Raw genomic sequence first — 288358 nt, 5'->3', positions numbered from 1 at the left:
TTTGTGAGAAAAATCGTCGCCGCGTTCGAGATAAACAACTTTGTGAAAAATTTCGATCGTTTGCCGAGCGAAGACCGAGATTTTTCGCGTCAGCGATCGTCGAAGTGACCGGATCGAAGATACGCGGGTGCGACGGAAGCCGATATCTCGTCGGCTCCAAGGAAACGTAGGTATACCTCGTACGCCACGACGTCGACGACCATCGTGCATGCGTGATGCTTCGCGGCACAAAACAATTGCGGGTTCAAAAACACATCCGCTGGTTACGCAAACGAGTGGTTTGAATTCCTGAATACAGATCGGAATCTCGAGATAACGATGTAATGCTAGACCGGTACGTAATGAAATGAAGGACCACGGTGCTCTAATGGGCCGAATTAAAACCCTGTTAGCGCTGTTAGCAGCAAACATCTGCTGTTTGGCCCGGAGGTTCCTTGCGCCGTACAGCTCGAATCGTTTCGATTTTTTGCTTTTACTGTGTTTTTCCACCTTCTTTTCGAACGCTTTCAAATTTCCATATCGCGTTCGGGTGCAGCACGAACCGGGAAACATACCCACGCGTCGAGTCGATTCACCTCCGTTACACGTAACAACGTCAATGTCGTTTCTGGCGCAACTTTCCTATGAAAAGAACTACTTACGAGTGCAGAATTACCGATCAAACATTACAGACATCAGGTAACCACACCGCGCGTTACGAACCACCGCGTCATCGGTCCGATGCTGATCCAGAAACTTCTGCAATAAATGCAACGAGATACACTCACCTCCGTGTTTAAATAAGCCCAACTGCTCGCCCCCACGTTGCAGTTATTAAACCGTCACGCCGGAATGACTTTGCGATGCAGGCACGATGTCAGGTCGTAACACAGGGCTAATATATTAACATGATAATACGGGATGGGTGGTTGTGTCGTCGCGTTACGTCGTCTCGGCTGCACGTATGCCTTGCACCTACCGCACAAGCCGCACACTCGTGTCGTACGAACACTTCGTCTAACAACTCGTTCGTGAAAACCATACGTTAGCGCAGGGAGAGCACAGTTCATTAAATTACGAAGACAAGCTGCACTCGATGGATTTTTTTTTATTTTTTCTTTCCTCGATCTTCGTTCGGTAGGGTGCAGTTAGAGAGGGTAGCTTTCGTCCCCTGCATATTACGAAGTCACCCCTGCAGTGCGATGCGTGATTTGTCGGGACAATTAACGCATCTATTCACGTGAAAGATTTATAGCCACGATACGTTCGTGGGTTCCGACACAGTTCGCGGAGCTAGTTTGACGTCGTGACATCTGACCATATCCGTACACGTCTAATCGCAACACGGAAGACGAGAATATTTCCAAGCTCTTGTAAGTTTTTCTAACAGGTACGCGTTGGTTTTACCTCGGGCAATAAGAGCCTTGGGATTTAGTAGTTGTAAGTCACCGCTCTATTCGGGGTCCATTAACTTTACATCAGTTTTTGCAGGTCCGGAGGTATATAATCGAGCAGTTTCAACGATATTCTCTTTTCACGGGGATCCGCGGGAGTCTAGAGTGGGGCCGATGGCTGGGGAAAAGGCAGCCAACGCCACGTATAACTTCCTTTCAGGCCTGCCCGGCTCTTCATGAATTTTCTAGCGTGTGCCGATATCAATTTGCCACACCGTGTCGTCCACCCGGTTGCCAACAATGAACTCTCGCCCGAAAACTACGATGGAGGGTAGACGAATTTCTCCGTCTACGAGCCTGGTGACACAGTCACCACCCGGAGAATTCGTCACGGACAGGGCGTGCCGGAGGCTGTATACACTCGGCTCAATACACCATGATTTCATATTGTCGAGGTTAGGGGATTCTCTCTAATGGTCACACCGCAGTCGCTTCACCATTATGTCCGCACGCATACCCACTTGAGCCTGTCCCCCTGTTATGCCCCAGCCATATACCGACTCTCTGGATGACTTTGTTACTCCCTTAAATCGACGGGAATCACGGCTCCGTCGTAGGTAGGCGTAGCGACACCATGTACTTCTGGTACGTGGTTGCCTCTACCGATGTCTTCGACGTACGCGTAAAAATAATACCACTCGGCAAAGTTTCACACGTGTTTTCAGCGTGCTAAAAATTGGGAAAGCTGTGCCTGCACGCACAAGTGGTAGAAGTCCCTGTTCTTTACGATCCTTTTGCCGAGTCACTGTATCATATTGAAATGTATAATCGAGTGACATTTAGCTATGCTAATGGATCATGACATTCCCGAAGCTAACGACAATCGAGGCAACCGTTTCTTTTCCTTTTGAGAATGTTACAGAGTGTAAAATGAATGGAAAATGGACAACAGTATTCGCATGAACGGGGTGATTGGTGATTGGGGGTTACAAACTCGGTGTGTGACGCGATATCTCTCCAGGAAATAGAACGTCTTGCGAAACGAGTAATCGAGTAAAGAGAAAAGAAGCTTCTTACTCAATAATTTGGTAGCGTTCGATTCGTCGTTACGAGTTATCAAACTGTTTTTTCCAATTTTCACAGCACAAACGGAATATGTTCTGTTGTAACTTAACGAGTGCCGGACGTTGTTCAGTATTCTCATCGGTATCGGTCGATTCTCGAGAATCTACGTAAATTCCACTCTTTCCCGCATAATTTTCAGTTAAACGTAACATGAAAGTCAAGCTAACTCGACGACACGAAGGGACCGTTCTTCAATAATGTATGGGTACCCAAGTCCGTAAAGAGTCGAAGAATACGTAACAATGGGCATACGTAAGTGCATCGCATGCGTGTCCGTATAACTGTACGAATCTAATTGAACGTAGGTAACCGTCGTGGGTTAAACTGCATCCGCATAATTCACCCGCCGGGTCAAGACTGTAATACTACAGGTAAAAGGACACAATGAAATGCTTAAAAATGTTGAAAAATCAACCACGCGGCACGTGGCGTTATTCCGTCCCCTTTCAATGGGATGCTCCAATGACACGTCGCAGGGTAATGCTCGAGGATGCGTTTTTACGCACAGGCCGAATAGAGTACGACCAAGGTAACGTGCAGTGCCTATACACGAGGCATATGGAGGGCATATCAGAGCACGGAAAATATGACTCGGGTCGTAGCATGGCGCTCGGGGTGCGCGCTATACTTACAACGTAAAAGCGTAATGGGCGAGCGCATGGGGCGGAAGAGGAGGAAGAGGAGGAAAAGAAGAAGGAGGAGGATGAGGAGGAGGAGGAAGAAGCAGGGAAACCCCCACCATCGCGGCGCGGCGGAACATCAAAGGGAACCGACTACTGCCGCGTGAGCCCAAGAACAGGCTATACTATCTCTGGGCCACACACGAATTGCTTTTATATTTTACGCTCCATACCTGTAAAGTGTGATACCTTGATGAGCTAGCGCGCGACTAGGCTATATTATTGTATGAATGTGCAACGTATGCGGTATGCATGTGCCGCGATATAGATTGATAGATATAGGTAGATGAATCGGTTTTCGTCATATTTACTCGCTGGATCTCCCTCTCTCTCTCTCTCTCTCTCTCTTTCTATGTTCTTAGCCACATGTTTTTTCTTTCTGTTCTTTATATACCGTTTTTAAAATTCGTCTGCAGAAAATTGACAATTCTTCACGGTATCTTGCGCTCTGAGATAAAACACCGATGGAATTTCTTTCTCCGTTTTCATACTTTATCGATGAAATTCATCAGTTATACCTCCATTTCATTATAATTCATCTTTTTTACACTACGTTTACTTTTTCTCTATTATACTATACTTCTGCGGTACCTGTATAAGTATAGTTGATTTTTCAGAAACCCGAAACAAAGGGTGATTATAAAGTACCAATCTGAACGGATTAAAACGGAGGGTTCTTTACTTAGATATTACACTTCGAAATCGTTACTGACTTCCTAGTGATTTCCAATGTTGAAAGTTCACAGCTTGAATTCCACTGATTTTAAAGTGAAACAAAATCAAATGTCGTAACATTCACGTTGGTTCCAGTTTTTTCAAGAAGTAGAAAAAGGACCAACAGTCTAATCATTTACAGCTGAAGCAGGCCAATTATTTGCCGATTCGACGAGCAGATCTTTGAATCGATAGAACGATGAACAAATGGAGTGAATCCAATTCATTCACCGTAACAGAGGAATAACCAGCTAAATCATTCGGAGTCTGCTAAATTCTGATGCGAATAGAAAAGTAATAACAACAATAATAATAGTGTTTGCGGTAAAACTGAGAAACCTACCGACATATCATCGATACTGCGATAGGGAAATATTTTGATTTTGAAAGATTTTGAAAATAGTTTTGAAAACATGCAGAGAATCGGTTAAGGTCGGTACGACAGATGAGCAAAACGATATAACCGCACCGCAACGGCATCATTCGAATATCATCCGTCATCAAGCATTCGAGCCACGAAGAGAAACCTGCGATATAATTACACGTAACGTTATAGAAAATATGCTCAGGTTAAAACTAGGGAATACGGGGGGGGGGGAGGTTAATAGTTCCCGACGCTCTCCTGACCCTCGTATTTCCCTCTATTTCGTTCTCTCGCCCCCGCGTTCGCACGCTGATGACACGGGCTGCACGACGGCGGAACTGTTTTCAACGTTCTAATGACATTTCTCTATAATCTCGAGTACACATCGCGGCCGCCGTTCATAGCCGCATTACACACAAGCGCAGAGCAGGCGTACAAAACGTTATTATACCCATCCGAAGCGGTGAGAGAAGACCACCTTAGGTATAGACGCGCAAATGCCGAGGTACGTACGTACGAATATACGTAGGTATAATACACAAGAAGAGAAACGTAACCTGCGAGACGAGATGCAATCGGCAAAGTTTTAATTTTTCACGAATTAATTATTACCACCACCATCACCGACGCCGATCCTCGCCATTAGGAGGCATCGCGGAGAGCTCATTTTTCGTCATTATAATGATATTATCATCACGCTTGTGGAATCGAGCTTGCTGGCTGAATGTGCCGCACTCCGCAGACAATTTAACTCGACGTTTCGAATGTACGGGATTTCGTTGATTGCTTTGAGTTAAAATTCACGTGGTCACTGGACTGCTGCTGCATCCGTTGCACACGATTACTGGCTGCAGGGCTGCCGCTACATCGAGTCCACGTTTACGTTTGTATTATTAAATATTTCAATTTAAACGAAGCTCGTCTCCGATCGCATAACGTGCACAGCTGCCTGCAGCATATATACAGCTAGACGCGATCTCTCCGCGATCCGGCATTTCCGTATTGGAAGTTATTCATTCTAATGCGGGGGCGGGCGGACAAGAGATCGCAGCATTGTAAGACGCTGAGACGTCGTGACGTCGAGGCGTGGAGAGAGTTTCATTTTTGTTCACTCTACTTTACGACTCGCGTCGCGACGTCTCGAAAATTTACAAACTTGCTCATTTTTCGTCTCAAAAATGTTAATATACTTGCACTTGTTTCGTTTATTTCTCTTTTAATATCATCGCGTAGTTGGATAAAAATTTTGATGAAACTTGATTTTAGCGAGGTAAGAAAAATAATTCATTTTAAAGGTTTCAATGTGTATAATTACGGTGTAGATCATTCGGCAATGAGGTTATTAGCAAGTCATGATTTTGGCAGCCGAGAAACCGATGGATCGAGAAATAAGATAAAGAAATAGAAGCGATATTTCTCATTTATGCAGACTTGATTTCATAGTGAATCGTAGTTTGAAAACAGTGGTAACTGGATGAACGTCGTACGGCTGCACGGCCAGGCTGATCAAATCATTGTCAATCGTCGTAATCGGCGGTAGCCGATCTAACCAAGCTTGTTTAAAAAGAAACATTCGTTAAAAATAAACATAAACACCGCGCCGAGCCGACTCACGATCTTTTACCGAGAACGGAAGCCTTTGGCCTACCCGGCGAAAATATTATCACATATTGCTTCCCTCTCACGATGAATTCTGCCTCCAACAAGTTTCATACGTTTATAGATTTTCAGAGCTTTCAATTGAACCCTTTATCAAAACGATCGATGCGCAAAGAGCTAAAATATTCCGGTTGTAATATTTCAGCATCGTCGGTTCGATAAAAAATTTTCGTCATTTTCAGTCATTTTTTTATGTACTTATACGCCATAGGCCATACAACTATATATATATATATATATAACAGCGCGAATCGATCGCTCGGCTCGGTCGGTAATAACGTAACTCGGTAATACGGTGTACGATTAAATTTTGTAAACAATCCGTCAGCTGCGTGTAGCGACATCCGATACGAATGAACGGACGGAAACATTATCAGAGTCAGTGCTGAAAAGTTTTCCGAACAGGCCGGTTCAGGATAGAATTCGAAGCTGATCGCCGGTATTTCAAGCTATTTTTCCCTTACTAGCTTGTCTCAGAGGCACGTTGGCGGTGTGGCTCGTGCTGTTTAACGCGATCCAAATCTTTCTGCAATTCTTCTTCCTATCTTCGTACGAGTTCTGTTTTTGCAAAATTACGACCGACGTCGCGTTCCAAAAGGCAGCCTCGGAAAGTGTGCCAAAAATTGATGTGAGTGTTGTGGTAAAGTTTGTCAATAAGAACGAAGCTGTTCCGCTGGAGCTGAATGTGAAACACGTGAAGTGAAGCCGACAGGTGAGTCGTATCATCATGTTGGTCTGAATGTATTGGATTTGGTCGATAAATTGTCGATTCTCTTTCGCACATATGCGTTGTCATTTGATACGATTTTCAATGTTTTGTCTTACGGCAACTTTTCGAAAGTACGTTATAACTTGAAAATGAATGTAAATCGGATTCTGCTTCATTACTTGTGTTTTCTATATATTTCTTTATACCCAGGAGAGTGTACATAAATTATTTATTTATTAATATCGATGAGCATCTACATTTTCCACATACATAACCTGAAAGAATTAGGTACCTTCTGTGTAATTAGGTTTTCACGAGAAAATACGTCGCTGAGCTCAGCATGCATCGTAGAACAAAAATCAGTCGATAGCACGAATTTGTAAAATATCAGCAACTTGGTATCTTGTTCGAGAAGTGTCGTTGATGATTTCAAAGCGAGTTGCCTCTTCGACCATTATCGTAGAATCTGTCCATAGATTTGTTTGTAGGTACAACTTTAAGGTGCATCAAAAGTAGTTTTATAATATCGCTTTAGGAATATTTAAACCTTTTACACATTGAGAATTTAAAGTCGAGTCTTTTGGCAAAATTATAGCGATACTAATTTAGCAGAAAAATTTCGTGAGTATTGATTTCCGTGTAATTAAATGTTGGTTACTTTGAAGTAAAACTTCACAAGATTGGAGATAATTCTTACACGTTTACTCTTGATGTTGTGGAACTTTCAACGATCAAGTCTTGAGCTATGTGACGTTTGTTAACTAAATTTTTTATTTCATAGTGCCTGATTCGGAAACGAGATTTACTTGGTGTTCTGATCGATAAACTTTTATCAAAAACTCAATTCGGTGTTGACATAGAGATTCCGTGATAAATGTTCGAATAATTACGGAATCTTGGGTAGCTTGAAACTCTGCAAATAAGCTCGATCGATGAAAATTTCAAGTATATAACGATGTACGTAGCACTGAGTGCTCAGTGTATCGAACATAGTCAGGTGGATAAATTCTAACTATCAAATTGCGTCTTGCCAATTGTAAATTGATCTTCCGGGTTAAAAAGTACATAAAGCTTCGAACAAGAGAAGTCAGTAATATGAATCTCAGCACAAATTTATAAATTTCATGAAAAGAATTGTTTCGATACAATATAAACAACATAACTGGTCACAGTACTAATATCATTTTTTGGACACTGATCCAATTCGTATAATATAATGAAAGAAAGTAATGCACATGTGTTTCATAGTCATATGTTCAGAACGATTGTAAAAATGTACAAGTTAGTCATAATTATTAGATTATTTTGAATTGGTTTCATAAATTGCGGAGCCCTCGACGAGACTAGACGCGGAGCTAGTCTTGCGCAGCCCAAGTTTATGCTAATGTAATCGGGTAAACTTGATTTAATAATCTGTAGCAGCTTTGAATCAACTCTATGCTGCGATGAAACCGTCGTAAAACAACTATGACTGATCCAAAATAATTCTCTACATTTCGAAGCAATGAATGTCTACCGAAAGTAATTTATACGTAATACTAAAGAACGAGTAACATACAACTTTGGACAAAAAGTAGCGATATCTCTCTAAAAAGCACTTTTGATGCTAAAAAATAAAATAATTTATACACTGATAAAAATCCAAAAAAAAAAATTAATTTATTAAGCGCTACTTGGCGGACCTTTTTAGAAAAATAGCTTGAAAAATAAATCAAATTCTATCATTATCGTTTCATATAGTCATCGTACCTTGAAAGAGGTCCGCCAACTTTCACGCACTAATTTAATCTTTTCTGTATAGATTTTCATTATTGTATGAATTACTTTGTTTTTTATTTATACTTAATTGTCATTTTTAGTCGAATTTCTTTCACAGCAAGCTGAAAAAGTGATTGGAGTTTTATGCTAATTCCAAGCAATATTTCTTCAACGAAGTATACTTACAGAGCTGAAATAATTACTATTCTCGATTCATCGCGGTCCAAGTCAGAGTAATTAAATTTCGGATAAAGAGGTATGCCAAATCTTAATGGCTTAAACTTAGCAACGATTTATGATTGAACGAGTTGGCTGTTTTGCGGTTACATAAGATTCGATATTTAGCAGTTGATTTTAATGAATTTACCAGACGAATTCCATCATTCCTGTACTTAATTTGGTTCTACATTCGCATCTTACATTCAGATTTGAAAACTTTTATCTCTCAAAGAAACGAAGCAAATTCAAGTCTGGAATATTATACCAAAATGTATCCAAGTATCCGAATGGTAAAAATTACGTAGACTATCACATGCCAAAACGGAGTGAAGAAGTGCCGAGAATCGTAGATTATGTGCGTAATACAGGTCTACAATCAAACCAAGGCAAGCAGTTTCGAAAATTGACTGTTATCAACGCGCATTTGCGATGCCCTTGAAACGCCCTCGAAAAGCGGCAAAGATATACATATTTTATTCTAGCGTGTGATTTGTGCGAACGACGTTACACGAAACGGGGAATCCCGTCCGGTTCGTGCGGCAAGAAAATATGAGAATTTCAAAGTTAGAGGTAAAACTCGTCGAGCCATGCGATCCGAATTCAAGAAGACCGCAATTTAGCCAGGGGGTCAATTTCCCCGTATACGTATATACGGAGTGTACAGCTATTATCTGCATTCGTAGAGATTGATAGAAAACTATCCGGATTCTATTTGCAGTTGAGAATATTATTATTGAGCCTCGTCACGAACGTACGGAATAGAAGCAGCCGCCAAGCCGGATTGATCGCTTACACCGCGTTACTTCTCTCCTCCTTCTGTTTCTGATCATTTTTTACCGAGGATATAATAAGCAAAGCGGTTCTCCAGCGGCGGTCCGATTGGTCCAACATCCATCGACACATCCGCCTATGAGACGTGATCTTCCCGACGTAACACGGAGCCCAATTGGTGAGTCCAATTAACCCGGAGACCACGTTCATCGCTCCGTTGCGCGGATCGATCAGCCGGGGAATGACACGTCGTATCATCGGGTCCGTACATCCTGGAGTGGACCACAAACTGCCGTGACGATCAAAATGGTCGTCGCCCCCGTTCTCTCTCTCTCTCTCTCTCTTTCTTTGCAAGAGGGCAGCGTAATTGGTATGCACGCGGTAGCGTTGGGCGAACCCATTAATACAGTAGGGTAACCGAGCTTTCAAACGGCAAACAAGTCGAGGTCGTCCCCTGACGCAATCTCGACAAGATCTCCTCGTTCTGCATGCTAATCGGAAGACCCTCGGGCGAAATGGCACATCCCCTGGCTAAACTATCACGGCACCCAACGCTCTTACAGTGCCCATGATGTACTCGGCTTGATACTTGAATCTAGTCTTGGAAAAAGAAATCTTATCATATTTCTGGCTCGAGTCTATATAGTTGAGAAAATATGTTGAAGGTTAGTTATATGTCTGACTATTTACGGATTGTCTTTGGCAATTTATGTCGTCACGTTGTAGCATTTAACACTCGCACATTCGGATAATTTACTCAGCAAATTCAATTATTATCAGCTTAGTAAGCCTCGTGCAAAATATCCTAATTACGGCTATTGTATCACTTGGAACATAGAGGAATGTAGATCGAATCCAATGGCTTTTCAGAGGCTTTTCAACTTCGTCATTTAGTATAGCCATGGCCGAATCTCAAAGCAAACCAAACATTTTACCAGCTCCTTACTGTACCCGGATCATTTTTCGTCGCATTGTGGATACTCGACTCATCGATAAAGATAAAACGTCAGATTATTACATCTTGTGTCTCTTCAGGCTCGTCAATTGCATTGACACCCTTTACCAACGTCTCTTCTTGAAGCATTCAAAGAATATCGCACGCATGTTATATAATGTGTCATACATGCGAGCACGTTTTGTGGTCTGGTGATGAACAGCCATCTTCGAAATCTGACGTAATTTTGAACGCGATGGCTGCATTGAATATAATCAAATGGTTCCAAACAATTCCGCACGACATTTTGTAGCCAAGAAACCCGAACTCACTCTAATAATATTACAAATATAAAGCTACAACCCACCGCATGGCATATGGGCGATAGTGTTTTTCAACGTCGGTTTACGTAGAGTCTGAAATTGAGTAATCGAGCGAAGAGTAGACGTATTAGGGGCCATACTTAAATTACGTAACAAACGTAAGGGAGGGGGGGGGTCAGACTCGATTGTTACACTTTGTTACGATACGGGGGAGGGGGTCTTTTGATGCTTGTACGTAATTTTTTGAATTGAATGTAAAATTTTTTGATAATTAATAAAAAAATTCAAACTGAATTCCCGCGCCAGATTCTGTTATAGCCAAACCTTTAACATTTTGAAACTAGCGCGCTGCGGTAGCTCTTGGCATTAGATCACTCAACTTACAGTAATTAAAACACTTAATAATTAATTAATAATTAATAAATAAAAGAATAATGAAAAATACAAATGATTTTAATAAAATTTTATGCTATTTCGTTATTTGATTCCGAAAAATTACGTACAATTTGGGACGGGGGGGGGGTTGACATTTTGTTATGATCTGATACACAGGGGGGGTAGGGGTTGAAAAGTTCTTCAAATTCCGTTACGTAATTTAAGTACGGCCCCTTATATAATCAACGGTTAGGTAGGTATACGCGTAACCGAGTCATGCATTACGGGTAAAACACTAGCGATAGGTAGACATTACCCGGCGTTCTCAAATATATATATATATATATATATATATATATATATATATATATATATATATATATATATATATATATTTATATATATATATATATATATTTATATATATGTATCTATAACGAGTTACGCACGAGTTACGAGGAGCCAATCGCCAGTCAACGGTCACTTTTTAGTACAAGACGGCAACGTCGTTCTCATCCAATCAAAAATCGTCAGCTTCGTCGAGCGTAATAAGAGCGGGAACGAAACTTGCGTAGAGTGTAAAATAGGCTGCAGAAGAAGGCCGAAAAAGATATTGTTATTGTATTTATGAAACCGTATGCGCGGACGTTCATGGACATTTTTACCTCAATTTTTTTTCACCACCTTTTTCCACTTCTTCTCTATAGATTTACTCCGTAAATCTTCGTTCGGAGAACTCGGAACCTCGTCAACGATCCGCTGCACGGGACACCGTACAATTTTCTCATGGCATTTATCTTACCCCCTACCTGTATCAGAAACTCACGGAATTTGTCGCAGCGTCACTTCAGCCCACCCGCATTGTCATTAACGTCATCCGTCAAGTTGCGGCAAACGGTTCATGGAATATTCCTCAACGATGCACGGCGAAAAGAAATTATAGACCAGCTTTTACTAAACAATTACGGTAAAAGAGGAACACGTCAGGGTTTTTCGTAAAAAATACCAACACGAACTATATTTTTTACCATAAACGTAGCAGATTTTACTCTGCACACAGTGGTTTTCACTGATTTCACAGAAACTTGTGCATTTTACAAAGTATATTTCACCGTCGCAAGCCTGATGTGTCCCTCTTTTCATCCCTGACGGGAAGAAAGTTGAAAATTTGGCGAAACTTGCAGAAAACTTGGTAAAGGCAACGAAGAATATAAAAATGAAACGTTGTCCGCAGTTTGATGACCGCGCACGATTTCCGATGTAAATTATCGTGTCCCTGTTATCCTATAACCCCACGTGGCTGCAGAATTGTCCCATGCATCAATGCGTATACCACGACTGTACTTACACATTACCTGACTCGTAAGTTACCGTTGAGCTTTTGCCGTGCGAATAATGCATAAGCTACGGCAATCCGCAACGTCGCAGGATATTTTCTCGTATAATATCTATGTACGAAATGAGCATCGACGAAGCACTCATGGATGGGTATAAAGTGAGAAAATAGGATGAAAAGGGCAAAAAGGAGAAAAACTATCAATCGTCAGTCCCGTATCGACTCGACTCGTACACGGAATACTTACGGCTCTCTATACGCCGACTCTTATCTTAAATAATGCATTCCCGACGACCGCGATACGAGTACAATGGTATGTCTGTGTATGTTTTACCTTTGTACACCCATACTCGGCCACGCGTGGCGTATATAGCGGCTAGATAAGAAGACTAACCACCCTTCTTGTTTAATGCCACGCTGCACGCTACAAGATGGCCGTCGACTATAGCTATCAAATATTCAAAGAATCGAGCGCCGCGCAGAGACTCGAGGAGTTTATATATATATGTATGTATATATATATATATATATGTATACATATATACACCTAAACCAATGCATGTACTAAACCCAGATATCACGCCCAGAACCTGGAGACGGTTTTATAAAGGGCACCGATATGCCGGGTTCAATTAACTCGGTCGAATTAGTTTATACGATGCGTTGTGTAAGAATTCACGCGGACTCAAATTTCTTCTTTTTTTTTTGTTATTTTATTACTCAGAAATCGGAAAACATAGATAAGTGACTTATACTGATTGTAAGACGCTGCGTACTCCGTGGAATCTGTTTCAGACAATTCATTATCAATTAACGATAAGAATTTTCGAGGGGGGATTTAAAGCCTGCTAATTTTTATGAACATTGATTTCGGTTATCAAGCGGATCGTCGGAAAGAAGCATTGTATTGATGAAATTTGTAGAAAAATATATGCGTTGCAGAGTAAGATAATGAACAGTTATGGCTATTAGGGTTGAGCGATTTGTCAATTTCATCAACAAATTATACTAAAGCTGCAACATTCTGCCAATCATGCGTAACAGGATCTCAAAAATTGAAACTGAAAAAGTATACCTTCTTAAAGGAGTAACTTTTCCTCGCGAATCTAAAATATCAAGTTTTTTTTTTACGACTGAAAGAAAAGTCTGCGTGAACTGAATCTATATAATGCCCAGCGAATCACAAATATTAAAATACAAACCATCTACGCTTTTCATGATTTCTGAAATCATTTTGTGAAAGCAAAGGTATTGTTATTCCAAAGAACTTGCATCTCGACTTGAATTGAAATACGAATTTACAAAAAGTGCACAAATTATCCACTGATATATAGATTATCCCATAATGTGAATTTAAAGTCACCGAATGCACTGCACACATGTTTTCGAAACAGATTTTCCTCAACTTGCGTCAAATTTCAAAATGGTATTTGTGTTGCTGTTTATTACAGATGTAAATCTGTCAAATTCATCAGAGCCGCGAATTTGAGTTGCAATTTCTCGTACCGTGGAATAACAAATCAATCGCGCAAAGGCAAATTGCACAGGTAACCACAAAACTTCCCGCGTCAGCTGTTTACGATTCTGCAAACATTTTTACACTACATATGCATTAGTTTCGACGCATTGAGTCATTTTTACAGAAATCAGGCTGAACCTCGTTAAAGAAAAATCCCACACAAGGTCCGGCAAAAGTTTCCTTAAAGCTTTCAAATTTCCCTATAAGTCATCCGTGAGGTGTTTAATCAGATCCTTTTTGGTCTCTGGAATAAATGGCTGCGATTTTTGGTTCCTTTTCGATCCTGTCTACAAAAATCCTTGTACAATTGTTTCATAGAGTTCAAAAATATCGGTTGATGTAAACCATCCAATGCGTGCGGCTATATTAAACTCGGAAGCCTTTCGATTCGTGGAATAAAATTAAGAAGTTAAATGTGAATAAAAAGTCGAAGAGAAAAAACGAGAAACTTGTCTACACACATATATATATACATATTATAATGTAATATATTTCGTGCGTTCCGGTAACATTTACGATGCCCGCGTTCATCGGTCTCGTTGCCATAGATGTGTTATTGGATATACACGCCACGGATCCACGGGTATGCTAATTAAAGAAAATGATGAAACGTAGACTATTCAGTAATTTACGAGCTAATAGCTTCTGGAGGCAATCCCTAGCCGGTCTCCGCACTACGCGCGGTCAAGATGAATTTGAGTCATAGGATGCCACCGTTGCAAGCTGCCCCGGGTGGCGCGTTGCTCTCGGAGATGAGATAGAGATGCTGGAGGAAGACGAGGCGGTGGAAAGGGAGGTGTGGGATAGTGGGAGGAGGGGGGGGGGAGGTTGGGGTGAAGGCCGCCATATCGGACCACCTTTACATTTTAATGGGTAACAGTGGTGCTCGGCGTGGCGTGAATCTAGGAAGTCGCGCGACGTCTTCATCCGGAGCTATAGAACCGGACCGGCTCACGATGAGCGTCGTTCACTCGGCAAAACGTCTACATTATTATATTATCCCATATCCTACGTGCTGTATGGGTATACGTACGTGTATGTGGTATATTGTACGTACAATCTGGTCGTCAGGGAGAAACTCGTCGGCATCAAGAGGACGGCGAAAGGCATCCAGGGACGCATTTTCAGGGCCCCCTCACCCCGGTATAACGAATTACGGTTATGTAGCTACAGAAGAGTAAGGTTTACGAAATATAACTGTGATCCAGATGTCGTATTTGCAAAATTTGACAACCGAAATTGTCCCTGGAGGATTTTACATCATTCAACAGAGCACTCTTTTTCCCATGTATACTATGTGATGTTAAAAATTAAGGCTTTGTTTCACGGGTTTGAATTTTCGCGTTCTAGAGATATTTGTGTTCGTAGAAACGTTGTCATTTGCGTTAGTAGACGGAAGGAAGATTTACCTGGAAATTTTTATCATTCTTGGAAATATTTAGAAAAGATGTTGCTGCTCTCGCCGATCAGGAAATACCGCAAAATGAGGATGCACATTTTTTTTTTTTATGCAAAAGCCATTCTTACAACGGACAGTTAATAATAACTGGTAATAAATAATGAACCTCATACGCGGTGCGATTAACACGGTGCAGCGCCAATTCATTTACGACAGCTGCAGAGGAGGTGCGGGATGTAGATTGATCGAACCTGTACATGAGTTGGCCAATATTTGATAATTACACAGGAATATGAACGTTCCCGTTCACATTCCAATAACCCTTATCCAATCAATTTCAAAAAAAGAAGCCAATTTGGGTAAAAGAAAGAGAGACGCTTAACCAGACGTCTTGTGAAGACTTAGGTCTTCGAAATCACTCCAGGATCATCGCTTCTCGAGTTCCAAGCTACTCGGAACGTAATAAAATAAAAAATGAAAATACAGACTTACAGATTACATGAAAATGCGACGCATTGTATGAATTAAAAAATTTTTCCACGACACGTACTTCGGTTAACGTATTTCAATTTGAACGCCGCAGTCTCGGAATTCCTCGTACATTATACATACGTGAGGAAATTTAACTGCGATGCGATGATGACGGGATCAGTTTTTGAGAACGTTGAGTCGGATAGCTTGCGGACGGAAAACTCGCCACCGGATACGAATTTGGGAAAATTACAGAGGACATTAGGAGAACCAACACTTATTGTGTTTATCATTTTGTTTCCACGTTGACTAATTTCCGGTTTTGTAACGGATATACCTTAAGCTGCGGGGAAACGCTGCATACGCCCAAAGTTGTTATTGTATTATAGACACGCCGAAATTCATCGCAGCCCTTTTAATCGTCGCTACTCACCTTCTGCCTACACTTTTCTTAATTACTGTACAAGTTCCAAGGCGCAGAGGGCCGTGACTCGCTCATATTGCATACAAAGACACACGAATCACACAGTTGTGAAATAATATTTGACGGAAAAATTTTGTCAATTCAATAATTTAACGTCAAATTTCCCAAGGTCCGGTGAAGAGCGCACGATTTTTCCGTGTATCGTTACGAGTCCTGTAGCTAATACAATTCAATGCATGTAAACGTATGCATCAACTTGTGTTCAAGTGATTCATTATAAAAATCTTACTTGTTTCGACTGTAATTTTTCACGAATTAGCTAAACTCGAAGATAATCACGTTTTTGTTTGACATTGTGCTCCAGATTTCTAAATTAAAATACCAACTGTCTGAGCAATTGATTTGGCCTGGTAAAATAAGTCGAGAAGAACACGTAAAAAACAACAAAACACCTTATTGCACAACTGCAATAATCACGAGTCAATCGCGAACTTGGAACATTATTGCAATTGTCGAGTCATGCCGAAAATTCTGTAAAATCTTCCGTCTTCAGTATTTCCAGAATTAGAACGAAACCCTTTCTCTTCTTATACTTATTCACTCCAAACTACATGGCGTAAATCCTTATCATTGCAATCATTAGAACCAGCAGTAAATCAATCAGTTTAATAACAATAATTGCGACGAAATGCTGGATCATGTAGAAAATATTTATACATCATGGTGGACAGTATTGTATTTTATTATATAACCGATATCGATCGTGCTCATATTCGAGCATGTGACGATTGTGTGTTTTTTTTTTTTTTTGGAGCAATAAAATGTTCTTTTCGCCGCGCTAACTGTTCACGGAGTCTCATTATCGGGGCTTGATTGACGTGGTTTTTTTCTCAGAGATGAGAGGCGAAATGGCCTCTATCAATTTTCTGCTTCGATTATAATACACGAGTAAATTGAGTCTGGGACGTCTGTAGAACGTTTTCGACATTAGAGAACCTGGTATACAAGTCCGTGAAATCGAACGTACGATTATAATAAGATGAAGAAGAAACCACCATCGAATACACGGTTAAAAAAAATCCACCACCACTCATTTTACATGGATCGCTACCTGTTCTGCGCCACATGCAGAGAGCTGAATACGACAGACGTCGATTATGAATATAATTTATGTAATATCCGCAAAAACGGCAGAATAAACTCTGCAGTGCGATAGTGTGAGTGGACAGGGATCGATCGTATATTACGCCAAGGGTATGCGTGGGAAGAAGGACGACGGTTGGTGTTCCAAATTTTCGATATCTATGACTAACTACCGCGATATCGAGACTATTTAAGACGTTGTTTATTTGCCGCTAGAAATTGTAATTAACGACACGTTGAACAAATTCCGAACAGACGTACCAACCGTACTCCCTTGGCTGTGACTACAAGGTAACCTAACAACGATTCGATACGGCTTAGCGATTTCACCGACGGTATATCGGTAACCAACGCGTAGGTGAATACCGTCCCGTCCTAGTTGTACACGCGTGTCACTGCATAAACGAATGGATAGAGAGATACGCATACACGTAAAGAAACACGCGTTGCTGCTCAGTTTACAACATACTTTGTCCATCTGCGTTTTAAGGAGCGAATAAGAGAAGAAGAGGAAAACGTTGGTGAAAAAGGAGCGAGAGGAAGAACGAAGAAAGACACGAAAAGAAGGGAGAAAAAAAATGGGCGTGTCCCGGAGATCAAAGGATGCCGCTCGGCCGCGGAGTGAACAGGTAGTAGGCAGGCGGAGAAGGTACGAGGTAGGAAGGAACCCCGCGGATGACGCGCATCGCTGCATCCACACATCCGCAACGTGTGGGTATAAGGCGTTTTTGAGGGGGTGACGGGGGGTGGTCACATCGGCGATGATCGGACAACCTACGCTACGCGATCGAAGGTAAGCATGCAACACATATGCACGGATGACGCGTGTGGCGAAGACGACGGCTGACGTCGACACGCGAATCCGCAAAACTGACAGGGCAAAAAGACCGACTTTGTACGGATATAATACTTAGTTGTACGTATGGACAACCGGAAATAGCAGAAATGGCCATTTTATTTTTATTACGTATCACGTGTAACTTGTGCAAGCACAAAGAAGGTATTGAGAGATCAGGGCACGTATAATCGTTGCTTCTTCACACAAGGTAAGATAGATGTATAACGCACGCGCAATATGGCAACTGCCGAACTGAAAAGGATGTGGTTGCTAAATGTGTTTAAGAGGAAATGTACGTCACCTGTTTTTCATTCGACAGAAGGAACGACGAGCTGCCGATGCTTTTGGATTGTACGCGAGTATCAGCTGCAGGTTAAGTCGTAACTTTGAAGGATACCTATTGGTACGAGCGTGGACAACTCGATTCTTTTGAGAAAAAAAAATATTAGAATCAAAAATGCTGAACACATTTTTCTTGAATCTCCGGAATCTGTTGGAAATTATTGAACGAGGAGGAGCGAATTTCCTCATAAGAATTGATTACGACTCCAACGAGAACTTTCTTGAAAATCGGAGAATATTGCTTTTGTACCGACTTACAATGTGCTCGGTATCTACAATTTTTTAAATCAGGGATGGTACGGCTACGTTATTCCCAGATTCCTAGTTAAATTGATATCCAAGTATTTTGGGATGCATCGATGGAATTTCGAACACTCGGCATTGGCTCGTTTGAAGGGCGTGAACCTCGCGATAATTAGCAAAATATACAAGCCACTTGGTGCGACTGGCGAGCCGCCATGTTTGTGAATATATTAGCATATGTAAATGCAAAAAAAAACCATCTCTCCATCTCTCTTTCTCTTGATTTCAATACAAATGTCTCGTTATTTCGCAATTCTTTTCATAAATGATCCACATTTGCAAAAGGAAAACTTCACCTTCTCGGCTCGGTTCGCAAGAAATTCGGAGGCTTTAATCAGAGTCGCAATTTAGCAATTGAGACCGATCGTAAAAGAGCAGGGCGTCCTCACAACGTGGCAAAATAAAGGATTTCTCTTGATCCCAAAATCATTATTCGTTTTCAATCAAGATTCGTTTCAACAATCATGCACGTACAGACCTACATCGAAATCAATATTCTGCTTTCATAAATTACATCTAGGTATAAAAATTAAATAACTGTGGTTACAAAGCACGATTTCAAAATTAATTGTTTGAATAGGTTACGGACAATCAAAATTCAAATAATTGGCCACTAAAATAACGAGATAAAAATCTTGCTTCACGGAGAGTTTGTTACACAATCGTAAATTGGCACTTCAGGGTATATTTAAGACATACGAATCGGTGAAATTCAATGTAGGAACCGATTTATATTATCACCTCTACGAAACGAGTACAGGTATAAAGCACTGCGATTGCTGCCAAATAATTATAAATAAGCAATTTTCACGCAAGAGTAAACAGCGTGTGATGCTGGCATTGAAGGATTCATTCCAGGAACCCGGGCTGCCAATTAGCTCTAGTTGAAAGCCCGAAGAAACCCTGATAATTAATATTATATATCTTACACGAACTAGAAACAACGCCAACGAAAACGCTCCTACAATAATTTCAGTCTTATACGTGTAAGTTGCGTATACATCTAGGTCCTAGGTGGAAGAAAAAATGCACCGCGTGAAATAAATGAAACAATCATCAATTACAGTCAAGCGCGTGCTGCTGATTAGCGAAAGATATTCGAAACGACGTATATGTAACGTGCAATAAGAACTACGGCTAATTGCAACTACTGTATATTCCCATTGCAGCGTTAATTCGACCACTCGGATAATTATGTAACGATATTGAAAGGTAATATGGTCGAATCGTTGCACAGCACAGATAAATCTTGATTGGAAAATAATTGACTAAATGCACTCGAGCGATTTATCGCGTACCAAAGGTATGTACGGGTATATTTTCATCATCGCGTATGTAAAGAACATTATCCATATACACCCGTATCTATACATATATCCAGGAACAATAAACGCGCTTCGACTAATTGGTTAATAAAGCGGCGGAAACAAACGACTGCCGCTCGCTGTGCTTGATTAATTAGTTCCCCCCACTTTTCTTCGTTATGCTCGTCTCACTCCACAGGCGCAATGCAGCTATGGGAGTATTTTTATTTTTTTTTGAGAAAAAAAAACGCCACGGTGGTTTCCCCCCTCTATCTTTCTTCCCGTTTTCTTGTCTCTCACTTTTTTTGTATATTCGTTTATTTTTTATTTTTTTTCTGTATTTATTCGGATTAAATTCCCTCGCTAATTGCCTCCGCTGACCGAGACGTCGGACCACCGTTTACGGTGTACCTATAATGTTACAGTAATGTTTTCTCCGTAAAACGATCGGAGTATCGAATATGATTCGCTAAATATTTATTGGTAGTTTTACGAGTGCCCCAACGCAGCCGCGTTCGCAACGTGTTTTAATAATTGCGATTTTTAAATGCATCTCAGATATTGTGTAAAAATTCTTAACGTGTCCAGTAATTTAATGATTGTTTTAATATTAAACTTATACAACACTCGCGCGGATATTGTTTATCATCTCTCTGATAATATAATGTTTCATACAATAGTGTGGAAATTTATACATATTCGGTCCATTTTACTTTTGAAATTTGACTGACGTATTTCCGGAAAAGTACAAGGCAAAAACGAGTCAATTTGTAGATTGTCAATTATTTGTGATAATTTCGAAGAGTAAGAGTATCTGACCAAGTGAAAAGTGCGACAAAAATTAAACAATCTAAACAATAAATGCAAAATGCTTCTTGGGTATCGAAATATAAAAATATATAATATAAATGTAAGACAATAAGATATAAAAATCGGTGAATAACCGTAAGATTTTCAGCTAAGTGTGTAAATATTATTATACCAACGGTACGTGCGGCATGGTTGCCCTCTGTACAATACTTGTGCGAATCGATTTATGACGGAAATAGTCGAAGAATCCATCCTTCACTTCTCTCTCCTCAAGATTACTGCAGTGGCAGAGAAGAGCTGCAGCCTTACGAATTAATCACGAACGAGTACTCGTTAGATACATAAAATTATGGATATATCTGTATCGTGATACATAAGACGGTAAAGCGAATTATAAATTTTACTAATGGCAAAAATTTACCTCCGAGGAATAACGAATCACGATTGGCGAAAGAGTGCCGACAGCTCAGACGTCAAGATTAGTATTACTATTTGCATAATAACGTGTAATTACGAAAAGTCTAATTAACCTCGGGCGCGGCTATCCTCCACGTCTCCCTGGAACGCCTCGTTCGTATATATATATATATATGTGTTTGTGTATTTACTTCAGTTAAATTGTATATATTATTATATAACGCACACCTTCTTCTCGTGTGTAAGTCTCTAAATTCAAGTCTCGTCTGGATGAACAACAACCGTGACTACTGAAATAAATTACATAATACATAATGCGGTAACTATATTGCGAATATAAATTAAGGATTTAACATTGATGAGAGACATGTATACATCTATCTATATTAAAGTGGAGGAACAGCTTGGATGCCGTCACCTTTCGATTATAATTCTTAACAAAAATCGAGTATCTCTTAGTCACGTGATTGATTTGCTTATTATCAATGTCAGTTATTAGGAAAACGGATAGTAATCAAATGACCTTATAACAAACGGTCGATGATAGTTGCCCAAAACTCGGGTCCTATATGAAAACGTGATGACTTTAATCAACAACAGTAATTTGTTCATTCTTATGCAATCACTATCGTAATATTATGTTTTTTTCTCGTTAGTTCAATCATTTGTAGGAAAATATTCTCTCGTATAATGTGAAATAGTATGCTGAAATTTGATAAATAACAATGCACTTAAATATTCACAAGTAAATTATATTCACTTGATGCAAGTTAATGTATCATTGCATAAAAGTAAATATCAGTTTAAACCAAATGATTCTCGTGTTTGTCTAGAGAAATTTACGCCTATCAATTATAAATAATTGAATATTCACTTCAAGCCTATTCGAACGCAAAATCGACAAATTTCTCTGTCAGCAATTATGCACAGGCTTTCCTTTTTTTTTTCGTACAACTGCAAATGGCCGGTATAAGATTTGGAAAAAGATCATCGAACGAGGAACAGAAGGTGTTCACTAAAAACAATTGACCAACATCCCGCGGTGAAAACGATCTGTCACTGTCAGTTTCGGGCCAAAGTATTTTCACGAGCTGTCGGACGTCGTTTGTTTGCTAGTGTGAACTCTTTATTTTAGACCGGAAATGTCCCCATTAGAAGGACGTATCGTCTCTCTTATAGTCGGGCCACCCTCTCCCCGAAGCTGAGGCGCGAGGTTTTTGTTAACCTTCTTCAAGATTTGGACAGTTGGCGCCCGGCGAACTCGGTTCTTATTTTTCACCCTTATAGCTCTCCCGCTGCGATGGCATTGTATAAATATGTATACCTATATATACGCTTATGGTATTCCATACAGGATTCAAGGGTCAAATTTTATTCCCTCGAATGTGTGAAAAAGACACGCCGTGCGGGATTTTATTTTGTACATTTTACCGCAGAAAGGAAAACATCAAGACCCTGCACGCGCGACCCCGAGATGAAGACATACGTCTGAACGATGTTTTCTTCCTAATTCTTTCCTCGTCAGCCAGTTTTTGCCCCGTTTTTTACCTCTTTGTCCCGAAATTTTCGGGCGACAATATTTTTTTATGAAAATTGGGTTATCGTAATATGGATACAATTTAATTACGGCACATCCTCTACCGAGGCTGTTGGAACGATAATGATCAACGTAATAGAAAATCAGACTGGAAAAACGCTGCATGGAAGGTGTAATTTAACGAGAAACAATTAAACATGCCTCACCCACCTGCACGACTGGCTGTAAAAATAAATAATGATTTTGTCGACTTTAATCGACTTTCCCGAATAAAAAATCAGATCAGCGAGCACGAAATGCGCAGAAATGCGCGCGCAGCAGCGTCACACGTTTCGCGCTGACGTCATACGGCACCAGCCAATAGATACAGGCGGTCGCAAACTTCGCGGCACGGAATACGGGAAAGGTCAATTTAGTTCATCGAATTTTGGATGTACGGAAACTTTTTAGCTCAGATTAAAAGGGAACGCAAGCGATTTTTTTGTCCGTGCTGCTCGATCGAGCGATGAAGAAACGTGTACACGAATCGCCTTATAATTACGTCAAATTGCTGCAGGTTTAAAAATTCATTCCTTGTCGTAAGAACGAGTCTTCCAACTGTGATAATATCCGTGTAACGAGTAAGTAAAGAGTCTAGTTACGCTCTTCGGCGAAATGGATGCCTTCCTACATCGCACGTCGAGACACTTAAGTCTACGATTAGACGTATATGTACCGACGAACGTGGCGAGGTGGCAAAGACGCAGGTTGCAAGTCGTTGCAACGGACTCAGGTACCCAAGCACTGTAAATATCTTCCGGACCGCACCGATCGTTTTAGGTACCCGTTAACCCGGCGTTGCAGAGCGCCAACAGCGCAAATGCGGTTTCACCGCGCCACGCAGAGACCATTTCACCGCATTAAAAGAAAGGATGAAAGGAGAGGAATAACGATATAATCGCTGAAAAAAGTATATATATTCAGAACGATTTTGTCATGGCGCAAAATGGCGCGCAGTATAATGATGACGGTGTGTCAAGTGTTAAATTTACGACCAAGTGTGAAATTACGAAAATACTCCCAACTGCGACTGCAGTAACACTTGCCGATGGAAGACGACATGATAGTACCTAATATGTGCGGAGTGAGTACGTGTAATCATATTCAAAACTAGCTCTACCTATGGGCATAAAATATATTTAGGTGTCGTGCAGGCAGAGCGAATTTGTTAAAAAAAGTTGGTAATAAAACAAGGAAAATGTTAGAATCACAACCCAATTTAACGATATTTTTACTTCTTAATACTATCATTTATCGGTATAAAATGATAAAATAATCGAACTTTATTATTGAAACTTTTTTATCTAACAAAAACTGACATATTGTTTAATAGTAGGTGCCCGAAACAGCCGTGCAAAGTGCAAATGAAATCACTGTTTCAGTTTTTACATTCATCACAGAAGAAGCCGATCGCGGCCATTAATAGCACTTTATGCAACAAGTGACGAAAACCAAGGAATGGTGATGAGTCTGCGCGCTAGTCGGAAATAAGTGCAGAGCTCGCCCACGAATCGCCGTTTTCCGGTTTTTTCCACTAATTGCATACAATATTTTTTATCACAAGTGCGTCGAAAACGAGTTTTGATGCCCGTAACACGTGCCTGAAATGGTCTGCAGCGTCAACCGTGTATCAGACCTAACCTCACTCGATTTGCTTCGAGTGCGCTTGCGTAGCGGTGCACGGTGCTTTATATGATTCAGACTACGCAACAGCACTGCAAACGGCCATTTTAGTTACGAAAATCACATTTTCGATGCATGTGCGATAAAGTGATACATTATGCAACAAGGGAATAATCGACTTTTGTTCCTGTATTGCATATAGGAATTTATTTCCGAGTTAAGTCTGGTCACATTATTGATTTGAAAAGTGGGACTCGATATTTTTTGCAATACTATGTGTTAGAATCCAGAGCAGAGGTTATTGATGAAAAAATAAATGGTAAAAAACGGATATAATTAGCATACGGATGTAGGTTGGCGGGAAATGAACCTCCACTATTGCTTTTTCGTAAGTTGGCATGAGTTATTGTAACATTTTGTGTATCGATGTCAATCTTGTGATCAATGCGTGGAATACCTTCGACTTGACACAATGCTGTTAATCGTAGCACGTCTGAAGCGTTGACGCAGAATTTCACAAACTATTACGAACGTTGTAACAATTTTCTGTTGGATCATGGGAATCGCTACTTTGGACAAATATTGGCCCAAGTTTGTTCAACACTTAGCCATTATTCATTCTTCGAAAGAGAGACAAATTTAGAGTATGTAAAAGAAGGAGAGAAAAAAGACATTAGTTTCGAACCGACGACGTGCACGTGCCTCCGGGTGCGAGACACGTTAGTAAGTTTGAATTGTAGCGGATAATTGCGACCCGCAGAAGACATTAAACGCGTGGTATATCCCTGGTCGCTTCTGCGGCAACCGAAAGCCACGAAACCTGTATGCCTACCCACATACATACAGGGGCATTATCTCGTAAGAATGAACTGGCATTGACAGCTCTGGGAGAGGTCATAATCGTAAAAAAGCACTTTGGTTTATCGGCAAGGGCTTGTCTCTGCTGTACAACGCATAAAGACTTATATGCTACAGGATTTCACTATCTCTGTACCCGTTCCGTCTGGCCTCCATTCCTCCGTTTTAACGTCCCGTTGTCCATACTCCGCGAAAAATGTAAGCATTCGCAAAAATACGCAAACATACTCTCGAAGCAAATGCGATAAAATACCGCGGAAAATGCATGCAAGAAAATGCGATTCTTCACCGCCAAATGGTTTCAACATTTCCACGAAGATTCGTGAAAACAGCCAGTTCTCAAAGGGACCGCGAATGGTTGATGCTCTCGGCTTTTGATTGTAAATACTGACGAGCTAATTATGCGATATTTCAATGCGAATTACGGGCTACAAACGTATTCGCAATTGGATAATATTCCCGAGCAAGCTGTTGCAACGGTGAGCGGGAATCGGCAATCAAGCATCGGTTTATCGAGCGCGTCAAGTGCGCTTGGGGGGCCGAGTAGTTTCGCTGCTGCGAGACCGTGGAGTTAATTGGAATCGCTGATCACCGAGACGTGACATCGATTTATCGAGAATCGTCGATGGGACGATAATACATGGTTGAGGGAGCAGAAGGAGGCATCGCGGTCGATAATCCACATTGCCGTAGATACAGCGTTAAACGCGAGCTTCTACAATATAAATGTAAATGCGATAAAAGCGCAAGTTGGAACATATATGCGATGGGTGCCGATGTGTGTGCCGTGCAAGACTGGAAGCGCAAGTGTCATATAATATCGAGAGTAAAACGCGCGCTTAAGCGAGTCGGTACCAGCGTTTGTATGGTAATCGTTACAGAGGTTGAAATTGTCTCCGAAGGATTTCGACGTTTACGATTCGACGCTTGATTTATGCTGTATTTATGCCTTGGCACCTCTTTGTTATAACAACGAAGTTCCGACGCATGTATGGTACAACCCTTGTGTACGCCCAGTGCCAGTCCGGCTGCTTCTCTTACGCTTGCATTGCATGGTATAAGCGATTCAGTTTTAAACGTCGGCCTCCCTTCGCGGCTTCGAATTAGTCAGCTCATCCGACACCGGGATTCGAATCGCGCGTTAATCTTAATAAGCAATTAAAATAACGTCTCACTTTTACCATTCGCTCAGCACAACGAATCGCAAACTCTGCGCAAATTTGCAAAATAATCACGTAAATTTAGCCGCTTATTTTTTTTTTTTACCTAATTTAAACATTATTTATCGCACGTTGAATTCAATGATCCTGACGCTTCGCACGTAGTTGGAGAACTTGAAAAAAATCACGTTCCGAAGTCATGCAAATCTCACATCCTGGCTTATACATGGCAACGTAAAATTAATAAAGCTCGCGTTCGATAATATTTTAATTCGATCACGAAAAGATGAAATAAAAGAGGTTTTTACGCAAATTTATTGCATTTAATTGATATTTGTGGACCATGGATTTTGATTTTGCGGGTAGAATGGAAAAGTGACTTACTGGCTTGTGCATCTTACGACCTGGACGTTAAACGGTTGGCATTTATATGTTAAAATTATTCATAATATGGAGGAAAACAGTTGCGATCTCATCTATAATACCGCGATATATTGTTACGTTGTTTTTCACCGCGAGATGGTATACGGGCTAAGTAATAGGCGCACGAGTGTATATGTAATACTTGCATCTATATTCTAGAAGTGCATAATTAGCGGCACGCTACCGCGTTATAGGTAGTTGCATCGGGGGATATTCCTTGGATACGACGAGACTTGCAATTTGCCCCAGATCAAAGCACTCAACCAGTTATTATGGTGTACCTACTTACTTAGTGCCGAATCAAGTATTAACACACGTAATTTGGAATAAGAAAAGGAGAAGCAAGTTTCTGGGTAAAATTCTTCTCTGAAATCTATCGCATACAAACAACATCAAGATAAATTATAACAAAAATTTTCGTACTACTCGCAGGAAAGAAACTCCTTCTTTTCTAAAATGGAAATGTCTATACAAAAATTTGATATTTTTGCAATTATTGTTTCATTTATATGAACAGATAAAGAATCCTTTCATTCATTTGGTAATCCGACAACGATAATTTCCTAATTCAAACGTGTTTACGTGTATTTTATTTTCAAAAAATTGGACTTCACTGAACGCATGCAAATATTTTCACGTCTCTGAATAACTTTACACATTCTAGAACGAAGTTCAAGACAGCGTGAAGTGTTTTTTTGCGGCTAGTTCACTAGATCGTTCGTACTTTTCTTATCTCGGGGGATAAATCCTCTCATAACCGTTCTACAATTTTTTTTTTATTTTGCCACAGCGCGAAGCGGATCGTTTGCGGCGGCGTTAACGGCCAGAAGACATGTATCTGCATCACGGAAAAAGCTGTACAATCTTACGCATCATTGGCCAAGCGAAAATATTTTCAATGAAAATTTTTTCAGCCTTGTTTGTTATAATTTTCCATCAATTCTGCACGATTTTTTCGTTTAAATAACTGTGCACGAATCCAAAACGGTATTTCGTCTCGAGTTATAGATTAACATGATTAGAACTAGAGGTAACAATATGATCAATGAAGAACAGTTTAATTAATTCTTTGTTCCTTTTCCCGGGATTTAAGATGAATTAGCGACAAGCACTTGACGATTTGTATTTTATTTTTTTCTACCGACGATGAGAATACCGTGGCTCGAGTTACAGGCCGATGTGACTCTTTTCAGTATTTCGCACACTCGTCTCGTTTGTACAAAGTATAATTAAATCGAAAAGTGCCGAGGTATAAAGAGCGAAATGTAAGTACGCGTAACAGGTATTACATTATATACCTTAGCAGCGCGCAATTATTAGTCAGGTATATGCATACCGTGTGTGTAAGGCAAGGCAAAACGGTCTCCGTTCCTTACAAAATAACAAAGCATCGTTCCAAGATGGCGATGAAAGATAGGCGAGCTCAGCCGAGTACGAGACACGGTATTCAGTCGAAATGACCGACTAGAAGTACGTACTTAGGAAGGAGTGCTCACGCGGAGCAGCCGAGCGTAGCTCCTTCTGATGCAAACCTTTCTTTGAGTAAACTTGTCTCTCCTCTACTCTCCTTGGCGCTATTTTTTTTTTTTCTCTCAATTTATATCCCGCGCCGAAGCCAAGCTCGCGCCATTTTATCAACACACATCTGAAGTTTGCTCCGGAAGTGAACGATCCGCGATGGCAAGAAGAGGAGGGAGGCGAAGAAGAAGATGGGCAAGTTAGGTTTGCGAGATAAGCAAGTTACAACGCCGCGTCAGGTGGAATTAGCAAATTTCTGCAATCTCTTACAGACATCGCATCTTTCGTGGGTAACAAGCCTTCGCGAGGCGAAACCTTTGCTTTAATGCACTTTGTTTTAATGCATTGGAACGATGAGCAGCTTGCGAGTCTAGCCATAAACTGCTATTCTGTAATCCGTGATACGTGCGTGCGGTTAATAATATGCGTACCGATACGTAACTGCGCAAGTTTTTCTCAGCGGGGTAAAGAAACAATCACACGTACGTTCGGCGTGCGAGAGTTATAAGTTTTTTGGAATATTGGCCGGTGTAATCGCGAAGCGGAAACATCGCGTCAAGCTGTAACAGCGTGTTTATCAGTCAAAATTTTTGGCAGACACGTAATTGGACTCATGGATGGCAGGTGTATGATCTGCTAGAAACTAACAAACTAGCAGAATCTAGAAACGAGACTTGGCCCGGTTTCAAAGGCGTCCGCTTCTCTCCTTTCTGCAGATCAATGCCGCCGCGAGCTCGTTGCCAAAATGGTGAATTAAGTGTTTTCTCAGACGGAGCACACCTGTTTCTCTTAAATCTCATTACTTAGCTCTGTGAGTAAAACCGAGTGGCGTATACGCTGGGAAACTGTGATCCTGGCGCAAGTCTCTCTCCCTCTCTCTCCCTCTCTCTCTCTCTTTCTCTCTCGCTTCAGCATCTAGCCACGATTTTAATTGGTCGCTATAGATACAGAGCAGCGATGCTATTTATAATCGCAGTCATTAGTTCATTGCTATCTTCTACTAAACAGTTGAGCACCTATCGCAAAGACTTTGATGTATCCTCTGCGCGTCCTCTCTCACACTCTTAAATTATCCTCGTTTTGAGAGTACTAATTCAGACGGATCACCGCCGGATGTCGTACGCGTAGAATTATCTTCATAATGTGAAACGTTTGTTCGACCGCGAACACGCGTCTTGAATGTAAGGTCGAGGCGTATATGATACGCCCTGAAAAGTAAAACGATTTATGCACTTCGAATAATATATTTATGTACAATCGTCGGAAGAGGAAATTGCAGCAACAAATAGCTACGATAGATAAATTGTGTGGCAAATTTATTGCATTCATAAATTAAATAAACAGTGAACGTATGGTAAATTTACTATTCCAATTACTTCCAATACAATGTAGAAGGTTCGTTGCAGAAATTTGCGACAGTTGAAGGTTGTCTCGATGTTTTTATACAGAATTGTTTTACCGGACACGAGGATGCATAATGAATATTTTAATTACAAGATCTGTAAATAACCCAACAGAATTTTATCGCTCATGTGAATAAATAAAGTTTCATTCGTCGGCCGCGAAGAATTTGTTAACAAAAATTTTCTTGTAGAATACAAGGTACTCGAGTTTATTTGAAGTCACATTTATCGTCTTGCAAAAATGTTGTTCGTAAACCAAATGATTCGTTTATTCAAAAATCTTAATTGACCAGGAGCTTAATAATGGATAATTTATACGAATTCGTGTAATCCAAATAAACTGTATGATTAAGTATTCCGGAATATTTACGCCGTAGGAATGAATCATACGCATAAAGATTTCAAGCATGTCGTATAAAACACGTACTCATTACGACTATAACAAGGTGAAATAAGAATAAACCTCACGTCAGTTCAAATAAAAAGCGTAAGATCAATTTATTTCAGTTAATATCCGTACATACCTAAAAAGCGTAGAAGAATAATTCTTTTCCCAACAGAGTTTCTCAAGAAACGAGTGATAATTTTTCTATTTCGAAAGATGCTCCGTCTTCCGTTAGTGACCGGTGATCGAAGGGGTGGAAATTTTTACCATCACGACGGTGTGCCGTACGAGATAAACTTTTTCCCGAAGTGAAATTCCGGCGGCCTGACATTATAACAAGATTTCGTGGAACAATTACGAGAAGGCACGAAGTGGAAGTTTCTAGCCTCGCCGTTGAAAATAATTACACCTAAAGCAAGACGCGTAGGGTATAACTATGTATACCGATGTTCCACAACGAGGAAAGAAAATCCGTGCAGGCGGTAGTCAAAGGCAAAGGGGGACGGCGAAGGGCGAAAGGGCGCGGCGAGGGAAAAACTGAGGCTGCGAAGAGACAGCGATTAGTCAAATGAAATCTTCCGTCACGTCTGAGCAGCCCAGCGGACATTAAACATGCGAGCGACACGTGTCGCGATGCGCCTTTCGCTAACAAACGCGGCGACGAGATCGGCCCTCGGTCTGTGGGTATAACCGGCGCGTATCCACCGGTCCGAAACGCTAACAGTCCTCGAAACCGGCGTTGGAAGTCGGAACGACCCGACCCCAGAAGACGCATTGGAAATAGACGGAGACGGAGGAGGCGACTCGACTTCTTGTTTCATCCGACTAACCGCCTACTTAATTAAAACGGCATTAAGAGAGAGAGAGTCTCGCCTGCATTTTGCGCCCCCTTGAATGTCAAGGAAACGATCTCTTCTCCGTCTCGAGTACGTACATAAGTGTTACTTTGTGTTTGGTTACGTGAACGCTTGCGAATACCTCGCGGAAATGGAAACGATCCGTTTTACAATTGCGATTATTTTTAGGGTTCCGTAACTCGAAAGGGAGAAACGGAACCCTTCTGGGATCGCCTCGTTGTCTGTTTGTCTGTCAAGATCATTTTTCTCAGGAACGAGTCGAGGTATCGGGTTGAAATTGATATTAAATACCAAGTTCTACGTTTCCTTGAAGGTGTACAAAATTCGAGCTTCTAAGTCAACGCAGTAAATATATAGAATATATATATATAAAAAAAAAAAAAAATAATCAAGTTGTCCGCTTGTCCGATTTTTTAATGGCGGATCGCGTTATAAGCGTAGTAATTTCATTTGATACTCGAATTGTTGATGTGAAAAAATAATTCGTTGAATAAGCAAATTTTAATGACTATATAGAGATAGCAAGAATTTTCACTGCAATAGTAAAGATTTTTCAAGCATAGCCAAGTCGATTTTCCAATGTAGCGAATGCGTTTATATTAACCTTACAAAATTCTAGTTATTTCAACAAATTTTCCTATTGTCTCTATATTAACCCAAGAATTTGCTTGTCCAGCTGATTATTTTTTTCCATGTCGAGGCGTATCTACAAGTTTGTGGAAAAAAAAGCTATTACATGCAAAGTAGAAATAGGATTACATGTTGCAAAGCTGTCCAAGTGTCAAATAATGCGTGACTCGTATAAACTGTCGAAAAAATTAGCCATGGTTGGAAACAATTGTTAACAAATCTCGTAACGTCAGATGGCCTTATCTTCTTCGTTCAGTGATTATTGCTACATGCCTCAGAACCGGCTAAAGAACGGTATTAATTTATTAAGCCGTATGCATTGTAGGATCGATCCTCGTTTCATTTTCCTGCTAATTGTTAATATTTTCTAAGGGCAAAATGGAATATTTCAAAACTAATCATTCATTCTTCCACAGTGAGTTGAAAGTAATTGCTTCCGTATTTTATTAAGGTGAGAACAAATCGCTGAAATTTAGAAGCGTACGCAACCTCACTGAAAGCGTACGCCAAGGCTTTTGTCGTTGGTAGTAGTTTTGAAACTGAACGTAGGATTAATTAATCCTACGATGAAAATTACTGGGAACAAACAATTATAAATTCTTATATAAATATTTTCTATCGGTTCGTTTTATTACTACCGTCAAATTCGTTAACTAATAATAAGTAACTGAGGTAAAACAACAGTTTCCGAAATCGTTCTGCATTTGGAACAACTTGATTAAAAATTAGAAAAAAGTTTCACTAGATCGAATTTCGTACCGTAGATGGAAAAAAATAGCGTGTCTTTGCAATCTATTGACGATACAGGATGGACATGGTAGGAAAGCTCTGTGTTTTATCCGCGGTGATCGTTGCCTCGCTTACCTCCACCTCTGGGTGGACTGACGCCGGTGTCTGCAGTGCCGACAAAGGTTGAAGCCTACCAAAGAATTTCTACGTGCCGACAAACGTTGAAGCCTAGTAAAGAATTTCAACGTGCCGACGGTCGCTTGATACCTTTAAAAGTTAAGACAAGACTTACCTACAGTTACTGTTATTAGCACTGTATCAGCGGTAAGAAACATATCAGCGTTAACGTAATCAACTAAAAATCTAGAAGTCAGATTAAAAGAATGAAAATTTACCGAAGAATTGTAATTATGGGGGAAATAGAATATTGAAACAACGTAAAACTGGAAAAATTCTTTTTTTCCGCAACAGTTACTTCATACCGGAGCATACGTCGATCATCGTCGTAATAATCGCAGAACACTGCTGAAATTAATATAAACTATAACAAAAAACTTGCGTCCGTTGACCGTGATGACACCCTATTTTATTCACCTGGCAACAGGTTATCCTTGAAATCTCATGATTATGCATTTCGTTTATAGCATTTGCATATGGAAACGTTACAGTCCGATTTCAATTATCGAACCTTGCCTTGTCACAAAGGAAAACGAAATCATTGTAACGACGACGATTCACCGAACAAGTCACGAAATTTTTGTACTCGGTCGTTCTTCGCAAATCGCTAAAAAGAGGTAAGTCGACAAAATGGATAAACGGATTTTTTTTCTTGCAGACATTTATTGATTAAATCAAATGTGGCAAAAGAATAGGTATTTAGATTCAACGAAATGTCATTTGACTAAATAAAGTAGTCAAGAGAACAAAAATTTCTATTGACTAGTGAAATCGCATTTATTGGAATTATGGAAACATTTCCGTTGCCATATGTAATCGCCAAAACTTGATAAATTCTACTAGTTTCTTTTTCTCTTGCGAATGCTCTACGTTTTAGGAGAGTGATTGAAAAATTATGGAAAACAATAAGATTCTTGCTCCGTGCTTGACAATAATTGTACGGTATTTTGCAAATAAAAAATTTCGCAGGGCTGGAAAACACTTTGGAAAATGCAGTAAAAGCGTCATGATTTTCGTCCAGCAGTAAATCGTATAATATTCATTCACAGGGTCTGGAACATGGACCGCAAAATAATTTTTTCAACGTTGTTACACGTTCTGGGGATCGTTTGTCACTCATCTTCGGCGGATACACCGGAAAATGCACTTGTCCCCAGGACTGAGATCGTGGAGAACGGCAGGCTCGCGGAGAACTGGAGCGACAAATTACCGCATTCTACGGAAGACGTTGATCTGAGCGGTCTGGGTTTAGAAACAGTGAAGCTGACCACGTTCGCAAAATTCGATGAATTGAACGCCGTCAATTTATCATCTAACAAATTGTCGTCAACTAGTGAAATAGCGATCGCAGTTGAGCGCGTGAAGCCGCTTACTTTGGACTTATCACACAACAACTTGGGCCTTACACTGTACAGAGAAAACACGCTGCTCTTATTCGACGCGATAAAGTACTTTTGGTCCATCAACTTGTCGCACAATCGCGTACACGGACTTGAGATCGACTTCGACGTGGTTCACCTGAATTTGTCGAACAACGAAATTAAGTGCCACAACAGAATTAAACGACATCGTTTTCACAGCGATGAGATTTACGTCGCGACTTTGGACCTTTCCCACAACTTGATCAATTGTCAGTCAAAGCTTTTCTCCGTGCACATCAGCAAGCTCGACATGTCGTACAACAAACTCGATGGCATAGGGCCGGAACTTTTCGAGGGACTGAGAGGCTTGGTTGAACTAAATATTACCCACAACAATATTCGATATATTCATCCACGGGCCTTCGTGAACAAAACGTACATGACCAAGTTGAATCTACACTCGAATCATTTGAGAAACGTCTACAGTCTAGTTTTCCGTTCAACTTACAGTCTGAGGTTCGTCGATTTGTCGGCAAACAGGCTGACTTACACCCATTGGTACGATGCATACCCACAACTTGAAAATACATCATCCACGGAAGTCGGGGTTTACGTTTTGGACGAGCGCCATAACCGATATCCGTTCATTACCGAAGATATAAATTAATCTCATACACCGATCTCAAGCCGACGTTCGGCTTTTCAGTTGTATAATTTTGAATTGCCCAAAAAAATCAAGTTCCTGGATAGCTTCTGAAATCTCTAATAATTTTGATCTAAAAAATTTCGTACAAATAAGAAGTTTAATAACACATGTTTCGTGTTTGAAACGAATTCTAAATTTTTCGTATTAGGCACATTTTCATCCGAATCATAAGAATACGATAAGACCTTTTTCGAGAATTGTCGAGATACTTACTCTTCAAGAAAAATCTACTTTTGTCATATATTCGATACAAAAAAAAAATAACCAAGTTCTACTGAAGTGAGTAAAAAGTTTTAGTTACCTTTAGATCAGGAAAAGCAGAAAATATTTTGCTATACATCTGTAAATTCTACAATAAATCGTATCGCTATTGACGATGATTATACAGCGGTTCCGAAGTCGCTACCCAAAAACGAGACTAAATTGAACGTTGAAAAAATTGTGAACGAAAGTAATATATATGGTAAACGAAGGAAGAAATTAACTTGGCAAATTAGTAACTAAGGTGTGTAAAACTTGAAAATTATGTAAAGCACCTACAAGCTGAACACTTTTGAATTAATTGTCTGTATAATAACGGTACAATGTTGCATCGATGATCTAAAATCAATTTCTTTCGTTTTGTTTCATGGTAATCAGATGATTCATAATTCTTCTTCATTGCTTGAATTTAAGCTTTGCCTTCGATTTTCTCGCATGGTCGATCTATATCCCTATGTATCATGTATTGTATACATTTGTATTCTCTAAAAAGAAGCTGAAGATTCAACGTAAAGCTATTCTTGCTGCACTGCGATAAAATTAAAACAAAGAGGCCACACTGAGTAGTTTCAAAAAATTCATCCACTTGCATTTCATACCTTTCAAAAGTTAGATGACTTTTTGGCTGCCCTTTCTTCGCAATAAATATTGCAACTTGTCCATAAGCTGTATCGTTTGGTTGTTTTTCGCCTAGCTTTCGTCAATGCTTTTTTATCAATTTTGTGCATTTTTCTGTTGTAAAACATGATATTTACAGGAATTGTTCTCTACTTAATACAATCAAAAAATTACATTTTATCGTAATGCGACACATAATCAAAAAGTGCTATACTTTATCTGCAGTATTTGTGAACTTGTTAATGTTTAAGTCCACCTGTAAAACTGCTAGGTATCTGCAGTGCCGACGAAGTTTGAAGCGTGGGTGGGTATTAACGAAATTCTTCAGGCATACGAGCATTTAATACCGTTGAAAGTTAAGGTAGAACTTACGTGTAGTAACTGTTATCCGAATAAGAAAGATTTGAAATGTGAAAAAGGTAACCAAGTGCCAAAATCAACTCATGACGAAAACGTATGAAAAACTCATCACCAATCTCTGTCGTGAAATCAGGAAAGAATTGCGCGTTATACATATTCTCAGTATAAAGTATCATCGTAAAATCGAATCTCGTTGTTCCGTCATACGTGTAATGACATAGAAACATCGTTCCGAGAGCTACGAACTTGGCAATAGCTCATTTCAGTAATATCCTCAGCAGATAAGCAATTCCTATTTCCCAGTGAAATTATATTTATTCGAAATCAGCGCGTTCGAATTGAAATTTCACTTCAGTTATCATAACTTCAAATTCACTCCTGACGCAACGGACAACGGCAACCAGACAAACACGGTTCACCCTTTTTTAGAGAACGGATCTATGGCCCGCAGTTTAGAAAAGGACACAATGTACGATATAAGAAGAGCAACAACGAACTTGGCGAGTATTAGTCTTTCTAGTATTTGACATGTAATGCAAATTCTGATTACACCGTTTAGAATTAACCTGTTGGGTATATAGTATATCCGGGAAAGTCCACATCCAACTCGATCGATGTCGAATCCACAATCTTCTCGAATTCTTTGTTAATATTGTATCTATTTCTCAAGATGCAGTAGATATTGAATGTTTCTTTCAGATCTTTACCTCACGTGGTTTTCTCGACGTGTGTAAGATTTTCAATTTTGATGATTTCTTTCGCAATAAATATTTCTTACTGACCATAACTTCCGAACACTAAATTCGACCATCAAAGTTATAAAATTCATATTGTTCTTACTGAAATTCATTTTTTTTTAAATAAATTTCATTACTCAAAAATGTACAACACGCTTCGAACAATGAAATTATATGTCGAAATACTGTTAAATTCAACTTACATTTTTATTGTCTTGTTTTACGAAATCAGCTACAGGTTCTATGTAAGACGCTATAGTTAACACCTCTGGATAACACTTGCAGGATTCCATTGTTACCGATTTTACTTCGGCAATCGGTAACAAAATTTCATAGATTCTCGACGAAAGTTTCGCCGTTAACCGAAGAATCTAAAACCCGTTATCCCAGGGTGAATTTTCGTAACCAATACTCGGAGGGTAAGTGGGATTGGGACCATAAAAAGTCGTGGTAGCGATTCGGCAGCTTCTTTATCGACGAGAGCCGTTTAACACGCAATCCCTTAAGACACACAAAACCCAATTAGGCAACGGATTAGGATAATCGTTTTTAACAGTCTTCAGTCAACGGTTGCGCGTAATCCTTTTGCATTACCAATCAACGAAATTTCAGCAGTCGAATTGGAACATTTGTAACTCATGATAAAATTCACTGTACGAAGCTTGCTGAGGTTTTCTGAATTTTGCAATTGCAAAATAATGTATTTCACAAAAGAGTTGATCAGTTTTCAGGACAGACAGTCCAAGTGTCCAAAAATTTATTCGCAAAAAATCTGATGAATTGAAAATTTTAGAAATTAATTCCATCCTGATCGCAAATCCAAAACCAATGATCCCGCGTTAATGTAACAAAAGCTCTTGCACTATAGCAGAATGTGATTATACATCGTAGACAAATTTTATCTTTGTTCATAGTGGGCGTCATTGATTTCTCCGCAGTAAATTTACCGTCCATACTTGTAATAACTAGTCTAAACGTGGCAGTTAACACCGATAAAATACAACTAGAATTGCACATTGTTAAGCCTGGCAGACCATGGTAAAGATTTCTTTGCAGCGATGCAGTTCGTATAGTGCGGGGCATAAAGTATAATGTAAAACTGAGAGCCGACGCAGAAATCGGTAAAAATTCTAGGAAGCTTAAATTAAACCGCTTCTTGTTTTGCAATCGTATTCGTTTTCGCCTAAGAGCGTTCCGGTGTTGTCCACAATCGAAAGCATAAACTGTCCGGGTTCCAGGTACGGCCCTATCGATATTGGCGCCCGTCTCGAGCCCCCGGCACGTGGCTTATCTTAAGAGGCACCGTATTCGGCCCTGCGGTTTTAATTCAAATAAATTCAACTTGACGAAGGGGGCAGCCTTTTAACATTCCTCCGATAAGACTCTGAACGGTCGACCGACGCTCACCGCTGCATCATATATTCGGCTTCGCACCGAACGTGCAGTGATTGTTTTTGTGTTGATTATTTCTTATTTCCCCTAGTTTTTTAGACCGTCATTTTCATTTTTCCTTTCATTTTGGACTTCATGTGATATTTTTTACACTTATTGTATACGGTTTGCATTACACTATATCGGACAAGATCGCCGTTACTCGTTCAACATGCCGCGGTAGCAAAATGTTGATCTGTTTCGGGCTCAAAAGCATTTTTTTTTTCTGTTTTCAAATCCAAGTTTCTATCCTGTAACTACGAAGAATTATAATTTATGAGACAAGTTTTATGAAACATTTTTCCGTTACCAGTCATTGAAAATTCAAGATTTTTCAATTACCACCATTGTTCTACCTCTTTGGTTTAAATAAAGTCAAAAATTGCTGTCGTTCAAAAAGCTACTTGCACCACAATTCTTGCAATAAAGATTTGAAACATTTTCGCAGTCATCCTGCAAATAGTGTAAAAAATAAACTTTGCACTCTGGTGATTAATTATTGAATTACGCCAGTTTCTATTTGCAAAAGAAAAGAAATAGAAGTCAAAAATATGTAACAACTGTGTTAAAACTTAATATCAAAACTAATTCTAGAATAAATTTTTCAAAATCATCAAACTTCCTCAACTAAAACTTTATTTGAGTATTGTCAATTGCAAATCAGTTTTAACAATCAGATTGCAAATTAGATTACAACTTTTCTTTGCTTTTTTACCGTGATAGGTACGGAATTATTTGAATTTTTGAGGCAAACTTCCGCAAGATCAGCTTTTAGAAGAAGATCGTAAATTTTCGACGTTATTTGAACCGATATCTAGAAAGATAGATACCGCGTACATTTAGTCTGAATAGCCAGGGATATACTTGTTTCACGAAACCTTATCGACGGTTCAAGCTTCATGTGAATGGAAAATGTAGAGTTTTACAATGACAACGTATCGTTTTAAGAGAGTATAAAAATAAAAGTACCGTTATACAACCTCGCAAAAGCATTGATCATGCCAATGAATGTACACCGGTCAGTCTTGATATTATTTGCCGAAAAGATCAATTGCTGCGGTTTTGTTGTAAGCTCCGCTTGCTTATGAGGCATGATAAACGTCAGCGAACGACCGCAAATCCAACGGTATATAACTACATTCGGCTCTTAGCGCGTGACACGCAAGTGCAAGCATGAAATTCTACAGAGCAACGCTCAACAAAGATAATCCGAAGTGAAACGAACTCTCGTCCGTGCGTCGGCGACAGGTGCAAGGAAATCATTTGGCAATTTAGAAAATTTAGGAAAGCTTTGTGCGCCCGCCAATTTGACGAACGGGTGACCAAATGTCGATGTGTTTTTTTTTCTTTTTTTTTTTTTTTTTTCATATAATTATTTTTTACTTTCCACTACCTCTAAATTAGTCACTTGACTCGCGATCTGGATGAACGTCGAGTTTTTCATCGTTTAGAAACGTTATGCCGTTACACGCATCGTAAGTGAGGTGAGCCGGGGGAAACAAAATTGAAGGTATAAAGAACGGCCGTTGGAAACAATTTCCCTTCGAGAATGGATCTACGATTGTATCTCCGTTCAACCCGAGATGACCCCTCGAAAAGCGTGTTACACGTACGTAACGCACAGGTATGTATAGGTCGACTTGTGTTCAATGATTAAAGATAATGATCTTTAATTAACTCGGCGTCTGCAATTCCGTAGAAAAACAATATCCTGTCGAGTCGGGTCGCCTCGCGAGTTTCTGGCGAGCCGATTCCCCCGCACTCTGCGCAGAAGGGCAAGGGAATAATATCTTGCATCGCACAAGTTATACCGTGAAAAATACGAGCTGTATGCAGCCAGGTAAGTCTCTGTCTGAGGTTGGCCTGAAAGACGCCCCCCTCCTCCTCCTCCTCCCCCCCCCCCCCCCGGGGGGGGCCTCACCCTTATTCCGAGGCCATTTACCAACGTTTAACTTTGGATCCAACCTTTTGGTTGCTGCGTTGATGCAGCGCTGCAGCGGGAACAGCGAGGTAAAAAAAAAAACAAAAAAAACAAAAAAATAAAATTAAAAAAATTTAAAAAAACGACGGGGAAAAAGACAAAAGGGAACCGAGTGAGTGAGTTAGTTCGGATCCGCTCAAATTGCCCGGCCATTAGTGATCCTGGTTATTACGTCGATCGTTTTTTCTCGACGAGTCGTCGTCGGCCATCTTGGAATAATGGAATATGGAATTAAGCCCATCGGCCGTCGCTACGTGATGTCTAAAATTTTGTATTTCGTTTAATTGCACTTTGACGCACACGTACAAAGTATTATATATCGGCCTGCACGAATCCACAGGACGCTGCGCGATTATTTTCACACCCTGGACATCGCCGTTGTTGAGGTGTTTTGAGGACAGGATCACGTGACCGATGTAACAGCGTTTAAGAGAGTCAATCTCATTTTTTCGCGTAAGACCACGATTCGGTTTGAAATTTTTTTTTTTTGTTATCTGGAAGTTCCGGTATCAAGAAGTACGCTCTCGTCAGCTAGGATCAATCAATTATCATGTAAATCGATAATTGAATAATTTGATAAATTTCACCTCAAAGCCCGTCTCACTGTAAAATAAATATGTGAAAAATCTGCACGATATTCGATCAGCCCTAGCTAACCGGAACGCACTTTTCGCCAATGGTACGATTATTTTTCAAAAGATTCGAAATCGATTGGAAGTTTTGAAAAAAAATGATCACGATTTTGGTAAAAACTGTTAAATCGACTCGAGTTTTTAACGTTAGCTTCTGTCATAAATCGGCACGAGGCTCAACTCGTCCATAAAATCCTCGGACTCAGAACACCGCTTTGTGTCTTGCTCCTTATATACCCGCATTTGTATTTCCGTTTATGGTCTATACACATGTATACCTATATATGAGGCCTGTGAGTATGCAATACACGTATACATATATGCAGACAGACGAGGGTGTATCATTACCCATAATCCGTGTAGCAATCGATCCCATCGAACGTATGACCGGTCATTTCTTCTGACTCTTGACCCGCGGGCCTGTAATCAAACGTAAATCGTGTCCCGCCATTTTTTGTTCCGCTTGATCTTTTCAAACGCGCACCGCGGTTGCCGCAACCATTTGTTACAACAGTCGCAATGCCGATAGGTCGGCCCATTACGGTGTGAATAGAACCTTTAAATGTCAAATTTGTATCAGAGCGCAATTAACTATACGGTGACTAATACACGCGAGGTTCATACTCAAACCTAGGCGTAATATTAGAGGAAAAATATTATTTTACATTTGGGAATGTTGCTCGTCTCTTGGGTTCAGACAAAATATTACAAAATTCAAACTGCTGTCACGAATGCGGGATACGCAGTCTCGGTTTTTGAAATAGGATTTTGGAGAATCTTCACGCAGAATTACTCAAGTAATTTGGCTAACAAGTTTCAGTAAATCTTTTTCCACCCTATAAGATTAGATTCAAGTAGGGTTATAACGCGATGGTCCAAATATTATCCACATTTTTGGGGAACTAACATCAATATATTACAGTATAATATAGAGGACATTCTCCGTCAGTTGAGCTACTTTTTTTAGACCCTCTCGGAAGACGCTCGTAATTTGCTACATTCTAGTACTTGTTTTTAATGCCGAATCAATGCTTTTAAGACAAAATTTTTTTTTTTTTATCCAATAATTCATCTAACTTGGATTGGATAGGTCTGGCAAAAAAGTTTTTGGCAGGAAAAATAATTATGGTTTGATAGAAATATCTGAAATATTTTTTTTATCCAATTAGATGCCTTCGGTATTATTCCTAATTTTATATAACATTGCGGGCGTGTTAAAAAAATCGCTATAAAATTGGCAAAATCGTCCTCGACTGTTTAAGAGAGCCGGAAATTTTTTTTCACGAATTTCAGAAAGAACTCATATATCAGAACAATCATTTGCGTCACTACGTGAGTATTGCTTTACTAATAATAATATGCAGAAGTTGAAATTACATTTGACCCGCGGTTATAAGTTGGATAGCGATTAAGTATTAAAACTTCAATCAAAAAATTTAATACTCGTGAAACTCGCAGATAATGCTCCATATTATATATGTTTCTCTGTTTCGCAGACCACATTTTTATTTTGGGTCGCGAAAACGTTGGGAAAAACACGAATGTTCTGTGTTGGAAAACGTGTGAAAAAAAATCTGAAGAGCATTTTAATCTTATTCGTAAGAAGTGCAGAACTTTGTCGATTTTCATTTATTTGATGGATTCTGTCTTATAAAATCCATGGTTTCCAATCCGGAATGGGTTTAGTATTTTTCAATTCCGCCGGGATCCTGCCGCAGACATTCAAAAATTTAAAATGCTTCCCTGAGAATATGTATAATAACAGAAAACTGTCATGCAGAAAAAAAGACATACAGTTTAAAGCGGAGAACTTGATAGGAGAGAGTTTTTTATCACTCTTCATCTCCAACTGGCCACGGTTTCGCCTGCAGCTATTACATGCATCGAATATAAGCGAACACTCATGTAACTCGAGTCTGAGTAATATAGCTGTCTGTAACTTGGATTGGCTCCGAAGTGACATAATTGGGAATTAATAACTCTTGTGATAAGCGGCGTGGAAGGGACTGCAGTCTGTATTAACCTCATTATGTATCGGCTGTCGTTGAGTCTCTCTTTTATTTTTCTCATCTTACCTCCAATTATCTTTCCTCTCTTATTTTATTAACCACGGTATGGTTCAATAATTAATATCCAATGATCGAGTGCCGATGTTCCCATCCAATCTCTGCAGGTATCCGATTAACAATAACAACCAAAAGTTATCTCGTGCGCGGAGAAGTTAGGCCTGCACTGTGTATATTGGCCTCATCTTAAAGGGCAATCGTATGTCTATGGATACACTTATCATCTGCCTGGTTTATAGCGTATTCTCGGAGAGTTAGGAGCATTAATCTTCACGAATCGATCGATCAATCGTTGCAACTGGTCAACACTTGCAGCCGTAGATATATAGGTATACAGTCATTTAATGCCGTGGTGTATTCTGCTTTACAAAATGGACCGAAACTTGAGAAATAAAATCAAAAAAACATTTGCACCGTTTCGTTGATGCAGATCTTATGCCTATGTTTGTAACTAGATATGGTTGAGAGAGGTTTTTTGTTAGCAATCCATAAATAACAGAATTCGCATGAAGGGTTTCAGATAATTTTTTCATTTCCTGTGAGACATGTTTGATGAGAAAAAATGTCAGAGCTTGACGGAAAAACAATTTTTGAATTTTTCGTATTCGACGCATGTTAAAATACAAGAAGAATATGCAAGAATGTTCCGAAGTTGGTTGTGTTGGAAATCGCTCGAGTAATGTCCAAGAAGATCATTTGGCTTCATCAGTATCAGATCTCGTTTAGATACAGTGATAGTAGTTTTTTAATTTCTTGCACTGACTGCAAAAATAAAATCCTGCCAGTGATCGTTATTCAAAGAACGCAGTAAGATATTCGAGAATTTCAATTTTCTTGAGCATGGATACGTCTTGCTCAGTTTTTTCATTTCCATTCGATTATTTATTGGAAACGACACGAATTGAGCTTACAGTTAAAGATACCACTTTTGAAAAATCATCTAATGTATAATGTATTGTACCTAAGATATTCAAGATAACCAATCAATTGAAGAAGCTGCATTAAATTTGTTTGACTAACCATCGAACGGTTGAATATACATGCCGGCAACATCCGATTAAGTTCTATTATCGCACACGAAAGAAAATTACCGAGAGTCAGAGTGCCTGCTATATAATGATAAATAAAACTGTCGCCAACTAGATAAATCTAGCCTTTCTTTATCGATGCGATTAAAATGCACAGCGCATAAAAAGCACATTTAGTTTCACTTTTTCTCTTTTTGTTTCCGTGATTTTATATACGTCGAAGTGTTGTACCACGTGCACTATGCATCGGAGTATATTGTATACTGCATCAGCTAAAATCAATGCGAATTAGTCGAATCCTTTTTTATTTTTCCCTTTTTAATGGCTGGCACAAAAATGTCACTGGCCCAGGCTGAAGAATTGGATTAATTAAACCCGATAGAAACTTGATTGGAAAAATAATCCAATTTCATTATTCACTGGGCTTTCTTTCACATCTGCGTAGCTTTATTTTTAGGATTTGCTTGTAAAAAGCTGAGTGCCCTTCATTGAAGGTTTTATGCACTTAATGCAGAAGTCGTCGCTTCCATAACAATGTACTCTTTGCAATTACGAATTTCAAAAATTCATCACTCGCAACCCCAGCATGACCAAGCCACAAATATACGTCATGTATGTTCATCTTGAAGCCTTATTTCGATCGCACATAGCATGAAGTTATTATTCGTTTCAGAGTATGTAAGACCGGAAGTTTTATGCACAATTTAAAAGTTATCGCACTGAGAAAGATTTTATTCATTCTGCGATTACAACTGTGAAAACGTATACATTTTCTGGTTGTGGTAACGTTCAATCTGTTTATCTAGTTTAGCACATTTTTTTAGTCAAATAGTAGTTAAAATGAATTTCTAGTTGCACCATCATCAAACTGGCAATAGTTACAAAGAAATATTGCAAGCATGACTATAATGCGGATAAGAATAGTGACACGTACAAGATTCTCCGATGACAGCTCCAACACTGATTTTCATTTTACACTCAGAACTCCATCTTTGACTTGTGGTAAGAAATGAAAATAATTAAGAACTGCGTACTGTAACGAAAAGTGGAAATTCTTCTCCGTGTTACGAGCGTACAATCAATGATGATCGGATCGATTCCTTAGATAAATTCAGTGATATAAGTATATTTTAATATTAAAGTAGGTACATATATTCACTGCGATTCACGCGTCCAGCTCGACAATAAATGGTGTAGTTTGAATTGCGTTTAACAGGTGGCGGCGCGCTCCCGCTAAAAGAACGCTCTGCAGATGTGTGACGTAAAAGTAAGATCGCGCACATTGTAACCTCCGTTATCGAGTCTCTTTCGTTAATAATTACCAAAAGCCGAGGTAAACCAGCAAGAGGCTTATAATGGTAAAACGGGCATAATTGCAGCGGTGCAACCCACTCGCGAATCTCATACTTAAACCTAGAAGGTACTTGCAGGCTGGAACGAGCAGCAACCACGCTGCATCGAGGCGTCATCGTCAGCTAAGCAAAAGAGGCTCCCCAGGCTCTAAAGCTAGAGACTCATTACCGTTGCTCCGCCCTCGCCATTCCCAGTGAAGGCGACCAATCGGACTCGACCTGCTCCGTCAGATCGTAATCGGACAGAGGCCGCATACCACCTTGCTGGGGCTTAATCTCCGCCACAAATACAGACAAGCCTCGGACTCTGCGGCCTGGGCCATGCACACGTACCTACACCGTCGAGGTTCCTCTCGATATCATTTATATACGCATGTGTATAAAGCGTGTTCAAAAATTCGCGCAAGAAGTAATTATAAATTATAAAAATAAAAAAATAAGCACAGATTTATAAAAAAAAAAATTGTCAAGTTTTTATAGATTCGTAAACTATACGGTATAATGGTTATTTATTGAATGGTATGTCGGGTAAATGGCCTCCACGGCTTTGCTGGCACATGCGCACTCTTTCGTTCAAATTTTTCTGCACTGTTGGACTTTTTTCTTTGGGGTGTTTTGAAGTTTGTGCCAACGAGCATTGAAGGAGGAAACTGAGCGCTGTATCAACAAAATTTAGTCACATTTATGCAAAATGGTCATGGAAAATTTCAACGAAAGAATGAGTATGTTATGGGAAACCCGTGGAGACTATTTACCCGATATGCTATTTCGTAAACGTAACCCTATACTGTATACTTTATGAATCAATAAAAGATGAACAATTTTTAATTGCAAACCTGTGGTTTCTATCAAAATTACTTCTTGCCTGAATTTTTGGAAACCCTTTATGTGTATATAAATATATGGTACATACGGATGACGACGTATGTTTACGGGTATACAGGTGTGAAATATCGTATATTTTCTACGGGATTGAACTGAGCGCTGGAAGCAAGATCGGTATGAGGACGAAACCTCGATTGTATATTTTGTTAGAATCCGCCTGCCGCCGAGTAAGTAAATGAAACTGAAATGGACGAGCAGCCGTTTCAGTCGGTACGGAATTGCCCGGGATTGGCTGGAATTGCTCGGGAAATGGATATTAGATTGCCCAGCCGGGATTTGAGGTCCTATTTGATACCAATTTCCCCCGAAAACCAATCGGCGTGATCAAATATTTCAACGGTAAGTTCAAATTCGATTATTCAAATGACGTTTTATACTGTTTGTGTGCTTCTACCTTGATTCATATTTTCCAGCATTATTATATACCCATGTTCGCAAAATCATTCTGCACATTACTCGGCCTTCTGCGCGAAGTACAGTCCGAATGAATTTCTTCGATACAAGTATTGCGATTAGCATGACATGAGAAAAAACTCGTGCGGAAAAAGCTATATTGAATACTGGTAGTAGAGAGTAGTAAAAGCAAAAGTAACACGTCATTTTAATCGCATTTCAATCGAGGAATGAATTTATCGCAGAGAAACATTTTTTATAAATTCCGAATTAGAATTTTTTTGGAATTTCAATTCATTAATCTTCTGAGATTTGATTACGGCAATTCACTAGATAACGTCAACTCTTTTCTTCCGGGTATATTTGATCAAAGTATAATTTCTACGCTCACGTTATTGATTTGTCGAGTAAAATATAATGCGAGCGGAGACAACGACAGTCGAACATCCTTATTTCCAGACACTCAAAAATCAATGACGATTAATAACACATTGCAGTACGTATAATTTCGGATTTAATATTTGTCAGTTACATCCCAGAAACACGTTGCTTGCCAACTTAGGGCGCTGCAGCGATAGGCAAGAGTTGACATTCCGTGTTGCGGTTGTGCATTTTTTATAACTCGTTGTAGGCGCAGTCTGTACATACGATGCTTTTCTGGGACTCAAGTTAACCTCAAGATTTAATACCGACACGGATGTACGCTCTTTATTCTAAAAATATACGCAAAATGATTTGGCTAATTTAGTCAATCGGTGATTAAAAATCAAACTTCTGATTTACGTCAAAACTGTGCACAGCAGAAGCGTAGCAAAATTCTATTAGGGATTTCCCGCATCGCACTCGGTTTAAAATAACCCCATCAAATTTTTTGGTGGTTTTGCATACGAAATAAATAAGTGACCTGGTATAGGATCTTAAAAAATTCATGTCTTTATCCTCCCGTTTTTACATGGTGCAACCGTGTATGCTGAGGATGTTATAAAGTATAAAATTCAGCAATAGATTTTTTACAAAACAAGTCAAATATTTCTCCCTAGGCTTGAATAGCGAATCGTCTAATCGTTGCCTAATGCAGAACAAATTCACGTGCGCGTAACCATTTTGCGCTATTGTCGATCCCTTTTTGGTAATTGCAACGCAAAATCAGTTTATGAGGTTTACTCTACGTTTTTAGTTAAACAAGACTTTAACGCCAATTTATTGTTGCACGAGCATTAAATTTTCGCAACAGTTGCAAGAAAATCTAGTAACAGTGATCGTAATGAGCAAGAATAGCAACGGATACTAGACTTTCCGGTAACAGCTAGAAAACTAATTTTCATTTTCTACCTGGAACTATATTTTTCGATTGTGGTAAAAAATTAAAATAGCTAAGGACTGAGCGGTAACCGGAACTAAAAAATTTTTTCAGTGTAAAGATTACAGAATATAATACGGATTTTTTATCCTTCAATAATAGTAAATGAAAAAATGACGCCGCTAACACGAGTCTCCAACTTTGTCTTAATCTTTCGCCGTTCTTTTCGGAAACATGTTCGACGCCCTTATCTGACAAATAATTTTTGCAAGCTCAACCTCGGCACGATCGAATACATACCCATAACAGTGATTCGAATCTGGAGTAAGTAATTCAAAGCTGCACAGATTTGCAAGGCGATTCAACAACATACCGGACTGAATTACATGAATCGCGAGAGAATAACGCTGCAATGTGAATTGCGGAATGATTGAATGAACTCTCGATCCACACTCATTGAAAAGCAAAATTGAAACGCGCGTGAAATGCCAGCAATTCACGGTACAGGCGTTCGAAAAAGTAATTTACATCAGCGCTCTGCGTCGAGTTTGCTCTTAGAATAAAATTGGACGAGAAAATCAGCGGGCGGGGTGTAAATGAAAGGAAAAATAAGGACGAGAAAAACGAGAGAAAAGCTCGCCAGGCTACGGGATGTGATCCTTGCGATGCGATTCCGCGCGCGACTCTTTCGCCCCTAATCGCGTTACCTCGCATTCGGTCGCCATTTTGCTTTCTGGTCACGTCCTGCCGTAAAACAAAGGAACATCGACTGACTGCGAGAGCAGAGAGAGAGCTAGGAGGTACCCGCCAAACCACCCCGCAGGATACGGCGCTCCCTTTAATATTTAATCCCTCATTATCGGCCCGAGCTTTTCAGACAATTGGTGGTTTTATTGCTCAATAAGATCTCGGATGATTCTCCTAGGTGGCGGCTGGTCGCACAGTAAATGCATTTCTGAGCGTTTTTATTTATCCCTCGTCCTCCAGCCTCTCGCCTAGGCTGCTGCGAGATCGATAGAACAAGCTCGGATTATACGTTACTCTATGCTTCTACATGCGTGTACGTCGTACGTGGTCTCGAGGATATCCGACAGGCCTTTTGGCCCGATCGCAATCCCTTTCAACAGGGTCAGGCAGTCGCAGGCCTTTTTTCAAGTTTGTTTTACAGGCCGTTTGGGTAGCTTGTCACACTTGTAAAATCTACAAACGCTTCTGAATCTGTTTTTACACTGTAAATGTAAAATTAGCGAACGACGGTAAAGAGATCGAGTTAACGCTACTAATTTTTTTTTTATTCCTTCTCAAGAAACCATGAAAATGTGATATCGAACTCACCTGCACGATCATTCTTCCACGATGCCACAGTTATAATGTCACTCAACGGAACGTTTCCCAGTTAAGAATCTCGATCGAAAAAGTGTCTACGATATTTTCTTATCCTGTATAAGCAATCGGTTATCAATTTGAAATTTTATTCATCACTTTTATTGCGTTTTCCTTCCATCAAATACATATTTGACGAGTCTGACGAACTGAACCGCTGAACAAGAATCTGTCGTTCATTCGCACCTGTCGCTCTGAACACATAAGAGCGTAACGTAATCGAAAGCAGTCTAATCTGGACATATCATCGTTGCATACGACAGAGGTTAATTTTTGTACATAAAACTATGCATATGTGAAACCAACAGCCAGTCTTACAGCTTCACAACGCAACCAGAGCGACTGCATTTAAAATGCAAAATAGCCTTATATCTAAATAATAAAGGTTAGCAGAGACTTTTATTCCTTGGTCAGTGCTGCAGAGATTTTTCCGCACCGTATAGGCAGGCTATTCGATCTTATTGAGGTGAATGGCGACAGGGAGGGCAAAGGACTCGCGGTAAGCCATTCGGACCTGAATTCAATAATGTATCGTCTTCGCATTGCGAACGACGTGATTTCTTTACCCGCGCAGCGGTTGGACGTTTACGAAGCTTTTAAGCTGTCTGCTCCGTGCTTTAATGCATGCTCCGACGGGTACTCAGGTACATACGTAGAAGGCGTATATAACATCGAGTTGCTGTAACCAATCGCATCGCCGTAAAGCCGCGTGATTTTCCTTTCTCGTTACCAATTCGAGCTCCTCGTTCCCATCATACGCTCTCCTCGATATTTATAACGCTGTTATATCGTACACAGATTGTATCTATGGTACGCAATCGCGGTTTAAGATAACAATGCAAGCGATGATCTAGCCGGACCGTTTATTGTTTGTGTGTTTCTTTCGCAACTACGGTAACTCTTACTTATCGGGAGATAAAAACGTTGTTCAATCCTACATCGGCTCGGTCCGTTGGTTTGGGGCTGCATAAAATTATTCAAGGTAGGCGAATATCTTGGAGAAAAAACCGAGCTAGACGGAAAGCCTTATTGTGTAATGCCTGTAATTGGCAAATTCATGCCGGTGACCGCAGTTTAATCTGACTGGTACAGTATTGCATAACTCAATCAGTTTTAGAGCATCGCCTGATAGTTACTTTTAAGCGTTGTTGAACCGTTGCGCCACGAAAAATATCGAGTTGTTACAGCGTCTAGTTATCGAATTGAATTTCTTACTCAACAGCCATAGGCGTAGAAAAATTTCTAAACAAACGTCTCATTCTGAACTCTACGATACAAAGCAACGGAATAACTCGTTAACCATAATCCCAAAGCTACACGTACCTATATTGCATATCGGTAGAAAGTATAACCTCCGACTTTTCGCTCTTTATGTAAAATGGAGATTGTGTAAAATAACATTCCCGAAGCGTGAAGAGGAAGTAGATTTCCACATCCTCCTCCATTTACAGTCACGACGTGTCGGTGTATCTTTCCCAGCACTTATCTATTTCTCCGAACTATCAAATTTTACGTATTCATGTACACCGTATACGGCAGTAGAACAGCGAAGCAATTCTGTCTTTGAATTCCTATTCCACCGTATACGGTACAGGAATATTTCTCCACGCGGACTGTCTGCGCGAGCTTAAATAACAGCGGAGCTTTTCTTGAGGTTGTAAGCTGGAACTAGCGTGGAGGTAAAAGCCCGGGTCTACTCGTGTAGCTGTTTCTGCGGCGCGAAGAGCTAGGAGAAGAGATCCCTTGGTGGCGGCCATGTTTTCATTAGAACAGGTAATGTCCGACGCTCAGTCATACGAACAACCGTCTTTTGTTTCTCTCCCGCTTTCGGGAAACGCCAGTGATTTTTCATCGGCTCTCCCTCTCTCTCTCTCTCGCTCTCTCTCTCCGGCTCCTGCAGGAGTCGGCGGACCACGCGGAGCCCTCGTCGACGAGAAATGTAATTTTGTTATCCCGCCGTCCCTCGAGGCCGGCATAAATCCAGCTTCTGAAATATATTCGTCGACCAACGTTCCAGTTCTGCGGACGAGACCGATTGTCCGTCTATTTGTCCTCCCTTACGTCCAGCGGACGTTTAAGTACTCGGCTCTCGTTTGTATCCGCATTACGACCCGAGTTCCGGGTTCGGGAAGTTTTTGTCGTATAAAGTTAATCTGGAGTCGCTAGTTTTCGCGAACAGCGACAGAGAAAAGTTTCCACGTTCGTGTCAAATTCTTATTCGCAGACAGAGTCGATGGAATATAAATCCTTTATAAAGAAATTTAAGTTGATTTTTTCTTCATGCTGTCGGAATCTCGTTAACATAGTGATTTTCTTTGGATACATCAAGTCTTTTGTTTAAATGACACTCGATTTTTTTTTATTCGTATACCTTTAACGCGTAGACAATTTACTTCATTCCACATCATTTTCCATTTTAAAGCAGAGGATTACACAATTAATACTTCAATTTTTCAATGCTTGAATCTGACGGTGAGAACAATTCATAGCGACAGTACGTAATCATTTCGCATTATCCTTCTATGTAACTGGAAATTGAATAAAGAATAGATAAGTATAATTTTCCTAAGTTCTTGTGTAATCCGTTTTAAGAAAAATATGTTCCTGTACTCAATATCTTTGTAAATCGAAAAACAAAAATATACATACGTATCTGACTCTGCAGCATAATCGAGATGTGAATGACTCGGCCGTTTATTATTTACTTGCAAGAATATCTCAGAACGTTCTCGTCCATTAACTTTTCAATTGTCTCCAGAAATAATGTCCATAGCAAATTGCAATATTGTCAATCAGTGTAATTGTAATTACGTCGGTAAAATACCGTTGATGTATATTATACTTGTTGCCTCATTTACGCTGCCACAAGCAATAATTGTAAACAATCTGTCGACGTAACTTAACGAAGCGCATAACGTTCAGTCCGCAGGAAGTAGACGTTTAACGCATTACGTCGTGCGGCATACATCCATATGCAAGCATTATATCTGCTCAACTGTAAAATCTTATACGCAGCCATTGTTATACCAGGATAATAACACCTACGAGTCGCGGTGTTGCAGGCGTGCATCGTAACGTCGAAGACTTTCTACACGGCTCCCCGTGTCCATCTATACGTTCTATTCTAAATTATTATCCACTTTTCGTGCAAACTAAACTTCGAGTCTCACCATGCTGCAATCCCCCTTACTTTTACGATTTTATCATCAGTTCCTAGAATCTGACGGTTTATTATCTGCGTTACTGTTCACGTTCACAATAAGGCCTTTGCAACTGCCCGCCCAGTCAAACATGGCGTCACGTGATGTTGTTAAAAAACCGATGCAACCACGAGGATAAGAAATTTCCCCCTCCTATCTCGATGCGTCGATTTTGGATTTAAACGGACGTATTTGAAAACTACGAGACACGAATTGATAAAAAAATAACAAAAATCAAAATCCGAACAATCTGAACAGACAGTTTTTGAGAAACGTGAAATAATCCTTCCCTTTCCACCGTACGGAGATTCGATATTTTTTTCCTCCCCATCCCCACTCGCGTTGGTTCGATATGATTGAACGACACATCATAACTCTCGCGAGCAGACGTACAATCTGTGATTCTGTATCGGGGGTCGCCCCCCTCTCCGGGTAAACGGTATCAAAAACTGCGGCTCGTCGTGACTGGCGTGCAATTTTGCGAACCTGGAGTTAGTGCGCCTGGCCGTCATTGCAGGGGTGAAGGCTGGGCATGCACGCGAGTAAATTGAATGGGCGTTTGAATTAAATACAATTTAATCTGGTCGCGCCACGTCGCTGTTGCCTGCCTTCCGAACTTCTGTCTGGTCAATGTCAGGCCCGACCACTTAGCGTATTGCCATTTGATATATTTTCCCGGGTACAACTTCGCAGCGGGATAGAAACGGCGTCGGGGACTTTCGGCCACTCCTGCACCCTGCGCTCTCTCTCTCTCTCTCTCTCTCTCTCTCTCTCACCCCTCGGACACAAAATCTACGCACGCGGTTCGGTGGAACATGCGAAGACTGTTATGTTCCTATCGAGAATTGAGCAGTGCGTGTATTCCTAGGAACTGCGGGGATACATCCCCCTGTGGAGTTATCGTATCAACTATACTATCGCATTAAATTTTCATCGTTTTAATTCATAATAAACTCGTCGCTGTTGCGTCCCTTTATACACTGTACTTGTCGCAGTGAGAATCGGAGCGAGACTGAATTTCACAGTTTCGTTAAGAGGTTTGAATATTATGGATGCAAATTTTAACGTTCTTCTCTAATTTCATCGTTTACCAGAAATCGTAATCGTTGTACAGAGACATGGAATACGGTATTCGCGAAATTGAAGAACTTAATTGATATGGTTCATAATTTGAAGGAAAAGAACGCGCGTGAGTTTTTTCTTTTTTCATCCATCAACGATACGGCGGCGTATGATAAAAGTTTGGTAGAAAATATAGTCGTACGACGACTGTTTTCTAAATTGGATAATCGTTGCCTTTGTTTCAATGTAGGCACATTATACTGCGGAAATCGTTTCAACGAAGCATAGAACGCTTCTCGGGAAAAAATATCGATTCCAGCGAAAAAGCTCGTACGACTGTATAACTCGACGTTTGCAGGCGCGGGTGTTTTTTTCACCCCCGTTTCAAGGGTAGGTATTATAATTAAGGTGTTAATTAATTATTGCGTAATTTAAACGGCGGCTAAGTTGGCCCGACTTTTTGCACGATGATTTAGAATTCGCGGAGCGGCAGGCCGCGAACTCGTAAATCCTCCAACGCAGATTAATTTCGTCATAAAGTATACACCGTGACGCGGAATATTTATGTCCATTCACGCTGCGAGAAGAGGGGGGGGGCGAGACTTTCGTCTAAGGGTGACGAAAATGATTTCTGATCTCGTAGGAATTGGAAAGGGGTCTGAAAGAAAAACAAAACGGAGACTTGATATATCGTATGTTGAAGTTACGCGCGTGTCTGAAGTAGTTGTACACATCGCTGCGAGGATTTGTTAAGGAAACGTTTCGTTCTTTTTTAGTTTTTTTTTTCTTTCTTTTTTTTTTTTTTTGTTCAGATAAGCGAACGACGATTTTTCGTACTGCCGTCACGAAGTGGAGAATCAGCGCGTCCCTCGTCCCTTCATCTTCAGCCCTCCTATTCTCATCTTAAGCTAAAGCCACGCCAGCGTGAATTAAGAATTCTTTTATCTTTTTACGCCCTTTTACGCGTCTCAAGTCAGACTCGCTGTTAATCAATCAAAAAATCATGAGGGGATGAATTAAAACAAGGCTGAAAATTGCTCCGCGAGGAAAAATAAAGTATACAAAGTAGATAAATCCAGCAGCAGCAGCTGCCGCGCGGATACAGGGTGGATTAAAGTGAACGCTATGATGCTGCGACAACGCGAATGAATTCAAATTGGAACAAGTTGTTGAAAATTTAATCACGTCCCATGACGAAGGTGATTACGTTCGCGACTTCATTTAACGAGCAACGGGCTGCACGGTACGTACAATTATGGATAGTTATTTGATCGATATTTCACTATCCTAATTCCGAAGAAACAATTACCATTCCGGACCCCTCAGACGAAAGGGCCCGGCCATCGGAATTCATGTTTCATTCGCTAATGCACGCCCGGCTCAATTTCACGAGTGAGGAATGAAATGTGTCAGAAAATTGGTAAAACACAGGACATTCTTTTGTCGTATATGCATAATGTAAGCGTTGTTTTAACATTATACAGTAATGAGAATCTTTTTGGCGTGAATAATGTTCCCTTTTTGAAAAAATTTTCAAATCCAGGAGTAGGGACGACACTTTTTTTCATGTTCAATTCGTTCAGTTGCGAATCAAACTAACGAATGCGTTTATACTGTCTATCAATGTTAACCCGCCCAATTTCCTATGATTTCCTAGCGCTCTAGAAAGTTCTCAGAGATTCTTCGATAAGACAGGGTCACGGAAAAGCACCTAGAAATTTGTTAGACCCGATGATGTTACAACGATTAGGATGAATATATATATTCATCGATATATTTTACTGAAAAGAATTATCTACATCGTTGCGCCTTGACTGCTTTATATTTTCTAGCGAAAAAAGAGGATTTCGGGCGTTAGAGAGAAATTGTTTCTGACACATGTATAAGTAAAAGTACAAGAAGAATACATTTCCGATCCATCGAATGCGTTACACTCGTATACCGAACTCTGCAGCGTATTGCCCATGTAGAAATCAATTCTGCTAGGCTTCGCGTACCTAAAAAGTTTTCACTTCATAAAAAAGAATAGCGAAAATCAATTCATAAGTTAAATAAGACAGAATTCAGCACTTGCCGACGCATTCATTCTCCATAAGTAGATATGTTCGAGAATAATCCATACATTAACTTGAGTATTTTAAGTTTTATATGAAGATACTCTTACTTAAGTAGCTTGTCATTATAGATCGATTTGTCGAGTATGTTGATATCGAGAATTTCTTTTATCGTCATTTATAACAATGAGATTCATCTTTTGCTTTGCACAGGTGAGAATAATTTATAATAGAACATTGCAATCGACTCTCGTCCAAACCCAGTTGTTTATTGTATCGTATCTTAGAACGCACATCAGTTTCCTGAAAATTTTTGCAGCCCAAAAGCCCCCTCGCCCTAATCCAAGCTTACGAAGAATACCGGTGTTTTTTCCTTGAGGATTCTAATTGATCAGCTTGTCCAAGTTCCGGACCAGAGTCAGAGGTTCCCGGGAGCTTTGGTAGGTATATGGGAAGCTCGTAACGGTGCAGGGAGAAATTTAAAGTCAACGTAAGTAAATCGGCCCGCAGAGCATTGAGCTGGTGAGTTTGTGGCGGTCGCCCCGTTCCGGTACCTGAAACATTTACACGCAAAAGCTTTATAACGAAAGGATGACCGGCCAATATTTCTTACCAACACTCCGGCCGAGTGCCGCAGCCGCAGCCGCGAATCGCACGCCAAGATCGCATGTACACGGAAAACGTGGACCTAGGCCGGGGTGGCAGCGGGGTTAACAACGGTAAAACATTTATTCAGTGCCGGGGGATTCTCCGCCCAGGATAACCTGATTATCTTCGAGCCTTCCGATTTGTATTCTACCTCCGAACAACTTTATTACTCGGCCTCCTTGTATTGTTGCCTTCAGCTCTTCTGGCACCTGTACAACCTTCCCGCAGGCTAACCCGCCATTTGTCCGATTGAGAAGATACTGCCTGTCTCGATCTTGGCGAGCATGAATAGGCTGCAGGAAAATCGACGATTAGATTGCTCGCGTTTGCTATGCCGTAGCCGGTGCCGTTTGAACGAGCTTCTTAATCGCGAGCTTTTCCCTCCACGTACGTTTCCAATGACTCGGTAGAAAAGGATTATCGAATAACCGATGTTTCCGCTTTGTCGCATGATTTCACAGTTTCGTTGCTTAACGTACAAGTTTTATAATGCGTGTTGCTAATGATATTTCCCACCTTATTTGCATCCGAAAGCATTCGTTCCCGATGTACGTTTATTTTCTTTCTTTTATTTATTTTTCTAGACGGAAAGAAAAGAGTCCATCATAGACTGCGGCTCGAGTCCAAACCGCTACTCAAATTTCGAGTCTACTGTATTTTGCTTTTTTTATTGAAAAACTGTACCGTTGAATCGACGTAGATCAGAATCAATGAGTATGATTGGTTTTTCTTGAAATTAAATTCATTCATTGCTAGAATATACCAATTTTGTAGATTCTTGTTCCGACAAGTGTAAAACATTCCGACAACTTCGTGACCTTTGTTAGACTTTCTCTCGTAATACATCACTGTCCAAAACGTTATTCATAATTGACGAAAAAAAACGGCAACGAATTTCAAACGGAATTACTTGTTACGAGCATCCTCCGATCGGCTGTGCCGAGCAGCTTTGCGGTACAAGAGCGATTAAAAGCAGGTCGTTAAAATGACGCGTGGAAAAGGGAAAGAATTTTAGCGGACTAGGGATAATTTGTGAAAATAAAACGACGATTAAGACGGCACGCTGTCCGAGGAGAATATCTCTTTATACGAGAGTCGCTGGAGATGGGGCGCCATTTTTGACGCCATCAGACTTCGCCGACGACGCGCCTCTCAGTTTACAACCGCGCTGCAGATAAAAACGTTGATGCACGAGAACCCGACCGCTGTGGCCTTGGCTAAGGATATTGCTCAACGACCCGCTCAGCTCCGGCTGACTCCGTTGCTCGCCTCATTCTTACCGACATTTCATCCGCTGTACCAAACAGTCTTGACATAAGACAGGTATCCGCACTTTTGTTAGTACGCGGCAATTAATCTCTACCAAGCGAAAGTTAAATCATGGCATGCGTTTGGTTTCGTTCGAAGTTGAACAAGTTTTTTCAATTCTCGATGGCTTTTGCGTCCTTTGAGTTAAAACGCTTGGTAGAAAATAGGCAACGTTTTTTCCTGAATCGGCAGATTAGCATAGAGCTTTTTTTCTAAACTCGAAAAAGCGACTTGACGGTAGTTTTTACTATTTCGTTGTTGATTAAACACACCATTTTTTTTTTCTTCACTGCCCGCGTAATCTCACAGCACAAAAATTAGACTCGCACACTTTCTAAAGTCGGTGATACAATTGCTTTAACCGTAGTACGCATATACACTTTCACAAATTGATCTGTACCCCAGGCGAATTCCATCTCGTCAACCAAAGATCGACGGTCGTTAATCTTGCTTATTTCTAGAGCAACGGCCGCGATAACAAAGACAGGCTAGCTATAAAAAATTTTCACTTAAGAATATAATGGCTGCAAATCAAAGTCAGTGTCGCAAAACTCTGGAATTCGTAAGATGAATTCGTGTAAACGTAGCAGATTTCAACATGTGGACTAGAACGGTCGATTATTACCGTTAAAAATCGTTCCACAAGAACGGAGTATTCTTTAAATTTCCGAAAATGTTGAACTATTTCCCGACTGCCAAACTGCTGTCTGCAGCTTCTTGATCATAGATCCTGCAATCAGCGGCAGCAACCAAACCGTTTCCCACCTTGTTTGTCCGCGATTCCATGCCGCACTAACGAGCGGCGTTGCGTCTTTGTATTACCACACTTATATTTTCCGCACGCGGTTGGGTGACACAAGAACACGGGGAATGGGGAGGAAGCGCCATCCCCTGTCATTAAGAAAACTACCGGATACATCCGGGCACTCAGCTCCACGAAAAGTGTTTAACGACGAGTTAGGATGATTTCCTACTCAGAGAGAAAAAAAAACCTTAATTCAAACCCTGCACATGCGGCAGCTTGTACGTCGTGAGCTTCAAACTTGCGTTATTACAGGCATCGTAACGAACTTTTCTGAACACTATTTCGGGGTGTCTGATAGTAGCAGGGGCTGCATTTCTTGTGGTTGTACAGCTGCTATTTAAGAGTCTCGTACGATTTTGATTTTTTGCTTACTTACGTTTTTTTGTTACTTGTTTACGGTCAAACGATCGGTGATTTGAGATTGTATACAGGAAAAAGCGCTCCGCTCATTTTCTATCGCGGTTTACCGGAGCGGAATTGAAATTCAGAAATTGAACAGTTCCGAAAGCGCCAAATTCCGAATTCTTTTGTGGCGAAACTTAAAGTAAAGTAATCAAACTTTGACGAGACATCAGTTTCGAATGGTTGGTAACCCGATACTCAAAGCTCCGAAAGAGCAAAGTTTCGAGAGGTCGGAATTCCTAAAGGGCATAACTCCGACAAGTCAAAGTTTCGAAAGTACGAAAATGAGAAAATTTAAAAATCTGAAACATCGAAATTCCGAATGATCCAAGATTTTCAGTTCTGTCAATTTCTTGCTTCGTCAAATTTCACCTCCGATCTTTCTTTGCTTTGAATTTTCGATATTGTTACATTCGGAATCCTAGACATTCCGATTTTCGTTTTTCTGACTTTTCACACCCACTCGTTGAGGAAACTACGCTGTGCGAGTCTATTTTGAATTTCCAGAAATCTGCTCTATCGGAATTTTACTCTGTTTTGAGAACCTTGCGTTTCGGAACTTTGAGCCGTCGGGTTTGCAACGATTCCAAGCTTTGTTGTTTCGTAAAAGTTTGATTTCTTCACCTCAAGTTTCGTCATCAAATAATTCGTAATTACGCGCTTTCGGAACTTTTCAAATTGATAACTTCAACCCCGCCCCGCTTTCCCTTGTTTCATTCGTTTACGAATTCACACCGCTCCTCGACTCGACTAATCATTGGGTGTATGCAGGCCGGTGCAGCGAGCTTTACTTGTCAAGCCTGACAATCCGTCCCCCGAAGAGATAAAGAGAGACGTAAATTTCGCACGGCGAACGAAGGACGGGAAAATAAGGAGAGGGGAAGCACCCCCAAACAATATTATAATTCTCGAACGTCGGTCCCAGGGGAAAAGGGGGGCTGTTTGGGGGCGTGCGACCCCGGAGCCCTGCTTTCGAGCCCCAAACCTTTCCCTCGATCTTTTGTCCGCCACGAGTGATCTCACACTTGGCTCAATTCCCGACAGATCGCAGGACGATTGGCTTGTTTTGAAATTCTATCGCTCGGGGGAATAATTTCCTCGCGCCTGGCAAGTGTCGCCGATATCTGCAGACAGGTTCGCTTTCGGCAGGTTGCCACGGTTCTCGGTTACGTCGACGAGCCCTTTGACCATCGATTCCCGGTTCTCATACCGGGAAATCAGCCCTTAACCCGCAACCGGGTCCCTTAATGCGGGGGTGCATTCGATCCACGCCGGTGAGCTACCGGAAACCCGAGATGTTTTTCTCGCCGCCAATACGGTGAAGCCCTGCTTTCCTTTCGCCGATTACCGCCCGCCGTCGAGCCGAGATAAACGCCGCAGCGACTATACTGTCATTTTCTGTAGTTCCCTATCCGCAAACCTGCAAATTACGGGATATCTTCCGATTTAGTCTAGACGGTGATCCAGCGGTTGAGTAGAGCGATGGTTTCGTGACTCGCCTCATTGACAAAGGAAACCCTTCGATATACCCGGGAATCTGCGATACAGATTTTAAGCTTTTGGCAAAGACTGATATCACCGCTTATAATTGGAACTTGATCGTGCTCGTATCAAGCGCACACATGCCGACGTACGTGTCTTGGCAAAGATTCAAGTTTTCGTCGGCATTTACAGATTCCGATATTCCCACTTATGTAATATTGATCGTATCGATCCAGATTCGACACGTGAAATTCAATCCTCTGAAAGCGCAGATGATCCATTTTCTCATCAACGGCTTGGCTGCGAAAAATTTACCAATCGAGAAAGTTGAAGCCCGAGTCTTCGAGCAACAATATTTTAGAATTTTTGAAACGTCCCGGTATTTCTTTTTGCCAATTTTTAACTGTAAACAACACCAATGTTACGCACCTCAACATAATTAAAATCGAAAGAATTTATCAAAAGGCACTTGGACACTTTGGAGCAAAGATGTGCTGCTCGATCTCACAGAAAATATGTATGCAACGAAAAACCCTTACATTGCGATAACTGCTGCATTAATTATTACTTGGAATAATTATGAATTAAAATTTCGATCAATCCATCTGTTATAATTAAAAATAAGAATCCAAATATTTGTAACGCGTATAGTGATGATAGTCGTTTCGTCGTTATGTACAACCTAGATATTTCCAAGTGAAAGTGTCACTTCTTTCCTCTAATTCTGTTCAAATTTAGCTACACACGATAGCAAAATTTAAGACGTTGTGACTGGATCACAGGTGTGCAAAATTAGGCCTACAACCAAACGATCGCTCGACCTGAAATACGGTAATATCAGTAAATTGAAAAATGTTGCAGCAAAATTGCGAGTATCATTATATTAAAAAAACTGAGTACGACCAGAATGTGGATGTATTAATTATACTATCCTAGTAGGTACGTGGTGCGAAATTGCACTTTTTGATTACCCTCGGCCAAAACAGGATCCAGTGACTCCAATATCAGATGAGTGTTTCAGCCCCCGAGGGATGTGGTAACCGGACTAATGGAATTAACAGGGGCTGCATAATATCTCACTTGGAAATGACTATGACCACTAACGGATAACCGTATAGGCTAGCATTATTCGTGACAAGCGGAAACAGAAGTCCCACTGAGAACCGAATTAAACAGCGGCGCGCGGATAAATCCGTGCAACCTTATTTCCCGCGTCGACGAAAATCGTGGGGCAAAAAGCATGTCTGTACAACTGGAAGAGAGGGATAAAGAAAGGTGGAAAAAAAATGGAGTAAAGAAATCTTTACAAGAAGAAGCCCGTAAACGTATAAAATAAAATGAAAAAAAAAAAAAAAAAAGAAGCGCAGCCGCGTTGTCAGGTTTCAACAAGTCAACCTTTTGCCGCGCTGCAAAGGACTTATATAAAAGTCAGAAAGAGCTGAATAAAAAATGATTTTTCAGGGAACAGGGGCCATGATTCTCTGTCGTCACATCTTTGAGAGCGGTCAGCTACCGCGAGGGTGCGGCGTCGTTACGTAAGCTCGACGCTCCGACGCCTTCGGCTCTTCCCTGCAGCCCCGTCTGATCCCCCGCCCCTTAACCCCCTTCGCCAAGCCCCAAAAACACCCTCCGACAACCTCTGCCAGCAACGGTAGGTGGTGGCGTAGACTCTGCCGTTAGCGCGATCCACTCTAAAGGGTGCTATGAATTATTTGTACGTCGGTGAAAACGCCTAAGTGACGCCGGGACGCCTGACAGCTAAATTGATCTCCAATTGAGGGACAAGTTTCTTGCATAATTTCTGGGAGGACTCACAAAATCGGTTGATGTTCCGCCTGTACCGATTTCAAAATCGTCTTTTACCCCGGCTCCTTTCTATCTACCTGCGGAGATGCCGCATCACTTGCTGATACGCGGTCGCGGAGAAACGCTGCGGAACCATTTTACCGTCACGTCGACGAGTCAGGTATTTTTATCGCTGCAGAGAAAATTCACGCGAATGTTCGCAAGAATATCAGGCTCACCAATTTTCAAGCCTGTTCTTGAGTTCGACTGTACAAGTTTTACGTACGCATGTGCATGTGGAAAAATTAAAATTCAAAAATTTCATCGACCTTTTTGCACTGTTCATAATGTAAGTACAGAGGCTTTTTGAAATTAACCTGAAGATTAATGATAATTTATTTCGTTCACAAGATAGGATTTAAACTCTAGTTGATCGTCTGTGAGAGAAGAAATTTTTCAATCCGAAAACTGACGATTCTCCTTGCAAAAAACATTTTTCTTCTCGTTAAAATAGATACGACGTATTTTCATATCGTTTCATAGACGGCCGGGTCCGTTTTACGTGGCTTTTAACAAGCAGTGAAATACACTTGTAAACACGTCACATACATCCAATGATCTATACTTGTGCTTCTTGAGACGAATTTCACGATAGACTCTCATTACGACAAATAAATTCGGGTACAATTTCATTCGTAGTAAACACAATAAATATTGTAATCATTGAATGATTACACGGCAATGTCAATAACCGATTTATTATTTCTCGACGTAGCAATGAGGTCGTGTTGCCACGTGCACGATTACAATAAATGTATATTCTTCATGCAACATTCACGTCGCACTCCTATATGTATACATCATACCTATAAGCGCTCAGCGATTGTCGAAGACTTTGAATCGAAAGGTGAGATCGGTAGCTCGGATACTTTCAATCGTCGAGGTAAACGGCGGCGCCGGTTTAGCTTCGATTCAAGTTTGCAGCTTGTCAGCTGCCAGCGGGTTACTCCGATCAATCGATCCTCCGTGAGCATTTGCGTAAACGGGGAAAGATTGATGTAGCTATGCATACATCGTAATGGACAGAGAGAAGTAGCATTAAACAAAAGAACCACGGTCCAACATTTTGGAAGGCTCGGTTGCCTCGCCACTCTTATCGTTAGCTTTTTTGGACTAGAATTTTCAGCTGTCATTCACGATGTACCTGCTTCGAATAGATTTACTGTTTACCTACGAAGCTTTATCACTTGATAGGAACCCTCAGCGAAATTCGACGCATTAGTCGGACTAAGTAACAAGTTTGGAGATCGATCCCTGTCACGAGTATTCGATTCATCCTTCAACCCCCTTTCACTTTGTGAAATAACTGACAAGAAAAAGAAAAGAAGAGGAGTGAAAACTCGAGGAATCTAAATACCGACTTCAAGGTACTATCATGAGATTCGAGCCATTGTTAATAACGCTGAGTGTATCCGTGTTGCTTAAATTTTACGAGTCTGGATAGTTATGGAGATTGACTTGGCCTGGAAACATGGATCCCGAAGAATGAATAATAACTGGCCTGCCGACCGAGACATGCACAGCGGAGCCGTTAGTTGAAAAGATTGTATGTCAGTTATGGGGAGAAGACGTGCTTAGCTAGTCGCGTTCGCGTCTAAAGTTACATTTTTAAACCAGTCGTCTCTGCGCAAGGATTCAGTTAAAGTCACAATGAGGAAAAACGTTTCTTGTAGGTACCGGTTACGAGTTACCTGCACTGGTACTGTTTTTGCTAGTAAAAATACCGACAGTGTGTTCAAGGCGAACAACGATGAAGTGTTGAGTTTCCGATGTGCAGAGTTTGGAATAAATCTTGAGGTAATAAAGAAGCGTGAGCATATATTGCGCATTGAAAGTGGCAAGAAGATAAGAGAGAGAGAGAGAAAGAAAGATGATCGATGCAGGATGAAGCGGTGAAGCTGTTACTTCGGCATTCCAACTCCGCCATAATTAAGTCCCTTGTACTTCTTAAGCGGGGTAAGACTCGACTTGGCTGGGCTTGGCTTATACAGCCGCGTGGTCGAAGAGATGAATAAGAAGAGAAGAAGAGAAAGAATAAGAGGAATAAGAGGTATAAGAATAAGAATAAGAAGAAGTAGGAAGAGGGGGAAAAAAAATGACGATCGCGATAAATAATAGAGGGGAAAAAGACGATCGGCGGCTACATTCTGCTCAAATGTTAAATAGGTATCAATTTAAGCCCGACCAATCGACTTTCTCCGAGGCGTGGTTTTCCCCAGTTCCATTGGCTCTTGGCCTGCCGTGGGTGGAGCTTCGTAAGTACCAAACAGCCGGGACGGAAGTAGGGGGTTGCCCTCTATTTCGTGCTTCGTTTGCCTCGCGGTCCATCCGTTTCACTCGACAACGAAACTCGAACGATGCTAGACTTGCACCTTGCAGAAGTCCGGTTGTGATTTCAACTCTTTCCGCTAATTGATTGGCCCAATTTCAGACCACCGATAATTAGGCAGGGATTCCCGTTGTCACGATACAGAGACCAAATAGAAAGTGTGTGCAATCAGTGTCGTTACCCTGTTTTGTGAAACGTACATTCGAAGAAGGAGTATCTCTAAATTTTCCGAACGCAGTGACTGACGATTTTGTTGTTTTACGACGATTTTTTTCTCGCGTGTTAACCGAGCTGTAGCGAAATGTCCTTCTTTCCTCGACATGACCGTTGCGGCGAGCGTCGGTAGAACGAACCTTTCAAACGGCACCAATTACCGACGGGTTTGGGGCCGTGGAAGCTAAAAAGTTGCGCTGGTGTACTCTGGAGCGCCTTGGAGTGCAGTGAACGAATCTTGTGAAGCTGGTTAATTGGTCAGGGTGGTAGTCAATGGTCGAGAAAAAACTCCGGAACTCCGAGGTGGAATCTAACCGTTCGATCTGAGCACCCACATGAGCTTGGGCAAGTTTTTCGCTAGAACAGTTCCGCCTCTTTATCAGGCAACAATGACGTCTAGTATCTAGGTGCCTCCTTACGAGAAGGCGAAGAGGGCATCTACCCGAGGCGAGTTTTCCCGCGTGGGGGAAAAACAACATGTCCGATCGCGCCGGGGCGGATTGCGGCAGCGACGTCGATCCAACGGAGGAAATAAACGTCGACGACTCGGACTCGAGGAGCTGCAGTCCGCAGAATTACACAAACTCGTCGCACGGGCTCCACGAGGAGAGATCCGAGTGCTCAAACTCCCCGCCACCGAGCCACACGACGACCAGGACGGAGAACGAGACGCCAAGGAGTCACCCCTTCAGCATAAGTCGGCTGCTGGGTGAGACCCGGGGTCAAACCGCTAAGAGTCCCTCCTCGGAGGATCTGGAGAACGAGAAAGAGCGCAAGGTTTCTTGGGGATGGGACGACGCGCACAGGAACATCACCCTCGAGGACGAGAGGCGGTCCTGGGGGCCGGAGGCCGAGGAGAAGCTCTCCGACAAAGATGACGACGACACCGGAAGCACCCCCGAGACACAGAACGGGAACCCCTCCCTGCATCCGGACCTCTTGGCGCCGTTCAGACTCTTCCCAGGTGGTTCCGGACTGATTTACACCGGGGGTGGCGTCATCAGAGTGCCGGCACACCGGCCCCCGGGAGCCACCGGTAACCCTGGCACAACCCTACCATCCCAGGCCCTGATTCCACCCTGGAGCCTGCAGGCCATTCAACACAGTCAACAGCAGGCTGCCGCCGCGGGTCTCCATCGTGCTAGTTTGTTGGCCAACCTGGCTGTCCATCCTCTCCATGCTCATCCGCATCTCAAGGACAGACTGGCAGGTTTGACCATTTGCATTTCTACTTGCATGATCCAAGGCTCGCGATGAACTTACGTGCCGGTACTTATTGCTAACATCGAAATTCAATTAATTTATAACGTGTTCGATATGTTGTACTGTACGGTTAATGGTTTTTTTTTCGCTTGACTAATGTCACACGTCGGGAGGCGGGTTGACGTTAAATAAATAATTTTCGAATGACGAGTTAATGAAGTTTGACTGTGAACATAGACCGTTAAAATCTCGTCTATGGATACCTGTCTATACAACGAATACGGTTTATCACTACTATTCTGCATTGCAAATACCATCTATCGATTATTTACGAACAGCCGATGGAATTGAAGTGTTCTCTCTAAATGTGAATCAGTTATAAGTATACCACTGGAGAAAATTAGTGTATATACACTGGAAATCAGCGGGATATCAGTGAAAAATCACTGTAACGTCAGTGCATATGCACTGTTACTTTTCAGTGGTATACGCATAACTGGAAATCAGTGAATTTTTCACTGATTCAAATTTAGAGAGTTATATATGCCACATTAGAAAACAGACTGTATTATCGAAACACGTAGCTATATTCCAACCGTACCAATGCATTCGTAAAAGGTGTGCCCATTGTTCGATTCCTTGCTTAAAAAAAACTTTTCTACTATTGTCACGAGATTCAACAGACTTGCATTCTGTCTGTGACCGTTCGGTATGTTATCGGTCTGGGTATAAGACGTGGGATTGAAGGTACGCATTATGCTTTTACCTTGAGTGACCCGCGAAGAGATAATCTTTAGACGTCCACGTCGACCCGGGTTCAAAAAGGGTAACGCGACAAGGTTGAAAGTTTAAGGGAAAAGCCACCAAAGAGCCTTCTCCTGTTATCCACTCTATTATTTACCTCGTGGTTTTGGAGATTTCAAAGTTTGTTGCCTACCTTCGCTCGCGTTCTTTAAGCGATATCGCTCAGCCCGATCCCTTTATTTCGAAACAGATGAAAGTTTGTCCATTTAACTGTTTTACGAAAAGAAGAGCGATAGAAAAGCGATAAATTGACTCGCTTTATGCGGTAAAAAAACAAATAATAAAAATACAACCGAAATTCTCGTAATCACGGAATTCAAGGTGAACCTCTCTTTTTTTCAAAGTGTGTCACAAGTTTTTTACTCCAATAATACACCCGGTATTAGTGATAAACGCTAATATACAAAACAGGATAGAATTTAAAATTCCGTTAGTCGATCATGCTCAAATTTTTTTTTTTCAATTCATTATCGTTTTCGTTTCCGAAAGATGTTGTGTGGCCTTCTAACTCGAAACAATCGAGTTTGTGATTATGCATTTAACGTACGCGTTTCAAAGTGATCTATGCTTATGATATTGATATGAGAAGGACGACAAGTTGACCTCCGAATAGCGAAACTAGAAATTGTGTCATTGCTACACAAACTACCATAAATAAAAATATCTTACATTGACTTTTAACACAAATTTGTATTGACTTTGAATGAAGTTTTAAGCTGTCTCAAATCCAGTTGTTCAATCATATTTTTTCCACCGTCACCGTACTTTTGCAAATGATATTTTCCAATGCATGAGAATACTCGCGGTTCCACGTCTCCGCAGTTTAATGTAATCGCAAGAAGCGTCATCGATCACCGAGAAGCTAAGCGCGAGCTTGTGACCACAGAATTACTCAAGGGCACCTACAATTGAATTTACCGGGTTCTGACGGTTCATTTGTCTGCATCACGTCTCACGAGGGTTTCCAAGGGCTGCTTGAATTGCGTGTGATTCACCATAAACGGTACCATCGCATTTCAGAACCCTAAATTCGCTAGAATTATCGTCGTAAGAGTCACTGCACCGTTGCTTCGCATTTTTGATCCAACACTCGATGTAAATGCGTGACAAATAATCATTAGCCAAAAGCATATGATTTCAAATAATTGAATGGCTTCTCGAAAATATCTTGTACTGGTACTTCACTTGTGTATCCATCAACGGGTTATATATAATATACGCATAGTTACGTGATTATCAGTGATAAATTCTGCCGATGCGATGGCTTCAAAGTCATAACGGCATCGTTTACTTTCACTGAAGTCTCTGATGTGCCGATATCTACATTTGTCCTTTCTATGCCGGCAATTTTTCTCAATCACACGAATATATCTAAAATCTTTAATATTCAATCACGAATCGTGACAATCCACAAAGAGTTCTGCATTTGCTCAATGAATACAGGTATCTAGTCTTGGAATGGTTTTTATCTGCATGCCTTTGAAGCGTTGAACTATAATTAGTAATCGTTTTATTACGCTAGCCACGTTACAGTTGCACAATTATCTACTCGGTACATGTTAGTGCCGACTGTCGACAGTAGCAATGTTTGTGATTATTATAGTTTATGGAAGTGTTGGTCATGGCAGAGAAGTCTTAATCGTTGGTTTTAAATTGGTTGTGCGGCATTTGATCGTCATTTCGATGAAAAGCGAATCCAATTCTTTTACTCATTGTAAATCGCACAAAAGAGAAACAGAGGATAAATCTATTCGGTAATAATCTAACCTACCCACAAAATAGAAAAGTTTTCTTTGAACTTTCAGGCGAATGACTTTGATCATATCACAGGGGTGTACATAACATTTTGTGTCGTTGCACGTTGAGCGTGCTTCATTTTCACGAAAAAGCGAGCAAACACGTTAAATAAGTTCTCGAAAAAATTCTGGATCTGAAAACCATGCATCTCTATACATACATACATACATACATATACACACGTATAAGTATAACAGATAATAAATCCTGAGAAGAAGAGGAAAGTACGGTGCGTAAAAGCGAGGTTGGTTGCCGGCGGGCGGCTGCCGGCGGCGAGGATCGCGGAGGCCGGGAGAATGAAGAACGGAGATAACCGAATACTGGGAAGAGAGCGAGAGGGAGGTAAAAAAATGAAGAAATAGGAAAAAGAGCATCGCGTGACCAAACCTGAAACCCTTGGGCTTATCCCTGCACCGTGCACCAGCTTCGGGCTGATGTGTATCCGTACCGTAGGTGTGGATACACGTAGGGACACTTGTGCCGTTCGAATGTGGCGTGCGGTGTTCGAGTGTAAGCCGAAGTCGACCTGCAAGGCTCAGCGGCCGTGAATCGGTGTGTTAGGGTTGGGTAGAAATCCTCTCGTTTACGATCGTTGTGCCATGCAATGTGGGACTCTCGCAGACGTCGACTGGGACTCATCCTCGATCGTTGATTACTGTCAATAACCGTTTGAAATTTCCTCGACACATAGACGCTGGGGCGTTAGTTTTCGTTCTTCAAATCGACCCTGGTCCTAAGTATACACCTCGACGGGCCGCATGCTCGTTGTTACAAGAGTTTCACCTTACGGCGCGTGCTTCGTTCCTTTTTTCTTTAAAACTCCACCGAGGTGCTCCGACGGGTCTTGCGCACGGAACCCTTCGAAAAGGGGCTATTACGCTTACGAGAAAACAAACAAATCCGCGTAACGTATGTACCGCGAATTGACGCAATATTGGAGCATCGAGTACGCCGCGGTGCAGTGCTTATAGGTACCGGTAGTTTCTAACGTTTTATTCCTTTTTGTATTCTCGCTTCTAATCCCTACGCACACGTAGAGCCGAAGAGCCATTCGAGATCGTGCGGCGGTAGTCGATAGTTATGTAGCTCTGAGTAATTTGTTTCTTACGCGAGTTCACGCGAACGGGTCTCGTGTTCGTGGACAGAAATACCGTGTGAGTGTCAGTAAAGTAGGTAGGTAAATGCCGTATCACCCGAGGGCTACGAAAGCGTTTCTCGGGATTCGTAATTTATACGTAGTAATATGGTTAGGGCTCGCCGCGAACTCGTTCGAACTCGGTTCACTGTTATTACAATAACGCGTTTCATCTCTTTGGCTATAAAACGACCCACGACTCCGCAATTTCAATCACCCTCGGATCAAATATTGGCAAAACAACCAAACTTGTCGGTTGTCACTGATCCTGCTAGACTTTCAATTGCAAAAACAAACCATCTACCGATCCAATTCCCAGCTATACACCAATTACGAAACTTCCAAGATCCGTGAAGCCCTCCGCCCCAGGTGTACCGTCAATTTAACTAATTAGCCAACTCGCTCCTGCTTTTCCACGCATAATCTATCCCCAGCCACCTACGAGCGTGGAGAGAACGATGCCGTGGTGTGCGAGCACATGCTTGCCTCCTAACACTGCACACTGTGGAAACGGACCGGGGACACTGGTTAAGACGAGGCTTGGCTCAGGTGTATAATTGTCTGCACTGAAATTAAACTGAAGCCACGTTAATTATGTAACCGAGTTCAGCCGCGACTCGAGCTCGATGCACGGGTGATGATGGACGAGCCACTTCGACCTTACGGCTGCCAGCATCGCGGAGGGAAATCCCTAACTCAGCGCTAACTCAATCACTCAGCTCGCGCCCCAGCGCGGGACCAGGCGCTAATCTGCCTCCGGATTAATTACTACGTAATACAGGTTTGAATAATTATGATTTTCGAATACCCTGCTACGCCGCCTGACCGGCGATCGGGTAGCCGTGGATGCAGGTGATAGAAAATTATCTACGAGAAAGAGTCCTCAAATCGAGAGGAAAGCTTGAAAGAGGCGAAAAATCTGATCCAGCTGGGTACTTTGCGAACACCTAACACGATCAAAGCTTTCCGTTGAATGTTCTTAGGAAACTCGCGTCGGTTCCCGGTCGAATAAACCTATTAAAGATAAACTAATGCCATTTTGTCAGATGGCCAAATTAGCATTCCATTAGCATTCCGAATGCCGGTATTTGAGTATCGATTGGAAATGTGAGGGTGATTTTTGCGTCGACCTGAATGGTACCGACCCTCTAGATCCATGACATATCTTTCAACCAAAGTCAATGACAGTTCCTAACGCGACTCGACGAGATGCTTCGCCGTGTAACGCAGTCGCTGCAGTTTCTTCGCTGTTGAGAATCGACGGTCAATCGTTACCAAATCTCTGCGCATAAGAGATAACAAAGGCATGAGATAATTGGTCTTCGATTAATAGATCGAAGAATTTGTGAAAAAAAATTTCTACCATTTCTGAATTTCGGAATTCCGGCCAGTGCCGTGAGCAACCATAAATGGAAACGACATTTTTGCAATTTGAAAAGAACACAGAACACATGCGGCAACGAACGTTTAATCGTTACAACCCGAGTTATCGCGACTTATCAGAATATTTATGATGATTGTACCGCAATAATTGACATTATAGGAATAGCTAAACACGGTGATTCCAGAATTGAAATCGACACACGTGTAATGAGTCTTCATCCGCGATCTACGCATCGTGGCTTGACGAATACTTTTAAACGTCCATATCGCTACTCTGGAACAGGCCTAACCCGTTTTCAAGATGTGGGTTGAGCTTATCTGCGGCACAAGACGTACCTCGCATGGCTTCCCGTCTACCGTCAATTTCCATATACTCTCGAAGAATAGATAGAGAGCCGTGAAGGGAATAGTTGGTAAGAGTCGATCCAGGCTTACTCACGAAGGCCAAAAATTGGGTCAACATTCATCGCTATGCCCACTATTTATCTATCTCAATCTATCCGATTCTTGAGTAGTTTACCAAAACAAGTTTGGGTAAAGGATCGAAAAATTGTTTGAACAAAATTTTGTGCTTGAGACGAAAATTCAAGTGGAAGTAATATTCAAAATGGGCATTTCACTGCGCTCGTTCCAGATTGTCGTTAGTAGCTACAAAATCATATCACGTCAGATACTATAATAAACTTCAAATTGGATGTCGTAGACCCCATAAAAAATAGTTGGCCTTGCTTCGGTACGTAAAGTTTTATCAGTACAGTATACTAGACGATCGGTACTAAACTTAAAACTTCATCCCGTAAATAAATAAGTTTTTAATAGTGGCTAGATTGGAATCTCTGTACAACTTCCTTCGCGGTGTGTATAACCTAATGAAAATTTGTCAAACAAAGTGATTATCAATTCGGTAACAACGTATGTGCGGCACTTGCGTGCTATAGCGTCAAGATTTTCGCAATTGAGATTTTTCGTTCCTGGAAAGTTTTTGTACACCGTGTTTAGAGTCGTGCAGTTAGAAACTTGTCGAAAATTCAAACTCATGATTTAACGAACAGGTTTAGCCGGCGATAACGAATCCCGTTAGAATTGAAATACCGCAGATTTGGTAAAGTCGAACTCGTCACCGTGCCGATAACTGTATAACCGTGACACCAAGATCCGGAGGTAAGGCAAATTTCCACTGACATTCGGAAGCCCCAAAGCAAATCTTGCGATTTCTCGAGGGAGTCGAAAAAATTGTTGAATAATACGGCAAAGCCCTGACGACGAGGGCTGCGTGCAGCCTCAGCATCGTCGGCCAAACTGATGCCGGACAATATTTTACCCCTCTGATCGTGAGAAACAAGTTTTAAACTCGAGGGATGTTTTTGCGGGCAATTTGAAGATTTTTTTTTTCACTTTCACTCGCGTGTTTCATTTGCTTCTAAACTACGCGTACATGCGTATGTATATACCTGCGGTACTCGACGGTGGCTCGGCTTCGCCATTACGGGATCACTCAGGGATGCTTTTGGGGTCGCGAGGATAGCACTCGATTCTCTAACCACAGCTCTGGATTGAGTGATACCAAAGATCGTAAACATTTCCCCCTATTTCGAGCGTGATACCCTCCCAACCGCACATGTATCCACGTATCCCAACGCAAATTTATACAAGGATATATACACGCGTTACGGCATACTTATGCATATAGATTCTACGCGCGACGCATACCGTAGGAATTGAAAGTGATGCAGAAACTGCTTTCGTTATTTCAATCAAATTCACTACGAATTCAAGTTTTCCCCGTGGTGACGATTTTATCATCGTTTTTAATAAATTTTCTCTGTGAAATTAAGTCAGTTTTTTAGTGTATTTTACACCGAGTATTTGCACAAATCTTTGCCAAAGTGTTTAATGACGGATTTGGCAAAAGGGAAAAAACAACTTGAAGTTCCTATTTTGGTATTTAAAGTGTTCACGTATACCTGCTCGGAAATCGTTATTGGAAAATTGTATCGGTACATGGTTCGTAACCTGCACGAATGATAAATATTATGAAAAATTTCAAGTAAAAAGTGAAAAAGTCTTATACACGAAGACCGCGCGGCTTAAAGTTTTGGCATAAAGTTGTTTCAATACGGCCGGGAACCGGGAACTCGATCAATTTTTAACTTGTCTCATTTGTCGAAAAGTTTTTCAAAGAAGTTCGTTCAGAAACCGCCGCGGGTGTGCCTTACTTTACTTTGCACGTATACACGTGTAACGTACCCGGCAGTCCCGACCGATTTAGTTTAAGTCGTCCCGCTGTAAAAAATAAGACACACAAGCCCCGATCATTTCTCAAACTCTTGTAACTCGATATAAACCATCTCCGTTCCTGCTCCCCCTCCCCTTCCATCCCTCTTCTACGCTCCCCGACGTCGTATACACCCCCGCCAGCAGTGGCCTACATTATCGATATTACAAGCCGTCGATAAAAAATCGCATAAAATTAAACAAACGCCAAGTGATGGCGGTAAAACTTGACACCCCCGTCAACCCACCACCATCACCGTGTACGCCCCTTTCTCTCGCCATGTATGCGTTTAGGTTGTTACAGCGTGTGCTTGCAACACGCGCGGCTGCGAACGGCCATGTATCAGATCCTGCGGGGCTTGCAGTATCCGTTGGAATTATCTAGATAAAGTATAAACGACGATTTAAGCTCGCGTTCGCATCTCATTTTAAATATGGCGTAGCTGCTGCTGTATTATTCAGAGCTTTCCGGGCCAATAGCTCGTATATATTCCAAGTATACGTACAAGCCTGTACACGTATGTAAACGGCACTCGAGAAGGAGCTCGGCACACGCGCCTCGAGTCTCGGCCGTGCCTTTCTGCCAGTCCTTATGCGAGCGCATTTTCCATCGATTCGAGTTAGGCATCGATTATGGGGAAAACGGGCGCATGAAAATATCGAAACGTCTGACTTACCGAAATAAGATACGCTCGCTACGGGCGGCTTAACTTGCGAGAGGCAACATGCGGAGGATTCCTGCGGGACTTTTATGGGCATGCAACGATATATCCACAAACACCGTTCCTGAACGCTATGTTATGCATACTAGCCGCGCGCCGCATTCACGTAGACGTATGCGTGGTACAGATAATGATGTAATTATCTTGTTCCGCGAATTGCAAAACGATTTTGCGATTAACCGTTAATCTCCGCTCTCTACCTCGGCAATAATTAAATAATAAATAAGATTCGCCAATGTCCGTGCCTGTTACGAAGCCCCAAGTCCGGTATTGCCAGCCATCCATTAAGTACCCGCGTAACATTTCATACATCGTTTCGACTATTTCGCGCGAATATATACACCAGCGTCGTGTAAAAAACCGTTTGAAAATTGTTATAACACGTGTAAGCCGAGAACACGAAGGTCTATTATATGCAGCACTCCGAGATGTATCGGAGCGTCTCAATTCGCGGTTTAATTATTACTACAACTCAACATCACCGTTTCACGAATCGAACATTATAACAATTACTGAAAAATATTTCTTCGATAAAAACGTTGCTCGCCGACCGGTTTCGTCGGTTATTCTCCTCGAGGATCAGATGTAACGTCTTTGACACGCAACCAATTTGTAGTCGTTCAATCCATCCGACGAAGTCGTAAATGGACAAGAATGGCAGTGTTAATTGCGACTCTTTCTAGCAGAGTTTGATAAAAATTGCTCCGATCAAAGTAAAAAATGCACGAATCCAGCAACTCGAGACAAATTCGTTGCCAGCAGATACCAGTGTTTGCACAAAGCCGAACGATTTACGTGCCACCCGGGATACCGGTGCTGAAACACCAACACCAGCAAGGTGTTGTAAGAGCGCCGAGGTTATCGGTATCCCGTTGCTAAATCTTTACGAGAGCTACCAGTCAGCCATTACAGACCTACTAAACCTTATCTTTCCCGCGCTTAGACCAGGCAATTACTTCCAATACAGCAACGGGATTGGTGTTCTGAAATTGACGAAAAATGTCATCTAAGCATATTTACGGAAGTTCGTGGAAAGTACCAAATGCTACGATATTTATCGTCACGTGACCAGGTGCGTTTTTTCCATAAACCGAAAGTCGCACTGGTTCTTCAACGATACGTTTTACCTCAAAATTCGTGAGGTACTCAGATGATTGATTGGCAAAGTTCGTCGTCACTTTGAGCACTCCAATACTCAACGACGAGTTTTCCTTTATTTATACAAACACGTGGATAACTGCACGAACGGTAGTTGGTTCGAGTTCGGTGCAACCACGAGAGTCGTGGAATGAACGCGAGATGAAAATTTCACACTCGACGACCCACTGAGCTTGAGACATAACCTTTGTTGGCTCGAATCGTGAGTCAGTTTAGAACCATTTGATGATGCAACATTAACAGCATAGCTGGAGAAAGTCATTAGCCCTCGTACCTCGAGAGGGTATGCATATAATAGAGTTTGCGGCCTTCAAAGTAAATTGTTTTCTGCTACGGAGAGACCGACAGTCTCAAACCCGCTCCAGCACAGCAGTTACTCTTCTCTCGTTTTTCCTCCACTTTGCCCACGGCTGATGGATAAATACGCTGTCTTGCAAGGCCCGAGACTAGCTGTAGTCTTTTCGATTGAAAATATTATAACCACGAGGTTATTCTACCCCGCCGATTAATGTGATTTTCAACTATTGCAACCATACACACCCGCAATTCTGTCACCTTGAGCCGGCAAACTCAAACGCATGCTGTAACCGGTAAATCAAATCGAAATCAATACGGAAAAAACCGAATTGACACGAATTTTATCAAATTAAATTAAATCCAAAGTATCTGAGTGACAAGTCTTTTCAATACGCTTTAATTCGAGCTTATTCCGTTTTTGGATGTACTGAATTCTATTCGATTAATTTTTTTTTTTTTTACTGGTTAGAAACATGCTGCAGAATCTTCAAAGATGAAAAAAAATCTGTACCTACGGGTACGATTATGCCTTGAATTTTCGAATCATTAGTTGCATGTTACCGCCGTACGGAACTGCCAAGTCGATATGATGACACGAAAATAACACGCATTCTTTCCAGTTCAACAGTAAACTACCAAGTGATAAAATTTTACTTCCAAACTTGTCGACTGCGCGAACGGTGATGAGATATGTACACATATATTTGGGCGTATAATCTGCAGTCATGCTCGCTAGATGTTTTAATATTCCATTCACAACGCGATAGCTTCGAGACTTTCCTGTGTTTAAAGTTCCTCCACTCGCGCTAAGTTCCGGCCCCGTGCACATTTCCCCGGTTAAAACCAAGCCGCGTTTTACCCAACGCCGCTTATTGTTCCACGTATTTACGCCGAATGGGGATAATTCGAAGACCAAATAAGATCGTCGGCATATAATGGCAGGTCCGTTTTATGCAATATAAAATTCCACCGCTGCACAATTTACTCGCCTGAAAAGTACGGTTTATGATTGCGCTGACCGACGCGGAATGCCGCTTACTCACGGTATAAACCCCTTCAACGATAATCGTCCCGGTTTGGTGAATATACACATACATTATACGTATACGTATATTCTATGGTAATTTTTCTCCTCTCAGCCAATCGGAACAACGGTCAGGATGAACGTCAGTACGATCGTTTTGCTCAAATTAGGCCTTGCGCCGAATGGCTATTCAAAAATTCAATGCCAGCATTAACGAGTTGAATTAGAGGTGTGAAAAATCGGTTCCCTTTTTTCGGCGTTTTGTTCAACTGCGAAGAATCCGACCCTCTGCGGGAATTACCATTTATTCAATTATGTCTGGGATAATTCATACAATGACCAATTTTGTAATTTTGAAAAAGTTAGGACAGGTAACAGTCAAATACATCCGTACATGGTACGAATAATTTTCATTTCGAGATCCCGTAGAAACTGCATACAATTGTATAGGAACAAGTTAAAAATTCTTCAAATATATGACATAACGGCCCAGACACAAAGTAAGCCTTGAAATTTGCCGATTGAAAAACGAAAACTTTACCCTAAAAATGGGTCTCAAGATTCTGGTTCTGCTCAACTCTTAAGCTATATCCAGATTGACGTCACGAAAACGATTTACGTGTACTTGCGATAGATCGGATGATTTTATCTAAAAACTTGGAATCGGTATCGAATTTTTCATAAAGTAATCGTGGTGTTGTTGTCAGAACTGAATATAAAGTATCGTACAGATTCTTCATGTGTAATAAAAAAATTGAAATTGAAATGAAAACATCCAATTATCAATCCGTACAATAATTAATCGCTCCTAGTTGACCAGAGCGCGCTTCCTAACATCAGTATAACTACATGTCAAAAAATGCCGAATAAGTTTTACAATAAAATTGAATCGATTCTCGTGCAAGTACACTGAGAAAAATTTCATTCGTTATAGTAACTAGAAAAAGTCAGTAAAACAGGTATCGTTAAAAAAAAAAAACTGTTCGAATATTGTTGGAATTACGAAAAACGAGATACGCGTAACCATTTTGCGCTATCGTCGATCCTTTTTTGGTAATTGCAACGCAAAATCAGTTTTTTCGGCTTACTCTACTTTTTTAGCTAAACAAGGCTTTAACATCAATTTATTGTTGCACAAGCATTAAATTTTCGCAACAGTTACAAGAAAATACAGTAACAGTGAACGTAAGAAAGAATAGTAACAGATACCAGACTTTCTTGTAACAGCTAGAAAACTAATTTTCATTTTTTATCTAGAACTATATTTTTCGATCGTGTTAAAAAATGAAAAATAGTTAAAGACGAGCGTTAACCGGAACTAAACATTTCTCTCAGTGTACTCTTGAGTCATTAAGGTGTTCGAAACACTTTAACACCCCATCGTGTAATTCCTCCGTCGGCCGGTCGATCTGGACTCTGCAACCACAATCAGTAGGGAATTTCGTTTGCCAAATTAGGAGGATGCCTATAATCGCACCGCGGCAAGGAATTCGTACAAGGTACTTGGCCCGTGATATAGATATACATGAGAACGATGGATGACTCGGACTAAACTTTTCCCAGTTCATACGAGAACGCAACGGCGAAGCCCGCCGCGCAGTCTTCGTCCCGCTCATTTATTTATGTCGGCCATTTTGCGGCGGGGGGCGCCATCTTGTTTTTACGATCACCCCCGCGGCGTGTAGAGAGAGAAAGAGAGAGAGAGAGAGATAGAGAGAGAGAGTTTGCGTGCGCACGTGTTTGTGTGTGCGTGTGTAGGGGATGCAGATGCAATTCTCTTCCGTCTTCACTCTCGCCTTCGCTGATGCTCCGAGTCGAATAAGCGTCGATCCGCCAGTCAGTTCCTGTAGAAGGCGAATATCCCTGCAACCTCCGCTTCTACCTGTACAGAAACACGCATTTACGCACGTATACGTATAACGGAGGCATTGCTCTCCTCGCACTTCGCCAGACCGTCTATTGTTTTATGCACAGCCCTCTCGATCTGCCCTGATTCCATCCGGTGAACTGCTGCGGAAGGCCGAAGATCCGACGCCCCTGCAGCTACTTTCCAATGCTCATTTGTACTCCCCGTTCTTGTAGGGGAGCATGGGTTACTACAGTTACTACTTCCACAGACCCGCGTTTACCAGCGTCTATTGTTTTATTCATCGAACCGTCGATGTTCATTTATTTTACCCGCCTACTCGCTCCTGCACCACCCTCGGCCAGCTCGTCTTATTTACCCTGCAGCCGACTAGGCCGCACGCTTCCTTCTCCGATAGGAACTCGCAAACGACAACGAAGGAACGTTTCTCCCAAGCGTCTAACAACCCCGGATTGCTTTCGATTTAGCAGATGATATAGTAAACAGTTTTCATTTTCCTGCACAGGCAGATATCGGCGGTTTGCGCAGAACCGTTTCATCAAGTCCAGCAACCGCGGTGCAGCAGAAAAGCGAGTCTTGCTCGACGTCCCAACTCAAAAACTTCCATGTGCCAGAGTTATCATAGTTTATTCACAACTTGGAATGATCTTTGTTACTTCGTATAACCCCGAAAACCCCCGAGTAACAAGTTTCGGCCAGAATCGTCGAATTTTTATTGTTTTTTCGAGTTTGCATCAACCGTATTCGATCCGCCATTTTGGATTCAGAGATTCCCGAGTAACAAAATTCAGGTCAAAATGTCGAGTTGAAATATGTATGACTGGAAGGATTAATATTGGTAAACAACAGTAATTGGCTTACTCCGTAATACTGTACTGTAAAAGATGGTGGACTTCTGTTGTATAGATGAATTTTGTCTGGTCAATTCGCAAATTCAACATCAAATGGTACGTTGGATCGTCACCAAATGATTACAGTACCTACATAGAAGTCCGCAGCCTTTCTTTACAGCGCGAGTCTCCATTGCTCAACTTACCCCAGGACCAAAAAACAGATCTCACTGAACCTGTTAAACACAGTTGAAACCACTTGACTTCAGTCGGGAATTTTGAATGCCAAGAATGTAAGGAACAAACGTCACAGGTGATACGCTATACGTTTTCAGATCGGGAAAAGCACATTTTTCAGAGGGTATGTTATGAATAGTGAGAATTCGTTTTACGGCCCGGAACACTGTAAAGTTAGACTTCTTACCCGGGTATCTATCTGTGCACTGCTAGAAAAGGCTACACAGAGTTCGGTTATCCGAGTCTTTGAGTAGTTGGAGAAAAAATCACCGTATTAGAGCACTTTCCTCCCGTACATTGTAACGATAAAGAAGGCTTACACACGAGCTCCTTGGTCTCCATGGAAACCCACTCCGCACGCCCTGTTAAGCTAACGACTCCTTTGCAGCCGCGACGACAAGCTATCGTTGCGGGGAGTTTCGGTCGGCACATCGTCCCTGATCACGCCACCGCAACGTGAAAACCGGCTGCTTTCAACCCAGCTGTAGCGAAGCGATTTTTATTGAAACAGCAAGAGAAGTATCGTCGTGTATGGTACCGGGCAAATAGTCTCGGGGCACGTGATAGGGACGAGTTTCAGCAGCAGTGACCCGCCTTCTCTCTTTATCTTTCTCGCTTGCACTTACTGTGAAAGGGTCGAATAATCGGCGTTCTAGCGGATGGCAGGGCTTTTCTAACCGTGCATCGAGAACACAGTCCCGAGTTGCGGTATCGGGTGACACGCAAACCCATTGCCGGGTAAAACGGGGGTGAATTTTGCGGGCGAAAACCGTTTCCAAGCTTCGGTACGGGAGAAAAATTATGAAAGGAGAGTGCAGGGGCTTGTATGAAATTTTCATGAAAATGAAATTTGACAGGGAAGAACCCCTCTCTCGTCTGCGTATACGCGTAGCTGCAGGTTCAAACCAGGGAATCATCGTAAAAGGGTAAAGGGCTATTCAACGGGTATTACCCATTACCCCATCACCCCTACCGCCGCCATAGCAGCATCTCTTGCAGCGAGTTTACTCTTTGCGAGAAGCCCTTGCGTCACTCGCTTATTAGGACGATAATCGCCGGTACTCGGGCTATTACACGACTGTTGAATTATCATCCCATGTAATGATATTCACATCTCTCCGTTTGTAATTTATTCCTAATTACCTTTCTACAGCCGGATCCGCGCTCGATAAAATGACTCTGTGTAATCGTGTCAGTCATCGTCTGTGTAAACGTGTACGAGGCACGAGTGCAGCGAAGCTTGCCAAGGGACTCGGAGCTTTCAGTATGTATCCCAGTGGATTGAACACATTAAGAGATCGCTAAAAGTCCCGGTTGAATTAAACGTGACATAGAAACCTCCGCGTTGCGATATCTTATTCCTGCCTTGTGCGTAAATACTATCGCTGTTAGTGGAAATCAGATAGGGCTAAAACTGAACTTTCTCAATCTCGTTCTCATCACGCCTAATTCATTCCGGATAATTGAATGCTAGCTTTACCCGCTTACGCGTTGGCCGGCCAATTCTCGCATTTTACCGTTTCGAAAAGTCGACGTACCAACCCTTTCGTTCGATCCTTTCGCACAGTACTCACCTTTACCTGCACGCGTCGCATCGATCACAAAAGGCTTCGAATAGCGTGCCGTGTGTTGAAGAAATTGCGATTTGTCACAGCAGCGCCATTATACATATACGTACACCGTCAAGTTTTCTCATTATATCAGCATATTTGTGGTGAACTTTAGTCACCCCCAATTTGGGATTCGTGCACACGTGTAATTTACTATTCAAATAATGCCATGATAACTTTGCGGGTCAAGAGTCAACTTTGCCTACCTGTAACTGCAATGTTTGTTATTAACGGCACTCTTCACCATTTTAATGTTCACTTGTAATTCCTCCGTATTTGCGCAGTGGCTGGAGCGTTTCCGAGAAGGATCGGTCATCCGTACCAAAACAGAACGCCGCCAAAACGGAAGAAGCCAAGAACCAGCTTTACGAGGTTACAAATTGCTGAGCTGGAAAAACGGTTTCACAAGCAGAAGTACTTGGCGTCAGCCGAGAGGGCGGCCCTCGCTAAATCCCTCAAGATGACGGACGCGCAAGTCAAAACGTGGTTTCAGAACAGAAGGACAAAATGGCGGTAAGTTTATTCGCCGATTAATCGTCTCCGATCCCCGCACTTTTACGTTACGGGAAATAAAAGTAACTGTGTAACGCGTTAAACGCTCGTTTCAACCGGAAGTTACTTGTTCCGCTGGTAATACAGGAACTGACGCAATTTCATGCAGGTACCACAAAGAAACGAGTAACGACAAATAAATTAACACCTTTTAAATTCATCTTTTCATCAACCGGTAGTGTTATAATTTTTTGGACGTTATTAGTTCGGGTTAGAGCGAGGAGGCAGAGTGACATTTTAATAGATGTATTCGGCGAGTCAGGAATACATTTTTAAACCGTTTTTAATATATTTCAAATGTCATGTACGTCTTGGACTATTCACCGCCTACGAAATTTTAAAAATATCGAAAAATAAGAATTCTAACACGATGTAATTCGGGTAATTGCTGCAATTTGTTTTGCAATGTGAATAACGAAATAGAGTTTGGTATTGTAGAGAAATAGTCTGCCCGTAATGCGGATACAAAATTAAGTAAAATTTGCAATTTAACAAGTCCAATTTGCCTGTTTAACGCGTTTCACAATTCGTGCCGCAGTTAGATATTCTTGAATCGTTTCTCAACCGCAGACTGGAAACTCAGATAAATCTGTGTAGATGCTGCTGAATTTGAGCCGCCGTGCATGCGGACTGAAAAAATTCCTTCGTGCCTTCTTACGTGTATACGATTCTTCACTCTTCTTTTTACTCTCGCACTCAGTTTTGTCCACTCGAGATTTCACTTGTTCCGAAGGTTTATCAAGGAATTTCAAAGATCGCCCAAGGACTCATGTCCTAGCAATCCCGGTGCCCTTAAAACCCTAACTGTAAAAGATATCGACTTGGCGATATCCTTTAAGAATGTTGACCGGCGTCGCGACGCGAGGACGCCCCGCCGTATCGAACTTAGTTTCGGTGCCCCGAAATCCTTTTTATCTAAATTACATGTTTTCGTCCTTTCTTATCTTGAAGAGACTCCTAATACGCCAGCAGATGCACGATGCTACGTGGCTGCTAGGCCACTTTCGACATTCCAACCTGCACGGCTCTCCGCTGGTTAACTCCTTTTCAAACTCTAATGTTTCTTCCTCTCTTATCGTTGACTCGGAAATGTACTCGTGCAAAATATCGATTTCTTGGAGAGGGTTCCTTTTCTTAAGCTTACCTCTTACCCCGTATAGCGAAAGAAACGAGAATAACACAGATTTTTGTATAATAAACAGTGCAGTTATCACACCCCCTTTCAAGTTTCGGTCAATCGACGACTTCGGTGTACATTTATTGTTTTAAATATTCTCTAAACTCATATAATATAACAGTTCAAAGTGCATTTATTCAAAATACGGAGTCGACTTAGTTTAATAAAATCAAAAACGTTCGTCTGTGAGACAGTTTTAGCATTTGTTCTTTGCTATCCTTTTTCTGGTCAAAACAAATCAATGATCTCTAAGCCGTGCTTGAAGTAAAAACAATCCGCAACCAATTTCGCATCTCAACGAGCTCAGCTGTAAGCCTAATTTAATGATTCTTACACAATAGTTTCACAATACTTCACCTGCCGTCAGTGGTTTGGATTCATAACTTATGACTACTGTTTGCTTGCAAAATAATATCATCTGTAACAAATTTTCGCACAGACTATTCGCGACAAATCGATTCTCACTTACGTATCACAGATGCGAGGCAGAAAGGAAATAAAACTTTTTCAGTGACTCAATTTCAGTCTTCTTCGATTTTCATTCCCTTTTATTCGATTGAGTCCCAACCACTCAAGTTTTGTTCCATCTTCTCTGACAGCCCCATTCCAGGTATTGTTTCAAACTCTGACACGATATTATTCCTGTTTTATTTCATTGTGATTGATAGGCACTCCGCCATTCCATTTGCGTATTTGTGTGCACAGCACTCTTGACGATTCCACAATACTCACCGCAAAACCCGTTTTGTGTTTGAATTTTCAGTCTGAAACTTCACCGCGAAAATATAGTCCGATTGAACAGAACAGATATACAAAAAGACCAAGGAAATCGAAAAGTCCAATTTCATATTCTCCGAGAAAAGTCATCGTACAACAAAACTGATGAACACATCTTTTGGTGTTTTGGAAGACTTAACTGATCTAAGTCTTGAACAGTGGGATCGGAAGATTTTGGGATTCGATTCATCCCTTGTAATTCATCGGTTATATTCTCGGTGCAGTAGACCGCAATTATACTTGTCTCTGTAATTGATCCCGGATTAAAACTCTTACTATTCGACCATCTTCTGAATTTCAACAAGATGGCGTTGAGCAGATGAGATAGCGAGGGGTGAATAATTCACGGGGAGTAACAGCTTAGCCTTGTTCCCGTTCATAATGCAGCCACCTCCCCGTTTCCCATCCCCTTCGCGGCCTCGGTGCTTCTCGGCTTTTAAACTGTCAAACATTTGAATCCAGTGTTGGAATCCGTTCAATTTCCCCCAAGTAGCGGTTAAAAATTCAAAAGGTCACGTGTTCCCGGTGACCCCGCGGACGCGTCCAATAAGCACGCCCTCTTTTCCCGTACCGACGATTGCGTCGCATTTCGATATACCTAACGACTCGCCTACACCCGTGACGTAATTACTGCGCTCCTTCCTAATTTCCGATTTAATTCGCGGATAGTCAAAGTGGGGGCGGGTGCAAGTTCCAAATTCTAAAAGTTCAGAAAGGGCCTGATTTCTAATTATTTGGTGGCGCAACTTGAGGTAAAGAAATCAAACATTTACGAATCAACAAATTTTCGAATGGTTGGAAACCCGACGGCTCAAAGTTCCGAAATGCAAGGTTCCGAGAAGTAAAGTTCCGGTAGAGCAGAATTTCGAAAAATAAAGTCTCGATAAAGTAAAACTCCGAATATTAAAATATACTCACACAGCGTAGTTTGCTCATGAACGAATGGGTATAACAAATCAGGAAACACCGAAAATGAAAATGGTCAGGATTTGGAACGTAAATATATCGAAATTCCAAAACAGAGAAAGATCAAAGTGGTGAAAGTTCACGAATGCAGAAATCTACAGAACAGAAAATCTTCGATTATTTGTGAATTTCGATGTTTCAGATTTTCAAATTTTCTTATTTTCGCACTTTTGGAGCTCCGACTTGTCGGAGTTATGCTCTTTCGGCATTTTTCCCTTTCAGAACTTTGATGTTTCGTGAAAGTTCGATTACTTTACTTCAAGTTTCGTTACCAAAAAAATATGAAATTTAGCGTTTTCGGAACTTTTCAAGTTCGGAATTCCAACCCTCCAACCCTCAAAGTGCGCTTCTGGCTGCTGGCTAGATGAATTTTTCGTCATCTCGTCACCGTTGATAATCCGATTCACGATCAGACTTCAACGAGTTAGTATAACAGGTGAAAATATATACATATATTTTTTTCGACGATCCCTGGCCTTTTTAACCCCAGGCTTTGAGAAAGCGGTGAGGTATGAATTTTAATTAATGAACGTCCCAGGCCGGTTTCATTTCGGTAATTGAATATGAATTCTCCTGTTTTTATCAGCCTCGTATATTCAAGGCACGGCATGAAGAGGAACTGAAACAGCATCTGTAAACGGCTCGTGCTTTTTCACACTTTCTCTCTCTCTCTCTCTATCTTTTTTCTTTCTTTCTCTCCTTTTTTCCTTCTGTTTTAGAACGAGCGTAAATTTTAATTAACGAACGTTTTAATAGCTGTTTAACGTCAAAGTAACAGCGTTAACTGTCGGCGTGGTGAAAAAAAAACAAAAGTAACGTAATAGCGGCTCAAGCTCGGGGGAATCCTTCGCTCGAAAGTCAGGCTACTTCTAGCATATCGCATATCGACTGTTGTAAACCTGCATGCATAATTTTTTATGCTCAAATTACTTCTAATAACTATGCAGCTAGGTTTATTCACAAATAACGCGCTGCTCAGACAAATTCTTAACAGTTTTTTGTCGGTACGAATTTTACTATCTCGCCGACGTAATTCAGTAGCGGTGACAAATTGTCAACTTCCAATTTCTTAATGTTCATTTTTTGCAATTCTGCGTACGGTGAAACATATTTCTCTCAGGAGTTACCGTATTTCATCATAACTTCATACTTGAAATCGATTTTGTCTCAGTCACGATGCTTTTTTAGTTGAGTATCCAATTTTCTTAAAAAATTTTGCCACTTTTACCACGGAACCATGATATAATTTAAGTGAAAAAAAATTAAGAGGATCAATCTGTATCTGCGTCAGTTGAGACGAAATAAATAATGCTAGTTTTATTCACAAGCTATTCAAAATAATGATCGACATCCGTGCTACAATAAATTTAGTACTTCTGCCAATTGTCAGTTATTGAATAAAATTTGTCATTAGCTTTTCGATTTTTCTTCCGTTGATGATTCAGATTTATGAACTCTATGCGCAAAGTTTCCATGATTAATCTTAAATTGCGTTGAATTCAACGTCTCGCAGAATCGACGGAACATACGCTTGATAAACAGTTTTTATTGAATAGTTGTAAAAAAGTGTTCTTGATCATCGATCGTAATATAGAGAAAAATAGAAGGAAAGAGAGAGCGTAGAGCTGACAAACGTCTTTGAAAATTAGAGAAACGTGACCTGCGGAATTAATAGCACCGTTCAGCGTTCTCGTTCCCCTGTAAAACAATCGTCGGTGGTCAGAAACAGGTTGCAGGCTACGCCATTGTATCAGTGACAGGTCCAGGCGACGCCCGTGCAAGTAATTAACCGGGCTCGTAATTAATTATTGAGGGTGGTTTGCCGATTACATTTTGCCTCTCCCCCGGGACCTCCGCTCGTCCTGACTCTCGCTGACTGCGGAATACATAACAGGTATAATACCGGAGAGCCGATACAGTGCGCAGGGTCGTATGTGAAACCCTTGTCATTATGCAGAAGCGATTTCGAATTTCGGGGGAGGCTGGATTTGGGAAATAATCCGCCAAATGATCTTTCAAATATTCACGACCCACCTTCAAGTCGATTCAATTATCGCTTCACGTTGTCTCTGCGCCATTGCAATATAAATTACGAATTTCTGTATGTATAAATATGTATGGATACGTGCATTTCAAATGCATCGATGATTGATCACATGACGAAGTCGTTTAGTCGTACTGTCGATTACGAAAATCAGTACAACTTCGTTTTGCCGTTCATTGAATATTTTCGGATGCGCTTCAGTTCATTATCGTGTCTGCGCTTGAAAAGAAAATGTTTAAAACATGTTTGACAATTATATTTGTGACAATGATGATTGGTTCGCATCGAATTGCAAGGACCTTGTTTCATTCGTGTTCACTGTTCATTCGTGCAAATGACGTTGCTGATTTTTTTAAACTATTTTCTCAATCTTTAATTCCGGCTTATTCATCCTTAATTCAAAGCATCTCCGTTTTGAAGGTTTAAAAATTGTATTCAACCTGACTTCGGTTGTCTGGCAGTCAAATCTCAATGAAAATTTCAGCATCGGAATATCACAAATGGTTTCGAAGATACTCGTAATCTCGGAAATAATTACGGTCTGAATTTCTTACATGGCCAACTTCGGGAAGGGGACACCTAACAAATTTATACCGCATATCCGATCGATCGAGGTTTGAACCCGAAATTAATCACAGAGACGAAAAAATTGTTGCGTTTTGATTTCGTGTCTCTTCTCGACTATTGGATAGAAAACTTTGGTTCCCATTTCGAGCGTGTGTAAAAAGTCAACACCCTACCCTTCGAATATAATAATGAAAATTGAGATTGTTAAAATTAGACTCAGACGCAGCGTGGATATTATCATGACTATTCATCCTTGCGTGCAATGGACTGTTTCAAATTCGTATAGTTTAGGCTAACTCGACGAAGGGTGCGTTCCGATCTAATCCTGAGATCCGATAGGGTTCCACGAATCTTCGGACAAGCCTGGAGACACGACCTCCTTTTCTGACAGCGGGTAATAAAGAAGGGGTTTCATCTTCCACGGGTACCATTCGACGCTGAGACCTGGTGCCAAGATGGTCTCGATCCGCTCGGTGCACACATACCTCGGTCTGCGAGGCGCCAGCGAACATCCAGCAGCCAATCAACGACAAGGGTTTAAGTCCGAAACAGCGGCGTTCCATTAGAGCTAATCTCCGCGCGCCGGTAATTAAACGATTCCAATGTTCCTTTGTTTATCTCTTAGCGTCCTTCTTTTGCCTCCGCCTTACCGGAGCGAGTCAGCTCCTCTACTCGGGCCCCTCGGCAGTTCAGGGGCGTAAGACGATCGGTAGTCGTGTAATGTTTTAGGTTTTATTCAAATTTACTAATGCCCTATATCTACGCGCGCGTGATGGATAGAGTCAGGAGAGATTGCAGCGAGCGGGCCATGAATCTCTAACCGAAATCTCGCGATCGTTAGTCCAAACTGGTTTCTCGAAGACCCTTTTTACAAAGACCGGTGGCGCTTCGCGCCGTGTCGCTTTTCAAATTATTATGATCCGGGTAGACAGGTCAGCCAATCATCTCGAATTAACTCCGGTTTTTTTTTATATCCACCTCTGCCCGGGACGTCTAACCTACGCCTAGCATGTAATATATTATACACCTCAACTCGGACCATGAGAACATGTCGCTCCGGTATGCCTTCTTTTCTACGTGCTAAAACCTGTGGTGTACCAGTGTTGAGAGCGTGCAATCCATGTCCGCTCCTCAAGGCTCGACTGACTCCTTTTCATCTCGTTTGAAAAAGCGACAGATTTATGATCGCATGTATTAATCGCCCTCCATATCTCCCTGCCCGTTCTGCCTTATTATAATGCTTACCTGTTTGAATCCGCCGCAGGATAGTTCCTAAGGAGTTCGGTAGCTTTGGACTCTTTACGACGCTAATAAGGCAATTAACATAGTAATCGCGGTGACCGAGGTACTTCGAACACTGATAACGGAGAAGTAAAATAAATTACCGTTGTACAAGTCGCAGATGCAGATCGTTTTATATGCATATAGTAACGTTAAATGCTCCAGGATCGTACGAAAATCCGCTGCGTGACGTTTCTTTGCCATTTATATGAGATCAGATTTATGCTCCGATTGATCGTTGTCTCAGTTTCAGATCCGTTTAAAACTAGACTGATTTTAAAAGGTCTTGAAGATCTGGTTTTCATAGTTTTCGATACTTGAACGTTGATCTGTAACTTGTAGCAGGACCTGAAGAAGTTTCGTTGATTCAAAAAAATTCGGTATGTTGATAACGTAGTACCTTTCAACCACTCATACAGAGTATAACGATATTGCATGAAATTCGTGTGTCGTTGATAACGATATTCCATTTCCATTAATCATGTCTCGTTTTTTTTCAATGAAACGACTTCCTTCCGTCACTTCCTGCCAAGATAACGAGAATATTTAAAACATAAAATTCGATCCTGATTAGATAATCACTAGCGTATCACTCGCAAAAAAAAACAAAAATGTCCAGAAAAAGACTTCACTGGCGTAAAATCCTGTATTGCATCATACTGCATTACAGCGAGCGCTTTCCTACATCAAAGTCGAAAGCTTAACCCATCTTATAGGAGATTTATAAAATCGATTGACGCGTGACGCGGACACGTGACAAGACTTGCAGAATATTTCATCTCGAGGAACGAGCATCCGAAATGCAATTCCGTCGGTTTGGAACAACAGTTCGGCCATTTTGCGGTTCCTTAATAGACTTAGCGCTAGAAAACAGACACCCTTTGCCCTCACCCTCTTCGGCAGCCACGTCGACTCCGTCAGCTCCGTACCATCCTGGAGGACGAGCGTGAGCCGGCACGCCCAGGAATCGAATTATCTTTATTACGTTTGTCTTCTGTTTTCCACCCCAACAACGCCAGTCACTCTTTCACCCCCACCGGGACTCGGGATATTTTAGATGAATCCTCTTACCCGTCTTCGTGTGTCTAACGTAAGGCAAAATATTATGCTAACGGTATTCCGTGAGATAATAAACGGGCTTACCGTTTCTCGGTGAAATTTATATCCGAGTCCGACAATATTTTTGTAATTGAATTATCGCGGGTTTGTTGGCTGGAAATAGATCATTTTTATTGATTTTATTACGAGATAATACCGCATTGAGTATTTATCAAATTACCATATTCGTAACTTGCGAAAATCTGTTGAAATGCACTGAAATAGAACGCACTTATATCGTAGTCAAGAACTTTGACGTCGATGATTCGCTGAAAAATGGTTGAAAATTTTGATGATTCTTCCAATTTACTCTACGAATATGGCTCATTTTATTCAGATGATTATTTCCTACAAAGTCAGCGAAGTGGATTTTCGTTTCTTTTTCAATATTCAAGACATCATTGCAAATTGTTGGTCACAACGTCAACATGATAATCGAAATGATGAGAACAAAACAATAGTATTTCCGTGAATTTGGAGAAAACAGTTTCTTCGTAATGATTAATCATCTTACAGTAAAATCGAACGAATCGACCGGATTTTGAAGCGATTTGTAACGATGCATAGATGTCTAAGCTTTTGTCTGTAATTCCGTTATTACCTATTTTCTTATTTACGAAGGAGCTTCGTAGCTTGCGAATCATAACACCTAATTTGTGAAATGCTAATTGCACGACTATCTCATAATAAATTACCAAAAGGTATCGATTTTCGTCCAATCAAGTACCTCAAATGATCCTTCGTTCAACGATTAATCGCCTTTATTAACCTCTCTCATGTATTCACTTTTGTCGAATGATTTCCAGAAGACAAACGGCAGAAGAACGAGAGGCTGAACGACAGGCGGCGAATCGTTTGATGCTTTCGCTGCAGGCAGAAGCTCTCGGGAAAGTTGGATATCCGGGTTCCGTACCAGCGCATTCCGGAGGTCCGGCATCTAATGCAGAAGTGCAACAATCTTCGCAGCCTGCAATGGGACACCCGATGCCTCAGTGGGCCTCGCCATACGGACCCCCGCAGCCTTTGACGGAACCGATTTGCTGAAGGGATTATCGATTGGGGGGAAACGCGTAGAATCGATTAGATTAATTAAGGTATCGTGCAATAAACACGGATCGTAATTGTACATCGGCACGTGGTTCGAGGAAAACGCAATTTTATTTTTCCTCCCCAAGAAGCGAAAATTTTCATACCTTTTGTCAAACGCGCTCTGAAGACGATGCGTGAATGATGGGGGGGGGGGGGGGGGGAGAGGGGGGGAAGAAATTGTACATGTATTATAAATAATCGCCGTCGGTACAGTGAGATACGCGAGAATTTTCTTCACGGCAACTTTTCATTAAGTTTACTGGCGATTCTTTAATAACGAATTTGATGTAATCCTGCAGTTCAGCAATCGAGCACAAGGTGCTCTATAAACTATATATTATCCAGTGAGATCTTGCAGGGAAGTGACAGAGTTATATAAATATACATAATGACATATCGTGTAAATATTCATTTGCTTTCTTGACCTGGATTGATACGACATATCTTGTAAATATTTATCAAAGATACATATTAATATTATTATTATTATTATTATTATTATTATTATTATTGATAGCATAATTACAATTATTACTATTATCTTATGCAAGTACGTACATATTATATATTAGGCTAAGCGTAGACGTACCTATTAAATACCAAGCTATGTGATGTAACTATATGTGTAATCTTGTTGTACATATAAAAAAACAGCACACGAAAAAGAAAAAATCAATCATAAAAATGCACACGTGGCATATTAACTGCTCTATTTATCGTGTGGTACAATATTTTGTGCTTACGAAATTCTAAAAATCGAAATCATTTCTATCGTTAGTAAAAACGCGTCGAAATAAAGTTTGAGGAATCGAAAAATTTCTATGTAAAAGACACGTGATTCGGTATACCGATTACAATCTTCTTATTATAGCCCGACAAACCGCGTTTTTAATATTCGTCTTTGCAACAAACCAATTAATTTTAAATCACGGTCAAAGCTAAAGGCAAATAAAAAGTCGTATTTGAACTACAAGTACGTTCGAAATATCGCGAAGTGATTTTGAAAATTAGTTCTTCGTGAGAATCCGGCGATCCTTCGTGCTACCAATCTTGCGCAACGGTCAAGAGAAAATGGTCGTCCCGTTTTTGCGAAGATATAACGACCGAGAGACCCTTCGCTAAGTATGCGAATCACTCAGCCCGAACTACTCTACAACTAGCCACTCGTTTTTATGAGATCCGCACGGAGTCGGCGGTTTCGTGAAAAAAAGTTTCTCTCACTTGGTACATACTTGTATAAATGTGCCCAATCCTTTCAAACAACAAATTGCCCGAAACAAGCTGGTCAATTTGAACGGAAAGCGCGACTTCTTCGTAAAGATAAAGTTGTACCGTTTCCACATGCAATTTCAAACGTTAATATTAAATTGTACAGAAGTTTGTAAAACGAAATTCTTCATTTCTAATAATCTCTATAACAACGACAATAATCAGTTTTTATGAAAGTGCGTAAATTTGCAAGAACCAATTCGGGCTGAAACTATGAGCAACAGTGAAACCGTGCATTTCAAAATAATACCGATAAATCTGAGTAAAGTTTGTCATTTTCAAGCGATATAAATATTCAAGAGAACTGTGACTCGCTGCAGTAATGTCGAGAGATTAAGCAAAAGAACAAATTTGCAATCATCTTTCATCGGGCAGGTAAGTGAAAAAGGTGTTTCGTTGTACACATCTTCTCTTCTTCTCTTCTTTCCACTCGCAAGAAATCCTACGATCGAAACTCAGCTGTGATCCGTGTTTATGGGGGTAATTTTTTACCGCGGAGAACGGCTCAGGTGGTCTAAAACAGGGGTACGTAGGTATAGAGCGGCTAATATAATATCCAGCAGCAGCTCCTCTCCTCGAAATCACCTCCTCAGCACGTTCCGTGACTGTTCTTTTCCTCCTCCAACAGCCAGCCACGGTCCCAAAGTTTGTCGTCTCCAAATAATTGGGCACCGGGAAGGCCGCATCAGCTAGGAGAGAACCTTTCGACTGTCCACTGCAATTACAGGCCGTAAACGAAGCCACATCCTGTGTTGGCGGAGCTAACGGCGAACTGCTTTACCTGATGCAGGGGGCAATTCTACGGTCTGCAGAAGAAGATCTTGGGCTATACGGTCGTTTCGGGGAAATAAACCGATTAAACCCTGTATAAACCACCACCGCAGACTCGGCTTGCCCGCAGAGGTGTCTTTTCTTACTTCGCGAATTGCGGTTATTGCCTGGATTTCATCTTCCCGCGGGCATCTGCTCTTTCATTTGGAACAGGGCAGTTATTGATTCGTGATTCAGTGACAATGGGATTTTTCGAGATTTTCTCAACCGTTTACCGTTAATTTGACAATCACCGTCGTTGCTGATTCGTACGTGGAAATTGTGGAAATTGTGCAAACTGCCGTATTTCACGCCCGATGAATATCGTTAATTGTTGATCTGTGCTGAGGGCGAAATTACATTATAGTGACAGTGAAAAGTTAAGTGCTCGAGGTCGTTAATGAATCGTCAATTTTTCAGTGACTATGTTCGTTTTCTCTGGTCATTGACAGGATAGTGTCTAAATGTGTTTTTTGAGCTAACAATAAGTTTAAATTACAATGTAAACCACATGTTCCTTAATTTAAGATTATGCAGAAAACTTTAACGTTTGTCGCTTTAAACTACGAGTATTACAATAACTTATACTACAGACGTGTTCGAAAAAGGAGGACCATTTGCTAGAGAATTTAATTTACCATGCAAAACGATGGAGTTGGATTAAAACTTACAATATCTGACGACCTCTAGGGTTGGATGTTGTTAGGACGCCATTACGGAAGGAAGTGATTAAAAATCGATCGTAATTTGTTTCCAAGATTTATCGGAGATTGAGACAGTGATTTGACAATTAAACCTGCGAACTTCGCAAGTCAAAATGGGAGAGAATTTTTTAGCTAAATTTCAAGCCAAGACGATCAAAATCATTTGAGTTCAGTGTGCAAATGTAACTTTGTTCCGCCCTGAAAAATACCGTGTGTATAACAACTAGAGAAATCGAACTGTCAATCAAATAATTTAGTTCTTTCTTCAGACCTGAAGAGAACATATAATATTTATCAAAGAATGATGCAACCGGCAATAACTAAATGAAAAAAATATTGAATAAATCGTTAGCAGTTTTTGAACCATTGCCTTTTGGGAGAGCTTTCACCCTGATCAGTGATACATATTAAAAGTAAATGATGCGACATTCATAAATGTTCGAGGCCTGAACCTAGGTTCAGGATTTAATTTTCCCACAAAGTGATAGTTTTGACAAGTTCAACGATCACAATGACATATTTAATAACTTATCTTGAGCTTGCATGAAAATTTTCGACAATTTTCACGATATTTTTCAAGCTAGCGAAAATTTTTCTCAAATAAAATTCCCTGTCTTTTCCCGTCAAAAACTTCAGAATTCCCTGATATTTTCCCACAAAATTTAAATAACGTTGGGTAGCTTTTCTAACCAAAAACTCCAGAAGTTGCGCACCTCGAATATATAAACGTGGGTGTAAAAACACATAGTTTTGCTTTGTTTTACGCGAATAATTAAAAATCGAACAATACCATTTCCGAAAGTTAGCTTAACTGAGTTTACGAAGCATAGCTGAAGTTTGAAAACGATTTACAAAAAAAGCACGTTTTTCCTACGATCCATCAGAATTCTCTGACTTTTCCCTCGCTCTTCCCAATAGACAAAATCCCCATACTATTCCCGGTTTTCCCGATCTGTCGCCACCCTGTTTTTCCCCAAGTGTACCTGGCTCACGATTCAAGGGTTCAACGCAAGCCTGATAAACACACACAGAGGAAAATCTAACCCGCCGCGAAATGAAACATATTCGCACACGGTCTTCCGAATGCTCATGATTTCATTACTCGATTCGGAACCTCCGAAGCGTGTACATCATATCCTTGCGCAGCTGCTCGTTGCTCGCACACTTGCCGGTGTACATTCGCCACATATCTACTCTACGGGATAATGCATGTATAGATATATACATACATGTGTATATATATATATATATATATATATATACTCGAGGGAGGCAATAATAATTGGCGTGCATCGCGCCGTCCGACAAGGCCGGGGCTAATATTGGATTAGTTTTTAATTCGGAACACCCCGCGCCACTGAGTCCGCGTAACGCGTTTATTTATGTGCGTACCCACTCACGTGTGGAAGCATAGACCACTGATGTACGATCAACCATTGATTGCCGGGGCGTGTGCCGAGAGAAACTCGGCCGGGGGTGAGAGGGAGTTACGTGTTTCACACAACCCGACTCTCTATGGGGTCGATGGGCACCTCTCTACCTGTTTCGACAAAGAGAACGTGCCATTCGCCATGTGATTGACATCCGGTATCGAACGGCGTACGGATATCATTGTTTATTGTGAAAAACGAAGCCTGACGCGAAAATTGCGGAATTCGCACTAAAATAAACTCGGGTTCTGGATTTATCGGCGAAATCGCAACCTTTTTTTATTTCTTTTTTTTTTTTTTTATTCACTCCAGACGCGAGTTGTCGGAAACATCTCTCGTCAATTTTGGCTTGAGATTAATATAGTTTTAGGTTGTTAATGTGAAAAATTTCCAATGTCCAACCAAACTTTGACGAAGAAATAGTACAGCTAACCGAATATCTGGTTTTTTTTATGAATCTACCGAAAATCAGATCACAACGAAACGTTTTCACTGATGCTGTAGACATTTTCCACTTCTGACAAACGGAACGTCAGTTTGACAATGAAACGTGAGCTTATGAGAATAAAAAGAAATAATTAATCTCCACGAACGCATCCATCTACAAGTAGTCGATGAATTTTCCATTTCGTTTCTCTCGGTGTGAAAACAACGTCACAAAACTTATCATCATCATTCGATTAATGCAAAATTTCAATTTAGAATCATATAGTTGCAATTTCATGAGAATGTAATGAATTTGTATTAGTAGGGTGTTATAGATCGTACAGATTACTGCTCGGACTCTTTATGGTAATCTACGCGTGAACCGTACCAGAAGAATACAACTCCTGTTATCGGATGCAGAATTTAACGATAGGAGCGTTATTTTACGGAGCCAGATTTCGGTCGGAAAGGTTGGTAAACTGTTGTAATAAATAAGAGGAGTGCTCGGTACATCCGAAGCGGTTATCTAAATGAGGTATAGCCTGAAGTGAGTATTAATTTAACGTTGCATCATTGCAGAGGATATGTGCCTAGTGGAGTGTTGAGATTCGGTTGTATCTGATGCGGCGTAGTTGCAGCAGGGACCTTGGTCCGGTTTGTATGAGTGAGCTAGGCTTTCCTCTGGGGGCCGACGACTGAAATTGAAACCAACAACTTCATATAATGACACCTATTAAGAGTCGGCGTGGAAATAGACGTCCTGCGCTCAGTCGAGTGGGTCGAACAAGGCCCTAGAGGAGCCGCGCTAGCCGTGTGAAAAAACAAACTTGAAGAGAGGAGGAAGGAGAAGAAAAAAAAACTTTTTCGATTTTGTGGCGCTCAACCGCAAACGATCGGAAATAGAGAAACTGAGGAACAAGGCCTGGGCTCGGCCCAGTTTCGGCGGCCAACATCTTACGGACAGGAAACAAATAATTGTTGGTCTTAAAAGAAATCTCTCGACGCACACAGACGCGATGTATAATCATTTCTTAGAGAGCCGTTATACGTTTTCAACTTACCGTATCTTATAACGACAAATATTTTTTTAATGACACGTCCTTTCGCGAACAGTCCAGGCTGCAAGAATACTCGGTAAACTGTCGTATTTTCAGTAACTTTCATCTTTGAAGGATCACAGTCGATACCGGTTCAATTGATTGTGTCGTTATTTAGAGATACTAAATTAATTTGAGTCAGGCAGTAGGAAATTTAGTCCTGGTAACGAAATTTCAGAATTGATATCGAATTCAAACACTTACACAAAATCAGCTTTCCTGCTATAAGTTGTACGTTAGTTTTCTGCACTCACCAACCGTTGAACTCTGTTTTAGGTGAAACAAAATGTGGCAAGAATAGCTTAGCCATGAATAGCTTAGCTTCATCCGTTACGGAACCCCATAAAGAGTCGATAATTTATCTTGCCAATTCAATTGTCCCTGGTGTGCAGGCTACATCATCATTAGTAGCAAAGAGCGCAATATATTTGCAAACAAGTAAGGTTTTAGTAAGTTTTCCTTGACTCTCGGTATTCGGTTTCTCTCTGAATCACAACGTCAAGGGGGTGACCTGGTCGATTTCGACATTGAGGTATACATCTCCAAATATCAAAAGGCACTTCAACACATTTTCATTTAACACAGAAATGAAGAAATGGCATGAATTCTACGAATTTACTATTACGATTTCGTAAAATCCGTGCCATTTCTTTATTTCTACCTCAAATGAAAATGAACTGGCATATTTTCGTTCAGAATGGTGTACACAATGGGGCTGTTAAGCCTTTTTCCGCGTTTGAGATACGCGAGTTTCGACATTTATAGACGTATACGTCGAGGTCGAAATCGACCAGACACCCCCTTAAGGTCCATTAATGCGATGCGAATGTCAGGGATTGGATACCCATACCTGCGAACTGCGGCCATACAAGCATTGTGTACATAATAGAGTGGCTCATCAGATTCTCGTTTGTGCCATTCTTAAGTTAGGCACACTTGGAGGGTCGCGAGGGGCGGCGTTTCCACTCAAATGCGAGAATGTTCAGGGTGGTCGGTAGACGTAGAGACGAAGTGAGCGACACCATGAACAAGTACCACGTGTGCAACAGCTTGTATATCTAAACGCGAATCGATTTTCATTCGTTTTATTCACTCTCACTCACAATCAGTCAGTCTCCCCAAGTCGTTCACCGTCCTCTTCTTTCGAGTATGTACCTACGTACGTATACGTATACATACAGGTACGACATAATGCCTACGCGTATGACAAATGACAAGCGACACACAAATATCCAAGCGGGTCAAAAACGAGGCAAGAGCTCTTGATCCGCGCGCCTTTTAGTCCGATTGCTTGATTTATGTATTTATACGCGAGAGCCCGTCTCATTTTCTCTGCCCGCCCCGCCATATCGCAGGTAATAATATTCGTTTCAAACTTGAACCCTCCGACGAAAAACAAGAGAGAACACGCGCCGGAATGATCGGGGGATGGAATTGTGACAGTTGGACGAACGCTGACAGTCGAGGGCTGCGAAGGGCTCACGAGTCGGAGGAAATACTTTTCAATCGCGCCCTCGCTCACCTCCCGTTTCACCTTATAATCCGAGGATTCCCATCCCCGTTCAATCTCCCCGTTATCAATGCCCTCAATCAATCCTTCACCCTGTGTGTTACTACGCGTCAAACACTTTCCCGAATTCGCGATGTCTTGCCAAAAGAACCGTGACGTCGAATCGGCTTTTGTCGAGTTTAATTCTTGCCAGGAAGCCCATTCTTCGTACCCCAGTCACGAGTAAACGAACAAGAACTTAGAAAATTTGTGCTTACTCTTCGCGATTCAATCAACCGATGTTTCGTACATACGGGAGGATGAAAAAGCGCCGGTATCACAGTGACTTGCTTGTGGAATCTGACATTATATACCTAGATGTATAAGTGATCGAACGATAACTGCCTGCGCATGACTTTGAAACTTTATAGATCACGTAATGCCGATGACCGAAGGTTCTCAAGTTCTCAATTCAATTTCAATCCCGCAATCGTGAAATATGAAAAAGCCTAAAAATGGGAACCCTGTTCGTTTGTGATGAATTATTGAAGAACAAATACATCCGTGAATCGAGTGAAAGTGAATCAGCATTCTGTCCTTCCGAAAGTCCTGTATAAAAGAGATAAAAACAACGGGCGTTGGCGATACGTCTGCTTGTTTGCCTGCCCCCTGTCGCCATGACAGCCTAAATTGACATACGATATAGTCAGGTTTAATTGGATCTAAACGTTTATGCAATTCTATAGGTATGCACACATTTTTCAGAGAGTTGTCAATGCAAATTACCCACCCTCCCGCGGTACGTCTGTCTGCGACATCGTTATATCGTATTAGCAGTCCATCTAATTTACGATTAATGGATATTCGATTATATCGATCAGTCAACCCCTTGTCTATAAATGCCTATCATCCGCTGACGTATAATAGAGATCATTGCTATCAACTAACGGCGATTTGCGGCATCCAGTTTACCGTCGTTTCGTTAGGAGTTTAGTAATTGAGGAAAATGCTTGTCGAAGATGGATATTTTTCGTCTTCTGGAATGAATTGAATTTCTTTGAGTAAATTTGAAAACAATTCCCCGATATCCAAAAGCAATAAAAAAATTTCACCTGAGTATAGAGCCTGATTGTTGTAGGACCTTGGAGTGATGCGCTCTTCGAAATAACGCGAACATGATAAACCAATTAAAAAACTGTACACGCACTTGTTTCGGAGGGGGAGAAACTTATGCTTTAATCACTTACTGTTGCCGCTCTCTTTTGTTCAGCCTCCCCAGAGAAAAATCACCCCGATGGACCGAAAGCTCGCCCCACAGTTACCTCTGAAAGCCAGGCCACGTAGCACAGTGCCTTCCTTCTCTGGGCACGCGCTATATCGTATCAAACCAAGTAACCAAGTAATGCCACGTATACAGGCATAGATGTAATAGCTGCGCTCTATATCTACGGGATATAATAGAGTCCTTGGGACTTGCGGAAAATTCCCTTGGGAGTTTACTCGATGGGAAACCGTTTCATGTACACCAGACTGCTGTGCGGGGAGTTGGGGAATTGCCTTCTCGTATATATATATATAGATTAACCATACTTTTGTGACGACATTTTAATACTTTATGCGATCAAACTCATTCCGACTCTCCTTGGCTAATTGCTTTCTGATTAACGGCAAGGTTTTTACCTCGTTCGATACGATGCCATGCCACTGATATAGACACGGCTTTATTTGCATGTCTACAACGTATTTGATCCCTGCTACCCAGTGAAATCACCTCGGACTCTCGTTCGATAAAACGTTGAGTACGTGACGTAAAACCTGTTACGGTTAGTTGAAAGACTTGATCGAGAAGAGGTTTTTTCCCTGGGTACCAATTGTCTTCAATATTACTGTGATTGACTCAAGTATTCCACGAAAACTGGTAAAATTTTGAATTCTGTTCTTCAATTCATCACCTTTTAATTACGTTTCTTGTAAATCCGTTACTGCATTATGACGTAAGATGGAAAATTGTGATTCACTCTTTTTTCTGTTACAGTCTGTAATGTCTCCACGTTTTATTTAACGTCTTGCGAAAAGTTTGGCAAGAAAGAAGAAACCATTTCAGATACATCGAACGATCTGGTAATCCAGAAGATCAGCGAGTGTCTCTCATCGACCAAGTTCCACTCTGTCTTGCGGTGACAGACGAAATCCCCAGACCCTACCGCTGGCCTCTCCAATCGTATCGACTCACCAGCCATCGGATGGCCGTTAAAAGCCTGCCATAGTACCGTTAATTAATTTGTTTCTAAACAGCGTGGAAATCACGTAGCTACAAAATTTATCTGCCAACGACTCAAATTCAACTACCTCTTTAAGCCTTATTAACGATGACTGCAATCGCATATCAGCATGGATTAGGTTGAGATCTCACATCGTACATGTTCACCAGTACGTCAGTTCTTTTGACTGATTGTTATTCTTATAAATAAGAAATTGATGCGAGAATGACAGCAAATGTTAATTAAGTTTTAGTTGTGGATCCATAGTTTTTTCTTTTGCCTTTTTCATTGAACACGGTGCTTAATTGTATAAGAAATGGCAAACACGCGTTACTTCCATGGATCCGCGACACCAAAAAAATGCGCATGAATTTTAATACCCATATGTATAAAGGATAAGAAAGCTACGTTGAATCAAACTAATCATTGCAAATTAATGGTTTTCCAGTTAAACGCTGCCCGCTCAGCTATTATATGGAAAGCAAATGGTAAAAGCTAGCGAAGTTCACACTGTTATATAGCCGGATAAATGTGCATGTATAGGCCTGCGAATATACGTATTCAAATTTCACTTCCAAGGAATAAAAAAGCCTGAACGCAATCGCTGTGCAGAACATTCGTGTATACGTAGCAATTTTTCTTTTATTTATTTAATTAGTTATTAGAGGGCAGGCATGACAAGGACATGGGAAGATAAGAGACAATACACTGTGTTTCAATAGCTGTCGTTATTCTCCTGAGGATTTGAGGAACGTCTAAAACGTCCGGCTGGCGCAAAGTCAGGGGATGAAGGGAGCCCGGAATTGCCAATCACTTCACAGGGCAGCAAGTACATCTGAAAATCAATCGAAGATTAAACGAGACTGGTCGAAACGTATCCCAAATGGAATTTCTTGACCTCGTCGTGTGCCTCCAGCTTCTCACCTGATCGGTTCCAGCAGTTCCTCGCAGAAGTATCTTCAGCTTCTGGAGTTGACAGGGTGTCGGGAGGTCAACGATCTGACTTCCGGTTGCCTCACCTCCGGCAGAAGCGGCGCCAAATTCGCTCGGAAGTCCACCGAGACCCTGAAAAGGGTGACCGCTTCGTTTACCGTTCGTCCATCCTCGACTGTACTGGAATGTCTGGGCAAGTGACAGAGCCATCATCGAGACGAAGCAGATCGCCAGGGTCATTGAGCGTGTCATCTGAAGAGATAGCGAGAAAAGCAGCGTTACGCGAGGTGTCGTTTGGCATTAATTCACTTTTGTCGAAAGTTTATTCGTGGTGTATATGCGATTAACTCGAAATCGCGGATAGCGTTGTGCGGCTTGTAACCGAGGCCGTAAACTCAGACCAATCATGGCTCACGAAATATTAGCCGGTGACGTGAAATTTTATTGCCGGATAGTCTAGAAACGAAAATGTTTAACGGTCGTTGGATAGAATTGAGGCCAGAGCATAATTATCTATGTTAAGTTGTAAGACTTTTAAGCGTCACGCACCGCAGTGCAATTATGCGTGCGCGCTTCAACTTTAATTGTTCATGCTGTACACGCTCGGTGTGTTACACTTTCGCATCAGCGTATTATAGGCGATAAAATTGCGGTAATAGACTAATTCATATTCCAGCTACGGCGGCATTGTGTTTCCTGAGATTACACGGTGACGTACCGCACAATTCTGCCAACGGACTCTTAATAAGTTTTATCTGACATTATCGACCGTTACTACCGTATAACGTACGAGTATAGTTTACGATCCAGACCATCATTTCCTCGTACATACATACGGATATATAAATTTAACGCCTCTTGTGCAACAATATCTCACTTTGTTCTCACCATCTTGTTCTCGCGAAACGGAGCAAAATCTTTCTCAAATCGATTCAAAATATCAAAAACCTTATTAGACGCCATTTTCACAACGTTTGGTGAAAAGAATCTGCTCGCGTTCAACTTGCGCTATTCTTTTTCAGTACTGGCAGGTATAAGAACAAGTTATTTCAGAATTCCTACCAAACATTCCAATCCCAAAGAAATATCACCATTTCGAAGGGTAAGTATTGTAAAAAAAAAACTGGAGTCATCAATTTTCGATACTTTCAATTCACCAGCTGCGGGTACGTTCGTGTTTTTCTTTTTTTGTTACAATACACTTCGTATAAAATTCTTCATTATAAAAACAACATTATCGAGATGTGAGTTCCACACAACATCTCTTACAAATATTAATTATTAAAAAGGATTCAGTTCTACAGATTCAACTTACCATTGAGTTGAAAAAAAAAAAAAGTTTTTCAACTTGTTAGAGAAATGTCAGAGAAGAGCTTGAAGAAGAACCAAAAACCGATAATCGAAATGTCCATCAAGGAACCTCTGCAAAAACGAGCTTTTACCGGTACACCAAAAATCCAGAAGTCTGAGATGAGGCGAGATGATCCATGGCTGATGCCGTATCGATCATCGTCGCGAAAGTGACGGGCAAGCGAGTTTGGCCACGGTGCCGGGTTTCACAAAATTTTCCTAGCACCCCTCGCTAATTCGTGGGCACCATTAGCGTGCCGCGCGTCCCTGGTCGTTAAGATAAGAGTAAGTGCTACTAAGTGTCCTCCGGATAAGCGGGGTCCGTGTGCCGTTGCACGCGTCCCTTCGCGGTCTTCAGTCGTGAATCGAGCCGCGTCCCGTAGTCCTTGGAAGGTTGGTTTTCTCGGCTCACGATTCACGGGGGATACACAGTGCCTTCTGCTCTCTGCGTATGTAATTCGTGAGCGAAATGGCCGTCCGGTATAAGGTGGAAGATCGCAAAAGGATGGCAATATCGCCCGGGGCTCGCTAAGCTCTCGCGTTCTAACTTTTATCGCTTATATAACAGCGCCGAGTCCTGCGCGGATCACTTCGTCTGTTATCCTCAACCGACCTGATCGTAATTCACCGCTGTACGCTCTCGATGTGTATAATTGTAATTGTTTTGCGTGCAGCTATATTAGTCGTTACACTCTTCTCCTATTTCTTGTTTCTGAGCAAATGTATTATGTTATACACCGAGCGGTATGAGGCAGTTTTTATAAATACGGAGAAACACACCGCGGGTCCGAGGGAAAAGTCATCCACTTGTACTAGTTTTTATCAGCGTTGAAAAGAAGCTGATTATACATCCTGGTTACATGGAATTGAATACTGTAATAATCTCATTTTAGAGGAATGACTCGGCTGTCTCAAGCTTCCGTTGGGCTCACTCTTATACTTAAACTTTTCAGCTTAACAGTACGAGTATTCGTATTTTACAATGAACAGACAAAATCTGAATTCTTCAACGTTTCATTGATCGAGATGTTTTCTCAATTCTGACATCACAGCCATTCCGAGGGATCTTGAAACTGAAAAACAAGTGAACCTTTGTTCGTAGATCTAATTTGTTATTTTTGAATCCGAAAGATCGAGTCTTTCATTAAATAATTACAATGTAATTATCAAAATTGTATCACGACGGCCGTTTTTTCTGCCCCTGATTATCTCCTAGACACACAGTTCAAGCCTCGGAGTCAGAGAGTCGAGTATGAGAATAAGAAAACCGCGAAATCTTGGAGCCTTCTTGTTTGTTGCTTGTATAATTATTAGTTGGTTCCTTCTTTATTATATACCTAGAAAATAGTGGAATCGCGAACCGTGTGCAATTACTTGCCACGAATTTACACTAGGTTCACTAATACACCGCTACGGACTTGTTACAAGTGTTGGTGATATAATTGTGTAATTTTGACTTCGGGCAGTCGTTGCCGATTTAACGGTCAGTTGGATCGTGCTAAACTAGAAAAAACGATTCCATCTGACATTCTTCTGTGAGTATTGGCCACAACAATGGGCAGACTTCCGACAATTCCATACATTACAATTCTTCAAGCTCGACCAATACGTGATCGATCGATGCAAAATAATTATATAAGCCTTCCATTGTTCGCCTTAAATTATTTTAAATTATTTCTAATTATTCACGGTGAATATAATTTGGCGTAAATATGCTGCTCAATGTCAAGCTATGCAAATAGCAAAAATAAAAAAAAAAAAAAAAGCAGAACAGTAGCGAACGAAGTCATCAAAAAATCCCCAAATTCCAAATTCTCACGTAGCTTTCGCTTCATTCGACCGAATTTTTCCCAAGTATTACGGATAAGCTGAAAGGGTTATCTACGACTTACCCTTCTTTAAAGTAGACGTCGATTCACGGAAGCTGATGGTAATATGAAATTTGTTAGCGACCGTAGGTAAGATGAATTTAGAGACCGAAATAACTACTGATGGTAAGAGAAGAAACATTCTTTTCTGCTCCGCTGACCGAGCACTCAGCTTCGGGAAATATTTCGCCTATATGAAGGCACCTTGATCAGCATTCTTGATTCCGATTCAAAATTTCGGAGTGAGAAATTTAGTTCTGATCAACCAAACTGTATTGAATTTTCAGAGTATTTAATAATTGATTCGAAGTAGGAATGGTTTTTATCGAACAAGCAAAGTCGAACAATTTTTACGAGAGGAACCATTGTAATTGGAAACCTGAACCGTGCGAAACAAGAGTTTCACATTTAATGACGTTTCGAATCTCTCACAACGTGCCTCTTTACAAGCCCAGATATTTGATACTAATTACGAATGCTTCGGAATACCTTCTTTGATTATATCTAACGCCGAAATCTTCTTAAAGTATAGTTGACCGGACAAACTGGAAGATACTGACGGAAAGTCCCGAATCATTTTTTACAAGGATCACATTCCTTCAGGGATCGAATTACATAATTAATGAAAGGAAAATGATGTTCATAGCGTTGGTCGTCGAGATGTTTGCATTTTTTATTTTTTATGAAAAAAATCTTGCATTTTTCGGTAGTTCATAGAAAAAAATCTGGAGGAAGCAAAATGCCATAGTCATACGGTGTGGCTTACAGCCTGCCTGCTATAGTAATATAATCATTTAACAACTTTCAAGAAATCTGCTGCTTTACCGCAGCATGACGAATATTTAAACCCGTCGAAAAATAGTTGGGAAAAAAAAACTTATCCGTTTCAATTAGTATGGCGAACTGTAAGCCACACCGCATAAGTGTGAAATTTTTCTTCCGCCGGATTTTTTGGCCATAAACTACCTACCGAAGGGGTGCCGTAGTTGTGAAAAATCAGTCGCGACTTTCTGTGACTGTCTCCCGGTCTAAAGGATTCGATTCTGCAATTCTCTATATTTTTCAATTTTTTTTATTTCTTTTAATAATGTCACTGCTGAAATGGTTTATAGGTACAGATGTCTATTCGTTATTTATGTGAGTAATTTCACATTTAAAAAATATATTGAAGTGGGATGTTGCATCGACAGATATGAAAGGCGTTATCGAATGCCATAAAACTGTTCATTTCGTCGCGACCGAGGTATTTTAGTAGCACTATTTGAACGGCACTGTACGTCGATATTGTGTGCTCGATATTTCACAGATATCAGCATTTCATTTAATGGTTCGACATTTTCTAATCTTGATTGCACAGTGATACCACTCTATCTGTACAATTGCAACTACTATTAAAAAAATATCGAGTCTAATTACTGGTGAAAAATAAACTGTCTTTCACTACATTCCTCTAATTGATTGTAATCCACTCAAAATCCGCGAAAGATCCAGGATTAGAACATACGTACGCGTTCCTTGATATTCGTCAAATTTGATTTCATCTCCTTACTAGATTGGTGAATTGTTTTCCGTATTTTAAGCGAAAGTATAGTTATAATTAGGTCCGATTGAAACGCAAAATTCTACATTCGTGCGAACGCCTTACCTTGCTACGAAATTTCTTCCCTCAGATAAAAGCCTCCAATTTATAAATAGTCGAATTCTTTTGTTTTGTCCTTGCGAGGTCGCAGTAAGCCTTGTCACTGATTCTGATGGCTTGAAACCGCGATGATAGTTGAATAATCAAATTTGAACGTAGTTACTGACACACGATTCACACAAGCGAATTTTCAAATGCTGTATACCTTTTTTACTGAAAAGCGAAACGACGTCGGATTCTCGAAGGAGCAAACTGTGGGTATCTCTCGCGGTTATGAGATCTGCTGTTCCAATGGATCGTGGAGGCTGCCACCGGTCTTTTATAAGAAGAGTTCTCCCCACGCTTCTACCCTCCCACGAGGAACAAGGGATGAAGGAGGAAGCTCGCATCTGTTTTACTTCTGAAAGGGTGCCGCGGTCCAAACAACTACTCTGTAGTTAGGATTATTATTGCCAGAAAGCTGTACTATAATTCACACTGCTGTGGGAGACCAAGACAAGCGATGTTCAACTACCAGTCACAATAAAGCAGGTAATCAAATTCTAATTATTATCAAGCCGTATTGTCCCGCGACGCCTCGGATGTGATAATTGCCCGTTGAGATCCTGTCTCGGGTATATTTAGTGCGGATCATTCTCCCTCGCGTGAATTAAGTCACACTGTCGGTTATGTTGGGTGTTTATGCTTAGAAACCCAATGTCAAAGGTATTCGCACAAAATAGCAAGAAAATCTTTTTTCAAATTAAGAATCAATTCTCAAAGCCAATTTCGGACGTGATCGTAACTTTTCAGCAGATCTTTGACGGCGACGAATTAAAAACGTCACGTCTTGTAACGATTCAGTTCTTAAAAAATACCGAAGTCAAACCGAGATGTAAAAGACGAAAATACAAGGACGGCATATCCGTTTACACTTACTTTCTTTAGCCCTTTCTGAATTTTTTACTCTAGAAAAACCTTCGTAATAAGTTCATATGAACCGGAATGAGAAATGAATCAATTATTGGGACTTTTTTGAAGCGTCATCGCAAGGACAACACTTGTGCACCTAAGTAACTAGACAATAGTACAAGTTGTAGAAGAATAGCCGTTTCGAAGTGATTCTTTTTTGGCGCTGGATAGATAGTGCTCAGAAAAGGTTCAGAAAAAAATCAAATTTATTTGCTTGTTCGTTTATGTTTCATATAAATAGCAAACCGACAGTTGTAGTTGTTTTTGATTCATTAAATAAAAAAACCTTTTATTGTTCGACTGACAATGAGAGCTGACTGAGAAAAATTAACATTCTCAATATTTGAAGATACCTGGAGAAGCTGGCATGTCGAAAAATTTGAGAAGTATAAACGCGCTGCTCTCGTTAAAAAAAGGTATTGCGAAAGCTCGTGATCTTACGTTTTGTTGAAGAATGCGATATTTCTTTTAGGAATCGCTCAAAAGTCAGCAACTCAAGTTTCTCTCTTTCTTCCAGACTTATCACACAGGCTCGATTGTTTGCATTTTCTCCGCTTTTTCCCGCATTCATTAGATTCTTTTGACAGTACTTTTTCCGACACTTACGTAAATCATTTTACCCTCAAACATCAATAGTTGGCACGAGCCATTGAAGTATACCATGCGTATGTATCCGTTTACATGGAGCGATACCGTTGGGATCAAGTTTGCGATTCGACACAATGATCCACAAATGAATATAAAAAAAAAAAGAAAACGGCGATGAAAAGAGCAGACTGGTTTCATTTGGATTCTGAAATTTATATACCGAAATGTATAGAGTTAGGAGTTGAAAAAAATATTCAACTTTGATTCAAGGGAAGACTTATGGCTCGGATATAATGAAGAAATTTTTTAAGAAGCTCCATAAAAGTCGCGATACGTGTAATGCATAAGCATTGATTACTTTGCGTGAAATTAACGTGTTTACATAAGTAAACCGTCGACTTTCCGTGATTAAAAGAAAACCCCGTATCATTCCATTTCACTGTATAGCGGAACACACACGTAGCACATAGTGAATAAGTGAGAAGAGTAAGAGAGGGAAGAACAAAACGTGGCAAAGTCAATTACTTCGAGTGCTGCTCGATTCAATTGAACAAACATTTTACACCAGCCCCGAAACAATAATCGTACAATTTGCAAAATAACCGAGCTGTCGATTTCATTAAGAAGATTGCGCATCTTATTTTTATACGTGATTCTACTCGGTAGGTAACAAGTTATAGTTACCGTATAAACTTGCGCAGCTAGTCGAACATGGTGTGTAAATTCTACGCTAACTGCAGTCGAGATTTACAATTTTATTAGATTGCAATATTTATCTCAATTTATGTAACGATCACTGGTCATTATGACGAATTCATATCATCGAATCCAGGCTATGCATCTGATGACTCTGTAATTTCTCTGACGTTGCTGTAATCATGATGTACTAGCTCCACTTATGCAACAATGATAAATGAAGTGTTTTTTTTCTTCCTCGTTTTACAAAAACAATTCACAGGCATTGGAATTAATTGGTAACAGTGATCGATCAGCAGTTTATATAACGTGACGAAACATGTATAGTTATTGATTTTTTGGTATGTAAATAAATTCAGTGTTTCATCAATCACCGTTGGGAAGAAAAATCAGTGATTAGCAACGTTGTTTTTATTATTTTAAATATTCTGCAAAGAATCATTTAATTTCTAATATAACGTCTACGCAGTAATTAATATTACGCAGTTATAGACTATGATAACTTTCAGAAACTGAAAACATCATTCTAATTCGTCCATATATAGTTATATAAATAAATGACAGTAAATACTTGTTTCTTAATTATGTTACGTAAATCTAATCGATTTGAAAATGTAGTCAGATTAGAATCTGCATTTCACATTATTACAACCTACGTGCTTGTATAGCTAGTTGATACTCATAAAGTATTTTGCATCCTCAATTCGAACGTTGATCAAGGTTCATTTAAATATAGGGTTGAGACAAGTGAAAAATGTTTTCAAATATAAGAATTTTTCTCATCAGATCACATTCTACGCATCATATAAATTCTTATATGTCACAATCTCTTCATCAATATATTTACAATATAATTTATACAGATAGCGACACATTCGTCGTGTCTACTTGAACAATATTAATTGTGGTCTCTCAAAAAAACGAATAAGACTTCCCAAAGATTAGTCCATAACAATTACCGTGCACTAGGTCTACAAAATTTTTGACAGGAGTTCTTACCTCAAAAAGTTCATTGACTTTTCCACTATATTCAGATTAAATATTATCGCACTGTTTCCCCTCGAAATACTGCAGAGTTCATTCATCCATACATAATCAATGCCAAACATATTTTCTAAATATTATTTCAGATGGTGATATGAACATGTGAAGAGAAACTGTGAAAATAGTGATTTCGTGAAATAGTGAATAATTCAATTACTAGAATTATCGTCAAGTGTTATTAAAATTTTTTGACATTAACATTCTCTTTATTCTTATAAAATGGCTCCAATATCTTTCATGGAATTGTTCCCTATTGCATTATTCTATTCGTTGTATAGAAATTCACATAAAATTTTTTACCAACATCGGATGAACACACCAAAGCCCATTAGGGCAACTGTCTTTATATTCTTCAGTCAACGCTAACGTAAGAAGACAACGAATATTAGAAGGCGTATTACAACAAATTTTTGAACCAAGTCTCATCTCGCCGTTTTCAATCGCTGCCAGAATACAATCCATTATTCAGAGAGGCACAATATCCGCAGCAAGGAAAACAACACGATTCAAAATTTCCGCCACAGATGACGAAGCGGACTTAGTTCGTTGTTTCCCCGCGACGCGTCGCTGCATGCGAATCCGCAGAAGGCAGAGATCCGTTTTGGCGCATGCGTGAGAGGAGCTTCTTCAGTTACTCGCCGAGTGTGACGCGGTACTGACGCCTATCGGGCAACTTTGCAATCATGCATCGCAAGTGGATTATTTAGATTTGTACAATCGAGGGATTCGTGTGCATATCGTCCCGCATCGAGGGCGAACAAGGGGCGCTATAAGACGCTGAATTCGAGGTGCCTGCGAGTGTGCGTTTGCTGTTAAAAATGTGTAGCTCGTAGCGACCGTGTCAGCCGCGCGCTGCGAGGCCGTAAGTTCGTTAGTTCGTGGATTTATTTCGTTTGTTTCTCGCCTGCCAGCCAGCATCGTTGTCATGGAGTCCATAAGAAAATGGTTCTACAGGCCGAAGGTAAGCCCATTTTCCACGAGTAAGCGTATTTCTGTCACGCTGTGGCATCGCAGTCCGTCGCGTAACTTCGATTTTGTAATAAAGGGCGTGCTGGCAACGCCAGTCATCGTATACCTCGCTGACAATTGACGGTTGGAAAGGATAAAAAACAAAAAACAGACGGCAATCCGAGGGACGTTCGTTCCTTTCGACTCTTTATTCAACTTCTGCCAGCCAGATATTCCCACCGTTTGTTTATCACTCTAGCATCGATAGCTGCTGATTTTCCTCACCCGTTTCTCGACCGTTAAAACCTTGGGCAATATCGCAAAAACTCCTCTCTCATCGTCAGTCTTTTCCGCAATCACGTCCCGGACCGTTCAGTCGTCCCACCTAAACAACCGACTATCACCCACACTGACAACCAAGGTGCGTAAACAAGTGACAGCCACAATCGCGCTGTCTTGTCTAGCTGACCAGCCAGCCATATCGGGCTGTTCCACAAACCCCAGATGGATAGATTCTCGTACCTGGGAACTGTAAAAGATTATTTCTTTATCTCTCGTTGTTCTCAACGATCTCCGATGCAAGAATAACAAAAGTAAAATTAACAAAATCGTATGCCAAGTCGATGTCGCGGTTGAATTTATTTATGCAGATACGCCTCGTGCAATAACGAGGTGGTTTATCGTCGCGCTTTGTTGTTTCTCCTTTTCTCGATAAATATTAAAACGAATAAGGAGGGGGGGCGCGGGAATCGTTGAAATCGTCTGTGTAATTACTATTCCGCCATCGGCAAATGAAGCAACCTTCGTATACTCCGTTTACAGGCTCTCGACTGCGTAAGTGCAGAGACACTGTCACTCGCACAGCGTTCATCGGTTCCCTGTCATCATCCCGTAACCTTGGCAATCGACGTGTGTTGTTTCTTTCTACCCACGAATTACGCGTGTGTAGATACAGAAACCATAAGGAAGAACATGCGTTTAGTTTCGGAATTATTTATACGTGTCGTCGTTATTGCACGATTATGCATCACTTGTTAACCAGCTTCACGGGCAGTGGAAATTTTCGACAAGTTTCGAGTCGAGAAGTTCCTACCACCACTACCACTACCACAACCACCACGTGGTCTCTCCGCGTCTATAATTCAATGTCGAAAACAAAATGCGTCCCATTAAGAACAGTATATTTTCCTCACGCGTGCGCATAATTTTTTTAAAACCTAACGATGGGTTAATAAAGGCGAATACGTACGCAGCCTCGGCCACTACTATGACGACTACGACCTTGTTTGTCGAATTTTTTACCGAGGAGCCAGCAGAGTAGGCCATAATAGTAAGTAAAGCCTGCGACTGCGGCAAAGCTAAATACGTAAATAACGTAATAGATTCCATTGTAGACTGATGGAAAGATGACAAGATTGTTGTACACCGGATTGTAATATTATCGCGATTTGTCGCGGGAAGAAGAGGAGAAATTTAACGTCTGGAAAGAAGTAGAAAAAGAGAATATATACGTGGCATTTTATAATTTTTTTCCGAAACTTATGCTGCCGTTTTATGACGCATACAGCGTCAGCTGTTGCCGAACTAAAGAGAAACGAAGAATAAATCACCCGCCAGCCAGATAAACTTTAAAACTTTGATGGTGGAAAAATTGTACGGTGATAACAACGACGGTGAATTGTTATAATAATATTAATCGCTCGTGAACTCGGAATTGTTCATGGCACGCTGGTCAAACGGTTATTCGCGGGATTTAAATATAATTGGACTAACCGGTCGGTTTTAATTTGTTTTTTTCACCCGTCGATTCTCTCTCTCTCTCTCTCTCTCTCTCTCTCTCTCTCTCTCTCTCTCTCTCTCTCTCTCTCTCTCTCTCTCTCCGCGTGTACAACGATATTACCTACGCGTCTGTGTAATCAGCTGTTTGATGATTTATTAACGACCCAGTCATCGGACAAGGCCTAACAACCGGGAACAAAATAAAATTAAAAAAAAAAAAAAAAGTCCCAGAGATGTACGTGAGAATCGAGGCGAAAAATATACGGCTAGAGACAAAAGATAACGTTAGATGAGTCACGCATGCTCGGCTGCAGGCCAGAGAGACGGAATATACCTACACGCTTGTACGTACAATGTATACAACGAGTCGATTAGAGTGGAATACGTTGTATGAATGTTTCGTTCACCGTTTCTGCAGCTAAGAATTCTCGCAAGCCTCTCAACAATCTTGCGTCACGCTCTTTGACCGATCCGCCGATGAAAAGCTGAGAGAACTAAAAGAGATGGAGAGAGAAAATTTATGTTATACATATATATATAACTTAAGTTTATGTCCTTGTTTACTGATTCGACGCTAGCGCTGCAGCCCCCCTCCCCGCCCCTCGCCGCTTCCACTTTCTTCCTTTCTTCTTATCTATTCATCAGCCCTCCTTTCTCGGGCTCCGTATTATAGAGATCAGGAACCGCTTCTTGATTTTCTTCGAATCGCGTATCAGAGGTCGTCGAATTGCTTTTGCAAACGATGTGTTTCTACGTCAAATATACCCAGGTCTAAATTTTCGGGTATGTTTGTATTCATCGTCCGAGATTTCCTGTAATTTGCTAACTGGTAATATCAGGAAAAGTCTGGGTATTCTTGATGTTTAAAAAAAAAAAAAAAATAAAGGATGAATTCTTTAAGGGGTTATATACAGTTAGAAGGCCGAAAAAAAGCGAATTTTCCAGAATTTTTTCTGAGAAAACTTTTAAATTTATTGATCCAAAAATTTGTACACATATTATGGTATCTTTTAACTGTATTTTAAGACTTAGTATTAGTAAAAATATTTATTTGGAAAGGAGCTACAGCTGATCTCCGGGAGCTCCTCTCAAAAAAGACGTTCTGCGGTGACCACTATATATCTTTGAACTGGATCCTCAGAAATTTAAAAACCAAACAGATTTCGTTAAAGTAATGTTAAATCTAGTAATTAATCGAAGGAATAAGCAAAATAATTTTTTTTGACAAAATGGCGGTTTCTCAAAAAAAAAAGTCGATTTTTGACCAAAATTTCGGTCTTAAATTGTTTATAAAAAAAAAAAAATACCGGTGAGAAGAAATCTTCGATTAATTACTAAAAATTATATTTAAGAAGCTCGTGTTAAAATTTGAGACAAATCAGTCAGGGAATTTTGGGTTCCAAAAAGCGTACGAACCCTGTATTTGCCTTAATTATTCGAATAATTGTACTTTCGAAATTTTCAAACGTTCCGAATCTCTAGAAATTTTTATCCAATTACATACAAAGAACAGGTTTCACAAAAATGGAAAAAAAAATACCGACCGGTAAATCACTTTCTACAATATCATTATAATCACTATTCTTTTACTACCATATACATCCGTCTACCGCAAAGGAAAAAAGACGTTTAAATGTTTATATTGATAAGTGGTGCGAAAAGCAAAAAGCCGTTTCACAAGTCAGAAAATAGGGGGACAATCCTGCGTCAATCTCATGCAGCATCCGGTCAATAATTTGTGCATACGTTATTCCGACCGCTGCAAGGCTATAAATTACCTCGTCGGCAAAGCAATTATTGCTACACTAAGCGAATTTTAAACCCTCCAATCGCGGCTTAAATTTAGGTAAAATTGGCGGATGGCGATGACACCGATATTAGTCATGTATCTAGATCGTTAAAAAGAAGAGACGGACGATGGACAAAACTTGTTTAGTAGGTACCTACTTTACCGCTACGTGAAGCGTAGATTTCTGTAGGTAGATATTACAACTATATAAAAAGGAATCGAAACCCAAAGCGCAATGCTTCTATATATTATGTATAATCTCAGAAATGAAACATTTCTTTCTCCAGAGTTGAAACTACGTTGCAGAAATATATCTTCGTCGCGATAACTAATTTATAGGTATTTATTAGCCAACTTTTCCAAAGTACTTCGAATCAACCTGCAGGAGGTATTAAACGAGAAAGAATTATACTTAAAAAAAAAAAAAAAAAAATTATTATTAGTTCGGAAAAGGATAATGTTTCCTTCTTTCTTCGTATCTCTTTGATTATTAACATTCTGTCGGTGCTCGTATCGGCTCCGTTTCTTCCTTCCCTTCCCGTTTCCTCAGCAAAGAAGATATAATGCGGAAAGAAATTATTATACTTTTACCATTTTTTTTTTTTTTTCTTCTTACCATGATATCATTTATTGAGAGTACATATAATACATCGGGTTTAATTAGTCTATAATGTACGAGTTCATGTTTGTTTTGTAAGAAGGTGTACGTTTTAACGTATGGTAAAGCATGCACACAAGTGAAAACGACATCGAAAGTAGAACCTCTCCCGATCTGAAGAGAACCTGCTTGCCTGGTTGACCGCTTTTTACAATCACACACAGTTACGTATATCGAATGCTGACGGAACCAAGTTGTGTACCTATTTAATTACTCTCCTCAGACAGAGACACACATGCCGTATCATAATCCGCAGGTACCACGCATATTGCCATATATATTATGTACCTGATAAGACGAGAGCGTGTTTTCACAAGTTTTTAAATGTCGTTTCGTTATTCTCTCATCAGAAGTCGCCTTCATTATATGTATACACCTATGTTGAAATACGTGCTGCGGCTTTCTTCTTTCATACATGTATAATGCACGGTTCTATTTATTTTCAATTCCTTCTACGTCATTTCAGACAAACGTGTCTCCTATTTCTGCCGTTAAATAGCACCTACTGTCCTTCGCAGATCCGTGAAAAATAGGTTATTAACGAAACCGAAGTTTAGTAACGTTGATGTATCGAAATTTTGAAACGAAAATTACTGTTTCGCACCTTTGGAATATCTGAAAAAATTGAATTTACAAAATCTGATTTGAGCAATGCCGTATCATCAGTTTACTAAATTTCAAGTAATTCTAATGTTGCATGACATTCTAAAGCCTGATGATTATTATTACGTTTTGCGATATTACATGTTATACGCAGCATAATATCCGGTGGTCGATACGCCTGCGCCATGATTTTGTTAATTCGACAAGTTTAATAAGATAAGTAACAAATTTATGGAACAAATATACGATATCGTGTTTGCTTTTTCATTTAGAAATCGTCAACTCCGTCAAATCGGCGGGGCTCGCAGCAGTCCGCGATGTTTTCAAAACAAAGTTTATAACGTTTCGCAATATATATATTGGTTTAGAAATCTCTTCGATTTCCAAGTTGATTTCACGTTAAAAGCCACAGAGCAGTATCGCTGCAGTGTATAATTTTCTACACTCCGTTAGCGTTGCGAGGCACGATATCTTGTCGACGACTGATGTAATTATAACGGTCGATGTTTCAACAGAACTTGCTAATTTATTATGCCACCGCATTTGAGATAATTCTTTGTTGTACGTACGATATATATCCGTAATAAATAACCAATCTCCGTTATGCTATCGCTGATGCATATGATTTCCTATAAAGTTTCCACCTTCCGCAAAATATGCAGCTGAAGTTATTAATGTTAGCGTAACGAAACATAAAAAGAAAAGTCATTGCGTAATTATAGAATGATCTTCAAGGATTTGGCGTTGCAACACGTGAATATATTTTACTTGTCATGTTTTGCTAAATTTCATACATTCCCAAAGGTGCGAAATAAAGATTTTTCCTAAACATATGCATCGTTACAATAACGTCACTAATCTTTATACTCATCGGAAAATTACCGTGTCTTCGACGTGTTATATTTGATCAAGTTCAGAGATTCCGCGAATCTGTGACGACGACACGTTTTCTCTGTATAATATCAAGATGTGGTTTCGCTAATCAAGTCCTAACATGCGTACCAACACGATGAATTTACGTTACATATGATCCTCGAATTTAATTATCAAGTCTACCAAAAAAAAATAAAGTTTACGCATTTTATTCTCCAATTTATTCCGTGTTAGATATGTGTGAAAGGTAAATGTACAGACTGCATTTAATCGTTATATACGCGAACAAGAAAAATTTGTAACTGTAAAATCTCTGCGTCATAGGATACAATATTGCTAATTCCTGCCCTGTCAAAATACACTGAAATTGTAAGTTTACTCACGCCGAGTATACTTGCCAACAGCAGTAAAGAAATCGTTCGGGAAATTGTTTCTCGTTTGGAGAGGAATAAAAACAAAAATGATTATTTCAATCACGCTTGTAGCGTATCGAAAATACACGTTATACCCACAATTAAAATTTACACCTTCGGTGTCTCCAGGGTTAATCTTTAATCGCCAAAATTTATCCCTTTTTTTTACACCGATGTATATTTATTTATAGATATAACACAAACATGTTCCACTTCCCATACAGCATACTGTAATGTTTAATAAAATGCATACTCTTGTTGTTTACTTGCCATCGCCAAGAATTAGCACGATATCTTACGATTAGGCGCGAAGAATTTAGTTTATTTCTTTTTCTGCATGACCAATCCGCGCGGCTGCACTCGTCTTAAAAATTTCTTTCGAGTTCTCTTTATTGGCTTTCGGCCACGTGGCGAATTCTCATATATGTATTTAAACTCATCACCGGTAAATAAGTAATAATTTTTACAAAGCGTTTTTTTTAGTACGTATATACAGATAAAAGGTATTATTTTTTTTATTTTATTTTCTTTCTAATTGGGTCTCAAACGTGCAGTAAATTAAAATTATTAAATTTATGTACGTAAAGTCTTGATTGCAGAAACGTACGTTGTTATATTTCCTGATGTGGTAAACGAGAAAAATTAGAATTTAATAAATAAACTTTTGTCGTTCACAGAAAACCGGAAATATATCCGAATTTTTTTTTTTTTTTTTTTCGTGTGACAATCGTGAGCAACCTCCAAAAATATGAATCATTTTTTCCTCGACTTCGTAAATAAATATTGTGCAAACGCATGTAAGTCAAACGGTGTTTCTTCGTCCGTTGTTTGTCTTGTGAACGAAATACGAGTCTTTTTTAATAAACTTTCGAAATCGCGGTGAGACGCGGATGATAACTACTTCAAAACGTTAAGTGAATAAAAACTAATCACATATGACCGTTGGCCTAGTGTTTCTATCCAGCTGCGGACTTATCGAGGAGGTTGACCCCCAACAACGAATAGCCCAGTTTGCAGAAAAAAAGAAACACTCGCGCCTAACGATGATAAACCGATTTTGCAAACAACAATTTTGAATGAAATACGTCCAAGGAGAGATTGTATGTAACAAGTATGCCTACGTGTTTCTTTTTCATTTCTTTTTTTTTTTTTTGTTTTATAAACATTTCTTACAATCTTTTACCAAGCTAGAAGGTAGGATCAAGAGCGCGATAAAGTGATACTTGTAATAATATTAACGACGGTTTGAAGAATTCTGTTTGTTCGCAAATCATATGCTCCCGAAGTTTAAAATAAGTTTGACGTAATAAATCAATAGTCTATCAACGTAATATTCAACTATAATTTCATCGTATCGTATTCGCGAATACAGATATCTATAGGTTAAATAATTTACTCTTCAGAAATTCATTATCGAATCGCAGTATCAGCAGCATCTTTAGTTTTCGATTAAACATGATCGATTAAAACTTCGAGTATATAGCAAATCGACAAATGTAGACGAGCCAAAAGTTTGATAAAACATATCTCGTCTAGAAAATGCGTGACCTACATTTATGAATTAAGTTATAAAAATATCTGCAACGTAATGTATTTTGCAGTGTTTAACGTGATTCAGCAAAGAGTATGAGGCAGAAATAAAAACGAAGAATTTTCTTATCTTCAACGTTTATTCCGTAAAGCAACCCTGAAAAGTTCCGAGAAGTTCTGAATTTGAAAAGTTCCGAAAATTGAAGTTACGATAGAGTAGAGTTCCGGTAGAGCAAAATTCTGAAAAATGCAGTTTTGATTGAGTCGAATTCTGGAAATTAAAATATACTTACACAGCGTAGTTTACTCGACAAGTGGGTGTGAAAAATAAAAAAAAAGAAAAAACTAAAATCAGAACAACCAGGATTCCGAACGTCAAAATATCAAAAATTCAAGACAAAGAAAGATCAGAGGTGAAATTTCACCAAGCGAGAAATTGACGGTACTGAAAGTCTTGAATTATTCGGAAATTAGATGTTTCAGATTTAAAAATTTTCCCATTTTCGGAACTTTGATTTGTCGGAGTTATGCTCTTTTGGCATTTTATCCTTTCGAAACTTTGCACTTTGTGAAGTTTGAGCGTCGGGTTTTGGATTTTACTTGTCGGTATAAAATAAAACGCGTTCAGAGTTCATGTAAATCACACAATAAATTACATTACGGTAAGGAACTCGACAAAATTCTTACGAACCACAACACGCTTGTGGTTTTGTTGTATCGCATTGCGGGAAACGATGTATCTACATCAGACGTTATTGTACAAAGAGATACGAGCTTCCGAGAATGTATAACATTCACGGAAAAACGTTGGTTTTCTTCATCTTTTCTAGGTATCAAATTACGACTAATTGTAAGTCGACTCGACGCGAGGAGCTTCACATATTCAAGCTTTGCGAAAGTTTCCCAAATCCTACGTCCCTGTGGTAGTTTGAAGAAAAAAATTCACCTAATGATGAATTTATATAATATAAAGTTTCTTAAACGTTAGAGATTCTTCGGTTACGAAAATTGTGCCAGACCGACATCTTAGATTTATGCCTGCGGTATAGAGCAGAAGCATTTGTACGAATGAAACGTCGAAAAGAAAACAACACGTATACACCATGTTTTGGTATTTTTATCATACGATGACAAGACATTCTTATACAGTAGCTTAAGTTGTTTTGACATTTCGACAGCGCATATTATACAAAGAATTTACAAACCTCATAAGTTGATATGAATAAAATTGTCAATTAGAGTATTAGCATAACCTTGATGAGTGTAATTATAATGTCAGTTCATAAATTCGCTAAAAATATAATTCAAACTCAGAACAAAGTGCAAATACTAATTTCAAATCTTTTTTCTTTTATATTATGTCAAATCTGTTCAACGATATATTTTTCCACTTAAGTTAAAAAAAAAAAAAAATCTTAAGAATTCTGTAATAAAAGTTTTATCCACACCGTTTAAAAGACTTTCATGAATTCGCCGCAGATACAAAATGTCTAAAGTCAACTTTGAAAACCAGTTCTTGACTTCAACTGTAATATTTCAACAACGTGCCAAAAAAAAAAAAAACATACACTTTTAGAGAATTGCCAGCGTCGGAATTACTTATCGCGGATGACATTTGTTGAATATATGTAAAGCCGTATGCACGACGTGTTGTATAATTCCTATTTTCGGCCCTCATTGGCACATAATTCTATAGTATTACACGTATAATGAGTTTATACGCGCCGAAGCGTTAAAAGTCCCAGCGTCGCGCTGCCGAATTCGCTGAATCATTTCTCATTCGTTGTCAATTAGATAATTCAATCTGTACGTTCACTACTTGTTTTTTTGTTCTCTTACAATATAACCTTGTCATCGATTAAGAGACCGATTTACGGAAAATGTGTTGAAAAGGTAAAGGAGCAAATATTTGTCAGCTAGAATCAAGATCTCGGCACTCAAATGCGGCGTATTAGTTGTTATAAAATGTGTACCTTGTATCTTATCTCCGATAACACGTTGTTTACGGTGAATATGATGTACACACAATACACCTTAGGTCATGTACCCACACAACGGATGTATATTGTGCATATGGACGAGGAACAAATTTGACTCCGAAATTATTAAAGGTTGAAAAATGAAAGAGAACCTTACGTTTCAATTTTTTTTTTCGTATTTTTTAATCTATTAAAATCATATAACAAACTATTCGTGTAGTGAAAATATTTCTCCATGTACCTACGTATACCGTATGAGATACAATATTTCTTTACGTCGATTTTCCTCGTTTCTCACTCACACTATGAGATCATTCTGGACGGTATGTATATATCGTTGATCAGCACACTGAGTCATATTTCTTATACTTCTTGACGGAAGTTATACGTATACACGCGTGTACTTAACTTTCTAACTTCACTTTCCAGTCCCGTCGACGCGATTCGTTTTTAAATATATGCTATAACAATAATCTCCTAGGATTCTTTCTGCAGTTGGATTAAGTACATCATCTTTCGATTCGATGTAAAAAAACACATTTTACATAATTTATCGTATAAACTTCACGTATCGGCATAATTCTTATCGTTATATTTTGCGGTATAAGATTAGAGCCATTTTGTCCGATAAAAAGACTCGTGCATTTTACATCTATTTTACGATGAATAAAAAATCACGACGAAATTATTTTCTTTGCGTGAAAATTAAGAGTATCGTAATTGTTCCCAATTTACTCCGCGGTCATATATATGTGTATGTATTTAAGGCATTCCACCCCAAACCGATCTACGTCTGATCCTTACCATTGGCGATTGTATTAATTTTCAAGAACGGTGTAGAGTGTGTATAAAAATCATCTTACACCGAGTTTTAGGTTTTCTGGACCAGAGGTTTGATTTTTACTGATCCCAAAAACACGAAAAACCAATCTTCGAATGAATATCTTGTTGAAAAATGCAAATTTTTAGACCAAGATGGAAGTGAAACAGGTGATGAACCTTTAGACTGCCAGGATTTGAAGAGCTTTATTCCCTTTGAAAAGTCGCAGAATATTGTGTCTGTATCTTACATCTAGCATATGTAAAGTTCCAATCACAGGCAGAGACTATATAATTAAACTTTCTAGCAGTCTAAAGTTTGAAAAGTAAGAAAAATCGAATCACATATAAATTTCAAAAATACAACTTTATATTTTCTAAGTTTTTTTCTCGCTTTTCAATTACTTGTATCGCCTGTAGCTTCTAAACCAAAATCTCCGTCACTTCCATCTTGGTCTCAAAATATTCATTTCTTAACAAAGAATTCATGAGGAAAATTTCAAGTTAATATATTGGGACTATTCATAGGTAAATTGGATTTTCGTATATTTGAGAACAGTCAAAATCAAATCCGTCGTCCCAAAAATCCAAAACGCAATGAGGGTCATACCTAAGCCGATTTGGTGTGGAATACCTGAAATATAATACATCGTATACCTTCAATGTTCACTTTGCCGGGTTATCTTTTGTCGGGCTAAAACCGCAAGAACTCAAACAGTTGTTAACGCAGACACGTGGCATGAATAATAACCCTCGTAAAGATTATATCATCATTATGTCTACTTTAATATTAACTTACAGAAACTACTGCCTGCAGCGGCATTGTTCTCAAGCATACGAGCCGGGGTGTAAATATGTAAAATGTAAGCTGTGAAGGTGCGCATGCGCGAGCAAACTTAAGTGAATAAATAATTATCGAGTCGAGCGTGAAAACCATATCTTTTAAAAGTGTTGGTAGTCACTTCCGTGTGTGTATGAATGTGTACATACCTAAGGCATACGTATAACGTTACATTATATACTGCAGCGTAAATTCATATCGACTGCAGTTTAAATTTCACTTCGGTAATGATTGAATGATTGCATCGTCGCTAATCGAAATGTTCCGTAATATAATATGATATTGTTTTTGGGTAAAATATATAATACTTTTTTTGACCGTTTTAAACAGATGTGGAAATACAATATATATACATATCCCGCTATTTCAGGTGTAATGTTCTTTTATTCAATATGGTATGCGTATATACAAATGAAAAATTGAAAACGCACTCGTAACTATAAATTTATTTCGCTGTAAAATTGAAAGTGAAATAGTGAAATAGTTTAAAAATGAAATTTATATTCTGTGTTACAGAGAGACGACACATCGCTGCTTGCGCAGTTTTTCTACGCCGATGAATCTTTGAACGCGGTTGCTTGCGAGTTGGATTCATTTGACGGTCGACAAGAACCGGAGAGATGTACAACGCTCGTCAATCAGCTGCGACATTGTCAAGACAAAGTTTTGACGATATGCAATCAAATTATGGACGACCTCATTCCTGACAATCGAGCAAATAGAGATTTTAGGGTCAAATTTCCCGACGATGTGATGCAGGAAAATCTTGCCGGGCAGCTTTGGTTCGGCGCCGAATGTCTTGCGGCTGGTTCGTCTATCATCAACCGAGAAGCTGAAAGCTCCGCAATGAGGCCACTCGCCAAGGCTCTTACCAAGTCTTTGGAAATTGTTAGAAATTTACTCCGAGATCACGCTCTCAAGGGTCACATGAATCTGAAGGTAATTTATTATCGCGATTCTTATTTCATTTTCAACCCGATGAACATTCATTTTCCAAAAAAGTAATAATGATTCAACCTCAATCGTATTACAATGAACTTGAAAGTCGAGCAATTTTGAGTATATGATTATGATTATTGTTGTTGTTGTTGTTGTTGTTATTTGCAGATAAACATTTCAAATACTAAGTGTATAATTTAATCCTCGTTATTTTATAGTCTTGGTTAAATTTTCCAGATGAAAATATCGAGTCGATTCATTTGCGACAAGGCATGTTCGTATGAGTTACAAATTTTCGTATTTTCAGGCTCAAAACCCCCTGGAACCGTCGTTAGAGAAGCTGATCGAGTCACTGAAGATATTCGATCGTTTGTTCGCCGATTTTGAGTTATGTTACGTCGGAGCTATGGTTCCAGTGAAATCAACCAAAGAGTACGAACAGCAGGAGCTCGTTTGTGTCCTATTTTCGGAAACACTTCAAAGAGCCCTCGAACGAGGTCTGTTGAGGCAGGCGGATGTGGACAACTATGAACCGGCTCTGATGTTCACGATACCGCGATTGGCGATAGTTTCTGGCTTATTAGCGCCTCCAGGAGGACCGTTGTGCTTGAACTCGGCCGATACTCTGAGCGAGATGTTCAGACCGTTTAGAGTGAGTATGAACTCTACAAATGACGTTTATACATTTCACTTTGAAAAACTGGATCTTCATCGTGTATAGTATCTAATGGTAGAGAGGAATGGGCCTGTTAATTTAATTGCAATGTCGTTTTTTCCGTTCAATTTACAGACCTTACTTTTGAAAATAAGGGAGCTACTCTGGACTTTGAACAATCGGGAGTTGTACATGCTGGAGAAATTGCTTTGCTCGAACGAAGAACCGTCAGCGCCTTTGACGCAAGGGACGAAATCAATTTGCCAAGATTTTCCTGACCTCGAGGAATTTGTACATAACTTTTATACGGGGTATCCAAATTGTAAAGAGTTCATTGTTGATTTTTATACTGTGACGAAAAATACTGGGAACAATATGGACGAAGTGGCGAACGACGCTGTTCAAATAATTGACGAAGACTGTAATAATATGACTGATGATACACGTGATACCAACAACGTTGATGTATCGAGTTTGGAGTACAGATCTCAAAATGATAAGAGTAAACAGTGTTGTAAGAACGAAACGATAATAAATACTAGGCCTGAAAACTTAATCTTGTCAGTGGATGGTGAAGAAAATCATCAAGGTGTCGGTCGTAATGCGATAACTGAGGCCAGTGCTGTCATCCATAGTCAAGATAAAGAAACTGCACGAATACTAAGGATACTGGAAGAAAATGGTGAAAATTCAGGAAGATCTATCAGATCGCGTAAAGACGACGAACAGAGTTCTCACAGTTGTGAAATAGTTGAGTTGAGTACAGTAAATATCGTTCCTAGGCAAGAAAACTTAAGTAGCACAGTTGATAGTTTGAACAATTTCGGACAGAGTGATAATAATCCAGGTATAAATACTCATAATTTGGACATAGGAAGCGAGGGGAGTTCGACTAGCAGCGCGGCACCACTCTCTGTAAATAATGTGTTGAAAGAAGAGAGCAGGCGAGACAGTTTGCAGAATAACGAGAGCTATTTAAACCCTGATATATCTGAAATCTTGGGAACGTCGGAAAACAACGAAGTTTTGCAAACGCAATATCTGCTTAACCAGGTGTCGCATGAAAACAATGTTACTGGTGACGGAATGCATGTACAAAATTCTATGCCTGACATCGAATCGAAAAAGCTAATATCCGAGGCTAATAAAACACTGTCTAATTTATTGTCCGATGGCGAATGTCAAAATGAAATCTCCGAGCAAACTGACTCTGGTATATGCACTGTGATATCGTCTGAAAACACAAGTCTGTATGACAAAAGTCCCGAAGAGAAGAGAACCTTCCCACGTGATGCTGAACACACTTGCGAAGATGACGAGGAGGATATCGAAGAAAATACGAGCTACTCATGTTCGAAAATAAATTCACCAAAACGAAAGAATTCCAACATATCAGAGAATTCTTGCGTTTGCAGTCTGCGAAGCTCAAAGACTGTTACTTCATTAGATAGTTCGATTGAGGTACATGCTTTGAGTTCAAACGGTTTAGATAGCGCTAAAAACATTCCAAAGATCTCTTCAAACTTTGATGGTACAAACGAAGAATTTGTCGGTTTAGCTTATGGTAATGGTCAGATATCTGTTTGTGAAGCGAATCAGACGAGCTTTCAGATAAACTATTCGGAAAATTGGGAGAATTTGAATCTTAACATAGACGCGTCGACATCGCGAAAGGAATTCTGGAGTGATTTGAAGTGTGAAAACTGTCCATCGACATCACAGAAGATAGACGTGATTGGTAATAAGATAGAAAAGTATGCCCAGGACAAAATGGCAATCAAAAAATTAAAAGAGGATAAACAGAGGAGGAGATACTTGAGAAAGTATGAAAGAAGGGGGAGCAGGAAAGAACATGATGATACTGCAAAGGTTTGCAGAAGCGTGCAAAATTTACAAGTGCCTACAAGTACGGAAAGTTCAAGGTCAAATTCCACGGATCGTGGTTTAAATCCAAGACTGACAAGTTTCGGTGCCACGTTACATCCAAGTCAAAATACGCGACAAATGCCCAACTTTGGTAGCCACAGTCCGCACATGAGTCCACGTTTGCAACATTTTGAAACGCGAAGTACGCAAAGCAGTAGTCAGTACACAACGTCATCTGTGCAAAAGCTGCACAGAAACTCGTCGATGCAAAACAGAAAGCTTTTAGATCACCGAAGATCGAGATCGGAACAGTTGGCTAGGATGAAAAAAAGAGACTTAGGGAAAAGAGATAAGCATGACAAGCATACGGGGGCAGGGAACGACAATGCTAGCAACACTAAGAAGAAAATTACCACAAAAGAAACTACAAGCTTAATCAACGATGGCTTAGGTCGCAGAACAGATAAAAATGGCTTGCCGGCCGAGCCTGTACAAACTACGTCCGAAAGTGTTCATCATTTCCAGTCACAAAGTTCAAGAGAAGTTATCTCTAGCAATGGAAATTCCCAAAGAGCAACAAGGCTGGTCAACCCTGCGGTCGTCGCAAGAGCACATCCTACTAGCCTCGAAATAGTTTTGGTACAGAGAAAAGACATTGGGTCGAGTTCCAGCTGTTCCAGCTACTGCGATTCAAGTTCAGAAACAAGCGAATTTCAAAGTGACTGTCAGGATGATGAGGAAATCGCACTCGCCATGCAAGCCGCTGAAATTGCAAACAGAAACCAAATCAGAGCGAAATTCAGGTATGGTTCAGATTTGTTTACTCATTAAAGTACCAATTAATGCGTAATTCTAGAAAGAATTGAAGAATCGACGATAACCCAACTTCGAGTTGATCCCAAATTATTGAAAATTACCTTACTATCAACTTGGTAACTAACAAAGATGAGAAGTCTGATGTAAAGTGCGATTTCTCCCCGTAAATTAATTCCTGTTATTGCCATGTTTGTTTTTTCAGATCGTCTGAGGATTTGGTCCATCGGTTGTTTGTCTGCGTCGCAGGAGTAGCCGATCAGCTGCAAACAAACTTTGCCTCAGACTTGAGAAACATCTTGAAGTGCGTATTTCTCATGAACAGTAGTCAGACGCCAGACGAGATAGAGCCCGTGAAAGATGAAAGCTTCGATTCTTCTACCCAACTAGATGCTGCTCCAATAGAAACTGATGAAAGAAGCAATCCGGAGCAGGAAATTCGAGATGATCAAAACGAATTGGACGAAACAACACCAACGAACGAAAGAAGTACGATAAAGACTTTTCAGACTCCCTTTTTGCCCGTCAAATCAATTCACCCGTCACTCTGAATGTCACGATTCTCTTTAACAGTATCGCCAATAACTGAGCGTGGCGAAGAATGTGTGGAACGCGCCCCAGCGTGGATACCGGATCAGGATGCTCCGAGATGTATGGCCTGTCATGCAGCTTTCACCGTAGTGAGACGTAGGCACCATTGCAGAAATTGTGGTAAAGTATTTTGTGGCCGGTGTAGTAACAACAACGTACCGTTACCGCGATACGGTCACACAAAACCAGTAAGAGTTTGCAATCGATGTTTTCTTTACCAAGTAACGCCGTTCACTGTATCAGAGGTAGCGATTACGAGCTAAATGCCTTAGAAAATATATTCAAGACGAATTCAATCATTAATCAAAGCCTGTGTTGAATTTAAAATAAAAATCCTGTGGAATACATTATCTGCTACGTAATTGCAGCCGTTTTTCGCTACATTATTATATTATAAATATTATACAAAGTTCATACGTTGCTTACGTGCGTCGTTAGAGCAACAGACTGCTTAAATTTATTCCAAGTATAAGCGAATGGCCGTAAGTTGAATAAAAAAATCTGAATAAGGATTGGAACTAAAATCAGTTAACGAAACTAGAGATTGCGTACAGCAGGGCCTTAACCGAGGTTTCAAAAGACTTATCGACTCTAAATCCGACAAATCTAAATCCGGTGATTTAATGAGTGTGGATTTTTAAATCTTAGGAACTCTGATTTTTTTCTAATTTAAAAATTTTTCCGTTCTTTTTTCTTTTCAGTTCAGAACTTTTTCAATTGACTTATGTTTGGTAATTCGACACACAAACGGTTATAGATTCTTGAGTCAGAAAGTGGCCAGTGTAAAGTCAAATTTTATAATATACTTAATCTATAGCGTTGCATTAATCTGCCTGAGCTAACCGAACTTAATTTCTTATATTCTTATAATTTGATCTAACATTGAAGCAAACCAAACTTCTTACAGTGTACCTCGTTGATTAACAGTTATTACTATGTAGTAACAAAAAACAAAAGCACCATTTTTTTTTTTATTCTTTCTAATTTATCTTCCGCTTAAAACGTCAATGAAAAATTGGTTCATTTACTCGGTTGCTCAATGGACAATGTTAATGTAAACGTAGCTCGATTGATGAATGCTGATATGTGAAAATATGGAAAGTACGAAAACGATGTGCTGTGTAAAATGAACACTGTGTAAATAGTCAAACGTGTCTATCCGTGATTATTGTAAATTTTTGTTTTTTTACCATTTTACGGAGTGATAGTTGAAATTATATTTTACGGTTAGTACTTTCGGATAATTTGAACAGAAAGGACTCGACTAATTGACTATAACGAGAATATAATTAAATGTAAACTTAGTTTAGCCGGTGAAGACAATATAGATTGAGTGTAAACATAGGTAGTGGCTTAAAACGTTATACAGCAAAACAATAATTAATCATTAAAATATATGTATGTTCAAAAAAGCGCATGGGCGATGAAAAACGAGGTGCAATAATAATATCAAACTTTTCGAGATAACTGCAGACTGCGTTATGTGAAAACTTTCACTAGTTATCTGTATTGGTTTTTGTTGATGGGAATAAATATGAGGAACAAGCGAATTAGATTTCCTGTACTTTAAAAATTGCATGTGCATAATTATAAATTTCTACACGTTCTGCGACGAATTCACCAAAGTGCAGACTTTAATCTGCTGTTAAAAAAATTTGTTTCAATTTTCGAAAGTTACTGAAAAGTTTATACGCATACATTCAATACTGACTTACAAATCAGTAGAGCACTGTTCAATATACTGTAAAGGTATTCTTTTTCTTCCATATTAGATTAATTCCAGGCATCAAATGTTTAAATAATCAACAACTTACGCTTCCCTTTCACATAATTTACGTGGTATTATTGCTTAGCTTTGGCAATAAAATAACGATACTTATAAAAGATTATCTCTCAACATACAAGTGATGACTCACTAGTGTTTCTAAAGGCTAAATATAAAACTAATTTTTCGAGATACGAATAGATGTAAAGTTTTATTACAAATAACTGTCGATCGACGTTGACTCATATGATATTTCAAACCATTCTTGCTTTGATAGAGCAGTGTTCAAATAACAATTCTCTACTTGGAACGCGGTTCAAATATAATACATATTACATACATTTTGAAATCTTTGAAACCTCAATAAAAATTTCATAATACCGATTCTTACGATATAAAATTGAATAAATGTTCCCAAATACTTTCAAGCTTTCTCAAAATGTGTTCCAAATACTATATAATATTCATTCTCGTTATTGCGTATCGAGTACGAGATATAATGAAAATAACGATCTAATAACATTCCTTGTAATTAAAAGAAAAGTAGTAAAATGAGTTTGGTGCGTTTTGCTGAGTGATAAAAATCTACGTCATGAAAATGTGTAGCGAAAATTTTTGGTTTCCTTATGACTAAGATGTGATGCCCAAAAAACTATATGCCGAATAAGGAGATTAAGTAGGGTCGAAGGAAAATGTATTTTTCACATATTGACGCCTTGTTATAGAACACCCATGTATTCATTAATTGTATTAAGTGTAAAAATTTTATCACGAAATTGATTATTTTTTCTGAAGAACACGAAAACAACAAAGTTTAAAAAAATTAAAAATTGCATACAAAACTATTATATGTATATACAGGTTATATTTAACATTACATTTCCGTTAGAATTATTTTTATATTATCTGTCCAATAGAATCGTTATTGTATAAGGTATACGCATCCGTTTTATGCTTTGGCTGACTATGCTCATATATGATAAAAGCTAAAAATTGAAAAGTAAAAAAAGAAATTTCTGAATTTTAAAGGTAATACTAGCATAGCGTTCTCAATAATAACAATAATAATATATTTAAGGATAATAATCGATAATAAATTTATGAAATCGTTCTACAATTTCTATATAAGCATAGTCACTGTAACGGCAAAGAAATTGAAAAACAAATAAATAATACTAATAAGAAAAATAATAATCTTAAAAATAAGAACATATGTATGTGCGCACGTAGAATAATGATTAGTAATATCGTATTGTGAATATGTGTTTGACCAATATTCGATATACTCTGGTTTTGGTTATAAACTTATATTAAAACATGAATGTAAATAAAATTTGTTATTTAAGACGTTGAAAGATTCTTTATAATTTTCTATAACGTGCCGTTTATTTTTGTATAATATTACAGAATGTAACAACGAACAAATCGTCCTACATATTTAACTAATATTTTTCCCGAATTCGTTCTAAATGGTCTCGATATTGATTCTGTGACCCTGTTAGACAGATAACCGTAGGAGCCCTACAAATTCCTATATCTATTCATTGCCATGGATGCGGATCAACAAATGTGGTGTCATACCACCACACTCCGCATCTGTACAACAATCCAAATACCTTTGCAAGGAACTTGTTCTTGCGCCACATTCGTCAAGAATTGCCCGGCTCCGATGACGATGGAGAAGAAGAAAAGAAATTGAATCATCCAGTATACATACGTGCTCTTGATACTACCAAGATTTTCAAAAAAAAAAAAAAAACAGTCATTGTTCAGTATCTCAAGGAAAGTTTGGAAATTCCTGAAAAGAAAATAATTCATGGCACCCTGAAGCTATCCACAAAGCATGATGGAAATGGAAATATCCAGTGAAGTTGGAAAGGTAAGTTCCTTCTGTTCTTCTTTATTGTCTCTTTTGTTTTTACATTAGTAATGTCACGGTTTGACACTCTCAGATCGTATCTCGTGTGATGTAACGTATATAATGAGATCTGTGTCAGTTACATCGCACAAGATTTTATCGGACGCAGTAATAATCGCGTAAAATCTGTTGCGGAAATGGGAGACGAAGATGATGATGATGACGGTGAAGAACAGGGTAGAAAATCGGAACGAAGACTGACCGGTCCTATGCTAGCAATCTCAAAATTGGCTAGAGCAGCGCGAACCAGTGTCAACGAAGTTGTTATACAAAGTTTTACGTTAGAACAGAATTTCTCCGGTGTATAAGTTTTGCCTTATTTTAAAAAAATTGACCAGGGCTGTATTTGTTTTAGGATGGCGGAAGCGAAGACGGCGAACGATCTTCGTCCCGAAGTTCCGCAGGAAGTACTTTTTGCGCCTTGGAAGAGGATTACGCAAAGGTGGGGAAAAAAATTTTCGTTTTTTCTTAGTCTCTCTTCGTTAATAATCCGTAATTTACCTACGTTGAATTTGATATTTTGTATAAAGATACTCAAAGAGATGAAAAAGAACTCAGCACTGGCAGCCTTCGAGACTGAGTACACAAGATTGTTCGACTCATTGTATACGACCCACAGAAACGAACAACGTCTAGAAAACGAGTGCGAGGATCTTCAGGTAACGGAACGGATCATTTGCAGAAGTTCATTATAGTCGAGACGATGTTTCAAATAACAGGCAATATAGTATAATCCACAAATTACCTAATTTTGACCTCGAATTTTCAGGAAGAAATCGATGAGTGCAGAACTCAATTAACTGTTGCGGAAAAACAAGCTGAATTATACCGCACAAAAATCGAGGAACTAAAGGAAGACATTGAAAATGCTTTGAAATTAGCGGACGCAGCTCACGATCGTGAACAGGCGGCTCAGGAAAAGATAGCCAGTCTACGTTTGACGGCAAAAAAATTGAGCGATGAGTTGGATCAGAAAAACAGACAACTTGGGATGGAAGAAAAGTTAGTTAATTAAGTGTGAAGAACTTTTAAGTCAGTAATGAACTTTTGATCCTTTGACCGACATTACGTTGAATGACGTTGTAATACTTTTGAATGCTTCAGAGGCACGGCAATCAGCAAGCAGAAGGAAGGTCTGCTAAAAGAGCGTGAAAAAATGCTGGTTGAGATCGACGGACTGCGTCAACGTATCGCGAATGCTGTAACAGTGAATGAGGAACTGGAAAGAAAGAATAGCTTGGTCGATCACAAGATGTTAGAGCTCCAGGACACTATAGAAACACAGACGAATGATTTTTCGAAGGAACGTACTGCGAGAGAACGAGCTGAACAGACTATTCTCGACTTGCAGGAGGAATTGAGATTGAAGAATGTTGATTTGCAGGTACGCGAAGGAAACACATTTGGAGGCCGTTTTTTTGCGACGGGTCCTTTGATATTTCGTGTTGATAACTGAAACATATTTTGGCTGATTTGAATTCTTTAACAATTTTAGAACGCTACCAACACGTTGAAAAACTGTACGGCAAATGTGGCCAAACTTGAAAGCACTGTAAAAGAACAAAAACTGGCGGCTGAAAAACTGCAGAAACAAATTGAACAATTCATGGTTAAAAGATTGAACGCTCAGGCTGAGATTGATAATTTGAACACGCAGCTTGACGAAATGAGTAAAGAGAATATCGAAAGAAATAAGAAAATAAAGGCCGTAGAAATGGAGAACAACAGGTTTGATCGATTAACCAAGTGCACTACAGTAGCTATATTTTACAAAATTCTTATCGGCAGTGAATCTCTGTTCTGAATTCTTATGTGACAGCAAGTCTTTGTAACAACAGGTTGGTCAGCGAACTTGAGAAGTTGAAGTCCCAAAGAGAGGGTGCAGGAAAAAAGCTGTTCAAGGCCGAGTCAGTCAAAACAAAATTGGAAGCTGAGTTGCACAAAGCAAAATCTGTGATCCAATCAATGGAAGCGGACATGGACAGGTTGATAAAGAAATCCGAGAGCGATAAGAGAGCACTGGAGGTGATGCGTCGAGAGAAGGATTTGAAGAATAAAGCGTTGACAACCGCGAGGTCGAACTTGAAGAAACAGGGCCTGTTGCTGAAAGTGCAAGAGCAGGCGAAAATAAAACTGGAATCTGAGGTCAGCGAATGTATGACCAATAATCAGGCGTTAAAGAAGACTGAACAGTATCTGGAAAAGGAACGGGACAAATACATCGTCGAGGTTCAAGAATTGGCCCAGAAAGTTGAGGACCAAATCGATTTGGTCAAGATGAAACAGATGGAGATATTTGATTACAAGAAACGTTTGGCCGAGGCCGAAACGAAGTTCAGGCAACAACAAAATTTATTCGAAGCCGTACGTGCTGACAGGAATACTTGCAGCAAAGCTCTGATCGAGGCACAGGACGAAGTGCTCGACTTGAAGCAGAAATTGAAAATCATGGGCAATCAAATCGAGCAGCTCAAAGAAGAGGTTTCCACCAAAGAGTCTAATCTGATCAAAGAAGAATTCCGTAAGTTATTCACACTCTCTATTTCTCTGTTTGTTTTTGTTAATTCGTGGACGTGACTTGTAAGAAATTCACAACTGCTCCTTGCCCTCACATGTGTTTAGTGCTCGGAAAAGCGGAGAAAGAGAAGGACGCCCTGAAGGTGGAACTGCAGACGGCCCATAAAGATATATCTGCATTACGACACGAGAATGAGGAAAGAAAATTGGAGGAAAAACGACTGAGGCGGACGCTCCAAACCGCCGAGAACGATCTGGTTCGTAACAAGAAAGAAATTGAAATGATAATGAACGAGCGGGATATTCTCGGAACTCAGTTGGTCAGGCGAAACGATGAATTGAGCCTTCAATATAGCCGACTGAAAATTTTCCAAAGTACTATTCGCAGAGGAGATGCTCAGTACGCCCAGAGATTGGAAGACATAAGATTACTAAAACTGGAAGTCAAGAAATTAAGAACCGAAAAAGCCCTTCTCTCCAAAAGTCTTATGAACGTCAGCGATTTGAGACAAGAAATATTTCATTTGGATAGAGATTTGACCCGAGAAAAATTGAAGGTCATGGCTCTGGAAGAGGAAGTACAAAATCCATTGAACATTCACAGGTGGCGAAAATTGGAGGTACAAATTTCGTAATTTCTTTACCACTGGACTCATTTATCTAAGTTTTTTCTAAGTATGTCAGTATTATCTCAGCTAACAAATTCGTATAAAATTATATAAAATTCGTATGTTTGAGTATTTTAATGTCGATAAATTGAGTGAAGTCGGAGCTCAATTCAACGACTCCTAACTGATTACATTTCATTACTGCAGGGCTCTGATCCGGAGACGTACGAACTCTTGTCGAAAATTCAAATACTCCAAAAGCGCGTGCTAAAAATGTGCGCAGCGATGATTCAGAAGGAGAAAAAGATAAAGGAAGGTGAAAAACTGTACATGAATTTACGAGCCGTTTTATCCAAGCAACCAGGTCCCGAGGTAATAATTACCTTGCAGAAGACGCAGAAGGCACTGCGAGAAAGAGGAAAGAAAATGAAGGTAATTCGTGCAAACGGTCACCTTGCAAAATGTAACGTAATTTCTGAGATAATGAATTATTTATCGCTGAGAAATTATTTTCGCCAATTTCCTGCTTTGTTGGAATAAAATATTATTCATCATTGTTCACAGTGTCTCATTGCGGAATTGAACATGAGTGAGTCACAGGTCAACGAGTACAAATTTGACCTTGAAAGAATGAACAAGGAGATGTGTTCGTTGAAGAATAAATTTTACTTACAAAAGAAGAAGGAGCAACGTACGAACGAAGCAAAAATCATCGATCTATCCGAACCGATTTTTCCCCCGGTTCCCGTTTATCACAAAAAGTTTTGCGGCGGCGGTTTCAACATGACCGTTCCAACGCCGCGAAACTGTTACGCAATAGAATCTGCTGATTTCAATAAATAACCGCAACGAAGTAAATCTCAGCAAAAAGGAAATAAAAAAAAAAAAAAACAAAACGATCGTGGTCTTGGATATGAAAGAACTTTATCCATCGACCGGAAGGCGTGAGACGCAACTTTTACGCCGTTATTACGCTTGCCGCAACATTCGCGTTCTAGCGATACCAAACTTGTATATAAACATTATATTATGTATACTGTAAGAAAGAAAAAATAATACATCGTATTTACATGTGATTTATCAACGAATACGGCGGTATTATTGGCGCTTGTACGATCAAATCGCAACGAGGGTTCTCCGATGACTGAAAAATAAAAGATCAGCCTTCCAGTAGTTCTTCATCACGACCATGAGTGGCGCTGTTGAGCAATGTAACACGTGATCCTGCGCGTTGAACGTGGCTGCAGCTGTTGTCAATAAATACAACGATCAGGATTTTCCACAAGAAATCAAGGTAAATGGTACAGCTAGGCAGTCATTTTCTCCGTTCAAATTCACTAGAGTTACCCGGTATTAACAAAACTTCATTTGCCACGGTGATACGACGCTTTTTCAGCGGCTAATATAACACGAGGATCACATGCACCACTTGATAACCCCGCTTATCTCTGCAGTGGCGGGAAATTCTAGTTACATTTTTCATTGCGAATAACTTGAGATATCGAATTTTTCAATTACTTCATCGCAGACTTTCACACTGAACTCTTTTTCTCTTGCGCATAATATTTTGCTTTCAATAATCTCGTATACTTGCCAATGAAACTGCACTTCCACTCAACTATGCGCTATAATAATGTAATTATTCAGATGGAGATCTGCATCGACAGCATAGAGTCGGCCCAAAATGCAGTAAATGGTGGAGCTATGCGACTGGAAGTATGTTCAGGTCTCTCGGACGGTGGACTAACTCCAACACCTGGCTTCGTTAAGTCTCTGCGTAAAATGACGAGCATTCCTTTGTACGCGATGCTTCGAATTCGAGGCGGTAACTTCGTTTATACCCCTGAAGAGATTGAGGCCATGCTCTACGATTTGGAATTACTGAAAACCGTCGGCGTGGACGGTTTCGTCTTCGGCGCGTTAACGTCCGATGGAAAAATTGATGGCGAAACGAATAAAAAAATTATCGACACGGCGTCGCCGCTGCCCGTAACTTTTCACAGAGCTTTTGACGAGGTCAATTATAATCCGCAGTTAGCAGCCCGAATGATATCTCAGCTCGGATTCAAGCGGATTCTTACTTCCGGACAGAAAAATTCTGCGGAAGAAGGCCTGGATCTTATCAGAAGTCTCGCCTCCGCGGCATCACCTGGTTTTACGATAGTGCCAGGAGCTGGAATAACCCCGGATAATATTAAGAAAATCAAGGACGAATCGATGTGTAGTGAATTTCACGCGTCGGCCAGAAAACCGAAGACTGAATTTGGCACCAAGCACAAAATGGGATCTGAGAAGGATTCTAACTCATTCATGGTTGCTGATGAAGAAACAGTCCGGCAGTTGGTTCTCGTTGTGAACAGAGCTTAAATCCGCCAGCTATACCGATCCTTCGATAATTTATTGAACTACTATAATTTAATCTATTAAAGAGATAGAAAATTGAGCCAAATATGTAGCTTGTTTTCACTAACCACTAATTATTTTGAATGCGCCGTCACCTAGACTATGCAAAAGCAGTTTTATACGAAACTGGAAATTGTCTACTCTACTTCGGACATCACACTGGTTATAAAAAGGTCATAACATATAAGCATAGAATTTTTAAGAAGACGTAAAGACTTTCGTATGAAATAATTTTTGAATCCATCTTCGGCCCATTTCATTTCCAATCGAGACTTACCGGTGGTTTTATCGGTCGTGTAAGAAAGGCGTGATCAACGATTTACGAGTAGTTTATACCACAGGCGATACCGTATCAGGGCGCAAAGTTCCAAGCAATCTGTACTGCAGAATTGCGTCTTGCATATGTGGGGAAGATCAAAGTACCACATGTTTTATCAGTTGCAATGTTCTCATTTTACCCGACAATGAAACGTCTAGCAATGAATGTTTTTAAACATAATTACTTAAAAAAACATAATTATTTGACCTCGTTTAACTTCCAAGCTGGTTTACATGTTGCGTGGCTGTTATATTGAATTTATAATGCAACCACTTACGGCATCAAATGTTTTTGAAATATTTAATAGTTTCCTGGCAAATAAAGCGTGAATATCTGGAAAATATTGTACGAAATGCGTCTGAAATATTTCGAATATAAGGTTTTCACGGACGCTGAAGCATTTTTTAAAGCTACAGTGAGCAAGTGAATGAACGAAAGCAACCTTCAAACATTTTCACTCATACAAACAATTGTTCATGAGTATTTAACCTAGCATATCTGAACGATGAGTATACTGCAAATTTTATTATTAGTTACGAATTAAAAACAAGTTCTTATACATAAACAAGAAATTCAAATTGACAAATGTATAACAAGAATACCACGATAAGGCAGTAAAACGTAATGCGCTTATTGTACCCGAATGCGAATCACGTGTTATGCAACTATTGTGTGAAATAAAATGAAAAAGTAGAAATTACTATATTCTGTCCTGCTAGACAAAAGTAGAAATTAAATGCATCTAAAATATGATGAAAATACATATGAGATAATTATGTTAAAAGTTAGCAACATCAAATGTTGACGCGCGATAAGAATAAGCAGAGAGATACGATGCAGCAAAGTACATGTATTATAAATCTTCGAGAAACACTAACAATAAGCTCATTATCAATCCCATGCATGCCCTTACGTATAAATTTTATCACCAATTGTAAAAAGGATCAGAAAAAAAGTGAGACTCAGCCAGAATCGAATTTACCACAGAAAAAAATATTCATATCCAAGGCTGCGTGTACCGTACGCGACCTTTGGAACTCAGATTTCCACATAACTGTGAATATAATGAGCTTGAGCTTCTGTTCGATATAAAAAGCAGCGCTGCTATTATGCGACGCAATTAATATTTTCGTGTCAAGTGATGCACTCGACGAAAATATACGTACCTATGTTGAATGGACGCAGGTACACGTATGCAGTGTTTACATTCTTTCTCTCCGACGAAGAGTCAGAATCTTCTGGAATTCACGTCCAGTTGTGTGATTAAATTATAAATACAAAAAGTGCATGTCGACATCCGGCATATCGATAGACGCGCTGATAAGTGGATCCGTAATTGGCACAAAAGTTGACAGAACTTAACGTGTCAGTTATTTGATAACTCGTATGTTGGGCAATTACTTGACCGCGCGTGCCTGATGCTTTCCCATTGGCCAGAAATTAATGGTCGCAAGTCTGCCACGAGACAACGTTGATATGTGCAAGTAAGTAGCTGTTCGTAAAGACGATGTGCTCTGCGAGTGTGTAATGCATGTGTGATTATGTATTTATGTACATATAGTTACTTTGCAGCAGATATATATATGACTTTGCGAATCCATTAACGCTCCAGTTTACGGTGAGACCCAAGACCGTATGCACTATACATTTAACAGAGTAAGAATAATCCGATATCTATCGATATTCGAAATGGTTGTCGGAACGAACGATGAATCCCCAAACTTTGCGAATCTTAACGAACTCGCATCCGAAACTGTAAGTGTGATGGAAATGGCGATTTTAGATTTTAAGAAAAAAGTATTTCATTACGGTCATACTCGCACTTTGTAAAAATTGAACTTTGAATGCGTATTTACAAATTTTTGTCAAGAAAGGATGGTAAGGTCAAAATACGTTTAGAATTATCTAAGTTTGAGCTTGACTCAATTTTTATTAATGAATTACTCGGAGCGATGACGCTGTTATCGTATTAATAACTGCCGGATAAATTTGTCACAGACAGAGAAACTGAGGCAAAGCGGGACAGGTCAAAAATTTTATTGTTTTTTCTCTTTATACATTATTTATTATTTAAAAGTTCCCTATACCTTATCTTGAGAAATGAGAAAAAACAATTCACTCTCATTTGGTGTATCAAAAAGTGATAAATATTTGTAAGTCCGAGTAAACATTTGGTGGAAACTAAAAGCCTCCATCTCTGATCATATTAACCCATGCATCGAATTTGTCTTGAATTGAAACACATTCTGGGATCAGAGTTTTGAGTCTATCGTGAAAGAGTCCAACTAAATTTGTACCAAGAGCTGCAAATTGAGAGTAATTTTTTCATGATACAATTCTTTCAATAGAACCTGATCAAAGTAAAACAATTCTTCTGTTGATCAAAAGAAACAACTCTATTCGTGAAATTTATTTCTTTGTCGTGCAATTCGCAATTCGATCAATGATGCATTTTGTTCCAGAACGGTGGTCAAATTGTATTTGCTACCGACGATTGGTTCGCCTGTGCAGAAAATCTTCTCAAGGTGAGTGAATGTTGATGGGATTTAAAAAACCAGTTTTAGGGTACGATACACATGGTGCATTCCGTACCGAGTCACCGAATCTTAAGCCTGAACTCTTGGTTTGATTACAACTTTTTGAGGTACTAATAACACCTCCAAATCACCCAGGTATTTTTTTTATAATCCAACTGTTTTTGAGTTATGCATATTCAAAGCTTTTTATAGCCGTGTATTATAAGGGGACACGTATGAGTAAAATTTTTTGTGGCGTTTTGAAAATTTTGAATGGTTCAGGAATGATTCAAGTGTTTCCGAAAGTACGAAAAATATGATTATAATGAAACCTATCTTAAAATGATGAAAAATTATATTTTTGAGGATTATTTTGAAATTTGGTAAATGTGGAAAATTTCTAACTACTCTAAAAGTAGAGAAACATACCATCCCATCGTGAGACTGGCATTAAAATGATCGAAATTGGAAACGCCATTTTAAGGAAATTTATTCAAAATTTCAAAAAGGACGATTTATAAACAGATTCAAATATTTGTAACTCGACGGTTCGCATGAAAGAAAAACTGAAGTTGTTTCGAAGTTGGTATCGTCGCCCGAAAAAAATTTCCACCGAATTAAAATTCGAGTATAAGTTCTAAACTTTTTAAGGCATGACATGCCCCTTAAGAAAATATCGTTATGCGTAGATCTTCTTGGTTAGTTGGTTAACTTTTGCTATTCAATTATTAGTTAAAAATTCTAATTCGGGTGATAACTGTATTGACAATGATTACGCTGCGCTGGAGAGATTATCATCTGAGAAAAAATAATTCGATCCTTGTATACACGGAGTACAAATAAACAGTGACCGAAATGATTGTAGGATACAGAACCGGTGTTCAAACCGGACCTCTATACGGATTTTGGAAAATGGATGGACGGCTGGGAGACGAGAAGAAGAAGATGTCAAGGTCACGACTGGGCGGTCATTGCTCTGAAGAAACCTTCTACAATAATGGGCGTCTGCGTTGACACGGCGTACTTTACGGGAAATTATGCCCCAAGGTTTTCTATCCAGGCAGCTAAGCTCACGGATGAAGGTCAGCACCAAGCAGTAAATCCCCAGCTTGCTTACGTATATTAATTTCATCAAAAACGAACTTGCCGTGCTTCAAAATCAGAAGTTCATTAATTTTTTTTTTTATTCATCGTTGTTGATTTCAGAGGCAAAGCTGTTCCCAAAAAGAGAATGCAAAATTGGCATAGCAGCGGACAAATCTCAGGTGGAACAAGTTCAGCGCATCGACACTCAGGTTGGTATTTTTTGTCGACAGCTGTAACTGCAGATCCTCGAATATATCCCATTTAGAAAATTTTAACAACACAATTCCAGAGTTTTTCACGTCTCATTACAGAGTTCCGAAATAGACGTGATCTGTGTTTTTTCAATTCTTCGTAATCTCGGTTACGTTGCAATAAATTTGTAATGATCAATCGCGAGCCTCAATCGTTAATCAGGCCGTATAGTTTTTAATGACTAAAAGCAAAATATTGCTCTTTTGAATCAGAAGTGGGAGACTTTGGTGCCAATGACGAATCTCAGAGCTGGATATGAAGAAACACGTCTGAATTATTTTAACGTCTTCGAAATCGGCACCTGGACTCATCTTCGATTGAACATGTTTCCCGACGGCGGAATTGCCCGTCTGCGAGTCTTCGGCTTCGTTACTCCTGACTGGGAAGAAGTCAATTCCGATGAGCTAATCGATTTAATGTCTGCCGAGAATGGGACTGTCTGCGAAAGCTACAGCAACGCGCATTACGGGCATCCCAGAAATCTGATCAAGACTGAGAGAGGAATCAACATGGGTGACGGCTGGGAAACCGCGAGAAGACTCGACAGACCACCCATCCTAGAAGCCGACGATTCCGGCGTTCTGCAGGTAACTAATTTCAACGATCTTGCATTTTGCCTGTTGAGTTCAAAATTTAGGCTACATGGTCGAACCGGTGGTCACATTATCTCAAAGCTCGGTCTCGAAGAAATGGATTGGATGAAGATTTTATTTCCCGTATAATTTAAGCACAATTTTGGAACAATGACGGAAGTTCATCCTCATAATTTGAGAATACACTGTTTTCGGCAACTTTGATTGACTTTGATGTTTTCAGGTTCCCGGTAACGAATGGGCAATATTCAGGCTTGGACACGTAGGTGAAATTCACTCGATCGAAGTGGACACGAATTTTTTCAAGGGAAACTTTCCGGACAGTATAAAAATCGAAGGAGTTCTCGCAGACCCTAATCAAGACTCTAGGAGGTGGTCTTGGAAGACGATAATGACGCCAAAGAAGGTAAAGATATAAGGATGTAAATAAATTTTACAGTGATTGTACGAGAGATAAATTGTCAGGATTACTGCGTCAAAGCCGGTAGCAAAATTATCCCAATGTTGTCTATTTTTTTTTTTTAAAGCATGGAAGGATGAAAAATACAGCGAGGGAGATAAAAACAGAGACATTTACATTGCGAGATAAATTTTATTCCATGATTCTTCTATTTTCAGCTATCACCGCACAAACAACATTTCTACAGTACCGACGACCTGCTATCTTACGGACCCATAACTCACGTCAAACTAACCATGGCGCCGGATGGTGGAATATCCAGGGTCAGAATGCTTGGTCACATTTCCCGTTAGTCATTGTTTTTACATCCCTGGTAAAAAAAATGATGTGTATTCTCAAGGTGGAGGTTACAGCTCTGGAATCAGAGATTCTGACCACGCGATTGGTGTTAAAGGTGTTAAAGTTTGCAATGCGAAAAATTTATTCGCGAATACTCGCACGTCGTGATTTGTAGACTTTTTGAAAACATTTACGTGCATTCACACCTATTACGGTTAAGTTTATATTTAAAAATTTCGAATCGTATCGTTTAGTTTTAGTCTTTATTTGACTGTCAGTACGTTAGGTGCAATCTATTTACCTATTTGTAAATCCCTCCGAAGGCTTGTGATAGCCAAAATCCCACACAATGTATTAAATCTGCTTTGAATAGGTATTCAAAACGTTCTGCGCAAAATACATTTCGTATGGAATATATGACATGTTCGTGGAATATCAGGATAAATATTCAATTTTGTATATTAAAGCGTTTTCATTGAAAGAACCTATTTATCATACTCGCGACTTAATCTGTTGAAAGTAATTCGATAAACTTACGTTTATGATTGTGATATAAATATCTTTTACAAAATTGTGTGAATATTCCTTGAACATGTATAATTTTTGAAATGTTACAGAAATCTTTTTCAAAAACCACACGAATATGTGTATAAAAATGTTTTGGCACTTTTATCAGTATTATAATCTTACTCTGTCGAGTACAAGTCTCGGTACAAGTGAACTCGAGTAAGACAAAGTGATAAATTACACAAAATTTATTGGCACCGAACAATCGAGATGTAATCTCTGGAAGCCTCGAAAACCTCGGTCGACCCGAAACTAACAGTCCGTTGTGGTAATAGTTTTTTTCGGAACCTGGGGTTTCCCGAAAACATCGGGATTTATTAAAATATTTCGTAGCATTCAGTCCAATATTACAAATATTAGGTAAGTTAGGTTATTCACCTTTCGAGTTTCTCGAAAATTTCTTGTTTCCCAAAAATTTCGAGTTTTACGAAGATACCGGGTTTTCCTAAAATCCCGGGATTCAAACCGATCAGATACAAATCCGCACAGTCCTAATATAGCTACTGTACAAATAAAAGGATCGTTTTGAATATTTATACAAAATGTGTTTGAACAGAGTTCTCTTGCTTATTGTTGTAATAAAAGTTGTCTATTTTTTACGTTTACAAATAATTATTTCAATATTGTAAAAAGGTTCTGCAATGACGTTGAAAATCCATTTAAATATTACTAATCGTAAGACGCGCAGTATCTTTGCAGAACAAAGTTATTAAAAATGTTGTAAAAATATTATTCCGCTGCGTCCAGGAATATAAATTAACGACATTCTCACGTTTATCAATCATTCGAATTTTATACCTGAGGTCAAAATACGTTTTAACAAATTGGATTCTCATATCAGTTAAATATTTGAAGAAAAACCAACTCGCAACACAATTTAATGCTAATTGTAATACGAATCCCTAATCACGGTTATATAACTTTGATCAATGCCGAATTTTCCTCCTTCGATGAACTTCGAATTTACGATTTATTTCAAGTGAGAAACAGCTTCATTTGACTCAATATTTACATTATTTTACACAAAAAGTAACGTTTAGTGAAGAATAATTATTTCAAGGTAGTAGCAATAAACGTTATCATAAAGAAGAAAGAAATGTTGCGTACTTTGCACTTTGATGTTTGAAACGAGTTTTTTTTTTTTTTAGTCAGAGATCAGTTCTCCGTAATCGTAGAAAATTAACGGCAGCTTAGAGACATCTTCTTTATGAAATTTTAATAAATGTCGCTTTGCTTTGAAGATGTTTTAGAACTGCTGCGCTGAGAAACTTTTTAGAAACTCCCCCTCATTTTAACTCTGCGACGCTCCTCATAGAGTCCGTTATTTAGTTTCCAATTTCTAACGAACTTCCTAATTAGCGTTTCCTAATTTTATGGGATCTGGACCAACAAGGAAGATTAATCAGTTCAGTTTCTGCATGTTTGTAAATATCCTGAAACCTTTCCGGACTCAAAGTTTATCTTAACGAATTTTCAATTAACGCTATGCAGTTTTAGCTCAAAGTCTCACGAGACGAATACCTAAGGATTCAAAAGGCATCGTAAAAATATTTTATCCGTTGGCCTGCGCTACCAAAAGAACACCACTCGTTGTGCGGTTTTTATTTTGGTACGTACTTGCAGTTCGTAAGCCTGTTTGGGTTAAGAATGTCGTTAAAATTATTCAACTTTAGTGCTTAATATAAACGAACCTTGTCAAATGAATGTGAAATATACAGATAGAGTTTTTTCCAAAAGAGGGTAAGAAAATAATAATAACCGTATGTACGTATACGAAAGTTTACATCGGTAAGAATGAGAACGACTTAAAATGGAATACAAATTCATCGTTATAAAAGTGGTAACTGTGTATAAAAAGAGTCGCTAAATGATTTCAATCCATGATATTGGGTAAACGATGCAAAATGAGTCGGATATATATTTAGGGATATCAGACATCGAGGATGTGCCAAAGTCCTCTACGAATGTTCGACATTTTTTTCGGTATATATTTAACATATCTTACGAATCTAATTACGTTGCGCGTGATGAATTTTGAGACGCGCGTGTCGTCTTTGTACAATAAATAAATAAGAACCATGAAACGATGCCAGTAATCGAAGATTCGTTTCTAATTGTTATTCCGCTCATCCTTAACGCAAAGCCTCGATCAGGTGATACATGTTTTTACAAAAAAAAGAACAAAAAACAAATTGACTCTCATTTGCGACACGAGATCGCATTGTTCTCTGTCTTCGGCCCGAGAGACGAAAACAGAATTCGCAAACTCGATGCGCCGCGTAAACGTGCTGTGATATGTATTTTACGATAATACCAAGATTCAAAGCAATCCGTTGCGATTCTATTCGAGACGGGTATACAAACGCTGTAACGGTCAACGCAAAACTTGTTTCGGCTCTAAATTACACGGCAGTGATGTCGGTGTGTTGTACGATCGACATTCTCACACCGCGAACCATTCTATAACTTGTCTACAGATCCGGCGGAAAAAACCTCTGTTTATTTGAATGACGTCGGGGCTTGGCCAGAGATTCTTCATCCGACATCTAATTTTTCAGTAAAAATATTTCGCCTAGATAACTTACTATTAGCACGATTTTAAGGAAAACATTCGATACATCCTTTTCTGATATGACGAATGAAAATACTTTACTAAAAAGTGAAATTTACCTCCGTTACTGACAAATTTTCTTACGTATAGGTAACTGGTATAAAGTAGTAGCCATTAAAGTAATCGTATATTGTGTTACGAGTGCGGAAAGTGGGTGATTTTCGATTAGTATAAAATTCGCTGCGTTCGCACGAATACAAGTGCGAATCGATATTCAAATTTGTACGTCGTCGACGTGTTCATTCGTTGTATAATTAAACAAAAGATGATTTCTCATTCTACACTCTTACACTGAGAATAATTCAGTAAAACAGGTATCGTTGAAAAAAACTGTTTGAATATCGTTGGAATTACGAGAAACGAGGTACGCGTAACCATTTTGCGCTATTTTCGATCCTTTTTTGCTAATTGCAACGCAAAATCAGTTTGTTCGGTCTACTCTACTTTTTTATTTCAACAAAGCTTTAACATCAATTTATTGTTGCGCAAGCATTAAATTTTCGCAACAGTTACAAGAAAATATAGCAACAGAGATCGTAATGAGAAAGAATAGAGTAACGGATACCAGACTTTCCGGTAACAGCTAGAAAACGAATTTTCATTCTGTACCTAGAACTATATTTTTCGATAGTAGTAAGAAAATGAAAGTAGTCAAGGACTGAGCGGTAACCGGAAATAAAAATTTCCGTCATTATCAGTGTACCGTTGAATATTTTGATCCAAGTTAACAAAAAGTATACCTGTTCAAATAATTTCTTTCTAGCACCAAGCGTATAAACGTATGCGAGACATAATATACCTACGTAAGATTTCCACTCGCTCCAGGCTACCGGTGGTCGGAGTGTAAGCGGCTTTACACACTTTCATCAATGGTGAACGCCGCGCACACTATCCTATGAAAGTTGACGGTACATGGGGAAAAGCCCGAGGCTCTCCGAGGACAGGTTAAAGAATGAGGATACAGTCTGTAGGAACCCGGCTGGTGCTTCAACCAGACTCTCGATTCAGCCTCGGACGGTTCAGTTCGGGAAGAGCGCTCGGCCGAATCAGATATCCCTTCAATCAGAGAGCCAGTTACACGGTTTTCGGCGAAATATTGGTCATTCCTCGGTGAATTTATTGATGTTAGTAGATTTTACTGCTCGGTATACCCTAAGTCAAAGTTGTAAAAACGGCGTGCACGATTTTGACATCTTTTTCGAATTACCAGTATCCAACGAGACGATGCAGAGATAAGTCGCAGTCACGTTTGATAATGGTTGACGATAAAGAAACTCGACTTCCCCGATGATTTATCGATGTGTAATAAAAAGTGTTGACAACTTTTTTTCACGAGTTTAATTTGCAAGGTTTGATAAAAATGCGTTGTTCAATTTGCATAAATAAACTCGTCATGTTTGCGTAATGCGGAAAAAATTCTATTCCGTATTCATCGATGATCGGCGTCATTTCTGACACGTGTAGTAGTTAATTGATGTAGCAAAGCGGTATAATTATACGTATGTCGGACTTGTATATTGAAACACAGTAGCGGAAATTGCACACGCTGTTGATTAAAATTCACTTTACTTGGCCAACGTAACCGAATTTCGTTTTAATTCTATGACGAGAATATATTCGCAGTAGGATTTAGTTAAACAATGTTTTCGTCGGGTAACGCTCATGCCCGTTGACCTATGCGATCATTATTATTTTCCCTGGCGGTAAACTAGTTTTTTTATTGGATTTTCATTTTCTATTCGAGTCAGTCATAGGCGTATACAATACTGAAAATATAATTAACGATATTAGATTTCGTTTTATTAATTTCGTGAGAATACGAAAGACAAGATGGAAATTCTAAGTGGGGTGTCATTAAATGAATTTGTCGCTTCAGACTTCAAGAAACGCTGCGTTGAAGTTGAGGCAATAAGTTATATGCGACGCACTTTCTAATAACGTTAAGAACCACTAATCTGCGCTGTAGATCGAAATAGCAATGGCTCGTCTTTCAACCTAATCATCTTCCTTCTCTGTACATCTACCGATGAAACAATAATAATCGACCAAATAGAATCTTGAGACTCGAACCAACGTAAACAAAGATTTCAACGTCAATTGACCTTGGCTTAATTGATTAAAAACGTTTTTGATAATTTATTCGATGTTAAGCAAATGATATCTATATCCACAAGAATACGTGACATGGTTGGTGGAGGTAATTTTTCATGTTACTTGTATTGCAATGTGTTGACGAATTTCATAATTTTTACTCTAGTGACGTCGAGCGGTGAACTTCTATTCGAAATTGTCGTGACGAAAATGTGTTTGAAAAAGATTATCTGAGGCCACAGCATCGCGCAAAGTGTTACGTATCTGACAAGTTTACTCGTATCCCGAAAGTACCTGCATAATTTCTTCACAATTGTGCTCCGCAAAGAAACTGACAAAATATTAACAAAGTGACAAGATGACTTCCCAGGATGAAACTCAAAGTGAAAGGATTAGAAGAATGTTCAGCTGGAGCGCCGGATTGACAAGGTCAGTGAGTGACGAAATTTCTACTTAAAATAATAAACCAAACTTCTAAGCACACTTTTCTTCGAATCAATGAAACGTGGGGGTGAGGATACTGAGATCATTGCTGGCATGAAATTTTTTCTCCCAATGATATCTATTCCATTAGGTCTGTGGCTTACAAACTCTGTCAGCTATACTGTTTGTCTAGGAATACGAGGAGTTCGTATAACTATCAGATGAATTCGTTTTGAATACAGATTGTCGATTTATGCTGATTTCGTTTAGCATTATGTTATGACTCTCGGTACAAGTTATGGAATTGACCTGTGCTCATCGTCTGGATGTCAACCACGTAGTTCCGCTTTATCACATCACTTGCCATTTCCGGTTACACAGATTATTCGTATACCGTTGCACTTGTCAGCGTTGGCGACATTTTATGTAGGGGATGTGCAGAACTCTACATGATTTAAACACTCGCTCTGTGGGAAATACACATTCTGAAAGATTGTATTAAAATGGACAATTTCGAAGCTAGACTTATTAAGAACTTCTGAGTACACGATTGATAACATATCTGTCATTCTAATTTCCCGCTTATAGAATAAAATTCTATCTGAGGGCCGGAGAAATTTTGACGTAAATCGAACTTTCGTTCTTTAGATGAGTGAAAAAAGTGGTATTATAAAAATTTCCCCCAGGTTTTCAATTTTTGGTGCTATTTGTGCACCCTGAGATCTCCAAAGTCAACATCCCTCGTTGCACTAGCTTAAGGTTGTAATTTATAAACCGATAATTAAACTTCTATCCGCTAATCACGCGTCTCCGACGGCCTCAAAATTATTTTCATAATATGACTTCGCTCTTTGCACGAAGACATAAGGAATGTATTGACACTTACCGATACGATGACGCGTTTTTGGCAAAATGCTTCATCGTCAGATCCAGCTTAAAATTAGAAATTCGAACCATTCGAAATCCTGTAACTTGCACCTGTAAAAATCTATCTATCAAATATTTGGCGAAACTAAAAATTCTCTTCTCTTTTCACCGTCCGTCACTTACTCTTTCTCCCTGTAATTCTGTAGAACGCGTGCACGTTCTGTCATGGCTCTTTCACTAACAGTTCAATGCGACCACAACTAACTTGCACAGTTTTGTCGAGTGTCGGTTGCCGGCGGTTCTCGGCTACTTTCTCGCACGATGTCACCCGAGTTCACCTGCATCCGTCATACCTGAGACAATAAACATTCTTGAATCCCTGCGAATTTGAACGCAATAAACTTTCATCCGACAAAATGCAGACCCATCTTTTCGCGAGTTTGAATCGGGTGAATTTTTTGTCGTGTTCGGAAAAATACGTCAGATAGCTTCGCGTGTTCAATCGATCGACCTAATTCATTAGCGTAATAAGTCTCAAACGAATTGTTTAAATTTTGTGAAAGATTTAAGAAGTGTGTTTAAATCGCTAAAAGATGCGGGAGTGGGTTAATCAAATATGAGAATACAAAATTATTACAAGCGTTTCTCTTCGTGATTGTGAACAAATTCGTTTCTAAGGAGTAAATACCCGGTTGCAAAATATGGATATGGAGAAGTAACGTGTTATCTTGGCTTCTTGGAACACTCGAAAGTTCGATGAAAGTATATTGATTCTCGCCATACTCTTGCCGTGTGGAAATAATACTCATCCGCATGTATCTGTTTACTAATGTATTCGTCAACTATAGGGTAAAACATTACTTTGCATCAAATTAACCTCGTACACATCTCAGGGGATTTACAAAAAAAAAAACATAACGAAGGAATCAACGAATCTATAAACAACATCGCTTAGTTAATGACAGTAGACGAGCTGGATGGTTTTATCAAAGCCTGTAGACCCGTACTCCTGCAGAATTAAGTGCGCTGTAAATATAATCATAGATCTTTCTATTTATTTGATCTTTACAGTGACATCGATTAGCATCCCGCGTTACAATGAATTTCTAAAAATCGCGTATCTCTCGACCAGTTTCTCGTGCGTACATTATTATAATCAAAGGAGAACGCATCGTCGATCCTCAGAGCGAAATATATATTCGCACATGTGACTTCCTTCTTTATTACGCTTCAATTATACTGTAGACTCGTCGAGTTATGTTTAATTTTACAAAATCACACGCTATCGAGTGAAATTATCTCAGGCTCCGCCGAACCCGTCTGTAAATAAATCGTGCGAAATTTCCGCACGTTCGTATCAGCGCTAATATTCGCTACGCTTATGCCGGCATACCAAACGATTGTAAAACGCGACAGTATACCGAATGAGATTGTAAAATAAGTTCTCGGCTGAACCGTCAGGTGGCATCATCGTGATTTCTTTTTCATATTACAAGGCGAACACGACCGAGTCATTCGCGGCATTGCAGGGTCCTTTGAAAAATGATTTAAAAGCAATACAGCGATCGCGTCAACTTTCACACAACTATCAGCGTTTGCCTTCGACGATGCCGTTATGCAGGATGCGATTGCATCGAAAGTCTGAAAACGCGATTCACACTCAGACGTACCGCTTGTAAACGCGCGAGTTGTATTTTTGTGTCAGCAATTCCCTGATGTACTGCGTATGAAATTCCTGTCCGAGGACATTTCTCAAAAACACAAAAAAAAAAAAGAAAAAGAAAAATGACGAAAAAACGCCTGCACCATGTTACGTAAAAGGAAACCACGCACGCACTTATCTCATGTTACGAGACATAAATATGCAGCCGATCGTACTATATTATTTATACTAATTGCTCTTGCGATTTCTTCCCGTTGTAGCAACGTATTTCATTTTTCAATCGAACGGCAAATATAGGAATACTTAATTCCTATGCGTGCATGAGATTCGAGAAATTAGGCAAATGCGTATTTCATCCAGAGTCCAAAAGGCTCTGGAAGCTCCGGTTTGTGAATTAGGTACGAACTAAATCGTCGAATTATGCCGTCGAAAACATTTGTTTTTTTTTTTTTTCTTTAATTCCCGAAATAAAACAAGGCGACCGAATGAGAGTGTGAGATTCGCTGCGCGTCGTTAAAAAAAAATTCATCTCAAGCCTACGGTCCAAACTGGGCGACTGGAAATTAAAGTTGTACGTAATCGAGGCATAGTTCGTAACCTTCAGAGGCGTTCGAAGAAATAGGTCATTCCGAAGCATTGACCTGATCCTTAAGACTTTCACTATACGGTTTGGCCCACGCCGTGCGCGCCTTTTGATTCGTACCAAATCTACCTACGTCGCCTTCGTCGTTTACGAGAATCTTTCTCCTCGTGAAGAGATAGGCGAACGTTTATGCACAGTGGCTGCGATAGTGTGAGATAAAAGATATCCGCGTTCCTCGCTGCCGCGGCTAATGATTTCCGACCGGACACCGCTGACGATATTCGCGGTGCTGCAGAAACGGACAAGTACGTTACCATTGTTCAAAAAGTTGGCTCTCGCGATCTCTACCATCTTCTTTCTTTCTTTTTTTAACAATTCCAAACTTCTCGCGATCATCTCCACTCGCACGATAGGCTTCAGTGGCCTTGGTGTTTAAAAACAGACCGAAACGTCCGAATTATTTGAAACTCCTTATCGTTTTTAGAAATTTAGGCGTGAAACTGGACCATGGAAGTCTTAACGACCAACCGACATACCAGTACCTATGATACATGGGCGAGTGAATAACTTGACATCTTTGAACCGGTATGGCGGGTACTTAATGACACCGGATCAGGCTGTCATGGTCATATTCGTTGATGAAACATCATTTTCTATCACCGTTCCAAAAATTAGCTCCGAGCAAGTATTTCGAAAAGGCAAACAAAAATGACACGTTTAATTAGGTATGGTGGCCATTTTATGACGCCGTATCGGTATGGCTAACAACTCCTTCGGACTTTGGCTATCTAATGAAGAATAATATAAAACAAGAATTGACTGTGACCTCGTCACCCGAGGGCATGGTTTTTTCCGACATATTCAAAAAATTGCGCACCGCAACGATGAAGCTGACAGGCCGCGATACTTGCGTTTCCCTGTTACTGACAACACTGGCTAGCTTCTCAAAAAGTTTTAGCCACGAGCCGATCATACGTGCTTTTTGTTGCGGGCTCCCGGTCTGTATGCGATTATTGTGTATTTCGGAGATGACATACAGCGCTCGAAAAGTCAACTTCCAGAGCAGGTGTTGTAAAAAAATATATACGCGTTGTTTGCAGTCTCGAAGTATACGATTCTTGAAGAGAGACGGAATATTTTTCACCCGGAAATTAAATGTGACGTCGATACAACGAAATGTCTCGTGCGTATTTACCGTCGACGAAAGATTTTTTTTCCCTAAGAGAGTACAGACGCGTATTTACGTAACTCCGGACTGACCACTTTCTCACCGGATCTCCATGTTCTCCTACGTTTAAACACACGCCGCATGCGGTTCACTGACGCCATTTTGTTAACCGGGATTCCCCCTCCCCTTCTCAACTCGCAGCTAATTGAGATCATATATTATGTACCCACATCCTTGGGTGGGTATTAGCCGGTATAACACACTTATATAAAGAGACTGGTGTTTCTTTTTCGTTCGTTCGCACGAGGATAGGTATACTCACTGGCGTGATATTATACATACGTGGCATCATACTTTCGCTCGCTCGATGCAAAATTGTGCCGGGTTAAATACCCTGCATCTACGCACACCGTTGTATGCGGATGATAATGTGTAAAATCGGCTTGTCGAAGACGGGCCGTGATACCGGCTCCACGAGCGTGGATCATTCGGAGATTGAGTTGGATAACGCGTGTGAATCAGACGCCTAAATACATTATAAATACCAACGTACGCGGGGTTTTGAAACGCATTCGCATAAGCAAGACCGTGTACAGATTGTACGATTATAATGAGCTTCCATTTCACAAGAATTCAATTTATTATCGCATGGAAACAGTACGTGTATGCGTTACAGGATCGGTTCTGTTATGTTTCGACTACGCATTTTCTCACCAAACTGCTGATAATTTGAAAGAGTTATTTACGTCTTTTCGAAGGATTTTCAGTTAGCTACAAAATTTCAGGCTCGCAGCTTTTTGGATGAATCAGTATTCGGTCTCGTATTATACATATGTATTCGTGAACATATATATATATATATATATATGCGTAGGCTCCCAAATCAAGGAAACTTTACATACACCCGCCGTTTTAATGAGGAACAATGTTAATTTGCAGTCTCATTCTAGCCCAAAGCGTTAAGTGACACGCGCTATTTTTTCCAATGCCTGTGAAGGGAAGTTCGATTTGAGAAGCACCGGAGTTGCCACTGACGGTGCGTAAAGTTGAATTGTTCGAAAGTGCGCGTGCGCCAAAGAAAGCTGACGTTTCACCGGATTAATCGGAAATGGGAGACTTTACGCATGCTGCACGGGGTTGAAAATTCGAACTCTCCAAGCACGTTTTGGAAAAAAAGATTTATTGCCGCACTACGAAAAGCACAATTAACTTGCTGCATGTGTAACTGCTTTTATTAGAACACGAGAAACGAATGTCTGCATGTGCTGAAAATTCTTTAGGTCGACAAAACCGATTTCCGCGCTGCTGCTCAGAGTTCCCGATTGTTCCTAGTTCTGAAATTTGGATATCAATTCATATCTTTTCCCGTTGCACATTTCTATTACATCTTTTCACCCCGATGAATTATCTATACCAGTTTCCTTACCTCGTAGAAACAGATCTAGCTTTACGTTCCGCATTATTCTCTAGTATTTCACAAACCGAGTCAATCCGGTTCGTAAAGATTTGCAGAAAAATTGTGCGACAACGAAACATTGTATAATAGCAAGCATTTGTTGAACATGCAACGAGAGATTCGCAAACTGTTACAGAAATACTCGCACATCCGGTTTGAGCAAATACAATTCAGGTTTGATTGAAGTTGAAGAAAAAATATCGAATCATATTCAATTGAAATACATGAAAATCTCTGTCCCTGCCATTTGGTAAATCTGAGAAAAACCGTTCTCTGTGTGTCATTATACGTAGTAGTTATTAAATTAATAAACCTCAAGGAATATTAATCGGGGTTTTTCCGTTCGGTTCGATCAATCTTCTCGTATACGATCATTAGAATTTTATATAGCACAAGCGCTACATGGGTGTGCAGAAATTTGACCGCCCATTCGTAATTAATTGTGCGATTTGAATGCGGGGTCTTCGCTGCACAAAATACGTTACACGTGCACAGGAGTGACGGAGGTGTCCGATTTCCTTGTCGCCAATTCGTCGATGGACGTACAATTCACACAGGTAACCAACACTCGCAACCGGCGACGACAAACATGTTATATGCGATAGCTCTGCAATAACGACAGCGAGGATCCAATGGCATCGGCAAATTATAATCAGCACCATTTATACATGTACATACGATACGTACCACTTACCGTGTGTTCAAGATACGCGGACTAATTCTACCATTAGTAATTCGGGCGCAACATTTTGAATATACATCGTTCCACTTTTGTCAGAAGTCTGATTGTGAGACAGTGACCATGAAATTTTTTCAATCCGCAAGTAAGCCAATTAAGAATCTTCCAAAAAGTAACCATGGGATGTGAACTTGGAATTTTTAGTTCAGTGATAATATTTTTCGAACTTTGATACGTGAGGTGGAAATTTTTGCATCAGCCACTGTACGAGTTCTAATCGGTGATTGTTCATTACGAACTGTACGGTAAAACAATGAACAATTAATCGTTCGATCGTTTGGTTTTCCGCTTCTATGAGTCATTTTGCGTCATCGCAGGTTTGCTCGTATGCCGTTTATTCGATTGGTCTCTACTTACGTCAAGCAATGGCGGTGGTCATTTTTCTAAACGACGCGTAGAGAGACATTCGATATACACGGAGGTGTTTGAGGATAAGCAGCAGATTATTAATTAAGGTCGTCATATTTTCGAACCTATGCACATCGCTGTAAACTTGTTGTCGTCTTTGTTTTCCACATACGCGTTACCAAAACAACACCGCTGTTATCGAGTATATTTCCTACAGGTGAATTTCTACCGTGATACAGGCATGATAAAGTAATAACATCCGTTGATTCCATCGAAAGATATAGTCAGGTATTTCTGATCGTCCCAACTGTTTTGAGGATCGTTTTAACCAACTTCTGTCACAACTCTGCAAAAACGAAACGTGCTCATTACAAGCTCGTTGTTGTTTGTTTTGTACAATATGAAATTTGTCATTACTCTGCAATGATCCTTGAGCCTTAATTTTTTTCACCTTCACGTCTGGCCTCTCACGACAATCAAATATGGCTGTAGTTTCCAGATGCTACGATGTTAATTTTCAGTTATGTACTTTTTTTTTCAACCGGAACCAACAGGCGACATCACACATATCTACTGTTCAGTATTTTCGATTTCTAAGCAGCATACATTCGAATATTACACCTTGAATAGAGATCACTAACGTGCATTCCTACAATGTTTTGATCGAACACAGATTACAGGCTGACTATTTTATCGCGAAATCATGAATATGCTTGTATAATAAAATTCCGAGATAGCCGCGATTCGCTTAATTGCTTTTACCAGCGTAAAAAGCTATGGCAGCACACTTGATAATTCAAACTTAATTCTCGATCAAAGATTTTTCTTGCCTGACCAGGAACGAATCGGTGTGACAAAAAAATTAGAGGACAGAATTCTTCCCGCATACTCTACATACTTTTACTTGTAAATGCTAGCTTACGATATGTATAACAGAGATAAACAGCCCTGTAGATATGTTATTCAAATCTCTACACGACACTCACGATTCGACAGATCGATGTAATTATCCAAGAAACTAATAGTTGTATAAAATTTTCTCCGTCTATCTAATTATCATGGAACGCAACAGCGTAGTCAATCTAAGGAAAACTTTACTTCCTTCCGCGAACGACTCGCTACTTCCGGGAGTAAAAAAAATTCATTCTACCGATACCGAGAAATTGTATCGATTTTCATAATGACCGGAAGTTAGTAGCTACCGTTACGAAGATAAATAATATGTCAAATACGCGAAGAGACTTAAGTATATAATATATGCACGGTGATATTTATTAATGCCTTCCCCTTCCGGCTAACTTGTTTCAGATCCGATTATAAAACAAAACGCGAGTTCGATTCTATACGAATCATGTGACAATGACTCCCAATCTCTCACGTCAGTTGCATCACCAATCACTGTCATATAACTCGCATAGAACCGAACTCGCATTTTGTTTTACAATCGGATCTAAAACAAGTTAGCTGGAATCCCAAGGTATCAGTGACCTTTACCGTACGCCAAATGCGGTAGGAAATCGGATTGGACTTTTTACACCAAGCTGTACACTAACGATCAGAAGTCTTTGATTGAAAGAAACATGTCCGCAAAGAGTGTAAATCAGACTTTGCACCTCCTTTACGGACGAGTGCTTCGAAGAATGTCGGGCGAGAGTTTTCCATCCTCGAGGTCGCGAAGAAGCCCCAACAAAAGCGGGCCAGAATCATATTGGTCAATAAATCGTGTAGCACCGAGTTTCTCGGCAGACCTTCCATTCGGAATTGTATAACAGCAATGAACACACGTGGGACGTAACACGACCTTCGGTCAGATCTAGGTGCATGTGCGGGTGTGACAATCGATCGAAAGAATATTGACGGTAATTCACCAGGGGAAAGTGGATACCCCAGTAACCCAGTATCGACGGTCTGCCAACGCCTTCGTCCACGCTGTACATACTCGAGTATCGGCGAGCCTCTCTCTAATTGTGAACATCACGACCATCCGAGTTACGTAACGATACAAGCCAACCGTCGACCTTAGAAGACGCTGACAGAATAGGCGAGCGACTAAATCCTAACTACTTTCTTTGGCAAGCTGTCCATTTTACGATCGATAACGTGTCGCTGGAAGGAAGATCGTAAAGAGGTGGTTTTCTTCTCGTAAGCCTTGTGGACGTTGGATCTATGTGAAAGTGTCGTTGGCGCGATCGGTGCGTGATATAAACCGAATCGAAGCTCGTGAACTTCGGGAAGGAAATTTGATCGTCGGAAAGAGTTTGGATCGTGTCGTCTGGAGGATCGACCTCGTTACCTTACGGGGCTTAGCACACTTCGGAACTTCTTCGGATGCAATTATCGTTGCGTCTTACAGTCTGCGATGGTATAACACCGTCCGAGTTGCGTCAGTGCTGAGTGACTGTGGCCTGCACGAGTAAATTGTGTAACGGAAGGGAAAGCGTCAGTTTGTCCATCTTGACCAGGGACTCCGGTCTTCGTATCACCGCATGCTTCTTATACCATCGTTGATTCCACGACTCACGACGCAAAGCTCAACTCGGGGACATGACGAGACTCGACTCATTGGAAGATATTTACAATATAACGGTATAAAAATCGTTCGCTCCCCTGATTTTGACTCTGCGGAAAGATTTATCGACGAAAACCGATCAGCTGATCAATCTCTTCGGCGCCATATTGCTTTTCTGCATGCTCGTATCCGTGACATCCAAAAATCAACTCCGTGAAAATAATTCAAGATTTTCCAGAGTGTTAAAAAGCAAATAATGTGCGGTACCCGCTAATCACGGTTATCCGTATGTTATTACGGATTTACGCATAAATACGCGTTGTTCTTAATCTTGACATTTTATCGTACAAGGTTTACTTCGTTAGTGACGAGAATTTGATCTTCATGTGTAGTTTTTGTTAACCGTTTGACGGTAATTTATTTTGTATCTACATACTTCGCACGTAATCTGAACGTGCTGAAGGAAAAAAAGTGTGCAAGATTCCTGGACATGAAGCAAATCTGAAATTTACCCTTTGTTCAACGACACGTTGAAGTCTCGCCCTGTTAGTGGATAATTATGCATTTGCACATCGTAATTCACGATCAGTTATATACCGTACATCGTTTATTGTCAACGATCTTCTGTACAGTAATAGCATACAACTACTGACTTAAGTCATGCCAATAACACTTGTTAATTCAAGACGGAAGTTCAACAGCTGAATTCAAGGATATTGAACATACATTTTAAAGAACAAAACGCGTACGCTCGAATTATACTCCTGTAAAGAATTCAATTCAACTATATACCGAGTATCGACAAATTACTCGAAATATAAGCTCATTAACTGCCGGGTCTGTAGTGCGTGTAAGATTTTTGTGAAAAACCACTTTTAATGTTCGGTACACATCTTCAGTCTGATGTTATTTTCAGCGAACAGGCATCTGCAATACCATGCCGGTATAGTTTGAAATAATTCTTATTTGCGCTTAGAGTCTAGCAAAATTTAACTAATTTAACTGTGAAAATAAAGACCAATCAATTCAAACATCAAATATTTCCCTAAAAGCACCGTTTTTTTTTTCTTACCCTACAAGCACTCTAAAATTTAAAGTTTTCCCTCAATGTACCCTAAAGCAGTCAATTTCCCCCTGAAACCGCCCCATTATTCCCAGTCTTTTCACAAACTAAAATGGACTGGAAAAATCAATTTGATACTCGAGAACAATGTTTATACTTCTATTTTAAGATAGCGAAGAAAAAATGCATTGAATGACAAGACTCTCTTATATTTCACAAAACCATAATTATTACGGTTGAATAGAGTGTCTTTATCTGTGCAATACACGCGCTCATCCCAAGTTATTTTGTTTTTACATTTAGGTTGAAATATAAACATTGTTCTAAAGCGTCAAATTGATTTTTAGATGAAAATAAATAATTAAAAAACATCTAAAATCTCAATGTACTTTACATTCAAAGTTTCAATCGCTCCCCGGCACGTGTCAATATTATCCGAAAATTTCTATACTTACAGAGAATCTTCTTTTTATAATACGAACATAGTTCTGGAGTGCAATCGAAAAAATTCCAAAACGATCAAAAATAACGGACACCCGAATGCGTATCTAATTTTTTACTATTTAGTCAGTACTATGAACATATATTGGAAACTAAAATTACTTGGCTTCGGTACTGCGAAGCCGGTAACCATAAAAAAAGAAATTCTACAAGCAGTCACCGACGTTTTTCTTTTTATCAACTGATTGACAATTCATGATACTTGTTTACTACCAAAAACCATATTATTAATCTCGACGAATGAGAGGTGTGGAAATTACCGATTCTTAGTAATTGAATCGTGAACAAACAACCGTTCTCCATCGGACCAATCAGTCGGTCTTCGTTACGACGGATGTTTTCACAATCCAGCGTGAATCGGTCGTACATGTGAGAGATGGACGCACGTACACGCGTGCAAAAATGAGACACTCAAATCTCGATCATTAGCTCGAATCACGACAACAGCTGGCAGAAAATTTATTTGCAGCGAAGAAGAGCGACATGAAAGTGCGTGTTCAAAGTTCAGAAGAACAAACAAGGCTCGAAGTACCCAAGTGGCATCATCCGCATTACGGTTTGGAATAGATCGCCTGCTTATAAGATGCGAGGTACACGCACGCATCGGGCTAACAAATGGAGAATAATTTTGTTTTCGTTTTTATATTCTCGAGGAAGGTAATTTAATATTATTACTTTAATACAGCACGGAAGATACTCGAGAGTCCGTCCGGAGAATGATTGCCGTGCTATTATGTCCGTCGGGAAGACATCACGTGTACAAATGTCAAGCATATGACTAGGATTTTAAATTTCATCATTCGGTATGTGTATACGATACGCATGCTTTTCATTCTGCGGTCTGGCACGAAGTAAAAGGTTAGAGAAGGGCAGAAAAATTTGTTTTTTATCATTATTGTTCTATCTCGTTAGGATCTAGTTGATGCTTCACCGAGACTAAAAACGAGGTTTACAAAGCACTCCTGGAATATCCAAGAGGCTCTGTGTAAGAAAAAGTTACTTTACAAGTAAAACGAGCTATATAATAAATTATTGCAGACACGCGTATAGCTGTGCACACTACAATATTTCAAGAACTTTAGTCGCGGCATAATTATTAATATTTCGTTTCGTATATCACGTGGAATTTTTTTTTTTACTTCCTGGTGCGTTGACTATTCAAAAATTTTCGTCGTACGATAATGTTTGACAGGATAAGCGAAAACGCGACTGTCATGATTTGCATTTTCAGGAACGATGACGTGAGTCTGATCACACTCTTCTCTTTCCTGCTAACGTAACCGTGTGCCTTCGGGTCTTACACAATAAACCTTGTACTGTGATTCGGAAAAATCGGAATCGGTTTTTAATTACCTTGTCGCGTTCATTCCACTTGTCCATTTCTCGCGTAACATATTCTTCGTGCGTAGATTTTACCACCGTTACCAAAATAACTTCTTTTAAAGTTATACTTCACCTACGTCTCCTAAATTTTTCCGGTGACCGTGAAGAGAAGTGAAAGAAACGTGAAAACTGTGCGAACTTAAAGACAGGAAAAAGATTTCCAAATTAAAAATGAATGACGGTAGTCGAAGCGTGATCGAATTCAGATATTTCACAAGCGAATAATCCTCTTTGCCTGTAAAATTTTATTCATCGCCACAGGTCGATCAGCCTTCTACGAAATCATGAATAAATTCCTCAGACTAATTCACACTCGGCGTTGTCCAATGGTCGATGTGACGTCAAAGACCCTCGTGGAGTTTCGAGATAACGAGACGTTTAAGACTACAGAGCTTTTTTTCCCCTTACGTAAAACGTAGAGTGCTTTGCCCATCTTTCATGCTGCAAATGAGCTTTCGTAGTCAGTCGTCTTTCTCATACTTTATAGCTTTACAGAGTAGCTCCGAAATGCATTGATCAAATACCTTACGATATATGGCGGGGTAAAAAAACATCTTTTAACATGCGACTGAAATTCTTCGCCTCTGACTGTGCATCGAGATGCACATTTGAGTATCGCAATGTCCCTAATCAGCATACGTATCCCTTATAGAAACTTCTGCGAATTTCCGTGCCAAACGTCTTTGTGTCTTGAATGCGTGAATCGTCGTGATCGATGACTGCGTAGAGGAATCTCTGAAGCCGAATGCCTTTAATTATACTCGTCACCAAGTTCAAATTGTCAAACTCCACGGCGCAATAACCCTTGAACGATTAAACGGACAAAGCTTGTTAAATTCTACACGATAGATTTCATTTTACCAAATAAACTTTTCCCGTTCAGCTGCTGAAGCTACCTTTCGACAGCAAAAGTATCCCTTTGGTAAAGAGATAGCTTTGAAGGAATATTTAACTCTGAATTAGAGAACAGCTAAACCACAAATTACCCATCATGTAATTACGGTTCAAACTTGTTTTCCGACGACGCGAATGTTTTTTCGCACACGGTCAATTGAGTGATCACTCTTCGCATCTTATATACATCAGCTATAGTATTACCGTACTTTTCCGCATCTTTTTTCCTCAAAAGCTAAAGAAAAATATACCTACATTGCATATTAATACATTTTATACCTGTACCTACGACGAAACATCAAAGTTAATTCGAATGGTTCGAAACCCGACGCTCAAAGTTGGGAAAGAGTAAAATTCCGAAAGGACAAAATACCGGAGGGCATAATTCCGGCGAGTCAAAGTTCCGAAAGCGCGAAAATATGAAAATTTAAAAATCCGAAACACCGAAATTCCGAATGATCGAAGATTTTCAACTCTGTTAATTTCTGGCTTGATGAAACTTCACCACTTTGATCTTTCTTTGTTTCAGATTTTCGGTATTTTTACGTTCGGAATCCACCCACTCGTTGAATAAACTACGACGTGCGTGTATACTTTAACTTTCGGAATTTTACCCCGTTGAAAATTTATTTTTCGGAGCCGTCAGTCATCCGACCACTCGAAACTTTGTTGTTTCTTCAAAGTTTGATTTCTTTACTTCAAGTTTCGCCACCGAATAATTCGGACTTCGTCGCTTTCGGAACTTATCCGATTCGGAACTTCAACCCCGCCTCAACGCACCGCATCGAAAAAGTTATTATGTTTATGCATATATACGCGTACGGTTCATGCGCAGGTGAAACGCCCGGTCAAGCTGTCTTATTAGGATAATGAGAATACAGTAATTATTGTGAAGAGATTTAAACGTCGTAAAGTCGAGTGTTTACGAACGTTTCAAGGCACAAAACACTGCAGGGTTGAAAGTATAATACGTGTATCTACGTACGGTTATAAGATATAAGTGTTATGCACATTACGCGATGAAGTCGCATTAATGGTCGAGCATCTGAACCGAGGACCTGTTGATCGCGGTGTCTTGTCTTTGCAAGCTTTTTGCTCCGATCCATTATATTGAAAAATAATGTAAACCTGTTTTTCCCCTTCCTACGTCTCCATACGTTCGTCGAGGTTCACAAGCCATCGCAGACGTAACGTTTCTACGGATTTTTCTTTTCTCTCCTTTTTTCCTCGATAGAATAGAATTGCAAAGTCGTTCGTCAAGTCCGCCACGTATAATGACCAATATTAAACCATCGTTTTAGCTGCACTATCGATAAATTCATGCGACACACTTCGTGCGCGCGAATTGCGCGCATACTTCCATAATTCCGCCAGCCGCATGCATTTCTGCAACTGCAATTTGTTTATACCAAATATAACGCTGGCTATGACGCTGGCTTCGACGATTGGTATTTGTCAAAAAGCGCGCAGCCCGCTGGACACGATAATATAATGAAACACACGAGTGTTTTATAACTGTGTAACCCTCGTTAACTTTTATCTATACATAACGAACAAAACGGTGATTTCAACGACTAGGTAAAAGAGTCAGACCAGCGGGGATTCACCGCTGCTTACACGGCATACGATCCAAAATAAACGTTGCACGCTAACGAGAAAAAAACAACCAATCTTCCATTCGGTAGATCGGTTAATCTCTGTGGATTTTTGAGGACGACCGACTCTGCGATTTAATTTACGTTTCAGTAAATATGAATTTATGGTAAAAACGGTAACGTAATTAGATATTATATCGTTTCTTTAATTCTAAAATTTTCAATTCATTTTATAGTAAAATAATTTTGCACAATGCACCGATATATTAAAGGAAAAACTCAGCATATTCACGCAGGATTTATCCAAACGGCAAAAATACAGTTTCTGCCTTAGGAAATGGTATTTTTTAAATTTAAACAACTCGATTACCGTTTCAGTATCTTCGTGAATCTGCAGAATTCAATGTACATTCTACACGTTCACCTCTGTTTCTTGCCGAAGCGGAATATAAAGTATACGATAAACGCTGGTTGAATATCCTCAACTAAAATCGAACAAACCTGCAACAGTTTTTTCCTGCTCAAAACGGATGACCGATTCCAAGTACTCACAATTTATGACATGTGAAACGAAGGAGGAAAAAACTAGGAAAAATGGTATTTTTTTCATTACTTTCAAAAAACTGATTCAATTACTGGAATTAATACTCCGTTGTTTTTTTTTCTATTTCGTTTAACGGTTATTTCTTTTTTCTCAAAATTATATCCCATTGGATTAATTTTAATTGTACTCAATGTAGAGTCGTACAAATTTCCGATTCTTTAGTCAACGCGTAGAGAATGAAAGAGCAGATTCTAATCAAATCTGCAAGAAAAGAGAGAAACGTCCAGTTTTCTGATCAAACATGCGTCTTAAAAATTTACAATATACTCTGTAAACGGTGAAAACCGCGGTGTGCGGACTAAAATCTGCAAAATCTGCGGCAAAAAATAGAATCGACGCGAGTATTTTTCACCAAAAACTTCGGATCAATTCCTCATCGTCTCTTCGCGAAGTCGTTTCCAAGATCATAAAAAAAAAAAAAAAGAAAAACGGCGGACGGAATTTTTTTTCGTCCTTTTCCAAAATCGCCATTACAACAGGCGCATCTACGATATTTGTAAATAATTATGAAAACTAATTCGAATCAGGCACTCGAGTACGTAACGAACATTCGATAAGTCGGGTAACAGGTGAGAGAAAAGGACCGCGTAATGCGTGACGGTGGGAGGCTTTGCAGGGGGCAAAAGTCGAGAGATCGAAGGAGTGGGAGAGGAGAGAGGAGAGAGGAGAGAGGGGAGAGGAGAGAGGAGAGAGGGGATGGTAAGAGTTATAGGGGGGGAGGGGGGTTTTGCACCGAGCGACGAACGCGGACTTGGAGAGTCAGTCTGCTTGAGGACTCGAACACGAAAGTCGTGCAAGGGTCGGTTGCGCGGTGAATACGAACGGTGGTCAAATCGTCGGTCATTCGTATCCGAGACGTACCCGTCCATCCATCCATCCATCCATCCATCCATCCATCCAACCGTCCGTCCGTCCGTCCATTCGTCCGTCGGTCGGTCAGTCAATAATTGAGTAAATCGACGATTTGTGATCCTGGTCGATTCTTTTTTTTTATTTATTTATTTTTTTTATGCATATCGATCGAAGGTGGAACGTTGGCCGGTTCTTTGTTCGCGTAATGTGTACGGTTGTGTGAAATTGACCACATGCGCGGTGCGTGTACACGATTATTATATATACATATATATACACATATATATATATATAAATTGACACACATGTGCGTGAACGTACGCACGCAGTGGACGTAAAATATACATGGTGCGTTTTATATGCTGGATTATTGTCGTCATTATTATTGTTATTGTTATCATACGTACGAGTTTATGCAAATTGGCGAAATTTGAAGTTTGTCAATTTTTTCTCCTTCTCATTTTTGTTCGTTCGTTCGTTTTTTTTTTTTTTCTTCTTTTTATTCATCGGACAACGATTACGTAGTTGGGTAATTTTACACCAAACGTTCCTGAACTTTGTCCTTCCTATTTGTTTCAACTTCTTCGTCTTCTTCTTATTCTTCTTTTTCTCTTGCTTTAAATACAATTTTCGATACTACCTTCTGGTTTATTTTTCTTTTACCGCGTTGTACGTGACGTGTGTTGGAATTAGTTATGTATCATACCTCTTTATTGTATATGTATACGTGCGCGTGTTAGATACGCATGGTTAGAATGCAAATGATTTTTAACGATTAAACCGATATAAAACGTTGTCGAATTCGCATGGCGTAAAATAAACAGTATGTACGCAATTTTTAAAAATTCATAACACACGTATCACTTTTTTTTATTCATTTTTTTTTTATTTTCACATACTTGTTACGTACGTGTATAATATATTCTTGTGCTGTAGACGGTTTCTTACGTAAACGATTATTTATCATTGTACGGGATGAGGTGTGCATGAAACGGATTAATGTTTTGCAAACATTCATAAATCTACATAATAATACGTAACCATCGTTTAAAAGTATAAAATTAATAATAATAATAATAATCATAACGACGACAACAACAACAACAACAAAAACAACAGTAACAATAATATAAACAGCGTATACCAATAACGAAATTTACAAACATAAATCTTACGAACAGTTAGGTTCGATTGTATAACATCCCGTTGCAATTTCAGCGCGTGAAATTAAAACTTTGATTAAAAATTAAGCTGACGATTGGGATATTAAATTATAAACTGTAAGATTTAAAAGTATTATACAGCTCTGCGTACATGAAAAAGGTGTATAATCAAGAATTTGTGGAATTTGCCGATAGTTGCTGATATTTGATAAAGTTTGAATTATTTCAAAATCAAATGCGACTTGATCGGGAGGTACGATGTTTTTTTAATACTATAAAAAAAAAAAAAAATGATACGCGTAATATCGATTAGAAGAAACAGCCAGACGTTGACTCGCGGTATCGTCACCACCTGCTCTTTAATCCATTAAATATTAATCGTCTCGCCGGCATAGGACGGATATTTAATCTTTAAATACAGAAATGAAAGAAAAGAAAGGAAAAAAAAATATGAATATCCTGCGCGAATTTTATCCTCTATCTTAAAAGAAAGAAAGATCTTAACGCGTTTAATTGAATCAGCGCCTTTGATTGTAATCGTGGTACTTACCGCAGATCGCGGTGCGCTGAACATGCGACTTTTTACCCAAGAACATATACGAGTCTATTCCGTTGGGTGAAATTGAAGTGATTTGATCTAAAGTTTCACTATACGTCTCTCGGGAAGTACCTTGAATAATTTCTCGAAGAAATCTGTTCCCGAGATGAAATACCCGTAACGCCTATGTGTATTTATATTTGCGTATATCAGTGAATAGATATATACTTTCTATTCGTAAAACACTGACACAAAGGAACTTAAAAGAGGCGATACTTTTTTTCGGGTGACGAAAATCGGTGCGCGCGTACATTTGTTTCAACAATAAACGATAGGTACTATAGGTTTCGGTTGGAAAATTTTCAAGCACAAGTTTTCCGGTTTTTCGAACGAAGGTAACGCCGGATTATTTTTATACCGTGGCAAGGTGAGACCTTTTTTATTTCTTTAGATTATTCCTCGATTTGACATTTAGGAGCCTCAAGAATTTATAAAATAAACACGAGACTCTGCGTATACACATTTATAATTATTCTAAACGTCTTAGCTATGCTAATATAATTAAGGGGACGGTTTTATCCAGCAGTCATGTTTGAAATACCAATTTGTCACGATGTTATTCGGAATTTTGTCAATCGCGGTGATAGTTCGGTAATAGTAACAACGAGAGACTTAACGTCAACTATTTACCGCTGTTGACAATATTTATTTATTTCTCTCTTGTTTTCCTTCCAAGCAAAACTCGTCGTTGGTATTGTAATTCATGGCGCTCAGTGAAATGATTGATCAAAAGATTTGATTAATTTTTTTTCCACACTCGCATGAAGGAATTATACATTCACCAAGGTTGACTCGTATATAATTACTAGTATAGTAGGAAAAAAAATACGAAATTCATATTACAGCAATTATCGGTAATATTCCATAGGCGTGAATTATGACGCTGAAGATTATTTTCGACTTTATTACGTACGCATCAGGGTTCGGAAAACGGAACTCTTGTAGAATCACTTCGTTGTCCGTCTGTCAAGGCCCTTTTTCTCAGGAACTGGTAGAGATATCGAGTTAAAATTAATATCAAATACCAAGTTCCACGGTCCCTTGAAGGTGTAAAAAATTGAAGCTTCGGCGCCAACGCGATCAAAAGATACAGCCATTTATGTCACATATTTTGATACTCTCAAACTCGTGCATCAAAAAACCTAAGTAGGTACTTTCCGGCGACCTAGAATTATGAAATATGGAAAGAGGGAAAGTCTCGCGTCACAAGTAAAGGAAAAAGTTGGAAAATCGTTCATTTGTCGTCACGTCCCATGAAAAATAATAATTCATATTGTACGTAACCCTTAGGGCGCGAGTTCTACTCGCACTTGTTCGGTTTTCTTCACTTTTTCATCCTTATCGTATTATAACCACGAGTGCGGGAAAAGAATTTCGTCTAATTTAAATTTAACGAATTGTTTTTCAAGGAACTCGGTATAGAATGGCATTCGAATGGATAGTTATTGTATTTCTTTCCATTTCCCGAGAAAATTGCTTCACTAATTACCGACTTACATCAATTTTATTCATTATATTCCGATGCGTCTTGTCTTCGATGAAAATTAACGTACGTTAGAAACGTAGAACTCTGCTTGCGATCGACGTTTCGAAATCGTAACTGATTCCAACTGCCACCAACTAAACGGTTATAGTAAGCAGACTTCGGTAATAACGGTTTGAACGAATTGGCAACTCGACTCGCCATTTCTCACGTATTACGTTAAGTGTATACGTATAACGTATAATCCCGGAAACATGTTTTTATAGTGTGCGCGTAATTTGTTTAAACATTGATTAATTTCCATATAAACTTATTTTTCAATGATTACTCGACGGTATATCGAATAAATAACATAGCAAAAATTAATATAAAAATTCGGGAATAAATTAAATTGTTCGATTAAAAAAAAGATTAATAAATAGTCCAAAAAACTAAGTATAATACCTATAAAAAAAAAAACATTGTGCGGATATGATTTTGTCCCGAAAGTAAAAAATACCCGCGTCATAATAACGACGGCTAAATAATAACGCGAAACGTGTTTCAAACATTATATATTAGATATATATATATATCTATATATCCTGTATAAAACCATTCGTCAAACAGTGATTTCATACGGGCGTATTAACTCTATTTTCCAGATTCTCCATCAGCAAATATTAAATATACCATAAAAATTTTAAGGCCTATTTTTCACCGAGAGCTAGCGGAATAAAAACAAGGCTCTTGCCGTTTTACTTGACGGCAAATTAACCGGAAGAGCCTGTGATCAAAACTCAATCATGCTAATAACGTGAGTAATGAAAAAAATTTTTTAATTATAATCATTTATTAGACAAGTATATATGTTGAACAGAACTTTCGATTTTCAAACTCAAGCTGGAAATGGTAGGATGATCGTATTCGTACGCAACTCGTTGGAAAAGTTTCTTTCGTCTTATGTATAGGTATAATTTTTGTAGCTGACACATTATACGAACTCTGTCTGGGCAGTGATTATAATCGAAACGTCTTATACGAATTGTAGGACGGAAAACTTTTTCACTCTTACACACTAAATGCTTACTTATATACAATATGTACCTGTATTTATTTAATCTTTGGTATACGGATAGTGCAAAACGTAACGGAAATAGAGTATACGTGCTCTCACCTTGAATTACGCAACGATTTACGAAAAATTACATAACGTTGAATGTGAAGAGGTATAAAATACAATAAAATCAGCAACAAAATTAAAACTCAATTTGAGAAAGAATAACAAAGATGTGATGAAAATAGACAAGAGTGAATAAAGCGAAAATTAACAATAAATAGAGAGAAGCTAGAAACCGAAAGAATTATTTAGAAGATAAATAAACAAATAAAAAGATAGGGATAGAGAGAGAGAGAGAAACAGAAAAGGTGGATAAAAATAAAATTTGTCAAGTAAGAGAAAAAAAAAAACCTGTTAACCAAGAATTTCATGTTATACGAGTATAAGCGTATTAATTTTTATCCTTCACGTTTGTACGTTATTTTCGAGGCAATCCACGTACGGCGTACGATATCACATATTATGAGGTGTAGAGTTGCGACCACGCAACTTTTCGATGGTCAACTAGCGTCGAAACCACCTTTTTAAATCTCGAAGGACAAACAACCTTTATAGTATACTCATCCGGCTAGTTTCAGGCTGGTTCAGTTTTCGATTCGGAAATAAAGACGACAAATATTTAGGAAAGAGGATGAAAAGTGTAAAGGTAGAAATATCGAAAAAAATATAAAAATTATAAAATTTATCGGGTCAAAGTTTTGCACTTTTCACCCCGACCGTATAACGAAGGGAGATTGCTTGGCTCGTTTTTACTTTTAGATTCTTTGTTACTTCGCACTTCTCTCTTCTTTATCATTACATTATATCCGGTAAATAATAGGCGATTTTCCGTGGAGCGTAACCCGCTGACGACGTTACGATCGCCGTAGCGCACAAATGCATGAATATTGTAAATTTTTCATAGTTGCGCAACCGGCAGGCGTCCATGGCTCAAAGCACATGGCTCAAAGTCCAGCTCCGAAGCCAGAATTGAGTTTAGAAAGGCCTGCGCACCTTTTTACCTTCACATTCTGCTTTTTCAAGCGTTATTTACACAAGTTACGCGCGGAATATTATACACGTATGTATAATGTATACGTCACTATGCGTATTACGGACCTGGGCAAACGAGTATAACGGAATTTTCATCTCTTCCTCAAACGATCTTTTTTGCTAAAACGATGCCGTCGTGAATTAGTTAAAAATAAGAAAAAAAAAAGAATAAACGACGAATCTCATCGCGTAAGCACAGCTTTACCTTTGATGGCAACTGAAATCTACTTTCAAAACTATCCGTCACGAGACGTTGTATCGTTGATGGAATTATTTTAGTCAAACCAGGTGACAACATTATCCCATAGAGTACGGAATTTCTTAATTTCCATTGTCTTGTATATGAAACGTGTGGGGAAAAATTTCACCTAACAATTTAAGTTGAAATTGTTTACCCGTAAGCGTTACGTCGGGAATTTCGGACCTTACGAAAACAACAAGATGATTCACACTCGTCGTACAAGGATTTTTACACGATACTGACTTGATAAAAACAATCGGAGGACAGTTGCTGTTGCAAATATTATTAAAAATTATCCCGATGTGCGTAATCGCAGAGGATAATTAAAAAAGGCTGTAGGTACCATTTGCAATAAAACAAATTCAATTTTCTTTGGAAAGAATGCATGTGCCAAACCCCAAGGCCGACGTTTTCAGAAAAAAAGAAAACTATTTTGGAAAAAAGTAGCACCTACAGTTTTTTTAACTTTTCTCTCCAATTAGTTCCAAGGTGTAGCAAATGCATTTTTCGCCATATCGCAAATGTCAAAATATACCTGTCACTGCGTAAAAGGAAAATCGTATTCTACGAAGAGGAAAAAATTTTGAGGAAAGGATAAAGAACTTTGTAATCGCTTGTCGGTCAAAGTCTACAATTTTATGTACGAGATTTTTTGTCACATTAATTATCGATCAGAGTCCAACGATCTTGTTCTTGTAATATTCCGTTTTTTCCTTTCTTTCTTTGCTCGAATGTAACACGAGTGAATGTGAACTCGCAATCAACCGAAAGGTTTTATTCCAGCATTGATTTCATTCGATGCCTGAATTGTACTATAAACTTTTCCATTGACCACGTCATGGTGGACCGACTGATGACGTGTTTAATCACGCCTGCTTAACGTGTGTCATGTTTTTGTCGCAATTGCTGATTCGCGTAACTTTTAATACCTCTGGAACACCCGTGACTATATTATTTCAACCTGTTAATTGGGAATTTTTAATGGAACGAAGAACCGATGCGGCGACTGCCGATTACAGACACGAATTCCGGGTAATATATGTTGTAACGGTTTTTTTATGTGATTTTTCTGATTTTTTGCCACGACTGTACGTGTAGAAAAGTGCAGGGCAATCTGAGATATTGCAGAATTCGCCACGAGCATGTTTAGTAAAGACAAATAGATAAATCCATATTCAAAACAGGTTCCACGAACATTTTTTTCCGAAGAATACTAGTTTTTAGGGGTCAAATTTTAACCTGCCTTGTTAAAAACCTTACGCAGCTTGAAATTCAACTTCAATTCTTAGACTCAACCTGCTGATGCTGGTATCAAGTGGTGTAGACTAATCGTGGAAAAATGAATTTGTTCAATGATCATTTTACGCGTCTAGTTAGTTTTCAACCAAACCAGTCGTTAACCAGATACGTGTAATATACAAGGACATTCGTATATTCTGGAATAACATTTCTTCATTCACCGAAAAATCGTCTATTTTGTGTATTTATTGCTGGACTAAGGCAGGGTTGAAATTCCGAATTCGAAAAATTCCGACAGCACCAAATTCTGAATTTTTTGCTCGCGAAAATTGAATCAAAGAAATCGAATTTCGACGAAACATTAAAGTTTCGAATGGTCCGAAACCCGACAAGTCAAAGTTCGGAAAGTACGAAGATGAGAAAATTTCGTTACTTGAATATTCGTTATCTTGCATTTAGAAACTTTGAGCCGCCGGTCTTCCGACCGATCGAAACTTTGATGTTTCGCAATAGTTTGATTTCTTTACTTCAAGTTTCGCCACCAAATAATTCGAAATTGGGCGCTTTCGGAACTCTTCGAACTCGGACCTTCAACCCCGACCCGCAATACTTTACCCATCGTAAAGTAAACCAAGAGCGCAATACGTAATTGCATAATGCACCATATTTTCATAAAAAATCATTACACAATACAAATCTTGAGCTTAATTAATATTACACACGTCGGTATAGCAATATCGAAATACTGTTCGAACGATATTCACTGCACTAATACGGTCGTGAGTGTACGAATCAATTCTCAGTACGAAATGATTTCACATATTGTTCCAAGGTCACAAGTTCTCTGAACTTTCACTAACAATAAGTTAATCGGTTGGTGCATACCTATGTTTCCAGTGCTTTTACATCGAAGCTCCAAGTTTCTCACAATCATTTCAACAATCGAAATTGGTTTGTTCAATTTAGAGTGATGATTTTTTGTCATTTTTTTACTGTGCAACATTTCCGTATGTACCCATTTTTGTTTGTGAACTGGAATGAGAATAAAATTTGCTGTGCTGTAATTTGATTTTGTGAACTATAAAAATACATGTCATAGTATATCTAGAAAATATCCTTTATCCGTTTCGTCACTGTGATATCGTGTATAACCGACTGAATTTTTCGTTTTTCTCATCATCATTGCGAGCGTAGATTTCTCGCATATTCAGCATGAATAGTAAGAATTATAGCGCACCTTAATGCATTTGCAGAATCTGCTTTCTCGTGTAAAAGATTTACCGTTTAAGTGTCTATACGCAACGCGTGAAGTTCTGAATTATATTTCCTGAACAATAATTCCGTTCCAGCATTTACAAGAATTTCAAAGACGAAACGACTCGTCAAATTTCACTCGAATTATTATCACGGCGCGTTTTTCACGGGTGAGCGGATATCTCTATCGAATATCGACTATCAAATAAAAATGTGCAACAGACCACCACTGCTTACCGTGATTTTACTTTCATATCAGTTCCATCAAGCATGTGCTCTACGAACTTTCTACTCATATTCACGTACACCTTGCCGTACACCTGGATTTTCTGTTGAGAAATCATCCGCTTCGGATACTGAACGATAATTCATGTATTTACCGTATAACATACAAGAGCCAGAGTTTTAACCGTCGTCGTCACAGTGCGATTCGATCGAGCCTTAATTTACGAGTGTAGCTACAGCAGGACTGTTTCCTTCCTCAATATTGCCGACTCGTCGCCGAATGCTGTACTTGTCTGTAAAAATTGGTGTAAAAGTATGATGAATTTTTTCTACCACCTCTTTAACTCTGTGAATCACACGTTATTGCGCTGCGCCGAATTATGTAACGAGATAGTATTTAGTGGTTTTTGGGGTCGCTGATTACGAATCTGAAATCAGATTTCTAAAATTCAAGATGCCGGATCCGGTATGACCGACGAAAATTTCAAATTTGATCTAATCCGGCCGAAAATTTTTGAAACAGGTGATGAATTTTCAAAATCTGATTTTAGATTCGTAATCAGCGACCCCGAAAATCCCTAGACAGAATTTTTTCTCCAAATTCGATCGAATTTGAAATTTTTATCCGCCATATTGGATCCGCCATCTTAAATTTATTGAATTTACGATGGCTCCTCTCGTCGAGGGGACGTTTTTTCTTTTAAATTCACTTGTGAAACACTTTTTTTCGTCCTGATATCGTTAAATATTTATCCTTACAACGTAGTACGTAATATTGATTGACCCTGATCAACAAACGATGACATTGAATTGACTTTGTAGAAAATAGTCTTCTTGATATAGTGAGTCATTGTAGAATTAAAACAAACGAAACTATACGACAGATATTTAACAATTTTTAAGCGTTTTTAAATGAAATATCGATATCTAAGCTTTTCTTGATAACTGCAGTATTTCCAATTTTTGCACTCTCAAAGAGATTTTCATAGCTTACGAATATAATGATTCATTGAATACTCAATGCGCGATTATCTCGTAATGAAATTGATAAAAGGTATTAATTTTTAGCCAACCAATCTCTTCATCTTCACCGTTTATTAAAGTCAACCGTTTCGTAGACGCGTATAAATGATGTTACACAAATAATGCTGTGGTGTTATACATGCGTGTATAACGGAATGCAAATGCGTGCAACAATCGACGTATACTTATTATATAATTGCGCAAAATGATTCGTGGACGAAAAATTGCGACCACGCATACCTGGATAGTAGAACGAAGTTCGGCACGAGGCTAATAACATACCTACATACGTTTGTCAATATATATTTGAATCAAGCCATGTGTAATAATGCTTAGCATTCGAAATTCGAACTGAAAGATGTCTCGTAACGTTGCGTAACGTCCGTTTCTGCGGCTGGAATACCATTTGGAAAGGCCTGCAGCCTTTGGCACATCGCCTTTGTTACTGGGCCATGGTCAGTGCAAATTTTTCAACGAATTCCTGCAGTAGACACCTTCGCCATTGTTTATTATTATATTGCAAGAGGCGCAAAACCGCGCAGCGTTCGCGAATTCCGCAAGGATGTGAAATTATTCGCACACCTCGTTTTATTTTCTAACAAAATCGATAATTCTGAACGGAATTTCGATTAAGAATGACCAAAAATAATCGATTTGCGACTAAATATCAACATATCTATTCGTGTCATTCATTATTATTGTCTTACTTACTAATTACCTATCCGATGTGGTAAGTGAAGGATGGCTGAATATTTTCACCTGAAATTGAAAAATATTTTCAATGAAACTATAAATTATGAAAAAAACTTTTCCGCTATTAAGACTACGTGCTGTAATTCAAAAAATTTTTGTTTCGTACGCACCGTTTCAAAAAAATACGATACAATCGACTAAACGATTCATTTTTACCGATTCAATCGAGGCGTGTTCGATTATTTTTTTGGACTCGATTAATTGATGCATCGATCATTCTTGGCTTAGTAGCCATCGCTATTCTCTGTCACCCTCATTAACGACGAAAAATTTGTTACCTCCTGTCAGTGATTAGCCACCGACTCACAATTCTCGCGATTTTGCGCGCCAATTATTTTGCTCACTTACGCGCGGACGCGTTGAAGCATTCATACGGCAATTGTCAGTCAATTTTTCACTACCCGACAAAGCGCTCAAATTGTTATGTAGACAGCACAATAGAGCTGCAGGTGTTGGTAATTGATGTGAATAATTGTTCGCACGCTTCCTCAGCGATGATCGTCGTACATTTTCACTGAATATTTGCTCGTTCGACTGAATCGCAAATCTAGGTATAATTTCCGCGCACGTTTTCACGCCTGCAGATCATTGTAACCGAGCAATTAGAATTGTTTCTATTTTTACGAACATTTTCCCCTAAATCTGAGCTTGAAATACTTAGTTTATTCATTTCTTCAATGCGATGAGCTGTATATTTATAGTTGCAACAATGCGTTTTAAAATGGGTCGTCCAAAATTGTGACAAACGATATTTTTGCTTTCACCGAACTACTTACTCCTGAATAAAGTGCAGTTCCTGTATTTGCGAAACAAATTAAATCGGTCGGAATTTAAAGCGTCAGCAACATTTCAAGGCGAATTATAAACTGTGTCGTATAGAATTCTTGTGCAAGCTGCTAAATCGCTTCTTAACGTTTTCAAGCATTATAGCAATGAATATTTTGTAACGAAAGACACCAGAAATCGTGCGACGAGATAAAAGGATGAATATCCGCGAGTGAAAGTCAGCGGTTATAATCCGTATAACGGGGACTATCGAATTCGCTTATAGGATAGCTTATATTTGTAGGGAGTATGGGTAAAAAACTAGAATTAGTGATTGATAGAATGACCACAATATCACAACTTCATTGACGCGAAAATTTTATTCGGAGAATTTAAAAGCGAGGTAAGTTCAAGTACGGAAAATTCAAAAATTTATTAAGTCGTAATACGGAAACATAAAATATAGAAATTAATTCTGACGATTCTACATTTTGGTATTCTGTATTCTGACCTTCCTAATCTTTTACTTCTGCATACTTTGACTGTTACAATTTTTAAATTCTATACATCGCGTTTTCCCTTTTTTCAAAATTCGATATTGTAGCCCTTCAATTTTTTGATCCTTCTATATTTTCACCCCCCCCTACCAATTCGTAGAGCTTAATAAAAAGTATTTCACAACCTCTCCAACGATCAAAAATGCTCAGTTTTTTATTGGTCATTCTAGTCCAACCGCGGTTCGTTAATTTCGGGAATTCGAGTCATTGACCAAAATAGTTACGATAATATCGAATCACTTTTTCGAATCTAATGAACAGTCGTCAAAAATTCCAACGAATGGTTGGCAATTTCGTTTCCATTCATTTTCCATCTATTATGAAACTACCTAAGTCGAGGAATCAGTTATGAAATACGGTGAATCTTGTGGCTGTAGCAATTCAATATCTGTCTAGTCACTTCCGCTCTGCAGCATCGTTATGGTCAGAGTGAGAATTCTCTGCTGACGAAACCTATAAGCGGAAAGTAACCTCCGGCGAAATTGAATGATACGATATTAAACGTACATTATATATTTGAAATCATGTAATTGTCGATTAATCGAACTGCCAGACTAAAAGTACAGTATCCATTAAACATGGGTATTTTCAATCCCGACTAAAAAATTTAACGACCATCCCATAAAACTAAATGTCATTAAAATAATTAAAAGCACGTAAGACATATTTTTCACGATTTCCAAATTTTTTCATCCCTGAATGGAATGTTATAATTCTTATTAAAGAAAAAAAAAAAAAGTAATGTTTCCACGTTTTATTCGCTTGTCACTTGGCAAAGATTGTAGAAAATCTTATAATTACTGTATTCTCTTCTCGGTCCGATCCGTGTAAATTATAATACACACCGTAAAGCGAAAGTTATCATAAATTAAAATGAAATAAAGAGAGAGCATGCGGACATAAAGAAGATAACATCGAATCGCATAACGTATTATTGCAGGTGATTAAAATTTTAGTAAATCGCGTGTTGGCAGCCGCGGTTTCTTGCGTGCTCGTGTCACGTTCTTTTCGATTTGTATACCTATAATAGGTGGCAACTTGCCATTCCGTTGCAACAGTCACGGCACTGTAGGCGTGATAAACGCATTCGCGTTAATGCGAGTAATCCAGACCGCCTGTGTATTAGGCTTATCATTAAATCGGCCATAATTCTCATAGAGTGAGAATCTTTATCTCCTCGCAAAAGCGAATTGTCCAGGTGACAGATTGCACGCATGTCCTCGTTAAAGTTTCACAAGTACCTCTAGGAAAATATTGCATTAACCTATACTTCCATTTTTTCTGTTACCGTCTCCCATGTTTTATGAATTTCATATTTTGATTTTCCTTTTCGATTTTATAACTGTAATAGCTTCGGCCTGTTTTTCACAGCTACATCAATCCATCCGAGTATAACAAACATCCAAACGATAAGACCCCGAAAAATAACGAGCAAACTTGGAAGATATATGTCCGTTAAAAATGCGTATAATGTGGGACAATTTGTACCATACATGAATATGTATCGCCGAGTGTTGCCAAGACAACAATTCCGGCAACCATATATTCCAAACCTAAAAGCTAATGGTGGCTCGGACGACCTTATGAGGAACGAAACGATCAATAAGTGTTTTTACGTCAGGACCTGTTTCGAGTAAACTAAGAACTTTAATTTTTCAACCGAAAATAAAAAAACAACCAGGCTTATTCAACGTACGTAACGTAACGCAGATGAAGTACAATATATGATCACTGCTGTCTTTATTCAACGATCAATTATGCAATAATTTTTGATTAGAAGAGTTGACATTGCATGGTCGCATACTATTACACCTTTAGTATGCTTCGTACCATCTACAGATTCTAATTTATTGGTATAATAGCACACGTGTGCTTGAATATGATCTTGAACCGGTGAACCTTGCAATTGGTTTTTTTATTTTTACACAATCGGCTGTGGTGTAAATGGTTTTTACTCATAGTTTGCGGTATTCATACGTGATAAATACAAGCGAGCAAACGAAGAATCGGTGTTAAGATGACAGCCTAGTCGTTTTTCCAAGAGAGAAATAAAAATCTCCGCCTACCGTAGCTGTGAAAATTCTCACGCCTTATACACGCATTTGTTCAGAATTGTACGCTTTGTTAGTTTTCCTTGGAGGTGTATTTAAACTGGTTAATTTTGCAGAATAATACATCAGTGTCTTTTCTTAGGCAATAAACAACTTTTTTTCCTGTAATCCTCTCTCTCTCTCTTTCTCTCTCTCTCACACACTTCGGTTTTTCGTCCAACATTACGGTAAAGGAATGCAGCTAAAGTAGGCAATCAACCGAGTTTCTATACAAGTGTACTTAGGCGGGTACTTTAACACGCGTGCGTTACATAGACGACGCAAATTTATGGTAAGTATACAAGTACCAGCACCGCGAGCACTTCGCGTATCATCGTGATTCGCGTTACACACATCGCGTCCATCTCGCGTAAATACGTATTCGCGTATGTACGTATTTGTTTTACATCGTCATACACGTGAACTGGTTGCCCAATGAAACCGAACGTCAGCAAAAAGAAAGCCATCGTCGTTACGTAAGGCTTGGGTATAACTATAACCACACCATGTACGCGTTGTATAAAAATAATACGCTGCTGCGAGCGTAAAAGCGGCACGGCCAGAAGTTGCACTGTCTGCGGGTACATGTGTGCATAAATAAACTGGTTTCTGCAACTACCGTAGTTCGTGGTCTCAGGTTTTCCTTCTAATCGAAGATCGTTCGCCCTGCACTGAGTCCGAACCGCCGCCACACGGCTTCTTGTTAATTACGTAAAAATTTAACGATAATCGTATAGATCATTTTTTATATCATACACTTGCCCGACGGTTTCTTCTGGTCGGATTCACTTTACACGCTCTCACCCCGTTCTTACCTAAATATCTTTGCACATCACCGGATTTTATTCGATTATAGACGGTGCAGTCGGCAGGCTATATAAGGAATGTGCAAAATTCGAAATGGGCAGTCAGTTTCAACGCGGCCAAGTTATATACCGAAACAAGTACGGCGTTATTAGTAGCCTTTCTAATTAATTGCAGAGACCTGGAACCAACGTTGAGGGTACGAAATAATGGTTACGACTTGAGCTGCACTTGCACGATCGTTGCGTAACGATCGAACTGCCGTATCGATTATTTAGCTTCCGAGGATCAGTGGCGGTCGTGCCATTTTTTTTTTAACATCGACGATGTGCGACTAACGGAGTTCCGAAAGAATCGCTCCTTCAGCGACTAATTGAGGAGAATTATAAACACGATTTCATTCTATTTTCTCATTACTTTGTTACAGTGACAATACGGCGACAGGAGGCGGTGGTATGATGGTGAATTCTAATTCGGTGAACTCGATGAACAGCGCGGAAGGAAATATGGACGGAACGATGACTCCGAACCCCGTTATGGCTACTCCGGGGATAAATAACGTCGCTTGGAACAGGCAGCAAGCCGTGAGCGTGCGACATGCCTTCAAGAACTACGGAAGCAGCAAAAATCCGAATCAAGTGTTGCAGAACCTCAACATGACAGTGGCCAAAGGTTCGATGTGAGTAGTCGTTTCAGTTTTCATCATTTCCTCAATTTCGTTGGTTAATCGCGGTGGACTGTAAAAAATGTTGTGTTCAAAATTGGCCGGCGTGGACTTGCGTGATACAGTTTTTTGGATCAATCCGGAAATTCAGCATGAGATGGTGTTGAATCGACGGCAAATCGTGTTCCATGTAAGTCCTCCTCGGAATATTTTTTACAATGATGTGTAAATTTGATTGTAACAAATTTCTGAAACTCTTCATAACGTCTTCTATGCTGGACGTCGCGTAGTCTACGATGCGAAAGAAGTTGAGTTAATCAATATCCCGTTCAAAGCTAGTCAACTACTTACAGTTGATGTTTGAATAAATAAATTGAAATAAACGGGCGAAGAAGTAAATACCATTACAGGTAGTTTAAAAAGTAACTGACACGTAATTACATTTAAGCGAACAAATCACCAGCTGTATCAACGCAAGGATACAAAGAATATCCATTCGCAGTGGATAAGGAAAATTCCATAGAACTTTGCGATTTACGTACGTATGCGTATTTATGTGATAAAGGACAGAGACTTGGATTTGTAAAGTTTTTCCACATTCTTAATGACGTAATATTCCGGTTCCCGTGATATTCCTGACTGGTTTAGAGCGAGATATCATTGATGACGACTTTTTCTTAAGATGAAATATGCGTTGCTTCGTGCTGACAACCTTGTCCCAAGAAAAAAAAAAGGATTTTTCTTCTTTTCTATGAGTACCTATATATTTTTTGTCCGCACTTTGACACTGAAATTTTGAACCGTTGTTCACCTCGAACTCTGAGCGTCTAGTTCAGGCAAAATTAGCACATTCCCGGCAAACCCGGTGTTAAAAAAAGCCTGTAGACATATTCCATAGTAGACATGTCTTGGTTAATAAGCCTTGGGACATTATTTTATAAATTATTTCTGTCATGTATAATTTATGAGCAAGTATACCATCCCAAGTCAACTGCTTTGATGTTTGGACAACAAATTTGCCCGAGTATGTACATATTCCAGATATACGCGGACGCAGAGTCGAACAACTCCGCGTATGAACAGTGAATCGGTGCTTAGAATAGATCGAGGATGTCTGGGGAAAAAACACGGGCAAATTTGTCATTAATTTCAAATTTTAAATCTCTTTTATTTCTGACTATACCCTGTAAGCAGCGATCCAAGATCGTAGCGTCACTTTGGATTCACGTCATAATCTCGTATGCGCGGCAAATGACTTTTAAATGGTGCAGTCCAATACAGATAGTCCCAGAGATTCTGAACCTTTCGTATGAACTTCACTCAGTGAGATTAATAAACTTACCTATCATTTGGCTCGTGGGGATGTCGCGTTTTTTCTACCAGTAACAATTAACACAATAAATGCCCACAAGCGTAACAAAATTGACGTGTTAACGAAAACCGCCTGAAAGTAGTGATCAAGTAAAGACAACAGTTTCAATAAATTTCCACTTGGTTATAAAAGTTTTACCGCCACGCGGACAGTTGAGTGTTTTTATGGGTTTAAGAACCGAGTCATTATCCGCGATGGGTCCCACGGCATGAATAGACGTAATTCCTTCAAGGGGGAAAGGTTTTGCTTTTTCTCACAGTTGAAGTATCTCGTAGGTAGGAGGTCTCCTACCTGTGTAAATTCTCGAAGTCGTAACTACGGTGTGAATTTACCGAAGAAAAAATTATTGTTGGTCTCGTATTTGTCTATGAATGTAGTTACTGTTACATATTGTTGAGCCGGTAGAGAAATATGGAAATTTTAGCAAGTCACTAGGCGCGTATCGTTACTTTTACGAACAACAACTGCAGGTACATGCAATATGCATACATATAATATGCAAGAAAAAAAAGATACCGCCGGTTTTTCCCCGGGATCAATCTATCCATACCCGTACATTCTATGACTTTGCCTTGAGCTCTCCTCAACATCACAAACTCGGAAAATTTTCCACGTTGATTCCATTCGACGTTCCTTCGTCAGAAACCAGATATTTAATGATTATAACAAGAGAGTCTATATGTATAGCTTGTTCGATATTGACGAAAATTATTTTTCACACTCGATGTGTAAAGTTTGACGATTATCATCGGTTCCTGCGCGTTTGCAGTATGAGCAATAAAAATTTACAAGAATCATATAACGCGTACACTTTGAAGTAGAACACGAGTCACTGAATTAGTTTGAAAGGAGGAGCGGTAGTGACGCGGAACTTTGATACATTGCGGATTTGAAGAGAAGAAAATAAAACTTGAGAGCGGATTTAGGAGAAATTGCATAGTTTTCGAACCGGGTTGTACAGGCAATGTGTAATATGAAGCTTGACGTGAAATCTTGACGATTCCAAATAGAGAAATACAGAAAGAACGGAAAAATGATACTTTCTTTTCACACGTCTCGGAACTGGCTGACTTCTATCGCCTGATGAAAAAAAAAAAAATTAATAAAAAATATTACAATCCGACGTGACTTTCCAACTATATGCCTCGAATTTGTACCGATTCGCTTTGCGATTCCGGTATAAAGTACAAGTACGAGGTGAAATATGAAATGGACCCTCCACGAGATCAAACTTCTCGGGAAGCTCTCTTCTAATCGTCGACAACGTTGTAGACGAAGAACGGCGGTGAAATGGGTGACGCAATAATCAGACCGGAGAACAAGACGAACGAGAAGACATTCTCCGAGTACTGGCGTGGCATGAGCAAAAATGAAAGTGATCGAAGCCTGGCACTCAACTCTTAAGAGCAGAGTATTCGATAGGTAACAGTAACTTGGCGGTGCATGGATATTTGCACAAGACTCGACGCTGCTGATCTCCGACTAACGCCTTGGCCTGTTCGCGCAGAGGAAAAAATTTCTTTTTTTTTTATTTGTTTTTTTTTCCCAATCAATTCTCTGTGTGCAGTTGGCTTTGTTGAATTGCGAATTTTCATCGTTAAATGACGAAACGAGAATATTATTTGGAACGTGGTGAAAGAAAATGGATCAATTCCGACTATGAACAATGATCTGTTTGATAGGTCGAAACCTCTCTCAAGGCCGGATAACTTTCGTAGAGAATTTCACTTTTCATCAACCGAATCGTTGATTTTCTCATGGCCTAGACAATATTTCTTAAATGCAAGTCAGTTCCAACTCGGTAAAGCGACTTAAATTCGTGAGGTTTGTTTCGGTAATCGGGGAGCTATCAGGGAATATTATGTCACCCTGACAGTTCTCAAAAATTGATTCTAAATTGATTTGATAAAACTTAGTCCAATGTTAAAAAAAGAATTTGTACTTGAGATCAAAGTATTCTTTAGAGGACCATATAAATCACGCGGTCTGCATGGTAAATAGGATCGGACATCCAAAGAGGCACAAATATTTCACACAAACTGGGGCTGCTGTGCCGTAAAACTATAAAACTAGAAATCAAAAACACCGTCAATTTTTACTTTCCTCATATTTATACTATTGAATACACCTATTGAATACACGCTCTTGTAGCGCTGGGTGGATGCGAGTCGATTGTAATCTGACGTCGATAGAAGAAAGGAATCAGCGTTCGAAATAGGAAACGGAGTTCTTTCGTAGTATTTTTTTTTTTTTTTTTTTTTTATACCAAATCGAGATGACGCTTTTAAATCCACGCGTTGTTGATAATGGATCGGAATTCGAATGCACAAATGATGACTTAGAATGCTTCGACATACTGTATTTACGCATCCAGTGCCTGCACGTGTAGAAAGGCAATCGCGTCTACCTTGGCTCGGAAAGTTATTTATATAAGGTTTAATATCGACGTGACTAGCCCAGTCCTGGAACATTTCGACATGCGGACATTTGTAATGGAAGAAAATATAGCTATGGTTCCAATAATAATAATAATAATAATTTCCGCGCGAGAAATCGCCCCTCGTTAACTGTCCCCTTTCGTCTCCTTTGAAACTGAAATTAGGAAGAGTAGACAGCATATATCACACATTTTAGTACGCTAATGACAAATTGTACTTCGTGTAAACCTGATATTATAGATTGTGAGTCGCGTTCAAGTTGAGTGATAAAGGATGTAATAAGTTTGGCTTATGTTATACCTTCTTATACAAAATTAATAGATTTGCAATCATTTCGCCGACTCATTCGCTACGGTTTTTCTCTTCAACTAGCTTCGACTAGGATGGAAACTTTGATCGAAGTCTCAGGTTTGGCGTAGTTGACGCGCTTAGATGTAACAACACGTATGTATGTAGTTCCAAATAACAGCATGAAACGATTGGAATTGCAGGAAAATATGTGAAAGCAGCTCAAGTCGTCGAAATTGTGAACCGTTAACTCAACGCCATCGATTATCCACGTATTCTCATTAGACCACGTATCCCTTGCCGATGAATTTTTGATGGAACAGAGCAAAGCATATCAGACACACGTCGGTGATTAGTTTCTACTATTAGTATCGGCAACAAACATCAGCCAAGTGCTGAGTTTAAATTCCGATGCCGCTAAAAAAATTTTCATTTTTCAATCGCGATGCCATTTCCAACTCCGCTAAAACGATATAGGAAAAATTTCATTCCCATACTTTAATTGTCCTGTTTAACGTTGTGCGTACATGTCATCCACTTTCCAAAGTACATGACTTCGAAGACACTTGTCCCAGTTTAATAATATAGTTTGCCCTACTTGTTCATAATCTTGGAGTAAAGTTTCCATCGGTAAATATTGATTCTCAGATGTGTAAAGAGGACAACCGACTATACTGCGTATATTTATTTGTATCGAAAATGATTCGTCGAAGTTGGTCATGGTAGAATATCTTTTTATCAATTGATTAAACGGTTGCGTCGTTTCGATCGGCCACGGCCAATAATTACTGACAATCCTACGAGCGTAACGTGTCGTTGTCCAGCCATGCCAGGAGGAAATGGCCAAGTTCGACGAATCATATTTAATATACGTAACGACATTGGTCACGAAGTTCAAACTTGTATATTTATTTCGACAAATTCACAGATATGGACTCCTCGGCGCCAGTGGTTGCGGGAAAACGACGCTTCTGTCCTGCATCGTTGGTCGACGGAGGTTGAATTCTGGAGAAATCTGGGTCCTGGGTGGAAAACCGGGTACCAAAGGTTCCGGAGTGCCGGGTAAGCGCGTCGGCTACATGCCCCAGGAAATCGCCCTCTACGGAGAGTTCACCATAAGAGAAACGATGATGTACTTCGGGTGGATATTCGGCATGTGCACAGCCGAGATCGTCGAGAGGCTCAGATTTTTGCTCAATTTCTTGGATCTGCCCTCGCAAAATCGACTCGTCAAAAATCTCAGGTAAGTCGAGGCGATTCGTTCTTCGATTATCAGTCTTGGAAATCATTCGTCATTCGTCTTACCAGACTCCCGATACAGATGTCGCGTTCTTAATGAAAATTTACGTTTCTCTGAATACAGCGGTGGTCAGCAGAGGCGAGTATCTTTTGCCGTGGCGTTGATGCACGACCCGGAACTCCTAATTCTGGACGAACCTACGGTGGGAGTCGACCCGCTCCTCAGACAAAGGTGAGGTTTGAAAAATTTATTGAAGCCGATTTTACCTGCAACCTGAAATCTCAAGCTACAACGGAGGTCGCTGATTGAGAAAACTAATCACGCTCGACGCGCGAGAGTCGTTTACTTGGTTTCATATTCCTCCCATTCGAGCCATCATATTACTATTATACTTATAGGTGTAATTTCCATTAAGGATATCTAAAATTGATTCGAGTAAATTTGACAGTTTGAAGTGGAATTTTCCGAGAGCTATACAACACTCTCGCAGTTATTGATCACCAGCGAAATTATCAAAACGGTGTTATCCTGGAATATTCTGTTGTGTTGAACCTAAATTCCGGATTCTTTTGTCGCAAACAGAATTGTTTCTATGGTTGGCTGGGTATATTCCGAAACCCAGCTCGTTGTGCAATCGGCTTTAGATATTGCCTAGTTTCTGAAACAAGGGCGTAAAGCGAGATTTTTCTTTTTTGTAAAAAGTTTAGACCGGAGTTGCGTTCAATTTTTTTTTCTCTCTGCGTAAAGTTCGCATAATGAAAATCATGGGATGATGCTTATAATTATATCTTGATTATACACAAAAATAGGAAATTTCTATGATAAAGAAAATGATGTTGCCCTAAAGTGTATTTATCGAAAATAGAATCCAGCTTTGGATTATCATTTTTGATTCGGTATATTACATTTATATTCAAACAAAATACATTATTTATTAAAAATGATATTGGTTCGCACGATTGTTCTTAAAAATCATTGCTAAACAGTATACTATATTTATATTTAAACGCACCATGAAATTATGCTTCAAAATAAACGTAAGAATTTAAAATTGTTATACGACGCTGAATTAATTGATCTTTCAAATTGCATTCGCAAATTTTTAGTACAGCACTTAACTTTACACATACACAAAAAAAAAAAAAAGAAAAAGCTCACCTTACGCTCAGAGTTTGGAACTTTACGCACACGAGGCCAAAAATTCCTTTATCATTAACCTGCAGCGATCAGTATGGCCGGAACAAGGACGCGCATCTCTTATTTATTTCACATCATTTGCTATATTACCGAACAACATGCTCTTCGTATTCCTTTTTCTATACCCTTCTTTTCTTTTCGTTCTTCTTGTAACAATGAAAAGCTAATCGCGCTCGTGGCTAAGTCCTGAGACGCAACTTGTACGTTTAGCCCGCCAGGTGAATTGCGGCAAATTTACATCGGTCGAAGATCACTGACGTGCGTGCCGCAGTTAATAATAAAACAGAAAAGTAATTAAAAAAACCGCGAACACACGCACACACACACACACACACGCAAGAAGCGAGCTGTAAAAAACTGGCTAGTGACGTCAAGCCGGGTCTCGTTCAGACCAAATGATGTCCGTCATATTTTCCAGCGCGTCTCAAGTCCAAAGACTTGAGATGTTGGTTTTGGACCAGGTAACCTTTTTCTTCACCGGTCGACCGTGAACGTTAACTAAGCTGAATCAGGCCATAGTTCTGAATATCGATAGAGATCATCAACGCCATTCCTTGCGTTCACATAAACCGCCGAGTCATTTGCATTAATTATATATAATTCATGCATCGAGTCGTAGATTGTCCTCAGAATATTATCGTTGGACGTAAAAATTATTCAATTCAAAATTCTCTGTCATACAGCTGTTGTAAAATTTATTTCTAATAATTTGTGGAAATTTTTCTCTTAGTCACGAACGACGGGATATTATATGGTCTACGTTATTGTACACTCAACAAGAAGAAGAATTAATTCTATTCGAGTCACAGTGAATTTTATTAAGTTAAAATAACCTCCGTCATTTATATACCGCAGTCAAGGATCTTCTACCAGCGGGAGTAACGAATATTAATGAATTGCGAATAAATTTTGCGAGAGTGCTGTAAAATTTTAACATTCTCTTCGAAATCGTTTCGAATAATCGCAGCATGCAATAAATCGGGAATCTAAAAATGGACGCAGAATAATGTCGACGACCTGCAGATACGTCGATGGAACATTGAGCTAGGAAAATCGAGCGCGCGCAGCTTTTCGAAATGTTTTCGAAGCCGAACGATATAACGTCGGAAGCGATTGTTATTTCTTCAATCTATCGCGGACATGAAAAATTTGAAGAAGTGATTATCTTCCACTTCAATTCATTCCGTGCATAAATATTCCATAATCAAATGTCCTGCGCTTAGTCTTGATGATGCTTCTGGGAAAGATCAATTAAATTCTTATCACTAATAGCTTCGGCTACCTTGACTCGAGGTCAATACACACGTTATTATAAAATTAATAGCTTTGACGTCGAGGGTTACGGCTAATCGATCTCTGAAGTCTGATCAACAGACTACGTTCATCACGAATTAACATCTCTTTTTCTCGTCTATTCGCCGTCATTTAAATTAACAAATTCTCCACGGTCGTGGAAAGATCAGGTTTTATTTTTTAGACACAATTCTGGTTTGCATCGTTAGGCATTGTATTATATAATTCATAACTTAATGCAGCCTGCCTACCGCACGTAGTTCCAAAGATCGCAGCAATTTGTTGCATCATCGACTCACAGACAATCGTTACGTTAAGTCTACACGATGTGGACTCGTATGTAATTTAGGAACGATAAAACAGGAGACTCTACACGCGAACGATTTTTTATTGCCAAGATCAAACGTGTCATGGCCATTAAGGCATGTGGATCCGGAAGTTGAGGGATGGTTTGAAGTGCGTGTAGCTACGAGAAGCTGATGAAAACTAAAAATCAAAAATTTCCCATTCAAGATTTTCGCACTACTCTCTAAGATTCATTTTTATTTATTACTACTTTCAGTATCTGGAATCACTTGGTACAAATCACCAAAGATGGGAACAAAACTGTCATCATTACCACACACTACATCGAAGAGGCTCGACAGGCTCACATGGTAACAAATCTCTACGTTGTGAATTTAATGACGTGGATATAATTCATGCTTCGCAAATAACGATCAATCCTAATTGAAGTAAACGGGTATTCAATTTTCCCAACAATCAAGGCTCGTGCTAGAATTTTGCTTTCATTCGGGTTGTAAATCACAGATGCTGACAATTTATGTCGCTGTTAGTTAACGTCTACGTCTGAATTTATTGCGGATTACTTTTGCTGTCGCAAATCGGTACAAAGTTTACTTTGGGTCTTGTTTTTTGACATGTAAAAATAACTCGGTTGATTTGATTTATCACGTTTAGAAATACTCGTGATTTTCCTTTCCAAGCTCTCCACGAACAGTTTGAACCATTGTCACGATAAAATTAAATGTCGAATCAATCTTTGGCACTCTTCTGCTTATTCTAGTTCGTTTTCCTGACGCGAAAACATCCAACGAAATCGGTAGCTAGAATATTCAACTTGTAACAGATACACTTTCACGTTCCTAGACACACGCTCCGAGGAAGTAAATAAAGGAAAAACTTGTTACGTTATATCTTTAAATAACGAGTCTTGTTACCGTAACGTACAGTTCTATAAGATTCTTACAGCGCCGTTCCCTATATATCCAATTACTCGTAGTACAACTCTGAACCTCGTCGTAAAATTGACATGCCGACGTAGTCATTACGAGTATCAAACATCAAGTACCTACCTAGCGTGCTGATAAAAATTATTCGATTAGAACGAGCATTTTCTCTTCTTCTAAGATCGGTCTGATGAGGAGTGGAAGGTTATTGGCCGAAGAATCACCGAGGGCACTTCTCACCATGTACAATTGTGCCTCCCTTGAAGACGTGTTCCTCAAATTGTCCAGAAAACAAGGACAATCCACCCAACCCACGACAGAATTAAACATATCCAACAACATCAGCTTGGTAAGAATTCGGAAAACTTTTGCTATTTTTGTTGTCATCACTACTCATAATCCTGTACTTAAAAATCACTCAAGCTTCGTCTTCTTGTTTAATGCTATCCGAAGGATTCGGTTGCGAGCGAGGACGAGGTATTTTATAATCTCAAAATAACTGGCCTAGTCCTCTCAGAATATAATTTGTAATTTTTTATACACAGGCCTCCTTGAACTGGGGGAAAAAAGATGAACCAGTTTACGTGACTCAAGAGTCTGGAGTCGTTGGGCTCAACTTCCACCAGAGCAAAGAGGTCCTCATACACGATACGACAAACGGCGTTGGCAGTCATTACGACGTAAGTGAAATTCGACCGGTCTCTAAAACTGGGTAAAAATTCGACGATGTAAAGGAAATTCATTTTTCGTGTACCGATGAAACTGCTCCGTTCTGTCAAATGCTTGATCTATAGGCATAGATATTTGCCAATTCAAAGCCACGTCGATTATACCTGTCCACAACTGATTGCTCGTGTCTTTAAATAGTTGAACGGAAAACCGCTTCCTGGAGCGAAAGGTGATACTTCGGTAGAATGCGATGATTGCGGGGACTTTACCGACTGCTACAAGATCACCAGCATTGGAAAGATACGAGCCCTTTTGCAAAAAAACTTCCTCCGGATGTGGAGAAACGTTGGGTGTGTATATAATATACCGTTATAGACATTTCGATAAACTCCGGATGTTTGATAATAATGACGCACATGCGCACATAATACGTAAGAAACTTTCTACTATCGGGTACAAGTTATTCTCTCCTATGACGGCAAATCACACTTCGACTTATATAATGATTTTTCCCTTTCTTCTCGCTCAAACAGAGTTATGCTCTTCATATTCGCCCTGCCGGTAATGCAGGTGATCCTATTCTGTCTTGCTATTGGAAGGGATCCAACGGGACTGAAGATCGCAATCGTTAATCACGAGATGACCTGGGGAAACTTGAGCTGTCCAATTGAGAAAAATTGCAGTTTTACGAATCTAAGTTGTCGATATTTAAAATTTCTCGACAACGAAACGATGGTCAAAGTGAGTGGCGCGCACGTTTATACTTTGAAATGCACTCGTACCTCGCTTTACGGCCCTGACGTATTCCGGAAAGGTTGACCGTAAAGCGAAAAGCCGTATAACGAATCAATTACCTTTGCACAAACCCGTACAAATTCAATTGATTCTATTCTAATTTTTCATAAAATAATATAGTTTTTCATTCATAAAGGATTTTACTCTTTGTATTTCCTGTAAAAAATGGTGCGTAAGAAACAATCGAACGAGTGCCGTAATTAAAAAATACCATTTTAGCGAAATTCGGTATAAATAGCGGCCGTATAGAGAGGTATAGGTGCATCGCAATCTCTACATCGATCCGATTCGATGTTCCAAACACCTGCAATGCTACTTTTCAGGAGTATTATCCAGACCCAACTTCCGCAAAGGACGCTGTTCGTGCCGGCGAAGCTTGGGGGGCTCTCTACTTCACAGAGAACTTCACAGACGCTTTGGTAGCACGAATGGTTCTCGGCCGTGATGCTGACGACGAAACGCTGGACCAAAGTGAAATCAGAGTGTGGTTGGACATGTCGAGTAAGTCCGATTTTCATGAGAGTCGATTTCGAATGGTCGCTGTCTGTTTTATTTTCTTTCTCTATTTCCCTATTTCCCAACCGGTGATTCTCAACCTCGGTGCCAAATCTATAGATCAAAGAAATTAACGTACATGTAAAATAAGAAGCAACGAAGCGCAATGAGTTTGCTGAGTCCAAACGCACGGTTGAGGTCGAATGACTTTGAGCGGCTACGGGCAATAAGGAAAACTATCAACGATTGTATTTTCCGCTTGTCTACAGACCAACAGATCGGCCTAATGTTAGCCAGGAACCTGCAATACACGTACAGGGACTTTGCGAAGGACCTTCTCTCGAATTGTGATCAGAATACCAAATTGGCTGACGTTCCGATACAATTCAAGGACCCCATTTATGGCTCGAACGAACCCAGTTTTACGGACTTTGTGGCGCCTGGTGTCATTTTAACGTGAGTAAATCGAAATTACGGTGCAGTGTTGAAAATGATGGCGAATTTACCAGATATTTACTGGTTGCTAATTTACAAATTCGGTGTAGTGACGTAAACTACTGTGTAGTTTTTAATATGTAAATATTGCTTAATTTCTTTAATGAAATATTTGTTGTGGGTTAAAAGAATTTCAGCCATCAACAAGGAAATTTTATTTCACTCGTATCGCACAAAAATATTTCTTGGGGTGGGAAAATTATTTAGTGAAAAAAATGAAATAAACTAAGTTGAAATAGAACTAAGAGAACACTACTATAAGTGTTAAAATTGGTATTAAAAATGATCCTGAACTTAAAATCAGGTTAAAAAAAATAGTGGAATATATAATTGAAGTTCTTCGCTAGCGATTAACAAGTATAAAAAATCTTAATTTTCGAACAGTTGAATTCAGACGAATACAAGAAATTTTCTTCAACACATCTGCCTAATTTTTCATGCAGATTGTACAGGAATCGTGGAGAATGCATATTTCTAATTTTTGTAAATCATGAAAAAAAAGGTAATATGCTCACGAAGAAAACAAGATGATTTTTATCGACCGGACGTTGACAGCAATCCGTCCAAAAAGATGTAACAAAACTGAGTCTGATCAGTTATTTTCTTCCATCTAATCAGATCCATGAAAATTCAACGATTGCCGATCAGCTTAACAAGCAATAAGGTGTCTACGATACAAAACAACAACGACTCGAGGAGGAAGCTATTAAATATTTCTTACAATGCGTCGTAAATATAAAATTATCAAAGGTTAAGATTTTGTTATTGCCTGGCGAAATTCTTGAGCACCGAGCAGCGATGTAATTGATCCTTGATTTCGCAGCGTGTAACAATGTCACATGTTTGAATCGTGTCGTACATGCGTGATTTCTCAATTACAGAATCGTATTTTTCTTGGCTGTGGCTCTGACCTCGTCCGCCCTGATCATCGAGAGGATGGAGGGTCTTCTGGATCGAAGTTGGGTCGCCGGCGTTTCACCCGGGGAAATTTTATTCTCTCACGTCGTTACGCAGTTCGTCGTTATGTGCGGCCAGACCGCTCTCGTCCTTATTTTCATGATCCTAGTCTTCGGGGTTGAGTGCAAGGGTGAAATCGGCTGGGTGATCATACTCACGATTCTTCAGGGACTCTGCGGAATGTGTTTCGGTACGTTGCATAATTATCAAATTGTAATTGACTAAGATAGTTGATGGCGTGTTTTTTTTATTCTCTTTTTTTTTCCCTCCCTCTTAAACTAACCGTTTTATTCTACAGGAAGAGAACATTACTTCAATTTACGATCAAACGATTAACTGTATGTAAAAATATTCAATTATTGACTCGCCAATATTAACTTGTCCCACAAGGTTGTTCACCGGACGCTGTAAAGTAAACGAAAATGTTTTTTAATTAAGTGTAAATCAGTCTTCGAATGAATTTATTCAAATATATTTGCACACTCGGAGTTATGCGGTTCTTTGAATAAATATTAATTAAAAAAATTTCACAACCCCGAACAGAAGAAAAATATCCTTGCTGTATTATTCTGTATAATTTGATCATTAAGGAAATTTATACACTGTTCAAAGTCTTATAACGTACATCTGCGTTGTACAGATCGTTTCGTAGAAAAAAACTGAGATTGCGAGGCAAGAAATAAACAAAAAAACAAAAAACTTGTTTCAGGTTATCTTTTTTGCTAATAAAATTTTATAGCTGCAGATCAGAAATTCTTTACAGTGAGCAAGGCTGTTTACTGAGTATTTCTGCACTTTGAATAGAAAATTTGATCGTTCAGCAAAATGTTACTTTCCGATTGGAGAAAATATTTGAGGATTTCGTGCAAGCAGCGAAAATTAAATTTGAGCAACACAATACTTTTTCCGTTGTCCGCAATTGAATAATTTTTATATTCGAACGATTTTTATTACACGCAATTCGTCAGCTGAACATTGCAAGTCGTCTTTTAATTAAATCCTGCATTCGTCAATGCGGTCTGTGTTACATCGGAATGATAATTGGCATATATACGCTTCGCAAAAAAGTGCAGTGCAGCATAATGTGCAGCAATAACTGCAATGGTAAATAAAACCGATTAAAAATATATGTAAATAGTGCTTGCTCAATCGCAATCTGTATATCAGCGTGTGAACTTTTGATCGCGTTGACAGTATAATACGTTATGTTGCAGTGCAACTTTGTAATCTAACTGAATATGATAGCCTTTGCAGATTTTAGATCTGTTGCAGAATCATAATTTTTACAACGATTTACCGAAACTTCACGACTCAAGAATGAATTTGCTTGATAAAATTTCGAGTTGTGATTACAGCGAACACGTTAATTAATTATAACGTAATGAGAGACAATTTAACTGAGAACAATATCACACTTTCGCTGTGTTGAAACTTAATTTGTGTGAAGAATTCGTTTATTATCAGGATTCATATAATTATTACACGATTTAAATTAATCAGCACAACGCCCGTACTCTGATTTCGACGTGTTGTTTTTTTCATGTTCCAGGTTTTGTAATTTCTGCAATTTGCGAACTCGAAAGAAATGCCATTCAATTGGCGCTTGGCAGTTTTTACCCAACGCTTTTACTCAGTGGTACGTATATGCACAGGCACCAATTACTACGTATGCATATAATAGTACATGTATACCTTTCACGATCATTATATAAAGTAATGATTAACACGAGACAACCGACCTCGGTCATATTTCCGTTTCCAACTACTACAAGTAGATTTTTTTTACTTGCAAGTATAACACAGATAAATTCTTGCATTAATTAAAGATAAAAACACCTACAGCTCAGAGGAATGATTAACCTTTCGGTCGCCATTATATACAATATATACAGTATTATACAGTATACTGGCCAAGCTATAGTCAATTAATATAAATGTGGGTTATTTGAATATACATTAAAATCACCGCCGGTATAAAGGTTGAAAAGAACATGACGCCTGTACTGAGATTTTCTTATCCTGCGAGTCATCCGGTTGAGATTGTAAAATTATAAAAAAGAGGGGCGAAGGGGGGGGGGGGGGGCTATAATTATAAGAAAAAATAGATTAGACAACGAAATCGGATTCTGAAATTATTTGAGCTAGTAACGGAGTTTCATTTCAAGATATTTCTGTTATCCAATTCATGCTTTTAATTAATCATACTACGATGTAGAGTATTTATCAGATTATTAAATTTACGGTCTACAAAGATTGTCTTTAGAAATACAAAAATTGAAAATACTCAAATTTACGCAAAAGCTTAGATATCGATGCTTTTTTTCAAATTGTTTCGAGGTGGTTGGAAATTTAATAGATTCCTTCGATTTCACTCTACGAATATGGCTCATTTATTCAGAATACTCTCTCTCTCTCTCTCTCTTTCTCTCTCTACAAATTTACCGAAACACTATTTTTTCCATGTTGGCATAGTTAAATTTTTCATTTTACAACGGATGACGATCAACAAGTGTCAATATGAAATTAACTGTTGAAAAAGGAGAAAAAATCTATAAACATCACCGGTTTTCGCGGAAAATTATTGCCACGGTATCGATTTGTCTTTTCGCAGGTGTAATTTGGCCAATCGAAGGAATGCCAACAGTTCTGCGATACATTTCGCAAGGCTTGCCACTAACGATGGCAACCACGTCGCTTAGATCGATGCTAACACGTGGATGGAGTGTCACGGAGCCTGACGTTTACAACGGTTTCATCTCAACAATAATCTGGATCGTTGTTTTCCTCACGATAAGCATGCTTGTGCTAAAATTCAAACGGGGATAAGGATAACGTTAAAAGGTGGAATCAATCCTGGGAATTGTTACTGTCTGTGAGTGTGTGTGTGTACAGTAAATTTTAAGAATTAAGAAAAGAGACTATATGCACTTTAAATTCTCTCTCTCTCTCTCTCTCTCTCTCTCTCTCTCTCTCTCTCTCTCTCTCTCTCTCTCTCTCTCTCTCTCTATCTGTCTTTTGACTCGTTACGTTGTCGTCGTTTCAGCGGTATGGATATGCCCGAAAGCTCGTTGAATGAACCATGGATACGTATTGTATTTATAAGCAAACAGCATCATCAGCTCGCAAATATTTAGGGCCCACTTTCAACGATTATCTGGCTTGCTTGTGATAAGTTAATTTTTTCCACAATATCAAGGAATGGTGGTAGTTTGATAATCGTTCTCTCTCTGCCTTTTATTCAGCTTTCTGAATTCCAATGTAGTTCGAAATTCCTTTCCCTTTTTTTAAAAACCTGTATCGTAAACGCTGAGGGTCAAAGTGAGTGTACTTTGCACTTTCTTGTCTCGTGTTTAACTGACTCTGAAATTGTGATGATATAACAGATTAGGGAATCTTCGAGAGTTTCGCTGAATCCCGAGACCCTGTATGAGACCCCCTGTGTATGTTAGTTGAAATACGACGACGAAGACGACGACGAAACTGTTTGCCGTTCTTAGCTTAAAGTTAAGGATACGCAAAGTTGCTCAATTATAAAAACTTCCGCGCTTTGTAGTTGGACAACTGTTGATTATTGATTTTTTTTTTTTTTTCTGCTTTCGCTTCATATGACCCACATTCTTCTTTCGTACCTATCTTTTGCTATTACAACGACATTCATATACGTGATTAATAATAAATGCGACGATGAATGATCAATATAATTATGGATATACCGGGTGACTCGGGTTTATACGATTTATTGTTAACACTGCAGTTTTATCAAAGAAATGTATAAAGCGATATTGGAGCAACAGTTATTCATGTGACTGTGTAAGCTTGTTAACTCTTTCTATAATCTTCTTTCCGTAACCCATGTAGCATAAAAATAAATTTTTAGAACGATACGTATTTATCGCGTAGCTCGTTCGTAATCATTACATTTATTTGTATATAGATATACAAGAATTATTATACGAATAATTTAACTAGCAAATTTTTTATTTTATTTTTTCCTTCGCCACCGTTATTCTTATTACTTTTACTACAAATTTGTTGTCCATTTTTTTTTTTTATACTTGAGTGTATAATTGAATGGTAAAATCAAAGAGACGTGCAATCGAGTAAATATGTCATTTTACAATAACCAAATTTTTTTACATGTGTTCAACTTGGATGATCTGTTCGATAATTTTCCCTAAACTTTATTCCGTTGTTTTTTTGTTTTTTTTTTTTTGTTCTCTTTTCAGTAAAATATATCGCGGGAAAGATTGTAATTAGTATTTTATAAGTTTTTAGAATTTAATTAAAAGATAAGCTTAATAAGATGATTATACTTGCCCATGACTTAAGCATGTACTTCTATTTAACATATAATTAGAATACTCTCTGCAGGCGTGCATTTCATAATTATTGTTAGCACATTCAACTGACAATAATTCGTATTTTATTATCATATTATTATACTTATTATTGACTCGTAAGAGTGGCTTTCCTCGCTTCGAATACCGTTGCGTTGAAATTGAACAATTTTGATACTTTGACTTTTGACGATACATGAGATACGGGCGAATTGAACCGAAATTTATCGTAGATAATCGTGCGATTGATTGATCTCTGTAATACGCAGACATTTTAACCGACTACATTGTCTACCCGAACATAACGGAGTATTTTTCCGACTGCTCAATCACAAATACATCTATATAAATAATAAGCCAATGAACACGAAGTTATTTCAGATTCATCTTTTATGAAACTGCAAAAGAATTCTTACGATTCTGACGTGACAAACGGAGTATTAAAAAATAGAGCAATAATAAGGACAATAAAATATGAATATATATTCGATAGACGAGCAGTACGATCCAAGATGCAATGTGATCAGAGATAATAATTCGGTTTAAAAGGACCTACATGATATACGATGCGTGAGATTTAACCCAATACGATTGTATAATAAGTAATTCATTATGAATATACATATAATAAATGTAATATTATTAGTTTATATTTGTTACGAAATGTACGCATACGTATAATTAGCGGGAGCAACACAAAAAAAAAAATCGGTCTCTCGAAATAAAGATAAAAAAATATTTATATCATCATCGTTCTGCCCTACATTAATTTCTACCAAAATATCGTATGCGCGAATGTAAAAAATTGTTTATTTTTTGATTATATTCTGATTTTGATTATATTCAAGACTGTCGAAACGGATCGAAAACAAAAACTCCGGATGAAAACAAAATAAACTCTACGTCTAGTCTTAAGCTTCGCATGGAGTGTATGAAGGTAAAAAATTGCTCTACACGAACCTGAAGATATTTTCTTCCTTTTATTTTTTAATTAATATTTAATTATTTTTAACATTTTGTCTTAAATCTGATAGTTTTCGAGACACAACAATTCAACTGACGATGATTCTTCAAAATCCAACTGAAAAAATTGCCCCTCCACTCATCAGAGTCCCAACCCCAAAATTCTAAGGAAAATTACTTTTTTTAAACTCTGACAATCTTCAAGCTATTCCAGTATGAACCTATGCAACTTTTTACCCTGGACATATTTTCTCTGAAACCCCCTAGTTGTTGAATTACAGCTTTTGTTTTAAACACGTATTTTTTAACTGAAAATGCAATACTGGGACGAAAAAAAATCATACGCCGCGAAACGGCCATGCTCAAAAATTACGTACCAGGCCCAAAAAGAATTATAAAGAATTTTTTGAAAAAGCAAAATGAAGATAAATTTGTCCTTTTAAAAACGCTGCTTCGAACGTTTGATTATCTTTATTTTTGAGAAATTTCGACTGGTATACTCAAACTTTTGGCCGGCAGTGTATACAGAAAATTTCATCTGGAAATGAGGTGATGGGCAATTGAACAATAATTAGTGGATTTTATATTTTATTGCTTATCAAAAAACATTTCACCTATATCCGTAAGTGATACACCTAAGTGTGCATTAATATAAATAAATAATTCGATGCTTAGGACGGTTTGATTGAATTGTTATCGGTGGAAATCATTTTGTACTTCTCGTCTTCGATAAACCATTCCCGATCATTCTCGACCCTGGTCTTCCAGTATTCTGAAAAAATAAAATACCTAAATTAAATAAATGTACGATCGATTTTTCACTATGAATGTATATTAATCACGCGTTGAATAGATTCACATTACTGTATACGCGTATGAGTATCAAAGCTTATCTGTAGTAATTAAGTGCCTCTTTGTCCCTCTATCATTCAACAGAAGCATTGCGTCGGTATAATGATGCATGTTTTTATATTAATAGCGTCATAAGGTACACATTGTGATAAATTTTTTCTTCTCAATGTGACAATTCAGGTCATTACTTTGTCACACGTAAAAACCAATTTTACTACTTTCCGTGCAAACAAAAATGTACTACTTTATCAATTGCGTTTCGTGACCAGGAATTAGATGAATGACGATTCGTCGGTATTGGTTAAAATGATTTATTTAAATGTTGACGTTTCGACCAGGCTCGGTCGGTCACCTTCTGAATTATTTTCACAACCTCATGAATTAGATGGTGTGGATGTAGCAATATTTAGAGAAATAAAAATGTACAATAAAAAAAATTAAGACGTGAGGTCAAATCGAACTTATTTCCAGCAAGTAAATGTATTAAAATAGGATAATGGACCGTATGAAATATTTCTTCCACGCTTCAAATTTCTTTATAATTTATCATCGCGAAACTGTATAGAACGACAAATAAACAAATTTGCGTTGCTCTGCATGTTATTCGAGCATAAAACATGACACAATGATAAGAAATGGGGACAGTTTAATATGTATACAATCGTCAGTTCAGATAAAATAATTATGGCTGGTATTCTGTTTCGATTCTTGGCGTTAAAAAAATTATACCTTCGTCGCCTGATATGACCAATGATAGACAACATTATGCGTATAAAATTACATATGTTATACACGTGTGATTGTATTATTTTCCATTCAATAGCGTGACTATCAAGATTCTACAACGATTTCTCAGATTGGCTTTAGAATTCTTTGCATGGAAGTGCATGACGAAAAACGTAATCGTAATTTTTTCAGAATTTTTCTACCCAGCGTATCTGCAATACGATATAAAAACTTGAAAAAGACCCACTTTCTAAAATCTGAAAAAATTTAGAAAAATATTATAAAATATATCAAAAGTTTTACACTTGTTAAAAGATGGAGATTTCGTAACTTAAAAAGATAAATGGGAAGAATTAAAAAAAAAATTAATTATTATTGCATTTCTGATATAAGGATGAACGTAAAAGCTCATTATAATATCTCTGTATAGAAATTTTTCGGCCCTTATTATAATGAGCTTTTATGTTCATTCTTATGGCAAATATGCAATAATAAAAAATAATTTTGTTCTATTTTATAAGATTTTTCTGAATATTTGCAGATTTTAGAAAGTTGGGGTTTTTTTCAAGTTTTTATATCGTACTTCAGATACGCTGGGTCGTAAAATTTTGAAAAAAATTGCCATTACGTTTTTTGTCATGTACTTTCATACACAAAATTATCAAGCGAATCTGAGACATCGACGTAGAATTTTGAAAGTGATGTCATGGAGTCATATATACAAATATATACGCGTGCAGAGATTTCAGTTGGGAGTGAAATGAAGTTTGATACCGTGGCACCAGGAAAGCAGTAAATTCTTATCGTAACTGAAACACTCCGCGGTCACCACATGATCCATGCAATATAATTAATACAGTACAAATCTTTCACAAAAATATCGTAATTACAAAAATAATTCTTCAACGGATATATATGATTGAGTATAATTATCAAATTATCAGGCATACAGGTAACAATGGAAGTCCGCTTCATATCAGGTTCCAAACATTTATTCTGAACCCTTGTGTAATTCATGAGATAGAAAAAAGACCGCTTACCAGTCAATTCTTTAACAGTGCCATCCGTGCCGCCGTATTCCAACGGTAATATGTTCGGTGATATCTTTTTATGCAGATTTTTCAAACCGCGAGTATGAACGTGAACTCTAGACTTCATTTTTGGGTTCATAAATTTCCTGAATACATTCAGTACGAAGTTGACGTAAACTGGAGCGTTGATAAATTCCATGGAGTTTGTTCGCATCGGATAACAACTTTGCCACGAATGAACCGCTCGCTTGATCACTGCTGGCGGTAATTGCAGAGCGTGTCCTAGCGTCACTGCATCAAGGTCAAATATCGCGAATACACCGTAGAGCGAAACCTCTTTGCTGTATCTCGATGCGAGTTCAAGAATCATCTTGCCAGCCTGAAAAACGTTGATTCAATGGAGCTTGTTGATTCCGCCTTAGGCAAGTCGGGCGAGTATTAATTGCTTCAAGACTCGAATAACAGATCTTGAAATCTGTTTGAAATCTTGGTCGAAGCGTACCTTGAACACGTTTGACTGTTTGTGCTTACTGGGATCGTGCACCGACGCTCGAATTATGACGACTAATCTTCCTTCGTGATCGAATTTTCTCAACGGTAAAAATACCCTGTCAAATTTAGTAGAAAAATTCAATACAAATCTCGTTTTGAACTTTCTATTTCGCTTCAATAGCAGTTACCCCATCTGGAACATTTCTTGAAGCTCAGGCAGCAACGGGTCTCTGTTGGCAAACCATTCGGGAACCGTTGCTCTCAGCTCGTGATAATTCCGAAACTTCATTTTCGCCTTCTTCATGTCGAATTTGCAGCCCCTCAGGAAACGCAGAATGTAAAAGTCATCTGCAAGAAATATCTAACGCGTGAATCCAAAGGCGGCCGCAATGCACGTAACAATTACTTCGTTTCGGTTTCTCTAAATAATCTAAATTCGCGCTGGTTTATTCACCGAAACAAGACTGATCACGTGCAGGCTATGTTTACATGATGGGTCATTGTTTCTGAATCTTCGGAACACTTTAACCTTACTCCTGCCAATTTAATTCTAATTTTATGTAAAAATAGTATTATACACATCACAATGGACGAGTTTGATTTTTTCAAATTTTTTTCCAACTTCTTGTTTCTTCAGAAAAGTGACATCGATTTTACGGATGATCGAAATCATGTCATTCTTCTTCTACTTTCATTTTCAAAAAAATCATCCGGGTTCTGAGTAAAATATCAATTTTGATGCTCAACGTGACGGAACCGTGTAAAAGTAGCATCAAAGTACACAAAGTCGTCTTTCGTCGTATGCGATCTATGTTTTCGGAAAACTTAACATTTCTTGTATATAAGTATAATATCTAAATGTGAGAAATCAATGGGTTCTCGGTAACGACAAAATAGGAAGAAGAAAAAAAAATGCGTGACCTACGTACTATGGAGCACAAGTCATAGTTTCAGTGAATATTTAGTAGTTTCAACTGACTATCAAATCAGTTTCCTGCAGAATTCTCGCTTCTCCTTTCTCGCGTGATCGGCACAAAACTGAGACAATATCTGTGGCGGAATAAGGGACAAATCAAAATTTGTCAAAATTGAACTTTACCTCTGCGATATGTATTATTTACAGATAAAATCATAATTAAATAAGTTACGGCGAAGTATAAAAGTGTTTCGTATTCGAACAATGTTCCATACGTAATCTGTTTACAATGGCATTAATGCGAGTCAGTCACAATTTATCTCACCAGTGCGAGTATGCAAGTCTTTATTTTCTAATATCCACTGCCTCATTTCCGAGATATTTTTTTCCCGATCGTGCTCATGCTCATTTAAATTCAAGGCAGCGTATTCCCGCTCAGCATCGGTCAAGCTCCAATAATCGTCCGATTCGTTAGACATTTTACGTTAACTGAATGAGAAACCGCGTTTTAGATCCAATGGGATTCCAGCCTTAACGCGCACTAACTCTTTGAATACGCGTGCAGCTGTGTTTCATAAAGCTAAACGCACTGCTAAACCTGGCCACACTTCAGGCACTTTAAAGTACATACCGTCTGCCCCACTGCTTACTGTCGAGTCTCGTAAAAGGCAGCGACTGCAGCGCTGCCAACCCATGGCGTCCCTAACTAACTTCAGCGCGAAACTTTTATACATAGGTATATCTTAAAGTTGGCAAGTTGTGACATGGACAGACACTATGGATACATGATTGAGCGGTTCTATGTTTTTTGTTAAAATTTTTTTTATTAATCACAATCAGTAAGTGGAAATACGAGTATTTGAACTCGATGCAACTGCTGCATCTAATCATCACATCCATGTGTCATGATAATTTTCAGTCTACTGCTGCTAACTCAGTTACTGTATGTATAGCGCTCGTGTACTGTGTAACCTCTAAAAATGCGGTAGAATTTGCTGATAGGAATACCGATATCTTCGTACAGTTGCACTGCTGTCGCATGTAAGCCTTTACTATCCTTTACCAGAAGTCGACATGCAATAACTCGTGCATTGGGCACTAATTGGGCTACCGCCCTATCAGATCTACTTGATTTGATTATACGGGAGCTTGTATGAGTTGACTTTCATTGATCGGAAAAATTCAAATTTACGGTCACGTTCTTAATAATATTTACTGATAAATTTGATTTTCAAAAGTATGTAAGGTAGCTTGGCGACAAAAAATTAAAACCGACGAGAAACCTTTTCAAACTTTCGGAAAATCGTTTTTATTCGCTACGATTATTCATAATTTATTTAGTTATTGTTTTATGTTCTTTGAATCGGCTGTGATACTGTGTACCGGGTTATTTCCGTGATGTGCCCCACAGGGACTCCTAATTACAGGCAAATCAAGGTACAAGTCCACTCTGAGCAGTTGCGCTGCTCTTTTGTTAGCACGCGGCTGATATCGCCGCGAAACTCGAGGCCGCTCGGAGTAAATGTGTACCCTGATTTGTGTATAATCAGGGATGTCTAGGGGGCTAGCGTACCAATAATTTGTATTGTTTTTCGGTGATTTTCATTTTCAACATCATTTTCTCTGGTTTTTCATGTAGCCATACCATTCTTTCTTCGGTGCAGTCTTGTTCTGTAAAAATTCATGAATTTGAATCGGTACAGTAAAAGAATTTCAATTCTATTCTCAGATATGGTGTTTTTTTTTTTCGTACGGTAACCGGTAATCAAATTTAAAACGCCCAACTCCTAATTCTGTTTCCTATATTTTGCATTTAATGGTAGAGCAAACAAACTGAGTCAACGATTCTGACTTAAGTGAATTAATTGATTCTTACTGTGTCATTTTGATTGGCAAATTCCTAATCTTCCATTCATGAAGTAAATCTATTTCTAATCAACTTAACCTTCCTTTAGCCGATAATATTATCCCTTGTTAATCAGAATTCGAAAATATTCGCTGTTCTACGGAATTGTAACAATGCAAATTTGTAAAGATTACTTCAATCATACGCTGCATCATTTTCTGCAGGTTGACAAACTGCAATCTCATTTGCTCGGTAGCATCGATCGGTTCCAGCGCAGTAGCTTCGTCTTTCGATTTATCTTCTTCTAATTTTGGTACTACCTGGTTATAAGTCTTTTGACAAAAGGTTTGAAACGCACACTCGAGCTCAAAACTAGCATCAAGTTCGTCCTCGACTAATTGCCGTAACTCCTCTTCGGCTTGCATAACCTGACATTTGATATTGCTCAAATTTTTTTCCAGATTTGTCACGACATTGAACAAACGTTGCTCTATCTCTGGAATAAGCACTCTGCCTTCGTCGTCGTAAACTTCGTTGTCTGTCAGGTGCCGAATGTTCTGCTGCTTTCGAAGCTCTAATTTCGCACTTTCCATCTCATTTTTCATTCGCTTGTGCTGCAAAACTAAGTCCATCAGTACTTCTTGGCCAGCCTTTCTGGCCGCCTCCTTCTCCTTCAGTTTATTCTTCAGTTTCATTGCACTGTCATCTTCCTTGAGATAGCATTCGAATGCCTCATCTCTCTGCGGCGTCTATTAGGCAGGAAGATTTCTTTTTATCAAAAGTATTCTCTGACTGTGAGTACCAACCAGTACGTGATATCAGTCGTGGTTTGGTTCGGGTACCGTTTAATCTCTATTTTCGGCGACAAGGGCATCCGTCATAATTCAGTATCTACGTGATGTATCACTATCCGTTTCCATTAACGTTATTACTCAGACAGCCAAAACGTACCGAATATCTCCAAGATGATGTTTAGAAAATGTCTTGACATCTTTCGGATGTAAGGATATTATTTCGAGATGAAAAACGGGTCGGAAGACATCTTCTAAACGTCTTTTTGGCAAGTTCAAGTTTTCTGCTGACTCGATAAATGGCAATTTATGTGATCGTATATCTCGCTGCCCTTCAGAAACATAGCTTGGACTTATCAAGTCTACTAAATGGACAAACAACAGCACCAATTCATCATATTTTAAGTACAGTAACTCAACCGTCTAATTACTTTTGAAACTACTGATGATCCCACCGGCCTGGAACAAGGCATAATCTCCATATCACATGGTTCCCCATATCTCTGAATCTTCATTAATTTCACCACAGGTCCAAACGCAGGGATTACCCGTCCTGGCCCGATCGTTATTCCTGTTTCAACGATCAAATTGATTAGAAAATGATCCATCTAAGGCAGGGATAGCCAACTTGATGAAGCCCGAGATCTACTGTTCACTGTCCAGACTGAGTGCGATCTACCAATCTCAAATGTTTACCAGTCACGAAGGGAAAGGATGATTTAAGTCAAGTAATATTTGTTTGATTTCACTAAACTCTATTGTCAAATGCGGCGAACATAATACTTACTCAATTCAACGAAATATTTTCGCCGGACGAAATAGTTGTGGCAACTTAATATAGAATTGAATGAAGCATTTGAATGATCATCCTGACCATCAATTTATTCAAAATGAGTTTCTTGTGATAATGTGAATTTCGTATAAAGAAAATGTGTGATTGAAATGACAAAAAATTTTATTGAACGCACCTCAATCGTTTGATTTTAAAAATATGAAATTGTTCTACCAAAACTAATTAAGCTTGTTCTAATTTATGTTCTGTTGAGTCAATAGTTCAATGGTCGAAGCGGGTAATGAAATTTGTTGCTATAAAAATCTTTTGCATTGACTGAACATTAGAATTATTATCGCGCACAAAACGTATTCATCGAACCATATCATTTATAATTCTGTTGACTCCAAATTTTGTGGGATTTACTCGATATTAATCGGGTAAAACCCGAAAACTTGTTCACGTATAATCTATATGCAGAATTAAAAACTGACGATCCGACAGTAATTTTTGTTCATTTGTCGTCAATATCAATTTCGATGATACGAAACTTGGTATTATGCTTTGTTCGTTTGTAACACTACCTATATTGCGTATCGCATCGCTATCGACCATCCGTGGTCTAAGATATAATAGTTTGCCAAAAGAAATGTTAAAATTTAGTTTTCTTGAACACTGGTCAATGGTCCCAAATCACTGCTAATAAGTTATATAATAATTGTGCTGTTATTTCTTAATGATAAAACAGTTGGTCCGTCTGAATCAATATTTAGAAAAAGAGAAGAAGCCGTTAAAAAAACTGCCGTCAACATTATTTACGCAAATGATGGTAAACTTGATCAGATAAAAATAATACCAGAATCAGAATAATAGTTCAGTCGTTTCGAACGTTCTAATTTTGAAAAGTTTTCTCAAATCGTCGGTATTTTATTTTTATCATTCTAATTGTCTCAGAATCATGTCTATTGCGTAATAAGGAGGTTCCTTCATTCAAGTTATTCGCGCAAATAACATTACTGAAAGTTTATTGAGCGATTTTTTCTATCTTCCCAACTTTTGTTTCAGACGGTCCATTAATTAACCTTTTGCGGTAGTAGCTTTGCCGGCGAATCTGACTAATCTACGTTGTATACCTTGATCCTCTATTTCGCCAACTTTGTCAATCACAGTCTCATCTTCGCCAACTGAAGATGACGATGTCACCTTCGATAAACGTTCCCCAGTAGATTTCTTACGTCGTATTCTCCCAGTACCACTCGTTAGTACAATCTAACAATCAGATCATCAATTTATTTAATATCAGTGATAATTAGCCAGACAGATTAGCAGGCGTGATCCATTTGCAGTTGATAATCTAATGCAAGCAACATAAATTAATGTGCAACCATCTTCTAGATAACAAATTGTACGAGAATACGTCTAAATGACGTACATCTTATGACTCACAAGGGGAGCACATGCATATGGGGTGACCGATGCTGATAAAATTTGAACTGGTGAAGCGAGATCCGAGTTTCACCTGTAGTTCAAATTTTATCAAGAACGGTCACCCCGGATACATGTACCCCCCCTGTCAGTTTTCGACGTCAAATTGGCGTCTTGTGTCTTAAAGACATCTTGTAGACTCGAACTTATTTTAGTTTCACGCTATCTGGCACGTATTTGGAATAGTTGAAACATTTCAATCACCTTGGACGGTTTAGTCAGTGACAAGGTGGAACCCTTTATATCTTTTGCAGCCAAATCGTAAGCATCTCGCGCTGCTTGCTCCAAGGCTACTTTGTGGTCTGCTTCAAGCCTGCAAACGTAGTGATTTTTTTGCTATTAAATGATGTGAATTTTCAAAGGGTAATTGGACATTGCTATCACCAACTTTGCAAACAACTCCTTGAACGTCTTAAGCAATATTTGAGACTGCGACAAACTCAAAAGCATCAAATCGTCCAAGCCACCCTTTAGGAAGTCAATGGCATCCTGTTCGATTTGCTTTGCTCTCGCCGTCGACACGTTCCCCAATGGCTCCTGATGAAGGAGCATATTGTTCACGGCCAACTCCTTTCTCAAGCGAGCAATGTTCTCTCGCAACGTCCCCACCTCGATGTCAGATTCTGGCATAACATCGTACCGGATCTTCTTTGGTTTCAACTTCTTCACGTTGCTGGCAAATCTCAACGTTGATAATGTCAAAATTAGATCTTCGTCGGTTACACGGATGTGTGCGATGAAACTGTTCATAATTGGACAAAAACTTTTAAGTTCGATGAATTTCACCTGCGGTGTAGATATAAGACTGATTACCGCAATAAAGAGCTTAGTTCGAATGCGTGACCCAAATATTTGAGCAAGTTGCTACTGTGCCGAGGGATGTTGGATCTGTTCGGGTTCCGCAAAGCGAGAATAAACTGTTCCAATTTTGCCTTGTCCAAATTTGCGTTGCAAATTTGCTCGGCTGATTTACGGCAACCCGAATTTCCAACAGAATCGAAACCGGCCATATCGACGATGTGAATCTGCAAAAATTTTTCTGATTACTCCTGACAGTTACGTCGTGCGACTCATCCCCCATTATCTTACTCTCGAATGTGTCGCCACTGCCCACGATGTAATCAAACTGGTGTTCGACACGTGAAATGTAAGGATGCTCGTGCCCTGATGGGACGCATCGTACGTTTCTCCTTGTTCGATTGACTTGCGTGCTTCGCCTTCGAATATTTTCTTCAGAGTTTCATCTTCACTGTTCACGGGTACTGAAGTAACGTTCTGAATAAATTATGAAGTACTTTTAGACACGTTTCGGGTGAAATAGTCAATACTCCGAAAGAGCTCAACAGCGGTTAAACCTTCAAGGCCTCACGGATATTAAATTTTGCTCGGCCGTTTTTTCCGACCAGCAAATCCTTTACTTGATTTTTGTATATTTCTACGTAGCTCATGCGATATTCGATTGCATCGGAATATTTCCTATTCCGTTTCTCTTCAAGCATATCTGATAACATCCGTGCAATAATGCCTCTGTGCTGAAAAAATTAACATGCACGAATAAATTAAGGAATCTGAGAAAGCAACAAGGCATTACGGTATGTATGATTTTCAGATCACTTTAAACTTATGTTTTTTACTTCATAATTGTTTCTCAATCCAGCAGTTGTGAAGCTTTTTCCAGTGCCGGTTTGTCCGTAACTTACGAGAACGCTATTAGCCCCATCTAAAATGCTTAAGCGATGGAAAATTTTAACATGGTATTTATTCGTTACTGCAAATGAACGAGTATTCACTTTTTCAGCAAGTCTTTGGTGACGCTTTCATAAACTTCTTCTTGTGAGCAGTTGTAGAAGACTCGATCCGTTGCAAACCGCCAATAAACCGGGCTTTTGGATTTCACTACTCTGTCATACTTGATATCTTGCGAACAGCGTACGTACATGTCCTGTCAAAGTATTCATTTATTAAATACGTCGGCACTGAAGTTACATGGACAAGTAAATAAATCCCGATTCTACAGCTTTTACTGTCTGACCGATCGAATCACCTTAGCAGTACTGTAGATATGACGACAAGATTGCATTTTTTATAATCCTCCTCACTCACCTTTCCGTTGTCATCAAGCTTCAGAAGAGATTCACAAATTTTCGTAAGAGGTAAAATTCTTACGAAAATTTTAACGTTTTTTACTTGTGCAGCTTCTTCCTCATCCATCATTTGATATCGTTATTACCTTAATTTCAGAGACTTATCTACTATGCATACATACACAATGGTACCAAATGAAAAAATAATTGCATGCAAAATACCCGAAATGCTTGAAATATTTTAAGTATCATTTAACCGCCGCAATTCAAAAATTGCAATTTCTTCAGTTTTCGGAAATTAAACATAATTGCAAGGTTAACTCAATTATTTCACATTATACCGTGAAGTAAGTATCGAATAACTTAATCGCAACATTGAAAACGGCCTCCTGGTTCTTTGCTTAATTTACTCGCTTGCTTTTACTCGGATTGGCAACTCCGCATGCACACCTGTACTCATATTCAACTCAATTCTCCAAGCAGGCGTCAAGTAAGGCTGGAACCGCTGGAACATACCGGACCTAAACGTGGAAACATGCCACTTCGGCGCCTACAGATAGGCAATACCGGAATACTATTTCGTTCGTGAGATGGAAAATTGTAACTCCGGCTGCCTATCTACAGGCGCCGTGGTGACGTATTTCCTCTATACGCCGCCGCACAGCGCGTGCGCTTGGAAATTGTTTGGCGTGCGTGATTCTCGCGTGCAGTTGACGGAGTGAATTTGTGGCTGTTGCACGTGTACAGAAATTTGTTGGTTATTCATGAGAAATTTATACGGTTTTTGGTATTCTACAAATTGTAAGTAAGTATTCTTACCTTCTGAGCTCTATCTAAACAAACAGATAATTTTTTCAATGCCCACTACGCGGGCTTATTGTACTGTAAAGTTAGGTTATGTTACACTTGTAATTTCTGAGGCTATTCCTTTTTTGCAATAATATGTGATAATATTATGGGCAATTTTCAACTCAACAATGCGATCTAAACATACCTTTTGTGACTTTGTTTAAACAAAGAGATTGTGCTCCTTAGATTTCGACGCGTCGGCATTATTAACCTCTGTAGGCTCTTATTCTCCGTTTCTTTCAGCTTTTACTTTTAATAACAATCGTGATTAGATTCATGATTATAAATATCATATCCTCGGCATTATATATTTCGTCTCGTACCGAAATAATTATTTTAGTTACATCGGAAAATGGGTCCTATGTGATGATTGTAATAAAGTATCTTCTTACCGTCACGACTAATATTAATTTTATTTCCAGATTTAATTCACAATCATGGTGAAAGTAAAGAATAAGAAGCGTAATTTGGCTGAAACGACAGCCAAAAAACGTGACCAAAGTAAGAAGAAATCGTTGAATGCATTTGAGGTTCATATAAATAAAGAAAAACACAAGGTCTTGGGTCGGAAGAATAAGGCGGATCGTGGACTGCCTGGCGTTGCACGTGCAAAGGCAATAAACAAACGTAAAAATACTCTGCTCCACGAGTACAAAGTGAAGGACAAAAGTAATACGTTTGTAGACAGACGTATCGGTGAAAAAAATTCTGCCATGACCCAGGAAGATAAAGTGATGGCTAGGTTTGCTGCTGAGAAAATGAAGGCACACAAAAAAAAGAATATCTTTAATTTGAACGACGAGGAGCTACTCACGCACAGAGGTCAAACTTTGGCAGAAATTGAAAAATATGACGACCCAAGAAGTGATGACGACGAGTATAGCGATGAAGAAAATAAAACGGGAAAATTGGACAAAGACTTTGTAAGCGAAGCTCACTTCGGTGGTGGCCTTCTATCAAAATCTGACTCGTCGATGTCTAGGAAAGATTTAATAGAACAGTTGATAGCAGAGTCAAAGAAACGCAAAGCCGAAAAGCAAAAGGTACGGGAACAAACCTTGGACTTGACTGATAAACTTGATAGCGAATGGAAAGACCTTTTGCCTATCGTGAATGCTTCGAAAAAACGTGTAGAAGAACCCTATGAGAAAACAAAGGTCGACGATTATGATATCGCACTTAGAGAATTGAAATTTGAAGCCAGAGGCACGCCATCCGACAGACTTAAGTCTGAAGAAGAAATTGCCAAAGAAGAAAAAGAGAAACTTGAAACGTTGGAGGCTGACAGACTGGCAAGAATGAAAGGCTCTGCTGGAAATGCAGACAATGCAGCGAAGCACAAATCAGCCGATGATCTGGACGATGGATTTGTTGTAGAGGATATAAACGAAGAAGCACTTACTTATGGTGAAGATGGAGTAGTAAATGGTATCAGTAAAGAGAAAGATGATGAGAACCTTGAGGATAACAATGAAAATAAAAGTGTCGAGGAAAGCGAGAGCAGAGAGTCCTCCGAAGATGAAAATACAATGTCAGAAGACTTGATTAACGATTTAGCACATGTTCAAACGCTTGAGGAGAAACTAAAAACAGATACAGAACTTGTGCCTAATAATGGAAATCAAATACAGCACAAATCTAAAGACCCTTATGACAATATTCCAGTTCTGAAGATATCTGATGATAATGAAGTTACTAAAGCTAAGGTTAATAAGCATCAAAGAATTTCTGATGATGCTGATCTCTTAAAGAAAAATGACAACCGAGCAGCAACGAGTACAAAGATCTCGAAATCTCCGATTACTGCTGAATCATCAGGCAATGGTGTTGAGGATAAAAGTTCGGAATCCGACATTGAATCTGAAGCAGAGGAAAACTCAGATGACAATGATTCAGATGAGGACAACTTGTCTGATTTGAAAATGGATGAATCCTCAAGCGAAGAGGATACGCCATTGTTGATGAAAAATGTCAACTTCTCAACAAATGTAACCCAAAAAGTAATGCCATATTCGAAACCAACTTCTACTCCACTAAAATCAATACTGAAAACTGTAAATAATGAATCGAGTAAAGTAGAAAAACTCTCCGCAGAAGAAAGAACTGCACTAATCATAGCAGATCTTTTAAAAAGAAAAGAAATGATGGAAAAAGCTCGCGAAGAATTGCCTTACACCTATGCAGCACCAGAGAGCATCGAAGAATTGCAAAAACTGTTGCAGCATCAAAATGCCGATTATCAATCAGTTATTGTAGAAAGAATAATTAAATGCAATCATCAATCGCTGGCAGAAAGTAACAAAGAAAAATTAGCCAAGCTGTTTGCATATTTACTTCAACATGTGAATGAATGTATGATGAATGCTGAGGACAGAGATATAGGCAATTCTTTTCAAATATTCGATAGGTGTGTATTAAATGAATCTAGTGGTATCAAACTTATAAAATACAGTTTAAAGAAGAAGTAATTCTGTATTTTGAGAACATGCATTTTTAATATAAATTTCGTAATGTTATAGACTGTGTCCACATCTCTATGATCTTACGCATGCGCTTCCAGGAAATGCTAAAACATGCATTCAGGAGATAATGAAAGAGAAACACGATACTTTCGAACTACACCAAAAGAAATATCCTGACCTAGACACTGTAAGCGATGAATGTCAAGCAAAAAATACGTATTTTACAAGTATTAAGTGTCATTCTAATATTTCTTCATTATGTACGTGTTTTTCAGCTGATTCTCTTCAAACTGGTGTCTCTTCTATTTCCAACTTCTGACTACAGGCATCCGGTTGTTACTCCAGCTATAGTATTTATGTCTGAAATATTAACGAGATGTCATGTCAGAAGTAGAAGTGACATTTCAAAAGGGCTATTCATCTGCACCCTTGTTTTGGAGGTAATAACACCCTTTATTTTTATTCCTTTCCTCTACACAGGATGTTGGTGAACTCTCAGATCACAGAAGAGTAAACCATTGAAATGATGGTTTGAAAATTTTTTAAAGCAATCTACACTCCATTTTAATAAATGATGCATGTGATTTGCTTTTCATTTTCAGTACACTTTATTATCGAAACGATTTTCGCCATCAGTGATCAACTTTTTACGGGGAGTCATACATATGAGTACACCAAAGCCCTCTGTTCAAGTAATAAAAACAATTCCGCCGTTTAAATGTATAGGAGAATTGAGTAATCTGTTGGTCGTAGACACGGATCAGACAAAATTCAAAATCAATCCAGAATCAAATCTTATGCTGGCAACTGATTTGAATGAAAACGAAATCGATGACAATTTCAAGATCAGAACATTTGTAACTGCGGTGAATTTAGTCTCTGAGTTTAAAACTCAACTCGAAGAACTAGACGCAGCTTATCCAATATTTGAACCCATCATTAAACTTTTAAGCATAAATAAAATGAGTAATTATCCAGAAAATGTGAAACAGCGTGTCAGGTGCATTCTGAAAGATTTGAATACTTTGAAGGATAAAAAATTGGAATATATTACTCGTGAGAAAAAGAAACCAAAAGCTTTGAGGCTATATGAACCAAGGATAGAGACTGTGTAAGTACTTGAATCACGAATCACTTTTTATTATTCATTTCTCCTAAAAAAGGCTTTATTCTTATTTTTTTACGTGTCGAAAATGTTACGTACTTTCACAGATATGACGGAAGAAGACATAAACCAATGTCCAAAGAGAAAGCAGAGAGAGAAAAATTGTTGCACAAGTACAAAAGAGAAGTCAAAGGTGCAATACGAGAAGTCAGACGGGATACAGCGTTCTTGGCAAAAGTACAGATCAAACAACAAATTAAAAGGTGTGTTACCCAAACTGATTTTGAAACAAAAAAAAAAGGAAAGCTGCATAAAATTTCCTACTATCTAGGTGAATTAATAATATCAATATCTAATACATCTCTAACCAATCGTATGAATTTTTCAGTGACCAAGATCGTAAACGAAAAGTTAAGGAAATTTTCGGCGATGCAGCACTTCAGCAGGGTGAGCTTAACAAAATTAAGAGGTCCAAATGAGGCTAATATGATTATTATTAGCTACAGGTATGGATTTATAGACGTGTCTACTACTATTCCTGAATGGAAAAACTACGGTACACAATTTTGGTACCATTGTATTTATTGAAACTTGTACATATAGTATAATAGAAGAAGCACTGTTTTATAACTAAATTTCAAATAAACAACAAAATTCGAAATATCATCCGATAATTCGCACAACCATAATCTAAACATTGTATGTAATCTTGAGCTGAAATTATTTGCGGTGTAAGAATAAACACCGTTTAATTACCAGATAATTATCTGAAGGAATATTTGTAAATAACGTTCGACTATGATTGGTGGTGACAAGACAAATCGATTCAGCTCCTCATTTTTTGAATAGGGTTCGCGAATGTTTAAAAATTGTCAATATCCCACCTATTGTAAAAATCACTGGTAAATGCTTACAATATATTCGTTGATTCAGACCTTCACTTCGCAACATAGAAAGCTGACGGTGGTAACAATTTGAATTCGTTCTCTTTATTACAATCTTCGTCTTGTGGTTTACTTTCAAACGAGATTTCGTCACCTAAATTCCTAAAATATGTAGGATTTTCTATTAGATACGTTTTTATTGAATCTGAATCTGATTTTGAACCATCAGGGGAAAGTGAATATGAAATTTCGTTAGAGCTCGTTATTTTTCTAGCTAAAACTTCACTAGCATTCAACCTCAACTTGCGAAACCTCATTAGATTATCCATCGAAAATTTCTGATCATTTCTTGATTTGCTTCTCAATTCAAACTGATTCGGAATCAATTGACCTGACAAGTGTTTGTACCCTTGGTTATTATCATTCAATCGAGAAGATAACACCCTTGTTTTTAATTTTGCGTCTTTGACAAAATATTCAGTCTTTGGGGTACGATCTCTCGGTATTTCTACCTTGCTGACGATAACTGGAATTTTATCGGAACAATGTCCAATGCCGAAACGTAATTTAATCTCGTCTTTCATAAAATCAGGTATCACAAAACGGGGAATAAAGTTACACGCATATATATTATCATTGTGTTTTGATTGCAGTATAGGTGTGTAACTTTCAAGATCGTTTCGACTGGTAGTTACTTGTGATTTAGTCTGAGATTTACAGAAAACAGTTTTATTCCACTTGTTGAAATACTTTCTCAACAATTCAAATTCGTGAGCGGAATTCATCGCAACATTATTTAAGTGTGTTTCATATCTTAATTCTGTGCTACTGAGAAAGAATTTAATCAAGTGTTGCAGACCCTCTTTAATAATTAATTTCTTGTGATACTCTCTGGCGTTATATATCTCTTGTTTCTCTGTTAAACGAACTTCAGTATAATATTTCCATACGATGAAATACTTGTAACTGATTTTCATTTCGTAAATTTTATCAGCCCACCTCTGATTCAGATGATTTTTCATCAGAGTTCCATATCTGATGTACCAAATGTTTAAACACTTTTTCAAGATGAAAACATTAATAATGTTGTTCAAATTGGTCTGGTGTTGACGCTTTGTTTTATGATTAAACAGAAACTTTTTCCATAAACAAAAGTATTTTCGTTTTAAATGAGATTGGTGGAATTCATGAGCATGAAACAGTTTACACTTTTCTTTTAGAAGCAACAATCTAGCCACTCTCCAGTGTTGAAAATATATTGTTTTAGCAATGAATTCAATTTTTTCTACTCTATCTTCCAAATAAGACAAACGAATTTTTTTGCTTCTTCTATAATTTACGTAGTGTTTCAAATGATCAAACGTTTTCGAGTATATCTTTTTTTGATAGTAAGATCTAGACACCGATCTTTTCCTGAAACTAGATTTTTTATGATTTACATATAGTTTCCATTGTAAAATCAATTTCAGTTTCAACTTGTTTTGTGCCCTTCGATTATATTCCTCAACTTTCTTATTCAATTCTTTCACCCGAAGACAATGCTCCCGCCAGTTTCCAAATACTCTATTTACAAGATTCTTTTTATAAAAGTTGTTGACCGTTTCTATCTTCTCCCGTTTTACTTTTTTTCTCTCTATATTCTAAAAACACAAGAATTTATTACCAATAAATCATTAGAAATCAGACATGAATTCCGGTTCCAACAATATTTGCTTCATCATCCCGTTTTCATTGAATTTACAAAGTCACGTCAGACATCAGATTTACAATCTCCTTCAAACGTTGGACAGAAATCGTTGGATGTATTTGTATGAATTTACAACACGTTTTACAATCCATTCAGAAAACAATTACCTACCATTGATAGCATTTTAAAAGTTTTCCGCTGCAGCATTTCTAAATAATACTCGTTTGCTTCGTTCAATAAATTTTGCACCCGAATATTTTCATTGCAAAAATTAATCCAGGCAGTAAAACACTTGCCGACTATTTTCTTCTCATAATGTAGACTTGACATCAGATACTTTGCTTTCATAGATATTCTGTTATTATAAGATCTTATCCATCGTGAAATAGCATTCTGCAGTAAGGAGTCTTTAAAAAATTGGAGAGCCTGTGAAAAAAAATCAAAATATTATTTGATACAAAACGATAGAATTATTCCGCTTGAACAAAAATGTCAAATACTTTTTCTTCCAATAAGATGATTCGTCTTTTTTTATTGTAGGTCTTTTTCCACGTGTTCAAGAATTGCTTGCAGTAAAACGTTCTACACAAATCGAAAGCCTTTGCATTCAATGACTTTATTTTCTGTTGAAATATCTTATATTCGATCCACTTCGCTAGACATTTTCCAATAATATGCCGCTTGTAGAAAGACTTTGCCATTAAAATCTTATCCCTTAACTCGAAATCATTTTTTTCATCGATCATGATCGTCCATTTATTCCATACATTTAAAATCAACAATCTTTTGTAAAACAGCTTCAACTTTTGCATCGCCAATTTGGTATTTTTGCAACAGGTAACGTTGTTCGATAAAGCGTCTAAAATTTTTTGTTTCAATCTCATTGTGTAAAAAAAGTTTGCTTTGTGCTTCAGGGTTCTCCCTTGTAATTTGTGACGTACATAACGTCTCCATGTTTTTAACAATTTACGCTTGAGCATATCATCGTGAAATTTAGCTGCTACCATCATGCGTTGCTTTTCAATAATTTGTAATGTGGTCCTGAGAAGAATATGTTACATAAATTATTGACGTTTATACAATAACCAATATTTTTACATGAAATAATTGAAATCATGCGTAATTCTCGTTTCCAAAGAAAATTCTTGCTCAATTACTTATTCTTCCAGAATTGCACCACCATTTTTAATAAATTGTCTTCGTACAGGTCTATGCAAATCTGAACGATTTCCCGTTTTGTACATTTATAACAAACGTACTTCCGCCAACGTGCAAAATAAAATCCGCTCACTTTGTATGTATAATAATTCTCTGCCTTGGATCTGAGACTTCTCTCATTTTTCTGGAAGTTGAAATATTGGCTGAACTCTCCCAATTAGGCAAACCTTGCTTTAGGAACTACAAGATCGCTCATCATTGAATGAATTAATTTGGACAGAATTCGTCAATTGTGCAATATAAACAAAAATAATAGGTGAGATTCAACATAAACTACACAAGCATTACATATACTTTGAAAAATGAAGGTGAAGAATTTTCTGATCAGTGTTTTGTAAACGTCATCCCGAAAACCAACAGTTGAGAGAACAGCACAATCAAGGTACGTAAATCAATGATAAAACATTCATCCACCTGTTGAAATACATACGATCTCCATCTTCTCATGTATTTTCGCATGAAAATAGATCTTCCAATTAAAATGGATTTCATTTCGAGTAAACTCTGCTTTATTTGCTCGTGAAAATAATCCGATAGTTTCAGTAATAACAGCAAAGTGTACATCGAGTAGTATAATTCTATTGCGTTGTATCGTATAATCTTAAAATTTTTCCTTTTCTTTGCTATTGTTTTCCAACTAGACATTGTAGTTTTTAATAATCGTTCCTCGTAATTCCATCTTACGATATCTTTCTGTTTCTTAATCATCTTCGCCCTCACGGCGTAAGAGAGCCATTCACTGAATGTTTTCTTAGTTAATTTTCCCTTGTAAAAGACGTCGGCTTTATATATTAATCTGTGAATTTGTTTCACCTCGAACCAATGCGCCTTGAGTTTTTCGAAAGATCTTCGTAACATCTTCATACCGTAATATCGTCTGCACTCCGAGGGATGATATTTTCCAAAAACTTTACGTAAATAAATGTGTCCGTACTTCCTAGCGATAATCTTTTCCCTTATCGTCAATATTTTCAGCTTAATCAAATATTTCGGTAGCTTTGGCTTCAGTTTTCTACCACCATAGGTTGCGACATATTTTTCCGGTGCATAATAAATTATCGTTGTCATCTTAGCGAATGATGCTATTTTTCATCTGCAGATCTGCTTGTACCTGTATTTATTATTCAACCAACGCTTCAACCACGTCTAAACTCCGTCGTTCGTTAGTTCAACTTCTTCGTTTTAATGTCACAATGACACAAATATATTCTCTCAATATGCGACTAGAGTATTGTTCATTCACGAGCTGATTGCATTTAAGTTCACGTTTTCGTTTTCAAAATAAATAACACACTGTTGATATTTTGAAAACTGAGACGCACGGTTCTCGCGAGTTTTAAATTCGGAAACCCGCGACGATCGCGACGAAGTATCGAGACGTCAATGCGATCGAATTCACAAACTCGAAGTGGTACAATCTGCGTGTGAATTTCATATATTGCTTAGTTCAATTCATCATCACTCGCCCTGGCCAAGGAGCCAAAGTACCAACCTTACTCAGAGAAATAATCATATCTTCTGAAATGACGAAACTTGGACACTTGTTTTCTCTGAGAAGATCACGAAATTTAGAGTGAACTTGGTTCATAATTATTATCTTGCACTTTGAGAACTTGAGGCTTTACATTTTTATCGTGAGTAAGCAAATAAGAGCTGCAACGTACGCCGATGCTGTCAGGTGAAAAACTCCTTCACTTTTATCCTTATAATCTTTATTTACATACATCATAAAGTCTTTGAACCTACGTCTTCAATTTTGCTGTTACCATCAAGAATTAACTGACAAAATTAACCTTGAACTATCTCCAAGAAAACGTACCAAAAAAAACTGCACCATAAAGTAAATGAAGTAACCTCACTTTTTCCTCAACACACTGAAGTGTATGTTAATTTTTTCTTCTACCTTTCAACGAAAAACCGCAAATTTTGATCCGCTAAATTTATTGGGATTAAATAACTTAAAAATTTCAAACTCTATGTAGACAACATCAAATTTTCAAAGTAAAAGTGACATTTCCTTGTAGCTAAAAGTGACGTCCAATAAACTTTATAAATTATTATATAAGTATTTGGTTGGATCAACACACAAAGCAAAGAAAAATATACCTCGAACCTTGTCATGTGATAACAATTATTGTAACGTAAAAAAGTTGCTCCCACTTTACGTGATGTCAATCTTGTGGAATCGAATCAGACAATTGTTACGTTACCTACTGCAACTGTGCACTGTCGAATAGCTAATACGATTATTCTTACGAAATATTGTAAGGCTGATTACAGTTTTCCCAATATTTCATTTTTGTGTAAGCTTTTGTTTTTGATTATCCAATCAAAAGTCAATAATTGATTATGATAACCACGAGCATGGTTAACCTTCAGAGGGCCAGCATTTTTCGCTTGAAATTCAATATTTTTCAGAGGTGTGATTTATGTACATAGATAGTTAACAAATCTAGTGGAATTTTCAAGTTATCTGCTGAATCCTAAAAGAGCCAGGCCAGTCCTCTAAAGGGCAAATGTGTTTCCAATTTTACCTGATCAAAGTTACAAGTCACAAGAAAAATTGATCACTTCTACTTCAGCACGTACTGTAAACAATTGTAAATAACTATGTGAATGCATCGATAACTCATGCTAAAATGATTCTCTCAAGCATATTTAGCTACGATACTTTTCCAGTTTTCAACACCAGTGAACAAGGCTTGATTGTCCTGAGCTTTTTTAATGGAACTTCCACAGTGTTCAAAATCTGTTATCTCATGAAAAATTAACATTTATTTTATTTCTCTAGGGCCAGCAATGCTAAGCATATTCTGAAAATAATCGTCTCGTTTATCACAATGTCTGATACTACCAGTCAATCCTCATCAGAGTTTGGCTTGGACAGCCAAGGCAGAGTGATTAGAGTTGACCCCGATCAAAGTCAGCCGATACTAAGACTTCCCAGTGTTGAGGAAACTTTACAAAGACTTGGAAATACTTTTAATTCTGGTCAATCGACAGCGGAACATTATAGCGGTAAGACATGATAGAGGGCTCGATAACAATATTTTACTCCTGTAGCTTTAATGAGAGTCAAGTTGTTCTGTTTATTACTATGCATTTTTTAGAATTATACTTGAAATTTCATTTTATTAACTGCTTACCTAATGAAGTTGGCATAAATCTACTATTGAATTTCAAATGTTGTTATTACCAAATACTACTTATTTACAAAATAGAAACATCAGATTCACTATGGAGAGGATCATCTCCCGAAGATGATACATCTAGAAACACATTACCAAATCTCACAGACACTGAACTATCTGTAGATGTTGCCGACGGATCATCAACCCCTAATGAAACATCAGAAACTGCAACAGCATTAACTTCAGAAGAAGAGTAAGACATGTTTTCATAATGTACGATACATTTTTTTTGAATGTCAGTGTCACAGTTTCATTTGGTAGATAATCATTTCAGGTAAAAGAAACTTTATACTGAAATCGTTATATATAAGAAAAATGTATAATTTTAGTAGAAAGTATTGTTGGGTTTGCTTTGCAACCGATGAAGATGACGCCACTGCATCATGGGTCAAGCCGTGTCATTGTAGAGGAACAACAAAATGGGTCCATCAAGGCTGTATACAACGCTGGGTTGATGTCAAGCAGAAAGGAAGAGCAGGCGAAGACGTTTCATGTCCGCAATGCAACACAGAGTATATCATCATATATCCAGACATGGGTAACGAAGTCATTTTAATACATCAAGAGCGTTTGAAAAGTTATAAATTGTTGAATGGAAACACAGGAGAATATCCTAGTACCTGTTGATATAACTATGTTTTACAGGTCCTTTGGTTGTTATGTTGGATACAATGGATAGCGTGATATTCCGCGTTTGTCCATTTATAGCAGCTGGTATAGTTGTCGGCTCAATTTACTGGACTGCTGTTACTTACGGTGCTGTTACTGTGATGCAAGTGGTTGGTCATAAAGATGGATTAACTATGATGGAGCAGGCAGATCCCCTTGTCTTGCTGGTCGGCTTGCCTACAATACCAATTATGCTGGTTCTTGGAAAAATGCTCAGGTGGGAAGATCAGGCTTTGAGTTTATTGAGAAGACACGCTTCCAAAGTGCCAATCCTCAGACACTTTTTGCCAAGCAGGTGCGTAGAAATCAATTCTGATTGTTTATGTTTTAATTTATTTTTTTTCAATCCGGAGTTGTGATGTACTCATTTTTTTTTTTTTTATCCAATATTCAGCTACATTGAGGATGAAAGACTGCAATCATCCGACGTCCCACCAATGAGTGATCCAGTATCTGCAACTAGAGTATTGTGTGGTGCACTTCTGCTTCCTACGATTGCTAGTATTTGCGGCAAAATCTTTTTTGAAAGCGTAAATTCTAATTTCCAGAGAACCTTGTTGGTATGCGTCCATTGCAATTTACTTGAGAATTTTTTCTTTGCTGTTTACCTGTAGGAACGTTTAGCTCATGAATAAATCTGTTGCAGGGCGGAATGGCGTTTATAACAATCAAAGGCGCGTTTAAAATATATCATAAACAACAGCAGTACGTTCGCCAATGTCAGAGACGAATTATGGATTACACGGACAGCAATATTGCATTATATCGAAGACATCAAAATGGCGAAAGTACAATCAGCTAAACTTTGACAATGAGCGAAGCCGTTCGATATACAATAACGAAGTTTTAAATGAAGCTTAGAAGCTTTCGTGTATGACTTGAGAGAGTGACAACAGAATTTACTGGGCTAATTGTAAGGGGGTGTTGAAGCGCCGTCCAAGTAAGCAAATCGTATTTTATACCCTTTTTCCCTCGAGTAATAAAATCGTTTCAAACTTTGGGAAATGATAGCGTCTGTAACCATGCTTGTGTAAATCATGGAGAAAGGTTCAGAAAATTGGCGGAAACACGATAAATATATTTACAGTCAACTCTCGCTCCCATACTTTTTTTATTTTTCCACAACTTTTCCGAATTTTTCTTACTGATCGCTAAGTTTGATTATGAAGTTGTTCATTTGCCGAAATTAGACACGATTTTATCGTTCCGGACAGGAAAACCGTGTGAAATACGTTTTGTTATCCTTGTTGAACGCTTGCAAAAAAGCATGTCAGGATACTGTCGGACACATTTAATTAGGCCTATCTCATCACCACTCTGAAATAAAAATTATATGTACGCTAAAGCAAAAGAAACAGAAGAAAACAATGGTAATTAGTAGAAAGAAAGTAGGGAATGGAGTTTCATGTAAGACACAAAAAAAGTTTAAAAGCCTAAATTCTTTTTGAGCATTCTTCGTACTTTCATGACCGTGTAAAATGAAAAATGCCGGATAAAGATTGACACATTGCGTATGCATATTAGATTGGATACAGATTTCACATCTATCTTACTTCTGAGATCTGTATCTGAATATTAACGATGACACGATAATGACAAGTTGCATGCTGATATTATTTGAAGCTGCATAGAAAATTGACAAAATTGTATAAAACGCTTCCGAACTCGTTATTAAAATCGTAACTCCAGAACGCGGTATGATAGTTTTGGTATGCTTTTACAAAAAAAGTGAGGTTTAAAAGTGAATTGTACATTCTTTCTGCCAGACGAAGCTTTCACAAAAACTAAGTCATTTGTTCAAGGCATCTCGTATGTTCAAATCAACGATATAACGATATTCGTTCGGAATTACAATCTCATGAATGATTTTTTTTCGTATTTTACTTATGGATTTAAGATCCAAAGTGTCGGGAAAGGTTTGACATAATAAATATATTTTGTAAACGAATTTTATTTTATTAAATACTTGATTTAATGATCGTGTAGATAAGGCATAAAATAAATATTACATCCGAATACCCTACACTCTTTTTATTCGCTGCTGGGAATAATTTGAAAATGAGTAATCACCAGTTAAACCAACAAGTCACCAAAACTCTACTACTAATATGGGTGTATAAAATTATATTAAAAAGAGAATAACAATTTTCTAAAAATTAGCTTAGACAAGGTTCAGGAACCATGTTGCCAAAATTTTTACTTATGATATGTCATATTTATATAGTACTTATCAAACAATTCAAGAATATTTTTTTCCGTTTTAATACTGTACAAACTAAAGAGTATCAACTAGTTAAGTACACGTCATTTATAGAATCATTTGTACGTTTAAACCTAATAGTATTGGTCCTTAAGTACTTTTGATTGCAATCACCCATTAATCATTGAACATAGTTATTGCTTTGGCTAACGCAACGACTTAGTTTTATTCACATTAATCAACTTAACAAGGTTAAAAGTGATGAAAATTATTTATCCATAGTTAAAATTATACATCTTAATGACTTCCTCAATCTAATATCGGCATGTATACAATTGAGTTGCAAAAACTACTCATTAGGAAGTATGTGAAAACAGATGCAGCCATTCTATAAAACAATTTGACACTAATTGTATCTCTTCGTTTTATGCTATGTTTCGAATCGCTACATAATCAAACGGTATCTGTTACTTAGATACATTTGTTTTATACTATGCATCAATTAAACTGAAAAATTTTATTGTGCAATTGGTATCATTACACGTTAAATTCACCACATACAATACATTTCTTTTGGTGTGATATTTAAAAAGTTAGAGTAGAAGAAAATCAAATTCACTCAGTCCACGTACACAAGGACAGATATGATTCGATTTCCAAATTAACACTGGCCAGTAACTTTACACTATTTGTCCAAATACTTCAATAATGTACTACATAATTTGAGTCTTTTTATAATCATATTGATGCCATTTTTCTTCAGTTTTACTTTGATTTTTAGTCAATGATTACAAGAATTTCTATATTTAAAACTAATATCGTATGGTAAGCGATATAAGAGTCAGTCTAAACTGCTTCTGGCTTCTAGAGATACAAGTAATGAAACTAAACTGAGATATTCCACACTGTTGTTAATCAATTCAGTTATTGAATATCAAGGCAACAAAGCAATTTTAGATCCAAAACTTACATTCATATGTATTATTTTTTTTTTTTTTTTGAATCACCTTATCAGAGAGACAGATTCTAGACATGCTAATACATTATGGAGCAAAAGTTCTGAACTCAACGTCATGATTGAAACTGTATAAAAAAGGTTAAATTCATCGACTTTCTGCTTCAAGAGAATGGCAGAGAATTCTCAATTTATTCAGAATTATAAAAACTTTGGTTGGAAGAGCTAGTTAAAATAGAGTTTCTAATAAACTAGGTAAGAGAACAGAGTGTGAAAGATGTAAATTCTATCTTCAAAACTTCAATCTTGCGATAGTCAACATAGATTTGAAACATAAAGAAATCCATCTTAAACAATTTACCACAATTATCACAACACTGAAATCACCTTAGTTGAGGTCCCAAGTATTCTAAACTTATAGAAAAAAAATCTGGCGGACTTTCGCTGGGTACTAACTGCACCTTCTCTGACTTTTCTCCAGATTCTGTTGATCTGATACTTCCAGTTATTCTGAAAAATGTACATGGACGCATATTTCCATATTCTTCACCGTCATACGGCGGGCTCAATATATCCAAAAACGCAGCAGGACCGTCGATGCAAGAGATTTGATGAAGATTTTTCTCTCTAGGTGTCAAGACACATGCGTCATCTGTGTCTTTGACCAACATTCCTGGATGCTTAATCGCGGTATAACCAGTGTTCGGTTCCCTTATATGATCTCCGCTGATTTCAAGCGTAAAGCTGTCTATCTTCACAGTCCCAGCGATGACCTGTGTGTGTGAAAGAGAAATTAATTTAACTCTATAGAAAAATGATATAAGTTTTCCTTGATCGGAGACAAATATTTCTAGCTGCTCTCTGTTCATAACTCTTATTCAAATTTTGAGCACGTGTATAAATAGAACAAATTCCAACTTTGAAAATTTGTGGCAAATTGTAGTAGAGACTGCTGACATTCGCGGTTTTTATACTTATAAGAAAGAAAGAATTATCGTACCTTCAGCAAGCCGTGCATTCCTGGGTGATCATGCATTGGCATTGTTACACCTTGCTTCAATATAAATATCGCGATGGTAATGTCTTGATTTTCGAATATGTCAACAACGCACATGGGCGCTGACTGCATTTGAACAGATTCCAAAACATCACGATCCAATCTTACGTCAGCAGCTGTTACTTTGTTCATTAAACTCCGTAGTAGTTCAAAATTCTTTTGACAAAGTCTGTATCCCATGGAGTTACGACCTGCGAAAGTTTTCAACGCTTGTTTCCACAGTATCTCCATTCTTGACGCCATTTCTTGATCGATCAACTATTTTATTGTATACTTTCGTTTTCGTCTCTTATTTATTTATTTGTTTATCCACACGAGACTCCCAGTCGAGTTCCAGCGCCGCGGATCTTACGTTACGAATTTATTTTTTAGATAACCAAACGTACATCTGCGTCATAGATTTTAACTACATGTGAATACAACTCTCTTGGAATGCTCTTGAAACACCTTTATAGATGCTAGACTATTGAGTAACCACATTCTATCGAAGAGAGCCATCAGCCAGGCTCATGGGGATTGGTTTTCCACAAAAATTGAATGGTAACTTATCGACATCCCGATTGTAGTTACGGGTCGGTTACCGACATGCCTATACCGTTTAATATTAGTTTCAAAAATCTGTTTCGTGTCAGAGGGCGCTGGTATAACCGACCTAGCGGGGATGTAGCGAGTACTGCGTCCAAACGCAACATTCAGTATTACCGAGATTACCGAGATTACGGAGATATCGCGGAGAAAGGTTGCCCCGCGGAACCCACACCAGTGCTATTAAACTAATTATTTCTCAGTTTTTTCCGACGGTTATAACTTATGCGGCACCAAAGTTTTTGCGTTATCCATTCCTAAATAAATGCAATAAACCCTGAAGAACAGTTTTACACTTTTGTACAATCTAAGTGTATCGACATATGGCGATGATATAAACTGTGCGACGCGTCGTTAGTTATATCCGTGGGAATATTTACGAAGCATTTGTTGTTATATCTTGTCGTAATGACGTAATATAAGCGTCACTATGGCACGGCGCAAAGTACCAGGTTCTCTGACAATCGTTATAATGGTTCTCTTCACCCTGTTAGTGATTATTTATCACATATTAAGCGACGACGTCGAAGACATATCTGCAGGCAGGGTCAAAGTCGAGGGCGTCTATCCTCCTAACGATTTAAACGAAAGTCCTTTTGGCTTTGCTACACAGCAGCAGCATGACGCCGATATATTGACGAATTCCAAGAGTAGGCTGGCATATTTGAAACATGAACAAAGCTACGAGGAAGTTGTGCCTCTGTTCAAAGGACACAAAATCGTTCACTTGGACTTGAAGGGCGCTCCGCCTACCGTAAAGTATTACAGATATTTATTCCCATTGTTGCACAGACTGGGGGCTACTGGTATTTTAATCGAGTACGAAGACATGTTTCCATTCAACGGCGAAGTAGAGAATATCAGAGCTTTGAATTCTTACAGTCGTCGAGATATTGTAGAGATCCAAAAACTGGCAAAGAACAGTGATCTAGAAATTATACCGCTGATACAAACTTTTGGACACTTTGAGTTTGTACTAAAATTGGAGAAATACAAGGATCTGCGAGAAGTTGCTCGCTATCCTCAAGTACTCTGTCCGTCGCACAACAAAACGCTTCCTCTTCTTTACGAAATGCTGGACCAAGTTATCGGCGCTCATCCAAATATCAAGCACTTCCACATCGGAGCTGATGAAGTTTATCAACTCGCCGAATGCTCCAGATGCTTTGAGGTTTTGGAAAGAAATAAGTGGGATAAACAGCAGCTGTTCCTTTCTCATGTGGTGAGAGTAGCAACCTATATTAAAAAAAAATATCCTACAGTGAAGGTTCTAATGTGGGATGACGAGTTCAGGGATATATCTGTGCAAGAAATTACTGATAGTGGGTTGAACAAACTAATAGAGCCAGTGGTCTGGAAATATACTACAGATCCAAAAGTATCTCTGACAGAAAATATGTGGGAGAATTATGTTGAACTTTGGCCAGAAAGTGTGTGGATCGCGACAGCGTTCAAGGGTGCTACGGCACCGGATCGTTATTATACAGACATTTCTTATCATTTGAGAAATCACGAGGGTTGGCTGGAAATCATTCGCAAATACTCTTCCAGGATTAAATTTAAGGGTGTCTTTTTGACTGGGTGGCAAAGATACGACCATTTCAGTGTTCTCTGCGATTTGCTTCCTTCCGCTATTCCATCTCTAGCTGTGAACTTGGCAGTTTTGAAATCGTCAACGCTGTACGATTTTCCACACGATATTCCTGATAATATTTTGAAAATTCTTAATTGCGAAACGCCGGTGACTTTGTCTATACCTGAGCCACAATTTGGCTGGACATATTGCGGCTTTCATGGGTCAATGATATATTCCATCATCTTACGATTACACACGCTAAACCAAGAAATTGCCAGAATGGAACAGGACAGTACATTCAAGGGGTGGGTAAAAGAGTATAATTTGAACTACGCTTTTTCCAATCCTAGTCACATAGAACATGCATTGAGTAGCTTAGGCGAGTATAAAAATGAAATAATATACATTGAGACAGACATGCGGAAGGCAATGGAAGACATCTACGATAATTATACAATTGATGAGTGGATTGAAACTTATGTAGAGCCTTTGAATGAAAAGTTGACCAAACTTTTGGCGCTTAAGAATAGAATATTAGAACGTGATAGTTGGCCGAGAAGGCCATTAACGAAGCATGAGCTTTAAACCGAATTCATCAATAACATTGGATTGATTATACTTCAGTTTGTTTGTTACAAATTATCGACAAAAATATGCCGATAATTGTTAAAGTACATTACTTATTGTCCTTGTTATCATCCTATTAGTATACTACATAGTCTGATCAAGTTAATGATAAGGCATAGAGACGTGTAGAAGCTCATTTGTACTTGACGAATCAAGATCCTTCAAATATAATTGAAATATATATCTATTAAACTCACAGTACACATAATATTTAAACATGTTATCCTGAAAAAATGTATGAGACATCATAATTTGCGGTATAGATTTGAACTGATTTACGGTCATATTTATTCTATAGTTACGTATTTGGTTATTTATAATTCCTGTGCACGTATTTAGCAAGTATAATAATAAGGAGAAGATCGTTCAGTAGGGTAAAAAATTCATCATTTATTTTTGCGTCATGGTATATGACTTTATCATGTAATTTTTAGAGTATTACTGAATGATTTATAGTAAATTTTGCTTAAGAAATCTCATTGTCGGTTCTATAAGTCGTTTCACAATGGTTTTTTTTTTTTTTTGTTTCCGTAGGCTGGTAGGTCGTCGTTCCATGTTATGCAAAAGCATAGCTAATGTTAAGCAACCATGACTTGAGAATTAGACTGAGAAATATAATTTTTAAGTATCTGTTCCATCTTATCATTATAATGTATGATAATGTAAATATTGTAACTAATATAATATCGATATAAATATCTTTTCAACTTATTCGATAAAGCGTCTTCGCGAATTGTTGCGTTGGACCCTTCCGAAATTCTTGACTTCGATTTCTTCAAAATCAACTGTCACTTTAAGGCACCCGTTGCTACATTACATCGTTTTTGTTATTATTAATATCGTAACTTATGTGATTAACATTCAATACTATGCATTCAAATAAACTCCTTTCCTTCTGTGTACGTAATTCAACTACTGCAAAGAACAAATACTCGATTTCGAAGGTGGAAGCTCAGAATTAGACTCAGTCTTATGAAGTTTTTTCGCGTGTTTCTTTGCGCATTTTTTTAAAGCCGTCGACGGTACTTGTTTTGAGGTCAACGTATCATCGGTTACGGACTGCACTATAGGTTTGTAAAATCCTCGATCAGCTTTTGTGACGCAAATACCTAATACTTCGGCAGCCAAACTTGCGACGCGCATTGTTATCTGAAAATATAAAATAAAATTGGATAAGAGAGTACAGAAGGCTTTAAATTACTTACATACACAGTCTGAAAATACAGGATTATCGTGGTAACCGATATTTGTTTAACTAAAAATAAGTCCACCAGTGGTTTTTTTTCTTTAGGTAAAAAAAAGTTTATATGGTCTACAGAAATGGTGATCAGTTTTATATACTGCATTGATAAGTGAAATGCCATCCGTTCAGCGCAACTGAAAAGTATGTAAGGTAAATAATTTTTTGAACGAAGTATGCCTTTAGAAAATTCTCTAATCTCTAATAAAATAAACTTTACTGGTCATTCGCAGCAATCAAGTTTACGCGTGATTAGGTGAATCCAGCAAACCTATACGTAGATACGTAGTATCCTTGATATTTTAACTCAATTATTAACTAGTTTAAAACTCCTGTCAATTTTTTGTCAACTACACGCATCTGTTATCACAGACGCCGAGCTTCCGTGCAGCAGAATCTGTAGTGTTTCCTGCGCTTGGTGATTGCTGTTAAAAACAGTGATACTTTGTTTCAACTACTGTATAATTATCATTGGCTACATTAAGAGTACCAATGGGAATGGATTTTGACAGACATAGAGAAAATACAGTTGCAGGATTACCTTTCCAAAGAAGACCTCAGTCTATCAATGAAAGATATTCAGGTAAGAAATTTTTCAGCAATTATAATTTTCTGATTCGATTCCTGATTTTATGATTATTCAGAGTAATCATTGAAAGCGGACTAACGGTTAACTGAAAATCTTACAACGGCCTGAAATAATTACAATGCGATCCTATACATGTTATCCTGATTTGTGAAAGTTGACTGATGTTTTGGTTCTCTCAAGAGCACATCGCTCAATGTGCCGGCGAAATTTGAATGTGAAGGATTACCGATTCGCCGGTTCTAGCTGAAACGTCGTGACACGGTATCCCGCTTTCAGCTGCGAACATGTGGGACTTGTCTCTTTTAACACTCCTCTGATGTTCCATATCACACTTATTTCCTATTATTGCCAAAACTGGTTGTGCCTCGAATACCTCGTTCACTTTTCTTACCGTTTCAATCCATTCTCCAAGAATTTCGAAACTCGAAGCGTTTGTCACGTCATAGACAAACAGAATTACCTAAGAAACGTAATATAGGTATTCAAAAAGAGTGTATGTAATCATTTTAGGGAATTTCCTACTTCTCCCTCTGTACTTTTATGATTCCATTTGTAACTCCATGACGTGCTTGTTCAAGAGTAACACCAAAATTTCGTATCAGAGATATTTTAGATACATGAACAGGTATGAAATTACCGAGAACTATATGATATATACTATAAGGGTCCTCTTGCAGCATGCAATTTCGTAATTAAGTGGGTCAAGTTCGTTAAACTCCTCAATTCAAAAATTCTATCTCAATAACTTACGTACGTGTATTCCGACTTACGTGTGCGCCAAAAATGTACTTGTCCAGCATATTTCCATGTAACGATAATCCGCCAACATCCCAAATGTGAAGGGTGATACTTTTGTAGTCTCCTAGACTGATGTTCTTTAAAAAGAAGTCAACACCGGCTGTCGGCGTATAGTGTCTAGTAAATTCGCCATTGCAGTATCGCGTCGCTATACTGGTCTAAGAAAAAAAATCTTTTAATTAGCGCGGGTTGTGTGTTTCAGCAAAGATTTTAAATTTATTTGACTGTTTCAACCCGCATATCACGCATCCAAAAGTGTGATTAGATATTTACGTTATAAAGTTGGAAAATTCAAACCGAAAATATGCCTAAATTTTTCACAATGTAGATACAAGCAGTGTCTTCGAAATCAGCGTAAGTTAATACTTCTAGATATTCTAGATGAAATATTCGTAGGATCCTTGACTTGGAGATTAGTTGTGCCTTTGTATTATATACGGTAAATATTTCATTGTCCACCGAACAAACATTTTTTACAACCAGTGTCCAAATTATACAAGGAATGATTTTAGTATTTAATGTATGAAGTATGAATTCACAGGACTTGCACTCTGAATTAGTCCGCTTTAGCGATTGCCAATGAGTTGTCGTTGTAATTGACGGGGCGGAGTAAAATGTCCGAATTATTAACAATTCGCTAGTTAGCGCTTTCGAAACTTTTCAAATTCGGAATTTCAACCCCGTCCCTAATTGACAACGTCTAGCGCAACAGATGCTTTCTTCCCAGTCTGCTCAAAGAGCCTTGACAATCCGTTGGCTGAACGAAACGCGAATTGTCCTCTACGGTGCGTTACAAGCATGCCACCTGTTTCGAAAAACCACACTCACTTTTCCAGCTCCGGTATCCCCTACGAGAACGAATTTCAATCGTTTTTCAAAGAGTTCTTCCTCCGAGTCAGACATTTCTTAAATAACAATCGCGCTAATAATAACGTCAGGGTGACACTCGAGTCAGTTTTGTACTGACCACCAGCCTGAAGCAAGGCTCGGTGCCAATCGACCGACCGTCGCCTTGGAGCGGTTCAAATAAAAGCCCTGTCAGCCAACATGAATAAATTAAACAACAATCGATATTCGACCATTATCGCCGTCGATCTGGCCTCAGCTCGCTCTGCAAAAGCCATTACTGGCTCTAGACGTAAAGTCGCCTCGCGCAAGCGCCTTCGGAAGGCCTCTCGCACCATCGTCAAATTGTGCTTTTCCATGCCAACTCTGTATGCATTAGCTTACGCGGTAGCTTGACGCGTATAAAGAAACAAAATTGCACGATCTAGACCCAATTTTAGTCACTGTACTACAATCACTACAATCATGAAGCAACAAGGAGAGAACTTGTATATTGGAACGGTGCTGCAGTGTGCAGGAACGATCACTGAGTGGATCAATTCAGATTTTTCAAGATTTTGTTTCTTTGAGTATTTCTTTATTCAAAAATAATATATTATATACGCTTATCTTCGTAGTTGCGTATCCATGCGTAGATGTTAACATCTCTTTGTTAATAGATACAATGTATTTTTTATGTACGTGTAAATTCGTTCATCTTGGCACTTGAATTTTACGGACACGAAAGGCACAGCACTGTGTCTCAAGTCGAGTAATTCACACTTGAAAATTGAATTATCATTAATTTTTCTAATTAAATATTAAATCTTTGTAGTTATGCAATAAATAATAGTTCGTAACTCTGGAACACGTAGTCGTCCTAACTACCGTTGTTCTATCGGCTCGTTCGAAGTTGGCTTTAACGATTTCGTAATACCTTCCGTCGCTGGAAATAAAAAGAAAATTGATTTCAATGTATTGTTTACATGTCTAGATGGTAATGGTACCCTTACATCGCTCATTGATCGTTTTGGGTCGCTTTAATAACAAGTTTATAATTGAAAAGTCTTTCTCCCAACTCTAGATACAAACTATAGCATTGGATTCTAAAAATAGTTCACTTTATGAATTGATATAGTATACGTCTTCATATTTCTTTCGTCAATCAGGCGTGTATCTCATTTCCAGAAATGCTCAACTTGAATACATGTATATTATTGTATATCTGATAAAAGTATCGATGAAATATTGGAAGCTTTGTTAGGATTTCGTTTGGAAAGTTTCTTATTAGTAGAGGAGAATTCTTTGAATGCTCGCCAATGGAATATGATCGTACCTCAATACCAAACATCTAAGCTTAATACATTTCACCCGCAAAATGTCGATAGCCTTTTGACTCTTGTCAGAGAATCGAAGATTTTCTGGATCCCACCGTAATTCGAGTCGTTCAAGGTTGGGACAGTTATTGGCAATGCCGTCCATGAGCTGATCCACGTGAATATTAACCCCCAACCGCTCCTGGGTGCCCATAACAACAATCCTGTAAAATAAGTTTTCATTGTTTTGGCTAATGTTAGACTTTACGATTCTCGTGTAATCGATCAACTATTCACTTCGTGTTTGTCAGAATTGGCAAAATGCTCTGCCACAGTTGGTCCGTGATGTGAGGCATTCCCGACAATGCTACACCCCAAAGCTGGTGACCGTGTCTTGACAAGAATTTGTGCAAACCATCGTCGGTCAGGTTATCCGAACTGTCTAGGTCCAAGGCTATCAAATTTCTCGGATTTCCAACCTCGGCCCAGGATTTAAGTACGCTGTCATTGAAGCCGTTCAATTGCCCAGCGCTGAGAAACCGTAATCCAGGAATCCGCGTCAGCATATCGATCAGGCACTCGGTACTCAAATCTGTTGCTGTTATGTCCAATTCTTGGACGCTGGACTTTTCCCACTCCACCTGCATCACGTACTCACTTTGCAAGTCTGCAACATAGGCATGTTTATTTTCAATCAGATTGTGATCAGCATTGTCGAGAATTGCTATTAGTAAATACATATATTTGTCAGTAATACTCGAATGTAATCTAGTTTCAGGTGAAACACAAATATACGCGGGTGATAGTTCAAAGATGGTCTTACTGGTTCCTTGCATGAGAAGGCAAGTCAGCCGTCTGCTTCTTTGAAAGAGGGTCTTCATAGTGGAGCCGGTAACTTTTGAGCAGAAATTCACGGCGAGACACTCGAGTTGAATGCAATTTGAGGAGAATGCATCTATGTGAGAATCGTCCACAAAATTAATGCCGTACAAGTTGATTACTCTCAAATTTGGCGTTGCTGATTTCAGTTTGTGAACGTTTATCACTTCGTATATTTCTTCTTCCTCTTCTTCGACCTTCTCGTAAGTTCCTGAAATCACAAGAAAATATAATTTTCCTGTCTGGTGCTTATTCATCGTGCATGGATGTACCTGGCAGATCAACTGTAATACAGAGAGAAATATACTCAACTATACCTATCAAATGTAGAATTTCCAGTCCGTTGATAAAGTTGTATATCTTTCTCATGAAACCCTCCATGAAGATGACTTCGGACAGACAAATGCACATGTATTTCAACTTTGTCGGGAAAGCCTGCATCTCGGAAAAGTCGTGTAGCTGCATGGCGGTAGAAAAATCGAGCAGCATATGCGTTAAATTTGGACATTTATTGGCCAGCTCATGAAGAACGGTATGAGTTATCAACTCGATTGGAAGCTCGATGTACCTCAACGACGGGCCGAAACGTGTGCTGAAAAAATGGAAAAGAGAATGGTGAGTGCGTGTAAATGAACAGAATTTTACAATCTTATTTTAGACTTGCTTATGTATTCGACATTTATACATGGGTTGTCAAACTACGAGGTCTTTCTTCGAGACATGTTTACTTCTCTGCCGCGGGCTAGCGGGTTTTTAATCATTCGTTTCTAAAACTGTGCTCTGGTGGTCTATTCTCAACTCTCAATTCAATTCATAGAGTTACTAGGCAGCGACTGCGCGTTGTACTCTTATCTTCGGAACAAAATCTGCCCACGATGTAGAACAAAGAGAAGAACTGTCTAATAAATAACAATTAACTAACGGAGTGACAGTGTGTCGTGGAGTGAGTGTCCGGTCATTCGTATTGTCAGTGCTATACGTAGTACAGACCATTAATACCTTATTAAGTGCAGAAGACTTTCGAGAGATCCAACGTGAAGTCCGCTGACCTCCGGCCTCAGTGATACATGCTTCCAGAGGCGGGTGTCGTAAGCAATTTGACGCCATCTTTTACAGACTCTGGCGACCCTGCAGATCTCTCGATGAGACAAGTAGCTGAAAATGTTGAGTATCACCTTGTCCGGGAGTTTCTCGATCGTCTGAGGAACATCGGTATCAAAATTATACACGTAATGGATCGAGCGAACGGATCTAGTATACAGGTATGTGTAATATTTTCTTGCATCTTTAACTGCGCTATCATCAGTTGACTAACGGACACGTCAGGAATGGAATAGATCAAGTTTGCAGGTTTTCTAAATTCTTGAAAAAAAAAACCAGGGATATGTTCCTTTTTGTTCCACGATGGAGAACCACTACGTATTGCGTTTAACATCGAGCATATTTTATACATTTTATAATACATATATGCAGTACAACAAATCGCGCACTTACGGTGCCGGCAAAACGACTTTTGACGACACCCCCTTCGGAGACATACATCTGAGATGTTTCGAGGGCGATTTGGCCCCAGACATCAACACCGCCAAGATCCATCTTATCTTATGCGCTTCTGTGTCTCTTGGGGGATTTCGAAATGGATTTTATATCGAGTTATAAAAGAAACAACGCCGAAACGCTTGCGCCTTTTCTCGACGTCCTACGGATGTTTAAAAGTTTCCCAAATCGTTTTATGTGCGAACGCACTACTGGGTCTTCTATTGCACAACTGCAGTATACATAACACAGGGTTATTCAAAACACGCGACCTCGTCTAAACTTCCACCCTCACTTATGCACCTCTACACGCGAGTTAGTCAGTGCAGTATTTGCAGGAATCCAACAAGTTCTGCGGATAATAGGATTACGCGTGCGCGAGGGCGCCTAAATATACTCTGAGACTTGGTCGAGTAGACTTAAATTTAAACTACCGACGGCCACTAGACTCTCCTAACAACGCCTCGATCCCACCCTAATTAATATACAACTCATGATCAATTCGAAACTTGTGCAATCTGTACACAAATTGGTGCATCGCCTCATGATATTGCAAATCTCTCTAGGCCGATCCTCATCCCCCCCCGCCCCTCGTTCTCTCGCCGAACTAAGACGCCGAACAGAAGCCAGAACTGTGCAAAGTACCGATAAGTGTGGATATATCGTGACCGTAAAAGCATGAAATTGACAGAGAGTAGCCGCATTCGAATATTCATGGGAAAGACAGGGTAGGAAATCGAGAGTTTTTCCTTAAGTGGGCACGTTTTTGTCACCGTTCACAAGTGAAGTAGAAGTTTTTTCCCCGTTACGACTGTAACGCAAACCGTTAAATAAACTACAGTTAAACTTTTTTGGAATTTCAATGAAAGATCTCATGGATTTCAGGATCACAAAACGATGTGAATGGCGGTAGAACTTTTTTTGGAAACCGAAGGAATTGAACGTCTCGTATGATCTCGAAAAGCCGCGGTAATTAGGTCTGCAACACTGTATGTGACACATTATGGAAGCAATAATGGTTCAACAGTCAACACGCGCCGTTTGTAAGCACGAATAATTAAAATAGAATAGATCTAGGACTGGTCCCGATCTCCGAATGTTATATGGATTATGAATTACGCCTTCTACATATTATTAGAAATACTGAGAAATCCATTAATCATGTACTCGCGAAACTGTAGTCCTTCGTTCGTGGTTGTTAGCTATGAATATTCCAGCTGGCACCGCACTTACAATGTTCGTTTAATTGTAAATCTTTGGAAAAAATATGAGCAGGGCCAATTTTATATTCACTTCGCCTCCGTTGGCAGTTCAACCGTCACCGATTTGTCTTCGTCAAGTGCCTACTCGCGATACCGTAGTGCCTTTATTGCGAATCGAAAGTTTTTCACCGCTGCACATTGTATTTGACAGATTATTTAGATTATCGAATTTTATGGATTTTTCACGTGTTTCAGTTGCACCGAAGTCGATATCGATCGGTATTTATCGACTTTTACGCATAATTGATTAAAAACTGCACGAAAATCGTGTCAGCGATTTCCTTTTCTTCTCGATTTTAGTTTACATCACGCGTGCAAAAGAAATTTTGGCAAAAAATATTCCGCACATCACTACGGGAAGATGAAAAAATTTTACCGGTAATTTTCCCCTTCGGATACTGCTGTGCAAATCATCCCTGGATATAGCATTCGTCGCGCTTTCCACGTTCAAATGGGTCCAGGTGCTCATCGTGCCTTGTCTTGAATCGGGTATCGATCACCTCGATGATCATTCGCGAACGCTTAATAACTGTATTTTGTTATTAAATTTGTATCCGTTAACGTAATTTAAATCGAAATGGAATAGGGGAGGAGAGTCTGCAGGCACCAGGGTACACGATCGAATTAAAAATAGACGTACTTCCACGATCCGCAAATGTAATCCACAGCCGTCACATTTGTGCAAAAATTAGAAATTCAACTGTCCGCAATTACACATTATTCAGGGATACTCGCCACCCTTTTATTCCCTCCCTCGTTTAATTGATTGCTGTTAGGTATACGTCGAGCTGTTGGCCGGCTTCTCGGAGCAAGCACATTCGACTGGGTACTGCTTTAATTAGTTATAAATAAAGGTAGGCAGAGGGCCAGAATGGGCAGTGGCTATCGACATGTCCCGCACTGCATCGGTACATATTTGCCCGAGAAAAGATGACTAACTAAGTGAAATAACCCGCAGCAATTGCTTCCCAGACGAGCTCCTATGGTATATATCATCACTAACACACCCAGGCTTATGTCTTGTATTTTTTCTCTTTTGGATAAATTTCTTGGCTCGAAATTCACTCTGTCGCCCGGCAATCAACCGGGAAAGTTTAGGTGTATAACAAGCGTAGGTGTATCTAGCTCGTATTCCGAGATGCTCAAGAGTTGTCATAAGTTTTCAATGACGCACAAACTGCTTAATTTTCCTATTTCAATCATGCTGTATAATCATATACGCATAAGACCATTTGAATCATTACATAATTACTTTTTTTTTTCTTTTTTTTTTCTTTTTTCCGTTTCACACCTATAGCGCGGAGTCGAGGATTGCCTTCAAGACGTCGAACGCCTCGCTTAGAAATGATAAATATTTGTTTGCCGAAGGATGTATGGCCTGTAAAAAATAGCTGACAGACAAACGGCTACTGAGAGCGGAGTACCTATTATACGTAAACACGTGCCAAGCGAATAGCGACGCCCGCGAGTTTATTGGCCCCATCGTATTATACATATACATACTTACGTTATTTACATACATAATCAGACGCCGATCCTGCAATTAAATCCACACCACATCGGTGCTTGCTGGTGTTTAGGGGGGGAGGAGGGGGATATTTTTCAACCCCTACGCGTTGTTTGTAAAAATTAGTTCTCACCGTGTTCGGTCGCCTGATTGTGCGCACCACGCCCTCCTCGTCGTGGGTGTTCAGCTGTTGAAGAGCAGCTTCCACGCTGAGCGCGTTCCAATTCGACATTCTTCGCATATCCATTGCACGTGAGGTTACGAGGAATTTAATATATGTAATGAAGCAATGATTACCATTAGTTATAACTGAACTGGACGAATTTCGGTTGAAAAAAAGAAAAAAATTACGGAATGAAGTGTATCATATTTTTATGTCAGCACAGTAAAGGAATGCAAAAGCCGAAAATATTAGGCAGGTTGAATTTTGATTAAAAACAATAAGCTGGTGAAATAATAAAGGAATTAATAACAAAAAATGTTTGAGAGTCCGTGAGTATGGAAAATGCGTCACGGGGACGTTTGACGTTCCATTGGGAAGGATCTCGTGTATGATTTACCTATAAATTTAGTTATGTACGAGAGCACTGAATAACACACGCAAGGGGTGGAGGGGGAGGGGGGGGGAGGGGGATGGGGATAGGTGATGTTAAAATAAATCGTTCGAAAATATAATGTTCATGTGTAAACTTCACAGCCGATGCCGCAGTCGGATCGGACATCTCGGCAATAATTTGCCGCCAGTGTCTTTAAAAGCATGTTACGCGACGTTCTTTGAGTTTCAACGGCTGAACGATAAAACTGTTATAATAAAATCGAAAGATCGGACACCGAGAAGAAAAACTGTGAACTTTCACTCTGAAACTAATATGCGCTTACTCGATCATCGTGGCACAAATGTGAAATGAATCGTAGCCTCTAGGTCCAGGGCAAAAAAAATTGTAACTAAAATAAGCTTAAGTTTCGAAGCATCTTAAAATAGACCAACTTCCGAGCTGAAAGATGTAATATTCTACCAGCCATATTGCCGGCGCCATGGTTCAAATTTGAAAAATTTGAAGAATTGTATTACCACTTAGTGTCGCATAGATACGATAATATTTCAGTACTTTAGATATTATTAATTTTTGGCTACCTGCCAGTCACGTCATTCATTGAATAATCTAAACATTTGCAGAATAAGACTAAGAAATAAATAGCTGATTGTAAATCTTCGATTCTTTTTTCAATCTCTTTGATTTTTTTTCTTCGAATGGAAACATCGGTGTAATAATTAAACGCTGGCAAGAAACCACATGTTTCTAAGCCCCTCGACATATCATTGTCTGGTAACGGGGCCAGGCATCTAATTGGCTAAGGTCCAGATGCAATTTTAATTAATTAGAAGTTGCCTTACGCTGTGCTTAGTCGGTCATGCATCCAGCCGGGACCGCGACATGTGAAGTAAGCATCCAACCAACAGATGGCGGTAAGATGGCTTGTCTGCGCTATAACGCAGTATGGCAGTGACCGCGGATATTGAGAATTTAGATGTGTATCGTCAAAACATTGTACGCGGACATAGGTCTTTTTAGTTGAATTAATAAATCTTGATATTTGTTTAGTACACGTATATTTCTGGGCCTGTTGGACAAGTTGAAAAAATATAATCGAAGTTATAGAGAAACTAGGGAAGATAATTTGCCTGATCATTGAATTCCACCGGATTCTTAACAATGTAAATTATCCAGAGTAACTGCAGAGGATAAAACAAGAAACGCATTTTGCAGTCAATATTTTTAGTTACAACAATGGGTCGATGGTATAGATTGCATGATGGTTACATGGAACGAGAATATGTAGATGGTTCGACAGTCTCCGACTTTTACGTTCGGTTGAAAAACCGCGCATGCGGTTTTTTAGTTGTGTTGAACAACGTATACGGCAAAATTCTCGATGAAAAAATGTCCATACTTGGTTTACACCAGTGTCAAGTTAATTATGGATTAAATCGTACTATGTCATAATTGAATCATATTATCAGCGGCTGGTGCATTAAAGCTTTTTGTAACTACAAATTTATATCTTAAATCTGTTACACGTGGCCATCTTAGGTTTTAGATTTGTTCATATCAATAAAAGTCTGATTACATGATTGTTACAGTGTAAAAATGTCAGTATTTATTCAGCTCTGAGGGTACACAAATAATGCTATCATGAACAGTAAAATTCGGCCTGTGTTACGTATAATGGTACCGTCATGCCTGCAATTCCATAGACGCTGTTATAATTGTTTTTCGTAAGATTCATAATCGCGATGAATAGAAGCCTGAAATATTGAGTTACCACTCGTGTGAAGCGAAAGATGAAACGAGTTACAGCGGTTGACAGTTCGAGACGTTGACGCTCAGTTTTCCACAAGCGACTTAAACCACTAAGGATAAACAAAACGACAACGTTAATTTAAAAACCTAACGTCATTCCAAAATCGTGTTCGTTGTTCCGTGTCATTTGAATGGCTCAGACCTCAGCGCCACCATTGATTCGACGGCGTTATTGAGTAACCGTTTCTTCATCCCCTCCACCCCGCATTGGCTCCGAGGCATGACAGGTATAAATAGGGACGGCGGCCATGATGGAATTATTCGTTGGTGCGAAGCGTTGAGACGAGGTTGCGTTGTGTTATCATAAAATCGACAAATTGACCGGCACACGGTCATATTGCTTAATAATCTCGCTCGAAGCGGGATGAAAAAATAAACATAAATCAATCCACTTCATCAGTCTAACTTCAGCTGTCCGTACTCAGACCTCAGTGTAGGCTAGTCGGACGCTGATAGTTATCATCGCGGTGACATCGGCCGGATTCAAAAACTACCGTCAGGAATAATCAAGCAGGATCAACAAACGAGTAAGGAAATCGAAACAACTGAATAAATATCGTCCGGATTGACAAAGAGGAGCCGTGATTACAAATTCTGCCGTACTTCACCTTTGTGAGGTATATATACGTATATATATATATATATATATATATATATATATATATATATATACACCTGATAAAATACGCGATAACGTTGCCGAATTGTGTACACCTTATACCAACGAAAGCTGAGAAAGAGGCTCGCAGATAATACCTATTTTTATTTGCCAATGATAGTCTGAGGGGAGAGAAAACACAGCGAGATAAGAATACAAGAAGCTAGAAAAAAAATACAGCTAAACATTTTCTTGTACGGTTCCATATTTTGGCAGTGATACACGCGATTGGTGACGAAAGTGAGGGAGAATGAAATAGCGTCATATATTGACAATCGGCAGGAAGAAGGCATCTCCACATTTGGGCATATGAACAAAGATCACGAGTTCACCTAGAACACCTTGTCTCCTACCGTATGAAACGTAAGATATTTGTGTATATGTTTGGTATACTCTCGATGTTTTGATAGTAGATTAGACGAAAACAATTGCTGGTATCTAAGTTGTTGACGGTACTCGAAATTATCTGAAAAATCATGCCCCAGTTGAGAGAGTGGAAGGAGAAAGAGATTACTGTATTATTATCCGAAGAGAACTTCTTTCACAGTACAGCATCATTCGGATCATCACGTGTACAGTTGCACTCATGGATAATTTCTCGGATCCGTTACAGGATGGAATAGGACTACAGACGAAAGACACGTAGTGAAATTAATTAACCGGATAATAGATGCAATTATCGAGTTGCTGAAAATGTCGTTTACGTAGTTTTGGTTTTTGCTTCATCGTGAATATTCTACCGACAAGGGCGACTCACGGTATTGAAAGATTAAAAATTAATCATTTGACATGAACTTTTATAACTGCAAATATCACTTTTCATTACGCTAACGTTTAACTTGGTCCTCTTTCATCCTGCGGAGGCTCGTCGAAATCGGACGCCGGCACTTCTGGTGTTCCCCTCGTCAGAGCTAGTTAAGGGCTATTGAAATAAATTAACTCTACTAAAACTTAACAGTTTATCCGCGATAAGGAAGTAGAAAGTTAACGGAGCCTTTCGCACATTATCTGCATATCCAGGAATCCGTGATATTCGAGAGGAATAGAGAGCGCTGCTGGAAAACCTGCAAAAAGCATCCGGGGAAGCAATCGAGCAGATTAGACGAGGAGAGAATAATAAGCCTACCAGACGCGACGCTGCACCGTAAATGGCAACGCTGGGAGGAAACATGGCAACCATGTGTGCGGAGAATTGTACCGATGGAGGGATTCTGTACGAGCTTATGTCGGAGGAAATCTGGGCACCATGGAATGCAGCCCTAAGCTACTTCGAATACCAACCATGGTTCTTCTCCCTTCTTGGAAGTCTGATGGTCGGACTTTCAGGAATTTTTCCCCTCCTCGTTATACCGATAGATCACGGGGTCGATTTGAAACACGGAGGTGAGATAACACGTTCCCACATTTTCTGCAAGACTGTGCATACACACGATTCCTTTGTTTGTTCCCTGAAACATGGCGTCCGAGACATTTACTTATCGTGGTGCTAGGCCGATGAAACCCTTGATATTGTGTTTCCCTGCATATTTCCCGCTTCCTGCCAATCTCAAGTGAAACAACTAACTTAAATGTGTCACGTGTACATTAACATTGGTCACCCCTTTTCCGAAGGTCGAATGACAACGAAAAAAAAAAATAACAGCGTGAAGTTTCGGCACACGGAGTGTGTGTGGAGAACATACTCGATGTATTGACTCGTTGTCTAGGTTGACTGGGTGGGGCGTGATATGGTGTACGTTAATTTATGTACCGTAGAAAACAAATTACGCAATGTTTAGCGGGTCGCCCAATCTGCTCGAATCCTTCGGTAGAAACTTTTCGACAAAGAATTTACTACCTACTATTGTGTATGAAATATGCCGTACTTAACAAACTCACGATGAGTATCGTGGTAGACAACTTCGCGTCGGGTTCTTCGCCAGTGGCTCTCAAACTCTCCTAAACCTATAGTGGCTCCTTTGTCAGGCTGTTCTAGGCCAGTCACGTTACCGAAACAGTGGGAAAATAGCGGCAACTGCGCAGGGTTTAGGGCCATCCGTTAGGCCTAAGATATATTTACCGAGTACACTAGATTCATATTTCTCGTGAAGTTAACTTAAATTCGTATTTACCAACGAATGGGATATTTAAATCGTGACAAATATTATACGTTGAAACGATGCATAGTCATTTAAATCGCTAAAGCGAGCTTCTACCTGTCCAAACATTTTTTCACTCCCGTGGACGTTAGTGTTTAAAAATGCCTGGAATAGAGTGCGTGAAAAACAAAAATTGATGCATTGTGAAAATTACAGTCGATTTCGTTCACACAGGCTGCCTAACTGAGACGACTCGGTCGGTAAACGTAGAGTTGCGGCATCGCTGTAATGACCCGTCATTGGCACGCGCGGATCTAAATAAGCTGTCGCCTAAATGCGACGCATTATGCCGCAGACCGCGTTATTTATTAGCACGCGGAATGTATGCTGAATGTCTAATAACGGGGCCCTTGAACAACGTAATGCCGCCAGATCTTGAACCTTGTTTGGCGTTGAAGATGTACAAAACTAGGGACCGGTTATATAAGAATCCGGTTGACGACCTTCCCTCCTCCCCGCCAACATGAACGAAACGTTGGTCAGGACCTAAGGAAATTTCTGACATACTCCACTTTACGCTCGAGCAAATAGTTTATCCCTCCGTTATACAGAAGGCTACATGAAGAATATTTTTGTTCTTTAAACAATTCCAAGAATCACAGGAAATACGTAACAACTATCAATCTTTAACGAATAGAAAAGCATTTTTCAGAAAATTATCAGTGGATCATCATTGCATGAATAGATGAACCTTTTGTCGACCCTATAAACCCTGAACTTGGAAGCTTTAGTGCAAAATACTTGACAGGCGCAAAAGTTCACTGTCGGGATATATTTTGTGCGCTATTATAGTCTTGGCCCGGACTTTTACTATGTGTTTAAATGTTGTTATTCAAGTATGCGTCGATAGCGCAGCTAATCAATTAATGGTAGTTGGTTCTCGAGATATCGTTCGTTAAGAGACAGATGGTCGTTGAAACAATGCACGTGATCCACATGACGCGATGTGCGCAGCAACGATACACGAACCGTTTTCATATTATCATTGTATTATATTGTGCATCACGATACATGCAGTGTAGAGAAGCAACAGAAAATTGCAATTTACTTTTGCGCGCCCCTTATTGTTTCAATGTATAATATCGGATACTGAACAATTATTATCGTTTGACTTACTGGAAGAAACGTAGAAAGTGACAAGCTATATAAACAGCAGTAATAACCGTTCAAAAATTTGGCGCACAGATCGAAAACAAATTACGTCCGAACTCGTATATGATACGTCAGCAACTCACTTGCCGTATCATGTTGATAACTTATTATAGGCGTGATGGTAGCTGCAAAACAATTCCTGCTTTGTGGAGAAACGAGCGCAGAAAGAAACAAAGAACATTCGTCTTTTTCGAAGCTCTTTCAAGTATCCGCCCAGTTTGAAACAGCTCGCCGAAAACTGTTCAGTTTTTTCAGTTTTATGTTCAACTTTGAAAATTCATTTCTGCGCAAGATTTCTCCGCACTCGGTCTGACTGGACAAAAACGTTGTACTGTCCTAGTTTTAAAGACGGTGTACATAGTTCAGTGACATTAACATTTTTGTTATATCGTAGACGCAGTAACTTGATTAAAAAACGACTAGACAGTAAAATGTTTTTCGTCCAGTCATAAATTGAGGCTCAATTTTGAAAATTCATATCGGCGTTAAGATTCCTCCGGACTCAGTTTTCCTGGACTATATACATTGAACAAATAGAAACATACTTTCTTTGTCGTAATGACATTTATATCTTTTTTACATTGTAGGCATATTCGCTTGGTGAAAAAATATGCATGCTTGTGACGTTGATAGATGTGAACACGTGTTGTATCCATGTCACGGTAATGTGATTCTAAGCTTGGTTTCATCCCATAACCTTACTAATTAATTTCGCTTCAGATAAGGATAGGCAAACTAATGCATATCGAGATTAGAGTAACTTAGTAGGTGAATGACTAATTTTTGTACTCTGGCGACATACATTTTTATGTAGGCACACGAGAATACACATCTTTCACGTAATGTTGACAGGTCGAAGTACATTTTCAGGAATATCATTCACTATTGCGAGTATATAAATTACAGTACATACCTACGTCAATTTATCAGCATTTATGCTTATATGAGAATAATGTATCACATAAACTTTCGATTGTGTAGTCACAATGGATGTTACAAATTTGAACAGCAAAACAATTAGCATTTAATAAATTACCATGGGTAGAAAAGTGCTATAAATATTTTCATTACACGTTATGAGCGCAGATATTCGATGCTTGATATCTGTGGTATTATTGTGCATTTTGAGATTAGTTCGGGGGATTTCGCCAGTGGGGCAATATTATTTTTTTTTTGTTTATTCATCAACCTCCATATTGGACCCATGAATACGAATGATGTATTGATTTTATACAATTCAGTGAATATTGAATCAAATATTCCTTCTGCTGCCAAACCAAGACTACAATAATAGCAATATTGCCGTTCTTGGAACTTTGTAGATTTTAATTCGCTACACGATGCTCTCACAATCAGAACAAATTCACAATTGGCTTTCCTTCGTATGCGTATTCCAACTATGATGCTTTCAAATCCAAGCACGCGAATGATACTTTGGCCGTTTATAACTCCCAACATTGGTAGTCAGTCTGTATCGGAGGTGAAGTTGAAAAAAATAACCATTTTTACCTGCACTACAATCAGACGTTTCAAAATTGCCTCGTCCAGTTATTTTTTCATAAAGTTTTGTGATAAAACATAGGAACGATAAATAGGTTGGTTTGAATTATAAAAAATAAGACCATCCAATGATACATACGTTTGTAATGTAAATTCCTATATTTTATTGTTTATAGATATCTTTGCTCGTTAATCTAAACAGACACGTTTGGCTTGATCCTGCAGGTATGTGCGAATGAAAGTCAAAACTGAAACACGTTCAAATCTTTGATATTTCCTTTCAAATCTAAGGCCGTCAGTTACTTACATGCCGAGATATAGCAAGGCATTTATAATCAGTGTGGTAACGTGATCCTTGACCGCAAATTATCAATTCTAGAATCTAGATCACAGTATTGACTGTGCAATAACGCGCTGATTGAAAAATCAGTTCATCGTGAGGAATCAGCTGTTGAAATTCTTATAATAACATTTTAAACACTAGACACCGACGCTCGCTGGTTTCAAGGATTGAACACCTAGCTCATGAAAGTTTCTTGGGGAAATAACAGGAAGTTACAAACAAAAATCAAAAAAGTTTCGTCATCACTTATCTACATATATTCATCGAGGAGCACTCGGGTTTGCAAAAACTTTTCCTACGACGCAATTTCTACTGGATTCATAAATACGGGTCAATCCTTCTCTCGCCCTTCACCTTGAGTCTCTGGTTGTTATTGTTAGCTAAACCATTATATAATTATCGAATCGATGAGAATTCAAGGTCAAAGTTGAAGTGTCACCAAAGGCAACGCACGAAGGCTGAATCGGTTTAATTGAACGTTAAAAGAGGTCGAGGATAAACCGAGGAGATGCAGAATATAAATGTTATAACGTAATGCGGAAATATAACTTACGATACAATTCTGAATGTTACATAAATTTACTTTTTCCAAGAGTTTTTCACGGAACTAACACATTAGAAATTGCGTACTGGAAACAAACTTTTAGTCTATATTATGACTCAATAGAGTTTATAGACCAAGTACTGCAGCACCTTGATGGTTCAACTATTTATCATAAAATAATAATATTTAATCAGCGGTCTTGCTTATCGTGCTTTTTATTCTAGACAGCGTCCCACTCTTCTACAATGTTCAATGCAACATCCTTGTAATTCGATGTGAGGAAAGGAAGCACAGAAGCAAACAGCATAATAGAAAACTGCCGCACAAATTTCTGTGCTTTATTAGATCTTGATTAGTCACTGCTTAATCACTTTGCAAAGTCTGAAAGTCGCTGTTTCAAGCGTCTCGAACGATATGACTGTGTTATCAGCCCTGCAATCATACAATATACATAGTTAAGCTTGCATTGGTTAATTTTGAAGTGCAAAAGATTCGAAAAAAAGGAAAAAGGATCAATCCTGACCGCGACAGTAGCCGAGATAACAGATGTAATCACTCACAAAACCTCTTTATCTCGCGATTGACGGCGATGCATTCTATTTGAATTAAAAAAAATAAGCTTTAATAACAATATCACCGGGAATATCTGTTACGCAAGCTTGAAAGAAAGGCTTTGTTTCATGCACACTGTGCACGTATTGCATCCATGTATGCATGTTTATTTTACAATCAATTCTCGTGACGTTTCAGTTTCTGCGCAGTGTGAGGACACTCTGTTGTATATTATAATTGAAGAAAAAAGGGCACTATAGGAATGCTGCGAAAAGATAACAATAACGTATGTGTGTGTACGCGATATAGTCAGATATGTTTTCTCCATTGTATCTGCATTACCGCGTCTCGAATAACTTTATCTGTATCTTTGAAAATAAAAAAATTAAATTACGTCGTGTTCGCAAAAGTAATGAGAAAAAAAAACCAATGCACGCGATAAATACTCATACGGAGTCGAAAGTGGCTCTGGACAATTAGCCTTTGGCCAATGACTTGTATCTAACCCCGCGTTATCCGTTAACGGAATTATGCGGCATTGTAAATGACCGTAGTATCAGATTACTCGCGATAAATTTTGCATTTTAGGGGGCGTATCGGACAGGTTTCATGATAACTAATCCGAGGAAAATGATCTGTAACTGCTCTCGACTTTGATATACTGCAATTATCCATCATTCGTCGTAGCTAAAAAATAGTACACCGCGATTTTCCCATTCCGGGAACGACCAGCCAATCGACTAGATCAATGCGCATTGTGCAGTGCTGTAGCTTCGTTATACATTGCAATTATTTTACTATCTCATATTCTCATTCTTGATTCATTTGAATAGATGAGGGTAGACACTGGGCCATGGAGGGATAGAAGATTAGATTGGAATCGTTATTGGGTCATAAAATACACCGAGAGAAATTTTTAGTTGCGGTTATCGCTCAGTCCTTGCCTATTTTCATTTTTTATTAATTTTATATTAAATGGTTACGTTTATTTCGTTTTTCGTAATCCCAACAATATTCAAACATTTTTTTTAACGATACCTGTTTTACTGAATTTTTCTAGTTACTGTAACAAATGAAATTTCTCTCAGCGTAGGGCTTTGGTTTTTGACCAACATCACACTGCGCCTTCCATCTTAGCTACGTTGTGCGAAGAGAGAAACCGAAAGTGAAAGTCCATAGAAGAGTTAAAGGGGCTAATCAGTCCGTGTTTAACCCTTGAGACGATTGCTTATTTCGAAAACACTTTGGAGGAGCGTCAATTTTTCACGCAGTCCTCGGCAATCGGTATAATCCATGTGTAATGAAAACACCTTTTTTATCTTTAACCATGCGACGAGCTGAGGCTGGAAGCCGGTTATGTTAATGAGTTGTTAATGATGCAACCCAGAAGTAACTTGCGTATATCAATACCTATTAGCAGAATATACGAATTGTTAGTACATAGTCGTTACGTATAGTTACTATCATAGCACCTTGTTAAACGGCCAGTTGAACGTATCGTTTTATACATATATGTATACATACACGTTGTTCCACATAAATTAATTGAATGAAAGACACGCGGATCGACTTCTTGGCAAGCATGCGAATGAATTGAAAACGAAATGTGATGACCAATACGCAAGACACGTTCAACTGCGTAGTTCGCATTCTTGCCAGATGCTGGTCTTCCGTACCAACAGTAAACCTCCGGACTACAAATTAAAAATATCCAACTATTCCGTCAGGACCATGACGACGGTAAAATGTTTGGCGCAAGAGATATTTTCTTTGTTATGTTCTTACCATTGTAAGTGCTTCGCATTTCTACGCATTGGTGCAGCAAGCGCTTGCTTTGATAGTATGAGATGCGGGGAAAAAGTGCAAATTTTTATTCAAAAACAGTTAATAGTTTGTCGCGTGACGCAATTATTTTAAGTAAAATAATGCTGTTTAAGTCGCTTTAGAAATGTATATACAGGGTAGGACAAAAACCGTGACTGACTTGAAACGTGAATAAAATCCGAACGCGTCGACCAATTTTCGAAAACTTTGTTTTGCTTGAAACTAGAAGAATGAGTCTTTCATGAGGCGTGTGAAAATCTGAAAAATTTCATTGATTTTTAATATTTCAAAGTTGACTTGCCAGTGAAAAATTTTCGCCCGCGATTGAAAATGTGATCCTCTATAGGTAATAGATCGCTGGCTGAATTAATTATGGTGAAATTTTCGGTAATGTCTCCCGAAAATAGAATTCTAATCTTGAAGCGCGCGTTTTGATTCTAATTTTACAAGAAACGCGTCATGTCATGTGAATAAAATCTCTGAGAACTTCCAAAATGCCAGAATTAATCTTCGAATCACAATTTCAGGAGGAAATTGAGTTGAAAATTTTTTAATATTAATTTTTTTCAGTCTCTCGGCAACTTTTTCAAAACCTGTTTTTCAAGAGCATGTATCTCAACAGCGATTTAAGATTTTCCAGATTTTCAAACGTGAAATGAAAGGTCCTTTCTTTTACTTTCAAGAAATAAGAAGTTTTTAAAAATCAACATGTTTGGATTTTATTCACGTTTTAAATCGCTCCCGTTTTTTTTTTTTGTTTTGCCCACTGTATACGTAATGTGTTCAGTTGAGAAAACAATTGGACTTCTTGGAGACGCAAAAGAACGGTCAATTTGAAGAAAAAAATAGCACAGCACACAGGGTGGAGTATTTTTCATCATTCTTGAACCATGTGATGTAACTTCCGAACTTATCATCGGTTCGCAGCTTTCTCATTGCCAATGGAATGAACTTGCATTGTAAGCAATGGTTCGTAACTAATTTATAGGGTATTTTCGCACGGTTGCGAAACATGGAGCAGCGTGCGTGGAAGTGATAATGTGAAAATCGTTCGAAGGGTTAATTCTAGCGGATGAGTCTCGTGGTCTGTGTTATAGAAAAGATTCACGCAATAAAAATTATTTCATACCGCACGATATCTGGATTACTTTTAGATAGTGAGGAAATTTAACTTCCATTAATACTGGCGTATTTTTCTATGGAATTGTTTTTTTCCATCAATTTTGCAGCGTAATGAGTTCGGGAAGCAGAGGTCCGTCCTCTAGACTGTTTGAATGAAAGAATATCTTCTGAGTGATAAAGTAAGAGGTGATGTGCTTGATGATAATTGCAAATGAACAGGTTTCGTCACTTTGTAATCTATGAGATTATTATTTTAAAGGATAGAACAAGTCTAATTAGTTTCCGCAGAATCTCTCACGCACTCGCGATACGATCACAATTTTGAAACTCCCCGCTTATACGATAAGCACATCATGACGTTACGTTCTTTGATCCATCGCTGTGAAGATCGCGGTGCTTGGGAAAGTGTAACAAAACATGTTTAAGAACAAAATTCCTCCCTCCAACCCCGAAAAATGATACCTCAAATATGAGACACGTGCAAATTACGAAAAACACTTGAAACCATAGTCAGCAGTTTTTGCTATTTACGTTCAATCACATCAGTTGTTGTGTTTCGGAAGAGTTTCGGACTCACGTCTCGCATGTAGATGATTTGATTAATCGGCGATAGACCAACGTTACAACACAGTTAAAAAGCAATTATGATATTGGATAACGATTATCATCAACCGTGATCTATAGATTCTGTAGAATTGCGTGATACGTAAGACGTGACGTTTCTCAATGAATTTTTTCTTCGCCTTCAGATTAAGGGCATTATTCACTTCTCCTTCTTTCTTGCGTAAATAGCTCTTGAGAGAATGCCTGTGCATAATCAAGATGTAAAGCATCTCATAACACGTTGTAATAACGATAACAAGAAATTAATTATGACAAATCATTTAGATATCGACATTGGGACTTGTTTCGCGTTTAATCCACAAAATTCTATTTCGGATCAAAAAACCGACGAAGTGAAGTTGACTTCGCAATTACATCCTACTTCAGTGGTAACTGGGCTGCATGTTTGTAAAGTCTGTACCAAATGAAAAAAAAAACAGAAAAAAAGCAAACAAGTAAACACGATAAACGGCGCTTTCGGGGAATCCAGATAATTTCAACAGAATTCATTGAGACGGACGGTTTATCATATTTAATAAATACAGGAAGCGATGTCTGTACCATAGTAAACGGTCAGTTATATTTGCCTCGATAGTTTTAGACCGTAATAAACTGTTGATGTCAGACAGCGCGGCATGGTTTGAATATTGCGACATGTTTCATAACAATAAGTATAGTCAATTCCGCTCGTTCGGATATGATTGAGATTCTAATTATCACCGGCACGTGACGTATCTGCAACACATATCGAAGAGTATTTCGGCGGCTTTGTCAGACACCGAACGGAGTGTAATACCTAGTTTTTACGTACGTCAGTATGTAACGCCGTGTCGCCGGTTAGCAAAGACGAATGCTTGTGCAAAATATCAAGCGATCGTATCTAACTTTTACAACACAATGGGCAGGTGTCATGGGTTTTTGTGTTATTGCGTTACTTTATACCAGCTAGCCGCGGAAACTTTACACTTTCTCCTCGCATTATAAGTAAATGTTGGACATCTCGTGCCGCTATCACGAATCGGTGAACACACATGTCAAAGTTCAGCCCGATTAATTCTCATCAATGATGCGCACTGGGTGAGTAATATATTGTCGCAAATAGGCTATCGTCGTTCAGATGTGTTAATAAAATTGTTGCTTAAACGCATCGTCAATACGTGTATGCATATGGGCATACACCGTATGTGTAATCGCTTTTTTACTTGTCTTTTTACAGAGAGCTCAGGAACACTCAATGTTTTATTGAGTTTCGCAGTCGGAGGACTTCTGGGCGACGTTTTTTTGCATCTACTACCAGAAGCATGGGCAAACAAGGCGCTGAATCAATGTACGTATAATATATACAAGCTGTTAGTAATTCAAATTAACGTGGCGCGGCACCGAATGTTCCTTGAAACATGCTTTGCTAGTTAGGACAAAAAACTGCACAAGACAATTACAGTTACTACCGGGCATTGAAATCGCGGGTGACGTAATGATGTAATGGTTACTGCACAACTGCTGGTTGAGTAATCAGTCTTTCGGATTAACGGGGCGCTTATGATTATGTTTAACGCGTATTGTATTATCTTGCGGGTTTTTTGCGGTCAACGATACTATATTCAATTCATTAAAGAATTATCAGTCCGTAATTCCACGTATTTTCACGTGCGTGGGCAAACGTTACGCACGTGCTACCGCAGCATCTTCCCTTATCATCGCTTAACCGGGTTAAAATTCAATCTGCACGCCCTGAAACAGCCAATTTAAATACGAAAATGTAACAGTGTAGGCAGCTAATGCTTGTACGCCAGTGTCAGGGTTCGTCTCGCCTGCGCTTTGATGACCTCTTGAGTCTAACATATTAGTGCACGTCTCAAATCTGTAAAAATATATCTCGCCTCGGAGATTATTACTATGTCATTTATGAAATGAGTCCAGCTATCTTTAACCGATGTTTCAAGGCCGTCAAAGCTGCAAGAATTTGAGTAACGAATAGTAGGTACATCCAGAAGTTTTTTCAAATTTATATTGTAATATCGTTGCCTTCTTTTTTCAAGGGTCGAAAGAAGGTCACGCGTCGATGGCATGTGGCTTGTGGGTATTGGCAGGGTTCCTGGTCTTCGTGATCGCGGAAAAAATATTTGGTGGATTAGCGCATAACGGAGACGACGAGGAAGATGAGGAGGAGGAAGAGGAAGATGAAGTTGACGTTGACGTTGACGACAGCATGAGATTGTCGGAAAGCATAAACGCGGCCAAAATAAGGCAGCTGGAATTCTTGAATAATAACAACTTTCAAAAAGAATTGGAGAACAACAATTGTCTAATGTCTAATGGAAACGTGAAGAACGGCTGCGTGAGATTAAGTGCCCAGATGATAAACGGTATCCCGAAGGATATCTTCAGCCTAAACGGTGGTTGTTGCAACACGTCCAACAGCTGCAAAAACGATCTGAACGCAAAATTATCGAACGGCTTTATTTCGAGCCTTTCAGATCATGCGAACTCTGTGAAAGACTCGGCGGAGTTAAAAAATGGCGTCGTTACGAAGGGCAGTAACGGTTACGTGAAAATGATCGATGAACCAATGAAAATCACCAAAAATTCTTCACGCGAAATAATTGCAGCTAAGAAAATTGCCAAGAAAGAGAAAGCTAAACATATTTCTGGGTACCTGAATCTATTGGCCAATTCCATTGACAACTTCACCCACGGCTTAGCAGTCGGTGGGGCATTTTTAGTTTCCTTCAGGCTCGGGGCTCTTACAACCCTAGCTATTCTTGTTCATGAAATACCGCACGAAGTCGGAGATTTCGCTATTCTTTTAAGAAGCGGGTTCAATCGGTGGGACGCGGCTAAAGCGCAGCTGCTAACAGCTGGAGGGGGAATTTTTGGCGCTTTAGTTGCCGTGTTATGCTCTGGAGGCGGTGTCGGTAAGTTTCAATGCTTCGGTCTATTCCGACTGAATTCCTATAACAGTTTGTTTGAAACGTTGTTCCCATGGGCTATTGCCTCGATCATTGACATAAATGGGTACTTAAATGAGACAATAAACTTTTTTCATGACGGATTAGAGAAGATATTTTAGACATTTATTGTAGTTTCCGCTTCCGCAAAGCAACATGTTCAATACTTTAAATACACGTAGGAATTATACATATATACGTTCTCGAATGAATATGTGGAATAAATTTACCGTTATTATTTGCAGAGGCTAGAACAAGCTGGATTTTACCGTTCACAGCAGGGGGCTTCCTTCACATCGGTCTGGTTACTGTCTTACCTGAACTTCTCCAAGAAACGAACCCTAAAGAATCCTTGAAACAACTAGCTGCTCTTCTACTTGGTATTACGTTAATGGCCTTTATGACTGCGATATGTGATTGAATATCAGAAGATTTTTGAGTAATTCAAGAAATGAAGTTAAACAAGAAATGAAGTTAAAAAGAAAGAAAAAAGCTATACAAAAACCCATAACGCCGCGCAGTGCGTGATGCGCAAAGTATATGTGAATGTAATAATTGCAGTTTTAAAATGATTGACTGAGCGAACTGTAAAGTTCGTCAAAATTGGACTAAGAATTAACACTTTAATTTTTCTTTATTCGTTTGTCAAGACTTTTGGTGGAATTTCTTACAGAACTTGATTTAGTTGAAAATTGATTAATGATAACAATAAGTATGCAGTATATGATAAACATGAAACCAAAAAAAGACATCTATTTTTTGAAATCGCGCTTAATCTCATATGAATGGGAAAATAATTGAATTATATTTATTAGTCGTTATTGTTAATTAACCATCATAATGAAAAGGAAAAACTGTTGACTTATTCATAGAATGCACATTTCTCCCCCCATCCCGCAGGAAATTTATGCTCAATGAATCAAGGTGTAGGAAGTTTATGTTCTACTTACTAGGTATCGTGAGTTCAAAATGTAAGTATAAGCAGTATTTGCCATGTTATACCTGTACCTATGATATATCGATAGGCGTAGGGTGAGAGTAAAGATAAAATTGAAAGGCATAGTAAACTGTAAGCTTAGGGTTTGTAAGATTGTACTGTATAAAATATATTTTTAAGTTCCTATAGAATCGGTGTCAAAGAATTTTTGCCGGTATCTTTGATCCTCAATTAAATAATTTTGGATTGAATTTTGCTGATTTTCTTGCACGGGAAAATATTGTATGTGATATTAACTGATTGTGAATAATGGCTTGAAATTCAGAAAATCAGTAGTAATACCAACTTTTCCAGTCTATTGATGTAAACCCAACATAATAATTATTGTACTTAAAATAGTGAAAGTTAATGAGATTGGTTATTTTGCTATGTTAATTACGAGTGCCTTTCTCCCCGGTATGTAAATACAGCACGATTTTCTAAGCACATTTTATAATGACCATAATATATCTAATTCTGACCTGTTTACATCTAATCATCGGGTTTTGTAAATAAAATAATTATTGTATGTGAAGCGAAATTGTTTTATCTCGGCGTATCTCGCGTGAAAAATGGTAATGAACAATTTTGTCCGCTTTAATATAGAGATAATTGGCTTTATGCTAATCCAAATCTGCAGACAATTGTATGTTGAGTAATTCATCATTAAGTGATTATTACTTAACGAGTATCAAAGTATCGTGGTCAAGGCACACTGTTGTTTTACATCAGTTGCTGTGTTTTATTTACCATTATGTTATTCAGTGTCGTCATTTTAGTCAAATGTCGGGGGGATGATATTTTGTATGTACAGATATAATTCATATTAGGCTTGTGAACAGATATGACAGTCTTAAAAATTTATATTTATAGAGTAGTCAACAAACGGATATTCACTTACAATACCTTACACAAATATTCAATCATCTTACTTAAGTATTAAAATCTAAGGTTATTGATACGTTATACTGCACCAACGGGTAGTTGGTAGATCCTTTCATGACCTTACAGTTCATCATGAAGCTTGTCAAATATGGCCTGCTTCGTTTTTTCTACCAGTCTCAGCAAATGCCGAAGCAAATCATCATCGTCTGAACGCAATTTTAGACCCAAGCTTTTGTACAAAGCACTGATGCTGTGCAGAGCAGCTAAGATTTCTTCTTCGCTTTGTTTAAACTCAAGTTTGCAGATATTGCCAGCAGTGAGTACGCATTCGTAAATAGCTTCTAGTAAGTCATGGTCTTGAGCATTGAATTCAATCTTCACTTCATTCTGTATAGTTTTTACTAGTAAACTGCTTAACTGTGAGCATAACTTATGTTGTACTATTTTTCCCTCTAATTCAACGTCTGTATACTCTTGCACTTTCAAATTACGGCGCTCCAAGTCTTCGATTTCATTTAAATTTTCCCTTTCGATGATCAAATCGTTAACCAGGTTCATTATACGTTTCTGTGCAGATATGGGACCATCTGCCAAGACCTGTGAAAATATTTCTAAGCCGCCGTGACTCAGTAGTGCTTTTTGTGCAGCTGGGTAGTTTCGGACCAGGGAACCCAGTGCGTATATACATCGATCCATCAATTTTGAGGTGCCGTGTTTTGTCAACATGCGCAAAATGATTGGGACAAATTCCGACTCCAGTGCTATCTCCTTCACCTTCGGGTTTGACTGTACAGCTGCTCCGAGGACATGAAGGGCTTCACACTTGATCTCCTCTATTGTGCCATTGAGACAAGGGTGTATCACTTTCATCAGGCTGAAAATATTTACAATGTAAAGTGGAGACCGATTGTTATCTGATACGAATTAATACTATAAAAATTGGCACAAGTAAAGTTTTCCTAGAAGGCAGATGAAGAGCAATGTATTAATTTCAGACTAGAAGCAACAGATTTGGTGAATGGAAAATGAAAAATGTGAAAATGCTAAATTCTATTTCAAACAGTTCTATGCACAATTTCAAAAATTGTAAAATGTAGACTGTTCGCACCCTCCGAATCTGGTGAATTCGAGCCCATTGTCAATGTCGTGGACCAGGTATTCTAACTGACCCAATATATCCATGATGTCTTTGATCTCTTTGGCATCTAGTGATCCGGACATAATTGCAGTTCGATGAGTATCAAACTGTTCAATGAAAATACCTAATAAATCAATGTCGGTTGACGGGCCAAAGTTTATGTTCTCATACTCCTTCTTCAGTTCATCAAAGCTCTGGAACCTGGCACGCTTTGGAAAAGAAAGGAAAATAAGATGTCAGTAATGTGGAAAATGCGACTATTTCCTGTTTGACATTAAGATAGATTTGAGCGACGAATTACCTTGGGTTTCCGTGCGAAAGGCGTCTTGCTAGACTTAATTTTTTTCAATTCGGTTTTTAATTCTTCCCCAGATATTTTCAAAGTCCTATCATCGTGCTGAATCTGTCCATCATTAATTTCCGAAGGTTTTAAATTCTCCGCGTCTGGATGTAGGGCTACGGATTTGCGCATTTCATCGTTATCCGAAATCTCTTTCTCGCTGGGTTCCATCAGTTTTGCTTCTGTAATGCCAGTTTGAAAATTATGCCGAACATGAAGACCTTTTGGGATTGGTGTGCCTGAAAATTATTAGCGTTCATTAGGAAGCGCGGGATTCGTCGAATAATCGAGAAGCCTCAAACCCCGACAAAGCTTTCAAAATGTGAAATATAACGGCGTATCGAATCTTATCGCACCGTGTAAAGTGAGGAATTTAATAGGGCGAATGATCTATGAGCCATATGCCGATCTCTCGTTGGTAAACGATCAATTTATGCAATGACACGAGGCCTGTGTACTTGACTGACGTTGTAAGCACACGTCAAGTGCGAGAAAAGTAGTCCCGTTTCTCGACCTACCCTTTTCAACGACTTGCCATTCTTTGGTGGGTACAAATACACTGTCATTTTTCGATCCTTTCTCCGAAGCTACGATATTGTTGATCCAGAGATACGAGACTATGATAAACAAGCATAGATCGCACGCGTAACGCATTTTCCAAGAGAACGTGTCGAATAGGCGCTGTGAGCAGGTGCCGGATTTCTTCTAGAATATACGGTTACTCATATACGAATTAAATATCCGTTCTAAGCGACACGAGAACCCGTCAATAATATTTACAAGGGTTTTTCAATACCACGCACTCGCGCTGTCACGTTTTACAAACCGTTTGCCTATTGTTGAGAAAATTTATCTTATTAATGCAATCGTTTTGCAAAACCTAGTTCGTCACTTCTGTCGCCAGGTGCCGTCTCGAGACCAATAGCGCGTCGGAATGACCGCAGAAGTTTGGAGGCAGGACCCAATCAGAAGGCGGAACGTACTCTAGGCGCGCAAGCCGAGGGACGCGAAACTCATTTGCTGCGAGATCGTCAAACACGTGTGACCATTCCGAGTCTCTGCCCAGTTACGCGGCGTCCCTCGGCTTCAGACCCGCAACTCAAAACGTTTGAATCTGTGTACATCTAATCGATCGCCATGGCTGAGGAATATTTATACGGTAAATATTATACTCTAAGACTTAACGGATATGTTGATTTATTTATTTTCCATAAATAGCGAATACTTTCGATACATACCGTTGTTTTAACACCGTTGTATGCCTACGTGTGGACGCCGGCAGAATATCGGCCATTATGCAGGCGAATCATCCATTGTCTTTGTACAAAAATCTTGGTTATTATACCATTCATTATTTCTCTCATCGTCGATGTGCCACAGAATGATTATTATGTTGATTTAAATTATGCTTAAACTACATTCTTCAAGTCTTGCGTCAATTTGTATGCAGGAATCACTTTGCAAGGACCCAATGCCACCGAGGTCTGGGATCCTGAGCACAAAAACGAGGACGTTGACGGTGCTAATCAACATTTTGGCGCTGACCAAAAACTCATTATCAAAATGGTAAGTTGAAATTGTCAATCTGGTAATCAAGTATCTAATTTTTTACACTTCATCAGCTACTGTTTGATTCATTTTGTGTTACCCATCTTTAGCGCCATTGTCGCCGTGCGTACGCAATTTTGCCGATTCACATTCTCAACCTTTATAACACGCAAAATTTGATCCTAGAACAAACCAGAAATAAAAATTTATAAATAACACGTCAGTGTGTCAACAATCGATGATTTTTGTCCTTGCAAATTGTTATCGCTGTTTTTCACGCATTTTGGCGCCATTTGCATTCATCTTCTAAACTATTGTCATTCGAAAGAACTCTGAAATATTCAATTCATTGCTATTGTATACCTATTTGTTTCTGATAAGTTGCATCAATATAATAAGTATAGTCATGCCAAAAAGAAAATCTGTACTTAAATTTTCACAAGCTAATTGATTGTTTAATCGTTGCAAGTTGTAAGATCAACATCTATAATGTAAATTATTTAAGCTTGAGTCGACATTAACTGGCTGCTGTTTTTATTTAAAAAATTATGATTGACGAGCGATCAAGAATAAACAGTAACACGGTTCAATTTCTGATAAAAAGTATGTCAGCCTTGAGGCAAGCTTTGAAAGTACTGTTTATTTAATATTAATAGTGCATCAGTTTATTGCTACACTAACATTTAGCTTACGAATATAGTAAATATAATCCGATGAGGTTCATTATCTATATCTTTTTTTTCTGACTTCAGGCACTTCTGGGACCTGAGGCCAAAGCTGGCGAGTTAAATGTACTACAAGTTGAGGCGATGGGACTCAAAGGTCCAATTAAAATCCCAATTGCCTTATTGGAACTGGGCAAAACTGCACAAATCATCCTCGATCTAAGTTTCCCTGATCCACCCGTCACATTCACCTTAATCAAAGGCAGCGGTCCAGTCCATATAGTAGGACACAATCTCCTTGGTAAGTTTCATTTTGTTGCGTAGATTAATCTTCCTTCACTCCTGATATATTTGGACAAATAACACTTGCAACATCACTACCAGCTGTGTCAGCGATGCACGCTCAAGGTTTGCGAGACACCATTTGGCCGCAATCTTTTATAGACTATCGTATTTAATGAGAAAATGTTTCATTTTAATGAACTGATGCTAGTGACCAGAGTCAATGGCGACGAATAGTAATTATGCTGAAAAATTTGGAAATGAAGCCTAGCAATTGAAATTTCACTGAATCTCATGAATATTTAGTACTTTCATAGAATCATCGGATTTGAAATTTATGTATGATTATCTTTAAAAAAAAGTTTACCCCATTCGGCTGCTGACTGAAGTCACTAAATTCAGCTTCATCTCATTTTAGTCATCAAAAAACTATGATTACAGTTTTATTTGCACTGTATTGTATAAGAATATATTGTGTGAATATATCATGCATTAATAAACTCGACTATTCGTTATAGGGACGCATATGGATGAATTTGAAGACATGGAGGACGAAATGGAGGAAGAAAACATCGATGACGAAGATGATGAGAAGGTGAATATAAATCTAAAATTTTACAGCTTTTAGCCAGGGTTTTTCAATTAAAAATTGTCAATTTTGAACATAAATAACCCATTCGTAATTACATTTGATTCAGCACCATTGGTTATTGTGCAAAAGCAAATTAAGCGTATTGTAAACAAAAATTCTGAAATTGGATTTGTGTTAGCAATACGTTATCTTAACAATCGGTACAAAACTGAAGGAGTATGGTTAGAAGTTAGGAGACCATCATACGTTATGTGAATGGGAATTAATATTTCAGGCCTCGCATAAGAAACGGAAACTTTCTGGCGAGGGTAAAAAAAATGGCACCAAACGCGCCAAGATGGATGAGGAGGTAGACAAGGAGAACTATCGAAAATAGCATGCTTGGTCCTAGCAATAAGTTTTACATATCTTACGTTAAATACAGACTATACATTTCAAACACCAATTAAATTCGTTTTAATCATCAACTCTTTATTTCACCAGACTAGAGTGATGATAATGGTAACTTTGAAACGTACAGATGTACTTGTCTATGTTACATCAAAATAATTTAAGTTTTAATTTTTTTGAAAAATAAACAACGTCTTTGGAATAATTGTTTTTTAGATTTTGCATTTTATTTCACTACCTACCATCTTGGCAGTGTGCAATATAATGGGCCTACTCTAAATGTTGTCTATACATCTTTGACTACTTTCCAGTCATTGTAATATTAAATTTTGTTTCTCAGGGTTTTATGATACATAATTTTGATCACAGATTAGGTTTTATAATTTTTTCTTTTACGACTACGAGTTTTGTTACTCGACGGTAAAAATAATATAACTATTAATTTATAAAATAATGAATTGTTATTTGAGTAGTTAAGACTGATCGGTCTGGATTTATGATACTATTGTCTCTACACTAGATTCAATTATTAGAACAGAATGCGTAATCGGAATCTGCTCTCATTAATTTCTTTGATGTTTTTGATTTAGGACCCTGAGGATGAAGAAGACGAAGATGAAGAGCCCAAAAAGAAGAATGCGAAATTAGCGACCCCAGCTAAAAACAAAAATCAAGCTAACAAGAATAAGAAAAAATAAATCCGTGGTTTTATTACCAACACATCCTAGGCTAGACTCTTGAATGTAAGTTCATCATCATTCGCGTTTTGCGTGTTACAGTATCGTTTCATCTGATAGTCAAAAGAGACCATTCATTATCCATTCACGGATTCTAAAATCTTGAGGCTGGGTTGTGTACATTTTTCTCATGATAACAATTGTTCTTCAATCGAAAGCAACGAAGAAGCAAAAGCAAAGAGAAAAAGATCACAGATATTAGGCACACAATCTGTTACCTTACTGAATTAATGCGTTACTTGAAGATTTCCAGACTAATTTTGTGTAAAAATACCTATAAGATGAATATGTATTTTATTCTAGCGACTATAAAAGGGTCGCGGAGCCATGACAAGGTCATCAGTGAGAACACATTTTCGAGGAATAAGTCTATATAGAAGGCAATGCAAGTTCGACTCTTCAGTATTTAACGCTTCTGCGTCTCCCTGAACATCGGAATAGCAATCTACAGCTCAGATTTGAAAGTTCGTGAATCCGAATACTAGACAAATGATAGACTGACAGACAGACGGAGACAGATTGACGCATGTTTTAGTCCTACTCTTCCGCAGCTCGACTTCCAGTCAGAAAACACAAAGCTATATTATAACACCACTTGATAATCATATTTACTTCTTATAAAGATCATGACGGAATTTTTATCCCACTGATCTAGTATATTTATTTTGAACTAAACGAGGTCTTTGATTAATTTTATGACCATTAGAAGGAGTTAAAACAGAACATTGTCATCTCTCGATATTCATTCCATTTGAAGAAAAGTAATAGCCGGCGTACAGACACTATATGCACGGCGCACCGTTCTTATTTAACATGTGTTATACACAGTGTTTTCCACTTACGTGCCCATACGTCTGTATACTCTTTTGTACATATACGATACAATAAAAATTTCACTTAACTTTTACTTAATATTAATTTATTATGTAAATTTGTACAGTGCGTGACTAGACTTAGAAAACACTTTGATTGTTTGAAAAATTTTATGTCAAACCTCCCATTATCCGCGCGAGGTCTAATTTTCAAGAAAATATGAAGTGGTGTGGGTAGTTAACACTTTGAACCACGGCCTTGAACAGTTGGAGCCAGGTAAAAATCAGTGGGATCATAGTAACGATCGGTTGTTTGATATTCCATAGTTATAGTCATATTAATAATTTGTACTACTTTTACTCTTGAAATATTTGATATTTTGTAAATATATTCGAAGGAATAATTATGCTGGGATGAAGTTGGTGTGGTTGGAATTTTATAGTCGTAGGTCTTCTGGCCTACCATTTTACGACCTCGATGAAGAAAACATTTTCAAATACGGGATTACTTCCACGAAAATTTCTAAGGTTGGTTTATGACTGTCACATGTCTTGCTCAGAGTTGATAGGTTGACAGTTAAATGGCAGGAGTTATCACTGTGGGAAAAATAATAGAAAAAAATTGTTACATATTAGCCTAAGTCTACCGAACGTAAAATGTGTGCATCACTTTATATCAAAGTTCATCATTGTTTTGGATACGTAAACATTGGTTTTAACGGTTAACAAAAGTTGGGCCTCCTTGGGTTTCAAATTTTTTACTAACAACGTCAAACCTCAAAAATTTGGGAATCATTCATGTACCTAAATTTCGAATCGAAACCATCGGGGTACGTTCTAGTTATGTATCCACCAAGTACTTAGCCGACCTTGTCGAGTGATTTTTGCTATCTACGGGGATAAAAGTAGACTTACAATTAGTTCGGTATTAGCAAGCAATATGTACAGAACTCGCAAAGAATCGCTCTTCAAGATCGAATTGATTGATATTGCCTAGATCTTAAAGAGTCTTCAGCTATTTTAAAAAAGTAAAATTATGTATAAATTATAGGAGATTTTCAAAGTCGCCGAAAACGTCGAGGACCAGCATGTGTGCGTCTCGAGACACGTTTGACATCTCGGAGATGCAAAGTGTCGACTTGAGCGCGGAGTTTACAGAAAATACTGTCAGCAGCGGCGTTGATTGTCAATTCAGTGGTACTCCGGTTCCCGATTTCCCATTTGAAGCCACCCGAGAGTCTCAACTCTTCGACGAAGTCGTCGAACTGCGCCAACAAGTTGTTAATATTTAAGAAATATTTTTTATCATTCGCGCACTTGTCTGTAATATGTACATATAAATCTACGATATTGTGCAAAGACAGGCAGCACAGCTATTACGAATTTTTTCAATTACGATGGCTTCCAAAAAACTAGACAAATAGTGCAACTACATATTTGTGATATTATTTTTACGTTTGCAATTTTTCAATTTTACTGTGAATTGTTTGTATTATACCTAAGGCAAGGTAAAATGTCTGTGAAGGTAGCAGACTTGCACCAAACGATCGCGCATGTTGAGGCAGCTGTTCAACTAAAGGATACGCAATTGGAAGGCTTGCAACGGGATAACGAACGGTTATCATCAGAATTGAAAAAGCAACAGAGATGCAACAGAAATCTAAAACGTAGGTGCACATGCCCAGTGTTTTAATGATGCTATCAAAAAATTTTACTTCGATGTGTTGTAATAAATTCAGCAAGCTTTGTATATAAAACGCGTTTAATTATTGATATCAGAAAGAAAGTTTAATTGCGCTATATGTCTTACTGGCGTGCAAATAGTTGATACTGATATTCTTGAAAAACAAGATGGTAGAAACAAAATGAATCGACTTTAATTCCAGAACAGTTGGACGATGAAAGATTCTTTTACCAAAAAGAAAAGGAGCACTTTTGCGAAGAGATGCAGAATCACAAAACGTGTAAGCGTACGGACGCCGGCTCGACAAGGTCTTTGCAGCAGCAGAAAAAAGAGTTCGAAAAGATCCAAGAAGCTCTGGAGGAAGAAAACAAGCAACTGAGAGAGGAGCTTGTTGAGAAGAGCGAAACGACGTACAATCTTTGCATCAAATTTCTACGCATGAAGCATGCCAAGGATTCGTTGAGGCAGAAACTCGATCAACTTCTGAGAGAGCACTTACAGGTGATGGCCGAAATGATGGAAAAACTGGACGAGGCACGGGAAGAGCTGAACATCATAGTATCCGAAAAATTTCAAGAGCCTGTACATCTCAGCAAAGCCAAATTCTTACAGGTTACAGCTTCGTCTACCTAGTCTATTTTCATTTTTTTGACCCCAAGAGCCAACTTTGTTGTTTCTTTCACATCCTCAGGTTGTTCAAAGAAACAGCCGATTAGTTCATGAGAACGCGGCGTTGAAGTTACAGTCTCATCAGCTCACCCAGAATATCGAAAAAATAAAAAGTGAGGCGCAAAAGACGCGAACGATAAACGTCGATGCAAGAACAATAGAAAAGTTGGCTATGCAAGGGAAGAGGAGACGGAAGGAAGAGACCGTCAGGTCTTTGTCCACGAAGTAAGATTTTCTCTAGTTTTAGATCTGCTGAATCGATTTCGTGAAGTAATGTGAGTTACATGTTTCGTATTACAAGAACGGTATCCAGGAAGACGGAAAAATTGGGAACTTCACTTTCGTCTTTGAGTACGTCTTGCGGTGGTCCATTGGTTGACAGTTCAGGGGATGCAAAAGCCCCAATGAAATACCAGAACAAACGCGCTACATTTGATATTCCGGAAGTGGACGAGCCTCCGGAAAAGCGAGTAGAACGTCGCACCGAACGAACACAGAGCGCACCAGAAATTGTGCAAACCGTGACCTTTAAGCAGGATCTTGCTTCTGGCAACGGATCCGAGTACACCAATCTTACTCAGCGTAGTGTCGAAGTTCGGGACATGTATACGAACACATGACGAGGCATAAGGTCGACGAGCTCGAGGCTGGGGCAGTAGGAAAATCCGTAACCACTATTCGGACACTCACGTAACTAATGGCTGGTTGAGGTGTGTTATGAATCACTTCGATGTCGCAGTGTTCTTTTGGATCGATAATAGTTTGAATGTAACCGCAGTACTCGCATATCGTGTATTGTCAAGTGATTAATAAACGTATCGAAAATGTTCATTATGGACGTTGGCAGTTGCGGAAACTGGACTCTGTATTTGCTCCGAGAATTATGCGAACGATAGCTGTTGATGATGCACCTTGGAGAGATTCACGATTTGTATCTAACATAACAGTATGGATGCCACTTCACTGACAGGGCTGAAAACTATCTGATGTTGGAAGAATGTACATGGATAATTGATTTAAATCGCAGTTGAAATACTCACGCTACTTGCTGAATATTATAGTAACCTTCAGTGCACGTTATCCTGTCGTATTGCGGTTCAGCTTTTTGAGTTCCTCAGGATGTAAGCGTCGGATCAAGGTTCTAAAAAACTGACTCTGGGTCAAACAACCTCTCGTCGTGAAAATCGTAGAAGAAAGCGAAGCATAATCACTTTGTTCGGCCAATTTTAAGTAAAATTGTAAAAATGTTAAAATCAATGTATTCGGTTGCCATATCGTTGTAATTCTGCACGAATAGGCAATTCCGAGGAGTTACAGCCAAAGAACGAAAGACTTCCCGTTGTGATTTCTCTGCTGCTAGTCTTTCCTTCGTGATTTCTTTAGTGTTGATTCTATGCTGTTTTTTGGTGCGTTTATGTCGTTCCTGAGGGTCGTAAGGGTCCTAAGAACTAACAATTATTTAATCAAAAATAAAGTGGGCTAGTTCGTTGACTGAAGAATATAGACAGTTGCCCTTATGGGCTTTGGTGTGACAACCGAGAATCGTCGAAGTATCTACGTTGAGTAGACAAGCAGAATTGTTTTTCGAAAAGTGTTCGCATGAAAAAAATTCAGAGTAACTGTAATACATCACGGATGCGCTAATTTTGATCGAGATGAAATGGGAAGCTCCGTCTATGAGACAGTATTTAACGCAGTGTCCTGATTTAAAGGCCTAAAAAGGTGATTGTCGGCGATTCTTTCTTTTGATAGGGAGACAAAGAAAAAAGCTTCCTAAAACGTCGAGTGTATTTTGACACGCATTTGAAAGGTGGGAGCAAAAATTTGGATCATCCAACTGTGGTAGAATGGCAGCGTTATTAGCTGACCCGTTAACTGAAGAATATATCTTTAGTCAATGGCCGACCATCGAAGGGCCTAGACACTTGAGTCTGGAATCGGCAGAGAAGATGAAGTGTGTCTGAAGTGTAAAGACTAAAATCATTATACTTCATATCATACATCATACATCATACGTAGTATTAAAATTCGAAATTGAAGTTTGGAAGTTCGGATGTTCGGAAAGTGACGTCACCCACATTTTTTTTTCTCTTGACGTCATCTATCTAAAATGAGTTAGCTGAATTCCTCAGTCTGAAAACAACCGCGCAGTAGAGCGGACGTATGAGAATCGCGTTCCGCAGATTTCGAGTACCGGTTTCTCTACCTTGTGGTTCCTGTGCTCAAGGTCCGCTACCTGGTTAAACTCGACTATCAGGACATGCGCTTGGTAGTTTTTGCGCTTCAGGTCCGCTATCTGGTGAAACTTGACTTTCAGGACATGCGCTCGGCAGTTTTTGCGCTTCAGGTCCGCTACCTGGTGAAACTCGATTTTCAGGACAAGCGCTCCGTAGTTCTAGCTGTCCAGGTCCTTGACCTGGTGACTTTTGACCTTCCGGACTAATTTTCAAGTTTACAGGTTTGATTATTGAAATTGTCGTGTTTTTTACTATCAAAGTAATCTGCATGCTTCAGATTACATTTTGAATATGAAAAAAAAATCGAACGACCAGGATCAACAAATTGCAATTGGCGAGTGGTTGGCATTGTATACGTAGGAATTCATGACAATAACGTCGTTCAATTAGAGATAAAATTGCTGTACGTCGTGTTTCAAATCTGTCAGCATTTAACTGATTGTTCTGTGGTATTTTTTGACGAAATTTATTGTCATCAAATCACAATACGTTATACTTACATGCATGTGTAAATGTGATTTGTAACTTGATATGGGAAAAATCTTACGGGCAGATTCGGTTTGTGTCACATGCACAAAGACAGTGTTCATTCTGTATACTGTGAAGCAAGTACCAGAATTTTTTGGGGAGGCCATCGTGTCCCAGTCTCCCCTACAGCTATGTCATATGGTGAAACACTGACAACTAGTGAGCGAGCCCGCGAGCACAAAAACCAGTTACAATAGGCATCCGACCCCGAGGGAGCTTCAGCGAGCGAGGGTTTTGAAACTAGTTATTTTTAATCTGCGCACCATTCTATGTCCCAAAATAACCCAAAATACCGTGGTATCATATTAATTGTCGAGCTCAAACGTAAAAAGTAACAATTTTCACCAAGAAAATTCTGAACGAAAATGGATGTGATTAAACGTTTTTTTATGAGTATTTTTAGTTCATCGATGATAAAAATATATGTAAATTCAAAGTAATTGTAGTTTTTACATTTCAGACGAATATTACGCACTCCATCTTTCCTGCCTATTCGAGATTCCAGCAGCGAGGCGCTTCAATGGCCAGCTAATAACTTCGCCGTATTGCGACAATTGATGATGGTAAATTTTTCTTGCACTGTCCAAACGTGAGTTAAGATAAACTCGGAATTTTAAAAAGTTGCGTTAGTTATCTCCCATTTAAAAAAAATAACCGCCAGTCAACGTTTCGCTTAAAAATGATCGTATTTGATTGATTTGAAAAACAAAAAGTTTATACTTTTCCGGATATTTCACATGGCAACATTTGGAGAACCCGGTTTCCACTCTGAACCGACATGAAGGATATTTTTTCTGCATTATCTGATTTTATTATTGAACTTTTTTCGATGTTACTTAAAAATTTAGCTATATAATTATTGATTGCTCTCAGTTTTCAACCATTTGTACAAGACAGGAGTTCGAAGTAAATAATTATAATCAATTATTTTCATGTGATCCGATATGAAAAAGCGATGTTACTATTTGTGCACGGTGAGAATAACATTTTTAAAATATTTGCTGGCAATTGTAATTATATTTTATCTGAAATTTTTAAACTTGTCACGCTTACAATAAATTATTTCGATTCATTTTTCGCGCAAACCCAAATTTAGTAGCTATCAATGCGCTAATGATATTTCCATAGTTTTTTTTATAATTTTGTCATAATCATCTTAATAAAATGTGTCGATGAAAGAATTATATTGATCCATACACGATATTTTTGATGTGTTCTAATACTTAAAATATTTATTAGTATTCGAGGTATAACCTGAGGTGGTTAGCGGTGGTCGTTGGAGGTGGGAGTGGTTGGCGGTCATGGTAGGTGGCTGGAGAACGAGGAGAAGGCGGACGAGGAGGACGAAGGTGGTCGGTGGTGGTAGTGTGTGGTAGGCAGGATTAAGAGTAGGAGAAGGAGTAGGCGTAGGAGTATGAGTAGGAGTAGGAGTAGAAGTAGGAGTAAGTATTAATATTACCTACCCTACCATACTCTACCCTACCATACCCAACCCTACCCTACCCTACACTCTCCTAGTCTTCCCGCCCCTACTCTCCTCCTAAACTCCTACTTCTACTCCTACTCCTATCCTACTTCTAATCCTACATCTACTTCTACTCCTACTTCTACTTCAATCTCACTCCTACTCCTGATCCTACTCCTACTCTTACTTCTACTTCTGATCTTAATCCTACTCCTACTCCTGATCCCACTGCTAGTCCTACTCTTAATTCTGAATATTAATGTTATGGAATATATAGGCTGCGTGTCGAATTGAATCCCATATCGAAACGAACAATTCTTTTATTGTCATATTATAGCCGATTATTGTAGATAATCTGGTATATTTCCTGTAAAATTATGAAATTTACAGTATGCATCACGTATGAATCATAAATGAATCATATATATCAATGTTCTACATGGACCGCATATACATTTATACTTTTTGGTCTCTGCATCATTTACAACTGATCTATTGTTATTCATGATCTATGTATACATTCTTCTCTCGGATGCCTATACTTTGATTAAATCACTGTTTTGCTACGAATTTTAAAACATGTCTATTCTCATTATTAATTGCTTGTATCGCCGATAAGTCGGTAAGTACACTCAGGCCAAGTACTGGCTTGGGCTTACCATTACGAAGACTGTGTTACTTAGGAGGTGAATGCGGCCAGCATCATGTCGAAATCGGAAACTCTCTGATGTTCTGCGATGAGTTCTCAACTCTACCATTGGAATATCTCACAGAGCAATTTACGGTTGTCACATCTAAGCCCATGAGGGCAACTGACTTTATAATCTTCATCCAATAGTGAGGCTAACGCTTTTGTATTTTTGACGTAATGTAACAATATGTTGACGTAATTTTGCGAAAGAAATCAATTGGGCGCGGTCCCAATACACTGCGATCAACGCATCAAAAGTTACAGCCAAAAAACCAGAACCTGAATTTTCGACATTTTTCAGCATGTGGTTTTCGCTCGCCATTTCTCTCCTGTTGGTCCTACGCTCTTTTTGCTGCGATTTCTGGGTTCCTGAGGATTCAATTGGTCGGATAAGGGTCATTCAAATCGAATCGAAGACCAAAAGTTTTTTGCCCAAAAAAAAAGTAAGGCTAACCCCTTTCCATTTTTGGCGAAAATTTTCGCGATTTTGAAAAGTGCTGGAATCAATTAATTGTAGCACTAGTCAGACGTAGTTTTGCGAGAGAAATCGATTGAGCACAGTCCCAATACGCTGCGATCAACGCATCAAAAGTTACAGCCGAAAAACCAGAACCTGAATTTTCGACATTTTTCAGCATGTGGTTTTCGCTCGCCATTTCTCTCCTGTTGGTCCTACGCTCTTTTCGCTGCGATTTCTGGGTTCCTGAGGATTCAATTGGTCGGGTAGGGGTTATTCCAATCGAATCGAAGACCAAAAGTTTTTTGCCCAAAAAAAAAGTAAGGCTAACCCCTTTCCATTTTTGGCGAAAATTTTCGCGATTTTGAAAAGTGCTGGAATCAATTAATTGTAGCACTAATCAGACGTAATTTTGCGAGAGAAATCGATTGAGCACAGTCCCACTACGCTGCGATCAACGCATCAAAAGTTACAGCCAAAAAACCAGAACCTGAATTTTCGACATTTTTCAGCATGTGGTTTTCGCTCGCCATTTCTCTCCTGTTGGTCCTACGCTCTTTTTGCTGCGATTTCTGGGTTCCTGAGGATTCAATTGGTCGGATAAGGGTCATTCAAATCGAATCGAAGACCAAAAGTTTTCTGCCCAAAAAAAAAGTAAGGCTAACCCCTTTCCATTTTTGGCGAAAATTTTCGCGATTTTGAAAAGTGCTGGAATCAATTAATTGTAGCACTTATCGGACGTAATTTTGCGAGAGAAATCGATTGAGCACAGTCCCAATACGCTGCGATCAACGCATCAAAAGTTACAGCCAAAAAACCAGAACCTGAAATTTCGATATTTTTCAGCATGTGGTTTTCGCTCGCCATTTCTCTTCTGTTGGTCCTACGTTCTTTTCGCTGCGATTTCTGGGTTCCTGAGGATTCAATTGGTCGGATAAGGGTCATTCAAATCGAATCGAAGACCAAAAGTTTTTTGCCAAAAAAAAAAGTAAGGCTAACCCCTTTCCATTTTTGGCGAAAATTTTTGCGATTTTGAAAAGTGCTGGAATCAATTAATTGTAGCTCTAATCGGACGTAATTTTGCGAGAGAAATCGATTGAGCACAGTCCCACTACGCTGCGATCAACGCATCAAAAGTTACAGCCAAAAAACCAGAACCTGAATTTTCGACATTTTTCAGCATGTGGTTTTCGCCCGCCATTTCTCTCCTGTTGGTCCTACGCTCTTTTCGCTGCGATTTCTGGGTTCCTGGGGATTCAATTGGTCGGATGAGGGTCATTCAAATCGAATCGAAGACCAAAAGTTTTTTCCCAAAAAAAAAAGGAAGGCTAACCCCTTTCCATTTTTGGCGAAAATTTTCGCGATTTTGAAAAGTGCTGGAATCAATTAATTGTAGCACTAATTGGACGTAATTTTGCGAGAGAAATCGATTGAGCACAGTCCCACTACGCTGCGATCAACGCATCAAAAGTTACAGCCAAAAAACCAGAACCTGAATTTTCGACATTTTTCAGCATGTGGTTTTCGCTCGCCATTTCTCTCCTGTTGGTCCTACGCTCTTTTCGCTGCGATTTCTGGGTTCCTGAGGATTCAATTGGTCGGATAAGGGTCATTCAAATCGAATCGAAGACCAAAAGTTTTTTGCCCAAAAAAAAAGTAAGGCTAACCCCTTTCCATTTTTGGCGAAAATTTTCGCGATTTTGAAAAGTGCTGGAATCAATTAATCGTAGCACTAATCGGACGTAGTTTTGCGAGAGAAATCGATTGAGCACAGTCCCAATACGCTGCGATCAACGCATCAAAAGTTACAGCCAAAAAACCAGAACCTGAATTTTCGACATTTTTCAGCATGTGGTTTTCGCTCGCCATTTCTCTCCTGTTGGTCCTGCGCTCGTTTCGCTGCGATTTCTGGGTTCCTGCGGATTCAATCGGTCGGATAAGGGTCATTCAAATCGAATCGAAGACCAAAAGTTTTTTGCCCAAAAAAAAAGTAAGGCTAACCCCTTTCCATTTTTGGCGAAAATTTTCGCGATTTTGAAAAGTGCTGGAATCAATTAATTGTAGCACTAATCGGACGTAATTTTGCGAGAGAAATCGATTGAGCACAGCCCCAATACGCTGCGATCAACGCATCAAAAGTTACAGCCAAAAAACCAGAACCTGAATTTTCGACATTTTTCAGCATGTGGTTTTCGCTCGCCATTTCTCTTCTGTTGGTCCTACGCTCTTTTTGCTGCGATTTCTGGGTTCCTGAGCATTCAATTGGTCGGATAAGGGTCATTCAAATCGAATCGAAGACCAAAAGTTTTTTGCCAAAAAAAAAAGGAAGGCTAACCCCTTTCCATTTTTGGCGAAAATTTTCGCGATTTTGAAAAGTGCTGGAATCAATTATTTGTAGCACCGATCGGACGTAATTTTGCGAGAGAAATCGATTGAGCACAGTCCCAATACGCTGCGATCAACGCATCAAAAGTTACAGCCAGAAAACCGGAACCTGAATTTTCGACATTTTTCAGCATGTGGTTTTCGCTCGCGATTTCTCTCCTGTTGGTCCTACGCTCTTTTTGCTGCGATTTCTGGGTTCCTGAGGATTCAATTGGTCGGATAAGGGTCATTCAAATCGAATCAAAGACCAAAAGTTTTTTGCCAAAAAAAAAAGGAAGGCTAACCCCTTTCCATTTTTGGCGAAAATTTTCGCGATTTTGAAAAGTGCTGGAATCAATTAATTCTAGCACTAATCGGACGTAATTTCGCGAGAGAAATCGATTGAGCACAGTCCCACTACGCTGCGATCAACGCATCAAAAGTTACAGCCAAAAAACCAGAACCTGAATTTTCGACATTTTTCAGCATGTGGTTTTCGCTCGCCATTTCTCTCCTGTTGGTCCTGCGCACTTTTCGCTGCGATTTCTGGGTTCCTGAGGATTCAATTGGTCGGGTAGGGGTTATTCAAATCGAATCGAAGACCAGAAGTTTTTTGCCCAAAAAAAAAGTAAGGCTAACCCCTTTCCATTTTTGGCGAAAATTTTCGCGATTTTGAAAAGTGCTAGAATCAATTAATTGTAGCACTGATCGGACGTAGTTTTGCGAGAGAAATCGATTGAGCACAGTCCCAATACGCTGCGATCAACGCATCAAAAGTTACAGCCAAAAAACCAGAACCTGAATTTTCGACATTTTTTTTAGCATGCGGTGTTCGCTCGCCATTTCTCTTCTGTTGGTCCTACGCTCTTTTCGCTGCGATTTCTGGGTTCCTGAGGATTCAATTGGTCGGACGAGGGTCATTCAAATCGAATCGAAGACCAAAAGTTTTTTGCCAAAAAAAAAAGTAAGGCTAACCCCTTTTCATTTTTGGCGAAAATTTTCGCGATTTTGAAAAGTGCTGGAATCAATTAATTGTAGCCCTAATCGGACGTAATTTTGCGAGAGAAATCGATTGAGCACAGTCCCAATACGCTGCGATCAACGCATCAAAAGTTACAGCCAAATAACCAGAACCTGAATTTTCGACATCTTTCAGCATGTGGTTTTCGCTCGCCATTTCTCTCCTGTTGGTCCAGCGCTCTTTTCGCTGCGATTTCTGGGTTCCTGAGGATTCAATTGGTCGGATAAGGGTCATTCAAATCGAATCGAAGACCAAAAGTTTTTTGCCAAAAAAAAAAGGAAGGCTAACCCCTTTCCATTTTTGGCGAAAATTTTCGCGATTTTGAAAAGTGCTGGAATCAATTAATTGTAGCACTAATCGGACGTAATTTTGCGAGAGAAATCGATTGAGCACAGTCCCACTACGCTGCGATCAACGCATCAAAAGTTACAGCCAAAAAACCAGAACCTGAATTTTCGACATTTTTCAGCATGTGGTTTTCGCTCGCCATTTCTCTCCTGTTGGTCCTACGCTCTTTTCGCTGCGATTTCTAGGTTCCTGAGGATTCAATTGGTCGGATAAGGGTCATTCAAATCGAATCGAAGACCAGAAGTTTTTTGCCCAAAAAAAAAGTAAGGCTAACCCCTTTCCATTTTTGGCGAAAATTTTCGCGATTTTGAAAAGTGCTGGAATCAATTAATTGTAGCACTACTCGGACGTAGTTTTGCGAGAGAAATCGATTGAGCACAGTCCCTGTACGCTGCTATCAACGCATCAAAAGTTACAGCTAAAAAACCAGAACCTGAATTTTCGACATTTTCCGGCATGTGGTTTTCGCTCGCCATTTCTCTCCTGTTGGTCCTATGCTCTTTTCGCTGCGATTTCTGGGTTCCTGAGGATTAAATTGGTCGGGTAAGGGTTATTCCAATCGAATCGAAGACCAAAAGTTTTTTGCCCAAAAAAAAAGTAAGGCTAACCCCTTTCCATTTTTGGCGAAAATTTTGGCGATTTTGAAAAGTGCTGGAACCAATTTATTGTAGCACTAATCGGACGTAATTTTGCGAGAGAAATCGAGTGAGCACAGTCCCAATACGCTGCGATCAACGCATCAGAAGTTACAGCCAAAAAACCAGAACCTGAATTTTCGACATTTTTCAGCATGCGGTGTTCGCTCGCCATTTCTCTTCTGTTGGTCCTACGCTCTTATCGCTGCGATTTCTGGGTTCCTGAGGATTCAATTGGTCGGACAAGGGTCATTTAAATCGAATCGAAGACCAAAAGTTTTTTGCCAAAAAAAAAAGTAAGGCTAACCCCTTTCCATTTTAGGCGAAAATTTTCGCGATTTTGAAAAGTGCTGGAATCAATTGATTGTAGCACTTATCAGACGTAATTTTGCGAGAGAAATCGATTGAGCACAGTCCCAATACGCTGCGATCAACGCATCAAAAGTTACAGCCAGAAAACCAGAACCTGAATTTTCGACATTTTTCAGCATGTGGTTTTCGCTCGCCATTTCTCTCCTGTTGGTCCTACGCTCTTTTTGCTGCGATTTCTGGGTTCCTGAGGATTCAATTGGTCGGATAAGGGTCATTCAAATCGAATCGAAGACCAAAAGTTTTTTGCCCAAAAAAAAAGTAAGGCTAACCCCTTTCCATTTTTGGCGAAAATTTTCGCGATTTTGAAAAGTGCTGGAATCAATTAATTGTAGCACTAATCGGACGTAGTTTTGCGAGAGAAATCGATTGAGCACAGTCCCAATACGCTGCGATCAACGCATCAAAAGTTACAGCCAAAAAACCAGAACCTGAATTTTCGACATTTTTCAGCATGTGGTTTTCGCTCGCCATTTCTCTCCTGTTGGTCCTGCGCTCTTTTCGCTGCGATTTCTGGGTTCCTGCGGATTCAATCGGTCGGATAAGGGTCATTCAAATCGAATCGAAGACCAAAAGTTTTTTGCCCCAAAAAAAAGTAAGGCTAACCCCTTTCCATTTTTGGCGAAAATTTTCGCGATTTTGAAAAGTGCTGGAATCAATCAATTGTAGCACTAATCGGACGTAGTTTTGCGAGAGAAATCGATTGAGCACAGTCCCAATACGCTGCGATCTACGCATCAAAAGTTACAGCCAAAAAACCAGAACCTGAATTTTCGACATTTTTCAGCATGTGGTTTTCGCTCGCCATTTCTCTCCTGTTGGTCCTGCGCTCTTTTCGCTGCGATCTCTGGGTTCCTGCGGATTCAATCGGTCGGATAAGGGTCATTCAAATCAAATCGAAGACCAAAAGTTTTTTGCCCAAAAAAAAAGTAAGGCTAACCCCTTTCCATTTTTGGCGAAAATTTTCGCGATTTTGAAAAGTGCTGGAATCAATCAATTGTAGCACTTATCGGACGTAATTTTGCGAGAGAAATCGATTGAGCACAGTCCCAATACGCTGCGATCAACGCATCAAAAGTTACAGCCAGAAAACCAGAACCTGAATTTTCGACATTTTTCAGCATGTGGTTTTCGCTCGCCATTTCTCTTCTGTTGGTCCTGCGCTCTTTTCGCTGCGATTTCTGGGTTCCTGAGGACTCAATTGGTCGGATAAGGGTCATTCAAATCGAATCAAAGACCAAAAGTTTTTTGCCCAAAAAAAAGTAAGGCTAACCCCTTTCCATTTTTGGCGAAAATTTTCGCGATTTTGAAAAGTGCTGGAATCAATTGATTGTAGCACTAATCGGACGTAGTTTCGCGACAGAAATCGATTGAGCACAGTCCCACTACGCTGCAATCAACGCATCAAAAGTTACAGCCAAAAAACCAGAACCTGAATTTTCGACATTTTTCAGCATGTGGTTTTCGCTCGCCATTTCTCTCCTGTTGGTCCTACGCTCTTTTCGCTGCGATTTTTAGGTTCCTGAGGATTCAATTGGTCGGATAAGGGTCATTCAAATCGAATCGAAGACCAAAAGTTTTTTGCCCAAAAAAGAAGTAAGGCTAACCCCTTTCCATTTTTGGCGAAAATTTTCGCGATTTTGAAAAGTGCTGGAATCAATTAATTGTAGCACTAATCGGACGTAGTTTTGCGAGAGAAATCGATTGAGCACAGTCCCAATACGCTGCGATCAACGCATCAAAAGTTACAGCCAAAAAACCAGAACCTGAATTTTCGACATTTTTCAGCATGTGGTTTTCGCTCGCCATTTCTCTCCTGTTGGTCCTGCGCTCTTTTCGCTGCGATCTCTGGGTTCCTGCGGATTCAATCGGTCGGATAAGGGTCATTCAAATCAAATCGAAGACCAAAAGTTTTTTGCCCAAAAAAAAAGTAAGGCTAACCCCTTTCCATTTTTGGCGAAAATTTTCGCGATTTTGAAAAGTGCTGGAATCAATTAATTGTAGCACTTATCGGACGTAATTTTGCGAGAGAAATCGATTGAGCACAGTCCCAATACGCTGCGATCAACGCATCAAAAGTTACAGCCAGAAAACCAGAACCTGAATTTTCGACATCTTTCAGCATGTGGTTTTCGCTCGCCATTTCTCTCCTGTTGGTCCTGCGCTCTTTTCGCTGCGATTTCTGGGTTCCTGAGGATTCAATTGGTCGGATAAGGGTCATTCAAATCGAATCGAAGACCAAAAGTTTTTTGCCAAAAAAAAAAGGAAGGCTAACCCCTTTCCATTTTTGGCGAAAGATTTCGCGATTTTGAAAAGTGCTGGAATCAATTAATTGTAGCACTAATCGGACGTAATTTTGCGAGAGAAATCGATTGAGCACAGTCCCACTACGCTGCGATCAACGCATCAAAAGTTACAGCCAAAAAACCAGAACCTGAATTTTCGACATTTTTCAGCATGTGGTTTTCGCTCGCCATTTCTCTCCTGTTGGTCCTACGCTCTTTTCGCTGCGATTTCTAGGTTCCTGAGGATTCAATTGGTCGGATAAGGGTCATTCAAATCGAATCGAAGACCAAAAGTTTTTTGCCCAAAAAAAAAGGAAGGCTAACCCCTTTCCATTTTTGGCGAAAATTTTCGCGATTTTGAAAAGTGCTGGAATCAATTAATTGTAGCACTAATCGGACGTAATTTTGCGAGAGAAATCGATTGAGCACAGTCCCACTACGCTGCGATCAACGCATCAAAAGTTACAGCCAAATAACCAGAACCTGAATTTTCGACATCTTTCAGCATGTGGTTTTCGCTCGCCGTTTCTCTCCTGTTGGTCCAGCGCTCTTTTCGCTGCGATTTCTGGGTTCCTGAGGATTCAATTGGTCGGATAAGGGTCATTCAAATCGAATCGAAGACCAAAAGTTTTTTGCCAAAAAAAAAAGGAAGGCTAACCCCTTTCCATTTTTGGCGAAAATTTTCGCGATTTTGAAAAGTGCTGGAATCAATTAATTGTAGCACTAATCGGACGTGATTTTGCGAGAGAAATCGATTGAGCACAGTCCCACTACGCTGCGATCAACGCATCAAAAGTTACAGCCAAAAAACCAGAACCTGAATTTTCGACATTTTTCAGCATGTGGTTTTCGCTCGCCATTTCTCTCCTGTTGGTCCTACGCTCTTTTCGCTGCGATTTCTAGGGTCCTGAGGATTCAATTGGTCGGATAAGGGTCATTCAAATCGAATCGAAGACCAGAAGTTTTTTGCCCCAAAAAAAAGTAGGGCTAACCCCTTTCCATTTTTGGCGAAATTTTCGCGATTTTGAAAAGTGCTGGAATCAATTAATTGTAGCACTAATCGGACGTAGTTTTGCAAGAGAAATCGATTGAGCACAGTTCCAATACGCTGCGATCAACGCATCAAAAGTTACAGCCAAAAAACCAGAACCTGAATTTTCGACATTTTTCAGCATGTGGTTTTCGCTCGCCATTTCTCTCCTGTTGGTCCTGCGCTCTTTTCGCTGCGATTTCTGGGTTCCTGCGGATTCAATCGGTCGGATAAGGGTCATTCAAATCAAATCGAAGACCAAAAGATTTTTGCCCAAAAAAAAGTAAGGCTAACCCCTTCCATTTTTGGCGAAAATTTTCGCGATTTTGAAAAGTGCTGGAATCAATTAATTGTAGCACTTATCGGACGTAGTTTTGCGAGAGAAATCGATTGAGCACAGTCCCAATACGCTGCGATCAACGCATCAAAAGTTACAGCCAAAAAACCAGAACCTGAATTTTCGACATTCTTCAGCATGTGGTTTTCGCTCGCCATTTCTCTCCTGTTGGTCCTGCGCTCTTTTCGCTGCGATTTCTGGGTTCCTGAAGATTCAATTGGTCGGATAAGGGTCATTCAAATCGAATCGAAGACCAAAAGTTTTTTGCCCAAAAAAAAAGTAAGGCTAACCCCTTTCCATTTTTGGCGAAAATTTTCGCGATTTTGAAAAGTGCTGGAATCAATTAATTGTAGCACTGATCGGGCGTAGTTTTGCGAGAGAAATCGATTGAGCACAGTCCCTGTACGCTGCGATCAACGCATCAAAAGTTACAGCTAAAAAACCAGAACCTGAATTTTCGACATTTTCCAGCATGTGGTTTTCGCTCGCCATTTCTCTCCTGTTGGTCCTATGCTCTTTTCGCTGCGATTTCTGGGTTCCTGAGGATTAAATTGGTCGGGTAAGGGTTATTCCAATCGAATCGAAGACCAAAAGTTTTTTGCCCAAAAAAAAAGTAAGGCTCACCCCTTTCCATTTTTGGCGAAAATTTTGGCGATTTTGAAAAGTGCTGGAACCAATTTATTGTAGCACTAATCGGACGTAATTTTGCGAGAGAAATCGAGTGAGCACAGTCCCAATACGCTGCGATCAACGCATCGAAAGTTACAGCCAAAAAACCAGAACCTGAATTTTCGACATTTTTCAGCATGCGGTGTTCGCTCGCCATTTCTCTTCTGTTGGTCCTACGCTCTTTTCGCTGCGATTTCTGGGTTCCTGAGGATTCAATTGGTCGGACAAGGGTCATTTAAATCGAATCGAAGACCAAAAGTTTTTTGCCAAAAAAAAAAGTAAGGCTAACCCCTTTCCATTTTTGGCGAAAATTTTCGCGATTTTGAAAAGTGCTGGAATCAATTGATTGTAGCACTTATCAGACGTAATTTTGCGAGAGAAACCGATTGAGCACAGTCCCAATACGCTGCGATCAACGCATCAAAAGTTACAGCCAGAAAACCAGAACCTGAATTTTCGACATTTTTCAGCATGTGGTTTTCGCTCGCCATTTCTCTCCTGTTGGTCCTACGCTCTTTTCGCTGCGATTTCTGGGTTCCTGAGGATTCAATTGGACGGATAAGGGTCATTCAAATCGAATCGAAGACCAAAAGTTTTTTGCCCAAAAAAAAAGTAAGGCTAACCCCTTTCCATTTTTGGCGAAAATTTTCGCGATTTTGAAAAGTGCTGGAATCAATTAATTGTAGCACTAATCGGACGTAGTTTTGCGACAGAAATCGATTGAGCACAGTCCCAATACGCTGCGATCAACGCATCAAAAGTTACAGCCAAATAACCAGAACCTGAATTTTCGACATCTTTCAGCATGTGGTTTTCGCTCGCCATTTCTCTCCTGTTGGTCCTGCGCTCTTTTCGCTGCGATTTCTGGGTTACTGAGGATTCAATTGGTCGGATAAGGGTCATTCAAATCGAATCGAAGACCAAAAGTTTTTCGCCAAAAAAAAAAGGAAGGCTAACCCCTTTCCATTTTTGGCGAAAATTTTCGCGATTTTGAAAAGTGCTGGAATCAATTAATTGTAGCACTAATCGGACGTAATTTTGCGAGAGAAATCGATTGAGCACAGTCCCACTACGCTGCGATCAACGCATCAAAAGTTACAGCCAAAAAACCTGAACCTGAATTTTCGACATTTTTCAGCATGTGGTTTTCGCTCGCCATTTCTCTCCTGTTGGTCCTACGCTCTTTTCGCTGCGATTTCTAGGTTCCTGAGGATTCAATTGGTCGGATAAGGGTCATTCAAATCGAATCGAAGACCAAAAGTTTTTTGCCCAAAAAAAAAGTAAGGCTAACCCCTTTCCATTTTTGGCGAAAATTTTCGCGATTTTGAAAAGTGCTGGAATCAATTAATTGTAGCACTAATCGGACGTAGTTTTGCGAGAGAAATCGATTGAGCACAGTCTCAATACGCTGCGATCAACGCATCAAAAGTTACAGCCAAAAAACCAGAACCTGAATTTTCGACATTTTTCAGCATGTGGTTTTCGCTCGCCATTTCTCTCCTGTTGGTCCTGCGCTCTTTTCGCTGCGATCTCTGGGTTCCTGCGGATTCAATCGGTCGGATAAGGGTCATTCAAATCAAATCGAAGACCAAAAGTTTTTTGCCCAAAAAAAAAGTAAGGCTAACTCTTTCCATTTTTGGCGAAAATTTTCGCGATTTTGAAAAGTGCTGGAATCAATTAATTGTAGCACTTATCGGACGTAATTTTGCGAGAGAAATCGATTGAGCACAGTCCCAATACGCTGCGATCAACGCATCAAAAGGTACAGCCAGAAAACCAGAACCTGAATTTTCGACATTTTTCAGCATGTGGTTTTCGCTCGCCATTTCTCTCCTGTTGGTCCTACGCTCTTTTTGCTGCGATTTCTGGGTTCCTGAGGATTCAATTGGTCGGATAAGGGTCATTCAAATCGAATCGAAGACCAAAAGTTTTTAGCCAAAAAAAAAAGTAAGGCTAACCCCTTTCCATTTTTGGCGAAAATTTTCGCGATTTTGAAAAGTGCTGGAATCAAATAATTGTAGCCCTAATCGGACGTAATTTTGCGAGAGAAATCGATTGAGCACAGTCCCAATACGCAGCGATCAACGCATCAAAAGTTACAGCCAAAAAACCAGAACCTGAATTTTCAACATTTTTCAGCATGTGGTTTTCGCTCGCCATTTCTCTTCTGTTGGTCCTGCGCTCTTTTCGCTGCGATTTCTGGGTTCCTGGGGATTCAATTGGTCGGATAAGGGTCATTCAAATCGAATCAAAGACCAAAAGTTTTTTGCCCAAAAAAAAGTAAGGCTAACCCCTTTCCATTTTTGGCGAAAATTTTCGCGATTTTGAAAAGTGCTGGAATCAATTAATTGTAGCACTAGTCGGACGTAGTTTTGCGAGAGAAATCGATTGAGCACAGTCCCAATACGCTGCGATCAACGCATCAAAAGTTACAGCCAAAAAACCAGAACCTGAATTTTCGACATTTTTCAGCATGTGGTTTTCGCTCGCCATTTCTCTCCTGTTGGTCCTACGCTCTTTTCGCTGCGATTTCTGGGTTCCTGAGGATTCAATTGGTCGGATAAGGGTCATTCAAATCGAATCGAAGACCAAAAGTTTTTTGCCCAAAAAAAAAAGTAAGGCTAACCCCTTTCCATTTTTGGCGAAAATTTTCGCGATTTTGAAAAGTGCTGGAATCAATTAATTGTAGCACTAATCGGACGTAGTTTTGCGAGAGAAATCGATTGAGCACAGTCCCAATACGCTGCGATCAACGCATCAAAAGTTACAGCCAAAAAACCAGAACCTGAATTTTCGACATTTTTCAGCATGTGGTTTTCGCTCGCCATTTCTCTCCTGTTGGTCCTGCGCTCTTTTCGCTGCGATCTCTGGGTTCCTGCGGATTCAATCGGTCGGATAAGGGTCATTCAAATCAAATCGAAGACCAAAAGTTTTTTGCCCAAAAAAAAAGTAAGGCTAACCCCTTACCATTTTTGGCGAAAATTTTCGCGATTTTGAAAAGTGCTGGAATCAATTAATTGTAGCACTAATCGGACGTAGTTTTGCGAGAGAAATCGATTGAGCACAGTCCCACTACGCTGCGATCAACGCATCAAAAGTTACAGCCAAAAAACCAGAACCTGAATTTTCGACATTTTTCAGCATGTGGTTTTCGCTCGCCATTTCTCTCCTGTTGGTCCTACGCTCTTTTCGCTGCGATTTCTGGGTTCCTGAGGATTCAATTGGTCGGATAAGGGTCATTCAAATCGAATCGAAGACCAAAAGTTTTTTGCCCAAAAAAAAAGTAAGGCTAACCCCTTTCCATTTTTGGCGAAAATTTTCGCGATTTTGAAAAGTGCTGGAATCAATTAATTGTAGCACTAATCGGACGTAGTTTTGCGAGAGAAATCGATTGAGCACAGTCCCAATACGCTGCGATCAACGCATCAAAAGTTACAGCCAAAAAACCAGAACCTGAATTTTCGACATTTTCCAGCATGTGGTTTTCGCTCGCCATTTCTCTCCTGTTGGTCCTGCGCTCTTTTCGCTGCGATCTCTGGGTTCCTGCGGATTCAATCGGTCGGATAAGGGTCATTCAAATCAAATCGAAGACCAAAAGTTTTTTGCCCAAAAAAAAAGTAAGGCTAACCCCTTTCCATTTTTGGCGAAAATTTTCGCGATTTTGAAAAGTGCTGGAATCAATTAATTGTAGCACTAATCGGACGTAATTTTGCGAGAGAAATCGATTGAGCACAGTCCCACTACGCTGCGATCAACGCATCAAAAGTTACAGCCAAAAAACCAGAACCTGAATTTTCGACATTTTTCAGCATGTGGTTTTCGCTCGCCATTTCTCTCCTGTTGGTCCTACGCTCTTTTCGCTGCGATTTCTAGGTTCCTGAGGATTCAATTGGTCGGATAAGGGTCATTCGAATCGAATCGAAGACCAAAAGTTTTTTGCCCAAAAAAAAAGTAAGGCTAACCCCTTTCCATTTTTGGCGAAAATTTTCGCGATTTTGAAAAGTGCTGGAATCAATTAATTGTAGCACTAATCGGACGTAGTTTTGCGAGAGAAATCGATTGAGCACAGTCCCAATACGCTGCGATCAACGCATCAAAAGTTACAGCCAAAAAACCAGAACCTGAATTTTCGACATTTTTCAGCATGTGGTTTTCGCTCGCCATTTCTCTCCTGTTGGTCCTGCGCTCTTTTCGCTGCGATCTCTGGGTTCCTGCGGATTCAATCGGTCGGATAAGGGTCATTCAAATCAAATCGAAGACCAAAAGTTTTTTGCCCAAAAAAAAAGTAAGGCTAACCCCTTTCCATTTTTGGCGAAAATTTTCGCGATTTTGAAAAGTGCTGGAATCAATTAATTGTAGCACTTATCGGACGTAATTCTGCGAGAGAAATCGATTGAGCACAGTCCCAATACGCTGCGATCAACGCATCAAAAGTTACAGCCAGAAAACCAGAACCTGAATTTTCGACATTTTTCAGCATGTGGTTTTCGCTCGCCATTTCTCTCCTGTTGGTCCTACGCTCTTTTCGCTGCGATTTCTGGGTTCCTGAGGATTCAATTGGTCGGATGAGGGTCATTCAAATCGAATCGAAGACCAAAAGTTTTTTGCCCAAAAAAAAAAGTAAGGCTAACCCCTTTCCATTTCTGGCGAAAATTTTTACGATTTTGAAAAGTGCTGGAATCAATTAATTGTAGCACTAATCGGACGTAATTTTGCGAGAAAAATTGATTGAGCACAGTCCCAATACGCTGCGATCAACGCATCAAAAGTTACAGCCAGAAAACCAGAACCTGAATTTTCGACATTTTTCAGCATGTGGTTTTCGCTCGCCATTTCTCTCCTGTTGGTCCTACGCTCTTTTCGCTGCGATTTCTGGGTTACTGAGGATTCAATTGGTCGGATAAGGGTCATTCAAATCGAATCAAAGACCAAAAGTTTTTTGCCCAAAAAAAAAGTAAGGCTAACCCCTTTCCATTTTTGGCGAAAATTTTCGCGATTTTGAAAAGTGCTGGAATCAATTAATTGTAGCTCTAATCGGACGTAATTTTGCGAGAGAAATCGAATGAGCACAGTCCCACTACGCTGCGATCAACGCATCAAAAGTTACAGCCAAAAAACCAGAACCTGAATTTTCGACATTTTTCAGCATGTGGTTTTTGCTCGCCATTTCTCTCCTGTTGGTCCTACGCTCTTTTCGCTGCGATTTCTGGGTTCCTGAGGATTCAATTGGTCGGATAAGGGTCATTCAAATCGAATCGAAGACCAAAAGTTTTTTGCCCAAAAAAAAAGTAAGGCTAACCCCTTTCCATTTTTGGCGAAAATTTTCGCGATTTTGAAAAGTGCTGGAATCAATTAATTGTAGCACTAATCGGACGTAGTTTTGCGAGAGAAATCGATTGAGCACAGTCCCAATACGCTGCGATCAACGCATCAAAAGTTACAGCCAAAAAACCAGAACCTGAATTTTCGACATTTTCCAGCATGTGGTTTTCGCTCGCCATTTCTCTCCTGTTGGTCCTGCGCTCTTTTCGCTGCGATCTCTGGGTTCCTGCGGATTCAATCGGTCGGATAAGGGTCATTCAAATCAAATCGAAGACCAAAAGTTTTTTGCCCAAAAAAAAAGTAAGGCTAACCCCTTACCATTTTTGGCGAAAATTTTCGCGATTTTGAAAAGTGCTGGAATCAATTAATTGTAGCACTAATCGGACGTAATTTTGCGAGAGAAATCGATTGAGCACAGTCCCAATACGCTGCGATCAACGCATCAAAAGTTACAGCCAGAAAACCAGAACCTGAATTTTCGACATTTTTCAGCATGTGGTTTTCGCTCGCCATTTCTCTCCTGTTGGTCTTACGCTCTTTTCGCTGCGATTTCTGGGTTCCTGAGGATTCAATTGGTCGGATAAGGGTCATTCAAATCGAATCGAAGACCAAAAGTTTTTGCCCAAAAAAAAAGTAAGGCTAACCCCTTTCCATTTTTGGCGAAAATTTTCGCGATTTTGAAAAGTGCTGGAATCAATTAATTGTAGCCCTAATCGGACGTAATTTTGCGAGAGAAATCGATTGAGCACAGTCCCAATACGCTGCGATCAACGCATCAAAAGTTACAGCCAAAAAACCAGAACCTGAATTTTCGACGTTTTTCAGCATGTGGTTTTCGCTCGCCATTTCTCTCCTGTTGGTCCTACGCTCTTTTTGCTGCGATTTCTGGGTTCCTGAGGATTCAATTGGTCGGATAAGGGTCTCTCAAATCGAATCGAAGACCAAAAGTTTTTTGCCCAAAAAAAAAGTAAGGCTAACCCCATTCCATTTTTGGCGAAAATTTTCGCGATTTTGAAAAGTGCTGGAATCAATTAATTGTAGCACCAAACGGACGTAGTTTTGCGAGAGAAATCGATTGAGCACAGTCCCAATACGCTGCGATCAACGCATCAAAAGTTACAGCCAAAAAACCAGAACCTGAATTTTCGACATTTTTCAGCATGTGGTTTTCGCTCGCCATTTCTCTCCTGTTGGTCCTACGCTCTTTTCGCTGCGATTTCTGGGTTCCTGAGGATTCAATTGGTCGGATATGGGTCATTCAAATCGAATCGAAGACCAAAAGTTTTTTGCCAAAAAAAAAAAGTAAGGCTAACCCCTCTCCATTTTTGGCGAAAATTTTCGCGATTTTGAAAAGTGCTGGAATCAATTAATTGTAGCACGAATCGGACGTAATTTCGCGAGAGAAATCGATTGAGCACAGTCCCACTACGCTGCGATCAACGCATCAAAAGTTACAGCCAAAAAACCAGAACCTGAATTTTCGACATTTTTCAGCATGTGGTTTTCGCTCGCCATTTCTCTCCTGTTGGTCCTACGCTCTTTTCGCTGCGATTTCTAGGTTCCTGAGGATTCAATTGGTCGGATAAGGGTCATTCAAATCGAATCGAAGACCAAAAGTTTTTTGCCCAAAAAAAAAGTAAGGCTAACCCCTTTCCATTTTTGGCGAAAATTTTCGCGATTTTGAAAAGTGCTGGAATCAATTAATTGTAGCACTAATCGGACGTAGTTTTGCGAGAGAAATCGATTGAGCACAGTCCCAATACGCTGCGATCAACGCATCAAAAGTTACAGCCAAAAAACCAGAACCTGAATTTTCGACATTTTTCAGCATGTGGTTTTCGCTCGCCATTTCTCTCCTGTTGGTCCTGCGCTCTTTTCGCTGCGATCTCTGGGTTCCTGCGGATTCAATCGGTCGGATAAGGGTCATTCAAATCAAATCGAAGACCAAAAGTTTTTTGCCCAAAAAAAAAGTAAGGCTAACCCCTTTCCATTTTTGGCGAAAATTTTCGCGATTTTGAAAAGTGCTGGAATCAATTAATTGTAGCACTTATCGGACGTAATTCTGCGAGAGAAATCGATTGAGCACAGTCCCAATACGCTGCGATCAACGCATCAAAAGTTACAGCCAGAAAACCAGAACCTGAATTTTCGACATTTTTCAGCATGTGGTTTTCGCTCGCCATTTCTCTCCTGTTGGTCCTACGCTCTTTTCGCTGCGATTTCTGGGTTCCTGAGGATTCAATTGGTCGGATGAGGGTCATTCAAATCGAATCGAAGACCAAAAGTTTTTTGCCCAAAAAAAAAAGTAAGGCTAACCCCTTTCCATTTTTGGCGAAAATTTTTACGATTTTGAAAAGTGCTGGAATCAATTAATTGTAGCACTAATCGGACGTAATTTTGCGAGAAAAATTGATTGAGCACAGTCCCAATACGCTGCGATCAACGCATCAAAAGTTACAGCCAGAAAACCAGAACCTGAATTTTCGACATTTTTCAGCATGTGGTTTTCGCTCGCCATTTCTCTCCTGTTGGTCCTACGCTCTTTTCGCTGCGATTTCTGGGTTACTGAGGATTCAATCGGTCGGATAAGGGTCATTCAAATCGAATCAAAGACCAAAAGTTTTTTGCCCAAAAAAAAAGTAAGGCTAACCCCTTTCCATTTTTGGCGAAAATTTTCGCGATTTTGAAAAGTGCTGGAATCAATTAATTGTAGCTCTAATCGGACGTAATTTTGCGAGAGAAATCGATTGAGCACAGTCCCACTACGCTGCGATCAACGCATCAAAAGTTACAGCCAAAAAACCAGAACCTGAATTTTCGACATTTTTCAGCATGTGGTTTTCGCTCGCCATTTCTCTCCTGTTGGTCCTACGCTCTTTTCGCTGCGATTTCTGGGTTCCTGAGGATTCAATTGGTCGGATAAGGGTCATTCAAATCGAATCGAAGATCAAAAGTTTTTTGCCCAAAAAAAAAGTAAGGCTAACCCCTTTCCATTTTTGGCGAAAATTTTCGCGATTTTGAAAAGTGCTGGAATCAATTAATTGTAGCACTAATCGGACGTAGTTTTGCGAGAGAAATCGATTGAGCACAGTCCCAATACGCTGCGATCAACGCATCAAAAGTTACAGCCAAAAAACCAGAACCTGAATTTTCGACATTTTTCAGCATGTGGTTTTCGCTCGCCATTTCTCTCCTGTTGGTCCTGCGCTCTTTTCGCTGCGATCTCTGGGTTCCTGCGGATTCAATCGGTCGGATAAGGGTCATTCAAATCAAATCGAAGACCAAAAGTTTTTTGCCCAAAAAAAAAGTAAGGCTAACCCCTTACCATTTTTGGCGAAAATTTTCGCGATTTTGAAAAGTGCTGGAATCAATTAATTGTAGCACTAATCGGACGTAATTTTGCGAGAGAAATCGATTGAGCACAGTCCCAATACGCTGCGATCAACGCATCAAAAGTTACAGCCAGAAAACCAGAACCTGAATTTTCGACATTTTTCAGCATGTGGTTTTCGCTCGCCATTTCTCTCCTGTTGGTCTTACGCTCTTTTCGCTGCGATTTCTGGGTTCCTGAGGATTCAATTGGTCGGATAAGGGTCATTCAAATCGAATCGAAGACCAAAAGTTTTTGCCCAAAAAAAAAGTAAGGCTAACCCCTTTCCATTTTTGGCGAAAATTTTCGCGATTTTGAAAAGTGCTGGAATCAATTAATTGTAGCCCTAATCGGACGTGATTTTGCGAGAGAAATCGATTGAGCACAGTCCCAATACGCTGCGATCAACGCATCAAAAGTTACAGCCAAAAAACCAGAACCTGAATTTTCGACGTTTTTCAGCATGTGGTTTTCGCTCGCCATTTCTCTCCTGTTGGTCCTACGCTCTTTTTGCTGCGATTTCTGGGTTCCTGAGGATTCAATTGGTCGGATAAGGGTCTCTCAAATCGAATCGAAGACCAAAAGCTTTTTGCCCAAAAAAAAAGTAAGGCTAACCCCTTTCCATTTTTGGCGAAAATTTTCGCGATTTTGAAAAGTGCTGGAATCAATTAATTGTAGCACCAAACGGACGTAGTTTTGCGAGAGAAATCGATTGAGCACAGTCCCAATACGCTGCGATCAACGCATCAAAAGTTACAGCCAAAAAACCAGAACCTGAATTTTCGACATTTTTCAGCATGTGGTTTTCGCTCGCCATTTCTCTCCTGTTGGTCCTACGCTCTTTTCGCTGCGATTTCTGGGTTCCTGAGGATTCAATTGGTCGGATAAGGGTCATTCAAATCGAATCGAAGACCAAAAGTTTTTTGCCAAAAAAAAAAAGTAAGGCTAACCCCTTTCCATTTTTGGCGAAAATTTTCGCGATTTTGAAAAGTGCTGGAATCAATTAATTGTAGCACGAATCGGACGTAATTTCGCGAGAGAAATCGATTGAGCACAGTCCCACTACGCTGCGATCAACGCATCAAAAGTTACAGCCAAAAAACCAGAACCTGAATTTTCGACATTTTTCAGCATGTGGTTTTCGCTCGCCATTTCTCTCCTGTTGGTCCTACGCTCTTTTCGCTGCGATTTCTGGGTTCCTGAGGATTCAATTGGTCGGATAAGGGTCATTCAAATCGAATCGAAGACCAAAAGTTTTTTGCCCAAAAAAAAAGTAAGGCTAACCCCTTTCCATTTTTGGCGAAAATTTTCGCGATTTTGAAAAGTGCTGGAATCAATTAATTGTAGCACTAATCGGACGTAGTTTTGCGAGAGAAATCGATTGAGCACAGTCCCAATACGCTGCGATCAACGCATCAAAAGTTACAGCCAAAAAACCAGAACCTGAATTTTCGACATTTTCCAGCATGTGGTTTTCGCTCGCCATTTCTCTCCTGTTGGTCCTACGCTCTTTTCGCTGCGATTTCTGGGTTCCTGAGGATTCAATTGGTCGGATAAGGGTCATTCAAATCGAATCGAAGACCAAAAGTTTTTTGCCAAAAAAAAAAAGGAAGGCTAACCCCTTTCCATTTTTGGCGAAAATTTTCGCGATTTTGAAAAGTGCTGGAATCAATTAATTGTAGCACCGATCGGACGTAATTTTGCCAGAGAAATCGATTGAGCACAGTCCCAATACGCTGCGATCAACGCATCAAAAGTTACAGCCAAAAAACCAGAACCTGAATTTTCGACATTTTTCAGCATGTGGTTTTCGCTCGCCATTTCTCTCCTGTTGGTCCTACGCTCTTTTCGCTGCGATTTCTGGGTTCCTGAGGATTCAATTGGTCGGATAAGGGTCATTCAAATCGAATCGAAGACCAAAAGTTTTTGCCCAAAAAAAAAGTAAGGCTAACCCCTTTCCATTTTTGGCGAAAATTTTCGCGATTTTGAAAAGTGCTGGAATCAATTAATTGTAGCCCTAATCGGACGTAATTTTGCGAGAGAAATCGATTGAGCACAGTCCCAATACGCTGCGATCAACGCATCAAAAGTTACAGCCAAAAAACCAGAACCTGAATTTTCGACGTTTTTCAGCATGTGGTTTTCGCTCGCCATTTCTCTCCTGTTGGTCCTACGCTCTCTTCGCTGCGATTTCTGGGTTCCTGAGGATTCAATTGGTCGGATAAGGGTCATTCAAATCGAATCGAAGACCAAAAGTTTTTTGCCCAAAAAAAAAGTAAGGCTAACCCCTTTCCATTTTTGGCGAAAATTTTCGCGATTTTGAAAAGTGCTGGAATCAATTAATTGTAGCACTAATCGGACGTAGTTTCGCGAGAGAAATCGATTGAGCACAGTCCCAATACGCTGCGATCAACGCATCAAAAGTTACAGCCAAAAAACCAGAACCTGAATTTTCGACATTTTCCAGCATGTGGTTTTCGCTCGCCATTTCTCTCCTGTTGGTCCTACGCTCTTTTCGCTGCGATTTCTGGGTTCCTGAGGATTCAATTGGTCGGATAAGGGTCATTCAAGTCGAATCGAAGACCAAAAGTTTTTTGCCAAAAAAAAAAAGGAAGGCTAACCCCTTTCCATTTTTGGCGAAAATTTTCGCGATTTTGAAAAGTGCTGGAATCAATTAATTGTAGCACCGATCGGACGTAATTTTGCCAGAGAAATCGATTGAGCACAGTCCCAATACGCTGCGATCAACGCATCAAAAGTTACAGCCAAAAAACCAGAACCTGAATTTTCGACATTTTTCAGCATGTGGTTTTCGCTCGCCATCTCTCTCCTGTTGGTCTTACGCTCTTTTTGCTGCGATTTCTGGGTTCCTGAGGATTCAATTGGTCGGATAAGGGTCATTCAAATCGAATCGAAGACCAAAAGTTTTTTGCCCAAAAAAAAAAGTAAGGCTAACCCCTTTCCATTTTTGGCGAAAATTTTCGCGATTTTGAAAAGTGCTGGAATCAATTAATTGTAGCACTAATCGGACGTAGTTTTGCGAGAGAAATCGATTGAGCACAGTCCCAATACGCTGCGATCAACGCATCAAAAGTTACAGCCAAAAAACCAGAACCTGAATTTTCGACATTTTTCAGCATGTGGTTTTCGCTCGCCATTTCTCTCCTGTTGGTCTTACGCTCTTTTTGCTGCGATTTCTGGGTTCCTGAGGATTCAATTGGTCGGATAAGGGTCATTCAAATCGAATCGAAGACCAAAAGTTTTTTGCCCAAAAAAAAAAGTAAGGCTAACCCCTTTCCATTTTTGGCGAAAATTTTCGCGATTTTGA

At 39.1% G+C, this 288358-nt stretch overlaps 22 protein-coding genes across 54 annotated transcripts; 13 read left to right on the top strand and 9 right to left on the bottom strand.

The window, feature by feature from the left end:
* The first annotated feature begins 31126 nt into the window (after nt 1-31126).
* On the top strand, nt 31127-38383 carry LOC124303985 (phospholipase A2 inhibitor beta-like). The gene is made up of 3 exons (XM_046761890.1): nt 31127-31182; nt 33117-33266; nt 33699-38383. Exons 1-3 carry the CDS (start codon nt 31151-31153, stop codon nt 34675-34677), a joined length of 1161 nt encoding a protein of 386 aa, XP_046617846.1. The 5' UTR covers nt 31127-31150; the 3' UTR covers nt 34678-38383.
* A 25916-nt stretch (nt 38384-64299) lies between these two features.
* Nucleotides 64300-90519, top strand: LOC124305693 (T-cell leukemia homeobox protein 3). Its single transcript, XM_046765353.1, has 3 exons — nt 64300-65701; nt 81117-81345; nt 90101-90519. The coding sequence occupies exons 1-3, from the start codon at nt 64969-64971 to the stop codon at nt 90336-90338; spliced, it is 1200 nt and encodes a 399-aa protein (XP_046621309.1). The 5' UTR covers nt 64300-64968; the 3' UTR covers nt 90339-90519.
* Nucleotides 90520-100474: 9955 nt separating this feature from the next.
* LOC124300193 (pro-corazonin-like) lies at nt 100475-179021 on the bottom strand. Of its 4 annotated transcripts, none has more exons than XM_046754000.1 (3): nt 179000-179021; nt 100794-101054; nt 100475-100704 (listed from the first exon to the last, which is right to left on the bottom strand). In XM_046754000.1, exons 2-3 carry the CDS (start codon nt 101052-101054, stop codon nt 100585-100587), a joined length of 381 nt encoding a protein of 126 aa, XP_046609956.1. In that variant the 5' UTR covers nt 179000-179021; the 3' UTR covers nt 100475-100584. The 4 variants fall into 4 exon arrangements, with proteins under 4 accessions (XP_046609956.1, XP_046609935.1, XP_046609945.1 ...); XM_046753979.1 differs by lacking the exon at nt 179000-179021 and adding an exon at nt 147329-147616; XM_046753989.1 differs by lacking the exon at nt 179000-179021 and adding an exon at nt 133913-133968.
* LOC124300139 (lateral signaling target protein 2 homolog) lies at nt 109561-129154 on the top strand. The gene is made up of 6 exons (XM_046753843.1): nt 109561-109899; nt 121687-122109; nt 122417-122761; nt 122900-125433; nt 125649-125932; nt 126017-129154. The coding sequence occupies exons 1-6, from the start codon at nt 109864-109866 to the stop codon at nt 126295-126297; spliced, it is 3903 nt and encodes a 1300-aa protein (XP_046609799.1). The 5' UTR covers nt 109561-109863; the 3' UTR covers nt 126298-129154.
* LOC124300148 (cilia- and flagella-associated protein 58-like) lies at nt 129227-133793 on the top strand. Its single transcript, XM_046753855.1, has 10 exons — nt 129227-129678; nt 130073-130159; nt 130248-130376; nt 130487-130719; nt 130822-131101; nt 131213-131445; nt 131556-132238; nt 132340-132854; nt 133050-133274; nt 133407-133793. Exons 1-10 carry the CDS (start codon nt 129643-129645, stop codon nt 133683-133685), a joined length of 2700 nt encoding a protein of 899 aa, XP_046609811.1. The 5' UTR covers nt 129227-129642; the 3' UTR covers nt 133686-133793.
* LOC124300185 (copper homeostasis protein cutC homolog) lies at nt 133736-136264 on the top strand. Its single transcript, XM_046753957.1, has 2 exons — nt 133736-134136; nt 134490-136264. Exon 2 carries the CDS (start codon nt 134490-134492, stop codon nt 135207-135209), a length of 720 nt encoding a protein of 239 aa, XP_046609913.1. The 5' UTR covers nt 133736-134136; the 3' UTR covers nt 135210-136264.
* On the top strand, nt 136646-143947 carry LOC124300176 (allantoicase-like). 5 transcript variants are annotated; one of them, XR_006907170.1, is made up of 10 exons: nt 136646-137319; nt 138027-138089; nt 138946-139162; nt 139287-139375; nt 139631-140005; nt 140235-140417; nt 140630-140759; nt 142559-142737; nt 142815-142926; nt 143795-143947. XR_006907170.1 is itself a non-coding variant. In XM_046753932.1 (8 exons), exons 1-8 carry the CDS (start codon nt 137200-137202, stop codon nt 142579-142581), a joined length of 1200 nt encoding a protein of 399 aa, XP_046609888.1. In that variant the 5' UTR covers nt 136646-137199; the 3' UTR covers nt 142582-143413. The 5 variants fall into 5 exon arrangements, 1 of the variants encoding a protein (XP_046609888.1); XR_006907168.1 differs by having other exon boundaries at nt 142559-142741; nt 143795-143946; XR_006907169.1 differs by lacking the exon at nt 143795-143947 and having other exon boundaries at nt 142815-143413.
* On the top strand, nt 144932-195204 carry LOC124300157 (ABC transporter G family member 23). Of its 6 annotated transcripts, none has more exons than XM_046753865.1 (15): nt 144932-145052; nt 146186-146448; nt 177421-177672; nt 182684-182998; nt 183119-183226; nt 186048-186141; nt 186896-187063; nt 187260-187394; nt 187582-187733; nt 187917-188124; nt 188502-188679; nt 188943-189129; nt 190050-190315; nt 191675-191761; nt 192737-195204. In XM_046753865.1, exons 2-15 carry the CDS (start codon nt 146378-146380, stop codon nt 192949-192951), a joined length of 2436 nt encoding a protein of 811 aa, XP_046609821.1. In that variant the 5' UTR covers nt 144932-145052; nt 146186-146377; the 3' UTR covers nt 192952-195204. The 6 variants fall into 6 exon arrangements, with proteins under 6 accessions (XP_046609821.1, XP_046609850.1, XP_046609840.1 ...); XM_046753894.1 differs by lacking the exons at nt 144932-145052; nt 146186-146448 and adding exons at nt 162585-162907; nt 166556-166707; XM_046753884.1 differs by lacking the exons at nt 144932-145052; nt 146186-146448 and adding exons at nt 162820-163015; nt 166556-166707.
* A 792-nt stretch (nt 195205-195996) lies between these two features.
* Nucleotides 195997-200074, bottom strand: LOC124300099 (retinol-binding protein pinta). Of its 2 annotated transcripts, XM_046753787.1 has the most exons (6): nt 199768-199907; nt 199456-199576; nt 198715-198874; nt 198537-198642; nt 198044-198413; nt 195997-196197 (listed from the first exon to the last, which is right to left on the bottom strand). In XM_046753787.1, the coding sequence occupies exons 3-6, from the start codon at nt 198828-198830 to the stop codon at nt 196097-196099; spliced, it is 693 nt and encodes a 230-aa protein (XP_046609743.1). In that variant the 5' UTR covers nt 198831-198874; nt 199456-199576; nt 199768-199907; the 3' UTR covers nt 195997-196096. The 2 variants fall into 2 exon arrangements, with proteins under 2 accessions (XP_046609743.1, XP_046609735.1); XM_046753779.1 differs by lacking the exon at nt 199456-199576 and having other exon boundaries at nt 199768-200074.
* Nucleotides 200075-200444: 370 nt separating this feature from the next.
* Nucleotides 200445-215774, bottom strand: LOC124300125 (uncharacterized). Of its 2 annotated transcripts, XM_046753832.1 has the most exons (5): nt 215767-215774; nt 208658-208666; nt 202511-202582; nt 201483-202037; nt 200445-201113 (listed from the first exon to the last, which is right to left on the bottom strand). In XM_046753832.1, exons 3-5 carry the CDS (start codon nt 202559-202561, stop codon nt 201057-201059), a joined length of 663 nt encoding a protein of 220 aa, XP_046609788.1. In that variant the 5' UTR covers nt 202562-202582; nt 208658-208666; nt 215767-215774; the 3' UTR covers nt 200445-201056. The 2 variants fall into 2 exon arrangements, with proteins under 2 accessions (XP_046609788.1, XP_046609781.1); XM_046753825.1 differs by having other exon boundaries at nt 201106-202037.
* Nucleotides 203929-206547, bottom strand: LOC124310251 (kinesin-like protein KIF6). The gene is made up of 6 exons (XM_046774063.1): nt 206440-206547; nt 205426-205611; nt 205150-205361; nt 204725-205078; nt 204541-204649; nt 203929-204120 (listed from the first exon to the last, which is right to left on the bottom strand). Exons 1-6 carry the CDS (start codon nt 206545-206547, stop codon nt 203929-203931), a joined length of 1161 nt encoding a protein of 386 aa, XP_046630019.1.
* LOC124300024 (nucleolar protein 14) lies at nt 207093-211502 on the top strand. 2 transcript variants are annotated; one of them, XM_046753638.1, is made up of 7 exons: nt 207093-207221; nt 207692-209676; nt 209789-209918; nt 210007-210171; nt 210334-210842; nt 210944-211099; nt 211225-211502. In XM_046753638.1, exons 2-7 carry the CDS (start codon nt 207707-207709, stop codon nt 211313-211315), a joined length of 3021 nt encoding a protein of 1006 aa, XP_046609594.1. In that variant the 5' UTR covers nt 207093-207221; nt 207692-207706; the 3' UTR covers nt 211316-211502. The 2 variants fall into 2 exon arrangements, with proteins under 2 accessions (XP_046609594.1, XP_046609585.1); XM_046753629.1 differs by having other exon boundaries at nt 207101-207225.
* On the bottom strand, nt 211691-215757 carry LOC124300005 (protein SFI1 homolog). 3 transcript variants are annotated; one of them, XM_046753602.1, is made up of 5 exons: nt 215040-215757; nt 214565-214749; nt 213908-214448; nt 213579-213833; nt 211691-213360 (listed from the first exon to the last, which is right to left on the bottom strand). In XM_046753602.1, exons 1-5 carry the CDS (start codon nt 215691-215693, stop codon nt 211774-211776), a joined length of 3222 nt encoding a protein of 1073 aa, XP_046609558.1. In that variant the 5' UTR covers nt 215694-215757; the 3' UTR covers nt 211691-211773. The 3 variants fall into 3 exon arrangements, with proteins under 3 accessions (XP_046609558.1, XP_046609563.1, XP_046609572.1); XM_046753607.1 differs by having other exon boundaries at nt 215056-215757; XM_046753616.1 differs by lacking the exon at nt 215040-215757 and having other exon boundaries at nt 214699-214747.
* On the top strand, nt 214889-220508 carry LOC124300065 (E3 ubiquitin-protein ligase MARCHF5-like). 7 transcript variants are annotated; one of them, XM_046753741.1, is made up of 7 exons: nt 214889-215007; nt 217417-217643; nt 217847-218009; nt 218146-218354; nt 218462-218780; nt 218880-219045; nt 219132-220508. In XM_046753741.1, the coding sequence occupies exons 2-7, from the start codon at nt 217466-217468 to the stop codon at nt 219285-219287; spliced, it is 1191 nt and encodes a 396-aa protein (XP_046609697.1). In that variant the 5' UTR covers nt 214889-215007; nt 217417-217465; the 3' UTR covers nt 219288-220508. The 7 variants fall into 7 exon arrangements, with proteins under 7 accessions (XP_046609697.1, XP_046609724.1, XP_046609715.1 ...); XM_046753768.1 differs by lacking the exon at nt 214889-215007 and adding an exon at nt 216043-216303 and having other exon boundaries at nt 217940-218009; XM_046753759.1 differs by lacking the exon at nt 214889-215007 and adding an exon at nt 216043-216303 and having other exon boundaries at nt 218149-218354.
* Nucleotides 219612-223174, bottom strand: LOC124300119 (2-aminoethanethiol dioxygenase). The gene is made up of 2 exons (XM_046753811.1): nt 222641-223174; nt 219612-222413 (listed from the first exon to the last, which is right to left on the bottom strand). Exons 1-2 carry the CDS (start codon nt 222938-222940, stop codon nt 222024-222026), a joined length of 690 nt encoding a protein of 229 aa, XP_046609767.1. The 5' UTR covers nt 222941-223174; the 3' UTR covers nt 219612-222023.
* Nucleotides 223175-223388: 214 nt separating this feature from the next.
* Nucleotides 223389-226196, top strand: LOC124300032 (hexosaminidase D-like). Its single transcript, XM_046753651.1, has one exon. It carries the CDS (start codon nt 223713-223715, stop codon nt 225441-225443), a length of 1731 nt encoding a protein of 576 aa, XP_046609607.1. The 5' UTR covers nt 223389-223712; the 3' UTR covers nt 225444-226196.
* Nucleotides 225924-229143, bottom strand: LOC124300110 (ras-related protein Rab-28-like). Its single transcript, XM_046753800.1, has 4 exons — nt 228941-229143; nt 228085-228270; nt 227541-227774; nt 225924-226634 (listed from the first exon to the last, which is right to left on the bottom strand). Exons 1-4 carry the CDS (start codon nt 229013-229015, stop codon nt 226398-226400), a joined length of 732 nt encoding a protein of 243 aa, XP_046609756.1. The 5' UTR covers nt 229016-229143; the 3' UTR covers nt 225924-226397.
* A 387-nt stretch (nt 229144-229530) lies between these two features.
* On the bottom strand, nt 229531-236417 carry LOC124300041 (F-box/LRR-repeat protein 7). Of its 6 annotated transcripts, none has more exons than XM_046753670.1 (8): nt 236317-236417; nt 235571-235670; nt 232132-232331; nt 231450-231724; nt 231077-231343; nt 230551-230920; nt 230274-230477; nt 229532-229883 (listed from the first exon to the last, which is right to left on the bottom strand). In XM_046753670.1, exons 1-8 carry the CDS (start codon nt 236322-236324, stop codon nt 229748-229750), a joined length of 1560 nt encoding a protein of 519 aa, XP_046609626.1. In that variant the 5' UTR covers nt 236325-236417; the 3' UTR covers nt 229532-229747. The 6 variants fall into 6 exon arrangements, with proteins under 6 accessions (XP_046609618.1, XP_046609626.1, XP_046609644.1 ...); XM_046753688.1 differs by having other exon boundaries at nt 235998-236336; XM_046753702.1 differs by lacking the exons at nt 235571-235670; nt 236317-236417 and adding exons at nt 234307-234459; nt 234571-234848.
* A 1633-nt stretch (nt 236418-238050) lies between these two features.
* On the top strand, nt 238051-252695 carry LOC124310407 (zinc transporter ZIP13 homolog). The gene is made up of 5 exons (XM_046774306.1): nt 238051-238821; nt 239479-239841; nt 249453-249563; nt 250276-251151; nt 251430-252695. Exons 2-5 carry the CDS (start codon nt 239607-239609, stop codon nt 251603-251605), a joined length of 1398 nt encoding a protein of 465 aa, XP_046630262.1. The 5' UTR covers nt 238051-238821; nt 239479-239606; the 3' UTR covers nt 251606-252695.
* Nucleotides 251955-255408, bottom strand: LOC124310405 (nucleotide exchange factor SIL1). Of its 2 annotated transcripts, none has more exons than XM_046774304.1 (4): nt 255042-255408; nt 254485-254762; nt 254154-254392; nt 251955-253919 (listed from the first exon to the last, which is right to left on the bottom strand). In XM_046774304.1, the coding sequence occupies exons 1-4, from the start codon at nt 255175-255177 to the stop codon at nt 253166-253168; spliced, it is 1407 nt and encodes a 468-aa protein (XP_046630260.1). In that variant the 5' UTR covers nt 255178-255408; the 3' UTR covers nt 251955-253165. The 2 variants fall into 2 exon arrangements, with proteins under 2 accessions (XP_046630260.1, XP_046630261.1); XM_046774305.1 differs by lacking the exon at nt 255042-255408 and adding an exon at nt 254880-254947.
* Nucleotides 255409-255479: 71 nt separating this feature from the next.
* LOC124310408 (nucleoplasmin-like protein) lies at nt 255480-259644 on the top strand. 4 transcript variants are annotated; one of them, XM_046774308.1, is made up of 7 exons: nt 255495-255682; nt 255974-256089; nt 256824-257037; nt 257537-257613; nt 257885-257959; nt 258591-258743; nt 259041-259644. In XM_046774308.1, the coding sequence occupies exons 1-6, from the start codon at nt 255661-255663 to the stop codon at nt 258696-258698; spliced, it is 612 nt and encodes a 203-aa protein (XP_046630264.1). In that variant the 5' UTR covers nt 255495-255660; the 3' UTR covers nt 258699-258743; nt 259041-259644. The 4 variants fall into 4 exon arrangements, with proteins under 4 accessions (XP_046630263.1, XP_046630264.1, XP_046630267.1 ...); XM_046774307.1 differs by having other exon boundaries at nt 255480-255682; nt 258591-259644; XM_046774311.1 differs by lacking the exons at nt 258591-258743; nt 259041-259644 and having other exon boundaries at nt 255497-255682; nt 257885-258205.
* A 1418-nt stretch (nt 259645-261062) lies between these two features.
* On the top strand, nt 261063-262522 carry LOC124310250 (girdin-like). The gene is made up of 4 exons (XM_046774062.1): nt 261063-261216; nt 261436-261845; nt 261925-262127; nt 262204-262522. Exons 1-4 carry the CDS (start codon nt 261063-261065, stop codon nt 262520-262522), a joined length of 1086 nt encoding a protein of 361 aa, XP_046630018.1.
* The last annotated feature ends 25836 nt before the right edge of the window (nt 262523-288358 follow it).

This window comes from Neodiprion virginianus, chromosome 1 (genome assembly GCF_021901495.1).
Source record: "Neodiprion virginianus isolate iyNeoVirg1 chromosome 1, iyNeoVirg1.1, whole genome shotgun sequence".
NCBI lineage: Eukaryota > Metazoa > Arthropoda > Insecta > Hymenoptera > Diprionidae > Neodiprion > Neodiprion virginianus.
Note: the sequence above shows the minus strand (reverse complement) of the source record. Positions and strands in the feature narration are given on the sequence as shown.

Bases quoted from the DNA above. Each gene is read 5' to 3' on its own strand.
- LOC124300148 (XM_046753855.1), top strand. From the start codon at position 129,643: ATGATGGAAATGGAAATATCCAGTGAAGTTGGAAAG. The intron at 130,160-130,247 runs GTGGGGAAAAAA...TTTTGTATAAAG, and splicing joins TGGAAGAGGATTACGCAAAG to ATACTCAAAGAGATGAAAAA. The intron at 130,377-130,486 runs GTAACGGAACGG...TCGAATTTTCAG, and splicing joins ACGAGTGCGAGGATCTTCAG to GAAGAAATCGATGAGTGCAG.
- LOC124300005 (XM_046753602.1), bottom strand. From the start codon at position 215,693: ATGACAACGATAATTTATTATGCACCGGAAAAATATGTCGCAACCTAT. The intron at 214,750-215,039 runs GTGGATGAATGT...TTCAACTTCCAG, and splicing joins GATCGTATGTATTTCAACAG to AAAAATGAGAGAAGTCTCAG. The intron at 214,449-214,564 runs GTAATTGAGCAA...TATTCTTCTCAG, and splicing joins GTGCAATTCTGGAAGAATAA to GACCACATTACAAATTATTG.
- LOC124300176 (XM_046753932.1), top strand. From the start codon at position 137,200: ATGCACTATACATTTAACAGAGTAAGAATAATCCGATATCTATCGATA. The intron at 140,006-140,234 runs GTAACTAATTTC...TGATGTTTTCAG, and splicing joins ACGATTCCGGCGTTCTGCAG to GTTCCCGGTAACGAATGGGC. The intron at 140,418-140,629 runs GTAAAGATATAA...TTCTATTTTCAG, and splicing joins CGATAATGACGCCAAAGAAG to CTATCACCGCACAAACAACA.
- LOC124300032 (XM_046753651.1), top strand. From the start codon at position 223,713: ATGGCACGGCGCAAAGTACCAGGTTCTCTGACAATCGTTATAATGGTT.
- LOC124310250 (XM_046774062.1), top strand. From the start codon at position 261,063: ATGTCTGTGAAGGTAGCAGACTTGCACCAAACGATCGCGCATGTTGAG. The intron at 261,217-261,435 runs GTAGGTGCACAT...CTTTAATTCCAG, and splicing joins ATGCAACAGAAATCTAAAAC to AACAGTTGGACGATGAAAGA. The intron at 262,128-262,203 runs GTAAGATTTTCT...TCGTATTACAAG, and splicing joins GTCAGGTCTTTGTCCACGAA to AACGGTATCCAGGAAGACGG.
- LOC124300157 (XM_046753865.1), top strand. From the start codon at position 146,378: ATGACTTCCCAGGATGAAACTCAAAGTGAAAGGATTAGAAGAATGTTC. The intron at 182,999-183,118 runs GTAAGTCGAGGC...CTCTGAATACAG, and splicing joins CGACTCGTCAAAAATCTCAG to CGGTGGTCAGCAGAGGCGAG. The intron at 191,762-192,736 runs GTACGTATATGC...GTCTTTTCGCAG, and splicing joins CCCAACGCTTTTACTCAGTG to GTGTAATTTGGCCAATCGAA.
- LOC124310407 (XM_046774306.1), top strand. From the start codon at position 239,607: ATGGCAACGCTGGGAGGAAACATGGCAACCATGTGTGCGGAGAATTGT. The intron at 239,842-249,452 runs GTGAGATAACAC...GTCTTTTTACAG, and splicing joins GGTCGATTTGAAACACGGAG to AGAGCTCAGGAACACTCAAT. The intron at 249,564-250,275 runs GTACGTATAATA...TCTTTTTTCAAG, and splicing joins AAACAAGGCGCTGAATCAAT to GGTCGAAAGAAGGTCACGCG.
- LOC124310408 (XM_046774307.1), top strand. From the start codon at position 255,661: ATGGCTGAGGAATATTTATACG. The intron at 257,038-257,536 runs GTAAGTTTCATT...TATTCGTTATAG, and splicing joins AGTAGGACACAATCTCCTTG to GGACGCATATGGATGAATTT. The intron at 257,960-258,590 runs GTAGACAAGGAG...TTTTTGATTTAG, and splicing joins GCGCCAAGATGGATGAGGAG to GACCCTGAGGATGAAGAAGA.
- LOC124300193 (XM_046754000.1), bottom strand. From the start codon at position 101,054: ATGACACGCTCAATGACCCTGGCGATCTGCTTCGTCTCGATGATGGCT. The intron at 100,705-100,793 runs GTGAGAAGCTGG...ATTGATTTTCAG, and splicing joins GAACTGCTGGAACCGATCAG to ATGTACTTGCTGCCCTGTGA.
- LOC124300065 (XM_046753741.1), top strand. From the start codon at position 217,466: ATGTCTGATACTACCAGTCAATCCTCATCAGAGTTTGGCTTGGACAGC. The intron at 217,644-217,846 runs GTAAGACATGAT...TTTACAAAATAG, and splicing joins GACAGCGGAACATTATAGCG to AAACATCAGATTCACTATGG. The intron at 218,781-218,879 runs GTGCGTAGAAAT...TCCAATATTCAG, and splicing joins AGACACTTTTTGCCAAGCAG to CTACATTGAGGATGAAAGAC.
- LOC124300024 (XM_046753638.1), top strand. From the start codon at position 207,707: ATGGTGAAAGTAAAGAATAAGAAGCGTAATTTGGCTGAAACGACAGCC. The intron at 209,677-209,788 runs GTGTGTATTAAA...GTAATGTTATAG, and splicing joins TCTTTTCAAATATTCGATAG to ACTGTGTCCACATCTCTATG. The intron at 210,843-210,943 runs GTAAGTACTTGA...GTACTTTCACAG, and splicing joins GAACCAAGGATAGAGACTGT to ATATGACGGAAGAAGACATA.
- LOC124300185 (XM_046753957.1), top strand. From the start codon at position 134,490: ATGGAGATCTGCATCGACAGCATAGAGTCGGCCCAAAATGCAGTAAAT.
- LOC124310251 (XM_046774063.1), bottom strand. From the start codon at position 206,547: ATGGATGAGGAAGAAGCTGCACAAGTAAAAAACGTTAAAATTTTCGTA. The intron at 205,079-205,149 runs GTAATCAGTCTT...AATTATGAACAG, and splicing joins GAACTAAGCTCTTTATTGCG to TTTCATCGCACACATCCGTG. The intron at 204,121-204,540 runs GTGATTGAAATG...TCTGATTGTTAG, and splicing joins CACTGACTAAACCGTCCAAG to ATTGTACTAACGAGTGGTAC.
- LOC124310405 (XM_046774304.1), bottom strand. From the start codon at position 255,177: ATGCGTTACGCGTGCGATCTATGCTTGTTTATCATAGTCTCGTATCTC. The intron at 254,393-254,484 runs GTAATTCGTCGC...TCTTTTCCAAAG, and splicing joins CTTTCGCACGGAAACCCAAG to CGTGCCAGGTTCCAGAGCTT. The intron at 253,920-254,153 runs GTGCGAACAGTC...AAATATTTTCAG, and splicing joins GAATTCACCAGATTCGGAGG to CCTGATGAAAGTGATACACC.
- LOC124300139 (XM_046753843.1), top strand. From the start codon at position 109,864: ATGGAGTCCATAAGAAAATGGTTCTACAGGCCGAAG. The intron at 109,900-121,686 runs GTAAGCCCATTT...TCTGTGTTACAG, and splicing joins AATGGTTCTACAGGCCGAAG to AGAGACGACACATCGCTGCT. The intron at 125,933-126,016 runs GTACGATAAAGA...TCTCTTTAACAG, and splicing joins AACACCAACGAACGAAAGAA to TATCGCCAATAACTGAGCGT.
- LOC124300110 (XM_046753800.1), bottom strand. From the start codon at position 229,015: ATGTCTGACTCGGAGGAAGAACTCTTTGAAAAACGATTGAAATTCGTT. The intron at 228,271-228,940 runs GTGAGTGTGGTT...TTTTTTTCTTAG, and splicing joins GGGATACCGGAGCTGGAAAA to ACCAGTATAGCGACGCGATA. The intron at 226,635-227,540 runs GTAATCCTTCAC...TTATATTTTCAG, and splicing joins CAGCTAGAACCGGCGAATCG to ATAACAATGCGCGTCGCAAG.
- LOC124300125 (XM_046753825.1), bottom strand. From the start codon at position 202,561: ATGGAGATTATGCCTTGTTCCAGGCCGGTGGGATCATCAGTAGTTTCA. The intron at 202,038-202,510 runs GTAATTAGACGG...CCTGCCTAATAG, and splicing joins GATCATCAGTAGTTTCAAAA to ACGCCGCAGAGAGATGAGGC.
- LOC124305693 (XM_046765353.1), top strand. From the start codon at position 64,969: ATGTCCGATCGCGCCGGGGCGGATTGCGGCAGCGACGTCGATCCAACG. The intron at 65,702-81,116 runs GTTTGACCATTT...GTATTTGCGCAG, and splicing joins TCTCAAGGACAGACTGGCAG to TGGCTGGAGCGTTTCCGAGA. The intron at 81,346-90,100 runs GTAAGTTTATTC...AATGATTTCCAG, and splicing joins AACAGAAGGACAAAATGGCG to AAGACAAACGGCAGAAGAAC.
- LOC124303985 (XM_046761890.1), top strand. From the start codon at position 31,151: ATGTCAAGGAAACGATCTCTTCTCCGTCTCGA. The intron at 31,183-33,116 runs GTACGTACATAA...TTTCGTTTATAG, and splicing joins CGATCTCTTCTCCGTCTCGA to CATTTGCATATGGAAACGTT. The intron at 33,267-33,698 runs GTAAGTCGACAA...ATTCATTCACAG, and splicing joins TCGCAAATCGCTAAAAAGAG to GGTCTGGAACATGGACCGCA.
- LOC124300041 (XM_046753662.1), bottom strand. From the start codon at position 235,684: ATGGATATGCGAAGAATGTCGAATTGGAACGCGCTCAGCGTGGAAGCT. The intron at 230,921-231,076 runs GTAAGACCATCT...CCTATGTTGCAG, and splicing joins CCTTCTCATGCAAGGAACCA to ACTTGCAAAGTGAGTACGTG. The intron at 230,478-230,550 runs GTGAATAGTTGA...CTTATTTTACAG, and splicing joins CCAATTCTGACAAACACGAA to GATTGTTGTTATGGGCACCC.
- LOC124300119 (XM_046753811.1), bottom strand. From the start codon at position 222,940: ATGGCGTCAAGAATGGAGATACTGTGGAAACAAGCGTTGAAAACTTTC. The intron at 222,414-222,640 runs GTACGATAATTC...TCACACACACAG, and splicing joins GAATGCACGGCTTGCTGAAG to GTCATCGCTGGGACTGTGAA.
- LOC124300099 (XM_046753779.1), bottom strand. From the start codon at position 199,921: ATGTCTAACGAATCGGACGATTATTGGAGCTTGACCGATGCTGAGCGG. The intron at 198,875-199,767 runs GTGAGATAAATT...TATTTCTTGCAG, and splicing joins AGACTTGCATACTCGCACTG to ATGACTTTTACATTCTGCGT. The intron at 196,198-198,043 runs GTAAGCGGTCTT...TTATTTTTTCAG, and splicing joins CACTGTTAAAGAATTGACTG to AATACTGGAAGACCAGGGTC.